At 39.7% G+C, this 265,070-nt stretch overlaps 2 protein-coding genes and 1 pseudogene across 3 annotated transcripts; all 3 read right to left on the bottom strand.

The window, feature by feature from the left end:
• Positions 1-51,573: 51,573 nt before the first annotated feature.
• Efhc2 (EF-hand domain containing 2) lies at positions 51,574-208,598 on the bottom strand. 2 transcript variants are annotated; one of them, XM_040733737.1, is made up of 15 exons: positions 208,456-208,598; positions 188,999-189,187; positions 153,157-153,307; positions 141,675-141,898; positions 138,081-138,332; positions 135,404-135,517; positions 134,551-134,689; positions 128,415-128,580; positions 121,258-121,400; positions 118,036-118,232; positions 114,125-114,255; positions 83,302-83,499; positions 81,845-81,937; positions 66,578-66,683; positions 51,574-51,886 (listed from the first exon to the last, which is right to left on the bottom strand). In XM_040733737.1, exons 1-15 carry the CDS (start codon positions 208,495-208,497, stop codon positions 51,779-51,781), a joined length of 2,253 nt encoding a protein of 750 aa, XP_040589671.1. In that variant the 5' UTR covers positions 208,498-208,598; the 3' UTR covers positions 51,574-51,778. The 2 variants fall into 2 exon arrangements, with proteins under 2 accessions (XP_040589671.1, XP_021088901.1); XM_021233242.1 differs by lacking the exon at positions 208,456-208,598 and adding an exon at positions 190,669-190,777.
• LOC101823622 lies at positions 179,503-180,219 on the bottom strand (annotated as a pseudogene).
• A 30,691-nt stretch (positions 208,599-239,289) lies between the features above and the next one.
• On the bottom strand, positions 239,290-241,167 carry LOC101824813 (pre-mRNA-processing factor 40 homolog A-like). The gene is given in 3 exon segments (XM_040733663.1): positions 239,290-239,376; positions 240,306-241,006; positions 241,009-241,167. Coding segments are annotated over 3 exon segments (933 nt in total). The 5' UTR covers positions 241,154-241,167.
• Positions 241,168-265,070: the final 23,903 nt, after the last annotated feature.

The following is a 265,070-nucleotide window of genomic DNA, read 5'->3' as shown; positions in this document are numbered from 1 at the left end:
TCTTGGCAGCCATGTGACTCAGACACCATCTTTACTAAGGTAAAGAAAGGGCATGCCCGCCTGTCGATGGTGGCACACGCCTTTAATCCCAGCACTCGGGAGGCAGAGGCAGGTGGATCTCTGTGAGTTCGAGGCCGGGCTGGACCGATAGCCTCCGAAACAATACAGAGAAACCCTGTCTCGTAAAAACCAAAAAAAAAAAAAAGGGCATGCCATGTGACTTCATCACATGATATAAGTTAACTTAGGCAGTACCCACTGAGCCCTCTGCTTATTATTGTATCTCCCTTTTACTAGAGTAAGGAGGCAACACCAGGCTTCCAAGATGGTTTGCTTTGAAATTGAGTCACATAAAAAACTGGCATTTTGTATAAGTACATTATAAAAGGATCAGTAAAAGGAGGTCTCCAGTCTCTCTGTGAACTCTACTTGTGGTTTAAGTTTCTTTTGATGCTAAAGGATGCATAAGAATTTTTTTTAAGTTCAGACTTAACATGGAAAATTATAAAATCCTAATCTTATGTTAGAGTTATCAATTTGTTATAAGCTGTTAAAGATAATTAAGATACACAAATTATTTGTCAGTCTTGCTCAGTACAAATGTAATTCATTTACAGGGCCAAGCTTGGTGGGAGAGACTAGATTTTATATCCCATCACACTGTATTCTGTATATGTTGTCACTATTAAGCCTAAAGCAAGAAAAACAAAACAAATGTGTTTGTTTAATGTAAAATTATATTGAAAATCATATATATATTGTTTATAAAGCACTGAATTCATGAATAAAATGTGTTAAATTTCAGTACACTTGATTTACAGGAAAGTCTAAACTCAAGGAGCACCATCCCACCAGAGGATGCATTGTAAGTAAGACCTGCCAGAAGTCTGCTACTTTTGCCTCTGGTTGCATAGGTCTGACTAGCTCTGTCCATGTAGGCCAAACCAGAAAAAAAGCACTCCTCTTTATCCTAAAAGTAACAGGGAATAGCTTCTCTTACCCAGTGAAGGGTCTGAGGGTCTACACCACATCCTAAATGTCTCAAATAACAGAGATGCAGATAGCAGAGGTCTCAATGAATCCCGAATGTCTGCTGAACTGACATAAGAGGATGTTTTAAACAGGGGAACTTTGTACTGAAACCTACCACCCAACTGGTATGGGACCCACATGTTGTTTCAATTGGCCATGCCCTTTACCCTGGCATTTTATTCTTTCTCTTAGTAAAAGCTAATTACAGGGTGTATACTCTAACTACCCATGTTCCCTCATTACAGGAGGATGCCAGATGGATACTCTGTCATCAAAATCACAGCTATGGAAAGTTATCCAGAATATACAAGAGCTATCACAGACACCTAGTGTTGTATCTGCAGAGTCAACAAATGGTTCTATTTAGTGATATCCAAAGCCTTTAGGTTCTTTAGGAGAAGATGACTTAAATGAAGGAGGTTCTCTCCAACCTGGACTCACCTGTGGTGCTTTGGGAATATAATCTAGTCTCTACCCAGATAGCAAGCTCCAAGGCCAAAGTCTGCACTCTCAACTTGAAGTCTACAAGGAGTATAAGGATTTGACAGTTGTGCTTGTGGATGTTTCCTAAGTAATTACAAAAGCTGATTTAATTTGGTTATCTTGCTTTACAAATTATGCCTCTAAATAACCTACTTATTTTTAAATAGAATGATGTTAAGACATATGCTTACTGCTGCCAGATTGTGGTGACCTAGAGATTTGTCCATCAGCCGAAGGAATGAAGTTGACTTTAAACTTCTTTGTCAAGTCAGTCCATGTTACATTATTTGTTACAGATTTAACATGACTGGCTGCTTTCATCTTCCATCCGTGGGTTAAGTGCATGGAATAAAACCCTTTAGAGTATTGTCTTAAAGAATCTGTTAATAGGGTTAATATTAGAAAACTGTGTAAAATGAATCATTTACTCTAGACAAGCACTTTGCTGTCTCTGAGGCTATAATTTTTTAATTGGAAAGTATTTATTTTGAGGGGCAACAACTTAGAATTAAATTGTCTCTTTACACAGACTGACAATATAAAATATATGTACTATATAATCTTGGAATGTAGGTATAACAATTTGATGTGTATAGTCATGTTTTCAAATATAACACATGGATATTTAAGGTAATATGACCAATTTTTTAAATTAAACCTTATCAAACGTCTTCTAATAAAAATTGTGTTACTTAAAATACTCTGGTTTGTCTCATTAAATAGTAGATGGTATTGTTAGTATTTGAATCAAATATACAAAGTTCATCATATGTGGAAGCAAGGCATACTGCTTAGACACTTTCTGTTCAGATTCATTCCTTGGATGCTGACTTTACCTGACTTATTTTTCAAAACTTTCTTGAGTCTGAAGAAAAGAAACAGCTAATTACAGTCAACTTATCCTTCTACAGATCTCTGGTACATGGTCCAGCCATTAGTACAACTGTATTTAACTCATGCTAATCTTGATGTGAGAGTTTTTCTCATGTAATGTTTCCCACAAAGCTGTACAGTTACTACCTCCTCAGTTATGTTCTGGATCTTTGTCAACTGTCGAGTTCTATCATGGCCCCTTGGATGGACCCTCTTCTGAGGCACTCCAACTACTGCTCCCCTCATTGCCCTTCTGTCAGCCTTGAAGCAGTTACCAAGAGATCAATGCCCATAAACTCCTAAAAGCAGTTTGGGTGACCCTAAAAGAGGACAAAATGGGCCATGGACCATCCAACGCATCCCTCTTTTTACCACTCTGAACGTGGGAACTCAGAACTGAAACAGCTTCACTGGAGCCTTCTTTGTATCAATTATCCTCTCTGTCTCAGCAGCTTTTAAACACCTTAAAGGAATCTCAGATTGGCTTAACATCCTTCAGGACCAGCTTGACTTCTTGAATATGTCAGTACTCTACAATTAAAAAGGATTATATCTGACCACTGCTAAGGATGGATTTGAGCACAAACAATGCTGTTTCTATGCCAAAAAATTCTAACTGGTTTGACATGATGCCTAGAAATGGGGGCCAGAGAAAAATTTAACTACAAGCCTCATCCTACATATGGTCTTTCTGGTCCCTCACACATTTGCTCTTCCCCTGGATAACTCTTTCCTCCTTATTATCCTCACACTTATGTTTTACCTCATCTTTTAAATATTTTACTTATGGACCTATACCAAAACAGAATGTCTGACACAAGCTCTTCCAATAGTTCTCACCTTACAACAGATCCAGTTGTTCCTGAAGCGTCTGCAAAAGACCTTATAGCTGCTGTGGGAAAACTCTAACTAAAAGTGATCTTCATCCCTTTCACTCTGGAGCAGATAAAATTCTTTACATTAGTCCTTTATTTTATCCTGCACCCTTCTTTTGATTTTCATCTGCTACTTCTGCTGTCTCATTCTGGTGCAATGGTCCTGGCAATGGGACCAGTCACTGTTGCCCTGGCTGACTCTATGTCAACCATGTCTCTTGGCAGCCCACACTGTCTCTCTTGCCTCTGCTCCTCCCCTCCCCCAGCCTTCACAGAAAAATCTCTCAGCTGTACTCTATAATCAAGTAATCTTCCTACAGTCCTCTAATAATTATTTTCCAAGTTTCTTCAGGAATATAAAAGGACAATCAAGTTAAGACTCTCCCTCTGCTACATGACAGGAGGACCCCCTCTTTGATGGGTCCAAACTATCTCCCCTAATAAAGACCCTACTCATCAGATGGCAGCTATAGCACCATGCCCTGCATTTTATAACCTCTCAGAGTTAGCAATGATAGTTTCCTGCTGAAAGACTATAATTCCCAGCTTCCTTTGCAGGCTACAGAAGTAACTTACACACATATAAAGAGCTGCATCTCATCTTTCCTGTCAGCCTTGTGGTCATCCACACATATGGATGACAATATGTTCCCTCCCTGTGAATAAACATGGTCCTGCCTAAGGTCAGACCAAGCCTCTCTTTCTACCTTCTGTCTCACTGCAGCTACATTTAAATAACATATGGTGCCCAAAACCCAGAATGGAAAATCTGAGTCTATTCGTATGACATTTGAACTTTGAAGCTCCAGATCTGTGCACTGAATAAACCTTTTTATAAGTGGTCTTACAGGTGTTTAATAATAGTCACAAAAACTGGCTAATGAAGATGGTTTTGGTTGAGTTAATAAATCACCACATCCTTTCTACCTCTACTTACCTTGGTTCTCCTTTGAAATAAGGAAACAGAGGACTGGGTAGGTAAGTGTTTTAGAGTTTCTGTTGCTATGATAAAAGCCATAACCAAAAGAAATTTTGAAAGGAAAGTAGTTATGTCATCTTACACAGCCAGGCAACAACCCATCAGTGAAGGCAAGAACCTGGAGGCAGAACCTGGAGCAGAAGCTGTGGACATATGTTGCTTACTGGGTGTTCTTCATGCCTTGGTCAGTGTCCTCCCTTATATACCCCAAGACCATCTGCCCATGGATTATTCCACTCACAACTGGCTCAGTGTTCCCACATCAATCACTAATCAAGAAAATGCCCCCACAGAAATTTCTGCAGGCCAATCTGAAATATGCATTTCCTCAGTTGAAGTCCCCTCCTCCCAAAGGACCCTGGTTTATGTCAAGTTGACAACAAACAAAACTAACAAGCACAGTGGTATCATAGGTCCATTTCAACTCAAGAACTCCCTCACTCAACACATATTTATCAAGGTCTCCTCTGTGTATGGAACAGAAAAAAATGCTGGAGATACAGAAGAAAATGATGACATTCAGTAGTTATTGTTCTAAGGGCAGGCTACGATTCCATTAAATTCTATTTTTTTCAAGTAATACAAGGAAATAACCTATCAGTCAAGGTTGTTTCCTGTTTCAAGTAGTCTTCCTATCATAGGTGGCTTTGTGAGTAGTCAAATGCAAAAGGAGAATTTAGCAGCCTTCAAGATGGCTCAGCTGCTAAAGGCGCCTTCTGTCAAGCTTGATGACCTGAATTCACTCTCCAGAACACACATGGAGAGAACCGACTTCTGCAAGCTGTCCTCCAACCTACACACACACACACACACACACACACACACACACACACTTTTAAAAAAATTAGACAGGAACAGGCTGGTTTTTTTTACTTCTTTATCTCACTTGGCGATAACTATACTCCATATTACGTTGTCCCACAACACACCATGTCTGTTTCTTCAGGCCATAGATAAGTAACTCGCCAGCTTCCTTATGTCCCAATCACATTTTCTGACACATAGTAGTAATGATTTTTAAAAAATTCTTCAGGGATAAATTGGACATTTTTAGAGGAAAACTAATTTATAGTAAATCAATTTTATGCTTTGTTTCTGCTCTACATCAGCCTCACCTCTGGACAGAACCAAGCTTGGGCCTACTGGGCTATTACCATGATTTATCGTGAGCTGATTCTCTAGCCCATGGTTCCCTTACTGAAATAGAGTGAAAACAATCAAACCTTCCATTCAGTGACTGCTACCTCATGCTGGTACATTGGCACCCCAGATGATTGCTTTGTGCAATGTGATGCCCACAGCTACCTAGATGTCTCAATCCCACTCTCCAAGAGGACTTCCATTTCTAATCATTTATTGCTTCTCCTCAGCTCTGCCATGTGGGGCAGGCAATGGTGGTGTCTGGGAGTACAGGGTTGCTAGAATAAATCAGAATCCCTGGTGCCTGGTGCACACTCATCCTTCTCAGATAATTTATTGCAGTTTAATTTTTAGTGTTAACATAAAGAGAGGCTACATTTATGTTTCCTGGTTGAAGAAAGACAAGATTGGACATTTACGTCTCTTGAAAAAAGCCCTAAGGAAACTGAAGTCCACATTGGCCGTGAAAAAAGAGGTAATGGAAGTGGGGAGAGGGCTATGAAGTGAACAGCTCACCCAGATATGAGTTGCCTAGAGATTGCATTAATGTCTGTAGGAAAAAGCATTCATCTATGTCCTCAGACATACTCATCTTGATTTGTGAATTCACATCATTGTCAGTGTCTTAAGTCCTGGACTTGTATTTCCATTTCAAAGTGCCTATACAATTTTACTCAGAAATCTACAGGGCGTAAGGCTTGTCTTTTCTTTTTATAGCTCCCTCCAGTGAGTTACTAATCTCCTTCCAGTCTGTCTCCGGGACTTTTGTGCCACCCCCCTCAACATGGTGACAAAACCTTTCTGATACACCGTTTCATTCAATAACTATTTTCCTAACACTCTCTATGTTTAACTTCGTTGCACTGAAAGCTATGAGGAACCTGACCCTTTCTCAGTTTCTGAGAAACCAGCCTGTAGATATGTTAACTTTTCTCTTCATTAGTACATAATCTCAACAGTGAACTTATGCTTTGTATGAAGGAGGAGTCAATTATTTATGTGAAGTATTCATGAAAATCAGGGTCAGGGGAAAGGCTCAGCTGGTAGTGGTGCTTGCCAACAAGCCTTCAGAACTGAGTTCAAGCCCTAGGACCTCCATGGTGAAAGGAATCTTCTCCTGACTTCTACACATAACGCTAGCTGCCATGGTACAAGATTGTGCATGCACACACACACACAAAATAAGTAAATGCATGAATGAATAAATGTAAATTCAAAACATGAATCACAGCCCTTTAACACCTTTGTCCTGTTAGCCATTATTTGTCACTATGATCAAAACACCAGATAGAAATAACTGACAGGCAAAAAGGGTCATTTGGACTCAAGAGTTTCAGAAGATACCACTCATGACAACAGAGGACACATGGCAACAGGAGCGGCTCCATCTGTAGCAGTGATAGCAGGCAGTGGCAACTTGTTCACATCATGGCAACAGGAAGCAGAATATGTAATTTGGGACTGGAAGCAGGGCTAGAATATAACTCTCAAGGTCTGACCCCAGTGACCTCCGTCTACTACATAGTGCCCACATGCCAAAGGCTCTACAACTCACAAAACAGCACTATTTGTTGGGGACCAAGCATCCAAATAAATGGGCCTGAGGGGGCAAGCATTTCACATTTAAACCAGAACAGTATCTATGCCAAACTTCTTTGGGCTGGAACATTGTGGCAAATACAATTATTGAGTATCCTGATTGCCGTTTCTACAAACTTGGGCAAGCTATAAGGGACAAGCCAATAAGCAGTGTTCTCTGCCTCAGTTCCTGCCTCTGGCTTCCTGCCTTGAGTTCTTGCCCCATCTTCCCTTCATGATGGAGTGTGACCTGAGAGCTATAAGATGAAATAAACCCTTTCCTTGCCAAGTTGCTTTCGGTTGTGGTGTTTTTTCACAGCAACAGAAACCCAAGCCACAGTGGAAAGAAAAAATAATGTGGCTGGTTTGTTAGGAATTAATATGCCTCTTTGGGGACAAGTTTTATGGCAAGTTTTGTCTTTTGTAGGAATAGTTGGAAGTGTGTACACTGTAGCCTTTCATTTTCTCAGGTGCTGGGATTTCCCATGAGAAAGTCTTCATCCACCATTAGTCTCATCCCTGATGGCCTATATTAATTTATAACTGAAGGGAATTGCAAAAATGCACCATGTTCCACAGAATCAAGGCAAGCTGGAGAAACCCTTTTAAAGTCCTAATAAATTAAGCTGTAAAGAATACCAGTATTTATCTTCCATCAATTTTATAGTTATTGCTGCTATTTTTCTTATGCTGAGTTAATTAAGATACATCTTTAGGGAATTAAAGTCTGTTGGCAAAGAGCAGAATGTTTTTAAGTGGCTTTGCTTGATTTCTGTGAATCGAGTAGGTGCTGTACATTAACCAGATGGTAAAAAGAAGCAAAAAAATTCTAGCTTGGGAGTTTCATTGGGGTTTCACCACACACCAGTGACTTGGGTGCTACCTTCTCTCTCTGAGCTGCAGATCTGGGGAAAGAAGTCACAAGAGCCAATATCTGTTTTGTTTTGTTTGCACCACCCTCAGGCTGATAACTAAACCATCAAGCAAGCCATGCAATCATTAAAACCCATGTCAGCTCTTAACAGCTGAACTGGTAGGCTGCTCAGAAACCACATTAATCATGCTGCAGCTGGTTGTTATGGCAACCAGATACATCGCTACTGAAGCCAAGGACTCAGTGGGGAGAAATGGATGTGTCCAGGGGCCCCTCTGCTGTGGGAGCTTTGAAGATATTGGATTTGCCCTGTGGATTTGTTCTCTCCAGCCCAGTGCTGACATTGGCCCCATTAGTCTTTCTTTCTGACATGAGATTTGTGTGCTTATACATTTTATGACAGTTTAGTATTTAATCTACAAAGAAACCCTGGTTAACTTGAAAAGTCCCTTGGTGTAGCCAACCATAGCCTATTCTTCAAAGTACACTAATGATTTCTTTGTTTACGAAAATTTTCCGTGTGCCTAGTTAATGCTTGTGCACGTACATCTTTATTTTCATATTAATTTTGTATGACATAGCTCAAGCAATCCTTCGATTCAGTTGGGTAAGAAGGGCACACAGTGCCTTTTCAAGGCTTTGTGGTCATAACACAATTGTCCTCTTTAGTTCCTCTTGAAAAGACTTACTTTGTTTTTCCTGGTCAAAGATAAATAATACAGCAATCACTCCAGCCAGGCTCTCCTTCCACAGACCACGTTACACCAGGCAGAACAGTGACTGCCACCACTCACAGGGATTCACCAGACAGTGGATCCATCTTTGCCAGTCTCAAATAGTTCCTCTCTGCTCTGGTGCCCTGTGATTGGTCATGGTTTTATGCAGTCCCTGGCTCAGGGAAAGTCTTTCCCTCTGCTGCCAGGTTTCCGTCAGACTTCTTACAGCCTCATCCTGGTTTCAACTCTGGCTCAGAAATCAACTCACAAAACTACCTTTGCAACTTCTCCTTTTGGCCTAGACAGTGTGGTCCAGTTTTCTGCACAAGCCTCAAAGACCTTCTTGTTCCTGGAATTCATTGCCAACCACATCTCTCTCACCCACCCCAGCCCTGGGGACTATTGGGAGACTTCAATTTCCCACAGATCCACAGGCAGGCTCTTAGAGTCTAGATGTTAATGGAAGAGAATGTGAAGAATAATTATGAGATCCAAAAAAATTATGACAGAAACTAGACCCTGGACAAGCTGTGCTTGGACACAAAAAAGAAAAGCTTCTCAACAACAACAAAAAAAGCATAATGTGGATTAAGTCTCAAATTAACATAATGCAATTTGAGATTTTAGGAGACTTCAACATCATTCTATATCTTCCCAAAATCTACCCCTCCCTGTCCATATACACATGGTTCCTTTTCTCAGGAAATAATTTCTGTTAAAGATCTTTTATTGCCTACTTTACAGATATTTCATTGCGAAGTTTATAATACCTTTTGGGCTTCATGTACGTGAGCCATGGGATCTTGCTTTCTGAAGAGAGACTATCTGCTGTTTATTCAAAAGGAGACATTAGAATTCACCAAATTGGAACATTTCTCCAATTTCCCCAGGGACTCTGTCCCTGGAACTGAAAAGGAGCCAATGTTCTCAATGTCATGTGGTCAGTGCTTGAAGCTCATATGAACAATTACCTTCTCCTCACTTCACTGTTCCTCCACTGTGGCTATTCCATTACAGCTCTTGCTTGCTTGATGGTGGCACAGGACACATTAGGGCCACAGTACTTATTAAGCACAATGCATGCTAAGCATGGTCCAAAAGAAAAAGAAATGGGAGACAGTAATTCAATGAAATTTCTCAAGCTCTTACCATCTTTCACTAGGGCTCTTCCTATAGCCTGGTAAATTATCTCCAGGCAGTTAGTTCCCTCTACTTTGGGGGCATTAGGTTTTCAGGTCTCACTCCCAAATTGTCCCATTTAGTAAGCCTGGAGGAAAAGTCAAAATTTTGTATTTTTTGAGGTCTCCAAAGTCAGGTATGGTGGCTCAGGACATGGTGATGCAACTACTCTGTAATATAATCCCAGCTACTATGTAGGTTGAAACAAGAGGATCAGAAATTCAATGAAAGCCTTATCTCAAAAACAAAAATTTCCAGGTTATTCTCATGTTCATGGTACCACTTTGAGAACCATTGCTCTAATCCATTCTTCCCTGTTTTCCCAAATGGTACACAGAAGTCTAATCAAAGTATTACTTCTACTGCAGAATGACTAAACCCAGTCACCATGGAATAAATCTCAACATGGCATCAGCAGCCCCTGTAATGTGGTTCCATCTGATGTGAGCAGCTACAACTTCATATATCCCATACTCTAACTCTTAAGACCTGGACCTCTCAGAAACAAAAGCTGGGACAAGTATATGAACGGTATGCCAGGAGGCAGCAGATTAGAACGTACTGGGTAAGATGGGGAAGGAGAGAAACTAGTTCATGGTGAGTCAGTAGGCAGATTACTACTGTGGCAACTGGAGCACATTCCTAGTGAATGGAGCACACATCAAAAGTTGCCCTTCTTGCTGGAATGAGGACTATGGGGATCTCCTAACCAATGTCTGCTAGTCACTGGCTGAGAACTACTCCATTTGTTAACTCAACATCACTTCCACTGTGGGCTATGCGTAAGTGTACCTCACTCTAGTGGCCAGGAGAAGTTCCAGGCATTATAAATAAGAAGTTATCAGGTCTAGGTATGTAGGGATGGTGAGAGCTGATGATTCTTTGATGAAGTACCAATAACTTCTGCTCCACCAGCCTTACTTTTCCACATCACATTCAGCTCTTCCTCATAGCTGCTCTTTCGAACAGGCATGCTCTAAGCTATCTATCTGCCCCTATTCTGCCTCTGGAAGGTAGCTTTGGATTCATTTGAGCCAACTCTTTGGGATTTAGAGGAGTATCATCCTGGGTAGGCATATGAAATGAAGTAATTTGTGGTATAGGTAGTGAGTAGAAAAAGAGATTCCCCACGATGGGCCTTAGAGGAGGATGGTGCTATAGCATGCATTCTGGTCTTGGGTACAGACAGAGCAGCTAGGATCTCCAAGTAGTCTTTGGACATCATCAACTGGGGATAAAATGTTATTTCCTCTGCCTTGTGACCTAATCAGTGGCCACCACGTAGCCTGCAAGTGGTTTTGAAAAGTAATAGATTATAGGAGAGAGCAGTGAAATGAGAGCAACCCATTGCGCAAATGAGAACAGTAGGCTGAGCTGACATCTAAATATCATTAAGTGATAAAAAATAAGTCCCTCTAAACAAAATATCTGACATTCTAGAACTCTGAATCCACATCTGTTACGCTAATTTCAAATGTCAATTTGAAAATCTGTTTTGGAATTTCATAAATGAAATCTATATTTATATCATTTGCACCCCTTCTCTCTCCACCCTCCTACACATGCTGTGTTTCCTAACCCACTAAAGTCATGACTTCCTTAACCTACTGGATGCAGCCACTGTAACAGGACCCCAGGGAGGTGCTATGACTTCTAAATGCTGATAGAATTCTTCTGCCTCAGAAGCAGATAGCATAAAGCACCTGAACCAGCGAATTATAGGGAAGCTTACAATTTTGCTACTGGGTCTCTAGGAGTACAGAATCATCGTTTGTCCAAACTGACTTAAAGCAGCAAATGTGTATGACATTAGTTGTGTGGGTAGACAAGAAACACAAAAATAGGAAAGCCAAAAATTTCTGTATAATGTTATATGGTAAGCTAGCATTCCCTATATCAAAAAATAAATCGTCTTTTCTTAAAAACATAAGACATTTTTCCTCGGGAATTTCTGAGCAAAACTGTTTTAGGTTCATAAAATGTAGTTTGTTCGTATCCTTTTTCTTAAAATTGCTTTATCCTTTTTAATCATGGTTGAAGTGATATAAGCATAAACTTTGTAAGGCATAAGAAAATATAATTTACATGACATGATTTGGGAAAAGAAAATTAAAATATATTAAACAAGGCTCAACCACATTATTTAAAAAGAAGAAAGTCAGAGACGCTAATTGCCCATGATGGCTATTTATACAATGTACCACTAAAGTGAAGGGATGGTGACTGCTCATGAAATAGGACATTTAAATTTGATCCAGAAGGCAACAGCAGAGTCAGTAAGGACACATAATCTGGGAGGTGACATATGTCCACCATCTTACTGTTGGTTCCTAAACATCCAGAACTCAACTGGATAAAGACTTCTGCTATATAGCCTTTTCTCCACATCAATTAGAACATATTTGTTTTGGGTAAGGTTTGTTTTTGCTTATTTATTTTGGAATGTATGTCATGGATGGGGGCGTGCACATGTGTCTTGCTGGAGATTGAACCTAGGACTTCACACATGCTATGTTGCTCTGTGTTTTAATCAAGTTTGTTTTAAGATGACAAATGAGCATGGATGGAATTAAAAACCTTTTGCCCAACAAAACAAACAATAGAATAAATAGGCAGCTTATAGAATGGGAGAGAAATTCTTTCCAGCTATGCATCTCACAGAATATTAATTTCTAGAATATACTAAGAACTCAAAAATTAAATACCCAAAAGAAAATGAACAATTCAATCAATAAATGGGCTAATGAAATGAACATAATGTTCTCAAACATTTAAGTACAAATAGCCAATAAACCTGAAAAACTGTTCAACTCCTTAGCCATCATGGAAACATAAATTAAAACTACACTTTTATTGCATATGGAGTAATCCTAGACGTCCATCAACAGATAAGTAGATTTTTAAAAAATGAAGTATATATTCACAATGAAATTTTATTTCATTCATAAAGAACAAAATTGTGTGGTTTGCTAGAAAATGGATACAACTGAAACCATAATGTTAAGCATAATGAAACTGGAAAACATAATGTTAAGCATAATGAACCAGGTTCCTTAAAACAAATATCACATGTTTTCTCGCTTTTGTGGATTCTATCATTGTATACAAATATGTAAAAACATATATGTGCACACAGTGGGAGCAAAAGGGAGACTAGGTAAGGAAGGAGACAAGTGGAGACCATCTGAAGATGAAAAGAGGTTGAAGGATGAAAAGAAGGGTATGAGAATATTTCAAAACGTGCCATACTTGAAAGAAATTCTTTTTGAAACCCAAAACTATGTACAATTAATATACTCCAATAAAATTTTTGCTGTGTAATTAGCTGCCAGCCATAGCCCAGTACATCTCCATGTTGGAGTCAAGTACTAGCGGCATGAAGACAATTTCCCAAGTTAATTTGGGGATCACATAAGAAGTTGTGATGGGACAACAGGCTGTTGACAAATCATTTTGTTCATGGTTTTTGTTTTTCTGCCAGCTTAGTGGTTGCACAAGAATCTACTGATATTTAATTGTTGTCTGCCACTCCACGGCTCCTCACTCAATGCCCCACTAGGCTCTCAGGCCTCAGCCTGGTGGGGCTTCCACCAGGTTTAAATTAAGTCTCTGTCATTCTATTAATCAATATGATGCATATTTATCAATATGAGTCAAAGGCTGTGGTGAAAACCTGATATCTCAGAGAGGCTGAGTAGCAACTAGCTGCCCTCAGTTTTTGGTCAGAAAACGGCAAGAGACGCATCTCTTCCCTCATCCCATAACCAAGAGAGCTCAGACTCCAGTCCTCACCCTATCCATTCTGTGAATCTTCTCTATCCAAATTGTTGTCATTTCCATAGTCATTTCCAATCAGCTTGCCACTGACTCTGCCCCCCCTGATTTAAGGTATAACTTTATTATTACGCAGTCTCAGGAGTGTCAGAGTGTAATCAAATATCCCACAACATATGGTATTTAATAATTAAGGGACTGCTATTAGAGAAAAGGCAAATATCTGTGCCCACATTCTTCCAAATATATTGAGTTGCTTGGGTTTCTTAGAAAAGAAAAAATAAGTCTAAGGAAGTACCATTAAATGAGAATTTTTTTGACATAGTGGAATGCAAATTTCACTATCCATCTCTCAAATCAACCCTTTACATGATGTACTTGGAATGACACTGATATTTCCCTAAGACTTTAGATACCACTCTTTTTACTCACTGCAAGGGAACATGAACTGTCACCAAAGTAAAAAAGGGGGCCAGCACAACCTACGCAAGAAACACTATGCATCAATAAAATAGAATGTTCACCTGAAGTTTCCCAAAACAATCCTGAGCCCGCTCTCAAGTGACCTTTACATAAATAACACCACCCCTTCACTCACACAGAACTACGGAGCACCAGGCAGCATACCAAGGGGCTTCTTAACAACTTGCAAGATAGCTATTATCACTCCCTGTTTCTTCAAGAGACCCATCAAAAAGAAAATTAAGTTAAAAAGTGAAAACAAATTGGCTTCAAGACTCACATGATTCCCTGAAAAATAAATACTTCTTCACATGGGATTCTCAAACCAGCAGTATTAGCATAACCTGGAAACTTTCTAGAAATGCATTCTTGAGCCTCATTTCCAACTAACCATATTAAAAGTTCAGAATAGCTCCATTAGAATAGTAATAAGCTCTCTTGGTAATTCCAAATCTTCTTAAACTTCAAGGCCTCCTGTCTCTTAGCACATTACAACACATGCCCACAACCATACCCAGGGGTGAGTTGGCTTTTAATTTTCCAAGTCCAGAGACAGGTGTATGCCTGTGAAACCACTGTTTCCAGATGAGCTTTCCTCTCTGAGCAACCATAGCTATCATCCACAAAATGTTTTTACTGTTCATCACTTACATCTAATGACAACTCTTCCAGCTGAAGCCTGAAACTCTTAGACATTAGCAGTGACCTAATTTTTCACCTTTGTCTCCCATTCAATAGTGCCTGGTAAAAGTGGTTCCCAGAAAGCAACAACCCCCATAAATAGTAGTTTCCACGGTGAATGATTATATATGAAGTTCCAACCGTTACTTTTTATACCACAGGAACATTGAGATCATCTTCATTTGTAGAGCACCCATTATATGACTGAAATCTTGACAAATGAGAATGTGTCCTCCTCAAGGGAAATGTTTCTGAAAGTTTGATGTGCACACAATTCATCTGAAGATCTTGTTAAATGCCAATCTCATTTAGGTCTGGGGTGGAGCTCTAAACAAGCTCTTAGCAGATGTGAATGCTACTAGTCTAGTTATTATTCTTTAAGTGGTATGGTTAAGGATACCAAGATGTCAAATGATCTGAAAACTAGGACACTAGAAGAACACCCAATGTGACTGTTTTCAGATACTTGAAGGCAAGGAATCCACTCACATTGAGCTATTTAGACAGCAATGTGGGAGACTTAGTACTTTGACAAGACTTACTAGTGAAGAACTTCCAAATAATCCAAATCACCCCTGCAGCAAATGGGTAACTTTAAAATGCCTGTGCACTGGCTCCTGCTCCCAGTCCTGAAAGTCTTTCTGTAGATGAGGATGTGGTAGGGAAAGGTACCTTGGGAGGGAATCCTGAATGGAACTGTTGTATAAGATGGTTTTGGGGAGCAAAGCAACATAAAGATTAAGAATAATGTTGAGGGTGTAGCTCAGTGGTACAGTATATGCTTAGCATGCGTGAGGCCCTGTGCTCCCTCTTTAGCACCTTAAACATGGAAAAGGTAACTTTGCATTCAAATGGCAATGTATATCAGCGTACATTCTATACTTTTATAGTTCCTGCCTCTGTATATTATTGTGAGTATGATACTCCACCTCATATGAAAAGATGTTTATTTTTTAAGTCTTAGATGTGACTCATAAATTTAATTAGAAAATTCTAGTGATTGCTTTCTCTTACTCAAAAATTGTGACTTTCTTTTTTCAACTTTTGGACTTTGTTCATACATTTTTTTATAAATCTAAGGCTATAAATTTGCTCAAAATAAATGTATTATATACAAATAAATTTGTATGGAATTTTGTTTTGTTTTTGAGACACAGTCTCAATATGTAGCCCAAGCTGGACTAGGGTTCCTGATTTTGTTCTAGCCTCTGCTTCCTAAGTACCTAGTATTATAGTCATATATCACTATGTAAGGCTATTTTTAAACTTTATTGAGGTAAAATCAATATATACCAAATTCTATTAATGCACATTCTGTCAGTAAAGATAATTTTGCATTATTTGGAAATTCATGTAAATGGAATCATAAAAACGATATACATTTATTTCTGCATTTTGTTTTTCACTCAGCATGTTTATTTTGAGATTCACCAGGGCTAATAGGTCAATAGCACTTTGTTTGTAGATGAACTACAACTTTTTAGTTACTTATACTAATAGATGGAAAATTGGGATGCTTCTGAATTTTAGCGATTATAAATAAAGCTGCTTTTATATTAGTATGCAAACATATGAGTGAAAATATGCCTTTTTATTTCTTTTTTCTTTTTTATGTTTTTATTTAAGTTAGAAACATGCATGCTTTAAATGTCAATCCCAGCCGCCCCTCCCTTGTCCCTCCACCAGCCCCACCCCCTCGCCCCCAGCCTAATCCCCACATCATTCCCCAGGGAGGGTGAGGCCCTCCTTGGGGGGATCTCCAGAGTCTGTCATTTCATCCAGGGCAGGATCTAGGTCCTTCCCCATGTGTCCAGGCTGAGAGAACATCCCTCCATGGCATCCTTGCCAAAACTGAATGAGATGGAACTCTAGGCATTCTATTCAGTATTTATAGGTGTTCTACTTTTTAATTTCCCCAAAACTACTCATGTTCAACATCTTTTCCTGCCATCTGTATACTATGCAGTACAAGGGTGAACATAAGTGATGGGTACATCCCATTCCTTTCATGATCTTACAAGGAAAATAGCCTTTCACTCTTGTGAGGTTAGCTGTACTGTTTTTAACTGTTTTCCTTTTCTAGAAATGCTATTTTATCCTAAGGAAAAAGTTCCCTTCCACTCCTACTCTGCTGACACTTTTAAAAATCCAGAAATTTGAATTTTAGACAAATTATTTTAACAAATACACTACAATTATCATACAGCTATCTTTTTTTAATCTACTAGTAGCCAGGACTGATTTTTTGAATACCAATGCTAAATTTGCACACCTGAGGTAATTTTATTTGGTTGGTCATGATACAGCATTTTTAATGATAGTGATTTTTTTCTAAAATTTTGTAAGGCAAATTTTCACCTGTGCTCATGAGGGTTTTTATTTTGTGGTTTATTTTCCTCTAGTTATTTCCCCACCATTTTGTATCAGTTATTCTCAAATCACAGAGTAAATTAGGAAGCACATTTTCTTTTTCTGGCAGAGTTTCTATAGGACCACTGCGAATGAAAAAAAAATGGAAAGGACACAACTGCTCCTGGGAACCATGGAGGAAAAAGTTTTTTGTAGATATGTGGGAGAGTATAGTGAGAGGCAGAGACATCTAGGTGAGTAGAGTAGATGTGACCAGACTGAGCTGGGCCAGGACGGGAAGAGGGGGAACCAGGTACAGCAGCCAGGAGGCGCAAAAAAGGAGGGGTAACCAAAATGGCTGGACTATGTAGGGAAGGACAGCTGGAGGAAGGGCAGCCCAGCTCCTGGGCTGGAGAACTTTAGAGTATGGGGTGGGGTATGCCAGTTAGGAGGCCCTGTGACAGGTAAAGACTGAGGAATACAGGGAGAACCTGTGTCTGCTTTGATACTTTAAATAGGCACCTCAACCATTTGTCCAGGGTTTGAGACCTGTTATTTTGTTACATGCTTAGTATAGTTCCCTAGGGAAACTTTATTTTCCTTTTGCTTGAAAGGCTAACCTAGAACCAGCTAGTCAATTTCTACAAAAATGTAGTCACATTGTGACTAAGATTATACAACCGCTCAGAGAGAATTGCTGGTGAAGAACACCTTTATTTGTTTCTCTATTAAAGTCTTTATCTTGCCTTCTTTTAAGATATTTTAACTATATGTATTTATCATGAGTGTATGTGTGTGTTTGGGTGCATGTGGACATGCGTGAGCATGTTTGTGTCATTGTATGCATGAAGAATTAAGAAGATAACTTGTGGAAATCAGTTCTCTGCTTCCACCACTTGGGTCCTAGGAGTTCAACTTGGGATCCTGGGTTGATTGTTAAGCATCTTTACCTCCTTGTCATCTTTCTGGCCCTTGAAATCATTCACTTCCATATAATAGTAGATTGACATCCCATTATAAGAACTATTACAAAGAGGAACAGTGGATGGGGGGGTACATAGTAAAGGAGAGGGAGGTGAGGCTCTGGTCAGGATCTATTGTAGGAAAGAAGAAAAAAGAAATCTTATGTATCCTTTATTCAATCCTCCCAATGGAAACATCTTGAAAAAATGCAGTACTCTATCACAACTAGAATATTTACAGGGAAGACACCAGACATTTTCATCAGCACAAATACTGCTCCTGATATTTTTGTAGCCAAACCTACTTGCCTTCCTCTCATTCTCCACACTGCCTTTGTAACCTCTGACAACCACTGATCTGTTGATTTCTATTACTGTAACATTTCAAGAATGTTATGTTAGTGGAATGATGCAGTAGGTAACCTTATGGGGTTGTTTTTCTCCACAGCTTAATTTTCTGCAGCTCATTCAATTTGTCAGACTATATAAGCAAGTCACTTCCTTATATTGATGAATAACATTAGGTGCCAGAGCTTGATGATTAACCCACTTCAGGACAACAGGGTGGTTTGAGCTATTCTAAACGAAGCAGCTAGAAGTATTTTTGTATGGCTTTCATGTCCTGGAAGGAAATGGCAGTGAAACTATCTCTCAGCTCTTCTCTGTAGGGCCCATTTATCTTTCTGAAACATTGCTTCTCAGTAAATAGCATCCCCTCCTCTCTTTTAATAAACGCTGTTTACCTAGTCATGCTCTGTTCCTCCCTATCCTTTATAAAGGTGGGATATCATTCCAAATGCTAATTGCCTCATTCAGTTTTATCTTCTTGTGAACTCTTGTATATGCACATAATTAGATCTATTGTTTTCTCCTGTTAACCTGTCCCTTTTGGTTTTATTTTCAGGGCCCCAATAACGAAGAATAAATGGATAGAAGAAAACATTTTGATTTTTCCTCTCCAACAACAACTAATAATATAAAGGAGATAAAATGGAATTGACCAATCCTGCAAAATGAGGAACAAAAATTTGAGTAAATAAGAAGTAAATCATATTGTGGTAAGTTTTCAATTAACCATATTAATAATTGCACTAAACAAGAATGGTATAAATATAACAATTGAAAAACAGCAATCAAGGGTCTGGAGAGATGGTTCAGTGGTTAAGAACACAGACTAATCTCCCATAGGACTCAGGTTCAATTCCCAACACCAACATGGCAGCTCACAAACATCCAAAACTCCACTTCCAGGAAATCCAATTCCTTTTTCTGGCCCATGTAGGCACTAGGCATGCATGTGGTATACATGTGCATGTGCAGATGAAACAACCATATGCATAAAATAGTAATTACATTTTAAATAATAAAAATATTTTAAAGGCTGCAATAGTATCCCTCCATAGGGAAAGGGCTCCCCAAGTCCATTTGTAACCTAGGAATAAACCCTGGCTCCACTGGTACCCACATTCAGTGGGTTTGGTTCGATCCAATACTGGTTTCCCTCACTAGGGTCTGTGTGCTCTCATTAGATCAGGTCAGCTGTTTCTGTGGGTATCTCCAGTTCTGTCTTGGTTCATTTGGTCATCTCTACTCCCTCTCCACAACTGAATTCCAGGAGTATGTCTCAGTGCTCAGCTGTGGGTGCCTGTTTCTGCTTCGATCAGCTACTGGGTCAAGGTTCTAGGAATGGTAACCAAGGTAGTCATCAGTTTCATTATAGGAGGATATTAAAGACAGCCTCTCCACCACTGCCTAGACTCTTAGTTTGGGTCTTCCCTGTGGATCCCTTATCATTTCCTCTGTGCCAGACCTCAGATATGGAAAGGAGGGTCTGGGCACTCCCCCACATGATATGAAGGACTTTGATGACACCCCCCCCGTGGAGGGTCTCACTGTTTCTGGGGAGTGAGTGGTGGTAGGGTTGAGTGGTTGGAGGTAAGCATGAGAGGATGGGAAGGCAAGGGAAGGGGGGCAGATATGTAAATAAAAGTGTTTCTAAAAATAAAAAAAGATAAATAAAAATATTTTAAAGGCAGCAATCATCAAATGGATTAAAAAACAAGACAAAGCTGTATGTGGCCTATGAGTAAAGTAGTTCAAATATGCAACACTCTTTCTCAGTCCATCATCAGAGAAGCTGCCCCCCCACAATAAATGGGAATAAATACAGAGATCTGTGGTGATAAATCATTTATGACTTGCATAGCATCAAGCTATACAGATAAGGTAGTGGTGATACTCACCTTTAATTCCAGGACTCAGGATTAAGAGGGAGATGGGCCTCTGTTAGTTCAAGTCCACCATGGCCTCCACAAGAGTGAAGAGTAATAGAGCACCTGGGATCACAGTCTTTAATCCCATCATTAGGGAGTTACATAAGATAGGAGCAAGGTCTCAGAGCTGGCATTTGTTCTCAGCCACATTGAGGATTGGAAGGCATTCAGTCTCAGGATTCTCCAGCCACATTGAGGAGAGCATAGCAGTCTGGGATTGCAGTCTGAGGTTTGGTGGAGCCAGGATCTCCTTTCAGTCTGAGGCAGAGTAAGAGCTAGTGGCCAGCTGCTTTTCTAAACTTCAGCTTGAAGCTTAAACCCTAATATCAGTCTCTGGGTCTTTTATTTATCGTGCTACAGAGACCCACAGCTGAACAATGTGCAGAGAGTGAGAGACCTTGGAACACTCAGTCCTAAATGGGGTGCCCCATCAATTCCTCCCCTCCTGGATCAGAGATCTCTGCTGAATAGAAAGCAGCTAATAAGAGCCAAAGGGGATGGGAGACACCAAAGAAACAAGGCCTTGTAAACAGAGCAGTAACAATGTGCATGTGAATTCAGAGAACGTTGCAGCATGCATTGGCCTGCATAGGTCTGAGCCAGATGGGATCCTTGAGCTGAGAAGGGAAGTGGATGCAAGCCCCAAATCCTAACCCAGAAGATACCTCCAACTGGCAACTCCTGGACAGGCCCTACGCCCAGCAGCAGAGTCAACACAAAATGAACTCAATGGTATTTTTGTAGGTTCTTCATCTCATCATGCTTTGTCAGTAGTTAAGAAAAATTAAACCTTCCTCGTCTGTCTTAGTTAGGGTTTGTATTCTTGTGAAGAGCCACCATGACCAAGACAACTCTTATAAAGGAAAACATTTAGTTGAGGGGGCTGGCTTACACTTTCAGAGGTTTCATCCATTATCATGATGGAGGGAAACAGGGCAGCATGCATGCAGATATGGTGCTAGAGAGGCAGCTGAGAGCTCTACATCTTTATCCACAGGCAACAGAAACTGAACTCTGTTCCGCCCTGGGCACAACTTGAGCAAATGAGACCTCTAAGCCTGCTCCCACAGTGACACACTTCCTCCAACAAGGCCACACCTATTCTAACAAGGCCACACCTCCTAATGGCTCTTTTTATTTGCTTGGCTGTTTATTTATCCTATTCTGGTTTTTATTTTATCTAATTTTATTATTATTATTAGATGTCTTTTGTATCCTAATCAGAGAGAGAAAAAAGTGTGGATTTGGATGGGTGAGGAATTGGGGAGGATCTGGGAGGAGTTGGGGATGGGAACCATAATCAGAATATATTGTATGAAAAAAATCTATTTTTTCTCAATATATGTTTTTATTTAAATTATAAACATGAATATTTCACATGTCAGTCCCAGCTCCCTCTCTCACCCCTTCTCCCTTGTCCCTCCACCAGCCCCCCAGCTCCACACCCAATCCCCACATCATTTCCCAGGTAGGGTGAGGCCCTCCTTGGGGGGATCTCTAAAGTCATTTCATCCAGGGCAGGACCTAGGCCCTTCCCCATGTGTCCAGGCTGAGAAAGTATCCCTAAATTTGGAATGGGCTCCCAAAGCTCATTCATACACCATGGTAATCACTGATCTACTACCCAAGGCCCCAGTGATTTCTGTGGCCTCCTCACTGAGACTATATTCATGGAGTCTGGATCAGTTCCCTGTTGTCCTCTCAGGCATCAGTCTGGGATTCAAGAGCTCCCCCTTATTTGGTCAGCTGTCTTTGTGGATTTCACTATCATGGTCTTGAGGGGTCGAAAAAAATCTATTTTTAACAAGAAAAACGTAGATTTGAAAACAAATGGGGAATGAGAAGGACAGAGCTAGTGTGGGAGTGAGGGTGGGAGAGTCCTGAAAGAGCTGGCTGAAAGGGGGTCGGTTCAGGCTCAGTTAGAAACCTGGATCAAGAGAAACTCCCAGGAATCGACAAGGAGGACCTCAGCTAAGACTCCTAGCAGTAGTGTATGAGTAGCCTGAACTGGCCACCTCCTGTGACAAGGCAAGACTTACCGTGGAAGGATTTGGACACTAACCTGGCCACATAAGCTTTGACCTACAGTCTGTCATGCCTATGGGATGTGTTGGGATAAGGGTGAGGAAGAGATTATGGGAATGGCCAAGGACTGGTCTAACCTGAGACCTATACCATGAGAGTGAGCATTGCCAGGACCCAGAGGCTGGATATCCCAGAGACCTAGGATAGAACCAAACATGACTAGAGATAAATGTCAATGTAATGATGCTGTACTCACAGATTGGTGCCTAACCCAACAGTCATCAGAGATGCTTCATCTAGTAACTAATGGAAACAAATTCAGAGACCCACAGCTAAACATCAGGCCAAAGTCAAGGAATCCTGCTGAAAAGAGGGAGGAATGATTGTAGGAGCCAGAGAAATCAAGGACATCATAAGAAAACCCCCAGAATCAACTAACCTGGAACCAAAGTGGCTCACAGAGACTGAACCAACAATGAGAGAGCCTGCATGGGACTAACCTTGGCCCTCTGCACATATGTTACAGTTGTGTAGCTTGGTCTTCTTGTAGGATTCCTAACAGTGGAAGCAAAGGTTGCTTATGACTCTTTTCCTGGCTTTTGTGAACTTATTCCCCATACTGAGTAGTCTTGCCCAACCTTAACACATGGGGATGTGCATAGTATTACTAAAACTTGATATGCTGTGTTTTGTCAATGTCCATGGAAGGCCTGCCATTTTCTGAATAGATGGACCAGAAGTAGATAGAGGTGGGGAGGCAGGGGGAGGTGTTGGGGAGGGACTGGTAGGAGAAGAGGGAGGGGAAATTGCAGTTGGTACCTAAAATAAAGAAATTTGAAATAAGAGGCAAAACCAGCAGAGACAGCTGTTCTGAACAGGGGAGAGCTCTTGGACCCCAGACTGACAGTTGGGAGGCCAGCATGGGACTGATCCAGACCCCCCGATTGTGAGTATCATTGAGGAGGCCTGGGCAACCTATGGGGCCCTGAGCAGTAGATCAGCGTTTATTCCTGGAATACAAACAGACATCATGTGTCCATAACACAAAGAGGGATGTTCTCTCAGCCTGGACTCTTAGGGGAGTGCCTGGACCCTACCCTGAGTAAAATGACAGACTCTAGATATCCCCTATGTGGAAGGAATTGACAATAGGGTGGGAGGATGGGGAGGTGGGGGTGCAGGAGGAGGGGAGGGAGAGGGAACTGGGACTGACATGTAAAACAAGCTATTTAAAATTAAAATAATAAGAAAAAATACAAAAAAGAATTAAGTCTAATAAGAAAAATACATGAGCCAAAAACCGAGAACTGTAATTATAGTCAGAAATGTCAGTTCCCCTTAATAATTATTCTAATGAAAGGACAGAAAAATAAATAAGGCCACAAAGTATCTGAACATGTTGGCCCAATTAACATTTCCAAAATGTGCCATGAAAGCAGTTTAGAACCTTAATCTTGTCAAGTGCTCACGGTACCTTTACCAAGACAGGCTATATTCTGGGTCATAAAATCCATAGTCTGAATGGATAATTTAAGATATAGAAGAAATTAAATTAGAAATCATCAGACAGATCTTTGCAAAGGTCCAAATATTTCCAACTAAATAAAATACTTATAAGTAACTATGGATCAAAGGAGAAATTGAAGGACAATTTAGTAAAGCAGTTAGTAAATGGATGAAAATGAAAAACACAGTCTAAGGAAAGTTTGGGTTGCCATCAAAGCAGGATTTAGGAGGGTATTCTAGAACTAAAAGATGACATGGGAGAAAAACAAAAGGCTTCAAGTTAAATATTTCTTTTTCTGTTCTTAAGAAACTAGAACTGGAGAAACAAATTGAACCCAAGGTAGTAAAAGGAAGAAAATAATAATGACCATAACAGAAATCAAATAAATAGAAACTTGAAAACTAAGCCAGGTGTGGTGGCTCACATCTGCAGTCCCCATGCCCTGGAGACAGAGACATGAGGATCACTGCAGTGTCTACATCAGCCTTGGCTAAGAGTGAAACATTGTTCATGTGCCTCTCCCAAAAGGAAAAAATGAGAGGAAAGTAAAAGAATCAGGGAATAGGACAAGGGGAAGAAAGACAATAGAGAAATTTTATGTATAAAACTGCTTTTGTTATGATCAATGAAACTGATAACTCCTTCCAGTTCAATCAAAAGAAAATGAATAGAGGTAATATTGCTAAAGAGTCTTAAGCTATCAAATTTAAGAATTTCTTATTTAGAGATAATTGCAAATTTACAACCAACATAGAATAGAAATTGCATTTAGGATTTAACCTATGAATCTCACTGCATAAGAACTATATAAACCCAAAAGCCTTTATACCCACTAAATTGAGTTTTAAAATCTTTAAAATTATGCTACAAAGGAAACTCAAGGTCCAGATGGTCACTGGTTAATTTTATCAATGATGAGGAAGTAATAACACAAAGTATATATTAACTCATATCATACAATTAAAATGAAAGAATATCGTACAGCATATTATAAAAGGCTAATATTATCACAAAAAATCATTAAAAGCAAACTATAGACCAAGATGCTCATCAACAAAGGAGAAACTAAATTTTTAACAAATTGAATCCAATAATATATAAGAAGGAGAACACATCATAGGATCTAGGTCAGTAATGCAAGTTTTTTTAACATTTAAAAATTGAGGTCATTTAAAATTGGATATGCTTGAATGGACATTCTTCCTAACCCCTGCCTTTTGAAATAGGTTTCAGATACCCCAAGCTGGCCTCAAACTTGGTACACAGCCAAGAATGAAACTAAACTCCCTCTGGTCCTTCTGCCTCTATCTCCCAAGTGATGGTATTATAAATATGTTCCCATCATGCCCAGTCACATATCTCCATAGAAAACAAACAAATGTCCAATTTGATACAAAGCATTTGGGACTGTATGCTAGTACTCTCCTGATTCATGTCTAAAATCCATAAACGACTGAGTACATACCATGTTTCTCTTTTTGTGACTGGGTTACCTCACTCAGGATGGTTTCTTCTAGTGCCATCCATTTACCTGCAAATTTCAAGATTCCATTGTTTTTTTCTGCTGAACAGTACCCCATTGTGTAAATGCACCACATTTTCTCTATTCACTCTTCAGTTGAGGGGCATCTAGGTTGCTTCTAGGTTCTGGCTATTATAAATAATGCTGCTGTGAACATAGTAAAACAGACATCCTTGTTGTGTAAATGTGCATCTTTTGGGTATATGCCTAAGAGTGGAATTGCTGTCTTGTGGTAGACTGATTCCCATTTTCCTGAGGAATGCCCATAATGATTTCCAAAGAGGCTATACAAGTTGACACTTCCACCAGCAGTCAAGGAGTGTTCCCCTTTCTCCACATCCTCTACAACATAAACTGTCATTGGAGTTTTTGATTTTAGCCATTCTGACAGGAGTAAGATGGTATCTCAGAGTTGTTTTGATTTGCATTTCTCGGATGGCTAGGCATGTTGAGCACTTTCTCAAGTGTCTCTCAGCCATTTTAGACTCCTCTACTGAGAATTCTCTATTTAGTTCTGTACCCCACTTTTTGATTGAATCCTTTGGTGTTTTGGAGACTTGCTTCTTGAGTTCTTTGTAAATTTTGGAGATCAGCCTTCTTTCAGATATGGGATTAGTGAATACCTTTTCCCAATCGGTGGGTTGCCTTTTTGTCTTGTTGACTGTATCCTTTGCCTTACAGAAGCTTCGCAGTTTCAGGAGGTCCCACGTAGTAATTGTTGTCCTCAGTGTCTATGCTACTGGAGTTATGATCAGGAAGCAGTCTCCTGTACCAATTCATTCAAGGGTACTTCCCACTTTCTCTTCTAAAAGGTTCAGTGTGGATAGATTTATGTTGAGGTCTTTGATAATTTGGATTCAAGTTTTGTGCGTGGCTATAGACATGGATCTATCTTCAGTCTTCTACATGTCAGCCTCCAATTATGCCAGCACCATTTGTTGAACATGCTTTCTTTTTCCATTGTATAATTTTAGCTTCTTTGTCAATGATCAGATGTTCATATGTGTATGAGTTAATATCAGGGTGTTCAATTTGATTCCATTGGTCTGTCTATTTTTGTGTCAATACCAAGCTGTTTTCAGGACTATAGCTCTGTAATAGAGCTTGAAGTTACGCGATTCCTCTAAAATCAGGAACAAGACAAGGCTGTCTACTCTCTCCATACCTCTTCAGTATTGTACTTGAAGTTCTAGCTAGAGCAATACAACAACAAAAGGAGATCAAGGGGACACAAATTGGAAAGGAAGAAGCCAAACTTTCACTATTTGCAGATGAGATGATAGTTTACATAAGGGACCAAAAAACTCTACCAGAGAACTCCTGCAGCTGATAAATACCTTCAGCAAAGTGGCAGGATACCAGATCAACTCAAGAAAATCATTAGCCTTTCTATATACAGACGATAAAAGGGCTGAGAAGGAAATCAGAGAAACATTGCCCTTTACAATAACCACAAACAACATAAAATACCTTGGAGTAACCCTAACCAAACAAGTGAAAGACCTGTATCACAAGAACTTTGAGTCTTTAAAGAAAGAAATTAAAGAAGACACCAGAAAATGGAAAGATCTCCCATGCTCTTGGATAGGTAGGATCAACATAGTAAAAATGGCAATCTTACCAAAAACAGTATACAGATTTAACACAATCCCCATTAAAATCCCAGCACAATTTTCACAGATCTTGAAAGAACAATTCTCAACTTTATATGGAAAAACAAAAGACCCAGGATAGCCAAAACAACCCTGTTCAACAAGGCAACATCCGGAGGCATCACCATCCCTGATTTTTCAATTCTTAACATCTATGGCACAAATATGGGAACATCCACATTTGTAAAGGAAACACTGACTAAAGCTTAAACAACACATGGACCCTTCCACATGATAGTGGGGGACTTCAATACCCCACTCTCACCAATGGATAGATCATCCAGACAAAAATGAAACATACTGGAGCTAACAGATGTTATGAATCAAATTGATCTAACAGATAACCATGAAAAATTTCACCCAAACACAAAAGAATACACTTTCTTCTCAGCATCTCACAGAACATTCTTCAAAATTGGGTACATACTCCATCACAAAGCAAGTCCCAACAGATACAAGAAAACTGAAATAACCCCCTGCATCCTATCTGGCTACCATGGATTAAAGCTGGATTTCAACAACAGAAGGCCTCCAACCTCATGGAAACTGAACAACTCTCTACTGAGTGACTACTGTGACTACTGTGTAAAGGAAGAAATAAAGAAGGAAAATTAAGGACTTCCTAGAATTCAATGGAAATGAATACACAACATACCCAAACATGATGAAAGCAGTGCTAAGGGGAAAGTTCACAGAACTAAGTGCCTGCATAAAGAAATTAAAGATATTTCACACTATCAAATTAACAGCATACCTGAAGTCTCCAGACCAAATAAAGTAAACACACCCAAGAGGACTAGATGGCAGGAAATAATTAAACTGAAGGCTGAAGACAATAAATTAGAAAGGAAGAGAACAATACAAAGAATCAAAGAAACAAAGAATTGATTCTTTGAACAAAAACAAGCTAGACAAACACTTATCTAAACTAAAAGACACAGAAAGTATAACCAAATTAATAAAATAAACAAAAGTGGGGACATGACAGCACACTGAGGAAATCCAAAGAATCATTACATCATACTTCAAAAAACTGTACTCCACAAAATTAGAAAATTTAAAAGAAATGGACAATTTTCTGGATAGATACTACTTACCAAAATTAAATCAATATCAGATAAACAATTTATAACCCCCAATGAAATAGAAGCAGTCATTAAAAGTCTTCCAAGCAAAACAAAAAGCACAAGGTCACACAGCTTTAGTGCAGAATTCTTCCAGACTTTCAAAGAAGTGCTAATACCAATACTCTTCATATTATCCCACAAAGTAGAAACAAATTCGTTTTATGAGGCTACAGTTACCCAGTTACCAAAACCACACAAAGATTCACCAAAGAAAGAGAATTACGGACCAATCTCCTCATGCACATTGATGCAAAAATATTCAATAAAATACTCATAAAATGAATCCAAGAACACATTAAAATATCATTCACTGTGATCAAGTAGGCTTCATTCCAGATGTGCATGTATGGTTCAATATATGAAAATCTGTCAGTGTAATCTACCATATAAACAAACTGAAAGAAGAAAGTTACATGATCATCTCATTAGATGCTGAAAAAGCCTTCAACAAAATTCAATACTCCTTCATGATAAAGATCTTGGAGAGATCACTGATGCAAGGGACACACATAAACATAATAGACGCAGGTTACAGCAAGCCTATAGCCAACATCAAATTAAATGGAGAGAATCTCAAAGTAATTCCACTAAAATCAGGAACAAGACAAACCTCTCCTTTCTCTATGTATCTATTCAATATAGTACTTTAAGTTCTAGATAGAGCAATAAGACAACAAGAGGAGACCAAGGGGATACAAATTGGAAAGGAAGAAATCAAAGGATTGCTCATTGCAGATGATATGGTAGTATACACAAGTGACCCCCCCCAAATTCTGCCAGAGTACTTCTACAGCTGTTAAACACATTCAGTGGAGTAGCTGGATACAACACTACCTCAAAATAATCAGTAGCCCTCCTATATAGAAATGACAAACTGGCTGAGAAAGAAACCAGAGAAGCAACACCTTTCATAATAATCACAAATAATATAAAATATCTTGAGATAATTCTAGCCAAGCTAGTGAAAGACCTGTATGATAAGAACTTTAAGTCTCCAAAGAAAGAAATGGAAAAAGCTATCAGAAGATGTAAAGATCTCTCATGCTCATGGATTGGTAGTATTAACATAGTAAAAATGGCAATCTTTCTAAAAGCAATCTACAGGTTCAATGCAATCCCCATCAGAATTCCAACAATGTTCTTTACAGACCTTGAAAGAACAATACTCAACTGCATAAAGAAAAAGAAAGAACCCAGAATAGCTAAAACAATCCTGTACAATAAAAGAACTTCAGGAGGTATCACCATCCCTGATTTCAAGCTCTACTATAGAGCCATAGTAATAAAAAACCATGTGGTATTGGCAAAAAGCAACTGACTGATCAATGGAATTGAATGCAGCAACTGATGGAAGCCCATACAGAGTAAATTATAAGGTGGAGCTGGGGGAGTCCTGCAGAAAAAAGTGGGGAAGAACTGTGGGAGCCAGAGGGCCCAAGACACCATAAGAAAACAGCCCACAGAAACACCTCACTGGGGTCGACAGAGACAGAACCTACATTCAGAGAGCCTGTACGGGACTGGCCTAGACCCTCTGCACATGTATTATGCTTGTGTAGCTTGGTGTTCTTGTGGGACTCCTAACAGTGGGAGTGGGAGTGTCTCTGACTCTTTTGCCTGCTTTTGGGACCCTTTTCCTCCTACTGGATTGCCTTGTCCAGCCTTAATATGGGGGATGTGGCTAGTTTTATTATAACTTGACATACCATATCTAGTTGATATACCTGGGAGGCCTATCCTTTTCTGAAGAGAAGGGAGGAGGAGTGGAATGGGGGAGAGGGGATGTGGAGAGAGTTGTGTTGGGAAGAGAGGAGGGAGAGTAAACTGCACCTGGCATGTAATATATGAGTAAAAAATAAAAGTACCCCCCAAACTAAATGCTTTTATATCATGAAAAGATGTGCCAACATCATTAATCATTAGGAAACTACAAATCAAAGCCCAAATGAGATTCAATCCACACCCACCAACATTCTTATACTAAAATCTTGTCCAGAAGGTGGAGACATTGGAACCATCATAAACTGCTAGTGAGAAAATGCTTCAACCACTGTGAAAATGTTTTAGCACTTCCTCAAAAAGTTAAATGTAGAATAACTATTTGTTCTGATAAATTCACTACTAGGGTATATACTCAAAATACAGTAAACTAATACAGAAGCAAATACATAAAATTGTTAATGGTATCATTTTTCACAATAAGCAACTTGTATTTATCAGGCTGCTCTAGACTCTAGAAGTTATAGAATGAATCTCTCATATTTTATACATTATTTTATATTTTTATCATATTTTACTTTAAAATTCACATTTTACAAATTTATGTTTTATAACAAACTTATATTTATTGTTATTCATACATATTAATATTAAATTTAATAATATAGTAATAAATATGATTGTTTGTACAATATATATTATATACAGGGATTGGCTTTATTAGAATGATTCACAGGCTGTAGCCCAGCTATTCCAACAATTGCTGACTGTGAATGAAAAGCCCAGGAATTCAGTAGTTGCTCAGTCCACAAGGCTAGATGTCTCATCTCCTCTGCAGTTTAGGCTGGTATCCTAAAGAAGTAGGCTCTAATGTCAGTGAAGGAATGGATATGACAACAAGGCGAGAGCAAGCAGGTAGAGAGCAAAAGCTTCCTTCTTTTAAGTTCTTATATACACTTCCAACAGAAGGCATGACCCATACTAGATCTAGGTTAAAGATCTGGATTCAAGGTCCATCTTCCCACTCCAAGATCTGGATTAAAGGCATGTCTTCCCACCTCAAAGATTCAGATTAGAAGTGGATCTTCCCACTTCAAATTAAGCAGAAATCCCTCACAGGTGTGGCCTCCATTTGAGGATTTTAGTTAATTCTAGATGTAATCAAGTTGACAACAAAAAATAGCTACCACAAATGTACCCCTTTTCAATTTGACACACAATCATATTTCCTTATGTTTTAATTAATTTCCAAATGAAAACAATGACCAGGTAATAATTATGCCTAACATGATACAACCACAAATGCATTATTAATTTAGAATAGGTGGCATTGCCCTTTGGGGAACATCTTTTTAGTATCTCAAACTTAAATATGATAACCATTGATATTGTTTTAATTGATGTTATGACATGATAAAGAAATTGAAAGAAAACACAAATGTCTGTACAAATGCATTGTTATCAAAATACAATAGAAACCCTCATGTCAGATATAATCCTCATTTCTGTAACTGGTCACATGGCCTTAGCTGGTATTTATAACTGCTTCCTCTACTACCCATCCTATATTTCCTCCACCCTCAGTAAGAACCTCAGCAGGTCTTGGCTCTTTTCCTGGAGGAGTGACCCACACCTTCATTCCTGATGGGTCAGTGTCCTTTGTCATCCTGTCTGGATTAGACTGTTGTAGTTTCCCATGGACTTTAATCACAGAATATGGTAGCACCAAGAGATGCCCTAAAGGATCTCCTGCACTTCAGACATACTCTTTCTTACCTCCACTGTGGAGAAGCAATCCCATTTCCCCATGGTAATCTGGATCAATCATCCTAAAGATTTAAGGGCATTAGAAACCCAAAGAGACCAGGAGGGAAGCTGGCTTCTAGTTCAATGGAATGTGGCTCCTGGAAGGAGTGTTCCCCACTTCTGGAATCAAAACTTCTAGACAATCAGAACTTAAGGTCACAGGAAATTCAGGTCATCAGAACTTAATCTCTGTGTCTCTGTGTCTCTGTGTCTCTGTCTCTATCTCTCTCTGTCTCTGTCTCTCTCCCTCTCCCTCCCTCTCTCTCCTTCCCTCTCCCTCTCTCCCTCCCTCGTTCTCCTCTCTTTCCCTCTCCCTCCCTTTCTCTCTCTCCATCCCTTTCTCTCCCTCCCTCCCTCCCTCCCTTTCTCTCCCTCCCTCCCTTTCTCTCCCTCCCTCCCTCCCTCCTTCCCTCCCTCCCTCCCTCCCTCCCTCTCTCTCTCTCTCTCTCTCTCTCTCTCTCTCTCTCTCTCTCTCTCTCTCTCTCTCTCTCTCTCTCTCTCTCTCCCTCCCCCTCTATCTCTCCCAAAGATCCTCATGACCATACCTACAAGGTATTTAAACTGCCCCCTAAAGACCAGTCATGAGGTACTTTTGGTCTCTTCTTGTATCTTCTCCGAGGGCCGAAAAATAATCCGGGAGGTTTTACCAAATAAACATGATCTTCTATCTTAATTCAGCTTGATTTAGATTATTGTGAATATCGGGGTATGGAAACCTTTCATCTGGTGTTTTGGCCAGGGAGGGGTTGACATCCTGCCCTCCTCCACCCCTGGCGTCATTGTGGGAAAACTACACCTACCCTGTGCTCTCCACCAGACTAGATTGGTTTTTGAACAAGTATGTTCCCCGTTCCAAGTCACCGCCTTTAGGGGTCCAGTATCCCTCCCGATTTGGGGGGTATCCTGCCAAAGATATGGCCGTGCCAGACCCTGATCAGTTACTGGAGCAAAGACAACCTTTGTTCTCTGGGACCCCTTCTTCAGAAGACTGCTGCTCAAGGGCATCTGCTCAAGGGCACACCCCACACCCCAACTTGTTTCTTGACCCAAAGCCTATCGAAGTCGACACATTGCTTTAGACTTCGGGTTCCAGCACAGACTTGTTACATAGGCAGTTGTGGGTCTAGGCTAGATTCCCAAACTCCCTTAAGCTACCTTTTACAAAACCCATTCATTCACATTGCGGCTATATGATATCATATGTCCCGAACACCTGATTTCCCTGTACTCTAAGGCCTGGCCACAATACACTATTGATAATAATCAGTCAAGATGGCCACTGGAGTGAATTTTGAATTTACCATCCTCCATGATCTTGAAAATTTTTGCCAGCATGGGGACAAGTGGTCAGAACCGCCCTATGCTCATGGTGTTTGGGTACTGTGCTCCAATCCTTCTTTCTCTAGCCAGTGTCCCACAACCCCAGTCTTGTAGGCTAGGTTCACAGCACCTCCAGATTCCTGCCTATCTGGGAACTGGGTCTCCGAACTTCGGCCCTGATCATGCTGCCACAGACAATGCCCCTCCCCCATCCTCTATCCAGGCTATTTCCCCCTTCCAACAAAGTCAAAGGCCAACCTCCCCCACCTTAGCCACCTTCCTCTTCTCCCCTTCCTACTACTGGACCTCCCTATCTACTTCAGTGCCACAATCTACACCCTGGTCCCCTTCTACACACTGGCCTAACCCTCAGAAATCCTCTCCAGTCTCTTCTCATACACGGTTGTAACAGAACCCTGCCCTCCTCTACCTTCTCCAATTGGTGTCTGGAACTGATGGAATCGTTTGAGTTCATGCCCCCTTCTCCCTTCAGGACCTATAACAGATAGAGAAGTGGTTACGTTCATTCTCTACTAATCTTTCTATTTATATCAAGAAGTTTTGTTATCTTTCCCAAGCCAATGATCTGGCCTGCCATGACCTCTGTGTCATCTAGGCCACCACTCTCACTCCTGAGGAGTGAGGTCAAGTTCAGGCATCAACAAGACAGTATATAGACCAATATGATCTCTGTGGGTGGGTGACATGATGATGCCAGCTCCAGAGTCCTACTTGGATTATCAGCCAGGTCAAAATGAGTGGAGACCTCATAGTCTGTTGCCTCCTTCAGGGTATGGAAATGGTCTCGGACAAAGTTGATAATTTTTGAGAGGCTCTGAGAGATTATGCAGCGAGCTAATGAAAATCTGCCCATTTTGGTAAATCGATTACAAGAAACCATGGTTCAATATGCTGCTTTGAGTCAGCCTCCCCAGCAGGAGTCATAGTCCTGGCCACCCATTTCTTTTCTCAGTTGGTGCCAGCTATTAGAAAGAAATTCAAAAGGGCTGAGGAGGGTCCCCAAACCTCAATACAGGAATTGGTGAAGATGGCCTTTAAGGTTATTAATGCCTGAGAGGAGGCAACAGAGTCTTCCTGACAGACTCAGCTACAACAGAAGGCCCTCACATTGGCAGCTTCCCTGAGGTCACTGGTACCCCACAACAGGAACAAAGGAAGTTCATCCCATTGGAGCCCAGCCCAAGTCAGCCTGCTACAAATGCAGTCAGGAAGGCTACTATTCACGGTACTTCCCTGACTCTGGGCCTCCAACAAGGCCTTGCCCCATCTGCTGACAGCCTGAGCACTGGAAATTGGAATGAATTGGAATGCCCCCATGGAGGATCATTGTCTATGTCACACCATCATGGTCCAACCTCACCAACACCAGCATCTGAGACCCTTCCAGCCTTTGAACTCCTAAGCCCATTGGAAGACTGATGTGGCCTAGACTTGGTGACTCCATCCTCTCCAAGCCAAGGGTAAAACTCCAGGTAGCTGGTAAATACATTCATTGCCTTTCTTTTGGACACAGGAGCTACCTACTGTGTTTTAACCTCTCACACAGGTCCCACAGGTCCCTTGCCAATCTCTGTTGTGGGGTGGATGGGACAACCTCCTTCCCACTGAAGACCTTGTCACTTCCCTGCATCCTTGCAGGGCGATTCTTCTTACACTCTTCTCTAGTCATACCTGTCTGCCCTTTACTTGGTTGTCGTCATATTCTCAGCCGATTTGTGGCCACACTTACCTTGACCTCCATATTCTCTCCTGACACCTACCTTCTTCTCCTCTTAATAGCTTCACAGGTTCCTACCGCAGACTGTCCTGTCCCTACCCTCCCTTATGCAGTGGATCCTCAAGTATGGAATATCTCCACCCCATGGTTGCTACTCACCACCAGCCAGTCCTAGTTTGCCTTAAGGACCCCTTCCAGACTCCAGTTTCCTATTTCTGAAACCCATTGTCAAGGCCTCAAGCCCATAATCACCTGCCTTTTTTCTCAAGGACTTTGAATTCCTATTGATTCACCCTGCAAACATTTCTATCCTTCCTGTGTATATGCCCTCTGGTGCTTACTGTTTAGTTCAAGACCTCTGCCTCATAAACAAGGCAGTTATTCCAATTAATCCAGTGGTTAATAAGCCCTAATAATTAATGCTCTGTCTAAAATTCCTCCTGCAACCCAGCCACTTCCTTGTCCTGAACCTGAATGACGCCCTTTTCACTCTCTCTTTACACCCTGACTCTTTGCCTTTACCTGGAAGGACCCTGACACCTGGCCCCCAGACAGCTTACATAGACTGTTCTCCCTCTGGGTTTCTGGGACAACCCTCATTTCTGTGGACAAGCCTTGGCATGGGGTCTTTCCACCTTTGACCCAAGTCCTATCACACTCCCCCAATACATATATGACACCTTCTCTGTAGCCCCTCCCTACCTCTGTCTCAACAGGCTACCACTCTGTTCCTAAACTACCTTGGCTCCTGGGATACTATGTTTCCCATCTAAGGCTCAGCTATCCTCCCCCACTGTGCTTTATTTGAGATTTCAACTCAGCCCGGGATCTGTGACCCTCACCTCTGACAGAGTCCAAGTCCTGTGGGATTTGAAACCTTCAACCACAGGGGACCAGAATCTCACATTTTGGGGCCTAATGGGATTCTTCCATCACTGGATCCATAATTTTGCCATTATGGCCAAGCCCCTGTTCCAAGCAACCAGAGAGAACACTCTGGGGCCCGCAACCACCAGGCCACCACCTGCCACCACTTTGATTTACTCTAGGATGCCCGTCATTGTCAATCACCACCTCCTGGTCTAAACTCCTCCACTGGCTGAGGTCCCTTCGCCATTCACATGCTGACAACTATCTTCCTGCCCCCACACCAACAGATTCATACTAGCAGCTAAACTAGGTAGTATAAGAGTCATCCAGTTGGTACTGGTTTTAAAGGCATGGAGGGTTCATGGAGAGTAGCTGGGGCTTGAAACTGTGTGAGGCCAGGAGAGGCCATTGGTGAAGGTACAGCTAGAGTAGCGTTGAAGCCCCAGGATAGAAAGGATTGTGAAGAAATGTTCAGGCTTTGCACCATGAAGAGAGCCCAAGAGAGACTATTGATGAAAGTTAAGCCCAGTTGCAGCAGAAGACCCCAGCATTTTGAAGATGCCAGTACCATGGGATGACCACCAAGAGCAGCAGCAGCAGTGGGGTAGAACCAGTCTGAACCTAGAGGGCAAGCTGTATGTGCTGCAGAAGGCAGAGCTGGAGAAGTGAACCAAGCCCTTCGAAAGAGCCCAGAAGATCATGACTGAAACCCAGATAAGTGAAAACTGAGTTATTTATGCTTTTGAAGTTTGATTTTACTTTGATTACATTGTGACTGTGCCCTGGTTCTTCTCTCTTGAAGTAAGAAAGTATTTATGTGCCAGGTATAAATACTGATCTACTACTCAAAGCCCCCTAGGTTGCCTAGGCCTCCTCATTGGCACCCACTTTGGGGGAGCAGGGGAAGAGGGGAGGGAGAGGGGGCTGGGATTGACATGTGAAGTAAGCTTGTTTCTAATTTAAACTATATATATATGTATATATATATATATGTCAGAAAGTATTTTTTATAGGAGCCCATAATTGAGAGACTTCAAAGTGATAAAGAGGTATTTATTTATTTATTTATTTTTATTTATATTTTATGTGCATTGGTATTTTACTGACATGTATGTGTGTGTGAAGATGTCAGATTCCCCTGGAACTGGAGTTACACACAGTTGTGAGCTGCCATGTGACTACTGGGAACTGAAGCCAGGTCCTCTGGAAGAGCAGCCAGTGCTCTTAACTGCTGAGCCTTCTCTCTATCTCTCCAACTGATAAAGAGATTTCTTTTTGAGTTTGGATTTTAAAAGGAAGTTTGAATACATGTAAAAAGACTTTGAACTTTTAAGTTCTTGAATTTTTAAAGACTGGGATGCTTAAATTTGGAATATTTAGTATTGTGATGCTTCTGTTAATGTGGGATATTAGGGATGAATAAGAAAAGAAATATTGTGGCGTAATAATGATGTTTGTGTGTCAAGTTGTCAAGGGTTCAGTTGCGCTGGCTAATTTTATGTCAAGTTGACACAAACTAGAGTCACTGAAGAGGAGGGAGCCTTAATTGAGAAAATGCCTCTATAACTTGGGGTATAGAGAAGCCTGTATATAGCATATATTCTTAATCAGTGATTAATGTCAGAGGGCCGAGTCCATTGTGGGTGGGGCTATGCCTCTGCTGGTTCTGGGTTCTACAAGAAAACGGGTTTAGTAAGCCAGTAAGCAGCACACCTCCATAGCCTCTGCATCTGCTCCTGTCTCCAAGTTCCTGTCCTGCTTCAGTTCCTGACCCGGCTTCCTTTAGTGATGGACTAAGTTGTGGAAATATAAACCAAATAAACCCTTTTATCTTGAGCTTTCTTTGGTCATGGGCTTTCATAACAGCGGTAGTAAACCTAACACACAACCCAAATGTCCATCAATGGATGAATAAGGGAAATAGTATACAGTCATGAAGTGAAATAAAACTATCACAAAATAGGAATAAAGTGTCAATATATGCTATAACATGGGTACCATCAAAAACATTGTATGAGGGTATAGGTCAGTGATAGAGGTCTTTATTTCTGTCTCTATCACTATTTAAAACAACAACAACAAAACCAAGTCATGATAACTGAAAGAAGCCAGAATGGAAAGTCCTATTATGATCCTATTTATACTAACTATGTAAAATAAATTAGTAGAGGCAAAAATCAGATTGATGATAGGCAGAGGCTAGATGAAGAGGATATCATTTTGCTTAATGGGTATGAGATTTATACTTTATTTTTTGTTTGTTTGAGACAGGGTCTCATTATGTAGCCCTCAGTATCCTGGACCTCAATATATACACCAGCCTCAAACTCACATATCTGCCTACAACCGTCTCCCAAATTCTGGGATTAAAGGATTGAGCTACAATGACTAGAAGGGTTTCTGTTTTGAGGTAATAAAAATTTTTTTGTAACTAGAGGCAGTGGATTTTACAATTTAAACTGGCTATTTTTACATGATGTGAATCTCGTCTTAATAATATACTCTTAAAATCATTGTCATTTATTATGCTATTTCAATAAAAAATACAATACAATAACAACAAATTTAGCAAAAGCTTGTATCCCATATATGCAATACCTACATACTGAAGTCTATACTACACTACCAAAATAAGAAGACTTAGGTAATGAGATGCTGTACTGTACTCACAGGTCAGAATACTTAGAGTATTGAAGATATTGATTCTTCAAGTTGACCTATTGATTCACTACAATCCTAAAGTAAATCCTACCAAGATTTTTAAATTGACAAATTGATATCAATGTTCATATGGAAACACAAATGGCCTACAAGAGTCAAAACTATTCTTCAAGAATAAAGTTTCAAAGAAGAACAAAGTTTCACCACTAGACAGGACCACCTGACAGAAACTTAACAAAGAAACAAAAGAATAAGCAGCAGTTATGACCCAATTGGGTTTAACAGACATCTATAGAAAATTCTATTCAAACACAAAAGATATACCTTCTTCTCAGCGCCACATGGAACCTTCTCTAAAATTGGCAACATACTCGGCAACATAGCAAACCTCAACAGACACAAAAAAATTGGAATAACCCCCTGTATCTTATTGGACCACCATGCTTTAAAGTTAGAATAGAACAACACCACAAATTGCAGAACTCCTACAACACACAATTGTATCACTCCTGGGTCAAGGAAGAAATAAAGAAAGAAATTAAAGACTTTCTAGAATTCAATGAAAATTAAGACATAACATACCCAAGCTTATGGGAAACTTTGAAACTAGTATTAAGAGGAAAGTTCATAGCACTAAGTGCCCACATGAAGAAACTGGAGAATAGTCACACTAGAGAATTAACAGCACAACTGAAAGCTCTAGAAAAAAAGAAGCAAACTCTCCCCAGAGGAATAGATGCCAGGAAATAATCTAACTGAGGCCTAAAATCAATAAAGTAGAAACAAAGAAAACAATACAAAGAATCAATGTAACAAGGAGTTGGTTCTTCAAGAAAATCAACAAGATAGACAAACCTTTATCCAAACTAACCAAAAGTCAGAGAAAGAATATGCAAATTAACAAAATCAGAAATGTAAAGGGGGACATAAAAACAGACACTGCAGAAATCCAGAGAATCTTCAGGCTATACTTTGAAAACCTGTACTCCACAAAATTCAAAAGTGTAAAGGAAGTGGACAGTTTTCTGGGTAAATAGTACTTATCAAAATTAAATCAAGAACAGATAAGAGATTTAAATAGACCTATATGCCCTAATGATATAGAAGCAGTCAGCAAAAGTCTCCCAACCAAAGAAAACCCAGGACCAAATGGTTTTAGTGCAGAATTCTACCAGAAATTCAAAGAAGGGCTAATACCAATACTCCTCAAATTGTTTCATATAATAGAAGCAGGAGGTTCATTGCCAAACTCTTTTTATAAGGCTACAATTACCTTGGTTCCCAAGTCACATAAAGACACAACTAAGAAAGAGAACTGCAGACCAATAGCCCTCATGAACATTGATGCAAAAATACTCAATAAAATACTGGCAAATCGAATCCAAGAACACATCAGAAAACTCATCCACCATGATCAAGTAGGCTTTATCCCAGGGATGCAGGGATGATTCAATATATGAAAATCTATCAATGTAGTCCACCATATCAACAAACTACAAAAGAAAAACCACATGATCATCTCACTAAATGCTGAAAAACCCATTGACAATATCCAAAACCCCTTCATGATAAAGGTCTTGGAGAGATCAGGGATAACAGGAACATACCTAAACATAATAAAAGCAATATACAGTAAAGCAATAGCCAACATCAAACTAAATGGAGAGAAACTCAAGTCAATTCCTCATAAATCAGGAACAAGACAAGGCTGTCCACTCTCTCCATGCCTCTTCAACATTGTACTTGAAGTTCTAGCTAAAGTAATAAGACAACAAAAGGAGATCAACGGTGTACAAATTTGAAAGGAAGACGTCAAATTTCACTATTTGCAGATGATGTGATAGTTTACATAAGTGAACCAAAAAATTCTATCAGGGTACTCCTACAGCTGATATTCACCTTCTTCAAAGTGGCAGGATACAAGATTAACTCTAAAAAGTCTGTAGCCCTACTATATACAGATGGTAAAAGGGCTGAGAAAGAAATCAGAGAAACATTGCCCTTTACAATAGCCACAAACAACATAAAATACCTTGGGGTAATGCTAAATAAACAAGTGAAAGACCTGTATCGCAAGAGCTTTGAGTCTTTAAAGAAAGAAATTAAAGAAGACACCAGAAAATGGAAAGATCTCCCATGCTCTTAGATAGGAAGGATCAACATAGTAAAGTTGGCAATCCTGTCAAAAGCAACCTGCAGATTTAATGCAATCCCCATAAAAATACTGGTACAATTCTTCAAAGACCTTGAAAGAATAATACTCAACTTTATATGGAAATACAAAAGATCCAGGATAGTCAAAATAACCCTGTACAATAAAGAAACGTCCGGAGGCATCATGGTTCCTGACTTCAAGCTATATTATAGAGCTATAGCCCTGAAAACAGCTTGGTATTGGTACAAAAAAAATAGACAGGTAGACCAATTGAATCGAAATGAACACCCTGATGTTAGCCCACACACCTACGAGACTGCAGATAGATCCGTATCTATTGCCATGCGCATAACTTAAGTCCAAATGGATCAAAGTCCTCAACATAAATCTAGCCACACTGAACCTCTTAGAAGAGAAAGTGGGAAGTACCCTTGAACTAATTGATACAGGAGACTGCTTCCTGAATATAACACCAGTAGCACAGACATTGAGATAAACGATAAACAATTAATAAATGGGACCTCCTGGACCTGAGAAGCTTCTGTAAGGTAAAAGACACTGTCAACAAGACAAAAAGATGGTCCACATAATGGGAAAAGATAGTCACCAACCCCACATCTGACAGAGGGCTGACTTCCAAAATATACAAAGAACTCAAGAAGCTAGTCTCCAAAACACCAAATAATTCAATTAAAAAGTGAGCTACAGAACTAAATAGAGAATTCTCAATAGAGGAGTCTAAAATGGCTCAAAGACACTTGAGAAAGTGCTCAACATGCCTAGCCATCCAGGAAATGCAAACCAAAACAACTCTGAGATGCCATCTTATTCTTGTCAGAATAGCTAGAATCCAAAACACCAATGACAGTTTATGCTGGAGAGGATGTGGAGAAAGGGCAACAGTACTCCACTGCTGGTGGGAGTGCCAACTCATACAGCCACTTTGGAAATCAGTATGGTGATTCCTCGGGAAAATGGGACACAGTCTACCTCAAGATCCAGCAATTTCACTTAGGCATATATCCAAATATGCACATTCATACAACAAGGACATCTGTTCAACTATGTTCATGACAGCATTATTTGTAATATGCAGGACCTGGAAGCAACCTAGATGCCCCTCAACTGAAGAGTGGATAGAGAAAATGTGGTACATTTACACAATGGAGTACTACTCAGCAGAAAAAACAATGGAATTTTGAAATTTGCAGGCAAATGGATGACACTAGGAGAAACCATCCTGAGTGAGGTAACCCAGTCACAAAAAGACAAACACAGTATGTACTCACTCATATATGAATTTTAGACATAGAGCAAAGGATTACCAGCCTACAATCCACACTGCCAGAAAAGCTAAGATACAAGGAAGACCCTTACAGAGACATACATGGTCCCCTAGAGAAGGGGAAAGGGACAAGATCTTCTGAGCAAACTGGGAGCATGGGGGGAGGGGAGTGAAACTTAGGAGAAAGAGAAGGGGAGAGGAGGACATGAGGGAGAAGGAAGATTGAGTGGGGGGAAGAATAGAGGAGAGCAAAAAATACCATAATAGAGGGAGCCATTATAGGTTTAAAGAGAAATCTGGCACTATGGAAATGCCCAGAGATCTACAAAGATGTCCCCAACTATCAATCTAAGCAATATTGGAGAGGGTACCTTAAACACCCTTCCCCGATAATGAGATTGATGACTACCTTATATATCATCCTAGAGCCTTTCCAGTAGCTGATGGAAGCAGAAGTAGTAGTAGGTGTGGCCTTGTTGGAGGAAGTGTGTTACTGGGATGGGCTTTAAGGTTTTAAAAGCCCATCATGCCTAGTTCTCTCTCTCTTTCTCTCTCTTTCTCTCTCTGTCTGTCTGTCTGTCTCTCTCTCTGTGTCTGTCTCTCTCTCTGTGTGTCTGTCTGTCTGTATGTCTCTCTCACTGTCTCTCTCTCTCTGTGTCTGTCTCTCTCTGTGTGTCTGTCTGTCTGGCTCTCTCTCTGTGTCTCTCTCTGTTTCTGTCTCTCTCTCTGTGTCTGTCTCTCTCTGTGTCTGTCTGTCTGTCTCTCTCTCTCTCTCTGTGTCTGTCTCTCTCTCTGTGTCTGTCTGTCTCTCTCTGTGTCTGTCTCTCTCTGTGTGTCTGTCTGTCTCTCTGTCTCTGTCTCTCTGTCTCTGTCTCTCTCTCTGTGTCTGTCTCTCTGTGTGTCTGTATGTCTGTCTCTCTCTCTCCGTGTCTGTCTGTCTGTCTCTCTCTCTGTCTCTCTCTCTCTCTCTGTGTCTGTCTCTCTCTGTGTATCTGTCTGTCTGTCTCTCTCTCTGTGTCTGTCTCTCTCTCTGTGTCTGTCTCTCTCTGTGTGTCTGTCTCTCTCTCTCTGTCTGTCTCTCTGTCTGTCTCTGTCTCTCTCTCTGTCTGTCTCTCTCTGTCTCTGTCTCTCTCTGTATCTCTGTCTCTCTGTCTCTCTGTCTCTCTGTCTCTCTTTCTCTCTCTTTCTCTCTCTGTCTCTCTCTCTCCCCCCCGTGGATTAGTATGTAGAAGTCTCAGCTACTTCTCCGGAACCATGTCTGCCTGCCACAATGCTCCCTTCTACGACAACAATGAATTGTATCTCTGAAAGTGTACATGAGGCCCCAATTAAATGCTTTGTTTTATAAGAGTTGCCTTGGTCATGGTGTCTCTTCATAGTCATAGAACAGTAAGTAAATCTGGTTTACTAACAGGAGCATAAATGACTCAAAGCCAGCTGTATCACCAAAGCCCACACCAGCATGAGTGACATCTTAACCTGAAGCACACTGTACATTCTGCAAGGATGGAGAGTGCCCTTTCCAGGTAGCTCAGATGTTTGGACCCACTTCAAGGCTACCTGACTTGTCTTAAAGTAACTCTCAGCAGTCTTTGCTGTTTGTGTAATCTTAGGGGGGGAGGAAGGCTAAAGAATTTGGTCATTTCAGGGACTTTCTGGAGCTATTTTGAGTTTATTTCCTATCTCCATGGAGCTTCCTGGCAACATGGAGTGTTCACCTCACCTCTCCTTAGAACGCCCTGTTGTTTTACTTTCTTGTAAAGACTCTGTTGTAAAGCATCCTGTCGTTTTACTTTTTTATATCTTAAATTTTCCTTAAATTTCTTGTTGGAGAAAATTGCTACACAACATATGGGGGCTCAGGGTGCATGCTGCTCTTCCAGAGGTCCTGAATTCCCAGCACCTATGTCAGGCAGCATCAAACTGCATATAACTCTAGATCCAGGGTATCTGATCCCCTGCTATAGTCTCTCTGGTACCCGTACTCATGTGCACATACACACAATTAAGAAATTAAATCTCTAAAAATAAAAAGTAAAGTTGAAGTCATTCCTTGGTTATAAAAATCGAATTATACATTAAAATGCAAGCTATAAGATGTTTAGGAGAAAGCTTTGATGACACCAGCTTAGGCAAAGGTTTATTAACGAAAACAGCGGTCCATAGAATGACATACTGAAACAACAGACCCCATTAGAACATGAGCCTTTTCCTTCTGTGAGACTGGAGAGATGGCTCAGAAGTTAAGAATACTTCTGCTCATGCAAAAGGGCACAGATACAATTTTAAGCACTCACACGGTGGCTCACAACCATTTGTAATTCTAGTTGCAGGGGATCTAACATCCTGTTCTGAACTCTGCTGGCACCAGGCACACATATGTAAGCAAAGCACAAAACACATAAAAAGTCTTAATTTTTAAAATACCTTTTGCCTTCTTGTTATGAGAATAAAAGACAACTATACTATAGGGGAAATATTTGGAAACATTCCATCAAAAAGGACTCAATCTAGAACAACAAAGAACTCAAAAACTCAATTATAGAAAAATAAATAACCACAATGAGGTACTGTTGAACTTACCACAGCAGCTAAGGATCCACATCAAGTATTGGTGAAAATGAAAACAGGAGAGAGAAATTGGTCAGATAGAGCAGGGACCCAAAGCAGCAATTCTGAGAATGGCCTTGTTGGAGGCTAGAAGTGCCAAGACATATCTTTCCCTTTTCATCTCCAGAAGATGCGGAAAGTCTGGAAATGTGGCAAATCCTAAAGGCTGCATTGTGACTACCTGACTGAAACTGAGAGAAGGGACCTGAACACAGCGTGATTGGACCAGCTGGACCAACCTGCTTATTGTCCTCCACACACCTCACCCTAGTCCTTTACACAGCCCAGACTAGCAGCTCAATGGTACCCTCTTTCTTGGGACCCCTTGTGCCATATAGCAGAACTATTGTCTCTTTCTCCTCCCTTCCCATCCTTTTCTCCTCTCCTCTTTCTTCTCTCCTCCCCCTCCTCTTCCCTTCCCTCCCCTCTCCTTTCCTCACTTGTCCTCTCCTCTCTCTTCTCTCTCTTCTTCCTTCTTTTCCTCCCTACCCCACTAAGATCATATCTATGAATCTTTAATAGACTTCTCTCTAAAACTAACCCTCTGTGGTAAGTAAATTTCATTCTTTCAATTTGCAAAACAAGAAAGACAAAGGGGAGCTTTGGTAAGAGTGGAATTTCTGTGACACTAGTCTCCTGAAAAAGGCTCTATCATTCTCAAAGATGGCCCAATATTCTTGTATCAAAAATGTAGAGCAAGTGGAACTTTATATGACACTTCAAGTATACAAATATGTGCAATTCATTATATTTCACTGAGGCTGATTTTAAAAATACAGTTTGGTACTGTTGTTTTCTAGCAACACGCTCTGTGATGATGTTAGTTCATAATTGTTACCCACAGTCTTGTGAACAAAAGTTCCTGGAAGGCCAGGGATGTGGTAGAAACGCCTTGAATGGCAGCACTTGGGAGGCAGAGGCAGACTGGAACACAGGGAACATAGCAGTGGTCTCACTCCTATAGAAAACTGACTTTTGCTAGCTCGGCAGTCATCAACTGTGTAAGTTCCAGACCAGCCAGGCCTGTATAGTGAGACCTTATCTTTGAAAACTGTTTGTTCCCAACCCCCCCATTATATCTCCTTCCCATCTTCATATCTCCTTTTAATAATTATTTATTTTGACTCACTAAGTCAAATTTATGTTGCTCATATGCATATTGACATGGGGTCATTTATTGGAACATGGGGGACATACCAGTGGCCTCACTTCCAAAGAAAAACGATTTTTCCTCCCCCAGTAGTCATTAACTGCCAATACTTCCTTGGGTAGGGATAAGGACTTGGTAGCTTCAATGTTCAAATTTTAACTCTCTTGATCATGTGTAGGTCTATGTAGGTAGCTGCAGTCTGTATGTTCGACAGTCATGTGTATTCCAGAGGACAGATTTCATAGCACTCCTTCCCACCCTCTGGTCCTTGCATTCATTCTGTTCCTCACCTATGTTTCCTGAGCCTTGAGCAAGTGTTGAAATAGATGTGCCATCTATGGCTGAGCCCTCACAATCACTTATTCTCAGCATTTCAGGTAGTGATGTATCTCTGGATAACTAAAGCCCATTGCAGTAAGAAGCTTCTCTGACAATGGCTGGGGGCATCACAAATCTACAGGCATAAACCAATATTTAGAAGGCAATTTGTCAACATGACCATTTAGAAAAGCAACATCAAAAGTTTCTTCCAAAAGTTCTTTGATTTCTCTGGTCCTGGGTTTTGATCATGTTTACAGTGCCAGGCACGAAATTCCTCCTGAGACACAGGCCTTAAATCCAATAAAGAAAGCAGCTGGTTACCCCATATACAGTCTTGTACCAGGGGAACATCTTGTCTAATAGGCCAGTATTGCACTTAGGGTCCATTCCTGGATAAGACCATTGATGTCATTCTCCCTAGCAACCTGCATTGCACCTTCCAGCATATCAAGCCACCCAGTCATGAGAGTTCTCTGGTCAATTCAAGATTTACTATTTTATGTTTTACAACCAAAATGTGTGGTGTCTTCAGCAGTAGGCTCTTAACCATGTAATTATGGTGGGTAACCAAGGGCAATGGCAAACACCTGTATTGTTTTGGGAGCCTCTGTGGCCTGTCTAACCAATACGTGGTAGAAAGGTAACCATGCCTAGTACTGAGATTTTTATTTAATAACCCCTTTAAGATGAGAACTGTGTTTCTTATATCAACTCTCTGATGGCTCAAATAATAGTATGGGCATCCCTAGTCCATACTATTCTGTAAAAAAAAAATCAGACCTTTTTACCAGGTTGCCTAATCAAAACTGTCATTTTTCCTGTTCCCTAAGTTACCCAGACTTAATATCCTTAAAACAGAATCTCTGTTTTTGTTATATTGGCTTTTCAAGTAAGAATTTTATTTCATATCCCAGGCTGGCCTTTGGACTCACTAGTGTGGAAATTATTGTGCATGTTAGCACATCTGTCTCAAAAAATTCCTTATTTCTTTATAAATTACTTTGTGTGTATGTGTCTTCATGCATTGGCATATGTAGAAGTCAGAGGACAAGTCTCAAGAGCTGCTTCTCTCCTTCCACCATGTAGGCTCCAGGGATCAAACTTGGAGCACGGGGGCTTAGTGGCAAGTGCCTTTATGCACTGAACCATCTTGCAAGCCCCAGGCAAAATTCTTCATTTCTTTCAAACTGATTTTTCTCTGATGTATCCCACTTCACTGAACTTCAACTACCATCTACCCCACTGTCAAAACATCTCAATCATAATTGTGATTTCACTTCTCTCATTTCCAACATCCCAAATGTTGGAATGATTTTCTCCAGGTCTCAATGATCAAGGCTCCAACAATAGTCAGCTAATCAAGGCTTGTCACCTCCAAAACTCAACCCTCCAAATTCACACACACACAAAATAGCTACCAGTTTTCAAATCCAGGCGTGATCTTTTCAGGCTGGAGATTCAAATCCTCCAGTAACATTTCATCCCTCAGGATGAAGGGATGAAGGCCGAATTCTTTAAGGTAACACACACATGGTGGTCTCCATTCTCCTCCAGACTCCCTTCCTGCAGTTGTTTCTTGCTGCCCCTCTCCTTCCCCTGCAGGGTCTGGCCATAGTTAAAATTGGCGATATTTTTAGCCCCTGTTCCCTAGTCCATGGGTGACCTCACAGTAATAATGAAGAGCCAGAGTGGTAAGGGAGAAAAAGAAAAAGCAAGCAAAAGTAACTTCTATCAAGTCCCCATGGCAGGCTGATGTTCTTGTATAGGCAATGTAGGAAAAGGGAAACACAAAGATGACTTTGGTGGACTGGTTGGAAAAGAGAATGCATTTTTTGTGTGTTTTCACCAAGCTATGGGCTCCTCTGGATTTTTATATTATAGTGGGGTCAAAACAACAATTTCCTCCATTGTCAGCTTTACACAGATGCAAAGCCGGTGCTCAGGAAGCTGGGAGATTGATGAATAGTTGGTTTGATGTATTTGATCCATTCAGCACTTTGAGTTAAATGTGAATATTCTGTTCAAAATAGACAATAGGGAGGGGCGGTCCCCCTTTCCCCCACTAACTTGCATAACATCAGGCCTCACTGCTTTAACTAATGAGTGTTTAGAAGTCAAAGCTCCTACTGATTCCAGGGAGCCATTAATTCTCTGCTTGCAGAGCCACTGTGGAGTTTTTCATAAGCCACATTTCTTAGCCATTATCAGTTATTCCTGAGCAGCAGAGCTGACCCCTGGGTTCCTGTGTATGTCACACACCAGTCATACAATAGGTTCTAAAGTTCCCTTGGAAGGAATTGTACTGAGGACCAGGAAAAAGATGCAAAAAAGGTGCCCATGCTGGCTACTCTGTGACAAAGATGTCTCATCCCAAAACTGTTACTTTGGGGAAACTTAATTGACAGGGGTAAGAATATATGTTTAAACCAACATATAATCTGGTAGAAGGCAGGCAGAGGCAAGCTGCAAGATTCTCTTAAGCTAATCACACAGTCAGTGCTACCCTTTGTAATAATGATGTTTGCTCCATTATTGCTCCAGGTTGATTATTTGCTCAATAGCCTCATTGATCTTGTCTCAGTGGGCTTTCCAGTTTTTACACATTACATTCTCTTAGGAATTGAAAAGCACTCTGTCTCTGAAGATGCTCAGTCAACTTGAAAAGACTCGTTTTTGAAAAGGTCTTAAGCTACGTTCAGCTTAAAGCAACTCAGTCTTTTGGCCAAGAAAACACGAGGGCTGAGATGGATGTATCACTGGGATCTGCAGGTTTTACCATTACTTGGAAGCTGTTCATCTGAAAGGCCATTCACAGAACAATGTTGAAGCATATTCAAAACTCAGGGATCTATACTAATAACTAAAGAGAATACACATACCATTAAGACCATGGCATTTTATTATTGGATGGACTCAACATTATTCAATATCATAAATATTTTGTGGGGAAACCTGACAAGTTCATTAAGACTCCAGGCACTGAACTCATAACTAGAAAATTTATAATGCATGGAAAAAGGGCACGATGAAGAAAGGAAGCAGCTGAAAAGGCTAGAAAAGCAGCTCTCATTCAAATTGAGATAAATTCAAATTGGAAAGGCAAGATTTTTCTTTTTCTTTTTTTGTATTTTGTTTGTTTTGTTTTTCAAAAACCTGAGGTCTCATTTTACTTATCAATCATTCCCTGCTATTTAAATATTCTAAACTTGTGATTGAGGCATCCAGAAAGCCTAGAAGCTCTACAACCCCAAGGAAACAAATTCAGCAGCATTGTATAAAAATATCAACAACGTTATATATGACATTAACTGAATAAAAGGCAATATATAGGAAAAAACAGTTTCAAATAGTATATGTTCAAAAGTTACAGTGTTCTTTGCTCCTTCTCTATTGTCTAAAATCTTAACCATTTTAGTAATTGCTAAGCCAACCAGTAGAGATGGTTATGTAATAGGTTAGAAAAAAATGAAAAGGCCAATTAATACTGCAAATTAGTCATCTTTTGACAATAACCACACTTCACACAGTGACTCAGCAAGACATTACTGTGAATTTCAACAGCTTTTGATGATTTGTACAAAGAGACATGACTTGATTTGGGCTTCCAAATAACTTTATCAATCATTCCCAAGACTCCCAAGAATACTAATAAACAATTAGTTCATAGGACAAAAGTTTGCTTCTATTAACCTTCAGCTCACCCTGACATTCACAAGTTTTCCATGACAGGGAAGAAAACGTTGGGAGTTAAAAGTAGGTCTATGCAAAGGTTGAGAAACTTTAAAATTATTACCTTGGAACAATGGCATTAGCTAGAGTTTTTCTTTTCCAGAAGGAAAGAAGAGAGGTAGAAATCCTGGTCCTCCTCTCCATCTGCCCTAAAGATTTGAATCAGAGTTTATTTGTGTTGAAATTGGTTATCTGCTGCTTGAAACCTAAGCAGACTACATCAGCATTTTGGGACCACCTGGGACCACGGGGAGCTGGGAAAGTTCCAACTCGAGTGTAAGTCTATTCATTGATATTTACATAATGAGAATAAATGTTTTTCCTAAGATAGCATTTCCCTTTAGTGTCTTCAGACCACCAGCAAGAGAAGGAGGCACAGAAATTCTATTACATTAATAGTCTTTGTTTTTATAGCTTTGGCATTTATTAACTAGTGGGAGCTGTTTATTGGGCCATAAACTTTACTAATGGGGATATTATCTCTAAATTATAAATCTCCTTCAGTATATGGCTTAGTTATAAAACGAATAATTATTTAAAGTGTCTATATGGCTGCAATGTATCATGTTTATCGGCATGATTCCTATAATGGCCATGTTAATGCTAATTGTGAGCTTGAACCAGGAACCACCAGGGCAGGACACACAGATCCATGAAACAGAATGAATAGTTGTCACCCCATGAACTCAGGAACACTATCATTGGTTTGCTTCCTTTTCTTCCTGCATCTGAAGTGAATTACATTACAAGCCTCTCCAAGGGCTAAATCATCTATCCAGTTAAAATAGAGGGAAAGACAATTGAGTGAAGGGCTGAATAATAGGTGACAGATGTGTCAGCTTGAGCACTTCTAGGCAAGTGTCATACCTTCTAAAAGCTTGCTCTCTGGGAAGTAGAAAAATCTTACAATGACAAAATAGCTTGGCATTGTTGGTTGTCTTTTTTAAAAACTGGGATAAAAATCAAGTCATAAAAATTAGAGTTTTATGGGCCCACTGTTCTGGTATCTAACTAGCGAATACTAGTTTAATGAAAAGCTCTATGAGGTCAATTCTAATGGTGCACATGAAACTGTCCTAGGCTTTATGAAGAGAAGTAGTTTACTGATTAGTTTTGATTAGAAGAAAATGAAAGTGCCATTGCTGTCAAGTAGAAGCTAACCCATTTGGGGACAAGGGGATGCTGCAAATGTAGAATAAAGGAATAAGGAGCTAGAAGGGCACCCTGAAATGTACTTGGCTCCTTTTCTCCCCAGGATGACCCACAACAAGCACAGTCCCTTTTTGACAGACTCCCACTGACTCTGAGACAGATTTATGATATCTAGCACCCAGCACTTGGGTCTGGCATGGCCTAGAGAAGACTTCTGGCCACTGAAGCTCCATGGTGATAGGTTGTAATCAGACAAACACTGATAAGAGTTCTGCTGTGCGAGGGGAAAAAAATCAAATGAGGGAAATACAGGAGAGATCCATTGTAATTTTAAACTACTTAAACCCTTGGGCTAGAAGTCGAGGGGCTGGCAGTATGTATGCAAAACAAACCAAAACCAACCCTTGAAACCTTCCACAATCACATCCCTAAATATTTTAGGCACATTAAGGTATAATACATTTTTGGTCATGCTCTAATTATATACACATGTATATACTCCTAAGCTAAGAAACTGATTTTAGATATAAAAAGGCACTAAAATATAAACAAAACACATTTTAATTTCTCTCTCCCTCCCCTCCTCTCTCTCATGTGAGTATGTGTGTGTATGTCTGTATGTCTCCCCCACCCCCACGCTCCGTGTGTGTGTGTGTGTGTGTGTGTGTGTGTTGACAGAGAGGTTTTTTTCCATAACTTCAATAACTTCAGAAAATAAACACACTCACTCTAGAGAGGTTTAAGAATTCCTTCTGATGAGGTGTGTTGCTACAAAAGTTCATGATGTAAGTAATAAACATGTGTCAAAAGGATTTCAAAAATGCTTAACAGAATCACAGCTTACTGCTCTGATATAATTTGATTTTATATTGTCATGCATAGATGTCAAAAGTCATTTTCTTTTGCATTGCAATGAATCAAATTATATTAGATGGAAATTATTGTAAGATTCTTTGGTATTCATAAATAATACATACAATTAAAATGGTGAACATTGTTTTAAATGGTATTTTTAATGGTGCTGGTACATCAGCAATATAATAGGCTGCTCTGAAGAGCTACAGTGACAAAAGGAGATTAAATGTGGTTTATGGATTTCCATTTAATTAAACCCTGTTTCTTTTTTGTTTTTAATAAAATTATATCTATTAAAATAAACATGGCAAAATGAGAGCAGAACAAGGAGTTGATCAAAGTTTTCATGAGTAGTTCTCCTCTATGCCATACACATCCTTCAAAAAGTCTAAGTATCTAATGTATTTCACAGGGATAGGCGATGGCATTCCCACCCAAACGTCTTCACATGTCTGGAAAGAAAACAAAGATGGACACAATTAGAGCCACATTTCAAAGTTCAGTTTTGAAACTGCAGTGCTACATTGCTTTGCTTTCTTTGGCTTTTTAATCTTTCAGTAAGCTTTTGGTGACATGGTTTAGGGCCTGGAGAGATGGATGATGCAGTTGACAAGAGCACTTACTGCTGTTGCAGAGAACCCATGTTTGGTTCCTAGCTCACATACACGGTAGCTCACAGCTGCCCAGGGAACCCAACACTGTCTGACCTTCATGGGCCACTGCATATATATGGTGCACTTACTTACCCTAAAATACACGCACACACGCACACACACACGCGCGCACACACACACACACACACACACTTCATTGAAAATAAAGGAGTGGAGATATCATAACAACTTTGAGGAAGAGCAAATTTTTATTTTTGTTTATTTCCTATATTAAAATTATATGCTCCTAATCTTTACCATGTAAGTACAGCCCCTTCCATGGAGAAAGAAGAGGAAGAAAAGATGGATGAATGAAGGAAGAAGGGCAAGGTAAGAAAGAGGAAGGAGAAAAGAAAGAGGGAATAGGAAAAGAAGTATTTTCCTGTCCCTCTGAGAGGAACATGACCACATGAATGATTTGGCTTATGCATGGAAAGCAGATGTACTAGTTCTAGAATGACGAAAATGGAGAAGACCAAGCCCAATTTACAGCCATGAACCAGGCATAACTGGTTGACCTACAGACCCACTGACAAGAAAATTCAACTCGTCTTGTAAAATTCTGGGAGCTAGACAACACTAATGCAGTGGCAGGTCCCTCATGCAGTATTGAGAACCCAAGCTTTAATACATAAGATTGTATTTCTACCAGCTGCTTGGTTATTGTTTCTTAAATAAACCATTAAGTTTAGTAGGTTGCTCATGGCATGCTTAGGCACAAGCCATTTTATATGCAGTCAGGTGCTACCAAATAATGTTTTATGTAAATAATGTACTGCATGAATCACAGTGGTCCCATAAAATTATGATGGTAGCAAGAATTGGTGCTACATACATCTAACCTCAGTACTTGGAAGGCTTAAGCAGGTAGATTGTGAGTTTGAGGTCAGCTAGTACTACAGAGTGAGTTTCAGGCTATCCTGAGCTATCTATCGTAAAGTATAAATAACAATACAAATATACAAAAAAATCCTTCTAAAACCCACACCCTCCTCAAAAAACTCCAAGAAAACAAAACAAAACAAAACAACAAACTCTGGAGGATCACAATGGAGCTGATAAATTCTTACTGCACAAGACATGGAGCTTATAAATTCTTACTGCGCAAGACATAATTCACATGTACATAGTAAGCAAATCAACCCCTCTGCCAGTCAGCTAAAAGTACAACACAATTATAATTCACTTTTAAAACATTTGTTGAATTTATTTGTGAGAATATATGTGTATACACATGCACACACACACACACACACACCTATGACATGGAATGCTTGTGGAGGTCAGAGGACGACTTGAGAAAATCATAGGGGTTCCAAAGATTGAACTCAGGTTGTCAGGCCAGCAGCAGCCCTATAATCTTGTGTTTATATGTCTTAATTGCATAAGTTTCCCTTATGTTTTATCTTGAGTTTTTTTTATTCATTGTGTCCTTAGAACAACATGCTATCCCATATGTATTCAAATATAAATGCATCATGTAGTCTAGTGTGCTATATTGTAACATCTCAGTTCGTATAAAGGCTACTCTAGGTATTTACAACAGTGCAATAACTAATGACACACCTCTGAGAACATCACTCATTCTTAAGTGATACTGAGTTTGTTTGTGTGTATACACATACATATATACACAAACTTTTTGCATAAGCTATAGTGGTCAATTAATGTTAGTTCCAGCCAGGAAGAAAGTCCACAACTGGCCCTACTGTCAAGGATGTTTTATATACAATGCTCTATTTCCTCATTTTAATTTTTCCTTTTTCAATTCTGGGTTTCACCTTTGAGCCTTGAGCATGCTAGACATGCACTAACTTATACCCATAGCTACTGGAAAGGTTCTAATCTTCCATTAGCATTCCATTAGTATCTGAGTCACAAAGTGTCATAGAAACATGGGATATGGCTAGATGGTTTTATGTGATGGTATTCTGGAGGTACACTAACCCAGTGCAGCTACAGGGGAGGATCATGGCAGCAATGTAGCAGAGGGGTAAAGCACCAAAAGGTATTCTTTCCACAGCCAAAAGTATAAGTGAAGGCCCAGAGACCTCAAAACCTCTTTGCACAAATGGGTGAGTAGTCTAGTCTAGTTTGGTCCGGGGCACATAGTGTAAGGTGGCAACAGGTGGCTGGAAAGAGAAGCTGGGGTCAAATTTTAAGCCTTCTGCGGTAGTTCACACATGAGGTTATAGTGAGAGGAAGCTGCTGGTCAATCATGGCCAGAATGACCTCACTAATGTGATTGGAAATTGATTAGATAACTTGCTTGATGTTGGGAAAATGAAGCCACTAAACATGCAAATAAGTTCTGTGGGAACTACACTAACCATGGCGAGCAATGACAGTGTCAGAAGCAGGAGGGCTGAAGCTGGGCTGCAAATCAGGAGAATCTCAGACAGATTCTAAACAACACACATAAATGTGCAAAACTTGAAACTTGAAATGGTGGGAAAAGGAAGTGGGCAATGTTAGGGTTGAACTATATGCCCTGAGAAAGCTATGCTGACATCTTAACCCTCCACACCTCAAAAGGTAACTACAGATGTAAATAGATAAGCCGAAGACGAGGAAGTCATATTGATAGAAGGTGAGCCCCAAATATGACTGGTGTCCTTATATAAGGCTGGTCATAGGAAAACCGACCTGCTAGAGAAGTTGGCACGTTATGACAAAGGCAAAGGATGATGTTACATAATTGTAAACCAAGAAACACCAAAAATGGATGGCAAACTGCCAGGAGTGAGTAGGACCTGTGGCAGGAGTCTGGAAGGCTTCTTTCTGGCACATTGGTTTTATACTATTAGCCTCCATAACCCGGGGCATGCTTACTATAGGAGCACTCATGAAACAGGTCAGTGTTAATGATCCTTCCTCATCTAAAAAAATATTCATTTTTATATTATATGCATTGGTCTGTTACCTGCATGTGTGTCTGTGCGAGGGTGTTGGATTCCCTGGAACTGGAGTTACAGACAGTTGTGAAGTGCCATGTGGGTACTGGAAATTGAACCCAGGTTCTCTGGAAGAGTAGTCAGTGCTCTTAACCTCTGAGCCATTTCTCCAGCCCTCTCCCTCATATTTATTAGGCATAAAATTGGCTGTTGTTTATGTTATTTTGGCATGGAATTATGCTATAAATGCTACCAATAAAAGAAAAATGATAAGAATTTATCCTGGAATAATAACTAAAAATTTAGATATGAGAATCAAATTTATTAGGAACAGGCTGTCAGGCAAAATGAAACAAGTAAATAGCCAAATTTCAAATTAAGGGTAATTTGAGGCAAAAAAAAAAAGATAACAGCAGCCCATTCCTTGAAAAAAAGATAACAGCAGTCCGGTTTTTAAAATCTTGACCACTTTGAACCCTAAGACTCCTGCAGTGCTTTTTGGACGTTTTCAGCATGCTGTGCTCTTTGTTTCCATTCAACACAATTTCCCACCATCATGTCTTTTTCTCCTTTGTTACCAATCCCTAGGTTGCTAGTTGGAGCAACTTCTGTTAAATGCCACAGAGACACATGCAGTGCCCAATGGAGTAGATAGGATTCATTCACTGCCACACACCAATTTTAGGGAGATTTTCTCAGGTATTTTCTGAAAATGGATGAAGGAAACAAATTTGAGATGGGAAGAGGGTTGGACGCAGGGAAGTTTTCAAACACCCAGGCAATGGGACTGGGGATGTCAATGCAGCAAGACAGGTATCTCCTTTATAATCTTGACTACACTCGGGTACATGGCTGCTCCTTTTCTTACTTTTTTTAGAAAAGGTATGTGAGTATTTAAGAAATCCCCACACTAGCACTGTTGTTCTTTCTAATAAATTTGCAGGCATTCCAAACATTATAGAAGTTATATGAGAATCTGAGTATTGAGTTAAAATTGACTGTTTAGTCCTCCTAAATTAGTCAATACAAACTACAGATCACATAGTGTTCACAGAACTAAGTTTTTATGTTGTCTATTTCTTACAGAGGATGGAAGCCTGGCCTTGCTCATGTTAGGCAAGTGCTCTACTGTGGAGACACATGATCAGCCCATGCACGTGTACTGAACAGGGGAATACCTGTATGCAAATGATAATCCTACAACAAAAAGAGGACTCGTCCACAGACAATGATGCCTCCCATTCCAGATGAGGACTTGTCTGCTTGTGTCTCTGCAAGACAGGCTCCTGACAGTACATGTTTGGAATCTTAAGTATGTGTCACAGGTGCTGCCAGTGTCCCTTCCTAGCTTCTTACCCTTTCTAATCTGGCTCCCACCAGCCTGACTTCCAACTGCCAGCATCTCTATTCCTTTGACTCAAGCTTCTTGTTGGCCTCTGAGGTTTACTTTGGCTGCCACTGTGGCAAGCAGCAAGAGCCAGGGTATTATTTCCTTTCCTCTGTGTTCAAGAACAGTCCTCAAATAATGACTGTCTAAAGGAAACTGACAGAGTAATACCATAGCTTCCTTGAACTCTGGGCAGGTTAATTCCGAGGTATATGTTCCTGGTAGATCCCAGCTTTCCTCAGCAGCATTAAGCAATGCCCATCTCCCTATGTAACTGGTCAATAATACACTCTTTAGTAACTCCCTCTATTCCTTTGTCATTCTTTCTAATCCCTTCCTGGGTTTCATTTCCTCCCCTCAACTACTTAACAACCAAATCCTTGTCTCCACCTCTGCTTCTAAATGCAAAAAGCACTTTTACATTTATCAGAGTTAAGAACATATATATGACTTTCTCCAACATATCTTGGAACAGAGTAACTTCCAGGAAAATGGTAGATAAATCTAGTCCCCAAGGTGATTTACAGATAAAATAAGAGACAACGCTGAAATCCCACAGTAGAATTTAATGTAATCTGAAATATTCAATAGTATGTGCCACATAGCATTTTCTACTAGAAGGAAGAGCTATGAAACAGAGTGAAACTCAGTGACAGAAAAATCACAAATCTAAAATGCCTGGGAATCACTGTCTCTAAGAGAGCCCTATAACATATTCCAAGCTGGCTGTCACTAGAGCCACTTAGGATGTCAAAGAAGTTAACAGTAAAGTACTTATTTACCAATGTGAAAACTGTAGCTGCTGATCTCTCTCTGTCTCTCTCTCTCTCTCTGTCTCTCTCTCTGTCTCTGTCTGTCTGTCTCTCTCTCTCTCGGTCTGCCTGTCTCTCTCTCTCTGTCTCTCTCTCTCTCTGTATGTGTGTCTGTGTGTGTGTATCATATATCATAGCACCCTGAAATGAGAAGTAAAGATAGCAATAAACGAAAACCCATTAAACAGCAGCTGCCCAGTGGGAATAGCAAAGCTGTATGTGAGCTAATGGGCCCTGGATGTATTTGCTTTGACATTTTTAAAAGGAAATTTAATTGCATTATGTCTTCTTCTAGTTTAAAAATTTCTACTGTACTACTGGCCACCAGATGCAGGAGGGAAGCCAATTAAATTCCATGCTTCACTGCAATGGGGTTATTTTTATTCTTTCCAAATGCAAGGCTGATAGAGTCATGTTAGTGTTTTACCATATTGCTCCCTTGTAGTCTTTTAGAAAAAGATCCTTTTATTTTCCTTTTCAGGAAAGAGTATTTCTATGGGACATATCTGGAAATATGTACAAAATACAATACCATACATAGAATAGATTTCTTCCTTTCCTTTCTTCTTTCTTTTTTTATTCTTTTCTTTTGAATTTTCTGCCTTCTAATAAGTGCAACACAGCCTTAGAAATAATTACATTAGGTACAAAGCCATAAAAGCAATTAAATTTTAGCAAATAAAATGGAAGTTCATTTTGAAAAGAAGATTTCCTAAATATTTCCTTGAGGTAATCACAACCATCCTGACAAGAGAAAAAGTTCACATATGAAGTTATAGTCACTAATACTCCTACCCATTTGTGTTTCCTTAGAGCCAGTGTTTTACAACCGCTTCCCTTTAGCTGAGCTGTCATCTGTATCTGAGATGAACATGGGTGACTTCCAAGCAGACACTCTTTCTTTGAAAATGCATTACAGGCAAAATAAAGGTTTTTAAAGAGACAAGGGCTCCTTGTGAACTTTAGTTATGGGTTTGCATATAACTCAAATAGATGTCACTCAATGCTTTATATCATAACAGATCTCCCAAAATATCATTTCCCACTATTCCCACTAGGCTATTGTTTGGTGATAGACAATTAGGATGTGTTTACTAGTTATTTTTAATATAATGGGAGCAGATATTAACTCTATATTTCAACTGTTACATTTTGCAAGTATTAGAAATTACTTTGAAAAAGTTGTCATAAAAAGGGAGATTTTCCAGGCAGGGTGGTACACACCTTTAATCCCACCACTCAGGAAGCAGAAGATGGCTATGAGTTCTGAGGTCAGCCTAATCTGAATAGTGAAACCATGTTTAAAACAAAAACACAAAACAAACAAGCAGAAACAGTTGGCACTACCACCTAATGATATATTCCTTACTTTTAGGAATCTCTATGCCTTCCTTTTCTACAAAATGATAATGATACTTATCTGGTAAGATTAGGGTGACAAAATATTACAGAAGTTTCCAAAAGGAGATCCTTAACAAGTGTGGTATCCTACGACATATTCCAAGGTATACCCAAACTCTTACTTCCTAATTTCAAAACCATATATCATCCTGCCATGGAGGAAGACTTTGAGTCAACTGCTAATGTTTCCACAGCTACAATGCTCATAAAATGAACCCATGTCCAACTATTCTCAGAAATGTCAAAAGGTAAGACACCAATCACAAAATGCAGTGACAAAATTTATGTAAGAACTGAGTATTATTGTATAAAATGTGACTTATGAGATTAATCAGACTTGCTCTAAATTGTAAGACCTAGACTGCTAGTTTCTAACTAATATTTGATATCAAGCAAAATAGAATAGAAATTAGGATCTCTGAGATATAACAGTACTTTGGAAAATATTCTGAGGCCACAGCCAGTCACTGCTAACTGGCTAGGCAGAAGAATAATAAAGGGGCCCGTGGCTGTGAGCCACAGCCTACAGTCATGATGCTTGGCGATACTCAACTTGCACCTATCCAAGCAGGAACAACTTCTCACTATAGGACAGTAGGGCTAATCATAGTTATAAGATTTGTTTATCTGTTGCTGCACCCTACTTGTATTAACTGAAGCTACTTGACTATCATATGAACAGAGGGCAAATCTGACTTCGAAGGACTAGTCTTGGCATCTGATATGACTACAGAAACCATTAGTGTAGAATAAAGCTTTAGATCTGCATAAGAGGATTGCTCTCCTAATCAAAGATTTTTACTATGGTAACACGGGACTGGGTCATTCTCCATTTGCTCTGAAGGCCTTTCTTTAACCCCACTCTGCCCTGGAAGGCAGAGCCATGAACATCACATCACTGAGCTCCTATGTTCTTTGGCTTCAAGTTGGGGTCTGCCAATGAGAAGTGGTATCAGATGGTGGGTAAGTAAGATGAGAGAGATTAGAGTGTTGATTTCCTTCCCTTCTCCTTTCTCTTTGTGCTGGACTATGGTTTGGTGGTGCCTACACTGGGATAGTGCTTATACCTCTCAGCCTAAAGCTCCAGTTTTGGTTCTTGTATGCTTCTCTAGGCCCAGGCATGGTAAAATCTTTACTCTCTTGCTAGTGCCCAAGTGTTTCACTTGCCTGTTTGGGTCCCTTATCCCTATTTATACTTTTGTCAATAGTCCCTATGTTACAATATTCTCACAAAGCTGGCCAAAATGTATCCTTCTGGTTGCTGACCAATGTTAACTTCTAAATGTTTTGTTGCAATTTCTAGATGCTGCACCTGTCCAATCCTATACCTTGGGTACCAGATCATGCACTATTCAGGCTCTAGTTAGCTACAGTTACTAGTCCTGTGCTGTGCTTTCCCTTTGTCTGCTCTCTGCACTGAAGTTTCTCAGGCAAGAATAAAGAAGTGTCCCAAATTACTATCCAAATAGTCACTATGATTGATGGCTAGTATTAACTAGATGGAATGTAAAAAGTTGCCCAGGCAATGGTCCCTTGGGCATGCCTACAGTGGAAAATTTTGATTAAGTTAACTAAAGGGGGAAGACGCACCTACTCTAAGTGATGCCATCCCTCAGCTGGGATATTGGATCTGTATAAGTGGAGAGAAAAGGAGCGGGGCAGCAGTATTCCATCATCACTCTGAATAATGCACAATTGCACCATTCCTTGGTCAAAGAAGAAATAATAAAAGAAATTAAACACTTCCTAGAATTCAATGATAATGAGGACACAACATACCCAAACTTATGGGACACTTTGAAAGCAGTGCTACGAGGGAAGTTCATAGCACTAAGTGCCGGCATGAAGAAACTGGAGAATTGTTACACTATAGAATTAACAGCACAACTGAAAGCTCTAGAACACAAAGAAGCAACTTAAACCAGGAGGAGTAGACACCAGGAAATAATCAAATTGAGGGCTGAAATCAATAAAGCAGAAACTAGGAAAACAATTTAAAAAAATCAATGTAACGAAGAGTTGGTTCTTTGAATTTCTGGTAGAATTCTGCACTGAGGCCATCTGACCCTGGGCTTATTTTGGTTGGGAGACAAAACTTACCAAATGGCAGAGTGTGAACATGCAAATTAACAAAATCAGAAATGAAAAGGGGGACATAACAACTGACACAGAGGAAATCCAGAGAATCATCAGGTCATACTTTGAAAACCTGTACTCCACACAATTTGAAAATCTAAAGGAAATGGAAATTTTTCTGGATATATATCACTTGCCAAAATTAAATCAAGAACATACAAGCAATTTAAATAGACCTATAACTCCTAAGGATATAGAAGCAGTCATCAAAAGTCTCCCAACCAAAATAAGCCCAGGGTCAGATGGCCTCAGTGCAGAATTCTACCAGAAATTCAAAGAACAGCTTATACCAATTCTTCTCAAAGTATTCCACACAATAGAAACAGAAGGGTCTTTGCCAAACTCTTTCTACGAGGCTTCAATAACCTTGATACCCAAGCCACACAAAGACACAACTAAGAAAGAGAACTTCAGACCAATATCCCTCATGAACATTTTCACTATTTGCAGATTATATGATAGTTTACATAAGTGACCCAAAAAGTCTACCAGGGAACTCCTGCAGCTGATAAATACTTTCAGCAAAGTGGCAGGATACATGATCAACTCAAGAAAATCAGTAGCCCTACTATATACAGACGATAAAAGGGCTGAGAAAGAAATCAGAGAAACATTGCCCTTTACAATAGCCACAAACAACATAAAATAATTTGGGGTAATGAATGCTAACCGAACAAGTGAAAGACCTGTATAGCAAGAACTTCGAGTCTTTAAAGAAAGAATTTAAAGAAGACACCAGAAAATGGAAAGATCTCCCATGCTCTTGGATAGGTAGGATCAACATAGTAAAAATGGCAATCTTACCAAAAGCAATATACAGATTTAACTCAATCCCCATTAAAATCCCAGCAGAATTCTTCACAGATCTTGAAAGAACAATAATCAACTTTGTATGGAAAAACAGAAGACCCAGGATAGCCAAAACAACCTTATACAATAAAGCAACATCTGGAGGTATCACCATCCCTGACTGTAGTCCTGAAAACAGCTTGGTATTGGCGTAAAAATAGACAGGTAGATCAATGGAATCTAATTGAACACCCTGATATTAACCCATACATATATGAACATCTGATTTTTGACAAAGAAGCTAAAAATATACAATGGGAAAAAAAGCATCTTCAACAAATGGTGCTGGCATAACTGGATGCTGGCATGTAGAAGAATGCGGATAGATCCATGTCTATTGCCATGCACAAAACTTAAGTCCAAATGGATTCAAGACTTCAACACAAACCTAGCCACACTGAACCTGAAAGTGGGAGGCCCCTTAAACAAATTGGTACAGGAGACCGCTTCTTGAGCATAACACCAGTAGCACTTACACTAAGATCAACAATTAATAAATGGGACCTCCTGAAACTGAGAAGCTTCTGTAAGGCAAAGAGCACAGTCAGCAAGAGAAAAACGCAACCCACAGATTGGGAAAAGATATTTACTAATCCCACATCTGACAGCGGGCTGATCTCCAAAATTTACAAATAACTCAAGAAGCAAGCCTCCAAAACACCAAAGGATCCAATTAAAAAGTGGGGTACAGAACTAAATAGAGAATTATCAGTAGAGGAGTCTAAAATGGATGAGAGACACTTGAGAAAGTATTCAACATGCCTAGCCATCTGGGAAATGCAAATCAAAACAACTCTGAGATACCATCGTACTCCTGTCAGAATGGCTAATATCAAAAACTCCAACAACAGTTTATGCTGGAGGGGATGTGGAGAAAGGGGAACACTCCTACACTGCTGGTGGGAGTGCCTACTTGTACAGCCACTTTGGAAATCATTATGGGCATTCCTCGGGAAAATGGGAATCAGTCTACCACAAGACCCAGCAATTCCACTCTTAGGCATATACCCAAAAGATGCACATTCATACAAGGATGTCTGTTCCACTATGTCCATAGCAGCATTATTTGTAATATCCATAACCTGGAAGCAACCTAGATGCCCCTCAACTGAAGAGTGAATAGAGAAAATGTGATACATTTACACAATGGAGTACTATTCAGTGGAAAAAAACCAATGGAATCTTGAAATTTGCAGGCAAATGGATGGCACTAGAAGAAGCCATCCTGAGTGAGGTAACCCAGTCGCAAAAAGAGAAACATGGTATGTACTCACTCACTTATGGATTTTAGACATGAATTAGGAGAGTACCAGTATACAATTCCATTGCAAGAGAGCTAGGGAAAAAGAGCCTTCATCTAGCGACTGATGAAAGTAGAGGCAGTTACCCACAGACAAACACTGAACCAAACTCCTGGAATCCAGTGTCAGAAAGAGGGCAAAGGAGTTAAGACTGAGCTGGTGTAACCCACAGAAACAGTTGACCTGAACAAGAGGGAGCTCTTCGACCCCAGATTGCTGGCTGTCTGGAAAGCATGGGACTGACCCAGATACCCTGAATGTGAGTGTCAGTGAGGAAGCCTAGTAATCTATGGGGCCTTGGGTTGTATTTATCCCTGGTGCACAAATAGACTTTGAGTGCCCATGCCACAATATGGGAGGCTCTCTCAGCTGGGACTCTTGGGGGAAGGCCTAGGCCCTGCCCTAGATGAAATGACAGTCACTGGAAATCCACCATGGAGGGCCTCACCCTCCCTGGGGATTGGAGTGGAAATTGGGTGGGGAAATGGGGGACCTGGTGATGAGGGAGGGGGATGAGGGGAGGGAGAGGGAGCTGGGATTGACATGTGAAACAAGATCGTTTCTAACCTAAATATAAACTATAGTAATAATGAAAGAGTTACTTTATTTTTATGTGTATGGGTGGTTTGCCTATATGTATGCATGTATGTGCACCACATGTGGGACTAGTACCCAGAGAGGTCAGTAGAGGACTGGAGTTACAGATGGTGGTGCACCACCAGGTGGGTGCTGAGAACCAAACCTGGGTCCACTGCAAGAGCCACAAGTGCTCCTAACTGCTAAGCCATCTCTCCAGCTCCCCCCGAAAGTTTAAATCACCTGTAGTTGTCATATACATAATCAAATGTAAATGCTATGAAACACAGTTGCATTACGTTTAGAAAAACTGACAAGGGAAAATAATCTACAAATGTTCAGTGTAGACAATTTTTGATTATTTTTCCAGATGTGATTGGCTGCTGTTAGAGATACAGAATATGTAGGTATGGGGGACTGATGATATTTACAATGTTCTAGGATGGATTTAGGACCCCTGCCCCCATGAAAAAAAAACAGGAAATCTTCCAGTTTCCAGAGAGTGTTTATAGCAAAGGGCTAGTGCAAAGCGCAACCCTTTGGGTCTAAAGAAGCATGTGAGGGAAGTTACTGCAACCAAGAGTGGACAGTTATATTGATTGACCTCTGAGCAGGTGCTATGTATCTAGAGGATGTGATTGACATGGAAGGAGATGATTTCTCCCACCTCTCACCCTTCATTCCTTGCCAGTGCATCCCTCTGGCTATGCAGCTGAAGGTGCTTAAGGGCTAGGGGACCAAGAGATATAGCCTAGAAACTTCAGGCCCAGGGATGACCAAGTAGGCTCAGAAAAATGGAAGCTGTCTTAATGAGACAAATGCATATTAGCCAAAACAGAATAATAAAACGTTAGAGGAAAGGTACAATACTGATGACACGCATCATCATTCCAGGTTACCAGGGTAAATGACAGTACTGATGTCCTTTGACTTTGGTTAACTGATTACAGTATCCCCAACAATACTTATATTAAAAAGACACATTTTCTTTTTATGGGGTGGGGTCATGAGAAAAAGGCACTAGGAAACTAACTTAGGACCTTGTGATTTCTAAACATACAACGCTGCCGCTGAGCTATACCTTCAGACAATGTTTTTCCCATTTATTCTTTCAAGTAGAACAGATCTGAATTACAATTATGGCTCTACCATGCTTGCTGTTTCTGAACTTCCTCACCTCTGAAATAGGAATGAAAGTATCTACCTCCTCAAGTTTCTAGAAGGAATAGACAAGCTAAGAGCTTCTGAGATCTCAGACTAGTAGTTGGTATATAATAATTGGACAACAAGAGCTTCCTAGCAGACCTGCCTGACAATGAGACATCAAAGAACTTCACAGTTGGTTTGCTTGTCTCCAGCCCTAGCTCCTTAAAAAGGACACAACTGGTCTTGTCTTTGTTGTCCCTATCATTTGTCAATGGTACCTCTTAAAATAGCATTCTTGAGGACTTGAACTCAATCTCCAGCCCTGGGTTTGATCCCAGGTACTGCAAAAAGTAACAAATAATTTAAAGAAATGAGGTGGGCCAGTGTGTGTGGTGGTATATGACTGACTATAATCCCAGCACGTTGGAGGTGGAAGCAGGAAGATCAGGAGTTCACTGCCATTCTCAGCTAAATGGGTTTCATGACAGCCTGCTATTTTTTTGTTTTTAGTTTAATGCTTGCATTGGAAGTAGTAATCGCCATTAGTTGATTATTGTACACATATATCAAATTATCACTATCATATTGCATAAATGTATGCAATTAAATAATTTTTAAAACAAAAATAAAAATAGGTATTTATTAGTGGCCTCCAGTCCTTCCAGAGCAGTATTCAAATCTTAACCAACCTTTCAGGCATCACCAACCTCATCCTTCTCTATGCTTTCCCATAGACCTTCACACTAACCATGGCAGTTCCTCTGGTGCCAAGCTGCCCTATGTCCCAGAGCACTGTTAGTAATGTCTTTGCCATGGCACCACATCATGTTACTTTCCTACCTTAGTAACTCTCACTATTCATCTCTGAAATGTCAAATGAGACCTTCCCAAGACTACGTGCTAGTCCTCATCCTAATTTAGAAGTAGCTATTTTCATTTCACAGCATCCTATGCAGGTGGTATCAAGTCAAACCCCAAATCATGAGAGCTTTCCCATCAGGAATAGGATCCCTTCAAGGGGAGCATGCTGAGAACAGATCCTTAACCTTTATTATCTGAAGGTTATGTCTATGAGTGAATTAGGTTTGGAACTTAATTCACCTGATGTCATTCAGCTAAGTAAGTGGAGGAGCCACATTTCAAGCTTACCTCTGTTGACTGCAATGTCTAATACTGCCCCACAACCAACTGAAGTTCTAACGTTTTCTCTGATGCTCCAGAGAAGCTGTGTGCTTGAGACGCCTACTGCCAAAGGCACAAGGCAAGCTCAAGCCAGAATGAGCTGGTCAGCAGAAAAACAATAAATACTTCTTTTCTGGGATTATCAACCACATGACATTTGCTTCATCAAGGGACTTTCCCAGGAAAATTAATTTCTGGAGCATGTTAAAATACAAACTACCACCCACCCACCCACTCCTTAAAGACAACTGAGGAGATCTTAGAGAATGAAGATAATGCTGAGGTCCCCATCTGATCATATGAACTTTTTCCCCTAACCAACCATTTTTCTATTGAATTGTCCTTTTCAAATGGGCTCCACTGTAAAATGTGAATATCTATATACTATAGCTTCATACATGGTAACCTGCACACAAAGCCACAGATACACTGAGGGTTCCTGACATAGATAATATCTGAGATTTGCTGTTACAGATTATGATGATATTGCCAGAATCCCTTGATAAGGGTGTTGATATCTATTTATAACTGTGACCTATTATCCCATTTTCTATATAATTGCATATAGAAATTGTATATAGGCTAAAAAGTATTCAACTGCAAAAGGAAAGTTCTGTTCTTCTAGAGCAGTTGTTTGCTCAGCATGGAAAGTGAATTAGTCTTCAACAGAAATATCCAGAATATACCATTTCCAAAATCAATTTGATGTTGCTACATTCTATTGGAAAAATAAAGATGTAAGATGTCAAAAATATAAGGGAGGTGAGGCATCCATAGTTGATTTCTAAAATAAGCATAAAATTTACCTCTTTAAGGTATGGCGGGGATTGCAATTCAGGTGCTGGATTCATTCTCCAGTTCAGGAGAGAGAAAAATAACTTGTAATTTATTTGATGTTCTTCATCTTCAAACCTGAAAGCATATAATTTCATTCAATATTCAGAATTTAGAACCACAATTCCAGCTTATGTTTTACTTTAAACCTTATTATCACAAATGCTTCAGTGGCTACCTTATCATCAGTTCTTATTAGTCAATTATCTACTTCTGATCCTCTCAGAATAGACATTCTTTGAAAGCAGTAATCTCAACTATCTAGTTTTCCAGTGGTAATAGATGGTAGAAATTCAATAAATGTTTGTTGTAGTTATCAAACTAATTTTGGTAGCTAAGACCACTACTACGTTTTGTTTAGAGTATTCAAAGGTCTTTTCATTTCAGTGGTTGATACATGTCAATAAAATAAAGTGCTCTCTTAGTTAGTAATTACATACCATTTGAATAAATACTTCCTTTCTGGATTGATTTTGTCTACTAGTATATTTTTAAGAAAAGTAAGGGGCTGGAGAGATGGCTCAGCGCTTAAGAGCACTGGCTGCTCTTCCAGGGATCCTGTTCAATTCCCAGCAACCACATGGTGACTCACAACCATCTATAGTGGGATCTGACACCTTCTTCTGACAAAGTCAATAGAAAACTCATATATATACATACATATATATATAAATCTTTAAAGAAAAAAGAAAAGTAAAAGGCATTTTTGTCACTTATTTTATAGCCACTAAAGGAGGTTATTTAGATCCATATTAGAAGTGACAGAAATATGTTCTTGACATAGAGTGTAAAGAAGATTATAAAATAGTATGTACAGTTTTAAAGATTTTTATCTTGTTTTTTTATTATTTTTAATTATGTATATGTGTACCAGTCTGTGTATGGGTATGTGCATGTGAGTGCCGTGTCCATGAAGCCCAGAAGAGGGTGTCAGATTCCCTAGAACTGAAGTTACAGGTAGTTGTGACTTTTCTGACGTGGGTGCCAGGAGGCAAAATCAGTTGCAAGAATGCTACATACACATTTTTAATCACTTAGTCACCTCTCTAACCCCATATGTACAGTTCTGATTCTGCTTTAGATTAATATTTATATAAAACAAGAGAAAATGGCAATAACACACTTACATAATAAGAAAATCATCTCTAGAAAGTCAAATGATTTTTGGCCTTATTATGACTAATTTATATCATCTGAATTGATTTAAATTTATAATCTGAAAAGAAACCCAAACCAATTTTCACTTTGAACAAAGAATAACAAATGATGATTATCCTATATCACAAAAGTTAGGTCAAAACTAATAATACATCTTTTAATTTTTTAATTTATTTTTTACATTCCAATTCCAGTTCCCCCTCCTTCCTCTCCTCCTGCTCCCTCCATTCCCCCAACCACCCATCTGCTCCTCAGAGAGGGTAAGGCTTTCCCTAGGAAGTCTACTAAGTCTGTCCCATCATCTCATTGAGGCAGGACCAAAGCACCTCTCCACCCCCACACCCCTGTGTCTAGGCTGAGAAAGATATCTCTTCATATAGAATGGGCTCCACTAAGTCAGTCTGTGCATTAGTGTTAGATCTTGGACCCACTGTCAGTGGTCTCATATATTGTCCCAGTCACACCATTGTTACCTATGTTAAGGGAGTCTGGCTGGGTCTTATGAAGATTCCCCATTTGTCAGACCTGAGTCAGTGATCTCTCAGCTGATTCTGTGAGTTTCCCCATCATGGCTTTGACTCCTTTGTTCATATTATAGCTCATCCCTCACTTCGATTGTACTCCAGGAGCTTGGTCCATTGGTTAGTTGTGAATTTCTGCATCTGCTTTCATCTGTTTCTGGAAGAGGGTTCTAGCTTCTCTGGGGTTGTGAATTGTAGGCTGAGTATCATTTTCTTTATGTCTGGTATCCACTTACGAGTGAGTACATATTATATTTGTCTTTTGGGGTTTTGGTTACTTCACTCAGGATGTTTTTTTTCTGCTTCTGTCCATTTGCCTGCGAATTTTACTCAGTGGTAAGAAACAATGGCCACTCCATTGTGTAAATACACTATGTTTTCTTTATCCATTCTTCAGTTGAGGGGCATCTAGGTTGTTTCCAAGATCTGGTTATTATAAATAATGTTGATATGAACATAGTTGAGTAAATGTCCTTGTGGTACACCACAAGGAGTGACCACCTGAGCACTGGGCAAAACTAATGAATCTTAAATTATGAATATTGCTTTAAATTCATCCTCAACTTTACATAACAAAATTTTGATTACTAATATAGAATAATTTCAACACAATTGTTGTAATTATCCAAATAGTAACTAACTACTTCTTGATGTAATACTGTAAGCCATTTTTCCTGAATTTGACCACATCCTGACAAATTTTCAGTGAAATTATTTATTGATCTCCTTATACCATTGTTTAGGGAAATGACAAAAGCATCCAACAGATATCATTCCAAGTACCCTGCCACAGGATTCTACCTTAAAATAACATGTGCACAAATAGTCAAAACAGTTTTCTCTCCAAAGTGTTAAGGGAATAATAGCTAGTATTTACAAATTCATAAAAATTCACAGCACCAAAAATGTTACAAGATGAAGTAATGTAGATTTCATCCATCTAAACAGAGTGGGATAAACAGAGTTGTCAGAACACAGGAAATGGAATTCTGTAATTCCTTTGGGTACATTTTCTTTGGCCAAGAATTCTGGGATACAAGTCTAACATGGTGCCCCCTACCACTGTTTATCCTTTGAATTTTGGCTCACTCATCATTTCAACTCTTTTAAAGGACATCCTCTGTTTATGAGCATATTTATAGTGGAAATGTGGGACCATTATGTCTTTTATTTGTATATGTTTCTGGGGAACAACTAAAACTTAACCAAAGATGTTTGGTGAGAAACATTCCATTAGCAGAGAGTCTTAAAGAAAGCTTTTTTTAATATTCTGAGTAGGACCTGAGGTGAGAGAAGAAGACCAAACAAAACCTTTGACTTTCATTCTGAGGAAATTTAGGAGCTAGTGGACTAAATTCCACAGAAAAGCTACTTATAGATCCTGCAACATTCTGAATGATAAGGTACCTTTGCAAATTCATACACTGGAACTTAAGCACCAAGGTGACGATATTAAGAGGTGAGATGTATATAGATCATAGGGCAAAACTTTTCTGAAATCAGTCCACCAGAGCATGTCATGGTAGTATATCTCTGTCATTTCAGCACTCAAAAGGTAAATAACAGTATCAGAGGTGGGAGTTTGAGGACATCTAGAGCTACATAATAACACCTTGTCTCAAACTACCAGAAATGAATAAGACAATAGAATAGAAGGGAAGAGACCATGGAGAAATTCCTTGCTCCTTCCATGTGTGGGCACAGCATGAAGGAGCCATTCAAAAAGTGGGTGAGGGCTCACAACCATTCTGAATGTGTTGGCACTTCCTTTTTTTAATTTCTCACTTGACAGAATTATGAAAAGCAGTTTTAAATCTATGACATATTCTTGAAGAGGCCTAAAATGACTAAAAGAGTTCCTGCCATATATTTAAAGCTTATCCTAACAATTTGACTGATATGAGTGAGACACTGGGGGCACCACAGAAATGGCAGGAATAGTTAGTGATCTCTTTGAAGTAATCCAGATAGGCATGATAGGTGTTTGAACAAAGGTGGTAAGAGTGAGGAATTGTCAATTCTGAATGCACTTTGAATGTAGGCTTCTTGAAAGACCACACACACACACACACACACACACACACACACACACACACACACACACAATATTTGAGAGTATATGCACAAATACAAACATACACCACAATGGTGGTGAGAAGGTAGGTTTGAAGATGATTTGAAGGCCTCTGATTGGTCAATTGGTTAGACAGGGCTGCAGGAGGGAGGAAAGACCCAGAGTTTAGTTTTAGATATGCTACTTTTAGAGAAGATTAAAAAAACTTCTCTTATTTATGTGCATGTGTATATGTGTCTCCCTGTGCAAGAATGTAACACACATATGTGTGCCCAAGAAGGTACAAAAGAGGGCATCATATTCTCTGGAACTAGAGCTATAAGCAGTTGTGAGTACTCCAACATGAATACTGGTAAACAAACAAGGGTCCTCTGGAAGAGCAGCAAGTACTCCTAACAGCTGAGCCATGTATCCAACTAAATATACTATTTAGTGAGACATGAGAAACAGAAGCAATGAGTCTGAAGACCAAGGAGAAGGTCCCTCTGAAGAGTTAAGATATGGGAATCATTTGCTAGATAGATGATATTTTTAAAAGCACAAGACTGGGAAACTGGATGAAATCACCCATGAAATAATTGTTTCTACATGTTCTTACAGAAGAGAACATAATTGTCAGGAAATTCCCACAACATGAATTCTAGAGGGCACTTATTCAATCCTAGAGTTTAGAATCATAGTACTTCACTAATTTGGGAACAAGTCAATATCTTTACCAAATAGATCTAGGCTCACATCCAACTTCACTCCTCATATACACAATCTACTTTGAGCTATAACTACCTCAGCATATTACAAATCTACCTAACCTCTCCATCTCTTTCACTACTCTCTAATCTAAACTACTTTCACCACTCACTAGGATTACAGCAACAGTTTCCCATCTTGAGTTATTCCCCCCATATACTCTTATGTTGCTCTCTCCATCAGCAAAGTTACTCTAAAGTATAGAGGCATTCTGTTACGTCCTTGCTTGAAATTCTCCAGTGGCTGCCAATTGGATTCAGAATACAACCCTTAGCCAGGTGTACAAAAACCAGCTTAATTTGGTCCTTGCTGACATCTCTGATCACAAATGTCACCTGAAAACTTTCTCCCTGTGTGGTATTTCAGGTCTGCAGACCTTCTGTTTCCCTGATAATACCAAGATTGCTCCCAGAAATTCAAGACATGTGTACCTTCTGCTCCCTTTGCCTGTGTGAAATCAGTCCAATTAACAACTTCCTTAAGGTCTTCCTGAAGGAAGTTCAACTTAGCTGAAGCCCTTTGTCTAGATTTATATTTACCCTGGACTTGTATTGGCACTCATAAGATTTTCTAGAAGTTCCTATGGAAAGACCTATTAGATTTTGTTGTAACTAACTTTAGTATTTGCTCATATTCCCTAACTGCACTCTTCCTTTCCAGTCCATCTCATATGGAAGACTCAATACATCTAATCATTTACCTATTTAGACGGATATTTGTGAAGGGTATTTCTGAATCAAATGATAAGAAGGATCAAAATTTTAATAAATAAACATCTACACATCTCAGGTATGTATAAAAACTGTAAAGAAATGAAAAACGTCATCTTTCCCAACTCCCAGAGCTATGCTTAAAGAGACACAGTTAGGTAATGTAGTAAAATACTCCAAGGTTTCCTTTCTAGTTCTTTGTCAGAGGACCTTTGTGTATGTGGGAATACCCCGAAGGAGTTTAAGGGAGAAAGAACAAATAACCTTTCTATTTAAAGAGATAACACTGGCTGAAGCTACTTGGAAGACTGTTTTGGTCTTGGGCAGTAGTCAGTGAACAAGGATGGACCAACACCATTTTTTCTCCTTTTTATACCTTCGCCTTTTATCTATAAGGAAATAAAAATACAAAAGGAACAGTGAGAAATAAAATGACAAAATACAACAATGACAAAGACAGCTAGGGACGAGGGGAGAAAACAATAATTGAAAAGAGATTTCAAAATATGCTGTAAGATGAAAAGCACATCCTGGATTGCAGACTTGGCAAAGCAGAGGAATGGAAGCTGAACACTTTGTGACCACGGAGGGGAGCCCAGATATTCAGTGACCCACAGAAGTCCTAAGAGATTTAGGGAATAAATACTCTATGTATCAATCAAGCAGAAATAAAGTATGGTACTGAAACCAAGGATTAGTTGAAGGCAAAGTGGCTAGCCCTCTAAGTATCTCTATGCTCACTAGGGGGAAAGGTTTGGCTCCAGGTATGTTAAGGAAGCGAAGCAAGCGCCAGTTCTAGGGAGGTTGAGCATTATAGAGGCAGAGGACGTCACATCCTGAATTTAAGGATGATCATCTCCATTCCTACCCCCTTCCCCATTTCTAGAACATCAATGGCCATGTTCAAACTCTCCTCCCCTCTTCCAGTTCATCCCCACTCTTACTGCAGCAGAAAAAATAAAAGGTTGTTCTCTCAATGCTGGTTCAGAATGGTTCTGGAGAAATCCCCATATTCTAATTTCTAGGTATGCCCTAGTGAAGATGAAGTTACAAGAATTAATTTGTTCAGTGAAGCCCATTGTCAACAAGGCATTCCCTGACCCTACCAAACATCCAACATTAAGGACAGGAGTCAAAAGGGTGACAAGGGAAAAGAAAGGAATCAGAGACACAAAAACTGTTCAGGTTGCAGATAGCAAGGTATGAAATGAGCAAATGCATTACCTTCCTGAAAAGAAAACAGAAGACTATTATAAGAAAGGAATATGTGGACTAAAAATATGTTCTTGGAATTAAAAATATGATAGTAGTAAGAGAACCCCACAGAAAGGTTAGAATATAAAACGAAAGAAATCAACTAATAAAAAACATCCAAACTAATCTTAAAATTTTCAGGCAAATGGATGGCACTAGAAGAAACCATCCTGAGTGAGGTAACCCAGTCACAAAAAGACAAACATGGTATCTACTCACTCATATATGGATTTTAGATATGGATTAGGGAAGTGTCAGCCTACAATCCCAGTGCCAGTGAATCTGGGAAGCAGGAATGATACCCCAGAGAAGTGGAATGAGGCAAGATCTCCTGAGCAGATTGGGAATATCAGGGTAGGGGAGAGGGAACCAGGGAAAAGAGAGGGGGATAAGAGGAGAGGAGAAGAAGGCATGGGGGAGCAGGAAGGTTGAGTTGAGGTAAGAATAGAGGAGAGCAGGATGAGAGATACCATAATAGATGGAGTCATAGGATTGAGAGCTGACACTAGTGAGATCTCCAGAGATCTACAAGGATAACACCAACTGGCAAACTAAGCAATAGTGCAGAGACTACATTAACAGCCCCTCCCTGATGATAAGGTTGATGACTACCTTATGTACCATCCTAGAACCTTCATCCAGTGACTCATGGAAGCAGAGACAGATACCCACAGCTAAACACTGAACTGAAATCCTGGAACCCAGTGACAGAGATGGAGGAGTGATAAGCAAAGAGGTCAAGCCTGTGCTGGTAAAACCCACAAAGACAGCTTACCGGACAAGGGGGATCTCTTGAACCCCAGACTGATGGCTGAGAGGTCAACAGGGAACTGATCCAGACTCCATGAATGTAGAGTCAGTGAGGAGGCCTCAGAAATCTCTGGGGCCTTGGATAGTAGACCAGTGTTTACCATGGTGTATGAATGAACTTTGGGAGCCCATTCCAAATAGAGGGATGCTCTCTCAGCCTGGACACATGGGGAAGGGCCTAGGTCCTGCCCTGGATGAAATTACAGACTCTGGAGATTCCCCCTAGGAGGGCCTCACCCTCCCTGGGGAATGGTGTGGGGATTAGGTGGAGGGCTGGAGGGGGTTGGTAGAGGGACAAGGGAGGAGGGGTGGGAGAGGGAGCTGGGATTGACATGTGAAGCATTCATGTTTCTAATTTAAATAAAAGCATAAAAAACATCCAAACTAAAATGGAAAAACTGAAGAGACAAAATGTCCAAACGTGATAGACTTAAAATCTTCATAGCAGGAATGGAGGAAAGTAGTAGTAGAAAATTTATCAGCAACAAAAGGAAGTGTCTCAAAGCTATAAAATCCTAAAAGATAGTAAACATGCTAAACACACACATACTAAGCCCTACCACAAACTTCCACAATACCAGGGATAAAGAGAAGATCCTGAGAGCATACAGAAATAAAAATAGCAATGGAATCATGATTATGCTAACTTCTCAGTCATCATCATAATAGTAGATCAGTATATACTACTGACAAACTTGATAAAACATAGTGGTGTATTCATGCTGCTCTATTAATTGCAGAAGCAGTTAAAAGGGTTGAACATGGCTGCCAATACATCGAGAGAGTACTGTTGTTAAAAAGAAAAAAAAGCCCCATTAATGGTTGTGTTACTTTGATTGTGAACATATAACAATTTTATACAAATAAAATTTAAAGAGCATCAAGAGCAGATGAAGGTCCTCTAAAACATGTGTATCTCAGTAGTAAACTTAGGAGTGACAGTCTTAGAAAGAAAGGAACACTCCCAGTTGGGATCCTGTTCACTTGGAATTAGTCTCTTAGTGTTCTTCCCTACTCCTAACTTCTGAACATAGCTTCTTCCTTGGACCACTGATGTGGTGAGAGTTTTTTCATGCCATCATTTGTTAGGATATCATATACTTCCATTCAATATTTATCATAATTGTTATAGAAGAATGCAAGAGAAAAACAGAGATGAGGACCCTTTCATCATTAAAACCAGTTCAGAAATGGAGTGAGGCCAAGCAGATCAGTCAGAACCAAAAAGTTGCCCCTGAAAGTTATTGGTTCTGTACACTCATCATGGAGCATCTTTGCCTGATAACTAATGGAACCACTTGCCAAGACTCAGACATTCTTTCAAAGCATTCTGGAAAAGCCTCTGAACCTTATAGAAAATGGATCTCACTTTACAGTCACACTGGGCTTTCTGTGCAAACCATGGTCCAGATTTCTCCACCTGACTTTTCGACTTCACTTCTCATCAAAGGATATTGGGCTTTTGCTAAAACTCTGATCTACAGTCAAAGGATGGAGATTTGCCACTCAGGAAGACACTCATTCGAAAGGGCTTTGAAGCCAATTCCAAAGAAGAACTTTCTATGGCAACATTGTTGGAATCAGTGCACAGCTTTCCAGGGTGACTGCCCTAAAGGGCAAGGCTAATTCTGGCTTTTAAGTGTTTCGATGCTTGTTAAAAAGTCAGCCTTCTTACTTTCAAGTGCCAGCTCACAGTGCTAAAGTGTTTTTCTAAAGCCTCCATAAATTCTTCTTCGCCTTTGATGCTCCGGCAATCCACCATTTCCTTCCCTACACAAACTAAGAGACATGTTTGTGGAGGAAGGGGGAGGAAAAGCCATCTCTCTGGTTCCTCTCTAAATAATAATGACCCCCGAACATGCCTCTTGAGGCCTGTGAGGTGGGAGTTCTTCGAAGTGAGTCTAATGGGATATCTGACTGATGTTCACGCTCGCCTTCCCAAGAATGATGAATATCTGGAAAACTGCAGGAGCCAGCCACCCCCTAGCCCCAGGGAATAATGCTGGGCTCCTTTAGTTCCACCCTCCACAGAGGTGCTTGTGGAGGCTGTGTCCTGGAAGAGGAACCTGCCCCCTCCTCTGTTGCACTAGCTACCTCAATGCTTAGGAAATGGTCCAGACAGGAGGGAAAGGCAGCAGAGCCCCATTTTGACTCTTAGTTGCTCTTGGTCTGTGTTAGTTCCCATAGGATCCAGGAAATATACTCTGAAACACCTGCTGTGAAGGGAGCAGTAGGAGAAACAAAGAGAAAACAAGTGCTCCTCTCTGAGACCCTCACAGGTACAGCAAACACTGCAAAACAGGCACAAGACTCAACGCTTGCCTTTCAACCTCACTGCCAGGTACTGCTGGGTAAAACTACATGAGACTAAGCCCTGCCGCTAAGAGGGGGCAGGGCTGGGCAAAGCATATAATGAGATGATTTTAAAGCCCTGTTAACTTTTTCCATTTTAACTGATCTTTCTGGATGAGGCACCAGCTCTCTTGGGAGGCTAGTTCTAAGGCATTCCATGGAACCCAAAGCTAGTCATAAAAGACTAGCTTGAGGCAGAGCTACTGGGAGAAGACTACAGTATTTGAATTCCCCATCTAGTTTCGGAAGGTCAGAACTAGAGAAAGCCACCTTTTTACTCTCTAGTTCTACAAGGAACGCAAGATGGAATGACCTCAGATTTCTTCCTATCTTTTGAGGTTTCAGAAGCAAACTATGTTGCTCAGAAGGACATTCACATCTAAACACAGATTCCCAGGGGTTGAAAAGCAAAGACCATGTAGCTAGCCAGGGAGCAGCTGAGTTAGATTTTAGAGTCAGGTATGGCGGATTCCAGACACACAGAATGAAGCAGCATAGAACAAAGTCTCCAAGGCTTCAACGAAGAGGGGTCAGAGTCCTAGCTCTAGGAGCTTAGATGGAAGCAAAGGTTTAGGCTGTCATACTGAGCTGCAACTTTGTTTGAAATTCTCCTTGGCATTGAGCACCCTCTTTCAGTGACTCTCCTCATACCTGAAAGCTTGCTCTTATAAAACAATGAATAATGCCCATCATCAATTAAAACATACCTTTTAACAGGCGCCTCAAAGTATTCTCAGTTCTTAACACTACGTGAATACAAAGTGTCACTACTGTTGTTAATGGGTACTAGCCACGACTACACACAGCTGAAATACTCTGTACATTAGTGACATGAACTTGGACAGTGACTAAGATGAGTTCATACCAGCTCTTACAACACAAACTGCTGGGACCTGAAGCAACTGCCTATGAGAAGACTATGAAGTCCACATTGCAGCCTTGGTTGTACTAATAAGTAAAAGACCTAGCTGAGTTCTAAGGACAAAGGGAATAAAACAGGAGAGAAATCTTACCACCAAACACATGGGTAGGAAAAATGCCTGGATAGTTGTCACTAGGTAGAAAGAAGAACTGTATCCTGTAGCCATAGTGCTTTTCAGTGTGTGTTCTGAATTCACACAGCTCATCAGCTAGCCAGCCTCATCATAAGGCAGGTAACTCTCCCCCCGCCACCCTGGGCACAGTGTGCATCGAACGAAAACAACAAGCTCCATTCCTTCCTCCCATGGGAGACTGCAGACGTCAAAGTGGACTCTGGTTTAGCATGCCATGAGGAGGGCTATGCAGACAGAGACTCTTGTCAAGGCTCTGTAAAGCCTTGTGTAGTCTGTGGGGAACAATAAGAATGCAGATCTAAATGTAAGCTACAGGCTGATGGGCCCATTAGGAATTAGGGCAGTCTTTGAAAGGAATCTGCGGAGATGACGCAAAACACCAAGCATGTGACCCAAATCATGGCAGGGCACATTGGATGGAGAGGGGAATGGGAATGAGCCATTTTCTAATCTGATTAGTCTGAAGTTTCCCCTGAGTATGGAGAAGGGTCACTGCACAATTACAGGCAAAGTAAGACTGAGCATGGGCTGCTCGGCAGCGGAGAGGCACGACCCCCTCAAAGCTAAGCCAGGCTTGGAGGCGGTTATACAGAGATTGAGACAGATTCCAAAACAAGTTGCAGAATAGTCTTTTTTAATTTAATGTCAAATCATAAAGGCAAAGACAAAATAGTCTGCTGAGAGAATGGGAGGATGATGGGTTGGTGGCCTTAGCATTGGGTAAGAACTAGGATTCCTCCAAGGCCAGGCTCCCACATCACTGAATTTTCCAGCAGAGCTCATCCTCAAGCCCATCAAGAGATAATCTAATAAAGATCTGCAGCTTCCTGACTAGAAGACAGCGTAATGTATGAAAGGCATCCAGATCCAACAGTCACAAAACAGGACTCCCTCCATAAAAGACATGGGGTCCTTGCAGTTGGATTTTGAGGTTCAGCATATGAACTGTGACCTCTGGTTCAGCTTTGTCCCTAGTTCCTAGCCAAGAAATAGCACCCAGGGCTTTGCCATGTACTTTGCCTATGCTTTTCAGCGGCCCCTCAGAACTCAGGGGACCTAAACACTGGGAAGTAAATTGGTTACCCACTTTTAGAGGAAAGGGATTTCAGGTTCATACAGGTCAACTCTATAAGATTGCACAGCTTTAAGAATGTAAGGGATGAATGACAGACTATGGACACCCCCATGGAGGGCCTCACCCTCCCTGGGGGAATGAGGGGATAACGGGGGGGGATGGTGGGAGGGCACGGGAGGAGGGGAGGGAAAGGGAGAGGGACCTCGTACTGACTTGTGAAGCAACCTTGTTTCTTATCTAAATTTAAAATGGAAAATAAAAAAATATTAATAAAAAAAAAAAAAAAAAAAAAAGAATGAGGCTGGATTGTAGGAGGAAGTCTGATGCCGCCATTAAACATGTGACTTACTAAGTCTATGCCGCCATTAAACATGTGACTTACTAGAGGCGCATACAGATGAGGTAATAAAAGGGCGGTTTACCACACCGCTAACCACACCCACTTTAGGCAGGACTAAAGACGTATACGGCTGGACGTAAAGACGTATACATACGTAGGCGGAACTACGTCACTAGCCAAGCCCACTTTTGGGCATGGCTAGGGGCGTTACGGGGGAAGGCATAAAAGACAGCGCACAGGAAGTCTCGCTCTCTTTTCCTGGAGTTCGGCTTCCGGTCCAGTCGCTAGCTGAGATCTGCTGGGCTTCTCGGGGTTTGGTATCTTGTGAGTAATTTTCTACATTAAATACTTAGCTTCACTTTCAAAAAAAAAAAAAAAAAAAAAAAAAAAAAAAGAATGTAAGGGATGATGTGGGGTGCCAAATTCGCAAGGCTGGGCAGTTTGTTGCTTTTTCACAGGTAGCAAATCAGTTACATCAGGGGTAGAGTCAGTATGTAGGGTCAAGTCACAACTCTATTACAATGTAAGGAACAAAAGGAAAAATGCAGAATTTTAAGAATCCTTAGGAGAAAATCACTGCAATCATCAGCTAAGTAAGGACAAGAGAGCTTGACACATGTGCTGCTGCTTAAAGGGAGTCTTGAGGGGCAACTTTCAGAGAGTGAAGAACATTGGAAGCTATTTCCTACTGAAAAAATAGCCAGAGAAAACCAGAAATGTTGGAAGGCAGGGGGTGTATGTGCAAAATGTAAGATGGCCCATTTCTCTGGATTATGGGGAAGCAAGTGGAGGCCTATGACTATAGAGAATCTGGACCCTAGGTTTACTTCTTTATTTCATCTATTTTACATCGGGATGAACAACTTCCTCTCCACAGTGATACTAGCAAATAAAAGCAAACAGACCTAAACAAGCACGCAATCAAAAAAGAAAAGAAAAAAGAAATGGAGATGGTTCTCTAGAGAACTCCTCTAGGTTAGTTCACGGAACACTTACATCTGTCTGGACAGGCTTCCTCTAGGTTCCTCTCTCAACACCTTAGATTCTAGATCCCCAGCATGGGAAATACTTTTATCTTTCCTTTCAAACTTTGTCTTAAATGGAACCTCTCCAGTACAGCCCCATTTGAGAACACCACTCCAACTGAAGGTTCTGAGTCAAGGACAGAAGAATTGATCTTCCTGGACACAACGAAGAAGCAGCACGGGTTTGTAAAAAGGGTGCCACAGGTCATTTTTGCTCTTAGATGGTACTTAACTGCCACATGCAAAGACAGATCTGAAACTCCAGAGATCAGTAGACGTCAATATGGAAACTGCATGGGTCAGAAAGAAATGTGGGTCAGTACAAGAGTGGTCATAGTGACAATGGAGGAGAGTTGTGCAGGACCAGACAGTAGAAGGACAAAGAATTGTCAAGGCATCTTAATATGCTGGTTATTTGTAGATAATAATTCATAACTTTTAGAAACAAGGGGTGAAAACTGGAAGGTTCAACGGTTAGGTTATGGAAATTCTTCTAGAATATTGTGACCTGGAGCAAAATACCATCTCTCTCTAAACCTCAACATCTCATGTACAAATAGGAGAGGTAATAGTTTTGTCCACTCAAAGTTGTTCTCAAAAAATACATGAAATAGTGCATTTAAGGCAATTATCATACCTGGCACAAATAAAATATATCAGAATTATCATGATATATAAGTCAGAGGGCAAGGGGCACTTGGACTAATGGCATAGGAAGCATAAATGACCAAAATATCGGTGACAGTATGGATGGTGTCTTTCACGGCATCATCATCTCTGTTTTATGTCTGGTTCTAGAGGAGGAGACAAGTGCTCATAACCTTAGGTCTTCTTACTGCATGTCTTTAATCACTAGGCACTACTGCTTTGAAAAGCCTCACCTACTAGATTTTACAGCAGTATCATAACCAATAAAGTTGTACATTTAATTTTTCCTCAGCAACCCATGTGCATGTACACATAAATGTCCAAAAGATAAAATAATAATACCTAACAGGTATTATCAGAATTGAAAAGATTAATTAAAAGAATGAAAATCATGACTAAGTTTTCCTTTCATAATACTTACAAGGAAATGGGTTATCAATGATATGATCAAGACAGTCAATGGTAAATCAAAGATAATTAAAGATAGTCCCCCAAACAGATCTAGAAAAGAAAATCCAGAGAAAACAAATATGCATCCACGGCCTCAGTGACAGTTACTGAGGCACACAGCCCTTCTTTGTTCAAAGCAAAGCTCTTGCCATCCATTAGAGGTGCTTTCTAGGAGCCATCGTCACCCTCTGGAGGTGTGCCCATCACTGGTGACAGACATGGACAAAAGATGGATTCTAAAGAAAGATTATACTTCAAGAACAGATTAACCAAGCCACAAGTGTACATTTGTTAAAGGAGCTGCTTGATAAACAGAGAGCTGGGACTGTTCAGCACAGGAAGGAGCTGGAAGGGCTTTCTGGGCGTATGAGCTGACATGAGGTCTGGAAGGGTTAATGGAGACTTGTTTTGGTATGTCATGTACACTTTTGATTATAGTGATCAGAACCATGAGTAAGTGACCCCACACAAAGCATGCAGAAGAACAACAGAGCTTGCCCTCTGACTCTCATTTCTCCCGCTGTTGAGTTCCTATGCTTTAAATGTGCTTGTCTGTCATCTGATCTTCAGCCACCTGAATCATCTCTGTCAGAAATGTATCAATATATTTTACTTGTTTCACATGTTCAACTATGTACTTCTCAGCACGAAGGACTCATATGTAAAAAATATTTAGGCTGTGTGGTGGTGGCACTTACATTTAATCCCAGTACTCAGGAGGCAGAGACATGTGGATCTCTGTGAGTTCAAGGCCAGCCTGATCTACAGAGCTACTTCTAGGACAGGCTCCAAAGCTTCAGAGAAACCCTGTCTCGAAAAACAAACAAATAAACACATTGGGTAGAGAAATGAACTCAGTAAGGATTTTGCAAGGGCAATAATTTTGCTTGGTATAATATATGTGAAATAATTTTTCAAAAATTATTCATTATAGCATGCTTTAAATAAACAATCATAAAGCTTGTCCCCCAAATAAAAACAGGAAGATCAGTTTCCCTCCAAGGGTGACCTCTCACTTACCTGGACAGTAAGTTATCTAGAAGGTCTTCACTCAAAGGTAACCTGGAGGACTTGCACATCCTTTTGATGTCTTTGGTGGGTAACACACCTTTTCTGCATTCAAAGAAAATAAATGGGAGTTTACATGTTATATGTCCTGTTAACAACAGCTGCATGCTATAGAAAAGAAAATATAAATGAGATATATCCTAAAATGCAAGTATGAAAACTGGTACTGGAACTGAAAGTAAGGAAAAACAGTCCTCATATTGCATTTCACAAAGATTTTCCAGTTCAGGAGTAACCAGACTGTCCTGAGGAAAGCCTTTCAAGATTCAGGTTCCAATTCTTGGTTGGTGATAGTACAGCATATTAAAGCTGTAACCATGAGTGTTGCTCTAAGTAATTGATGTGCATTCTTGACCACTAGTCAAAAATGGTTTTGATATTTGAAAACAACTCCTAATTTGACAGGCATTTAGAGCCTCCAACACAAGTATAATATGACTTGGGGGTATTTTTATGGACTTTTCCTTGGACACAAACCCAACTGGGGCCTTCACTTTGATTTTCTCAGAATCAACTCATGTTCTCCACAGGGGGTCCAAAGGTCACTTTATACAGAAAAAGAATTCTTCTGTGTCCTCAGTCAGCTAATGGACATTCATGAACACACAAAAGTAGAACCCAAAGGGAAAAAGTGGGGTCTTCCTTTGCATTAAAGATGTTGAGATCTACAATCAAAATACATTGGGATAATTGTATCAAACTGTGTATAGAAAATGATCTGGAGCTAGAGAGATGGTTCAGTGGTTAAAAGTGCTTGCTGCTCTTCCAGAAGTTCCCAATACCCATACCAGTGACCTCCAGCTCCAGCTCCAGCTTACCCAGCGCCCTCTTCTGACCTCTTCAGGCACTGCAGTGATATGCATATGCACACAGAGAAACAACATACATACACATATAAATAAAATAAAACCTCTTTTAAAAGGAAAAGGCTTTTTAAAATGACCTAATGGAACTGAACACACATGAGCTTTACATTAGAAATAGATCATACAGGACTTCATTATTTTTAAGAAGAAATAGCCCCCCACTAAAAATCTGCAGAAAGTTTATTTCCAAGGTATTTGCTCTGTGTATTATAAAAGCCACAGTTTATAAATCTTAGTACCAAAATATTATGAAGATGACACCTCATTATCAAACCCTGTTATGTCTTCATTTACTCTATCTTAGTCAAAAGCACCTAGAAACAAATGAAAATTCAAGAGGACAGCCTATTCTTTTTAAGACAGAGGATTTCCTCTATCTCTCCCCTATCTCCTATGATTTAAGGTAATTTTGCTAAAAAATTTCAGTATAATGAGGCATGTCAACTTTCTTTTTGTCCATTTGCATAAGATATATAAATTCCTTTACTACTCAAGTTCACATAAACATAAATGATTTATTAAAATTAATAAAACAAAGCTTACTTTTCTCTGTCTTCATACACACAATTATAAATGAACATGTCAAAATTCTCAAACATATTTTTCTTGAACTTTTCATGGGCCCTTGAAAATAAGCAAGTTATTTCTGGATCCGTGTTTTCAGGCACGCGATAGTAACGTGCAATGGTTATGAGCTCCTGGTCTATGAGTTGCCCCATAGTTATACTCATCAGGATTTCTCTGCAAAATAAAGTGAAAACAACACTCACAAAATGCCATACAAGAATATTGTCTCTCTCTATTAAGAAAGTTCAAATTCTATTTTATAAAACTGTTACTGTGTCTCAGGGGACAATGATTATTGTTAGTTGTTTTGTAATTTTTCCTTCCTTTTCCAGCACTAAGGATTGAATTCAGGCCTCTCACATGGGAAACAAACCCTTTACCATTGAGCTACAATGCTAGACCTCTTGTTACAGTTATCACTATTTTTAATTTACCTAGGGTAGCCTTGAATTCACTCTGTAGCCCAGGGAGGCCTTGAACTTGAGATTATACTGCCTCAGATCACAACTACTGGGATTATAGACCTGTGCTACATGGCCCAGGAATTGTTTGCTTTAACTTAATTCATATACTTAATTTAGCATCAAGAAGACAGAAATTCTAGGATTGAAATAATAAGCATAGTAATTTATGAATAAAATAATATTTTATTGACTTTGAGAATAATTTGCAATGAGGAAGTTAGTTATTAAGTCCTTGGAAGGTTAAAACACCTGTCACTAAGTACATGACTTGGTTTAATGTTTGTTTATCTTCCTTAAAAGAAATTGTAACTGACTTAGGTTTTTGTTTTCCCAGGGCATGGGATTTGTAAGTCAATAAACTAGAAGGATGTTTTGTAGACAGGAAAAGCAGTTGTTCACATTTCTATGCCAAAAGTAAAAACTGATACACCCTGGCAATGAGAAAAACTTAGAAGAGGCATGTAAGAGTCTAGCTGTCTGTGTGTTTAGAAGACAAAGGGCATTGAGATTGTTTGGCAGTACTAAAAATCCAAACAACAACATATTAATGATGAGGATACAAAGTCTAACACAGTGTCTGTACTGTTTTCAATATATCATCTGTATGCAAGCTATAAAGTATACAGCCTACATTAGGAAGAACTGCATCAAAATCATTAAAATAAAAAATGTCACAGTGGTTACATGATTAAACTTCACAAGAAAATTGACTTACTGGAAATAATTTAGTTCTCAAGAGTCCCAAATAAACAAAGGAAAATGAGATTTTACTTGTTCTTCTATTATAGTTGGATCTTTCAGATTAGTAGCCTTTGGTTCTTTTGGTTAGTTCTGATCATCATCACCATCATTTAGGCATCTCAGAAAGCTATGTATGGTAGTGCACTTGGAAGGCTTGGGAGGCTGAGGCAGGAGAATTGCTAGGAGTTTAGGTCAACCTGGGCTACATAGAGAGACCCTATATCAAACACTCTCTCTCTCTCTCTCTCTCTCTCTCTCTCTCTCTCTCTCTCTCTCACACACACACACACACACACACACACACACACACACACACACACGGGAGAGGGCTAGGGGAATATGAATGAGAATATATGAATGAATGCCAGTTTATCCTAATCAGGAATTTCCTATTCTGTAATCCATGATATGTCCGTATCCAAAGGAGCTTCATTTTATATACAGTTCAGGCCTTTGAGCTTTCCTGCTTTGCTTTTGTATTTTTAATGAAGGCCAAATTGAACAAAAAAGAATCTCTCAGTGTCATTAATTCAGGCCAATAAATATAGGCAAGGGATATACTTTGTGGGAAACCCTATGAAAGACACACTGGCATCTGAATTTCTCAGATATACTATAGTTGGGATATCTGAGCATGAGATGAGCTCTCAAGGCCACAAGCTAGGAGGACCAAATGAGTGAAGTAATAGCAGTAACAACTTGGACTGTTTGCTGAAGACTAGCTATATGTTACAGACACTTTTGGCATGAATTATGTCACATGGCCTAACAGGTTGGTACTCATTTTACCAATTAGAATATAGAGGCATCAAAATGTTAAACAATCTGCTCAATTTTCCAAAAAACTCAATGTGAACCTAAGCATCTGGCCTCAAAGCACATGCTTCTGTGTATTACTCTATCCACTCTTCATCTAGGACAGAAGACAGGATGGATGGAAGAGAAGCTTAGAAAAAAACTTCCTTGAAGAACATGAGATGTGAATTGAACTTTATGGGTCTGTACAATCAGGGATCGAAGCTAGTTCCTTACACGTGCTAGGCAAGAACTGCATCAATGATTCCCAGCCTTGAGCTCAGTGTGTATGGACATCTTTTCTCTTTGCAGTCCATGCTATGGTTTGCAAATTCATGTGTTGAAAACTTAAATCTCTAAACTTAAGCTACTAGTATTTGGAGGGGGAATTAGGGTTAGATAAGCTCATGAAGATGGGCTACCAAGAAGGCATTAGTAGCTTCTTAAAAGGAGGAACAGAGCCCTGAGCAAGTATGGTTGCTCTGCCATATTGTGATGCCACCTGTCTCATTCTGATACAATGAAAGATGGTCCTTATCACATAGAGCATCACATTCTTAGACTTCCCAGAAGTCTGAGCCAAACATGTTTCTTTGTAAACTACTAAGTCTTGGGTAGTTTCTTATAGAAACAGAAAAATGGACTAAGATATTTTATTAACCTCTGTTTTGAAAACTGCAATTAGTCAACACAATTTTAGAAACTCTGTGTCACTAAGTATCCGTGACAGAGGACTAACTGAACATAGGAAAGAGTTTGTGAGGAGAGAACCAGATAATTTATTGCAGTAGTGATTGAATAATGACCACACATAAAATGAAATACCTAATAATTACTAGCAACAATACTAGTACTGGTTCTCTGATGAGCATAAAATGATTCCAATAAAACTTAGCATATAGATTAATATATAATATAGGGAAAAATAGCAATCATGGGACACATACATGCCAAGGGCATTATCTCTGGTTTATTCCTCTTTATAAAATATATTTTTAATTTTTCTGGGTTTCTGCAGTAAGAAAATGTCCCTTTCACTACCTGAAAAATTCAAAGTATTTGAAAGTAGAACACAGCATTAAGAGGAATAAGTGGCATAGTCCCAAACAGGCAGAAAAGGAGAGAGAAAGGGAAGGAGGGAGGAAGGGAGGGAGGGAGGGAGGGATGGAGGAAAACATGCACAGCAGTACCTAGAAACTTTCCATACACCTTTAACTAAACTTATTATAGCACCTCCAGATCATAAAAGTTTATTTTCCTTTTCATTGCATAAACTGAAACTATCTTGGCTTCACTACAACTCAAATTTATATCTGTTGGGTTCCCTCTATGCTTGTTTTAAATAGCACAGTATCCCACAGCATTCCATAGCTTTATGTGAAGGCTTCACAATCAAGCCACCCCACAAAAAAAAAAAAAAAAAACAGAAGCCCTCCTGTAGTACTGCTTGTGGCTGCTGTAGAATGAGAGGTGGGTCTTCCCCTTAGGACCGACCCCAAAAGCCCATGCCCCGCCACTCAGACATCCAAATGGTGCCTTTTACTATTTTGCCCTGTATTTCTCATGTTCTTTAAGATCAGAATCATGTTGCCAAACTTCACAAGAGAAATTAAGAAGCCTTTGCAAAAGTAGTACATTCTAGTTGTTTTTGTGTGGTACAGTGTAAACAGCATGAAATTTACCATTCCTGCCATTTAGGAGGTGATAATGCCATACAACTGATGCTTTTATCTAGTTCCCAAACATTAGATCCCCCCCAAAAGAACACCGTGTACTTTAAATAACTATTCTCTTTTCCCTCACCCCACCAGCCTTGTCTCCTCCATGGCAGCCCCCAGTCTGCTTTCAAACTTTTTCAGATTTGCCAATTTCATATTTGGATATTTCATATGAAAGTGGTCTTTTATTATTGGGTTATCTTGTGTGACACGATGTTCATCCACATGGTAACATGTTTAAGTACTTGACACCTTTTCATGGTGGAAAAATATCTCATTGTGTGACTGTACTGTATTTTTCTTATCTGTGTAGTCATGGATATCTAGATTGCTGACACCCTTTGCTATTGTAAATAGTACTACAATTAATATTTGCATATAAGCTTTTGTTTAAATACCTGCTATGTTATGTCTTACTTTCTTTGAGACAGAGGTTTGCTATATAACCCAGGTTAGCCTTGAGTCTACTTTGTAGTCTGGGTAGTCTCTAACTCATGCTAATCTTACTAGCTCAGCCTCCCAAATACTGGAATTACAGATATATGCCATCATGCCTATCTGGGCACCTGTTTCAGCTTGGAGAGGATACATGTACTCAGGAATGCAATATCTAGGCTGCATAGTTGTCAGTGTTTAACCCATTAAAGAACTGCCAATCTTTTTTCTTCACGCTCCACTTTGGTTTTGAAAAAACAAAGAAACAAATGTCTAGTTTCCACCAATGACAGGCAGCTTTCACCTAAAATTCCAGAGAACCTAAAATGAAACCTGATACCGACCATTCACCTCATTACGTTCTGTCCAGTCACCGAGGAAAAATGAAAATATACTTTAAAAACTCCCAACTGGGCAGCTCAGCAGTTAACACCATGCACTGCTCATGCAGAGGAAGCAAATGAAGTTCCTAGCACCCATAAACGGCATGTAAGTCCAACACCAGGTGGTCTGAAGCCCTCTTCTGGCCTGCATGGATACTGCACTCAAGCACACAAACCCACATAAAACCACACATAATTACAAAAATTAAAATCTTAAAAACTTCACCTACTAACTATATTCCTTTTTATCTCACCGATTAACATTAACTATTTTAAATATCCCAATGTCAAGTTATCTTTGTCTTTACTAACACTGTATTATATTCCTAGCACTAACATGTTTTATAGTTTAATATTGTGTTAATAATAGTATGATTTAGTTAATAACAGGAAGAATACTGAAGGCTGGTGGTGTCAGCACATGCCTTTAATCCCAGCACTTGTCGGGCAGATTTCTGTGAGTTTGAAGCCAGCCTGGTCTACAAAGAGAGTTCTCAGACAGCCACAAGAACTGTTACATACAGAAATTCTGTCTCAAGAAGCAGAAAGAGGGGGGGAGGGTGGGAGGGAGGGAACCGACATGATTCTTGTTTTGTAACTAACATCATAAGACTGAAGATAAGGAATGGCACACTGTTCTGTGGTAGTGCTGGAACCCTGAAGCCTGAAAGTGAAGCAGCTCGACAAGCTGTCAGTTCATTAGAGTCATCTAGTCAAGTAATAGGGAATCAAAGATTCATTTTAAAGCTTTGGGTCTCGGGACATTTTCTTACACATCAAATCATTAAAGTCTAAGCAATGCCTTTTGAATAAACTTTTAAAATATGAGTTTCAGCATAAACAAGGCCTCAAGGGCCTAAGCCTTAAGCTCTAAGGCTTACAAAACAAAACAAAACAAAAATAAAAAAATAAAAACACCTGGTTGAGCCTAAATTAAATGAAGCAGCAGTTTTGATGGCTGTTAGCACTCTTTCTCATTTCTTTCCATTTGCTATTCATCAAACAAAATGTGTTTTGCTTCCTCTAATCAGAAGTCACGCATGGCTGCTCATACCCTGCACTCTCTCAGGCTTTCTCTCATACTGGAGGGCCAAAGAAATCTCCATTTTATTGTCACTTACATCCCTGCATGGAATACTGTTGCACTGAGACACTGAAAGACAGTGGAGGGTGACAGAGGTAGTTGGTAGAAGGGGAAAGAGGTGGAAACATACATGAAAATGGGGCTTGTACAAATACATGATCAGAGATTCTGCTGTAGTTCAAAGACACTTACGAAGCTCTTTAACCTCATCAGAGAGCTAGGTCATTACATATGGCCACCTGGCTAGGCAGTAGCATCTTCACAGAATACATTTATGAATATATGCTACAAGTGGTTTCCTCAAGAGCGAGGCAACATGGTGGCCTTGCCACCGAGGCCAAAGAACTCCAGAGGAGAGTGGAAGGGAAGATGGTCACTAAGGACTGTAAGAAAATTGCCTTGGCCTGCCAAGGCCAGAACCTGTTTTGAAATGGGTATGGTGTAGTTTAGTTGGGAGGCGGGGGAAGCACAAACTGTAAAATTACTCAGACCTGCAATAAAATTTCAGTCCCAATAATTCACTAGAATATGATAAATCAATTCTCACCTCTGAACCTCAGTTTCTCTCAGGGAAACTGGGCAAGAGCACTTGTGTCAGAGAAGTTTTACTGCAGGATCCTTCCAAGATATTAGTATGACCATGCCTCTATCCTATTAAACCTTCCTAGCGCTTATCATCTCTCTCAAAGTAAGAAGCGGGAAGCTTCATAATAGCCTCAGGGGCCAAGGCGATCTGGTCCTTCCACAATGCTGCCTCTTAGAACTCATTCCCTGTGACTCAAATTCTTTCCCTTGGACCCGCTTTCCTGTGCCTCTTTCTTTGCCTCAAGGAAGCCAGGCATGGGCCTCTGCAGTTGCCATTTCTTCTAGTCATGATGCTCTTCTCCCAGAAACTTCCAACAGCTTCAACCTTGGGCATCTTCTCATCTGATCTCATGTCAACTTCTCACTAAGGCCTTCCCTGATGAACTCTGTTAAAACTTTGAATCCTCATTCCTGTTGTCTTCTGCTGGGGCCATCCATTACATCTTAGCCTATGCATTATTTTCTTAGTGACTTTGCATACCATCTAGAATGTATGGAATATAAGGGCCAGTGGCTACTTCAGTGTACTAAATCTACCATAATTTACATAGTCCCAGGTAAGTTCTAAGCCCTGAATAATAAATTGTTTGCTAAAGACAAGAAAACCTAGGATTAAATTAGCAAGCTATGAAAAGCAGTTACTATAGTGACTTGAACTCCAAATGAGAGACATTTTTAGTATTCAAAGCTTATAATGGAGATTGTTCCAACCTGTATTAAATGAGACAGGTGACTCCTCGCAAGTAAATTTGTCTTAGAGTACAGGGAACTATTTTTAATGACTCAAATCTCAGAAATTGGCTGCATAATGGCTAGGGAAAATGGTCTGCTTGTTTTAAATAGACATATTCAGAGAATAAGTATAAAGGGAGAACTAACAAGCTCCAGGTGGGCATTCTTTTATCTACTGGCTAGATCTCAAAACAGAACCAATAAGGAATTTTCAGAAATCAAATTAGATGCCCTCTTTCATTCCTTGTTGCACATAAAGACAGGCTGTCTTCATTCTGGTCAGCTGTAATTGGCAGTGGCACCCAACATCTTAGCTGTAAATTCTTCCAATTTATGTCAAGATCTTAACAGCAATAAGCACACTGAACCTTGAAATACATCCTTTTGAAACTAAAGAATCTTATGACAGTATAATTACTGCCAAATACATCTGCTTTGTAAATCTAGTTTTTGGATATATTTTCTAAAAGAGAAGTGCATCTGTATTGAAAAACATTGACCCTGATTTCTTATTCCAAATAACTGTAAGCAGCTTCTTATTTTCTCTTCATTACCATTCTCATCTTATTTCACATCAAATGCTATGGCTTTTCCTGTTTTGACATGCAGTGGAATCTACATGGTAATTTTAATTTATTTAGTTTGAAATTTACTATGTCATGGTGCACTCAACTCAAGAGCTGTTTGGGTGTAGCCAAACAAAAAGATATTTTCATGCAGTTAAGAGCAATTGCTGTACATTATTAGCAGTCTATTCTTCACAGAGGCATAATTTTAGACAGCTTTTAAAACAGGCAGGTATAATTCCACATTTGGGACAATGCACTTAAATGAACTGATGTGACAGTGATTTTTGTTGTTACTGTTTCTTCAATTGTGTGAACATTTCTGTTTTAGAAAGGCAAATGGAAATCAGTAGGGGGGCAATTAACTTGAAATGTGGGTAGAAAGGGATAAATAGGCATTTCACTTTGTAGCAAAGGTCTTCATTTCTGCTACCTCACTTTGCAGTGAGACTATGCTGTTGCTCAGTGACCATTCATCTCTAGGTAAACCCCACTTACTTGGCTTTATTTAGGGAAGGAAGAGTCTCATTGTGTAGCCCAGGCTGGTCCCCACTTCCCAGTGTTCCTGTTTCCACCTCCCAAAGTGCTGAGGTCCACCTTGACTGCTTGTGACTGGTTCTCACTTTATTGCTAGCTCTTTTAAAGGCCTTTAAAATAATCAGCATGAGTTATGTGGAAGGTTGACTCCACATAAATACCGTAGTACTGACCGATCACACATAGGCTTAATACAACATGTGTTCTATGTACTTATAAGCAACTCAGCAATTCAACCCACTCCTATCAAACAACTATGACTACTATAGTCAGAGTCTTCATTCTAAAGACTTTATCCAGTATAAAATGATATGTTTGCAATCATAAAGAATTAGGATAATATATAGAAACAAGATTTTTAAAAAGAAATCAGGGGCCGAGGTTATACTCAGTGGGGGAGCAATGTTTACTCTACCTGATGTACTCACTGAGGGAAGAAGAGGTGGAGAAAGGGATGGGGAAGAGCAAAGGAGGGAAGGACATACACACTCCTCCTCCCATTTAAATACATCCAAATAAACATGCTACACTGCTTTGCTATAAAGGGTTTTGCTTATTATTCTCTAAATAGATGTGAATATATTTTATAATCTGCTTTTGTCCTTACAACTATAACATTTCAATGTAATTAGTCTTCCCAAATCAAAATGTTATACTACAGTTCATTACTTTCTATTTCACGGCGTTATTTCAAATTTTATATAAATAATGTCATAGGGAATATTTGCCTATGTAAATATTTGTCTATATTTACAAGTGTTACTTTTAGATCATGTTTTAGAAATATAATTCATAAGCCGGGCAGTGGTGGCACACGCCTTTAATCCCAGCACCTGGGAGGCAGAGGCAGGTGGATCTCTGTGAGTTTGAAATCAACCTGGTCTACATAGCTAGTTCCAGGACAGGCTCCAAATCCACAGAGAAACCCTGTCTTGAAAAACCAAAAAAAGAAGAAAGAAATACAATTCATGTAGCAAAAGAAAGGAACATTTTTAAAGTATTTTCATATATGGTACTAAGTTATATCTATCCTATTATCAATGCATGAGCTCATAGAAATTGATATTATCCATTTTATAATAGTTTTTATTGTTTGAAATTGTAATATAATTGTATCATCCCCCCTTTCCCTTTCCTCTCTCCAACCTTTCCCATGCAATCTCCTCACTCTCAAATTCTTGGTCTCTTTTTCTTTTGTTGTTGTTACATACGGGCTAAGTAGTAGAGCAAATGAAAGGTCCTAGGCTTCAATCATAGGTTTCCCCAAATCCCAATTCAACATACAAGATACTATCATTTTAATGATGAATTGATAAATAAGCTTAAATATCTCTTATCCTATTTTTTAGAAAAATTATAGTTACTTTGGTGTGTTCTGGATGCATGTATTCTTTATTGTGTATTCATTTCATTAACAAATATTAAATACAAAACTTCATGTAACTGATAGAGACAAGAATGGAGTAGACAACTCCTAGCTCTCACACCCTGCATCCTAGAGTTGGTCACAGCCCAGAAGCAAAGCCAAGTAAAAGAAATAAAAGCAAACTGGCTACAATAAAAGCATGACCAGAAGCTCAGAGAGGGCATCCAGTATCAGATCCGACACATGTATATGCACAGGGAAATTCAGAAAGATATCACAGCAAAGGTCCTAGGGGAACAGACATGGAGGGTAAATGGCTTTGGCTGCACATGGAAGTAGAAGAGGAGACAGGAATGATGCTTGGAGGAAAAGCACAAAGAACTATATTCTCCAAGACTGAAAGAGAGCAAGAAGATGGCTTTCTCAAGAGATTCACCAGCCCCGATTCATTTACTGCTCACAGCAATCCTCTCTGTAGACTTTGAATGACTCCATCCAATAGATGAGAAACTAAAGCCCCAAGAGCTTAAGGAAGTTGTTTGAGAACACACACATAGTAGTTGGTAGAGTCAAAATTTGAACCAAGATGGTCAGAGTTCTTCAGATGATGAAGCCACAGCGGAAACAAAGCAAGAGATGAATTTAAAGAAGTGACAAGTGAGTCCCAATCAGGAAAGACATGTGATTGGACATCTCAGTTTTCTTCTGCTGATGAAAAAACTACCTTTAAGAGTACTAAACAAGACAATAATGAGAACAGAGTTAGACATCAGACCACACATGCAAGAACTATAGGAAGAAAGGCACACCATGGAGCACTGCTTGGACAGAGAGAAGAAGGTGGGAGAGAAGGGTTGAGACACATCAACTAGACCTGCATGTGTTTGGCCTAGGAAAGTTAGGGGAAGTGGAAGAAAAAACACACATGGTAATTCCTAAAGAATTCCTGATACATGTTGAATATCAATAATTGGAAAATCTCAAACCCAAAGTACCCCAAAATCCAAATTTTCATTTATTTGTTTGCTTGTTTGTTTGTTTTTTTAAGACAGGATTTCCCTATGTAGCACTGGCTGTCCTGGAACTTTCTCTGTACACCAGGCCAGCCTCAAACTCACAAAGAACAGCCTGCCTCTGCTTCCTGAGTTCTGGGTTTAAAGGTAGGCACCACCAATGTCCAGCAAAATCCAAAATTTTAACATCATCCATTCAGTGCTCAAAAAGCTATGGATTTTGAAACATTTGGATTTGGGATTTGTGGACTAGAGATGGCCAAGCAGGAAACCCTGATATAAATAACTTCAAGATCTGAAATGCTTTCTGATTCTAAGTACTTTAGGGTCAATAGGAGCTCAAGGAATTAAACGAAGAGAGATGACGGTGGCTGACTGAAGACAGGTAGAATGTGTCATGATAGTCCCAGTGGAAATCAGGGAGTTGACATTTATGATTACAACTTCTAAGATTTTTTTCTCCCTGTCACCATGTGTTGTTTTAGATTTTTATGAGTTGGCTGTTATCTCCATGTACTGCTCGTCTTTTGCGAAAGACTATAGTACTTAGTGGTTTGCTCATAAAATCTGTAGCTCTATTTGAATTTGACTATGTATTAACTTTAAATATCCTTAAAATACCACAAATTATTATTTACCTACTCATCAAAGATAAAGACAAAATAATTTTACACCCAGATAGCATGGGAGAAATTCAGCATCTCCCTATCTTTGTAATTTTTATTTGTGGCATAAACCACATAATCTACCTTTAACTGAAATATTTTAGCTCTCCACTTCCATGTATAAATATACATGTGTCTATGAGACCTATTTGAATGGTCAGTGTTGCTCCATTTAAGAGGTCCTCTCTTCTTGAGCTCTTTTCATATTTTCTATTAATGTATTAAAGTAATTTGTTACTTTGAACAATTGTCTAAGAAGTTGTTTTCAGTTTTATAGAAGTTTTGAAAGTGTTTCTTATGACCCATGTGTGAAGAAGCAACTTGTCCCCACTCTGCTTACCTCAGAGCACTGAAGATTTGATCTAGCACATCCTCGTATTACCTGCAGCCACAGCCTTCAGGTATCTAGGTCAATGGTTCTGCTGCTAGGTGCTGCTTTTACGCCTATCTTGCTTTAACGTTTGTAAGAATCTTTTCTATGTCCTTTTAAGGCCCTAACAAGGCTTAGTGATCTCTTCTCTTATATTTTGCTTGGATGGTGAGTTCTCCTTAGTTCTAGATACAATTATCACCACTACCACTTTTCAGTCTAGAAAAGGAATTCAGTTTAGAAAAGGTATGGCTCTATGGCACAGCATATTCTTAGCATATACCAAGTACTAAATTCTATCCCCAACACTCCCCTCCATAAAAAGGAAGGAGTAAAAACAAAGGTGGATGAAGGATGATTTTCCATTACTCCGTTTCCATTGGTTGCCTCTGTCTTTACCTCTATCTCTGCTTTCTTCATTGTTTCCATAGATGCAGGGTATGATTCTGAAGCTAACTCCCTGATTTACTATCGCATTTCTTCTATTGTCCAGTTTCCCATTAGCACCTCCTGTTTAGCTTTTAATTTAAGTATATGTACTTTGTAGGCTTTATATATGTCTTTTCCTTATTTTAGTCTGTTTGCTTCTCAAAATGGCTAGATCTTGCTGAGACTGTAATATATTTTATTATGAATACAAACATACACCAAATTTTCATTCAACAAGTCACTTTAGAGTCTGCATGAGAATATAATTTTCATATTTTGTTGTATGTACAACTTTACTAATAATTCTATAGAATAGTCTCGGTACTCGTGGTTCACAAAATCCCATAGGCTCTATCATAGGTAGTGTGTGTGTGTGTGTGTGTGTGTGTGTGTGTGTGTGTGTATGTGTATGTGTGTATGAGAATACACAGTTGGAGTAATTAAGGAAAGGAAGCATTCAGTCAATCCTGGCCTAAATAAATGTGCCAAGTTAGTGAGAAATTACATGTATTTCTGGAAATGAGGGAGAGAGGGACATACACTTTTAACTTGAAGACTATGAAGCCACATTTGGGCTGGAAGTTCAGAAAGGCAAGAAATAGGGTGAGTAGCAGCATAAATATGAAGAGCCTTGCCCAAATACCTTAACTACATTGGAGTCCTCAGAACTCTTAGCAGTTACACTATGTTAGAATCATGTAGCAGACTCCGGATTATCCTCATCAGATGACTAGTGATCAAAGCAACTAGGTCTCCTATACCAACATATAAATCCAAAAAGTACTAGGAACGAAAATAATCTCTATCATAGGCTAGAGAGGTGGCACACTAGTAAAGCATGCTTGCTGCTCTTGCAGAGGATCTGAGTTCAGATCCCAGCACCTACATTAGACAGCTCACAAATGCCTGTAACTCCAGATCCAAGGGATCTGATCCCCTCTTCTGGGCCTTGTGGACACCAGAACACATGTACACACACATATACAAAGGCACACATGCACACTTACATTTTTAAAAATTCCTTTCAAATTTTTATCTAAGTATCAGTAGAAACATTTCTTAAAATTTTCATCAGAGCCAGTTTTAGGGTTTGAGTCTTCTATGAAGACTCTAAGCTTCAGAGAAGATAGCACTAGGCTTCAGAATCAGTTATTTAAATCAGAAGTCACAGACAAAATGGAGACCAACCACCTACATTTTCCTGGAACTTATTTAAACTTTGCAACATTGTAAGAAATATAAGGAGTTGGCAGTAGGGTGGGGGGATGGGGGGATGGGGGGTGCGGGAGGAGGGGAGGGGAGGGAGAGGGAACTGGGATTGACATGTAAAAGAAGCTATTTAAAATTAAAATAAAAAAATTTCAAAAAAGAAAAAGAAATATAGCTAGCTGCCAGGTGGTGGCGGTGCACGCCTTTAATCCCAGCACTGGGGAAACAGAGGCAGGTGGATCTCTGTGAGGTCAAGGCCAGCCTAGTGTACAGATCAAGTTCCAGGACAGTCAGGGCTGTTACACAGAGAAGCCCTGTCTTGATTCCCCCACCCAAAATAACTTTTAGTCCTAATACCTAATAAGAACTTGTTCCTGAAGGGGGAGCTCATGGGCCCCAGACTGATAGCTGGAAAGCCAGCATAGGACTGTTCCAGATCCGCTGATCGTGGGTGTCAGTTAGGAGGCCTTGGAAATCTATGGGGCCTCTGGTAGTGGATCAGTACTTATCCCTAGTATGTGAATGGACTTTGGGAGCCCATTCCCTATGGAGGGATACTCTTTCAGGCTAGACACACAGGGGAAGGTCAAGACCCTACTCCAAATGATATGACTTGGACTTTGAAGATCCCCCATGGAAGGCTTCATCCTCTCTGGAGAGCAGAAAGGGGATAGGATCAGTAAGGGGCAAGGGAGGAGGGGAGGGAGAGGGAACTGGGATTGACATGTAAAACAAGTTTGTTTCTAATTTAAATGAAAGAAAGGAAAAAAAGAACTTGTTCCTGGCTTGTTTTCAATACACTGTACTTAAAGAGTATGTAACAAACCCTAGCATGTAACCACAAAAGGTGTCAGTCCTAAATACATCAGTTTTTAAAAGTAACAAGATATTTATATTGCAATAGCATCCTCTCTAAAGCATACATGGCTCTATACCAAACATAAAACAAATGCTTATCTATTGGGTATTTTATGACTTTACTTATAAAAAGAAATAAAGGAAGGGCTGTTGAGATGGCTCAGTGAGTAAAAAAACACTAACTCCCACAGTAGGAGAGAACCAACTCCTGAACTCCACATTCATGCCATGGCACATTTACACACACTTGTACACATGCACACATACAATAATAAACTGTTTTTTAGACAGGGTTTCACTACATATCCCTGCTTAACTTGTCTCTACTCCCTGAGTACTGGGATTAAAGGCTTGTATCACTGTGCCCAGCCACAATGATAATTTTTTATTAAAAAGAAATATAAAAGCATGGGTGAGTTAAAATACATCAAAATGGGGAATCTGGCCACAGTGACAATATTTTTTGTTAAAAAGTAAAGAAAAGTAAGCATGAGTGAATTAAAATAAAACAAAATGGGAAATCTGGTTGTCAGTCATAGCCTTAACTTCTTTCCCACTTCAGGGCCTTATTCCCAGGAGTAAGCAGCTTTGGCAAGTACTACCCCTATAGTTCTTCTCAGGCCACAGAATTTTCAGTCAGTTTCCAATTTGCATAAAGTTTATTTGTTGCAACAGTGACTGGCTATAACCATAGCTATGTGATCACAAATCTACTGCAGAGGCAAAATGAACCCACAGAGCAGCAGCAGAAGTATGTGCCTGGTAGAATGTATATGTGTATGGGTGGTGGTGATGAACCTTGTCTATAGTCAGTTCCAATTTTCCGTGACATATTTCATCATTCCACTCAATACTGCACTCTCCTTGTATCTGCACCCTTGCCTAGGTGTGCTGTCCCAACCTCTAAAGCGGCCCAATTTTGTTCCCTTACCTTGACAATGCAATTGGTCATGGGGCACATTTTGGTCAGTAGATGAATGTAGAACTCAAAGTAAACCTGAGTCTCTAAGAAGGAATCCATGTTTCTTATTCTCTGATGACATTTTTGGCATCATGACAAGAATCCATGTCCATTAACCTGCTGCTCCTCAGAGGAGAATGGCAATAAAGGGATTCAGCAGGACATGTCTACAGCCATCTTGAGCATAACTACCATGACTGCCTCTGAGCAACCCTAGTCTGTTTTCTCCACATAGTTTCCCAGAACACTATAAATAGACACAATCATTAGAGTGGTATGAGGAGCTTTATGACCCAGACAGCAGCACCACAAATATGCCTGACATCCATGACATGAGCTTGAGATAAACCAGGTGCATTCTGGTTTGCATGAATTTGCCTTTGTCCCGGCCATTATATAAGCCCCCCCCCATAACTCATAATGCAGGGCTCTACCTGTCATGCTGCTGCCCAAAACATCTTCCTGTACACAAGTCCTCCAATAAATTGCACTTGCCAATCCTGGATTTGTCTTTCCTGTTCTTCAGCCTCACAGAGTCCTGCAGTTGGTTCTCATACATTGAGATCATATGGAACAAAGTGATGTTAACTGGGCCTAGCTCAAACCACCTGATACTCAGCCAACCCACAGACCTGTGAGCTAAGAGAATATATATCTGACACAACCCTGATGTTTTGAGACTATTTGTTACACACTGGAATTGTGGCTATGAATGACGAATCTCCTACGTCTCATGCTTAGCATTCTTCACCCAAACGAAGCTGGATCTCAGGAAGTTGGGAAGCTAAGGTTATAATGCATGGTGCTGCTGGCAGAACTACTCTGACTGAACAGCATTCTAGGGAGAAACCATTGTTTTCTTCAAAGCAGTAAGATGAGAAATAGCTAATTGAAGCTCATTTTAAGGTATCTAGCAGCCAAGCTACTAAAATGGCCACTCACTTACCACCTACCTTTCTGTGAGTGCTCCGAGGAGAATGTGGTGCTTGGATTCTGCATTAGGATTCTTTTTCCTCAATCACTGATTTATTGTTGCTTTAGAAACTTCAGACATCTTGTAAGTACTCTAAATCTCCTGTTTTATATTACTTCCTAAAAAGCTCAGAACCTAACCTATGCCCCACTGGTAGTTAACAGAAGCGATTTTAGAGTCAAGATACACTCTGTGCATCAACCAGTTTCTGGATCTATTATTGTTTCCTAGGTTCAATTTTTTTCCTTCAAAAGTGTATAAAAATCTTTCTATTTTATTTCATCTCATTTTATGTATATGAATGTTTTACCTACATGTTTGTAGGTATACCATTTGTGTGCCTTGTACCTGTGGAGGACAGAAGAGAGTGTCAGATCCCCTGGAATTGGAGTTATAGTCTGCTATTAAGCTGTCATGTGGGTACTGGGAACTGAATCTGAGCCTTCTGCAAGAGCATGAAGCGTTCTTAATCCCAAAGTCATCACCCCATGCCTTTTTTATTTTTATTACTGGTTTATCTGTTTATGATATAAAATTGCCTACATATTTGTAACACACTTTAAATTAATTTTTAAAATGAAGCAAAATAAGAGCTAGAGAAATGGCTCTGTGGCTAAAAGCACTTGCTTCTGTTGTAGAGGACTCCAGTTTAGTTTCTAGCACTCATATGGTGGCTCACAACCATTCATAACTCTAGTTCCAAGGGATCTGACGCCGTCTTCTGGCCTCCATGGGTACCAGGCATGCACATGGTACACATATACATACATGCAGGTAAATACCTATCTATGTACCTAAAATAAAAATATTTCAAAAACAAGGCAAACCAAAAATAAATCTAAAAATAAATACAATAACAATAAAAAGTGGAAGGAGCATATGCTCAGGCAGCTTTACAAATCTTAGTCCCATTCTAAACAACAGCTTTCTAGAAAAGATAAAATCAAGCAAACTGATAACAGGAAAAGCAAAGGTCTCATGCTTTCTACATCTAGATTGCGATTTCCATGTGACCAGTGGAAAGGTGATGTGAATGAAACTAATGCCATTTATTGGCCTGGTGCTTAGCATACATTAATTCATGCAATGTGTCCAGTAACCTATCATTTCAAAGATGAAGAATCTAAAGCTCTATAAATAAGAACCTTAGCTAGCACGATCAAATGCTAGCATATGATGGAACTGCTGGACTCCACAGTATAAATTATAGGATTATAAATGAATGTGATCCTGTGTAGTATCCTTACCCCTGTTTTCTTCTCAGTTTTCTTACCTTCAAAATAGGTTATAATCATACCAATTTTGTTGCAGTGTTATGTGGAATAAATATACACAAAAATGGGTAAGCATTTTCTATAGTGTTTGTGTGTTAGCTATTTTTATAAGTGTTAATTAGCTACTATTAGTAGTAAGAGATAGAATGAGTTGGCCTTCAAAAAGGCCAAAATAAGGTTAGGCATAGTGGTATACACATGTAATTACAGAATTTAGAAGGCTGAGACAGGAAGATAGTAAGCTCTTGGCCAGCTTCAGCTACATAGTGAAACCTTATCTCAAAAAGAAAAGAACCATTATAAATTGGGATATACTCTATTAATATGAGTATAACAAGGGCTAAGGAGATGGCTCATTGGCTAAGGATAGTTAATATGCAAGTATGTAGGATTGAGCTCAAATCCTTAGTACCATGTAAAAAAGCCAGTCATGGCTAAAACATACTTGTAAACCCAGCCCTGGGGTGTTAAAGACATACAGATCCCAATACCTTACAGGCCAGTCAGCCTAGCCAAAATAATGAGTTTCTGGTTCAGTAAGAGGCTCTGTCTTAAGACAGAGTGAGATAGTGGAAGACACACTCCCATGGACACACATAGATATGTACTCCAAGGAGAAAACTCCAGATTTGAAGCATGAAACAAGCAGTCTAAGGCCACATATGAGGCTGAAACCTCTCAAAGACAGCACACTTAACTCCAAAACTCTCTTGTTCACCATGCAGTCTGTTATGCGTATCTCATAAACAGCCATGGTTCAGCACAACACTGTGAGGCATACCTTCACACCCAGTACTTCTGACTGCAAAATTTCCTTGCCTATAACACAGCCAGGCAGATCCTGCCCTAAGGTGGCCCTTTTACCCTAAATAGACTCTTATTTTATACCCTCAATTTTACATCATAATACTCTGTCTGAGGAACTACAAATTAGCATTCACTTGCTGTTTCAATTTTTTAAAACATAAGTTGGACTCTAATTAAAGAGGGAAGCATGGGTGGCACTAACTGGGCCATTTGCTAGTAACTATGTGACCACATAGCTGCCTTGCTCTTAAATCACAGAAACTGCATTTAGAAAACAGACCATTAGCACATTGTAATTCTGGATAAAACAGCAGTTGCACGGTTAATGATTTACCCATTCCCACAAGAACATACATAATCATGGAAAAAGGAAATAAAATAAACATAATATAAATATATGTGTCCATGTACAACCCAGCAAAAGAGCTGGTCCTTTTTCCACTCTTTAGAAACCTAAGGAAAATACTATCTGTTTTGGCACAACATTGTATGGTTTATTTATTCTAAAATGCCAAGGATTTTTTCAACCATCCCATGAAACTCAACTTGATAAGAATGGACAGTCTTTCTAAAAAGAAAGAAAAATGTCTGAGAGTGATTATGATTTTTAAATGGAGGTGCTCATTTTAATCAGGCCTATATAATTACTACCAAATCCACTTCAGCGTCCATGTTAACAATAATATGCTACTCCCTAAGAATAATGTGTCTAGTCAGTATTTTTCCACATGTGATTTTAGAGAGTATTAGAGATTGTGTGTGGTAAAAACTATAGAGTAGGCAGCAGTTCAAACCCCTAGTTGAGCTTGAAAGAAAACAGAAATCACCCTAAGTATTAAGGCAAAAGAGAATGTGACAGCCAGAGAGACAGATGTGTGCTTTACCAGGTAGCAGGTAGGGCCAGATGTAAAACCAAATGCCCTGAATATCAAGTGTGTGTTTCAATGGTCACTCAACTATGTGGGACAAGGCCTGTGGGCATGGAGAAGACCAATTTGTAACTCCAACTTATGGAATGTGTGCAGAGAGCTTGGACTGCATAGGCCCACAACTGAAGTCAAAGAAGGCCTAGAAGGATTAGTAAACTCTACCCACTGGCCTAGAAAGCTAACAGTGAAATATTCTTGGCTAAGTCTGTCCATATAAAATACATACATACACACACATATGAGTATGTATGATTCTTATATAATATATACATTTACATGTACAGAAATATGTAATCTATTAGAAATAGATGTCTTGAGGTATCTATCAGTCACAAAGAGAATGAGTTAAAAAATCGTCATTTTACAATGGAGAAATCTGCAGGCACTACTTTAATCAAGTGATCAAATTCAACATCACCAGCAGTTGACACCAGGAATCCTTGACATACCGAAAATAAGAATACTTCATTTCTGTGGTATAATCTCAGTCCAACCATGAGAAAACACCACTCTACCTAAAGTGGAGGACATTAGTGTAGCAGTCTCTTCCAAATTTAAAACCTTCCATCTTAGAGGGAAACTCATTAAGACACAGGCTATTCACAAGGAGGTAAACAGCAGGAGGTCCCAAGGAGGTGAAACATCCCACCCTGTAGGTAAGCGCCTTAAACTCAGAAAGCAAACACCAAAATGGCTTCAGAAAGTACCTGACACTGACTAGAGTCCCTCTTCAAGTTTGTATAAGCAGTAAGGACTGCTGAAAGACATTTAGTAACCCGAGCTTCTGGGAAGAAGCAGTGAACAGGTGAATTGCCTGGAAGAGGCTCAAACTAAATTGAACTACCTGTAAGTTTTATAATGTACACCAAGTTTCCAACTTTCATGGACTGTCACCATGCTGGGGTGGGCTTTAGTGACACAGCTGTCTGTGAGTCATTCCCACTCCTATAAGTAAGTCCTCACCCTAAGTTCTGTTAGTAACCCAATAAAGCTTCGACCTCAGTGGTATAACTGCACTTTGGTCTGTCATTGGTTCCCTATCTGGGGTGAGGAGACAGTTGTTCACATCGCCCCAGAAATAGAGTCACACAACATAATGTCATAAGGAACAAGGAAAAGTTGCAGAGTTGTTACAGCCTGCAGGATACCAAAAGTAAACAATGACTAAATACAGTGTAGGAGCCTGGAAAGGATCTTGGAACAGGAAAAAAGGAAGAGGGGAAAGCAGTGATCTTCAAATGAGGCTTTTGGTTTATAGTACTATCCCAAAGTTAATTTTCCTGGGTTTTGATAATTATGCCATATAAGACGTTAATATTAGGGGAAGTTGGGGAAGGGTATATGGAAGTTCTCTACAGTATTTTGAAAACATTCCTGTAAATCTACAATTAGATCAAAATATAAAGCTTTTAAAAACTACTCTTGCAGTGCCAACCCAAGCAACAAAGAACACCACAGTGTAAGAAGAAAGTGGTTTCAGATGAGCTCATAAAACATAAAAGGAAATCAACCCTCATGAGTAAGAATCAGCAGATGGATTGGAAGAATTAGTACCCCCCAAATGGGGGCCAAAAGCGGAAAGTCTAGCATGGGACCCCTAACAAACAGTATGCTTTTGAGCTTATCCAAAATGTAAGACACAGAGAAACCATAAGAAAAGCATGAGGCGGTAGAGAGACGGCTCAGGACTTGAGGGCACATGCTGCTTTTTCAGGGGATCCTGCTTTGGCTCCCAGAACTCAGTTCCAGGGGATCTGATGTAGTTTGCTGGCTTTCTTGAGCACTGCATCCATGAGGTGCACAAACATACACGCAGACAAAACAATCCACATGTAAAACCTCAAAAAACCAAAAGCATGAAGTGTCATGCAAAAGAACAGAAACATACATACATAGACTGATAATGATAACAAATAGACAACAGACAGATGAGTGAATGAATGATATATAAGGACCTAGAAAGTGCAGTCATGGAAATGGTAAAAGATTGCAGGACAATACCAAGAGTGCATCACAGAAGGAAAAACTGCATGAATAAATGCATGATCAGAGAGAAATTAAGGCAATGACAAAAGAGTGACAGCTTGAGAAGCAAAATAGAAAATAAGAGAAGCTATTTGAATAGATATATGACATGGATTAAAATTATTCTCAAACCCAAGAATTAAACATAGCTTCAAGTCAGGCAATGGGGGCATGTACTTTTATCACCAGCACTCTAGAAACAAGGGCAGGTAGATCTCTGTGAGTTCAAGGCTGGCCTGATCTGCATAATGAGTTCTAGGACAGACAGGGCTAATTGTAAGACTGTGTCTCAAAATATAAAAATAAATGTAAGTATTTATATAGGTCCAATATGTATTCTAATTAAACTACAGAAAGCTAAAGACAGATAAAGGCAACCAAAGAAGGAAAATGAACTGACAAATATCTACCTTTTACAAACTGCTCTAAGAAATCAAGAGTAGATGTTCTGAAGCTGACTTTACCAAGCTATTATACAGCACTGTCACTTGAAGTAGAAAAAAAAACTGTATAAGAAAATAAAGATACAAGCCTCTCCTTTTTGTTTCTTTGTTAAGTTTCTGCCTGGAGGTCCTATCTAGTGGTGAAAGGGGAGTGTTGAAGTCTCCTACTAGAAGTGTGTGAGATTTTATGTGTGATTTGAGCTTTAGTAATGCTTCTTTCACGAATGTGGGTGCCTTTGTATTTGGGGCATAGATGTTCAAAATTGAGACTTCATCTTGATGGACTTTTCCTTTGATGAATATTAAATGTGTGTCAAAACAGAATTCCCAAGCAGCACTGAAACAAGGTGTTTTCTAGAGTTTGTCTAGTCTAGTTCATTCCCTAGTGTTAACATACACTTGTGTTGCCTGTTTAGCTCATATTGGGTTGGATTTTCAAACTTGTACTGTATGTGGCAATGGGTAAGATGTTGTCTCTGTAATTTTCTTTTGTTCAGCTGTATTAAAAAGTATAACTGAGCGAGTACCAGGTGAGGCTCCAAAGCTGCCTCAAAAAAACAAAACAAAAAAAGGATGTTGATTCCTGATGAGATAAAGGGGGAAGAGGGAATCATAGGTTAGAAGACAGATCAGGCACCAGAGTGACCTCGAGTGATCTAAAGGGATAACACCAATTGGCAAGCTAAGCAATAGTGGAGAGACCACCTCGAATGCCCATTCCTGATAATGAACTTGATGTCTATAACCATCCGGGAGCCTCCATCCAGTGACTGATGGAAGCAGAGGCAAACACACAATTAAGCACTGAACTGAACCCAAGGAACCCAGTGACAGAGAGAGGAGTGATGAGCAAATTGGCAAAGAATGGGCTGGCAAAACCAGCAGAGACAGCTGATCTGAACAGGGGAGAGCTCTTGGACCCCAGACTGATAGTTGGGAGGCCAGCATGGGACTGATCTGGACCCCCCCAAATGTGAGTGTCAGCGAGAAGGCCTGGGCAACCTATGGAGCCCTGAGCTGTGGATCAGTGTCTATCCCTGGAATACAAACAGTCATCGTGTGCCCATAGCACAAAGAGAGATGCTCTCTCAGCCTGGACTCTTAGGGGAATGCCTGGACCCTACCCAGAGTGAAATGACAGACTCTAGATATCCCCTATGTGGAAGGAAGTGGGGATAGGGTGGGAGGCTGGGGGGGAAGGGGAGTGCGGGAGGAGGGGAGGGAGAGGGAACTGGGATTGACATGTAGAACAAGCTATTTAAAATTAAGATAAAAAATGATAAAAGAAAAACAAAAACAAAAAAGTATAATATAGTTATATAATTCATACTGTGACATGACTTAAATGAAGTTAATTAATCATTCACTACTTCACAGTTACCTGTGCACATACATGCATGTGTGTGTGTGTGTGTGTGTGTGTGTGTGTGTGTGTGTGTGTGTGTATGTGATGAGAACATTTAAAATCTCAGCAGTTTTTAAAGGGGTCAAGACCATGATGGTGAAACCCACAAAGACAGACCGGATAAGGGGGGGAGCTCTTGAATCCCAGACTGATGGATGAGAGGCCAACAGGGGACTGATGCAGACTCCATGAATGTAGTCTCAGTGAGGAGGCCACAGAAATCACTGGGGCCTTGGGTAGTAGATCAGTGTTGACCATGGTTTATGAATGAGCTTTGGGAGCCCATTCCAAATAGAGGGATGCTCTCTCAGCCTGGACACATGGGGAAGGGCCTAGGTCCTGTCCAGGATGAAATGACAGACTTTAGAGATTCCCCCCAAGGAGGGCCTCACTCTCCCTGGGGAATGATGCGGAGATTGGGTTGGGGGCTGGGGGCTGGTGGAGGGACAAGGGAGGAGGGGTGGGAGAGGGAGCTGGGACTGACATGTGAAACATTCACGTTTCTAATTTAAATAAAAACATTACAAAAATAATAAAATCTCAGCAGTTTTTAAAGAGAACAGATTATGAATCACCATGCTATACAATGGATCTCCAGAATTACTCATTCAACTAAAACTTTGAACAAAGTGTAGCCTTTTAATTAACCTTTCTGCATTTAGGGGGAATTCCCACAATATATTCCCAGCAATGGGCAACACGCAAGTCAGAGCTCAGTTTTCCAGCCTTCTGAGCAATTAGAGATATGCAGGTGACCCACATTCTACCAACCAAGACTCTTAAAAGTATTTGCTGCAGAGTAACATGAGAGGCCAGCTCAGTGAAAGCCACACTTGATGTTAGACGGGGCTGATTCTTGGAACTGGCGAAGAACTGAAGGTAGTGTGGCACAATCTACTTCTTGGCAGGAACTCGAAGTGTGGCAATGACTTGTGGGTGGTGTCAGTAGTAACAGAGGTCATTTTCCCATCAGACAAGTTCTAAAGCTTAGTACTGGGCACTGTTCCTAAAATTTAGCGCCAAGCTTGTTTCTCCAGCCTTTCTGAAGATATTATGAACCACCCAGGATCTTTTTTTAATAAAATCTCTTTCTGTTTAACTGGCCAGAGAGGAGTTTGTTTCATAAAAATAAACCCTCCCCAATACAAACAATACTATCAGGCAATGACAGAATTAAATCAAAGATCTTCAACTTTTCATTTCCCAGGCCAGCATTCTTTCTACCCTGTTACACTTACATTTAATACTTTCAGGAAGGTTTGAATGCTATTTTCAAAAATGCATGGGAGGTCCTCATCTTAAAGATATGCTATAAATTAAGGACAAACTACCTAATTCAAAACAGCTAGTGTTTACATGCACAGAGTAGTGGCTTCCTTAAAAGATATCAATTCACAATAAAAAATCAAGAGCAAGTAGCTGGTCATAGTGGCACATGTCCGTTATCTTGGCCCTTGGGGGCAGAGCAGGGCAGAAAGATCATGAAGCCAAGGCTTACCCTGAGTTCCACAGAAAGACCATATCTCAAAGGGGAAAAGAGTGATGCTCAAGGGATAAGAGTGCTTTCTATGCATGCATAAGGACCTGAGTTCAAATTCCCAGTGCCTATCAAAAATGCCAGATGTAGCTGCTCCCATGCCCATAACTCCAGTTCTGTGGAAGGTAGAGACCAGAGGATTTTGCAACTTGCTGTCTTCCAGCCTAGCTCCAGGTTCAGTAAAAGAATCTCCCCCCAAAAAACAAATTTTAAATAAATAAATACATAAATAAATAAGGAGGGGAGGTGTTAGAGGAGGCCATCCAATGTTGTCTTCTGGTTTTTGCACACAAAAGGGCATGCACACATGCACATGTGCTCAAGTACCACACACACCATTTAAACACAACACACACACATCCCAAAGCAACAAAACAAACCAAAACTAATGTAATCAAATTAGTCCAAATAAAAATAGAGCAAAAGCAAATAAAGGGAGAGATAACTGTCTTAGAAAATCAGGATGAAGTCATTGCCAGTCTCAAAGCACTGCATTTACAATCCATTTCCTTGAAGTGAAAGACATTACAAGAGGAGACTATAATAATGAACTAGGCCCTCTGAATGTGGGTGACAGTTAGGTGGCTTGGGTAGTTTGTGGGGTCACTAGCAGAGAAACCAGTATTTATCCCTAGTGTATGAACTGGCTTTTTGGAGCCCATTCCTTATGGGCTCAGTCTAGATACAAGGGGGCGGGTCTTGGTCCTGCCTCAAGTGACAGACTTTGATGATCCCCCATGGGAGATCTCACCCTCTCTGAGGAGTGGATGGGAGATGGGGTGGAGAGAAGGTGGGGAGGGAATGGGAAAACAGGAGGGAGAGGGAACTGGGATTTGTATGTAAAATAAGTTTGTTTTAAAAAGAAAAAGGAGAAATAATGTTCCCATCTTACATTCACAAATGATGTTGTTCATTGTTTTCTACCTTCATGGACTCACGATTTTCTAAAATTTCCATTTCAACCTCATTTAAGAATGTTTTGAATGAGGCCATCATGAATAAAAGGACAGTTTACTGAAATACCAAAAACATTATACAGTTTATGGATTACTGCCACTATCAGAACAACAGGTTGCAATTATGAGAATGAAGGTTTTCACTGTGTTGAATACCCATCATGCAATAGTTGGTGTTCTACAATAAGGACTTTACAAGCAGCAACAAATCTATCACTAATCACAAGTGGGTACTGATATACCTATTTTAGAGATGAAAAAATATTCAGTAATGTACTCAAGGCCACCAGACTTGTAAATTAAAGAGCTTAGATTTGGATCTGGGTCTGCCAACTCCAAAATCAGCGGTCTCATCTATTTATAGCACACTACCTCCTGCAGGATAAATTATAGTTTTATAAGTGAGAACATTTACTCAAGGCTCTAAATCTCAGAAGAATTTTATTATACAGTGTTCCACAAAAGAACTATTGGCCTTTCAATCAACAGCAGGAATCTAAGGGAGGGAGAGCAGTGGAATAATTTACTGTATTTTTTTGAGGCCTCATATGCCAGTTTCTAAAGGGATCTGGAAAGACACGGGAGGAACTGGCATAGACCCTGCACTTTGAGAGCTTTCATGTAAGTAGTAAGAAAACAGTAGCATGCACACTATCAGAAATCTATACAGCTACAAAGGATCAGGTGTCATGTCATCTCCAATGGCTAGCACAAGACTCAGAGAAGTGACCAGGACAGATGAGCTGTACCTTCCCTGGTTCAAAGCTCTTACATGTGCTGCCATCTGTGCTTGGGAGTATTAAGGCCACTCTGAAAGGGTTCACCCTGCTTGCGTTCTTAAGTACATGAAATCCTATGCCTGCTAAGCCTAGATCTGGCTCTACTTCCTGCTGGTATTTGTGCCCCCTCTAAGAATAGCTCTCTGTACTCTCTCTGGCTACAATCAGTAGCTCTTACAAGTGATTCTCTCAGAGAAAAAGGATCACAGAGAAATAGGTCAAGTGTAGAGGCAAAATTGATGATTTCCATAGGAAAAAAGAGAAATTTCTACCACTTTAAGGAGAGAGAGTGAGAGAGAGAGAGAGAGAGAGAGAGAGAACACCATGAGTCACACATATACTGCACATACATACATGCAGGCAAAATACCTGTACATGTAAAATAAACTAAATTCAAAAGAAAAATATTTAAAAGAGAATTATTACCTATGACTTCTTGACCTGTACCCACATGCCATCACATACATACTGAGACAAATTTTCAAGGAGGCCTCAAACTGAGTCTACAATCAACCATGGTGCAGGGTATACTTTATTAGCTCCTTAACCCAAGGTGTTCTTGGGAAGAAGAAAAGAAACTTAGACAACATAACAGGTATGGGCTCTAAGGTCCCAAGTACATAGCAGGTAGGCATATATGCCAGAGTACTGGGGGCACATATGTGAAGCCTAGAAGTCTCTACTCTGTTCTACCATTTCCATGCATGAGCCAGATAAGAGAACATTTGACAAATTCATTATAAACCTACAATGTAAGAGTTTCAGAATGTCAAAGCACAGAAAGAGCCTTAGAGACTAAAGTATGGATATAAGCAGAGGTATAAGGAGGTTGCTTCTCTGGTGAGGGCTAGGACTAGCTTTCCCTGTCTTCAAAAAGCTGGAGACAGATGGCCCTTCCATGATGTCACTTATTTATCTGTCTTCAGCAAGCTTTAGGCTTAACCTTGATAGAGAAATGGAATCACTCATTAAAGTATTCAGCAAACATTTGTGGAGGGAGGAAAGTCAATAAGGAACAACAGGGACCTACCTCCCAGTATAAAGTAAATTGAAAACATTTCAGCACACCTATTAGCCCACAGTAAGTACTCAGTAAGTAGTGGCTTCTAGAGAAGTTTATGCTAACAAGTTGGAAATAAAGTGGTAAGCAAGGAACAGTCTGTAACCAAACTCATATGACACAATGAGTGGCTAGGATTTGTCCCAGACACAATAGGGAGTTCAGCAGGCTTTAAAGGGAGGAACAATCTCATTAGATTTTAAGAGAATCACTCAGGAAAACTTCACAGGATGAAACTTTTAAATGGAAGATCACTCCTCATTAGTATAGTGGTGAAAAAAAATGGAAGATCACGTTCTCAGTTCTCCAAACTTCAGGATGATGGAGGAAAGCTTAACAGCAATGGTGGGATTTCAGATAGATAGTAGGGCACCTTTCTAGAGGTGAGAAATGCAATCTCAAAGATAGGTGGGAAACACATGGATTAGATGGAGAAATTACACAAGAAGGCAGGTAGGTCCCTCCCTAGTCCTAAAACACATAAGTCCTCAGGTGCAATTTAACTGGAGAAAAATAATGAGGTCAAGGTGTTTTAGTGACGTAGTGGTTAGGAATGCTTACTGCTGTTATAGAAGACCTGGGTTCAGTTCCCAGTAACCACAAGCCAGCTTACAACTACCTGTAGGTACAGTTCTATGGGAAGCCCTCTTCTGGCTTCCACAAGCTCCTACATTCACATGGTACATATAAACTCATACAAACATGTGCGCGCGTGCGTGCACACACACACACACACACACACACACACACACACACACACAGAGTGATATTTAAGAAAGGTATCTGCAGCTGTCTAAGGGGCATCCAATAGGGAGAGGGTCCAAAGATACTATTTCCAGGTCTCTATACTTCAAGAGAACAATAAGTTTGAGGAATTAATATAGAGATGTGAGCTGAAACGTCTATATGTCAGAACCTAAAAGGCAGCCACTTACCATTTATGAACTCATTATTATCTGCTCAACAAATGACATGGCTAAAATAGAAGGCAAGAAAGCAAATGTCCTATTCTCCATGAGGTTAACTAAAAGAGAGAGGATCCTGAATACATACAAATACATACACACATAAAAAAAACTAGCTAGTAAAAGCATGAAGCAAAACAATAAATTAAGATGTGATATGAAAATGACTGGCTATGGAGTTTCTTTGTTATTGCCCAGGCCAAGATGTGGGAAGCAAAAGAATAGACTGATAAAGACGTACAGAGACCAAGTACTGATAGCCAATTACTGTAACCCAAGGAATGATGGAGACTTCCCAGCTCATGAACTCAGTGTCTAGTATAAAGATACAACATGTACCAGAACATCTTGACTCCCAGTCTATACTTAATTTGGAAACTGTCATTGGTTAGATGCAATTTTTTTCCATGTTGGAAGTTTGGTCCTTTTCCAAGTGCAGTGATGTGAGAGGTAATAAGAATCTTTAAGAGATGAGGCCTAATAGGAGGTGGTTAGGTCATTGATGATACTGTCTGAGGAAGAGATGAATATGGTTTTCACAGATTTCTCATGAGCTCTTTTAAGGGGGTTGTTTCTTACAAAGAAGACCAGCTTCTCTATTGTCTTACATGCATCCCTACCACAATGCCCTCCGACACATCAAAGAGTAAAGCTGATACTGAGGCTGTGACCTTGAACCTCAAAAATGGGGAGCTAAATTTCTTTTCTTCATATATTACTCAGCATCAGGTATGACGCTGTAGCGATGGAAAAGTGACAAATATAAGGATCATGCAGCAGCCTCCAAACTAGAGCATGCAGAAATAATCCTAGTGGCTCATTTGATTCAGTGACTATGTCCACATTCAGCTTAGAACTAGAAGCCCAGAGATACTGCAGTGTACAAGATCTTCAAGGTTTTCAAGGTTCTTACACTTAGAAAGTTTACATTTTCTATTAGAGGAAAAAAACACCCAAGTACACACACATCATCACTCCTCCAAGTAAACAAGTCTCTAAGTAAAACAATTACAAACTGTGTTAATATGCTGCGAAGAAATATAAACAAAGGTCTAAGAATAACAGGGAGTATTTACTTAGGGTTGTCAGACAGAAACAAATACTCCGGTAATAAAATGTCCTAGAATTTTCCCTGGAAGGGATAGTGGTAAGGGCCTTCCAGGCAGAGAGAACTGTGTGTATAGGCTTGGAAGCATGGAAGAGCTTGATGTGTTTGTAAAACTGAAAGGTATGTAGTGGGGCCAAAAGACAGGGCTAGAGAGAAAGAAGTGATGGAGTGGAAATAGAAACACTCCCATCACTCAAGGCCCTGTTGGCTACAATCAAGGCAAGCCACTGGTGAAGATTTTCCAGTCCAGTGGTACCTGAGGCTGGGTTTCATGATATGGAATTTCTGGGACACAGAGGTTGGTTTCATGTTTGTTTGTTTGTTTGTTTTCTGTAAGCCCACACACAGTGCCTGGTGGTCATCTTCTAGTCATACAGTGTGATGTGTCTTTATTACATCTACAATTAAGGTGAGGCCTCCATTTGCAGACCAATTTTTCTTCCTTGGATATCATCCCTGGTCAAAGTGCTTCCCAAAAGGCCCTGTAAAATTGCTATCATATTTCCAATAGTCTTTGTGAGAGTGCTGGGATGACCAATGCTTTTGCAAAAGGACACAAAATAATAAAACAAAACCACTCCCTCACTTATGATGGAAATTTCTTGGTTCCTCCCCCAGTAGTTCCTGTTAGTTCATGGTCTGAGTAATTATCTTTGCTGTTTACCCTGTCTCCACTTCTATTCCAGAACATCACAAACATATGTACATGATGATGCATAATAACAAAGAACTGTAAATTCTTACTGGTCCCAGAAATTTGGCAATTCTAAACAATAAAAGTACATCTTCCGTCAGCTCCTCTCAAAAAGAACACTTTGAAGACACAAAAGAGCTTCACTGTAACAAAATGATCTCCTGGAAAACATGAGGCCTCATTATGGGCTCCAGGCTACCAGCTAGGGATGCCAACAGGCAACTGTAAATACAAATTTGGAAAGTCACCATTGCCACTTTACTCGAGCTCCCATCTTCATTTCCCAACCTACACCTCAACTGCATCAAGCCCAATATACTATATAGCTTTTAGCCACTATTCTTTTCAGAAGCCAGAATTCTCAGGCTAAAGAGAAAGTTCCCTTTGTCCTTCATCCCCCTAAATACTACGCTCACTGCATTTTTAAGCAAAAGGGTCTCTCAATTGTACTAGACCTTGAACTCGAATTTCCCTGTTTCTGTTCTTTAGGAATTTGCCTAGGTCAACTGCTGAGAAGTCCCAGAATTTAGCTTTACCTTTGAGAAAAATATTGCTCATGATTTCATATGATGCTTCTCACTATTTATATAACATAATGGGAAAACTGAGAATTGAGACAAAGTCTTTGATTCCTTTCTTTTGCCTTTCAGAGTGCAGATGCACACGAACATACAGACACACTGAAGTATACATATGACCTTTTCTCTGATTATCAGAAATTGGCTTTTGTCTCCATTCTTACCTCTAAACATCGTATTACATAAAATTTATTAGAACATCATAGCCAAACCTTGAATACAAAGTAGAACAAAGGCAAAGAAATGCCAATTCCTAATAATATTCATGTAACCAACTGATTGAGAAGTACTAGGAATGAGATGGTTTTTTCTATTCTTTGGGAAAACAGATTAATGCCAGAAGAATATGGCTTACCTGAATGTATTATAAGGTACCACCTTTGTGTGATTAGGGTCAGCAGCTGAAAATACCTGGGTGATCTCTCTTAATTTAGATTTTTCTTGTTGCAGCTTTTGTACGGCAAGTTCCAAGTTGCTATATGGAAACTTGAAGGAGTAAAAACAAGACATATGCATGAGACTTCAGGAGGACATCATCATCATCATCACCATCATCGTCATTCTTATTATCAGTTCTTTGAGAATTTCATAGACTGTGGTTTAATCACATTCACCTCTTCCCCAATTCTTCTTAAGTTCTCCTGTCTTCCCTACTTACCCAACTGTGTTCTTTTTCTTTTTGTTAACCCATTAAGACCAACTGGTGAGTCGGATGTGTGGCTTTACACTGGAGTGTGGTTGACTTACCTAGAGACTACGCTCTTAAAGAAAACTGGTTCTCCTTCTCTTAGCAGCTAACAATTATCAATAGCTCCAGGGCTAGTGCTGGGATTTCATGCCCAACTCTACCTTCCGTGCTGGAATTTGGTCTGCCTTGGGCTTGCACAGGCCTGTGCATGCTATCTGTGCAGCTGCTCTGTTGTGCCTGGACGACACTAGTTCTCAGTCATCCACTGCCTCCAACTGGCTCATACAATCTTTCTGCCTCCCTCTCCCACAATGATCCCTGAACTTTGAGAAAGGAATGTGGTATGTATGTTCCATTTAGGGCTGAGAATTCTGCAATTTCTTATTCCTTGTACTTAGGAGGGTAATGGGGACCAACAAGTCTACATGGTGAACCCAAAGTAAGCTATACATGACTTTACCTAGAAACAAATCTGCAGAAGAAATGACTAGCTTTGTTATCTTTTGAATGAAAGGTTTAGAACAAAGACGGACATCAATATAGGTCCTAGATCTCAAACAAATGAACTTAAGGGATAGAAGATAGAAAAGCTTACCAAACAATATTAGCCTTACAACTCTTACACAGAGCCCTGATAGTTTAGCAGATCCTGATGGAGAGAATAAAGATTTAGAGTTGGCTAAATGTACTTTCTCTAGATCATTAGGATGGACCCCCTTGGAATTGCTGCCCACCAGGCAAAGCACTGATCATAGCAAAGCTGGGTGTCAAAATTCTACAAAAGCACTGTAATCCACATACATTTGTTATCTGGGCAGCCCACTGTTTCTGTCTCCTACTTTGTGATTAGATTTCTTTTAACTTAGAAAGAATACTTCTTATTTAATACAGTAAAGTATAAGGTTGTAAATAATTACATCCAAGAGATCAAAAGTGAGAAGATGAAATTTTAGAATAAAAACACTGATGCTATTTTAGTATAAAGCTACCTCTATTCTACCATCAAATGATCCAGGTGGTTTGGCACCTACTGAGCCCCTTTCCTTTTTTGCATTTCCTTTCATGTATTTCCATGATAGATAACATCTATTAGCTCCTTTGAAAAGACTGCTGAGATTGGTAATAAGAAGTGTATTAATCCTTATCACCTTACAATGTCCTTGTTTTTTAACTAATGCAGTTTTCACTTGAGATACTGATACCAGGTGTCTTATCCTGCTTTCCATACTAAAAGAAGAAAAGCCCTTTATACCTTAAAACTATATACTATGTTTTGACTGGATGTGTTACTGAATGGAATATAACTCGTCTAACATGTTCAAGGTCCTGGGTTTAATTCCTATCACTACAAACAAAACAAAGCAAAAGACACACGCATTGTTTAATATATACAGATAATCCTCAATTTACAGCAATTTGTGTGTTAATGAATTTGCTGTAAGTTGAAAATGTACCAGTTGCACCTAATTTACAGAACATCTCAAGCTTAGCAATAGAGCACGCTAGAGCACTTCTCTTCATGATCACAGTGCTGATTGAGGTCTGCAGTTCACTGCTGATGTCCAATGTCACATAAGGAGATTGGACTATACAGTACTTACTAACCGGGGGTGGAAGGGGATCAAAGCTCAGAATTTTAAAGTTTCTACTAGAAAGGATATCGCTTTAGCATGACAGTGAAGCCAAAAATCTTATGGCAAGCAATTCTAAGTTAAAAACTGTATGTTTTACATTAAAGGAGAGGTTCTGTTCAGAACCATAACCTTGGCTTAGAACAGTTACAATGACTAAGCTTGCCATGGGTCCTACAGGGCTAAGTCCCTCACACAAATTATCACATTTAACCTCTGCAGCAACTTTATCAAACCAGCACTATTGTTACGCTTATTTCAAAGAAAAGGAGACTGAAGCTCAGAGATCATACATAACAAAAGCCTGTCACATATTAGTGTGGAGCCCAGTTTGCAAACCAGGCCTGGTGGTCTCTGGAAACCTAACTGCTTAATCACCATGCTTCTCACCTTAGTTTAGAGTTGCCATATAGTATAGTTTTGTAGATTTGGTGGTGTAGTGATGATGGAAGCTTCTACACTCAAACGAGATACCCAGAGGAGCACTGTGAACCACTCGCCTTGAACTGTCACTGCTGCATGGCTGAACTCTGCATGGCTGAACTTCTCTGATAAGCAGGCTGCTCTGGGGTCCGCATCTGCCTCACTAAGACTTTTCCAAACTGAACTAACTATGTTTTTGTTTAAGATTTATTTATTATGCATCCAGTGTTCTGCCTTCATGTATGCCTGCATGCCAGAAGAAGGCCTCAGATCTCATTACAGATGGTTATGGGCCACCTTGTGGTTGCTGGGAATTGAACTCTGGAAGAAAAGTCAACGCTCTTAACCTCTAAGCCATTTCTCCAGCCCAATACTAACTAGTTAAATTTCTTCCTCCCCAATCCTCCTTCCTTGCCTTCTCATTTCCCATGTATGAGACCTGGTGTGCATAGCACTCTAAAGGTACCAAGCATCCCGTGTTTGATCCTTCTCCTTTCATCCTACAGAGGTCTTTCTTCTAATATACCCATCATGGGTCTAACTCTGTCTTGAGACATAGCAACTCAACCTTAAGCATTTTCTTTATAAAGGACATTAAGTATGAACCATGTGAGTATAAATAGTGCATATTTATTTAATTAACTTTAAAATAGAAATTTCCAGACAGATTTCTTTTTCAAAATTATAAGCAATGAATTCCAAGTACAAATAGTTTATATGCTAAACAAGTAAGTCCACAATTAAGATCTGAGATTTTAACCATGGTACTTTTACTGAACAATATTTTCAGCATAGCATTTTTAGTAACAGCAACCATTTGTCATTGCAGCATTTTCAATTAAAGAAAGAAACAGAGGCTGGGTGTGGTGGTACATACCAGTAATCTCAACACTCAGGGAAGAGAAAAGCATGAGGACAGTGAGTTCAAAGCCAGCCTAAGCTATCTGGCTACCCATGTCCCCAAAACGTAAAATTAATTCAAGAAATAAAGCACAACAAGGAGACACTTCTCTGGGTTCACTGCAGCAAATTTCTCCTTCTAGTCTAATTTCAGCCTCAGGTGTCACTGATGAAGGGACCAGCAACCTCAGCAACTACTCAGTTCCCTTGGGGTTCTTGTCTGTTCCAATCATAGTCTCCTTTGCTGCCCTATGCCAATTAATTGGATGGCACAGTGTGTACCGTCAGATTTTCTTCCTTTCCTATAGTTATTTCACTGTCTTCTAAAAACATTGTGGGTGTCAGCAAAAAAAAAAAGGAAACTTGATTCAGCCCTGGCCTTGCCTCCCTCTGGTGTCTGGAATCTGTGATGCTGGGTAGTGTTGTGCTAAGCGTGTAAATAGAGGAGACAGGGGCCAGGCCTCTGTGATGGGACCTGTGGCCAAGTCACACAGATCCATTTTTCATGCAAACATGTGTGAATGTGCAATGTAAACCAATGGCAAGATGCAGAAGAAAATGCCCTAAAGGAAGGAAAACACACACTGCAGAATGTGGAGAGCCTTCTATACATAGTACATTCACCTTGTCTGGGTTATCCTCCATGTACTTTAAGGTGTACTCATCAGCATTAAGCAGAAGAAACAGGTAGCCATTCACATTCACTGTGGCTCCAACATAGAGTTCCTCAGCCTTGATGTATTCTGAAAATTCACTTTTAAAGACTTCTTGTCCAGGCTTTTTCACACGACTTCTTTTCAAGAACATCCCACCAGCATTCCCTAAAGAAACATGAAAAAAAACGTCCATGAGTTGCTTTGTTCTTACAAGAACCACAATTTGCCTCTAGTTATTTTCTCTTCCAACACAGACTGCACAAATTATCTGTAAAGCCATGTTGCACATTGTGGTAGGGAAGAATAGGGCAGTGGGCACAGAAACAGAATTTTTTCTCAGGTAAACTCTTAAACACCATTGGAGAGAATGTGAATTAGTGCAATGACTGCAGAAATCATAATACAAGAAATTAAAAATAGAACTTGCACATCAACCAGTTGTATAAGAAGCCTGAGTATAGATCTTCAAGGCTCAAAGGAAGATTACTACAAAGATAGCTATTCACTCATGTATGTCACAGTGGCCAAGTAATGGAATCAGCCACAGGAAGTCATCAATGGATGAATGGGTGAATAAAATGCATCTCATATACACACTGGAGTTTTATTTAACCATAAGGAATGAAATTGTGTCATTTGCAGGAACTAGACTTCCTGCAAATTGTGTAGCCAAATAAATCACACTCAAAGTTAAACCTAGGAGGAAAGGATATTAAACTAAAGAGAGGAGTTATAAGAGAAAATGGATATTATCAAAATATATTACATGCATGTATGAAAAAGAACCCATTACTTGGTAGGCTTTTAAGTCACAAGGACTTCCTGGGTTAAAGAAAAAAGTAATATGGTATCCCAAATTTTTCCTTTCTATCTTTCTCCCTAATTCAAGAATACATTTAGCAAGGATGATCTGTATATGCCCTACAGCAAACTGTAACTGTGGGATACCAGCAAGTTCCTTTTCTCTAAGGGATGAAGGAAACACATGCTTTACTTTATTTCCACAGATCTGCCTCATACTTAAACTGGCATTTAGAATAAGAGCAAAATACATGACTTCTAAGACAAGGTCTGAATATTTAAGTGTTAGAAAGTAAGTATGCGGTCCCCTGGAGTTTCCCCCTCACACTGCAGCAAAACATCTTTGCTTCTTTTAGTGATGCTTTCATATTGCTTACTTTCCAGAATTCTCCCCGTTTTGTCTGTTCTCTTCTGGATATAACTACCTGATGCTTGTTTATTTTCTTTTTTTGACTTCTTGGGAAACAGAAAGCGGATTTGAACAGGACACTCCAGCATCTTCTGATATGGAAATGAAATCTACAGACTTACGACTATAACGTAGAGTAGATGAGACCAGACAGGAGAAGTAGGCAAAGGACACAGGCTTTGGAGCCAAATTGAGCCGCATTCCATACTGACTTTGCCAGTTGCCTATTGCACACCCTTGAAGTCTTCTTTAAGCTCTCCAAACTTCTAGAGGTGGTACTGGTAAAATTAGAATTTTAGGATGTGTATGTGGGGGAAGCCGTGAAAATTTACTCTCATGTCACCTCCTTCTATGGAGAATATTACCATAGGAAAGCCCTAGCTGCTACAGGCTGCTGCTAACAAATGAAAGTTCAAGGTGGGAACACTGAGACTGGTCCATTTCTGCATAGACAATTGGCAGCTTTGGATGTGTATGTCTGTCAGAAATTCCTTAAAAGTCCGCTAAGGTCTAAGACCTACCACTTTCTCCCTTTCCTCCGTCCTTCATAGGAGTGAGAAACTACTATAGCCAATGTGGCGTTAGTCATGTATAATTCTAACATTCTGGAAGCTGAAGCAGGAAATAATGAGTTTTAGTCCCTGCCCGAGCTGTAGAGTGAGGCTATGGAGAAAGGGAAAAAGGGAGAAGAGACTGAGGGAGCAGTAGGGGTGGGAGGAAGTAGGAGAGAGAGAATTCACTGAGGAAGTAGGAGAGAGAGAGAATTCACTGAGGAAGTAGGAGAGAGAATTCACTGAGGAAATAGGAGAGAGAGAATTCGCTGAGTCCGACGCTTCTCTGGGCTTCCTCTGGCTCCTTCCATGCTTTTGCTGTTGTTTTGTTTGCTTATTTTTGTTGTTGTCATTTAAACAAATGTCTTCCACACTAACCCTGTTTCTGAATTCGCATCTTTTTAGAGGACCTAACCTGTCATGAAACTGAAGGATGATAGTCAGTCCTCAGTGATTTGTAAGCCTTCTATTCTACAAATGCTGCAAATTTCTAAGTGTACAGAATTGATATTTGTGATCATTCGGAGCACAGCATATGCTCATCCTTATTTAGTATCATATTTTAAGATTTTTCTATTATTCAAATCACACTGGGGCCTGACTTAGTTGTACAAATTATTCATTATTCATCAGCATGCTAAGTGGCTGAAGAAGCTCAGGTATATGACCTGACTGTTACATTTTCAGACTTTTGCATGGCACTTTTAAAAACTTGTTGGTTTCTTGACACTGGTCTTGATCATGATATTCACAACATGTAAATTGACAAGTAGTACAAACCAAAGTTTTTGCTCATTTTCTTCCAAAGAGCCAGTGGAGCTTGTTATTCTTCTCGAACATGTCTTCAACACAGATAAAAGCTATAAACATGTTGAAACAAAAAACAGAGCCCGGCATTTCCAAATTTGTAAGTCAATGGTTGTCCTCGGCAATAGGCATGAGATCAACACACTGGAGAACATTCCACAGGCCTGGAGGCAGGACTTTGGCAATAGCCAGAACAAACAGAAGTACCACAGAAAGATGGATTCTGAAGATTAAATTTGTATATCTTGTATCCTTTTCTCAATCAGGCAAAGATTTTGTAAGGGGGACAAAAGAACACTCTCTTGGTTCTCCAGCTGTGAGTGTGACTCACAGTAGTGGTAGTCAAACCATGACTTTGAAGCCCCGAGTTTCCTTCCATAGGAGTGCCTCAGAAAAAAGACGCAATAGTGGCAAAGGGGATTTCCCTGCGGAAATGACCACAGTTGTTCATTTTATATATTTGGGTTCATGGTTAAGGCATTGTTACAACAAGAAATTTATTGGTTAGAAAATTATCAACTTAGATCTTCTAGGCTACAAAATCAGATTATACTCCCTAATTTCAAAAGGAAAAGACAGCTAAGTTTTTGGAGGAAAATGCTGAGCAAGATAACCTTCTTACCTGAATTCCTCTCTATAGGTTCAAACACTGAAAGTGTGTCATCACTGAGATAAAATGCAATAACGAACATCCTGTCCACATCAGCACATTTGTCTGTGATTAGTTTTCCAAAATACCGGAGTATGTTACTTATGTTTCCATAGCTGAATAAAAGAGACATGAGAGTTAGAGCATTATACGAGTGATCCTCTACACATCACATATATTGCAAAAGGTGTAGCAAGGCTTTAATATAGAAGTTTATGCTTTTCTAAACAGACAAAACATCTTACTACTAAGGTTCTAAATCTAAACACTGAAGGATTTTTCTCAGTAGATTAAAACTTTGCTGTTATTTATTTGTCTGGGAAATATAGTGAAAATCAGGCCTGGAGATACACGCATGAGATCACACAGCACTAGGAGGGAGGGCAGTTCTTTGGAACACACTTGGCCAAGGAGAGACCGTATCTTTTTTTTTTTTTTTGGTTTTTCGAGACAGGGTTTCTCTGTATTGTTTTGGAGCCTGTCCTGGAACTAGCTTTGTGGACCAGGCTGGCCTCGAACTCACAGAGATCCGCCTGCCTCTGCCTCCCAAGTGCTGGGATTAAAGGCGTGCGCCACCAACACCCGGCTGAGAGACCGTATCTTAAAAACAAGCTAGGTGGCTCCTGGAAAGTACCAAGGTTGATCTCTGGCCTCCATGTGTGAGTATACAGACATAAATCCTCTCAAACATGAACACAACCAAAAATTCATAAACACCTGCTCAAAGCAGACAATTAATCAGCTCTTCTCTGATCATGAAGCTGGTCAACAATCACAGTAGTTATGCGAGGTAGAGGCATAAACACTTAGCACAATGGCCCGAGCCAACACAGACATACTCTACTGGACTCCTGTCTCAAGTCCAGGACTTTTCTGCCTTGGAGCTCACATATGCCCCTCTCTATAACTCCATCTCTCTAGGATCATTCTCAACTCCTTTCAAGGAAAACATTAACTTTTTCCCTTTGTAAACATCATGATCATTTCTCCATTTTAATATACTTATTATTTGTATTGTATGTAGCCATTATATGTCTGTTTTCATGGGAAAATGTTGTCTTATTAACCATTATCTGCTATAACACTTTTTACATTATAATGTTATTACACTAAATGTTTGCAGAAAGCTACTCATAAAAATGAGGTGATACACTTAGAAGTATATGAATGAAGAGGTGGCTAAATATGGAATCAAATCAAATTTAAATCTTTGTCTCAGGTAAGCAATGGTAGCACATACCTGTAGGCCCAGCACTGGGAAGGCTGGTTTCATGAGTGTGAAAGCAGACTGAGCTATACAGTGAGACCCTATCTCAAAAATAAAAGAAATAGTTCCCAAAGCTGCTTGCATGAACAGTGAACTAAATAACTTATGGTCTCTCAGTAAAAGCACAGCTGCAGTTAATAGCCAGTGAAAGCCAGCCCTCCAACAAATGGTAAGCCCTTGGGAAGGTCTCTGATAATCAAAACCATTACCCTTGCAAGTGTCTGCTAAAATCAACCATGCCTGTCTTCATTTCCCTATCTCTTGCAGATTCTCCCATCCTGAAATCCATTTTTTGTGTTCACAATGACACAAACTACAACAAAGCATTTCTAATTTTAAGAGGCATAAAGTGCTCTTCTCCACCCCATTCTTGAATTATATTGGAAGGTGGGCTGGGAAAGCATAGTGGCAGAATTGCCAGCTTGAAGCCTCATGTGAGACAGAGCACATCAGTTTGTAAAGCTCATTCCAGGATAACCTGGGCAAAACCACCAGTGGGATCATAATTTGGATTTTCCTAAATGTCTAGTTCCAAGGCTTCAGATGGCTCTTATAGACTATTTGGATCAACTATCAATGACCTTTTCTGGGACCTAACTGAACTCACAGGTAAGAAATATTCAACAGTCCCTTCTTTAAAAAGACACATAATGTCATAGATGTCTAAAACATCAACATAATATCATAGATGTCTCAAACATCTAAATCCAAATGAATATTATTTTAAATATAACTTATTAGAACTTAAGTTTATAAGTGCATATATTTACTGGGAATACTTAAGCATGCCATTCATCTCCACCCTTAATTCTAGTATTCTGGATATCTCATCAATTGGTAATATAAACCTACTCAGTAAAGTTGAGCCAGTCATGGAGTTTGCTGTACATAAAAGTCACCCATAAAACTTGTTACATATGCAGAATCCATAATCTCACCACCAGAGATATGGGCGCACGAGTGAGCTCACATTTGCAGAAAACTGCATTATTAATATGCTATCAGGAGAGGTTGACAAGATGGTCCTCAGAGCAAATTGTAAATAATTTCTAAGTATGTTCAAATATTTCCTTCATATAAGCCAATTATCAAATGCCTGAACACTTCTGACACAGTCTCCACCCTCCAAGATGATCAACTACTCATATCTCTTGCATTAACTATGATGTCATATTTAGCAATTTAGCACTATACAATCTTGTATTCTCAACTGGTTGCCTTTATTTCCATTGTCCCAAAACAAATTGTAAATTCCTAGATCTAGGATGCATGTCTTAATATTTTTGACATACAGCCCAATGTTACCTATCTTCACTGCATTGAATTCTCCCTACTGTCCTTTCCTGCTGTCTTCCCCATGCTGGAGGTGGCACCTAAGGCCTGAAGTATGCCAGTAAGTCATATCTCATGCCCCTCCTCATTTCATTTAAATCCTTCTATTGGTAAAGGGCTGTGTTACCTAAATTGCTCTTACAAAACTTAACAATCATCTACACAATGACAATCCTTAGTCCTCTTTTGGTATCTAATTTTGCTAATCAGCAGCTTCTTTCTGACGCTCTTGATGCACTTGGCTTAAAGCATTATGCATTTTCTTAGCTTAATATCATTCCTATCTCCTTGTTTGCCACATGTCATCCCCCTGTAGTGATCCCTTCTCTTTTCTCCAAACTCTTAATTTGGGATGTCCCAAGACTTATTCATGTACTTCTTGACATCTGTTCATCATTGGTAATCTAACCGTCTTAAAGCTTTAGTACAATTTGGCATCATGAAGTGAAATGCTAACTACATGCTGATGACTTCCAAAGTTACATCTCCGGCTTAGACCTGTCTCCTGAATATACTCAAATACATGCCATACCCATCTTCATTTGATATCTGCTTGCCATCTCAACTTGTTCGCAAACTGAACTTGTGTTCTTGCCCCCAGACCCATTCTACCTATGGCACGATTCCAATTACTCGGGTCTAAACCTTGAAGACATCAGTAGCTCGTGACTTCTTTCACACCTCATAGCTAATCCACCAGGAAATCCCATTAGTTCTACATTCAAAATCCTTCCAGAATCTGCCATTTCTTTTCATCCCTTCAACAGTACTCATCCAGATGTGGTTAACTTTTCTCTTGGACTATTGAATCAATCTCATAGGTTGTCATAAATCTATCATCATTGTATAGTCCATTCTTAATGCTGCACAAACAGAGTCTTCCAATAGGCCAACCCAATCAAGTCAGTTCTCTGGTCAAATCTCCCAATGCTTCTTCCTTATCTTTCTAAATATCAAGAGTCCTTATGACTGCATGCAAAATCTTATGTGACCCCACATTTTACTTCTTTTACCTCATGTTTGTGATGTACATTCTGCCCTTTCCTTATCTTCTCTATCCACGCTGGTCTCCTGGAGAGTTTCTACACACTCCATGCATATACATCATTCAGAGTGTTTACACTGACTTTTCCTTATGCTTGGACTATGTTGCTTTTTTCTCTCAAAACGATCTATCAGAGCACCACTGAAAACTAGATCCTTTGCATGGAAGACAAATGTTTTCTTTTTTAATGTAGTACTAAATACATTCTCTATACTAACTGATGTACTTGAGTGCCGTTGCTTTCTTGCATAGCTCCCTCAACTAGAATGAATTCTGATGAGGGAAGGTGGGTTTGTATGGCTGCTTTGCTCACTGATCTACCACAAACACCTAAGTAAATGCTTGTCATACGGCAGGTTCTTGAGACATATTTATTGACCCCCCATCCCACCCCAAGCTCACCTATAACTAAGAACAGTCAAAAGATCAACGAACAAACAAGGATAAAAGCTCTAAGGTGGTGGTTCTTAACCTTCCTAATACTATGATCCTTCAAAACAGTTCCTCATGTGTGGTAGCCCCCAACCATAAAATTATTTTCATTGTTACTTCATAACTGTAATTTTGCTACTGTTATGAATAGTAATACAAATATTTGTGTTTTCTGATGGTCTTAGATAACCCCTGTGAAAGGGTCCTTCAGTCCCAAAGAGGGTGACCCAGAAGTTGAAAACCACTGCTCTAGAGATACATAGTCGTCATACTGCAAAGCACGTGAAGATCATCTTTTGCTTTTTAGGTAATGGAAGAAAAATTAAGGGGGTTGGTGGAAACAAAAGATGGGCAATATATGAAACAAGTGAAAGGTTAATTAATATTGAAGGCCATCACATTTTGAAATCTATATGGACAGGATAGCAGAAGTATGAGATGGTAACTTTCCTGTTAAGAGACCATCTGTTCCTTTTACTTTGATCCATCATTAAAAACTGAATTAATGGGACTGCAGAGATGGCTAAGCAATTAAGAGCACTTGTTGCTTTTGAAGAGGACCCAGGTTCAGTTCCCAGCATCTACACAGCAGCTCACAACCACCCATAACTTCAGTTCCAGAAGATCTGATAGTTCCCTCTTACTTCCAAAAGTACCAAGCATGAATGTGGTGAACATACATGCATGCAGACAAAACACTTACACAATATCTATTTTTTTAAAGAACAGGATTAGCAAACTTTTTTCTATCACTGTACTTAGTTATCTGCACCTTCTCTTACTGGATGAAACATTTGCCAGCATTTTTCTAACTGTCAGGTAAACAATAGAACCAGTCTCTTCAAGGAACTCTTAGTCTGGGGAAACCCAGAAATCACAAATGTGAGTAATCCACAAATCATGGGATAAGTACAGGGGAGGGGAACTCTAGTAGTGAAAATTTCCTGGATTCATTTCCTAGTTCAACTAAAAATTAGCTGTGAGTTTGAAAAAGTTGCAGAGCTTCTTAGAGTCTTGTTTTCCTCATTTCAAAAATAGGTGTGAGAACTGAGTCTGTTTGCTTCTAAGGCTGCTATAAGGGTTAAATGAAATCAGATTTTGTAAAGGAGTTAAGGCAAAGAAAACTACAACTTCTTGTTATCACTAGTACTATTATTGTTAGAAGTATGATCAGCAGAGTACTGTGAATACAAGAACAAAGTAAATCAGTCCTGTGCAGCCAGTTTGTGCCAGTTACCATGGAAACAAGGTCATTGTGTAGGAGGAGCTTGAAGGAAGTATATTCCTGACACAAAACAAGGAGTGGACAAAAGAAATGAAATTAGAGACATTTGTACCTATATCCTCACCCTCCAGCCCACAAGAGTATGAGTCACATGTACAATCCTATCTGTAGTTAGAGTCCTGAGGGCAATATTACATGGTAGACAGAGAAACTAAGTCAACTATCCACAAAGAACTATTTTCCCTGGGTTTAGAAGCAACAACCTGGATAATATTTCATACTATTTAGTTATAAGAAAACTTCCCTGTTCTTTTACAATAGGAACATTCTTCTTGCCTATATCCTCCAGGTGGCTGCCTTAGAATAGTAGTTCCTGAAAAAGAGGCCATCAAAGTCTACCCATAATAGCATTACCAATAAGAGAAAGTGGACATGCTGATGTCCCTCTTATGTATAAAAATCAGTTTATTGTCAAACGCTGATACCCCAGGGTCCCCCATGGTGCCTGTGAAAAGAGATTGCTGGGTCCCACCCCAACATTTCTTTCTCATCACATCCACAAGTAAGCACAGAATTAAAGTTCTACCAAGTATGGGAAGGACACATTGGGAAGGAAGCAGAGAATTTCAAGTTGAAATGAAACTCTATAGTTCCTAAAAATAAACACCGATTTCTTGAAAGACAGATGACATCATGTCACAGCACAGGCATACCTTCCCACATTCCATACAATTCACAGGCAGAGAGCTGAACCATTTTTATAGATAGAATGTTTTGTTCTCTTTCCTCCAAAATTTTGACAACAGCAGGACCTCATTCAATTTGACCAAATTCAGGGTGCTTTTTCTTCTTTAAGTCTTAACACATATTCTCTTTATCATTTTCTCCAAGCGTCTCCCAACCCATTATCTCCCACATACAGAGTCACAATTTGTAGTTTTAATCTATTCAAGTATCTGCAACATTTCCCCATAATTTTTTACCTGACTTTTTCCTCCAAGGCCTGCTCATCCTGAAGAACCAAAATGTAGCCATAACCAGTGCTCACATTCTACATGAACAATTCAGGAGCAGACCGAGTTTCCTGTATATTAGGGATACTTTGGAAAAAATCTATCTTCTGAAATTCTATTCAGCAATATAAGCAGTCTATGCCTACTGAACTCAAACCAAACCTCTCAAGTCAAAGCAACACGAATTTTCTAAAATTACATGTTGAAAATACTAACAAGCCACAGATATCTATATAAAAGGGGATAGCAAACCATATTCTGTGAAACAGATCCAGTTGGCTACCTGTGTTTGTATGCCGTTGAGCTAAATATGGTTTGTACACTTTTACATGGTTGAAAAGAATAATATCAGACTAAAATATTGTGATATGTAAAAGTTTTATAAAATTTAAATGTCAATGTCCATAAAATGTTTTATAGCAACACAGTTACACATGTGTTTACATTCTGTCCATGTAGTTTTCACACTATAATGGCGTATCTGAGTGTCTGTGATGGAGGCCGTATGGCCCACAAACCCAAAGCCATGTCCTCTCTGACCCTTGAATTCTGCTGACTCCTCCTCTGCATTATTTCTTCAAGAGAGAGAAAGACATCAGGCTGGGGGTGACAGGACTTTAGAGTTCTCCAAATAACACATAATATTAAGAACTCAAGGAAGAGGCTTTCAATACCTATGCATTCATCAACCCCATTGGAAAGTTACAATAACATCTCCCTAGGCTCAAAATCAAATAAGCAGTGTGACAGAGTTTTGCCACAAATTCCAAACATCTTTGGGAAAGATAGGACTACAATCGAGGGCCCCTCAGGCACCTGTCTAGTTCCATGAATTTTTTGAAGTTCCTCCGATGAGGTGTGGGCTTGAGGCCCACGCAGGAGCGGAAAGAATCCTCTTCAGACCCAAAGCCAGTGTAAGGTGGGTATTTCCTTTCTATTTTTGGAAGAGGAGGAGGCTTGCATGGAATGGCGGTAAAATTATCTATAACAAAACACAGGCAAACAAAACATCAATATTTTTTTGCCCTGATTATGGCTGTTTTGAAAGGTCTGTTATTATTTCAAGATGAACATGGAGATTTTGTGGACTATTTTAAACTCTTTCAAACAAAACATGGTAAAATCCTATGAGAGTAGGTTTCAATCGTGTTTATAAAAACCACAGAGCTCACTTAATAGTCATTGGTTCAAAAGAAAAAAAAGCAGAAATCTTTGTCAAATAACCTCACATCCCCATTTCTGAATATTATTTTGCTCTTCCCTTGATTTTTCCAATGATATGAAAATTCAAAGTTGAAACTTTATGCCATCAATTTTATATTTTAACCTGATATTTGACCCTCTCTTACCTTCAGTCAACACTCACTAATAAAAATTATTTTCCAAACAGAACTGACTCCTGACTGCTTCCCTTTTAAGTTTGCCCACTGGCTAACTCCTCTCCCTTGGATCCACTTTTAAACCCTCTTCCTTCCCTCCAATTCAACTCTAAGACACTGTACTTCACTGTCTATTAAATAACAAACAGAAAAATAAAATCCCCTTCCTGTCATCAGCCACTGTTCCAGGTCACTTGTGTTATTGCTCAAGATAAGACTACAGCTATAGTTGTGATGAAAACAAAACTCCAAATAGTTAAGGATACCCAATTGTGTACACTCTCAAAGGGAGTGTGACATGGTCAATACTGTTGATGTTATTTTTTACTTATCATGTGTAACAAATGAGAGATTGGAGCAAGTTTACAGTATCTCTAGAAGCTCTTAGGTAATCACTTATAGCACTGTGTCATCTCTAAGAAGTAAGTGTACTTTATAGAACTAATAACATACTGACCCAATCTATCTAAGTCACCATGTTTGACCCACTACAAATGACAAAGGAGATCCTAGAATATTTCCCCAAAGTAAAATATTGCTTTCTTTGTCTTTCTTTCTTCCCCAAGCTTGATAGGTGTTTCAGTTGTAAACAAAAAAGAGTTCTACAAATATAAATATTTCCTTTTCCAAGGTCAAACTTCTAATAGAAGAAAGAATACAAATTCTGCGACATACCACCATTATAAAAAAAACACACCAATTTGTCATCTAAAGCAGTCCAATTCTAAAAATGTAAGTGAATTTTTTAATTGATCAAAAGGCTAAGGGTGTGAAGTCATTTCTAATTCTGATTTGAAAACATTTTTCAGCTTTCAACTGTTCTTAGATTTCCTAGCTGCCTCTGTGTGAAATTTCCTTAGGCACAATCCCCAGAAGAGTACTGTTCCATCTTAATAGAAACTGCTCACAGCAGACATGTTGACAAAGGAATTGCCATCAAATATTTCTCACAGGCTCAGGGAAAAGAGACAACCAGTGTGTCCTTCTAGAGTGTCATGAACTTTTCCTAATGTTCTTTTTGTGATTAAACAGACATCTTGATAATAAGAGGAAAGCACAAATGTTCAAAATTGAGGTGCAGTAGACTCTATCATTGCTCACCATAACATCAAAGACACCACTGTTTGCTACCTTTGTTCCAGAGCAAGAATCATAGAAATGGCAGGAAAGCTTTATGTAATTGGAAAATTGGCTCCTGAACTGTTTCTTCCAACAGGGGGTATATACAAACAACTCTACCTACTAGTCAGAATGCACTGATCAAAAAATTATAGTACACAAATCTGAGTACACTAATACAAACTTTAGATTCTTTGTCACAAAGTCATTAAGAATATAGTTTATAGCCTTCATTACAAGTCTTAAAATATGGTGTTGTTTTCTCAACTACCTAATTTTTGCAACAGATTTAAGTAACAAAGGAACTAATTTAGAGCTTTCCTCTGCACCCACAGTGCCATCTAGTGCATAAAAAATGAGAACTGTTCCACTTCACCCTTGACTTTTATAGCATCATATAGATCCTTTTTGGAAACTCTGGATCAAGAGTCAACTTCAAATCACATCTCCCTGGTAGCTCACATGGGTTCACAAAGCCACAGAATCATACATGAGAGAGAAGTTGGTTGTCATTGGGGTTTCATCACCCCAACTACCCTGCCTATTTCAGGTATTCAAAAATGTAAGGGCACACACTTTTGTACAAAGCATCTTCCCAAATATATTCTATAACTGATATTTGGGTAGACACTGAAACACTTATGTCTTCCTCTTCCAATTACATTGATTCCTCTAATTCCAAGTGACTTGTACATATGAATTGAATGGCTATCCATGACTGACTATATTCAAACAAACTTCAAAAAGATTGTGTGTAGAAATGAAGTCTAATGGTTCTACTTGTCATCTCAGGTAGCATCTGTGGAGAAAGACACCAAATACCTCAGAGTTCATCTCATATGATCTAATAACCCACAGACAGATCCAGACTGTAGGAAATCTAAAACTTAAATAATTTTGAAAAAATCATCAAGCCAAAGAATGCCAGATTTCTAAGACAAAACTAGATCAGGGCTTTGGATTACGGCCCCTATAAAGGAAGAACCTTGAAAACTAAGCAATCTTCCTTGGCTACAAAGGAAATCCATCTCTGCTTATAGTCAATACCTAGGCTAAACAATTAGTGAATTATACAGTCAGAACTCAACGTTCTATTCTTCAACCATCCTTACTAACTCTACAGGGGGTGTGAAAGAAGTAAAACTGAGAAGTCCATCAAGGCCACAATAAACCAGTTCTGTCTCTGCTGCTATACTTATCCTCTGCCATGTTCTCCTTCTTCTAGTCCTGAGAGTTCAGAGATGGCCAGAAAATAAAAGGTGCTTGAAAATGGTCTTCAGCCTTAATCTTAATATAAGTACTCAAAACCATTGAGAGTGAATGATTATGTTACTGCTTTGGTTTTGCCAATCACCAAAATCCATGATTAGAAAATATTCCTATAAGCTGAGCTTAATGGTGTATGCTTGTAAATACCAGTATTAGGAGGCTGCATCAGGAGGATCGCCATAAATTTATGGCCATCTTCTGTTACATAGTGGTACCAAGTCAGTATTTACATAGAGTGCCAAGTCAGCCAGGACTACAAAGCAAGACAGTGTTAGAGGAAAGGGGACAGAAGAGACAGAGATTGAAGGGAAGGGAGAAGAGAGAGTAAAAAGTAGAGAAAATCTTATTAATAAATAACCTAAGGTATAAATTCCTAGGTAAGAACAGTTCAAATTCAAATCTTTGTCTTTTTAGTGCCAAGAGAGACAAACTAGAACTCTTGGAACCTTTTAAAATTTTCATCTATAGGAAAGACCAACAGACTCTACCTGCCAATCTGTTTTTGTCCACATCAACAATGAGGAAGTGAACTACTGCATCTTGGCAGGCAAACAAGCAGAAGCAAGATGGCCACACTGGTTGATACAGGAGATGCAATGGACAAGACTGAGCAAGACGTCTATGGAGTGATCATCTCTTTAGAATCCTAAAATGAATGAAATAATCTCATCTTTCTATGGGACTGCTTCTCTCACAGAGCCTCAAGTATCTTTCAGAAATTCTATCAATCCCTGTACTTCTCTACAAATAGGAAAGATTTCCATGCATCTTCCTTGGATTGTGGCCAACTCCTTTTCTTTGTCATTTTTTTCTCCCCTAAAATAAGTCAGAAGGTTACTACATAAGACAAGGATCTAAAGCACTAAGGCTCTGGGGGTTGGGGAGATGGCTCAGTTGGCAAAGCTGCAACACAAGCATGAATATCTTAGTTCTATAACTAGCATCTAAAACAAAACAGGCAGGCATGACAGCATGTGCCTATAATACTAACAATGGGGAGATGGGGTTTACTGGCTATCCAGTCTAGCAGAACTGATGAACTCCAGGTTCAGTGAGAGTCTATGTCTCCAAATTAAGGTAGAGAGCCATTGAGGAAGATACTCAACACTTATCTCTTACCACTACACACACACACACACACACACACACACACACACACACACACACCAGAGAGAGAGACAGAGAGAGAACAAGAGACAGACAGACACACAAAACCTCTTCCAGGACTACAGTTACTGGTGGCACTTTGTTCTGGTTCAGGCATTAGCAACAGCGAAATATATAAAATTCCATCTTATCAACTTTTAAGACTACATGAATTATGAACAAAATTATCACTGTTACCATCACATTAATACTGTTCATTAAAATTGCTTGTTAATGTTTATGTCAACTGTTACAGTACATGGAAAGGTTTTTCATCCTTATAAATATTTTTACCAACATGTCCCAGTCACTAATAAAAAATAAAGATCACTTCTTTAATTTTTAAATGCTGGAAATAACTACATTTTTAAACGCCAGAAATAACTACATTTAAGTAACATGAAGTGTATTGCTTTAACTTCACAAAAATCAGAAAAGGCAAATGTAAAAATTATTAGAGAATGTGAATTGTTTTTCCAAATTCCACCACAGATTGTCAGGACCTGCCAACCTATTTGAATATGCCAGAAAAGGGGAGTGAGGATCGAGAAAGAAACAATACAAAAGACATAAGATAAGAGTTTGGAGGGCTCTCAATGAATATTGCAGCAGCCTCATGTTTATTACTCACAGCAAATATACCCCAAGCAAAGGGGTAGAGCAAAAGACTTCCTTACCATGATACAAGGAACAAACAAACGTAATTAACTCCTTAATTCTCAAAACATGTAATAACCATGCCCTAAGTCAAACATCCTGTTATTTGGTCTTGAAGAGTAAAACATCAAATAGCCACGCCTTTGCCCAAACATCCTGTTATTTAGCATTGAGGAGCAAGAATAGGTTTGAATTCTCTGACCTTCAGTCAAGATGGAATGGGAGTCAATACTGTAGGCTCCAACAATGGATATAGTCTACAGTCATTTGTAACATTAAGTGTGGTATTAAAACTCAAAAAACGCTTTGTAATAATATTTGTTAAACAGGGTATTCTCACATGTTATGAGAAGTATTAAAAGATCAGTGTGTAAAAAAGGTTAGTGTGACTATGAAATGTATCCTAATTTTGTTATTTGCATAATTTTCTGCTCAAAATATGCTGTTGTATTAACTTTAATGGTACAAAGTACAGTTTTTACAGAATATAACATAATACAGTCTAGAGGAAACAAAAGATATGACTAAAAGAAATTAAACACTAAGACAGATTTAACTGGAATGGACTACAGGACATTTGAAGCTAATATATTTACCCAGAACAGCTAGGTTTGGGGCATACCAGAGAAATCACATTACCTCATAAAATTCCCTGTAGAAGCGGCTAAAGATATGAATGAGTGACCAAGTCCCTTTACTACAGCATTCATTTTTTTTCTATAATGTAAATATTGTATTCCCAAAATCAAGCTGAAAAATATAAAATCATTTTGTTTGAGAAATCATATGCTATTTTGGAATTGTTAAGGTAATCTGTAGATGTACTGGTTTTCAGTGACACAGCCATCACCAAATTTTTAATCTTCATTGAAGGTGTACTGATTCTAAACAGATATTTATATTCACTAAGGGAAAATTTGTTTCCCCGATGATTTTAGTACCACTAAAAGCTTCCTGGATGAGTGTCTCTAGCCCTCGAAATAAATATGTTCAAATGTATCCTCTAAAGAGAACCAATTTTAGAAATTAAAGTGAAAGATCAGCCACCAAGTTGACTCTTATCAGACCCAGACATGTTCATGAATCTAGCATGCAGATGTGGTCAGACAAATTCCCTTAATGAACCTGAAAGGGAAACCGGAAGTCCTTTTCATTCTTATCCCTTTGTATGCTTTATGCATCTTCCCTCAGAATATAGATTCCCAGGAGATCCATAATACTACACAGTGCAAACACCACACAAGGTTATTAGTCCTTGGACAACTTAGCTTAAGGGGCCTCATTTTCTTTACCTTTAACATGGAGACAAAGCAAATCTTAAGTAGGGCATAAAGCAGCCAAAGTGTTAAAAATGTTTTCTAGTCGGCGTGAGTATCACTTACCTATTCCGTACTTTGTCTTATAATAGGACTTGGTAAATTCATCACAGTCACAGAGGAGGACTTTTCTTCCCCACACATTGATGGTGGCACCTATAGTCAGGTCCCGGTCTGTATAAAACTCTTGCTCTACTTTTCCTAGCTGATAAAACAGAGGAAGATAGCATTGGCCCTATGTATCTGCCCAAGAACTATATGCCTTTTCCCAAGAAAAGAACTTTAAAAAATACCTTAATTATATTACTTACAACTAAATTTTAAAATCAAATCAACTCTAAGAATTAATTTTTTATCTCTTTTGGGTATATGTGTATGATATGTGCTATATATGTATGCGTGTGTTCATGTGTATGATTCATGCTGTATACAGACATACACATGTCACAGATGGTGTATGGAAGTCAGAGGAAACCTTGGGCGCTGATGCTCACCTTCCATCTCCTTTGAGACAGCATCTTTTTGTTGTCAGGAACTGTGTTTGCCAGACCAGCTAGCCTTTGATTGGCTGAGGATTCCCCAGCTTCCTATCACTCCAAAGAGCACTGGGATTACGTATGAACATCACCTGCCTGAATTTACATATGTTCCAGGGCTTGTTATTCTTAGGTCTTTATATTTTCATAGCAAGCAGTTTCCCCACTCAGCCATTTTCTCAGCATATCTAAGCATTATTTTAACACTCTAGTGCTTGCACAAACAACACAATGCATTATTTCTACATGTATTTAAATATGCTTATTATTGAAAAAATGTATTTCATTCACTAGCTCACAAGGCAAGAATATACAGTTCACCCCAACATCCAGGTTTCTCAGAAGTCACATAGGAATCAATAATAAAACTCTAGTATCCTCACCTGGTATTTATCCAAGAGGTAGCCATCTGCTCGCCATTCTGACAAGCCTCCATACACATTGAGGACTGCTCGGTCTGTTATTTGCCCTGGTTGAAAGATTCCAGGTGGACCATACTGTAAGATAAAAGCCAAACATGGCACATGTCTCCAGACACAGATGTGGCGCAATGCCAGAATCCATGCCAGAAATTGACATTGCTTCCTCTATTCTAACATCTAAAAGAAACACCACCATCTATCCACCTCTTGTTCGCCTGGCACATGTCCTCCACAGCCCTGAGGAACATACATTTCTTTTCTCAAACAGTTCCATACTATATATAGGTTTTCATCTTTTTCATTCTTTTGTTTTTGCTTTTGAGACAAGGTCTCACATAGAAGAGGATGACTTCAAACTCGTAGTTTAGGATGACCTTAAACTCCTGATCTTCCTCCTCTACCTCCCACCTGCTAGGATTATAGGCATATGTCAGCCAGCCTTCCATCCCACAAGTAGCCATCTGGTTATTTCCCCCATTGAACTACCAGATGGAGAACCATTTAATCCATTGTCTGGTTCTCTTTCCAGACTTCACCAAAACATACACCATGGGCTCGGGCCACTTTGTATATTTCTCTAATTGTTGTATAGGCAGTCATCCTTTTTTTTTTTTGGCTTTTCGAGACAGGGTTTCTCTGTGTTGTTTTGGAGGCTGTCCTGGAACTCGCTCTGTAGACCAGGCTGGCCTCGAACTCACAGAGATCCCCCTGCCTCTGCCTCCCCAGTGCTGGGATTAAAGGCGTGTGACACCAACGCCCAGCTAACAGTCATCCTTTTTATTCCCTAAGTGCAAAGATCTCCATGGAAGGATGATTGGCTCCTTGCCACCATTCTTTATTCTGTCTAGCAAGCTGTCCAGCCCTGAGCTCGGGAAATGGGGTACAGATGGCAGTCTGGATTGTTCTCAGAACTTCAGCTTCTTAACTCTCTTACCTCAACACATTGCATGCTCCTCGCTTTGAGTGTCCAGGGTATACCTATCCCTTCCAGGTCTCACACCAGTGAGAATCTATATTCCACCAAGTAGGACATAAGCCATTTCTTTTTCATTATAGCCCAAGAGGTGGCTCACAGAATTCGTTAAATATTTGTTGAATAAGTAAATAAGATGAATCTACTGATGGTAAGACATACTGCAAATGTCAGGTGCTTCATTAGTTCATATTTAACCTATTTTTTAAAGACAGTCTAAAAACAGATTTTCCTGGCTCCTCCTGGAGGCCTGCTGTGCATATTCTAGAGCTCCCTGGGGGACAAATTTTACCTTCCCTGAGCCTCCAAGCAACACAGCAGGACTTCTGGCAGTAGACACAGAGAATCTGGGAGAGCCTCCTATGAGAATTGAATGGCCAGCGGTTGTTTGCATAAGAAATGAGCCATCCTAGTAACCTTTTCAGAAACAGTAAGAATGAAGTTTAAATAGTTTATCCAAATTAGATATAAAATGTGACAAAGACCTGTGAAAAATAACTTTGTTTCTCTGTGACCTGATAGGTCTTAATAAACGAATTCTCAGATAGTGGCTCTTAATGTATCATCTCATTTAAGTATTCTAGTTATGGAAGCTCTGCTTACTGCATTTTAAAGATGTGGAAATATGTGTTCAAAGAGGGTAACTGGCTTGCCCATGCTCACATGGCTATTAAAGGACAAGTCTACAATTCTAGTCCAAGTATGTCTTTGTGTCATTCCTGCTGTGCCAGTTCCATTCCCACTCAAGTGTTTGTAGAAACATGCCTGACAAATCTTTGTCATAGTAAAGAAACTGCTAATGTCATTACTGCAGTGGTTACTGGCTAGTTGGTGACTAGTCACCATACTTCGAATTGTGATTCATTCCTTTGCATTTGTGTGTGTTTGTGTACACATGTGTATGTGCACATGTGTGTATTCACACCTCAATAAATACCACAATACCATGGGGTCTCCTTTGTAGGATGTACAAGTCAAATGACAGAGTCCCAGTCAAAGCCAGTCAATTAACTTCAAGAGAGTCCCATATTTCATAATACTGATTGTTGTGAATTCAACAAAAAATAGTTTATTTCCCTTCATCTATTCCTTTCCTTGTCATAAGTGTGCTGGCTAGTTTTTTTTGTACCCTAGTGGAGTTATTTTTGTTTGTTTGTTTTTGTCAACTTAGCACAAGCTAGGAGCATCTGAGAAGAGGAAATCTCAATTGAGAAAATGCCTCCATCAAATGGGCCTGTGGACATGCCTGTGGGGCATTTTCTTGATTGCTGATTGATGTGGGAGGGCCCAGCCCACTGTGGGCAGTGCCACCAGTGGGAAAGTGAGTCAGGGTGACATAAGAAAGTAAGCTGAGCAAGTCAGGAAGAGCAAACGAGTAAACAGCACTCCTGCATGATTTCTGCATCAGCCCCTGCCTCCAGGTATCTGCCCCTTCATGAATTCCTGCCCTGAATTCTCTCAGTGATGGACTGTGATGTGGAACTGTAAGCTGGAAAAAAAACCTTCCCCTACAAGTTTCTTTTGGTCATGGTGTTTTAGCATAGCAGCAAAAACCCTAACTTAGCCAAGTAGCATACAGTAACTGTCATCACAGAGTCACCACACAACATTCCAAAAATGACTTAAGTTTCTTGGCCCACAAACATACTGACTCAAATTGCTTACCTTGGGCACCTTACTCCTCCGAAGGAACGATGACATAGCATCCCGGCCTGAATTAAGGGGCAGAAATTCTCTGATTTCAATAGAACCATCAGACAGGAAGTAATGCAGAACAAATTCTCTACGGTCTCCAAACAGTGAGGATGAGTCATCCCACAGACAGAAGAAACGCAAAACCTTTCCATCATACTGGAGGTACCGTTTCATGGTGTCAAAGTACTGATAGGGACGGAAGGGATCCACAAACTCTAATGTCTGCAAATGGAGAAAGTTTCGGAAATGTTGTAGTCATTTCTGGTAGGCAATAAATCAATTAATAAAAAGATTTTTTTTCTGTAGACTGTTGTGTCATACTTTTTAAAAGATTTCAACTAAATATTATAACATACAGATATATGGATTCAGGCATAAATATATATAGCTTCATAGTCAGTTTTAAACTTAAGAATATAGGAAAACATTAGCCGGGCGTTGGTGGCGCACGCCTTTAATCCCAGCACTCGGGAGGCAGAGGCAGGCGGATCTCTGTGACTTCGAAGCCAGCCTGGGCTACAGAGCGAGTGCAGTGCCAGGATAGGCTCCAAAGCTACACAGAGAAACCCTGTCTCGAAAAACGCACATTTTTATATGCAGACATTAGAAAGCTTTTTCGGATTTTGTTAAACATTTTTTAACATACTAAAGGATATTTCTGGAATAAATTTGAAGTTGGCTTTTCTCAAAGCCTTAGAACTTTATTAGGTATAGACAAACCCAATCTATGGTGACAGAAACCAGAATAGTAATTGTTTCAGTATAGGGGCTACAACAAGAAAGGGTGACATCAGGGAATTTGACCAGAAAGGGGAACAAAGGAATATTTGGAGGTTATGGGAAATAGTCTGTATCTTTTCTTTTTGGCAATGCTGATGATTGAAACCAGAGTCTCACACATGCTGGAGAAATGTTCTACTAGTGAGCTGTATTCCCCAACCCCAAATATTTTACATTGTAAATTTTTCGTATTGGTTACTTTGTCATACATATTTTACAAATCACTGGCTTGCAATGATTTGGATTTGAGATCTGTATGCCCAATCTCAAACTAATAATGTTTTAATTTTTAAAATGGGCCTTTTCACCAGAAATCCCCCCGTGTGTGTGTGTGTGTGTGTGTGTGTGTGTGTGTGTCTCACTTGTTTATATTTTTGCAAAGCTAAGAGGAAGAAATATATTTATGGTTGAATTTTGCTCAAAAAACTTCATATATCCAAAAAATGGAAGACCAGTAGAAATAGAAGCAGAGCAAATGGAGAACTTCCATGAATCCATACAGAAAGCCTCTTTGACTGGACTCTGCTATAGAAACAGTGAATTCCGTGGCTTTCTTGGTGCATCTTTCCTTCAATTTGCAAACTCTTAGCCCTGTCTTAGAGGACAGCTACCTCCATTCTATGTGGTATATGCACATGATGTTGTTATGAAAGGAAAGATTCACTGGGGAAATATTATATATAACATTTGAATTGAATTATGCAATTGTTCTATAATTTCCTGAAATATTGTGTCTACCTAGAACAGTCTAGGTACATGCTTATCTCAAGAGGAAAGCACAGCAGCTTTACAGAGGCTCCTCAAGCTTTATCCTTAATATTTAAGTGAAATTATGGGACCTCTGTTTTCATTAATTCAAATGCTTTTAATGTATAAGACTGCTAAGAAATGCATTAGTGGTCATATACCATTAACCTCCTGTTCAGTTTAAGCAAAGTAGTTTAACTTTACACATCAAGTTAGCAAACACTTAAGAACTAAATTGTAAAATTCTATGTAAAAGCCTCTTAACTTTCCTAGATTCCTATATTTACTGGTGAGTCTTCTTTGCCCTAATGGAATGCTAAAATGGTTCTCATAGTCTGGAAGGCAATTATTTAAAACATTTGCTTGTCCTTGTTTTATTTCCAATTCCTGGCACAAACTTTTTCTTCTTTAGAAATCTACAAAATCTGACAGTATTCTATGAAATCCATACAATATACCATCATTCACAATCACTATCATATAATAATAACTGTTAGTGAATGCATATAGCCATATGCAAGGAGCAGTAACTCTATGAATCTTTTTCCTTCAGAGTCTCTCTGGAACTTTAAAGGACTTTGTATTTATCAACCAGGATATATAAAGACATAAAAATGGGTCCAAATCTAAAAATCTCCTTCTACAGTGGTACAAAGTCATTTTACCTTAGATATTCCTGGATTAATAATACATATACTTCACAGGAAGCTTGTATGCCTACAGCATCAAAGAATAATTCTGCTGAGGCTAAGAAGCAGGTACAGGGGTATGGATCCTACACATAGTTTTTAATGTGAGATAAAAACAGAATCAGAGGAGAATTTCATTTATGATTTTGTTATTCTGAAAGGAAATTAATTCTAAGTTTTGAAAACAATAAAAATCAGAGGAAACTAATTAATGGAGGCAGCAATGAGAACATTATCCTTGAGTGGAGAGAAGAACTGATTAGAAAAAAGCATGAGGGGGTTTTCTGAAAGGAGAGGGTAAGGAACTGCTCAACATCTTAGTTTGGATAGAAGTTAAAACTCATTCCAAAATATATTTAATGCCTGTATATTTGGTCATGTATAGTCATATGTCAGCAACAATAAAGAAAATAGTGAGGAGTGGTAGTATACATCTGTAATCCCAGCATTTAAGAATCAGGAGTACAGTGAGTTCAAGGCTACCCTGAGTTACACAGTGAATTCAATACTAGTCTGTACTATCATAGTGACACCCTGTCTCAGGAATCTGTAAATGAATAAATACAAAACAATAAAAAGGGAAACAAATGACAATAATGAAAATCAAGGTAAGAATTCAGAGATTTCCATTCTAGTATGAACAAGGAGCCTAGTTAGGTATGTGACCTAGTCAATGATACTTCTTTTTTGTATTCAGAGCCTTTGGGGTATGTAGAACCTTCTGGGAAATAGATAACTAGGGTCAAGGGATCAGTTTTAAAAAATGCAGAATAGTAACACTGACTCTTTGCTCCTTACAATGGGATCAGATTTTAAATGCAATCATGTTTCATAACTGGGAGAAATTAAAATCATGTCTATTCCACTCTTTGAGAATATTTCAGCATCCAATCTCGCAGAGTTCCAAGAAGGAAGAAAATGTTCAAGGTTTGGTTTATTTGATCAGTAGCACAGAAGAAAGATTTTTCCCAGTCAGAGATAGGCAACTAAAACCAGAAAACACAAATAGAAGAAAAAAAAATGGGTTCAACTCAGATACCACTGGTGACTACAAAACTAATTATGGGCTCTGGGACATTATCTCACCTAAGCAGCTAACTAAATACTCCTGTAGCAAGAAAGGAGCCTCCCCCAAAAGAACTGGGGGTGAGAGTGAAGGGAGGCAGCAAGGAGAGGGGTGAGGGGTCATTTCTGTTCTGCAGCCACCATTCTGTTTTCCTTTCTATCCAAAGAACAAGACAGTTCTCTTAACTATAGTTTCCAAAGCTATTTTGTATCTACAACAAGAGTGCCAGCACCCTTCACTGATTCTCTGAAGAGAAGAAGTCACAGATGTATCGCATCTCACCTCTCTTCGCATCTTCATGTAGGGGTCTACTGGACGTGGTATTGGAGGATTCAGTTTGATTCCTATTTTCTTCAGAAAGTTTTTTGTGAATTTATCACAATCATAAATCTTGAATGTGCGCCCATAGAAGACAATATCTACGTTGATATTGAAGTGATACACATTATAAAACTGATCATCATCAGGAGGTGGGAGAGGAATCCGATGACGCCTGATAGAAGTGCCTGGGGAATAAATTTTAAAAATACAATTTTTTAACCATGTGGCTAGCATGAAGTTCCAGCTTATCTCCGCAACAACCTTTCCATGATTCCCTACAGCAGGATAGTGGGCAAAGAACACTATAGGTGTGTGTGTGTGTGTGTGTGTGTGTGTGTGTGTGTGTGTGTCTGTGTCTGTGTGTATGTGTATGTGTATGAGGCAGCATTATAATTTAAAGTCAAGTAAAAGGGGACCAAGATTTCTTAGATCCGGAGTTCCCCAACCAGCCTGATAATGACATCTGAGTTTCCTACATGCTGTTGGGGGAGTAATTCTATAAAGCATAAATAGTAGAGGACAGAAATGGATATAAAAGAGGGGCAGAGTTAGCACAGTGAGCAAAAAGACCACTCTGTCATGGCTTGCTTTCAGTTACTATATAAAACTCAAGGAATTCAACTAAACAAGGCATTAAGGCCCAAAAGTAAAGTGCCATAAAAAGGCATATGTTTGGCTCAAAAAGCTAATAAATAAGTGAATAAACTAACAAGCTTTAGTTTATATGTTCCAACACTGTGATATACAGCTTCAATAAGCATGATTGACTGTATGCTGCTTGGAAACGTCATAAGAATACCTTTTCATCTAGAAACTTATTCTTCCTTCCTCTATTACCTCTACCTATCTCCACCCAACTACCTCCATCAAATGTGGATTGCTAATGACTTCACTGTTTCAGCCAGTACTCTGGGTCATGGGTTCTTGATTTCATCATATCTTCCACAAACAACCCTAGTTTGCTTATTGTCTTCCTGGTAGAAACAAAGGGATAGTTCATTGTGCAACGGAACAGCAGCAAACAGGATCATCCGTTTTGAGCCAGTTCCCTAAGTCCCAGTTCCCAAGTGCCCTAGGGGGGATAGAACGAGGATGAGATAACACCTGCAAACACAAGTGGCACAAGAGAGGAACCCTGACTTTAGGAAACCTAAACCTTCGTGAGCAGTTCAGTCTTACTACACTGAACAATAACTGTGTCTGCCCTGTGTGCCGCAGGGAGACACTGCCTCTATCTTTCAAGGCTAGAAGCCAAGCTGCACTAGAAAGAAAGGCCATCTTTGTGTTTCCAAAGCTGTCTATTTATATAAACAGCCTTAAGAGCAAGATCTGTGCAAGGAGCAGTCTATCAAGATCCACAGAATAGGAAGCTCCTCTCACAGTTGTCTCTCAACATGTGTAACTGACTTAGGCCTGAGAATCTACCCACAGAGCAAAGGAAGAAAGAAGCAGAGCTCACCTGCTAACAGCACACAACTTTTGTGGACTCAGTATGGAAGTATTTTAGTATAAAGACGTCATCTTCTTTGTATTGTATATAGTACTGAGAATACTGCTTTTCTCAAAGTCTAGAGATACTTAAAACTTCGTCATTATTATTCATTAAAGAAGTTAACAAAGAATCTTTATGTGCCAGGAACTGTGTTGGGCACTGTTCCATTACTCCACTTATCTTTTCAGTTTGTCAAGGAGAAATTAAGTAAAATAATTTTCATCTTTTCTTCATAGCAATTTTAATTACTTGGTACATTAAATTAAAATAATAAAACTGTAAAATTAGAACTGGCATAGACTATTTTTAAATGTACTACATAAAAGATGATATAATTTTACTGCAAGGAATTATTCTTCAATTAGCCTTTAATTCATGCCATTGAAAACAATATGCAAATTATTTAATCATTCAAGATTAGACATTTAGAACAAAATACATACTTGAAATCTATAAAAGGATGGGCATTTCAGATATTTCCAGGAACTATTATATTTCTCTTTAAAATCCTTGCATTGTGGCAGGTTACTAAATACTCAGCAATCTGGAGCTTCTTCAAAACTTTCATCTATGGAACTAGGGAAACGGCTCAGTGGATAAAGCACTCACTCCATAAGTGCAAGGAACAGAGGCTGGATCTCAGAACCCACATAAATGGCCAGCAGGAGTGGCAGCTGCCTGTAATCCCAGTACTCAAGATGGGATAAGCAGGACAAGCTGGCTAGATTAGACCAAATATGTGAGCTGTGGGTTCAGTGAGAGAACCTGCCTCAGTCAACAGAGAGATTGGGAAAGGCGCCTGACATTGACTTCACCACATGCACGCATGCTCGCCCTATACACAAGTGCAACACGTGCAACTATATTGTCATGATTTCAATAATAAATGTCCCTCACAGTCTTCGGCATTTGAATACTTTGTCCCCCAATTGATGGTACTATTTTCTAGGTTTAAGAAGTGTGGCCTTGTTGGAAGAAGTATGTTACTGGAGGCAGGCTTTGAGTTACTTCAGCTTTGTGCTTTGCTGTTCAAGATGTGAACCCTCAGCTTCCTTTCTCCTACCTTGTCTTCAGTCCACCATCATGAACTCTAAGTCTTCCAAACTATACGTTCAACTAGACCTTTCTTCTGTAGCTGCCTTGTTTTTATTTCAGCAATAAAAAGTAAGTAATTCATATATACTTACAGTTTGTACTTCATTATAAGAATTCAAATAAGCCATGTTTGTCATTTAGTAAGACTCTAAATAGGAATATTATCACTTTCAAGGTATGAAGAAGTAGACTAAAGTGCATCTAAATAATAGTAACCACAATCACCATCATAGCCATAGAATTGACTTTCACTGATAGTTTCTCATCTAATCCTCCATAATACCTGGGACAGACAGTACATGAGGCATCAACGTTCACTTCATAGAAGAGAAACTAAAGCTAAAAATGCTTAAGTGTCTAGCCCAGTGTTTTACCTTAACAAATGAGAGAAAAGCATTTTCAACTTTAGATTTCGGACTAACAAAACATCATTACTTTCCAGTTTTCACGGAGTTATATCTCATTGTGCATCATCCAGAAAGCTCTTGGGAGAAAGAAAAAAGGAAGACCCACAGGCAAAATTGAATCAAAATGCGCGTTCAGGCCTGACTTCCACTTGCCCTCTTTGGGATCTCCTGGCCTGGGGACTGCAGACAGGTCAACTTTCCCCCAGTGGTCCAGTGGTCCAAGCAATTCAGACTCTGCTGACATCCCTGTGCTAGCCCCGCCTCCACCCGCCAGGAGAGGAAATGTCTCAGACATGCCTGCACCCATCGTGAGACCCATCAGAGTATTGGACCTGCTTGCAACTACCAGAAGAGAACCTTGGACCCGTACCCACTAGGAGAGGAAGAGACCCTACATGCACCCACTAGAAGAAGGGCTAGGACGACGACAATATAAGAATGCATTCAACAACAGAAAAACCAATACGATACCACCAGACTCTAGGGACTCCACACCAGCAAGACCTGAACATCCCAACACAGATGAAGCAGAAGAGAATGGGCTTAAAAACAACTTCATGAAGATGATAGAGACCCTAAAAGAGGGAATGAGAAAATCCTTTAAAGAAATAGAAGAAAAAAACAAATAAAAATTCAAGAAATGGAGGGAAAAGACAAGCCAAAAATTGGAAGAAACAATTCAAACAGTGCAAGGTTTGAAAGCTAAAATAGAGACAATTAAAAAAAATAGTCTGAGGGAATGCTGGAATTAAAAACGCTGGGTAAATGATCAGGAACTACAGATGCAAGCATAACCAACAGAATACAAGAGATGGAAGAGAGAATCTCAGGTGTTACAGATACACTAAGAGAAATAGATTCATCAACCAAGGAAAATCTTAAGTCCAACAAATCCCTCACACAAAATATCCAGGAAATATGGGACACCGTGAATTGAAATGGGCTAGAGAGATGCTAGTCACAAGGAAATGAAGAGAAATAGAGCTGCTCTTTCAAAACAGCCTGTCCCCTTCCAAGGACTAATTTCCAAAACCAATCACATGCATACTGCAACAATTCGTTCCTCCCAGCATTTCCACCCCTCCAGAGCCTGCATCTCAGACCTCACCACTTCCTTGTCTCAGCTCCCATTAGATGCTTTGAAAAATACCAGGAAAATAGTAACAGAAAACAGTCTTGATGATCTATGGACTAGAAGCAGAAAGCAGGTCTATTAACAAACCAGAAAAATTTACTAACACAAAATCTAATTGCACAATACTACATGAAATCAGAAACCCAAGGAGGACCATTTGAAATGTGTGGCTGCACATGGGAGCTCTTAGTCATATATTCCTGTGATGTCTCAACTGTGTCCTCTAGGGATTATGACAACTATTTATTGGGGTTTGAATGCTTATAGTTTTCCATGATAAATGGCAAGAACTCTACCAATAGGACCTTGTTCTAGAAAACCAAAGAAATGGGCAGGATGTTATGTCTTTAGCATACACTGAAGAGCAGTTGAAGTCATCAAGATAAAAATAAGCTAATAAACATACACAAGTCCCCATTAACCATTTTATCAGTGCAAAAATACAGCCTGGTAATTCTGTAACATCCTCTTGCATTGCTACTTTTGTGCCTAGTTTTCATTACCCATTCTATGATCTATTCCCAGATACCTCCCAACTTCTTGTCCCAGTACTTTCCCACATATTTCATGTTATCCCTCTAGACTGTGCTTTCTTTCTCTTTCACCTTTAACTGGGGACATTTTGAGGTACCACCCAGATTCTATGTTCCTAAGCAGCTCCTGGCTTTCCCACTTCTGATTCCTGAAGCATCTGGTACCACTTATGATACCTGCTTGTGCAAAAAGTATTCTATACCACCTCCCATTCTTCCTTCCTTCATGTTTCATTGCTTCTACAATATTTATTGAATAGTTACTATGTAATAAACACGTCTTTATTCACTTCTGCTCTTAAATTCTTTTTTAATTTTTTTACTCATATTTATGTGCTATGCATGCAGAAACGTCTGTGCACACATGTCAGTGTATGTGTGTGCATGTGGGGGGGGCTTAGGTCAACATCGGATATCTTTGTCTATTGCTTTCTACATTTTAAAAAAAGAACATGTCTCTTGCTGAACCTAGAACTCAATGAATTGATAAGAATAGCTGGCCAGCAAGATCCAGTGATCTTTTTGTTTCTGCCTTTCCAGTGCTAGGATTACAGATGTGCACAGCTGTGCCTGGCTTCTTACATGGATGGATGATGGGGAACCCTTACTCGGGTCTTTGTGCTTGTGTAGCAAGCACTCTACTGACTGTGTCATCTCCTTAGCCCCTTTCGCTTTTTAAATTCCATGTTGCTCTGTTCATTTATAATTCCTGGCCCCAATGCTTACCCTCCTAGGAAATCAGATTTAGCAAAATAAAATACAGAATGCCCAATTACATAGGAAATGCTACCCAGTTGAGGAATCAAAAGAAGCTATTAATATAGATCATTGTTCTTAACAAAGGCTGTTTTAACAACCATGTAAAAGCCAGTTCTCAACTGCAGGACTGTAGTATCAAAATTATCAGTCCCTGAGACTGACTGGTCCAGAATATGCCAGAAACCATGCCATATTTCTAATCCTTATCTTTTTCTTGAACACAGATTAGTTTGGACATGATGGTACTGGACTGACAATTATTCTGTTGGACAATTAGGGTTAAGATTCTGAGTTTACCTGGCATTCCTAGCCTGATGTAAAATTGTTTTAAGTACATCCCAGCACAAAGGCAACAAATTCTATAAATATAACATATATAACCCCAAAAAGAGAGCTATGTCTTGACAAGAAATTCTAGAAAGTCTTAAACTGTGACTTATTTAACTCATAATACACACAAATTTCTTTGCAAACAATAACTATTGTATTACATTATTCTGAATAGAAGCTGCAGGTAAACTGAATACATATGTTTGAACCATCCTAATGGATGCCTCTTTTTTGTTTCTAGTTTATACCAACCTCTCTTCACTCTATAAAAGAAAAAAACATAGTAGAGACAAATAAAATGGTATGTATTGGGGAATTATAATTGATCCAGCTGCACTGGTAAGATCCAAATTGAATAGTGCATCTGGCCTCTGAGTAAATTGGAAAAATAGTAAAACCTTGTAGAGCAAACAGGAACACAATCAGTGCATAACACCTGACCTTGACCCCAAGCCTCTTCTTCTCCAAGACCTGCAGATGCATAAGAGGCAGGAGCAGGCTATTCAAGACACAAAGACTACCTGCTCTAAGCCATTAGCTCATCAAGTACACGTTCTTTTCCGAGATTACTTAGGAAAGCCCAAAGAAGGCATTTAAATGAGTTTTCAAATTATTCCCTGCCGAAGCAGACCTTCCTTAATGACAATCATATTAAATATTTCAAGAGAAATGGGTCTTTCTGTAAACAGAACCTGATGGTAGAATGGTTGTTTGTGCTTGCTTTCAACAGGATTTGTTACAGCCCACCAGGTTTCTCCACTCTGTTGACAAATTTAATGTCATTACACAGTGTGATTACTGTGTATGCTGTCCACAACCTCTGAGCTACATCTTTACAAACAAAATGTCCTAACCACAATAAACCAATCAGAAATACTGAAATTTTCAGAAACATTTGCTCAGGGTTCTTTTCCCCAAGTCTTTATGAGTAACATTCCTTCTTCCCCAAATAAAAATAATTTTCAAGTGACTCATCATGACTCAGCATGAGAATCTGCTTTCTAAGCTTTGAAATCAATAAATTAAGAAAAATGTGCTTTTCTAAAATCCTTGTAGAGGTTGCATTTGACAGTTCTTAGACAGTTTCATAAAATAAACATACTAGACAAGGGCCACTAAACTTCAAGAATATAAGTTTTCATCTAAGAGCAGAATGGAGAGATGGCTCAGTAACTAAAAGGCTTGTCATGCAGGCTTGAGGATCCAAGTTCCAATTCTTAGCAACCACATGCAAAACAAAACAAAAGAAAACTGTGCATTGTAGCACATGTCTAGATCCCAGAGCTATAGAGGTGATGACAGAAAGATCCCTGGGGCTTGCTGACCAGCTAGCCTAGATGAATCAGTGAGCTCCAGGTTCAATTAGAGACCCTGTACCAAAACGTAAAGTGGCCAGGCATGGTATCTTACATCTTTAATCCCAAGACTCAGGAGACAGAAGCAAGGGGATCTCCGTGAGTTCAAGACCACCCTGGTCTACATACCAACTTCCAGACCAAACCCACAGATACATAGACCCTATTTCAAAAAAAGATAATAAAAATGAGGAAAGCATTCAAATAAGAACCTGGAGTTGATCTGTGGCTTCCCTCCAGAAACAAATATGTCTGCACATATGCACAAGTGATAATGAAATGAAACAATGCAAGCAAATAATGCAAGGTTGGAGTATATTGTGACCTCTAGTTCCCCATTTGTGCAAGCTGGGTGTCACAGTAGAAAAGGTAATCCAAAAGTAAACAAAGCTTGGTTAGAAATCACCAGAGCAAAATATGTAAGGAGAAGCCTAAAAGAAATACTAGTTTAGGAGCCAGAGACATCTCATGCTATTGCAAGAGGACACAAATTCACTTCCCAGCTCCCACATGGCAGCTCACAACTGTCTATAATTCCAATTCTAGGGGATCTAATGCCTTCTTTGGGCTACACAGGCTCCAGACATACATGTAGCACACAGATACACATTCAGGCAAACACTAATATAAATAAAAATAAGTCTTTAGAATGCATTTTTGCTAAAGCAACATTGTCCACATACCTAATCAAATATTACTAAAGTAACACATGGTCACAAAAAGTTATAATTTTCTCTTTATGGTCAGTATTCTAAACATTTTTAATATATATTTGCTGATTGTTTTGTTGCTATTGTTAGTCATTCTTTCCTTCCTTTCTTCCTTCCTTCCTCCCTTCCTTCCTTTGAGGCAAGGTCTCTCTACAGAGTCTTGGTTGTCCTGAAGCTAACTGCATAGAACAGGATAGCCTTGAACTCACAGAGATCCTCCTGCCTCTGTCTTCTGAGTACTAGTGTGAAAGGTGTGCACCACTACACCTAGCCTTGCTGATTTTTAAAAATTTCTTTACATTTGAAAAAAATTATCCCCAAGAGTCTAAAACAGTTTGTCCCTTCACAAATAAAATGTCCCATTTTTGCCCTTGAAGCCTGTGACATTTATTAAATCTTTCTTTATTTCTTGTTTTTTTTCCAAGAGAGTGTTTCTCTGTGTGACAGTTCTGGCTGTCCTGGAACTCACAGAGATCCGCTTGCCTCTGCCTCCTAAGTGCTGGGATTAAAGGCATGCACCACCACTCTCTGAGCTTTTTTCTTTTTAATGTAGCTTCATATTTCTTAAAAGGTTTACTGCACAAGCATTGCTACTGGCCAGAGAATAGAAAGTATAGGAACTAAGATGCAGAGTAATGGGGATGCTCACCTCCTGGTTCTAATCTGGGTACCTGTTTCCCAATGAATGTTTCTAGTCTTGGTTTTATTTTTCCCTCCAAGGTTCTTACTACCTGGTGACTATCATCATATGGATGTCTCAACATTCCTTTGAAGGTGTAATGACCTCCAGTGCACCAGAGCAACAAACTTCATCTTGGTCGAGCCTCCATTCTTGGACTTTACAAAGACAGGTATTCAACAAATACTGCTTGACAGTGCTGAAAGGCTCTAAATTCATCATTCCATAAAGCAGACAAAATAAAGTTCCACTATCAGGGGGGAAATCCTAAAAATATCATCCCTTGACTTTTTTTCAGAAGCCCCAGCACACACTCCAATTTCCTCTTTAAATTCATCATGATAAATCACTATGGAGGCATGAGGCCTAAATAAGTAGTTAGTAATCAAAAATCATATTCAACAAAAGAAATCATAAGACATAACAACAATAAAGTAGTAAGTAGGAAATGTATGTGTTAAATACAGAAAGGAAATATGTAAAGACTAAATGAACTTTCTGTAAATATTAAATAAATATGACACACCTGGGCTCTAAATATTCATGTAAACTAAATATACAAATCACTAAATATTCATGAGTACTCAATATTCATGAGACCTTAATTTGACCACTCATTCATTAGTGACATCCATTTTGACCCCAAGAGCCCTCTGCCCAAGAAACACAAACAAAAAGCTATTACTATTCAGTAGGACTACTGGTAAGCCCCAGCTTCGGCCAAACATACTCATCCCCATATTGACCCAAGCAAGTGTAAAACTCTGGCCCAAAGCTCCTCCTGTCTGTAAGTTTCCTTGTTTAGCCCTCAATATTGGTATCTAAACCACACTACTTGCTAGTAAGGCTTATAAAGTAGGAGTGTTGAGATACTATTTACCCCAAGACTCAAGTAGAGTATAGTTTTCTTCAATTTATACTTGGTGTAAATTGTCTTTCCCCAATACTCACCGCATTTTCTCCAATGTCTGTCTGTTTGGTTAATTGGTTTGATTTTGCAGTGTGGGAGATGGAACCCAGGGCCTTACATGTTCTGGGCAAGGGCTTTATAACTAAGCTACATTCCCAGCCCTCACTACACATTTTGAATTATTTTGATGTATTGCATGGTTTATTCATTTCAATTTGGCCCATGAGCCTTCTCTTTGTTGGTCTATGGGAGAGTCTGTCTACAAACTACTTGGAGGCCAGCACAACTTCAAGATATTATCTTTGTTGGTCTATGGGAGAGTCTGTCTACAAACTACTTGGAGGCCAGCACAACTTCAAGATACTATCTAAGATGCCACATAAAGAACAGACAATGAGATGGAGACTGTAGACAGGAAGTCAATGGTACGTCACTGTCCCATTCCTATTATCAAACAATGAGAGCAGCATAAGCTTAAATAGCAGTAAAGAGCGAAGATGTGCACAGGTGTTATGCTGAGAATCAACAACAGGAGAGTAGGTTAAGTACGAGGAAATGGGGAAAGAAAAATGATAGAGATTGTAGTCAGAAAGGGAAATTTCAAAGTCTGAAATAGCGCAGGTGGCAATACTCCAAAAGACAACACACACACACACACACACACACACACACACACACACACACACACACAATACCACAGTCAAAAGTCATGGCTCCTGGGAGATTAAGAGACCCTAGAAAGCCATTTACACAAACACCAAACATACTCAACCCCCCTTCTATATTCCTACTGTGCTGTTAGTGAAAAAGCAACATCTAAGCAATGCATTCACTTAGATATCAAAGACATTTATCAAGGACACTTGAGTCTTCCTATTACAAACATCCTTTTATACTGCTCTATCTTACACATGAAAAACTGTCAGTCATATCCCCATCATGATTTCTATCCCTTGACAGCATCCAGAATTCAGTCTCACCCCCAGAGGAAGAACCACAGCACAAAAAAAAAGTCACCTCCTTTGATCTCTAATATCAGCTTCTCTATGGCCACAAGGCTAACTCTCATCTACAACAGAAGTGGGACACAGATAAAGATACAGGCATGCATAGAGTGAAGGAACAGGGCTCTGTTGAGACAGTATGGTGGCTAGTCCTGTCCATTTGATTGGCCGTGGAAACACCAGGAAATTAGAAAAACAGAAAAACATATGCTTACAACTGTGAGGGCATTTCCAAAATGATTACATTAGGACAGTACTGACCTTATAAATAGGATAACTGAGACTATAGCAAAGGAAGTAATCCAGTAATAGATTCAAAACTTGAGTAGATCAGTTTGGAGGATGTAGAACTGTAGCAAGTAGAATCTAACTGAAGGAAGTAGGTCATTGGCATATCATTGGCAGTTTTATCTTGTCCCAGCCTCTGCTGCTTTTCTACTCTGCTTGCTGATCATCGCAATGTCAGCTGCTGCACTATGCTCCCTGCCCTCTGACCCACAATCCTGAGCTAAAACAATGACCAAAACAGATTGAGTTGTTCCTATCAGAAATTGATCACAGCAATGCTAAAACTAACTACCACAGTTAAATAAATATCAGGGTCATTACGATTACCACAAACAGTGTTAGTTAGCAGTAGATAAGGAGAGATAGGATGACACAAGTGGCAGACAGCAAATTCAAGCAAGAAGAAACAATAACACCGTGCAATTTTCAGGGAAGAAACGCTTTCTTTTCTCCCCAGAGAGAAGAAGCAATAGCATCCTGGATGGTGTAGTGATGTAGTGATATCAAAGAAACCAAAGGTTTGAAGACATATTAGCAGAGGAGAAAACAGCCCATGTTGACTTATTAGTAAGAGAAACATAAGTCACTATTACAAATTGCAGGCTAACATCATGTTCATATTCACTGCTATGCATAACTGAGATGCCCAAGTATTATCTTAGGGCCTTTCAAAAAGCTACAGACAAACTATATATAAAGGCAGGAGTTAGAAACAAAAGAACCATAATGCTGTTTTATATAGATACCTTGAGGTATTCCACTATTTATCACTTCTGGTTCATTCACTTGAATGGTGTCATCTTCAAGGTAGAAATAGATTTTGTAGTATCTTATTCTATAGTTTTCTTGCCTTTTATCAGGCACTTCATCTTCCAAATAGGCATCAAAAGATAATACCTGTTGGAATCATAATTAGAAACTGTGAAAAAATCAGCAAACTTAAATTCAATGAATCTATGCCCTGTATAATCTTTGTTAAGGAAAAAAGTTGTTTTTGCCAAGACATGCTATACATCAGCTAAGAGAACAGATATACAATCTAGGTAATATAATCGCATGTAAATATAAGTTGACTTTCACCACCCTCTCTCTGATTACAACAAAGAAACTATTAACTATTAAAGTAATAATTAGAATAAGTAGAATAATTCAGCTCTACAATAAGTAAACTTTTGCTTATCTTTGGAATCTCAAAATAGGATTCAAAATGTATGTCAGAGGTATGAAATACTGTTTTTTCATGATGAACAAAATGTGTTTCTTTTTCCCATTAAAAGCTACCTTGGTTCTGGGATAAAAATATCCTCTTAGTCTTATGTGATTGCTTGCCTTCACATAGCTCAAAAGAGCAGACCTGAAGCCTTCTAAAAGTACGGATACTCTACCTACTATTTCTCCAGGAAGCTAAATAATGTAGCTCTGACATGGCAATGCAAATGGAAAATGAAGTGCATTCTAAGGTGGTTAGGGTAAGAACTAAAGACAGTAAAAAAAAAATGAAAGAAAATGAGGACATGACAGCTTCAAGGTATGGCTGAGAAGAAGGTTTTTATTGTACATGTGATGGAGAATACAGCCAGAGGCATCTGGAAGTGTTCAGAACAGGGAAAGTAGTAGACTAGACATGGCCAGTAGACTGAACCAGGCCATGAGAGGAGAAAGATGGGGGAGAGAGAGCAAGAGGAGAGAGGGCCAACGGAAACAAGAGAACAAAGAGATCTGTAATGACAGAGATATATAAGGAATCAGAAGCTAGGGAAAGGGAAGCAAACCTCAGGGCCTGAAGAGGTAAGAGTGGGGAGGAGTGAAATGTACTGAGAGGAGCTAGGATTCTGTAACAGGTTGTGCAATAATGAGAAAGTCTGCAGTCAGCACACACTTTGTATGCAATTAGGCACTGAGCTCTTTGGGACCTGATAAAAATATTCTAGAAAAATTCCTTACCTACTTTGGAAAATCATTTCCCAACAAGAAAAAATAAATCCCTTTTCCCCACATATTGAATACATGCTTCTTCTGGAAAACCCACTTTAATAGGTATTCTTTTGTGCCACGTGGCATGGATTGCATGAGTCTTTAACCTTTTACATCACCATCAACAGGATGACTACCTGCCCATATAGAAGGACACAGTACTTGAGGACAATTGATGGAACAATATTTCTATGATTTCAAGCTCAACATGGGCCAGACTCATTGAAAGCTCCAATATTCCCTTTGTCTCCCGAATTAAATGGTTTTTGCTGTTTGCGCGTTATATGGGCAAATCCGTGTGCAACTGCACATGACTGCATATTCTCGAGGACAGAGAATGACATCAGGTATCCTGCTTTATTATTCTCAGTCATATTTACTTGACACGGTGTCTGTCACTGAACATGGAGCTAAGCTGGCAGCCAACAAGCCTCAGTAATTCTCCTGTCTCCACCCCCACAAAGCACTGAGGGAATAGGCGCATGTGTGGCCACACTCAGCTTTTGATGTGGATGCAGGAGATTCAAAAGCTGAGTGTGGCCACATTTGTGTCCGTAAGCCCAGTGCTACTTTTGAAGTATGTGCTGCTGATACAAATGATCTAATTACTCCTGGAATGATTTAACATTCTGTTTTCTTTCAGTATTATAGTAAGAGTATGAATATATATATACATATATATGTATATATGCATGTACTTACTTTATTAGTATGTACCTGAGGACATGGATGTACACCACTTGCATGCATGAGCCCACCAAGGCCAGAAAAGGGCATTGGATCCCCTAGAACTGGAGTTACAGGTAGTTGTGAAACACCATGTCTACTGGGAACTAAACCAAGATCTTGAAGAACAGTAAGTGCTTTTAACCACCTGAGCCATCTCTCCAGCCTATGAGTGTACATTTTAATGAGGATAACTAAATATTCCTAATGGGCATGTACATTTTAATAACCACAGCATCATATCATATGCACAATTAATATTTTCATTTTCAATTATAAAAACCTGGCTTTAGTGGTGAAGTGTTGTACGGGAATGAGGTGAGTGAACAGACACCGAAAAGATCAAAAGTGATCTCAAAGCCAATGAGGTTCAGCAGGTAAAGGCACCTGCACACAAGCCTGATGATCTGAGTTCAACTCCTAGAACCCATGATAAAAAGAAAACAACCCAGATGCTGTGGCTCAGGTTTGGAATTTAGTGCCCATGGCCAAATAGGAAGCAGAGACAGTAGTGACAGAAACAAGAGTCAAGCAGAGAACACACTCCCAAAAGTTGTCCTCTTTTCTCTAAATATGTGAGGTGGCACATGTGTACCCATACGCACACTCCATCCACATTAAAGCAGTGTGTATAAAAATAAGTGGCTTCAAAGACAAATGAACTCCCTCTACCAGAGAATCCAGAAGAAGGAATTTCGGGCTTACGGACATGAAGGAATCTGTTAGAAATGAAAAATTATAGAAACATAACTATGAATCTATTCTAGTAACGAATGCCTTTATTCCTGGCACTTGAGAGGCTAAGGCGAAAGGACTGCCACCAGTTCATAGCAATAGTGAGTTCCATGCCAACCTAAGCTACAAAGTGAGTGTCTGTCTCAGAAAAAAAAAAGCAGTGGAGACGATGATACGAAGTTTTATCATAATTTGAAAGTTAAAGAGAGACTCTATTAAACCCAGGAAATATAATTGCTTGAAATTTTCTTTTTAGTGTGTGTATGTGTGTGTGTGTGTGTGTGAGTGTGTGTGTGTGTGTGAGTGAGTGTGTGTGTGTGTGTGTGTGTGTGTATGCACATACCATGGAGTCAAATTACAACTTGCAAAAACCAGTTCTCTTCTTACACCATGTGGGTCCCAGGGATCAAACTCAGGTCTGTTGGCTTGACAGCAAACAGATCTGCCCACTGAGTAATGTTGCCATTCTTCCCTTTAAAAATTATAATCTTCTTGAAAACAGAATGTGAAATGTCATTTGTCAGATTTATGATCTTCAGTTCACCACATGCCTCCAAAGGTCCTACAGCATTTGCTATATGCCTTATCACTGTGACATTTGGAGAATTTTGGTCATAAAGATTACAGAATATGAAATCAGCTCTAAAAGACAGGTATATGAGGAAAAATGTTTTGGAAGGGGAAAAGTTAATGCTTGTATTTCTAGATTCAGGCCTATGTTATAATTAAAGTCAAGAAATATTCAAAGCAGTCAAAAGTACATTTTGATGGATAACTTGTTATAACTTAACACACAGTACAACTTTAGCTTTGAATTGAAAAAGTTAAACTTATTTTCATGCCAAATGAGTTATTTGCTTTTGATGGCATAGTCCAAGTTGGATTTTAACATTCATTTTGATTCCTGTTTTACACTTAGTGTTATCAAAGAAAAGATTATTGTCTAGTTTAGCACTAAACACAAAATATTATTACATGAAGGAGTCTGTCCATCATCCATAAAGAATATATAAGGCTAAAGCAAAAGTCTAATCTCTCAGAACAAATCATATATTTTTTAAAGATGAGGAGGTAGTAGATGTGACCAGTGCATAAATCATAGGATCTATTATTCAGGGATCAAACTTCTAAATGTAAGACAGTTATAGTGTCTGCCACCTGTGTTTGCAGTACTGAAGAGGAGAGGACCTGGGGTGCAGGAAAATTGGCAATCTGGACAACACACTGAGACCCTGTCTCAAAGAAAAAAAATGTGTCAAAATCTTACATATCAATTTCTAGAGGAGCTGTTAGGAAAGATGAAATACCAATAATGTCCAATAAGGCTTTACATTTAAAAAAAAAAGGAGCGATCAGTGTCATGGGTCAGTTGAATTTTAAAGTGTTTAGGAAGCTGGGCATGTTGGTATACACTTGCAGACCCAGGCACTCAAGAGCTTGAAGCAGGAATATCCCTTAAGCACAGAAATTCCAAGCCAACATAGACAACATGGTAAGAACCTGTCTCCAAAGAAAGAGTGGGGGATAAAGTAAGGAGGATGAGACAGGACAGAGAAAAGTAAGACAGGTGTAGCAGTTTTAAAGAAAATGGCCCCCAAAGCAAGTGGCACTATTAGGAGGAGGTATGACTTTGTTGAAGTAGGTGTGACCTTTTTTCTGGAAGTGGGTTACTCTTGGGGCAGACTTTGAGGTGTTCTTTTCTCAAGCTTTGTTCAGTGTGACACTCAGTTGACTTCCTACCGCCTGTGGATCAGAGATGCATATTTCTTACTTCTTACTCCAGCACCACATCTGCCTGTACACTACCATATTGCACCACGATGATAATGAAATGAATCTCTGAAACTGTAAGTGAGCCTTCACAATTAAATATTTTCTTTATAAGAACTGTCACGGTCATGGTGTGTCTTCACAGCAATAGAAACCCTAACTAAGTCAAAGAGGTACTGAGGATGTAACATAACTGAACATACACAAAGGCCTGGGTTGGATCCTAGCACCACAAAAAAATATATTTATTAATTAAAATATTTAGGCTCTGTTTTATATAAAAAAGGCGCTGAGCTAAAGAACGTATGAAGTAATAGTGTATCATAAAGAAAATAAGTAGACTACAAAAAAATACCACAGATAGATGAAATTGAAAAATAAAGTCACAACAAATCAATCCAAAAATTTCTTAAACAAGTAAAATAGTTAAGAGTTCAGAAAAGCTTATCAAGAGAGAATATAAATAAATCAGAAATGAGACACATCACAAGACCTAAAATTTGTAAAATAAATAATCTTAGACAGAAAAATAAAGTTTAAATTTGGTTTAAATTAAAACTAACTTCTGTAATTATGAGTTACCAAAAACAACTAATACGCTAATACAGCTCAGATGTGAAAAACACCTAAGAATCCCCCAAAAATGTTACAACCAAGAGAATTTACTAATGAATTCTTTGAAACTTGTGAAAGAAAAGAACTACATAATGTAATTCCCTCAGGATACCAGAAAGATGCACAGTTTATAAAGTGAATTCCAATGTCTGATAAACACTCCATTAAAAAATAAACTACAAAGCAATAGTTCTTGAGCTGGTTGCACAATAGAACTACTTGAGAACCTTTTATACTCCTGATGCTTGGGTCATATCACACACCTAACACCTCTGAACCCCTGCATCTACATACCCACTCCCACTACCCACTTAACAAAAAAAATGGTCTCAGAAATAATAGAATTTTAAGACTCCCCGGATGATTGCCAAGTGCAAGCCACCAACATGAAATACTGCTACAGGGAAATTTCAGTACTTATGGTTTACAGAAGAACCTAACTGAAATGCAAGCAATTTGTAGCACTCCATTAACAGTTATGAGCCATCTATATAAAATGCAGCATTTTCCTCACAAACATAAAAATGGTTTCAAATTAGGAAACATGTGCCAATATGTAACAATCTCATGACCATTTCCCACCACATATTGCTTAAAATGCCAGGGTAATTCTTTAACAAGATTATGAAGCATCTGCTTTAAAACAACCTCAACAGCCAAGTTTATATTTAATTAAGCTATTTACCACCATCAAGAACAGAACAATACATCCAAAATCTTCATTACTTAATATTTCTTTAGACATTCTGGACAACGTTGCAATAAAAATATTCTGAATAAATAAAACATATCACTATGGACAGAGAAGCAAAAGCTAAATATGTAAAAAAATTAAAATTTCACTATAACCAAAACCAAATTAAAAATAATCTAGTTAGAAAATGCACACAGGAGAAAGTATGCTCAAAATAGAATAAAAAAAAAGTATACACAGTACTAGCAAGATGACTCATCAAACAGAGACTTATTACCAAACCTCATGGCCTAAATTTAATTCCTGGAACCCATATGATAGAAAGACAATACCCATTTCTGCAAATTGTCCTCTGATATCCATATGAGTACAGTGGCACATGAGCACATGCACACCTGCTTGTATGCACAACTGCACATACATTAATAAATTAATAAATATAATAAAATTTTTAAATTATATAACCAAATCAGTTTTAATTAAAACTTGGATCCATACAAAACTCGAAACATTTGCTAGAAGACAGAGAAGGACTTGACTACAAATGAATTATGGATACACAGATGAAAATATTTCAATTGGATATTTCATTGGTATAATGAATTAAATCATAACAATTCTAAGTAAACATGATAAAATAATCTAGGTGACCTATTAATGATAATAGTAAAAATTAAAGAGTAAAAGACACCTAGCTCATCCAGATTTTATAATGCCTCGATTATTAAAAACAGTACAAAACCAAACTGATGCGACACATACTAGCTGGTGGGAAAGAATAGATTCTATTGTATATAGAAATTTAATACATAATAAAAGAATCAGAAATCAACAAAATTACTAATTTAAGAAAGCTGGTTGGATATCCCCACCTAAATAAATTATAAGCCCCAAATACATACCAGATGAAGTATCAGCTTTATCCTAACAAATCAACCTCATTCAGGAACCCACAGACATAAAAATAGGGAGGTGGGGTGAAAGCACATGGAATTAAGGGCAGATGGGTTGGGAAGCCATCACAGGAAAGGAAGACAGGATACCATAAGGAATTCTAAGATGTAAGAAAAAAAGAAAAGAAAAATATGAAAAGAAACAAAACGGGTTTATTTTATATTTTTTTACATTTTTTAAAAGGGCTGTACAAAAGAAATTAGAAAAACAATGTGAGAGGGACAACAAATAAAATGTTCACTTTAAGAAATCTTCAGATAAACTGGGGAGATGTGGCTGATGCCTTTAATCCCAGCACTCAGGAGGTAGAGGCAGGCAAATCTCTGTGAGTTTGAGGCCAGCCTGGTCTACAGAGCATGTTCCAGGACAGCCAGGGCTATTACACAGAGAAACCCTGTCTTGAAAAACAAAAAATGCAAAAGAAAAATTATCATATAAGTCCAATTAAAATTGCAGTGAGGGCTCAGATTTGTTCCTGTGTGCTTCTCCCATTAAAGGGGCCATTAATCATGGAGAGTCTGAAGTTATCTTTAAACAGATTGTTGTTCTGTTCCCAGCTAGCCATGAACTCCTGGGTGCCTGGTACTACAATGCTACATAAGCACCACCAAGCCCCACTTCATAAGCAATTTTCAATTACTGCAGTTGTTCTAAGACAGTGTGGAGCAATTTGAAAAATCCTATACTACTTCTGGGCCCATAATCCAAAGGAAAGAAAACTAGATAAACTTAAATGCAAACCTTTAATCCCAGCACTCATGAGGCAGAGGCAGGTGGATCTCTCTGAGTTTGAGGCCAGCCTGGTCTACAAAGTGAGTTCCAGGACAGTCAGGGCTGTTAAACAGAGAAACCCTGTCTCAAAAAAACAAACAAACAAACAAAAACAAAGAAAAACTTAAATGATGCAAAGATGTTCTTATTGCATCTGAAGAATTCAGAAAGGGAGAGTTTGTAAATTAACTTTTGATATGTAGTTCCTGGAATATTAGTCAAATATTACTCACTAGTATGGTTTGGGAACTACTCCATGGTGATTAGAAAACTACTTCAGACATGCAGAAATGTTAATGTTAAAAATTATTAAAAATAGTTGCAAAAAAAAAAGCCGGGTGTTGGTGGTGCACGCCTTTAATCCCAGCACTCAGGAGGCAGAGGCAGGCCGATCTCTGTGAGTTCGAGGCCGGGCTGGACCGATAGCTTCAAAAACAATACAGAGAAACCCTGTCTCGTAAAAACCAAAAATATAAAATAAAATAAAAATAAGAATAGTTACATGTCATAATTGTTTTAAGAAGTATGTAGTTTTAAATTATGCTTTTTAAAACTACAATTATTAAAATCCTACATATGTTATTTGAGAAGAGGGGGACTAAATACTTGATGTCTTAGTAGCTTTCCATTAACAAATCAACCTCTTTCATTTTTCTCCCATAAAAATGGGGTGAGTATGGCTATGCGTGGTATAGGGAAAGACACTGATACTGCCGGAGGCCATAATGGGACAGGAAGACAGAACACCACAGGGCATTCCAGGATTTCATAAAAGAAAAAAGTATACAGGGAGGAAGGTAGAGTGAGTGTGGAGGGCGGTGTTAGAGAAGGAGACAAAGGTCGTGGGGGAAAGGAGGTACAAAGGTCTGAGAAGAAGAAAGGCGATAGTACATAGTTTCCAACTATGCATTAAAAGCCACAACTGTACTATTCATAACAGGGACAGAGTAACTAGCTACAAGGAGGGAGAGAACATAGTGGAGACTGGTAAGGCAATTGACACAAGTACATACAAAATGGTGGCTGCAGCTTACCATCGGAGGTCCAGCTAGGACTGTATATCCAGCCACAAAAAAAAAAGTTAATGGAAGTAATAGAAATGTGGAGAATGGGTGGTGCTGAGGAGGATGCTCTGGGCTTCTTGGCTTCTGGGCTTCTGTCTATCCACTGTGAATAAGAGGAACGCTGGAGGCTAGACTATTGCTGGTCCAGCCCTTAGGGGGACCGCCTCCTTAGTCAGGAGGAGGGGCCTGAACCCCACGCCGGAAGTACTTCAACAAACAGGAAACAGGGTCTGAAAAGCGAAACCACTGGTCATTCTGGGAAGTCCGCCGTGGTGTTCAGTCGCTCTGTCGCACCTCTCGAGAGTCCTGGTCGCTAAGTTTTCCAAAGCACTTTGAAAGTGAGGTAGAAGGGCTTTGGAAATTCGTGAACAAAGTTGAAATATGAAGAAAGGTTCCTGAGGCATCACAAGTACCGCTGGAGCGCGCTGAGGTAAGAACCCCTCCCGTAGCGAACTCGGTTGCCCCAGGGACTTTGTGAAGTGATTTAGTGAAGGCTAGAGGTCCTACTGGGCCCAAGGGCTAAAAAGCCCAGAAGGAAGACTTTGTGAATTTTATTGTGAAACTTTTCCAGTAGCTCATCTGACAGCACATTTTCTCCCCTTAACTCCAGGTAGTAGAGCTGCCTCCGTAACTGCCCACCGCCATCCAGTTTCTTAAAGATGGCTTCTCTAGAGGATGCCCACAGTTCTAACAAACATGGCTCCCAGAACTCTGAATTTACAGCGGAAGCTGAAGGTCGAACTAAGACAGAAGAACCAAAAAAGTCCCACAAAAAGAGGGGCAGATTTCAAGAACAAGGTTCTTCTATGATTTACCAGAAAGCTATCCAGAGCATCCTGGGAAAATCAACACAAAAAGAACGAAGGGGTGCTCCAAAAGGAAAAGGGATGGCTCCAAGGGCAAAAGGGCTGGCTAGTGCCCCAAAGGGAAAGGGAGAGGCTGGTGCACAAAAAGGAGAGGCTGGTGGCCAGAAAGGAAAGGGGGAGGCTGGTTCCCCAAGAGGAAAGGGGAATAGTGATACCCCAAAAGGAAAGGAGGAGGCTGTTACCCAGGAAGAAAAAAGGGATGCTGATTCACTGAAAGGAAAGGGGGAGCCCGGTGCCCCCAAAGGAAAGGGGGAGCCCGGTACCCCCAAAGGAAAGGAGGAGGCTAGTGCCCCAAAAGGAAAGGGGGAGCCCGGTGCCCCCAAAGGAAAGGGGGAGCCCGGTACCCCCAAAGGAAAGGAGGAGGCTAGTGCCCCAAAAGGAAAGGGGGAGCCCGGTACCCCCAAAGGAAAGGAGGAGGCTAGTGCCCCAAAAGGAAAGGAGGAGGCTAGTGCCCCAAAAGGAAAGGGGGAGACCGGTGCCCCCAAAGGAAAGCGGGAGACCTGTGCCCCCAAAGGAAAGGGGGAGACCGGTGCCCCCAAAGGAAAGGAGGAGGCTGGTGTCCCAAAAGGAAAGGAGGAGCCCGGTACCCCCAAAGGAAAGGGGGAGCATGGTGCCCCGAAAGGAAAGGGGGAGCCCGGTACCCCAAAAGGAAAGGGGGAGGCTGGTGCCCCAAAAAGAAAGGGGGGGTCGGGTGCCCCCAAAGGAAAGGGGGGTTCCAGTGCCCCACAAGGAAAGGGGGAGCCCGATGCCCCCAAGGGAAAGGGAGAGCCCAGTGCCCCCCAAGGAAAGAGAGAGACTGGTGTCCCCAAAGGAAAGGGGGAGGCTGGTGCCCCAAAAGGAAAGGAGGAGGCTGCTGTGCTGAATGAACAGGGGGAGGTTGGTGCTCTGAAAAGAAAGGAGGAGGCTGGTGCCCTAAAAGGAAAGGGGGAGCCTGGTACCCCCAAAGGAAAGGGGGAGACTGGCGCCCCAAAAGGAAAGGGGGGGACTGGCGCCCCACAAGGAAAGGGGGAGACTGGCGCCCCAAAAGGAAAGGAGGAGGCTGGTGCGCCGAAAGAACAGGGGGAGGCTAGTGCCCAGAAACGAAAGGAGGAGTCTGGTGCCCTAAAAGGAAAGGGGGAGCCCGGTGCTGCAAAAGGAAAGGGGGAAACTAGTGCCCCAAAAGGAAAGGGGGAGCCCGATGCCCCAAAAGGAAAGGGGGAAACTAGTGCCCCAAAAGGAAAGGGCAATCCTGGTGGTAGTGCAGGAGCCCCTCCTAAGCCTGGGTTGGAGCTTCCTAAGACTGGAGCTGAGCATTTTAAAGCTGGAGCAATGCCTGGAGTAGAGCACCCCAAGGCTGGAGGAGCTCATCAGAAGGCTGGAGTGGAGTTTCAGCCTGAAGCCTCTCCAAGGGTGGTAGCACAGCCTTCAAAGCCTGAAAGGGAGCCTCTAAAACCTGGAAAGGGAAGGGAGACACTGGAGCCTCCAAAACATGGGGTGGAGCCTCCACAGCCCAGAGCAGAGCCTCAAACGTCTGGAATGGAGCCTCCACAGCTTGGACGGCAGCCTCCACAGCCCGGAGAAGAGACTCCAAAGGCCGGAATGGAGCCTCCAAAGCTTGGTTGGCAGACTCCAAAGACCAGAGCAGAGCCTCCAAAACTTTTATGGCAGCCTCCAAAGCCCGAAATGGAGCCTCCAAAGCTTGGATGGCAGCCTCCGAAGCTTGGATGGCAGCTTCCAAAACCCGGAGCAGAACCTCAAACGTCCGGAATGGAACATCCGCGGCTTGAATGGGAGCCTCCAAATCCCGGAGCAGATCCTCAAAAGTTCGGAATGGAGCCGCCAAAGCTTGGATGGCAGCCTCCAAAGCCCGGAGCAGAGCCTCAAAAGTTCGGAATGGAGCCTCCAAAGCTTGTATGGCAACCTCCAAATCCCAAAGCAGAGCCTCAAAAGTCCAGAATGGAGCCTCCACAGCTTGGGTGGCAGCCTCCAATGCCTGGAGCAGAGCCTCAAAAGTTCGGAATGGAGCCTCCAAAGCTTGTATGGCAACCTCCAAATCCCAAAGCAGAGCCTCAAAAGTACAGAATGGAGCCTCCACAGCTTGGGTGGCAGCCTCCAATGCCTGGAGCATTTCTCCAGAAGCCTGGAGCAGGGCCTACCAATCTCCAAGGGGAGCCCCCTACGGCCCAAGAGGAGTGTTCTGGGGCCAGAATGGAACATCCTAAAACAGGCAGAAGACTATCCAGAAATCTTCCTTTTGCATCTCAGCCTCCGAAGATAGGCAACTTTGGAGAGAGGAAGTGGCTTCTAAATCGTGATAAGACGCCTAGCGAGGAGTTCTTTGGTGACAAAAATGCAATTCGTTATGAAAAAAGCCTTCTGTTCCCTGAATATCAGAGTGAGGATGACTCGTATTCATTATTCTTAAAGCCTCAAGGAAAGGGGGTGATTGAGGCCTCTAAGTCTTCAGGAAGTGGCAGGTCTAATGTTAAGACCTCAACAGGCAGATTCAGTCAGGATGAGCCATTCTCACAGAGCCTCCCAGGTATTTCACAGCCACTATCCTACAAGAATAAGGATGAACTCCTACAGCCTAAGTCATACTATAGCCCTTGGAATGACTATACCAGCTGTTGGGCCAACAGTACCAAGATTTCTCAGGATCTTAGCACCAGCAGCACCACATCTGCATCCACAGATGAGATAGTCATAAAGGACATCCCAGTTGGTTATTCTTACTACACAATGACCTCTGAAGAGATGATCAGTCGTATGCAGGGAATAGATGATGAGGAATACTGGAATTCCCGCATTGCTTTATCCTCCAGAGGTGTACAGGCACAGGCAAAGAACACATATCAAGAGGATGAGCTGCCATATATCCATAGAGAATGTACATCTGATTTCCTACCAAGGAGCCACTTGCATCCAAGCCAAATGCAAGGATTCATCGATACTCATTGTCACTTGGACATGCTGTTTTCTAAGTTGTCCTTCCAAGGAAGCTTTGCTGAGTTCAGGAAAATTTACGGCTACACTTTTTCTAAGGAATTTCATGGCTGCATCTCTGATTTCTGTGATCCTCGTACCCTAAGAGATGGCCTGTGGAAAGAGCTATTAAGTGAAGATCTGGTTTGGGGGGCCTTTGGATGTCACCCACATTTTGCACGTTATTATAATGAGTATCAAGAAAGAAACATCTTGTATGCCTTACGCCACCCTAAGGCTGTGGCCTTTGGAGAAATGGGCTTGGATTACTCCTACAAGTGTACCACACCTATCCAAGAGCAGGTTAAGGTATTTGAGCGACAGTTACGGTTAGCTGTATCTCTGAAGAAGCCCTTGGTGATTCACTGCCGAGATGCTGATGAAGATCTAATGGACATCATGAAAAGATGTGTGCCCTATGACTACAAGATCCACAGGCATTGCTTTACTGGCAGTTACCCGCTCATTGAGCCCCTGCTACATCACTTTCCCAACATGTCTGTAGGCTTCACAGCAGTTCTTACCTACACTTCTGCTTGGCAGGCACGGGATGCTCTAAAGAAGATTCCTCTGGAGAGAATTCTCGTTGAAACTGATGCTCCTTACTTTCTACCTCGTTGTGTTCCCAAAAGCCTTTGCCAGTATGCCCACCCAGGTATGGGTCTGTTTACTGTGCAAGAAATTGCCAGAATCAAAAATGAGTCACTGTCTCATGTCTTAGCCACTTTGCGGGAGAATACCTGTCACCTCTATGGTATTTAAAGCAGAAAGGACACAGTCAAGAGTCTAGAAGAAATAGTGACAGGAGACCAACAGACTGACAAAACAAAAGGACTTTGAACTCTACCCTTTATCTCAAGAATGTATTCAAAGTTTATAAAAGCAGAGAAAATCCAGAAAAGATGTGTTCCTCAAAATCTCTTAAGACATCTACTTCTGACTGGGATGGTGGACTATAGTAGGAGGGGAGCATAGACTCTGGACATGCTACAAGTGCTAAGAACTAAATAGGGTTGAGTGTGAGCCACTGAGAGTCTTGAATGTGAACTTAGCATGTAATTGTGAAGCTCTTCAGACACCAGTGCACCACCATAGCATAGCAACTGTTCGTTCAAATTGTAGATTTTTGCAGAAGATTCCACCATCAACAAGCTAGAAATGGAAGAACTTCAGCTGCTCTCTTACTAAAGGCAGTATTCCCAGACACTGAAAATTAATTCCGATTTCAAAACTATTTGTGTTAATGAAGCTTAATATGGTGAAGCAAAGTACACACTCAAATCCGGGAACACCATTATTGGATGAGAAATGGAAGATCTCTTTTACCCTGTAAAACTGCATTCAGAAAAGTCAGCTGGCTCACCTCTGTCAAGCTTTGAGCTCAAAAGTCACTTTCCAATCTAGAGGTACAAACGATCCTTTTGTTTACTTGAATCATAGCACTTATATAGCCTGTTTATATTGTATTTGTATTTATCATTTATATTCTACTATATTGTAAGTTTTTAAGCTTTTCAGTCTTGTTATATATACTTAATCCTCAATTTTAGAGTAATGTTTAGGGAGTAAGCAAAGATGCCTTGATATATGAGCCAATAACTACATTAGCATTTTGGAAAGTTAATTACAGTATATGGGATGGAAGGTAATACTAGGAAAATAATAGGGAATAAACCATTATGCCCCTCTCTGAATTAAAGGCTAAGGCAAAAATTAAAGGCATTATATACTCTACTCTTAGGTGCCAAATACAAAGGATGGCAAGCCTTAAAAAGAAAATTGGCATACCATACTTTGTGTAAATAACAGAATGTATCATAATTTCCCCTTCATTTGAGAATCCAGTCTTTCGACGACAAAGTTTCAAGTGTAAATAAGTTATATTTTATTAGAACCTAAGAAGTTACTAGAATGTGAACAGCTTGGTTTTATTATAGTTTTCAAGACGCAAACTTGAAAAACTGTTTGAACTGTGTGTCTTTTCTCCCCCATTTAATGTATGAGCTAGATTTTGCTTAAAGTATTCTTCAACCTACTGGGGACTGAGCTTCTTTTAGAAGACTGAACAAAACAGATTTTTATGTAAGCACACACATTTTAGGAACACACTAAGTTTTATAAAGCCCTGTGTAGTTTTTTTCATGTTTTAGATTTTAAGGTTTCATGTGTCCTTTGATACGATGGCATGCACCATAAATATCCAAGAGGAGACAGTTATTCATTTCTTAGAAATTAGTAAGATGTGCAACTCAGCCACTAATTCTCCAGAAATACTGGTTTGGGAAATGCTACTTTAGGCATACTCTGTGGATAGGTAGGCCTTAAAGACATTTTGCAAAACCATATACTTAGTGTATTTCAGTATCCTCTTACCTTTTATTGTTACCTAAGCTTCAGGAAAGAGGAAAATTAATAGTGACACTGTCTAGTGAGCATGTCAAAGATGAGTGTGAATGAAAAAAATGTATTTTGAGCTGAGGGTGTGGCTCAGTAGTAGAAAGCACATGCCCACCACTGAAAGGCTCTGGGTTCTGTCACCAGCACCTTGTACAAGGCAAATGTATGCCAGCTGCCTCTGTAAGAATGCATTCAGCCAGATGAACAGGGTCTACAGATAAGGAAAGTATTTTTCCTTTCCAAAAGAATGCTGTTTTACAGGAAAATTGTTTTTCTAACTTGTTTTATTCTCTGCATTTTTATGGTGAATGGCTGTAGCATATTTTGCACATTTTTAGCATGATGGAGACACCACAGTATAATTTTTCCCAAGAGTAGGGAGTGAGCAGACCTGTCTGAATGACCTAAATCAAAACTGGCAATCTTCATTTACAGAGTCCATGAATAGGGGTCAAAGAATCCTTAGAAAATATACTCTGTAAATGTGTAAGGTTTGAGGCACTTGTCAATATTTTTGTTGTTTTCTGTGTTTTTATTTCCTTTGATAGAGGGTCTCACTATGGAGTCTTAGTTGGTTTAGAACTCGAGAGATCCACCTGCCTCTTGCTTCTTCAAGAGCTAAGACATTAAAGGTGAGCACTGCCGTGCCCAGCCCTTTTTTTATGTGAAGGTACTTGCATGTGGGAGCAGGTGCCTGCAGAGACCAGGAGAGGGTGTCAGATCTTCTGGAGCTGGAGTTACAAGCAGCTATGAGCCAGCAAATGTGGGTGCTGGAAATTGAGCTCTGTCCTCTTCAAGATGAGTATATGCTCTTAACTGCTGAACCATCTCTCTGGCTCCCTGTAAATAGTTTTCTACTTAACCAACAGGTATTCTTTAAGCTTAAAAGAATCATTATTTACACTTTATTCTTTTGTATGGCACTTAGTGTGTCCATGGTCCTGTTTTAGGGGTATCAGACCCATCAGGGCCACCAGTGTATACACATTTAATTTGCTGTTAGTGATTCCTAGGGCATTAGTTAAGTTAGCCCAGAATCACAGGGCTCCCTCAAGCCTATTAATAGGGCCCCTGAACCTTGGTATTCCTTTTAGGGCATGCCAATATTTTGTCTTACTTAATTTTTTAAAAGGCACTCTGGAACAGTGTATGTTTAGCATGCAGAAGACCAATGGTTTAATCAGCAGCACTTAAAACATAAAGCAAAAAATTAAAGTCAGCTGTGTTTGTAATTAAAACTCAAAGGGAGAAAATAGGCCACTTTGTCTTAAGAGGCAAAAGGATTTTGTTCTTGTGGTAATTATTCATCTCTAACTTTGAGATTCACACCTGCTTACTGTTAAATTTTCAGGATTCCCAATTGAAAAAAACAAGAGGGAGAAACATTAAATGATAAGGGTCTAATTCTAGCACTTAGAAACAGTTTAGTTTTGGAGTGACTTTATTTTCCAGGTCTCTAGTATTCCCATAGTTATTGGCCAATTCAATAATTAACACAAACTGTACATCTTACTTGCCCTGAATTTGTGATTTAAATCCATTGTTTTCTGTATTTTTGTTTTCCTTGGCAAACAAGTGCAAACTGTATTGTGTTTGTTTTAAACAATCAATTATTGGGTTGCTTGTGCCTATTCCATTTTTTTCTGTTTTCTGGCTTCTACAATTGGGCTTTTAAACTTACTTTTTTTTATTTCCACTCAGATCTTTTATTGTGCCTCCTCTGATGTCTTTAGCTAAATGGTTCATTAATTCTTGCCTGGAATTATAACTCTGTTGCATTTGTATGTTTTATTTTCTGAAAGTCCCTTCTGTAATGACACATAAAGCGTTCCAAACAATATGACATAGAGGAATGGGTAAATACCCAGCATCTGTTACCTAAAAACCCACTATTGATTGTCTTTTATGTAAGTGTTCTCATATGGCTATATTAACTTGCACATTTTTAAGTAACTTATGCTTACATGCAACAAAAATGTTTTCAGTAACCAACAGGGGATTTTAATATTCTGGTATATTTTTTATTTAAGGTCCTTCCCCACCCCACCCCCTTTTTTACTTGAAACAAGGTTTGCTATATAGCCCAAACTGGCCTTGAACTCTAGATATTGTCACAGCTTTCCAAGAGTATGCTATATGCATGTTCCTCCACACTGGGCTTAAGGTCTTTTGTTTTTTGTTTTTTTTTAACTACCAAGTGTGTATATTTTTAAAACAGAGTTAAAGGAAAAACATTTAGAGTTCATAAAAGGTGATAGAAAAAGATGATACAAAGACAAGATTAATTTTGCCCCCTCCTGGTTGGACAAATTTTAACTATTACTGTAACTTTTAAAAAACAAGTTCAAACATTCCAAAAATTAGTAACTGCTGAAAATGAAGAAAACCAGCATGCTATTTTATGTTCCTGCCTTGCATATGGAGTCCATTTAATTGTTATCTTTCTGTTTTTCAATAAATACTCAAAATGTTTAAGTATGTTTTTAATTTTATTTCTGCTTCATAATTACCTATTATATGTTTCCCTGTTGTTGAACTATGGTTTAATTTATTTAATTTCTTTCATTTTTTGAGACAGATTTTTCTCTGTGTAGTCCTGGCTATCCTGGAACTTGTTTTATAGACCAGGCTGGCCTCGAACTCAGAGATTTGCCTGCTTCTGTCTCCCAAGTGCTGGGATTAAAGGTGTGCACCACAATGCCCAGCATGATTTATTTAATTTCTTAATTGGATGAAGTATGCCTCCAAGTGTATGGTGAGTGATTACAGAATATCTGGGTCACAAACACGTTCCCCTTAAAAGTTGCACATATTAATCTGTAGCAGTTCTCAACCTGTGGGCTGTAATCCCTTGGGGTGTCACATGTCAGATAGCCTGAATATCAGATATTTGTTTACATTACATTCATAACAGTAGAAAAATGACAGTTCTGAAGTAGCAACAACAATTTTATGGTTGGGGGTCACCACAGCATGAGGAACTATATTAAAGGGTTACAGCATTAGGAAGCTTGAGAAACACTGTTTTAGGGTATAAAATACCTTCTCTAGCAATGTTTTTCATCACCTCTTTGCATTGCTGTATAAAAACTGTCAGGATGTATATCCTTTATAGGTTTTTTTTTTTCTCCGTCAGAAACTTGGTACAAAGTGAATACTCACTTTGCAGGTCTAGGTATTTCTGTGGTTCAAAAGACTGGACTTTTATTGTTTTCTTATGGCCTGCTTAATCAGATCCATTTTGAGTCCTCGTCTGTCTGTACTGTCATCTTGTCACTTGGACCTGACTTTTAAAAGATTTTATCATTTTTCTTCCTAATAGTTTATTTCCCCCAATTTTTTCTTCACATGATGGAATCTGTAGTTTGCTTATATTTTTGTCATTCTGCATCAACCTACAGTTCTTACCCAGCAATATTTCCAATTGTTCTTTCTGTTGTTTTCTCTTCCAGATCTCCACTGCACAGCTTACTTTGTATCATTTCCGTTTGTTCAACAGAAAACACAACATACATGGTGACCAAAAAGAGTCATTTCCTAGAGAAATCATACTATTTGTAAGAGGCAGGGTCTCAGCCGGACGGTGGTGGCGTGCGCCTTTAATCCCAGCACTCAGGAGGCAGAGACAGGCGGATCTCTGTGAGTATGAGGCCAGGCTGGACCAACAGCCTCCAAAACAATACAGAGAAACCCTGTCTTGTAAAAACCAAAAAAAAAAAAAAGGCAGGGTCTCATTATGTAGTCCTGACTGGCCTCAACTTAGAATCCACCTACCCCTGCCCCCCACCAAGTGATGGGATTAAAGGTACACACCTGGCCGTCTTATACTTTAATTACATGTGTATGTAGGGTATGGGTATATAAACATGAGTGCAAGTACCCTAGAAATCCAGAAGAAAGTGTCAGATCCCCTGGAGCTGGAGTACTGGAGTATAGGCAGTTGTGAGCTGCTTTGACATGGGTCCTAGGTACTGAATGTGGGTCCTTTCCATAAGCTGTATGTGCTCTTAACTGCTGAGCCATCTCTCCAGCCCTCAAAACATATTTCTGAAATAAAGAGATTCCTTCTTTTGCCTTTTGAACATTGTTCTCCATTTATGTTTTAATATCTTTTCAGAAGCCTCATATTGGGTTTCTTTGTTCATTCTTGAATAGTCTACCAGGTTTAATTGTCCCCCAAATAGTGTAATTTTTCCCATCCATCTCCATGTTACTAAATCCCTCCTCTTGGAGTACAACTAGTACACAAATTAAGATGTAACATGGTAAAAAGAATTGGGGAGGGAGCCGTGAATTGTCCTGAGGAAGAAAAAATTCCTTTTAATTTTTTCATATTAACATTGCATAGATTGACCTGACCTCTATTCCAGGAAGAGAGTAGCCAGTCCTTTGTGTCACTGCATTGTATCACAGAAAGGCCCCCAACTGCAGGCTCTGCTTCGATCTCAGCACAAGCGTTCTGCACGTCTGGTGGTTCTCTCAGGCTATCCACATTTGCAAACATAAACCAGGTGCAAAGCCCTGTGCACATTATTCTGACCTCCAGTTCAGTTCTTTTTAGACAGGAGGAGAAGCTATATGCTAGTTTGGGTCTATTCTGTGAATGCAACCCCATCTACACTCAGTTATCAAGTGCAAGTTCTTCACTTTGTCTCAGGAAGATGAACTCCTACACCTGCTCACTCACCCTAGCTCCAGCCCCCAATGCTAAAGTTGTTCCTTCGTTTTCAACTTTGCAGCAGTTGAGATTGTGAAGATTGTGAAGCAAGAGTACATATTAATACCAATGCTCAAGTCACAGTTTCTAAATTCTAATTCTCTTCCTCCCCATTTTTGATAAATTTGTGTTTCTATGGATACTATTTAAATATGCACATCTTAAGGAAACTCAGCTTATACAAACCCTGAATCTCACTTAGATTGTCGAACTAAGAGATGATCAATAAGTTAAATAAACCAACAACCAGAAGGATGTTATAGGAAAATGATTTCCATATGGTTTCTTTACATTATAAAAACGTTATAAATCTATAATTCACCTGCCAATTGTCATGACTAAATCTATGATTTAAGAAGAAAGTACCTGCACAGAAATCATAAGCATTCATGAACTTATTTTTATCTTGCTCCAAGATGGGATTTTACAATGCATAAAAGGAGAAAGGGAAATAGCTCAAATGTTGGAATATTCTTGTGTCTCAATCATCAATTAGCTATATAACTGGTAAAAACCACTTAAACTTTTTGTTCACCTTTCAGCAACATTTAGAAAATCAGTACTAGCTAAGCACAGGATATTGCAGCACTGTTTGAAGGATTAAGAAAAGTATGTAAATATAATGTAGATATGGAAAGAATATGAAATTTATAAAAATACTAAATATTGAATAATATATAAGTCAGTGTAGGATGCAAAGCTAGTGGCTTGAAATATAGTCAAAGCCATATAAAAATGGTCTTCATACCCTGATGAACTCTATGGAATGAAGCAATTAAAAAACACTTGCTATTAGTAAGAGAAAAGGTGCAGGGAACTTTCAGAGGAAGACAAGAGAGGACACAGGTGAAATGGTGGCTAACAAGGGTAATAGTTTATCTGTTTGAACATAAGCCTTATTACCTGCTTAAACGTAACGTTAGCACTCTGATATAAGTCAAGCCATTGTGGTTTAGCCTTATGGTGGTATTATAGTGCCTCAGTAAAATGGCCTGACAACTGCAGTGTCTTATCTTTAATTAGGCTGCTGAAAAACAAAATCTAAAAGGGGATCCAATTGCTCTTCTACATCCACATTCCCTCAAGAGGCCTTTTCCTCTCTTTTAAAAATATTTATCTTTATGTTTTGCCTAATGTATGTATGTGCACTATGTGGGTGTCTGGTGCCCACAGAAGTCAGAAGGAGGCTGTTTGTCCCCTGGGCATAGAGTTCAAAGCAGTTGTGAGCTGCTTGATGTGGTTGTCAGGAACTGAGTCCTGGTCTTCTGCAGGAACAGCAAGTGTTCTTAACTACTACTATCAGGCCATCTCTCCAGCCCCTTACTCTGTCTTATTGATTCTGACAAGTCTCATCACATCTTTCTTTTACCTGCCATTGCTAAAATTCCAACTGAAAACCTCAGGAGGGCATAGAGAAGGGACAAAGTGAAATAAGCAAAGGCAAATTTTTTTTAACACGAGTCTTTTTTTTTTAAGACTTATTTATGTATGACATATACAGTGTTCTGCCTACAAGCCAGAAGAGGGCACCAGATTGAATTGTAGATGGTTGTGAGCCACCATGTGGTTGCTGGGAATTGCACTCAGGACCCCTGGAAGAGCAGTCAGTGCTCTTAACCTCTGAGCCATCTCTCCAGCCCGCAAAGGCAAATTTTTGCTTCACAGGTGAAAGATAGGAAAAAGAAAGCTGGGTCCACACAGTAACATCCCTATTGCATGTCAGGGAGAAGCAAAACTCTAATAAAGACCAATTAGACTAGAGTGGAGTGTACAGTTTTTACTTATTTTTGAAACATAAATGCCGAAGTAACTGCTCTGAAAAGGCAGGTGGAAGAAAATCACTAAGCAGAAGCAAAGGGAGACAGAATAAATCCCTGTGGTGCTATATTGTTTATGATCCAATAAAGCCACTGAAGATCAGAATATAAAGCCATCCACATTAGTCAGCCATAGATGCTGGACAGGGGTGGCATACACCTTTAATCCCAGGCTCAGAAGGCAGAGGCAGATGGATCACTGTGAGTTCAAGGCTACCCAGGGCTTCATGAGAGTGAATCAGTCTAAAAGAGAAACAGAGCTCATGCCTTTAGCCCAGCACTAGAGAGGTATATAAGATAGGAGCAGAGATTCCGTATTCTGCCAATTAGTCTCCAGTCAAATTGAGGTTAGGATCGCCCCAGCCTTGGTAGAGGTAAGAGCTCTCTAGTGGCTTGGCTGCTTTGCTTTTCTGATCTTCAGCTTGAACCCCAATTATCTGCCTTTGGGTTTTATTATTCATGCTACAAATCCCCTTGGAAAATATGTCATGGCAAGAGCAGAAAGGAGAAACCATGATATGCAAAAGAAACAGCATTCCAATTAAACATAAAACATCTACATTAATTTGCCTTAACCTAGACAAATGACCATGCTATGAAATCTGTACAAGTTCTGCACACTCAGAATGTTAGCATATTTGTCAGTCTATTACTGGTTATTCTTACTTCAGAATAATGGAAACAGGTAGGTAGGTATTGCTATACCTCCTAAAAGACTATTTGCTAAAATAAAATGAGATGTCATAAACACTCCTGTTTAAATACTAGAAAACCTTTAAAACTATCTGTAGTATCCCACGTCAAAACAGCATATAGAGGGAAAATTGGGAAGGGCAACACATGGATAGCTTAATAGCTTTTTGGTAGAACACAATGAAATCATTAGCAAAATTTGCAGACTTGTTCTGCAATTTGCTATAATTGATTTTTAAAAAAACATAAGAAATCCTGCAACACTAATGATAGCCTGGGTTAGTCCCATCTTATTGTTTACTCTCTCTAGGAGCACTGCCCTCCTGACCCTGTAAGGAAACAAAAAAAAAGCCTGAGTCAAACAATGGGAATTAATTCTGCATGACTACCACCATGGGCTGGATGCCCGATATGCATTATCCATTTGATATCCAGGGAAACTCTAAGGTACGGTCTGTCATTTCCAATGAACAGATGAACAATACAACAGAGGTTTTAAAATGGCTAAGATAAAGCAGGTAATAAATAGTAAATTTAGGTTCTAAACCTCAGTCTGGCTGACTGAGAGTCAAGAACGGTCAAATTTCAAAGGACCTCCTTCCCAAACCATTGGATGTGGAGTTCATTTTTGATAATTCTCCAGGGCAGGAGACATGCGCATGCAAGTTCCAAACCTGGGGGTAAAGGGGAAGGATATAACTCTGATAATAATATTGATGGTAATGGTGGAGATGTTCTCCAAAAAAAATCAGTCAGCCATTCCAAAGCTCCAAACAGGAAAACAAAGTAGGAAAAGGGAAGAAAGCTAAACAGGGCATTTATAGTTAGGAGATGAAAATGGATAGAAATAAACATTAATAGAATGAATGTAAGGAGACATAAATAAGCCCAATAAATGAGAATAGAAAAATGGCCATGAACAAAGAAATTAAAACAACAACAACAAAAAACACACAGGGACAAAAACAAGGAGATGGAACCACACTGGAGGCAATAAGATAAACAATAAACATTTCTGGATACCTTTGAGTAATGTTGCAGTCATCCCCTTGCCTTCTATTTTCCCATTTCAGATGTTTTAGGATGAACACTATTACTCCTTCATTTCTTTATACCTCTGATAAAAAGTTTACCAAAATGTTATGTGGCCTTTATCCACACTCAAAGGAAACCAGAAAAGGGCCCATGAAGGAGGGGAAAGGCTGTGTTTAAGGCAAGGTGTGTGGAAGGTAATAAATATGATGTGCAAGTGGAGGGGGACAGTAGGGTAAGAGAATATGCAACAGAAACGAAAACCAATTGCACGACAGGAGGGGATGGATAGCAACCAAAATTAAAAGCACACCACAATACAATAAAAAAAAACCTTTCTGTGGAAGAAGGCAAGGAGAGAACATGATATGTGTCCCTAGAGAATACTCTATCAAAAGACCTATTGTCACACAAAATAGCACAATGAATATACTAGTCAAAACAGGTACTTTTCATTTTAATTTAAAAAATGTTTTCATACAACATATTGTGATCATGTTTCTCCTTCCCTTTAATCTTCTCAGATCCTCCCACTCAACAAAAATAAGACAATGCCAAAACAAGTTAAATAGAAGAAAATAAACTAAATTGAAAGATATGGACAGTTTTGACACCTTCAAATGTTTCCAAAAAACCTCTGAAGGAGATAAGAGCAATGTATTTTGGGGAAAACATAATTACATGTTTAAAATGAGGTTATCCATTCAGAAGACTAAAAACCACTGTACAAACACCAAGAAATCTTTCATGGTAGACTGTCATGTGAATTTGATGTATTTGCCTTCTATACATATCACCAAAGTTATAGCTCACATCATATAAGTCAGACTCCAGAATGGACACAACTATACGATTCCATTTATGTGAAGTGCAAGAACACAAAAAAAACTAAGCAATGGTGAAGGAACTCAGAAAAATGGGAGGAGGGAATAGAGATATGGCTCAGCAGTTAAGAGCACCACTTGTGCAAGATGTTGGATCATAGCACCAACATTAGATGGCTCACAACAACTTGCAACTCCAACTCCAAGCGATCTAAAGTCCTCTTCTGGCCGCCAAAGGTACCTGCTTTCATGTGTACATACCCACACAGACATACATAATTAAAAATAATAAAAATAAACCTCTGAGCCTAAAGAAATAGCTCAGTAGTTAAGAGTACTGGCTGCTGTTCCAGAGGACCCAAGTTCAATTCCCAGCACCCACCTGTAACTCCACTTTCATTGGATTTGACACCTTCTCGTCTCAGTCAGTGCCAGGCATGTAAGTGGTACAAAGACACGTGTATAAGCAGAACATCCATACACACAAAAAACAAAACCTGGGACTAAAGCGATGACTAGGCAGAGGAGCTGTGTTTGATTCCCAGAACCCAATGGTAGCTCACAACAATTGGTAACTCCAGTTATCTTCTGACATTTGTAGATACCAGGTATGCACATGCTGTGTATACGTGCATGCAGAGAAACACATACACATAAAATAAATCTTAAAAGAGAAAACTGAAAGTTGGAAAGTAAATGAATAAATCTAAGATGGGAGGAGGACTAAATGAAGGGAACACAATGAACTATCTAAGGGAACTGGGGTGTTTTGAGCTCTTGTTATGGTTAATAAAATGTCACTGTTGGGGAAAAGTGAAGAAAGGGCACATAAGAACTTACTGTGAGTCAAAAATCATTCCAAAAGTATTTACAAAAAACAACAATGTGGTTAGAATTCATAGGTAGTATTTTACTATTTCCCACTATCAATATTCAAATATAAAATCAAAAGTAGTCAGTAATTTTTAAATGTTTCAGATAATCCTGCATCTGCTTTTAATTCAGAAGTGGAAAATATATAAGCAGCCATGGTTTTTATACATTACAAACACAGAGAAAAATATTAATCATCCTAAAGTTTAAGTTAACAAATGACAAGGTTTTATGTTCAAAAATAAAAAAGTTCATGCACACAGTGGATGATCATTCGAGAAGCAACAGGGTGGGGGGTTAGGGGGTGATCTATCAGCCAGGGAGACAAGTCTCAGGAGACTCCAAGCCTGCCTTCACTTTGACCTGGAGGCTTCTAACCTCCAGGATTGCGGAGAAAATACATTTAGGTTTTTGTTGTTGTTGTTGTTTTCCTGGTTGTTTTTGCCACTCACTCTCCTCCAGTTGAGGAAAACGCACCATTCAGATGTTTTTCCAATTTTATTATTTTAAACTTTAAAATGACAACCACAGCAACTTTTTCCAGGCAATTATAACACTTATTTAAAAGGGGGAAAGAGGCACAAGTTTCCTGTTTTATTAAAATAAGGGAAAGACAACTGTACAGGTTTTTTTCTCCCAGCTCCCGAAGTGAGACTAAGTACTAGTCTTAGATATTGGATATGTACATATACACACATGCACACAATTCTGACTCTCTAAAGCTACCTAGCAAATTCAAATCAACTGTATTCTCTTACAGGCAACTCCCTGCCCCTCCCTCTCCTGGGCTACTTAGAAAACATTCAAACAGTAGAAGCAGTTGGAGTTTTACATGACAGCTGGTAGAACCAAAGCCACACCACATCTTATACAGGAAGGAAAAAGAAAAGAGCAAAGTCCTCCTAGGACACAACTCATCAATCGTGTGGAAAAAAACAGTGTCCACAGGCACACTGAGGCACTTGGCTGACTCCCCCACCTTCCCATTTAACAAGAGACTGCTGAAAAGACCCCCTCCCTCCTCAATGGCTAGATCCTGATTGTGAGGAACAATGGTTTCTCTAACCAGCTGTCACCTGGATCCATTTTCCCTTGTAGACAATGGGGAGGCACTAGGGCATATGTGAAAAGAAAACCCAGGTCCCCAATGGCACACCACTGCTCAGGGCAGCCCACGGATATTTTCCCCTCCCTGGCCAGCTAGGTGGGGGGGGGTCACCCTCTGCTTTGCACCAAAGGTTTTGAAGCTCTCACAAGGGATGGATGAGCAGCTTAAAGCCTTAAAAAGACAAACTTCAGTTCCTAGGTCCCCTCATCTAGCCAGAACTTTACCAGTCCCATTTGCCTTCACAGTAAACAAATCTCCCAACGAAACACCCACCCCAACCCTAACCCCATAAGGTTAAATATCAAATCAAGAAAAAAAGTACATCTTCATCATTACAGAGATGAGGTCTGTGGCTGTCCTTGCACAATGGGCTAAGGAAAGGGGAATCGTTCCACAGTGTCTGTCTGAAGAATCCAAAGTGTCCTTTTTGTAAAGTCAGAATAGAATGGGCAGAAGGGATCAAGAGAGAAATGTAAATTTATTTACAGAGGACAGGAGGGAGGGAGGAGTGTCACAAGCAAAGCCGTCGTTGTCACTTCTTCTTGCTGGCCCTCTTGGCACTGGACTAGGCTTTGGGCTTCACAGGTTTGGCCTTCTTGGGTTTGGTTGTCTAGACTGACTTGGCTTTGACAGTCTTGGGCTTTTTGGCTTTCTTGGGCGTGGCAGCCGGCTTCTTGGCCTTCTTGGCGGGGGAGGGGGCGGGGGGCGGCTTTGGGTTTCTTGCTCAGGGCTTTGGCGGCAGCCTTCTTGGGCTTGGCTGCCTTCTTTGGAGCAGCCACTTTCTTGACTTTTTGGCCTTCTTGAAAGCCACCGACCTCTTGGGCTCATCACCCTTGGCCAGCCTGAAAGAGCCCGAGGCACACCCCCTTTAGTTTGCTTGAGAACCCCGGTGGTCACCAGGTGCTTGATGGACAACTTGATCTGGGAGTCGGCGTTCTCACCCACTTTGTAGTGGCTCTTGATATACTTTTGGATGGACTGGCGCGAGGAGCCGGTGCAGTTCTTCACTGCCTGGAGGGCAGCCACGATCATATCTGAATACTTGGGATGGTTCGTGGATTTCTTGGAGGCCTTGGCCTGTTTGGACTTTGCCGCAGGTGTGGACATGGAGTTCTCAGTCATGGTGAGCACCCTGCTTCTGCTGTTGAAAGAGCCTTCGGAAGGGCCAGCCCTCACCGGAGGCTGGGCACAACCAGAGCCTGCTCTTCCACTCGATTAGCAGGCCAGATGCAGGCAACGCATGGCTCCTGTCCTCCTTGGCTCTTTGGCTGCTCGGCGGCATGGCCCAGCCCCCACTGATCTGTGGCTCCACTGCCTCCGCCTCCTCGGCCTCCCTTTGCCTAGCTCTGCGTCTTGAAAATACATTTTGTTTATAAGTCACCTAGTACATGGTATTTTCTTGTGGGATAATAATACAAACCAATATATTAAACTGCAATTTAAATACCATAAAATGTGCCCGTTACAATTACACAGGTAAGTGGCATTTTATAAATGTATAGTCCTGTATAATGATTAGCACAACATTTCTACCACCCTCGAAATGTTCCCTCTGCATGCCGCAAGCAAGGGCTGATTTGATTTTTCTTATATATGTTTTAGTATTCTTCAGGAGTTTATATACCTGAATAATTTTGTATATCCAATATGAGTGAATAGATGGTTGGGTTATTGCCCGATTGTTGTTATTGTGAATAAGGTAGCTATAAAAATTCATAAGTGAAGGCTACCGAAATAACTCGGTCTTTGAAGTAATTGCTGTGCAAGCATAAGGAACTGAGTTCAATCTCAAGCACCCACATAAAAAGTCAGGCATGTAAAGCACATGTCATTCCAAAGTTGGGCAAGTGAAGCCAGGAAAATCCCTTGGGCTCACAAACCAGCCAGTCTAGATGAAGAGGTGAGCTCCAGGTTCCAGTGAGAGACCCTATCTCAAAAAAAACGTGGATGACTCCTGAGGAATGATGCCAGAAAGCTCAACATGCACATGCACACATGTACACATTCACTTGCACAAACATGTACTCCCACATACATATGCATGCACATATACAACATTTTTTAAAATTCACATGCAGAAAGTATAAATGGGTGCTGGAGAAATGGCTCTGCAGTTAATAGTTCTTGCAAAGGATCTGGGTTTAATTTTCAGCACCAACATGAGGGCTTGCAAACATTTGTAATAAATTCCAGAGGCTCTGACTCCCTCTTCTGGCCTCTGAAGGTGCCAGGAATATACATTATACACATACATATAGGCAGGCAAACACTCACATACATAAATCTTAAAAAATAAAATGCGTGTGCATGTTTTTGTATATGTGTTTCAGTTTTATTTAGGTATGTAAGAGTGAAATAATTGGATCTTATGGTAAGTATATGCCTATTTAAGGAGCTACCAAACTGTCTTTTAAAATGGTGGTACCCTACCAGGAATGTATTGTAATTATTGTTAAATTACAGCCATTCTGATAGGGAGAGGCTAATAGCTACTAAAGTTTCAGCTTAAGAGATTTAAAAGAACCTTGGGCTAATGAGAATAAGTCATGGCCTATTGCTTAAAAATAAAAACAAATAAACAAAAACTGGGACTGGATAGATGGCTCAGTGATTAAGGGCTTGCTTTGTACTAGTCTTCCAGAAGACCTGAGTTTGTTTTGCAGAGCATCTACTTCAGGCTATAAGCCACCTTTACTACAGCACCAGGGAGCTCTGACACCTTCTTCTGGCCCCTTTATGGGGAGCTGAAGTCACATGCAGCATCCCCACAAACAATGGAAATAAAAATTATGTTTTAAAAAAGCATAGACCTATGGTGACAGTCTTGAAATTTTGTCAAGGATTTAAATTCGAGGTTACAAAAAACCAAACTTTTTTTAGTAAAATACTATGAGCCTCATTATTTCAATTCCAAAAACATTTATTCCAGGTTTCAGGATATTTTTTAATTAAATGCCTTCTGAATTTCAAAAGGAGATTAAAGAAACCCACATTGTATAATGCAATTGGAAATTGTCATTTTAACAAATTTAAAGACTGTAATTGTATGCTTTGCTCATAATGATAAATGTAGAATACATAGCTGAGAATTTGGGGGCATGACATGTTTGATTTCAGACAAGCCTTTTGATTTCTTCTCTAAAGCTAAACAGCTAAAGAGTTATATAATTGGGAGTAAAACATGGGTATTAGATGGCAATGTACTGCAATTACACTGTTATAATTATACATGTTGGTCTCTTATAAAATGTTTCGGGCAGGAATTGGATAATTTAAAAATTACATAAACCTAATGAAAAGTATCCATTTGCAATCTGAGGTACAGCTTAAAGGTATAGTATCTGACAATTTTCAAAGTGCAACTGTCTTTTAATTTGATAACATGGTTATACTTTATTATGTACCTATCTAATTGACGTTAGGCAAGATTTCTACATTCTATCTTTATGTACTCCTTTTTGTTAATCATGTGAAATTTTAATGGAGTTAATGAGTCCTAAATGCCCCTGCAGAAAAATTTGAAATTTTCACTGGTACTGGACCAAAAAGGAAGTCAGCCCCTGAGGCCTACCCACCTAATACTGTCAGCTGATCTGGTGTTCCCCTGGGGAACAAGAATAATTTCAATTGACAGCACCAGATAAGGCCACTCTATGACTATGATGGCTACAGAAAACAACAAGACAAATTCCTCTAATCATGTGTGAACACAGACAGAAAATGAATGATATCCCAGACCAAAATAAGTCAAACTCCCCCCTTTGCTAGTTCATCGGGTGACAGCTGCTTTTCTCCCATATACAGCAATAGCCTCCCTCTAGTCTTCTCTCTCTGTCAAAGAGATGTGGTAAGATGCCCAATCAGAAAAGCACACTTCTTCCTGATAATATCTAATCCAGAAGAAATCTCTTACATAAGCCCTCCCACAACATCCCCAACACAAGCTCCAATCTTATCCTGTGTCTTTTCTGACACCTGCTAAGGAAGCAACACATAAGAAAACAACTTGCTCATTTTTTAGGTCAAGGGGCTCAGTGAAAAAAATGATTGTCATACTTGAGGACATGAGTTCTATCTCCAGCATTAAAAGCCAGGCGAGTTAGTACGCACTGGAGACAGGTAGGAAGCACTGAGGATTGAAGGCCAGCCAGTCAAACCTACTTGGTGAACTCCAGATCCCAGTGAGAGACTGTTTCAAAAAACAACGTGGATGGCTCTTGAGGAACCATACCGAAGGTTGACCCCTCACCTTCACACACATGTGTACTCATGTGCGCGCGGGCGCGCACACACACACACACACACACACATACACACACACACACACCTGTACATGTACATGTACCTGCACACAAAGAAAATCAAGGTGATCCAAGAGACTGAATTATTTTTATATTGTGCAAAGTCGAATGATTCCTAAAACACTATATAATTAGTTCACTATAGACTCAAGGTCAATTAATGTGAAGTTATTAAAATTCCAATTCAGTGGCCAGTAGTTTTAATTATAATTATGTTTTAATAAATGGAAAATATTACTTTTAAATGCATGTATACCCCTCTAAGATCAACCTTTATCCTGGCACTTTCTATAATAGAATCATTTATGAAATAGCAAACAAATTATGCTAACTAGATGCCTTTGAAAAATGAAAAAAATGAGAGCATAATTGTAGAGTCTATGTAAATGGTGCTTAACATCCAGATAAAAGTCATAAAAATATTTAGTCATCTACACACTTCTAAATATTTTGACTTTTTAGAAAAGTAACTAACCATAAGATTAATATAATAGTAGCCAATCATCACATATCACAAACTGCTAAATACCAAATCTCAGACTGATGTAATTAAAACCCTAGGCCCAGTTCTAGGATGAACAAGTGTCCTAGGTGGCCAGAGGCAAAAAGCTCTTAGAGATCATCTGGTCAAGCCCCAAATTACATGAAGTCAAGGCAACTGATGCTCAGAGAGGTAAAGTGGCTAAGATACAGCCACACAGATAGTTAAGGATCGGCAACACTAGAACTAGCACCTCCAACACGCAATCTCAGATCCTAGCTTCTACTGCACTTCTTGTGAATGTATTATTCCTTATTTGCACATTGACTACAATTATCTGTTTCCTCTTAGTGAAGGTACTGTGGCCATAGCTGGGAACCATTAAGAGTGCATGATGCATTTTGTGGTTTGGACAACATTTCTCTGTTTGTTTCTGTTTCTAGTACTGGGGATTGAACCTAGGCTAGGGTCTCACTCATGCTAGAAAAGTATTCTACTACTGAGCTATAGCCCTAGCCTTGGTTTTTGTTTCTTTGTTTTTGTTTTCTGTTTTCTCTTTTTTTTTCATTTTGAGACAGGGTCTCAGGAAGTTGCCCAAGGTAGCCTTGAACTCACTCAATTTCCCTAAGGCCTTCCTGCCTTAGCCACCTGAGTGGCTGGGATTGCATGTCCAAGCCACCAAGCATAGCTGTGTTCATGTTGTGTTCCAACATGACTCTGGAATGATCTTTTAGCTTTGCCTATGATAGCCTTCTTTTCCTTTGCTGAGGTCAAGACATCAACAGCCTTTTCAGAGGTTGGAAATAGCAAGCAAAGTTGTTTTAGTCGCTTGCATCAATCACCACCGTGCTAAGAATTTCAAGCAAGCAAGACTTTCTCAACAGGAGCATGACTGGCGTTTTAGATGGAGTGATTCTATGCAGTACAGGGTTGCCCGCTTCACATGGCAAAGATATGCAATGTTCCTTTGACACCCAGCTAATCACTGGTAGCAGACCTCCCAGTAAATACTAGTCCGTGACCGAGGCAGTTGAAAACATTAAAATTACTGTCCAAAAATCCTGGTGAACAAAATAAGGAAACACTAAAGATGGGGGGAAGTATCAATACTGCCAAGCCTTTCACCCCAGGCTTAGTGTGGATGGCACGGCACAGTTACTCATCCTATCATTTTTTAAAGTTACTTTGTAAATCATGACATTTTGTACTAACTTTTAAAACCATTATAACAAATATTATCAAGCATGATTGCTAAATTTGAGGCTTCCCTTAAATGGAGACCCTAAGACAAGTACCTCTCTCACCTTGCCCTAGTCCAACCTTACTCCTCAAGCTTTGTGGAAAACTGGAATAACTCTACCACATTTCCATATGCCTGTATAAGTTGACAGCTTCTGAGACAGAAGCTGATTTTTCTCAAATAAGAAGTCTACAGACAGACAGTCTGGGCCTGAATTGGTATCTCTATGATGCCAAAAGGGATGCTGGGCCCATTTATCTCTACTGGATTCAGAATATGGCTACCAGAACTGAAGAGTTATGTACTAATTACAGACAAGAAAATAAAGGGTGAAGAGCTGGAAAATCACACCAGCTGAGCCCGACTCCTTTCATTAGAAAAACAACTGTCCCAGGAGCCCACCCGATAAAGCTTCACGCATATTATTAGCAGGAAGCATAATGTATACCATTAACTGGAAGTGAGTCGCATAGCCAACGCTAGCTACAAGAAACCTGAGAGGTGAAGAGTTTTAAATAGGCACGCTTTCAGTCTGAATAAAACTGATATAGTACACCTGTAAAAAAGTTAAGTGCAAATGAACGAAGGCTGACTGACAAGATGTGCTCACTGCAGAGAGCATGCAGGATAACACATACTGGCTCTTTTGGGTGACTGCAAATATAACTTTCTCTACTAGTCAGGTGATGGTTATCTAACCAGAGTATTTGAATGGTCACTTTTAGAAACACAGATATAAACTGTAAAATTCTCCTAGGCTGGGGCTGTCAAAAGTGGAGCCTGAAACAGGGTAGGCATACATGATTTTTCTTGAGAGAAACTTGTAAGGAAAGGCTAGAAGCAGCAAAGGAAAGGGAAATAAAGCAAGCAAGCATGCATTCACAGATCAGGCTAAACCCTGGCCAGATGGACAAGGGAGCCTGCATCCCTGCACAGAGTTGCCTCACCTTGAGGGCAGGAAGCAGAGCTCCTTGGCTTTGGTTAATCTTGTCAGCTCCTAGAGAAGGGCCCCATCCTTTCATGTCGGGGTGCTTCAACTTCCATCAGTCAGGGACAAACCTCCAGAGAGGATTGATTACAAGTGTGAGCTGCCTAGGAGAGCAGTCACCGCAGCTAGGAAATGGGAACATACCCCTAATGTGGAACTGGGTGCGCTTAATAACATTTACTACGATACTCATTTGAATACGATCTCCAAAGAATTGCCTTCATTTTTATTTTGTATTACTTGAGAGTATACTTTACATACGTCCTTGGGATTAGCAGTACTGGAAAAGCTGGCAATAAGTTGCAAGTGCCTCATTTGAAGAAAACAAATGATTAACAGGTGTTGACTTGTTTTGCAGCCCCACTAATGGAGGAAGCACTTTATGATTTGCTCTGAGTATTAACTGGAATCTGCTGTGTCGCTCACAATCTTGTCAGGGCACATTAATATCTCATAGTCTTAGGGTTTCATTTAAAGCTCAATGAATATTTAATTGATGTTGACCAACAAAATAAGCAAAGGAATTATGTTGCATTTAGTCAGATCTGAAATGAGCAAGCTCTTCATTTTCTCAAGCAGACTGAGGCTAATATAATTCACCTTCATGAAATATGCTACATAATTTTATAAGTACTTGCAGGGTTGCAAAATCTTCTTGAAAGGCAAATATTAAATAGTGAGGAGAAAACTATGAAATAAAATTAATTTTCAAAGTTAAATGCAAGAGAATGGTATAGGCTATATTACTTTTTTCCATAGTGAATTAAAAATATCAACAACCTCTTTTTGATTTAAGAAGTAAAAATAGAATCTTTTCTTTGGCCCTTGCAAATTAAATATTCTATAAGGTACAGAATCACAGGAATCCATGCATAATTGCTTCAAGTCAGTCAGCCCAGAAATTGTTTGAGTTCTAAGTCCAACACAGAACCACACATGGAAAAATAATTTTTTAAAGTAATATTGACCCATGTTGAAAATGGAGCAGCTTTCCCAGAGAAGAAGCCTCCTTGAGCTGTGTTAGATCTCTTAAGTGTTAGAACTAGGATTTAACCAATGTACCATATCACAGATGACTTGGGGATGTGTCACTTCTACCATATTTCAGGATATTGTCAACCCACCCATGCAAAAAACGTACTAAAAAATAATCACTTGCTAAATTGAGCTTATTTTGATTTGAATTCTTTTCTTTTTAATTTACAAGGCCTATAATAACATAACAGGTTCTTCTTAGAGAACAAAGCATGAAGTTGTAATTCAGGAGTGATGTAAATATGGCACATCCATATGCTGCCCTACAGAAAAGAATTGCTCGCCTTGAGATTCTTTCCTTTGATCTTTGTCTCTGCTGTAGACACTAAAAGGTTGGGGGTGTGGTCAGTGGCAGAGTGCTTACCTAACAACTTTGAGAGCCTAGGATCAATCCCCAGTATTAGAGTGAGAGAGAGAAAAATAGAAGACATAGAACTGCACCCCGTTTCCAAATACTGGGTGTATCTCTGTGTATATTCTTTGTAAATATATACCTTAAAATTCATAAGTCAGATGCATATGTAATATCATCACTCAGAATACAGAGGCAGGAAGATTAGGAGTACAAAGCCAGCCTTGGCCATATAAATGTGTTCGAGGCCATCTAAAACTACATGAGACCCCCATCTCAAAGAAAATTTCAGACTCTTGCCTAATAACTGCACCTCTTCCGTTTGTATCAACAATTCTTATCATCCCACACTACAGTACTTAGGGATAGATAACCATAACCAGTGTGCAGCAAAAGAAAGAAAGTCTTTTTTTTTTCAATTTTTATTTAATGCCACATTTAGAACATACAAAAGTAGTTAATGGCAATTCATGCGGCAAAAGTGACACAGCAACCTGACTCTTACTATCTATAGAAAGACAGAGAAGAGGTAAGCATTGGTAAGTATTAGTTGGGAAAGATAAACATTTGATACCTTGCAACAAAAACACCCTGTCTGAAACAACAGAACAACAATAATTTTTCTTTGTTTAGGATAGGTGTCTGTGTGTGTGTGTGTGTGTGTGTGTGTGTGTGTGTGTGTGTGTGTGTGTGTGTAAGGCTAGGCAGGAAGTAGCCTTGATTAAAGGATACAAAATTGAAGATGAATGGAAAAGAGTAAGTCCCAAAGATGTATCACATGGTCCATGGAGAATAGATTTTAAGCACTTAGTTGGGCATGGTGGCTCACACCTCTGATCCAGCACATTGGAGGTAAAGGCAGGCCAACCTGGCCTACATGGTGTTCAAGGCCAACCTAGTCTACATAGTTAGTTCTAGGCCAGTCAGGACTACATAGTAATACTATCTTTAGAACCAAAACAAACAAACAAACAAAAAACAAAAACAACTCACTCCAGGAAATCATGAAGTAATACACATGTTAATTTGCTTGACTTAGCCATTTGAAATGTGCACATATTTCAAAAACACATGGTTTACACCCTGAAAACATAATCATTCCTTTGTATCTGCAGAGAATTTGTTCCAGGGGTTCGAAAGGATGTTGGAGTCCATTAACATAATGTAATATTGGCATAAAACCTCCACATAGTCTCTAGTATTCGAACTTATCTCTGGATGACATGTGATATATAGTACAATGTAATGCTATGTAAATAGTTGCCACAAGAGACTGGATAGAGGATAACATGCAACAAAAAGTCTATACATATTCAGCACAGATGTACCCCACACCAAATATTTTGATTGCTGGTTGAATCCATGTCTATGGGTCCTGATGGCACAGAGGGCCAACTGCACACATTTCTATTTGTCAATTTACAAGAAAATAAATTGGGAGAAATACTATGCACAAAGGAAGTATGTGTAAAAGCCAAAAGTAAAAACAACCTTAATATCTATATACATATATATGTGTGTTTATATATGTTAAAATGCTTATTCTCTCACAGCTACATGTAAAACTTGAATGTCTCTTCAGTGTCATGTGACTTACCTGTTTATCAAAAGCTACCCAGGATGGTACATCGGCTCCATCTCCTTTTGGAAATACAGTGTTTTTGGGCTTTATCTTTTGCCCAGGTAGCAGATCTCCACCTATTCCAGGCTTCTCCTCACTCACCAGCATCATGACATTGTTACAAAAGCCCCAGTGTTGGGATTTATGGAACTTCTCCTTTCCCATCTGTGAGTACAAAAGACAATAATTTTAAAAAGTGGCCAGTTGTTTCTGATTTTTCTTACAGTAAAGGCTTTTCCAACAAATACATTTCCCCTCCTTAGTTTTCCCATCACAAAATGCACATGATGTGTTAAGTGCTGTGAGCAATCTCTATCCATAAAGTTGTGTCACATTTTAAATTCGGTTTATTTTAACTAATTTAAGACTTTGAAAAGCAATAAGAATAAAGCTAATAATCCATGTTATTTACAATATTTCAAAATAAAGATTAATGCAAGTGAACATTTAGCACACTGGTTTGCTAGTTAGCCTATTTCCTTACTTGTAAAGAATGCAAAGCAGGAAAAAAAAAGTATTGACTTCAGAGAAGAAAGCCACTGCTTTTCACAGAAGCCTAAGCATTACAGTCACCAAAACAGAAAACAAAATCCTGTCCTCATCAACATTAGCATAATGGAAAATAAATTCTTCACAATTCTCCTAATTGTGAGACCTTGCCTCCCACCGTTTTTTGATGATGTAAACAAAGAGAAGCCACAAGTAAAGCCAGGTGTTGAGAAGGATGAAGGCCAGATTCAATCCACAAGTGTTGCTGCTGACAAAGGCAAGGACAACCAATGAAAACACAGAGGTAGTATCTCCTAGCAAGGTGAAAATTATGTGTATCCCATGTCCTGATGAAGCCTCTCCTGAGAGTTTCTTGCCTATAAGCACCAGGGGCTGGATAGAAGATGCCCTTCAATGTTATAAAAATGATAAAAGGCAATTGTCTCAGTGCCTGCCAATTGTAAAAAGATACCTCAACTGTGTTTGCTTTATATTTAAAAGTCTACAATAACACGTGTATTGATATAGTCAAGTGTTAAAATGGCTGGCACGCGCATATAAGAGCATGCTGACTCCCGAGTAGCTGCATCTCCAAAAAGTCCCACCCTGATATGAGTGATGCCTCATGGAAGCTGCATCACTGGAGTGGAGTCCTTCCCACAGTCAACCTTAATTTCCTGAACACCCAATACTCTAGTATTTCCCAAGACCACATGCAAGTGAGGCAGGATTATATGCATCCATAGAAAGCAAGGAGGCTGGAGTGGTTGGAATCTCAGGTGCAGGTACACATTTATGGAAGCGTGTTGTCCAGACCAACCTGAAATTCCTGGATTCAAGACATCCTCTTGCCTCAGTTGTTCAGGGAGCAAGGATAGAGGTGTGTTCCACCATACAGATTACATGACAATTTTTTTATCCTGGTGCTATGGTTTATCTACTTAATACATTATTGCTACAGATCTAGGAAGTCCAAAAACTTTGAGTGATACATTAAATGGCTGCCCAAACTAAAATTTGATCTGGGTAAACCAATCAGGGAGGAGCCATTAAAGATTTCCCAAAGGTTTCCGGCTGTCCTAGTTTTCTTCCTTTTCCTATAATAAAATACTCTGGCTAAATGCAACCAAGAGGAGGAAAGGGTTTATTTGACTTACATTTCTAGGTTGCAGCCCACATGAGGAAAGTTAGGACAGGAACTCAAGCAGGAACGTGAAGGAATAAGCCATAAACATGGCTTGCTGACTTGCTCAGTCCTTGACTCATGTTTAGCTAGCTTTCCAATTAAAGCCCAGGTGCTGCCCACAGTAGGCTGGGCTCTCCCATATCAATTAAGGCGATCAAGATAATCCCTCACAGATGTGCCAATTTGCCAAGCTAATCTACAAAGTCCCTCAATTGTAACTTCTTTTGCAGTGATTCTAATCTGTGTCAAGTTGACAGTCAAAGCTAAGACAGAGGGGAAGATGATGTAACACATCTGAAGACAGATTGGTAGGATGGACTCAAAAGCAGATGATCATCTGACGATGGCAGATTTGTAAAAGATGAAGCTATCATGTTGGTTATATGAAGCTCTTGAGGCAGATTAAATCCTAGCATGTCTGCCTGAACTAAAATGTCTTCCTCACAAGCTGGGGTGTCTCAGTCTCGGTAGCAGCATGTCTGCCTTGTGCATAAGGCTGGGGGTTCTATTCCCCAAACTACAAAAAACTTTAAAAAATATAGTGGTACTTAGATTTCCCAGGGTTAACTAATAGTCACCTAACTGAATTTAAGGTTCACTCAACAGAACTTCATACCTGAGACTACAGACCTACAAGAGAACCTGCTATTGCCACCTCACTAAACCAGTATAATTTCTAACTATTCTAAATACTTATTCTTATATTCATATCCCTCATCAATGAAACTTCTTTGTGCAGCAGACAGGGATTACAGAAAACCACAACTGGTCAAAATGCACAGATCGACTGATCATTTACACTTAAGGCTCAGGCAACATCAAGGAAGAATGGGCAGAAGGATTAAGAGCAAGAGAACCAGGACATCTGCTTCAAGATAGAATCTTCTTTATAAACAAAAAAGACATGAAGTGGGGGAGGGAGGGAGGGAGGGAAGGAGGGAGGGAGGGAGGTGAATCTCAGAGGAGTTGGTAGAGGAGTTAGTGGTTAATGTAATCAAGATATTTTGTATGAAATCCTCAAAGAATAACAATATATTATTAAAGTTGTTTTAAAATTTAAAAATCCCTGCACTTCAGAAAATTGGGACTAGCTCTACCACAAGACCCAGTTATACAACTCTTGGGCATATACATAAAGGATTCTCAATTATACCACAAGGACACTTGCTCAACTATGTTCACAGCAGCTTTATGTGTAATAGCCAGAATCTGGAAACAACCTAGATGCCTCTCATCTAAAGAATGGATAGTGAAAATGTGGTACATTTGCACAGCTATTAAAAACAATGACATCAGGAAATCTGAAGGCAAATGAATGGAACTATCCTGAAATTATCCTGAGTGAGGTAACCCAGGCACAGAAAGAGAGACATGCTATGTACTCACTTTCAGGTGGCTATTAGCTGTAAAAAAGGATAACCATGCTGTAATGCACAGACCCAGAGAGACTAGGTAACAAGAAGGGCTCAAGGGGGAATGCATGGATCTCCCTGGGAAGGTGAAATAGAAGCAATCTCCTGGGTATGAGTGGGTGAGTGGGAATAGGAACATGAGGGATCTGGTTGGGGGTGGATGAAGAAAGAGAATAAAGAAAGAGATGACTGGAAAGGGGGGTGGCATTTCGGAGTCGAGTAGAAACCTGGTGCAAGGAAAACTCTCAGGAATCTACACGGATGACCCCAGGTAAGACGCCTAGCAATAGTAGATAAATAGCCTGAACTGGCCATCTCCTTGACTAGGACACCAGGCCAACCACATAATCTTCGACATACAATCTGTCCTGCCCATGGGATGTGCTGGGGTTAAGGATGACACAGATTGTGGGAGTGGCTAACAAATGACTAGTTCAGCCTCAGACCCACACCACAAAATTGAACCCACCCAGGCCTGACACTGCCTGAAGTGTCAGGTCGCAGAGGCTGGATGGCCCAGAGACCCAGGATAGAACCAAACATGATTGGCAAAAAATTCTATGTAATGATACATAATATTCTGCTATACTCATAGATTGGCTTAATATTCTGCTATACTCATTGATTGGCTCCCAGCCCAACTGTCATCAGAGAGGCTTCATCCATCAACTGATGGAAGCAGATGCAGAGACCCACAACTAAACACTAGGTGGAGCTCCTGGAATCCTACAGAAGAAGGGGAGGATGGATTGTAGAAACACCAGGGAGTGTCAAAGACACCACAATAAACCCCACCGAAACAACTAATCTGTGCTCACAGGAGCTCACACAGTCTGAAATGACAACCAGGGAGCCTGCATAGGCCCTCTACATAAGTGACAGCTGTGTAGCTTGGTCTACTTGTGAGACTCCTAACAGTGGGAGCAGAGGCTATCTCTGACTCTTTAGCTGGCTTCTGGGAATCTAGTCTTCACACTGGGTTGGCTGCCTTGCCCAACTTGAACACAAGGGGAAGTGCTTAGTCTTTCTTCGATTTATGCCATGTTTTGTTGATATTCATGGTAGGCCTGCCGTTTTCTGAACAGAAACAGGGAGGAGCAGATGCGGGGGCGTGAAGAGGGAGGTGGCAGGGAGGAAATGGGAGGAGAGGAGGGAGAGCAAATAATAAATAAACTTAATTTTTAAAAGGCACCATTAAAAAATCCCTGCACACAAACATTGAGGTCCTATTTCCAAGTATGGTGACAGCGATTTCCATTCTATCTTCTCCTTTTCTGTAAAGGAAAAGTCTCACTTTGACAGCACAACACTGACTTCATTGTGGGCTTCTGAAATACTTCACAACTACAACAACAAAAGCAGGCCCTAGACTCAGCATCAAAATCTTCTTTTCTTACTATGATCTTCCCCTTTCATCAAGTGGATCTGAAAGATTCAGCTTTATTGGGACTCAAATGGCAGAGTTGTTAAGTATATACTGGATATGTTGGACTGCATATAGCTTTATTTTCAATCCTGAAGGTGAACTGCATAATGCCAAAGTTTGGCAATCCCTCACTCCCTGGGACAAATGCTACAGAAATAGGTCAGTTAAAGAAGCTAAGAGAAAATGGGCATGGTATGACACACCCGAAATGCCAGCATTTGGGAGGCTAGCGTTTGACACCATCCTGAGCTACATGGCAAATTCCAGATCAACCTGGGTCACAGAGGGAGACCCTGTTATAATAAAGAAAAAACCCAAAGGATAAAAAGGGGTTTGAACCCTTAGAAGCTGTGTTATGCCATGTACGTGTCAGCATAACTAAGGTTCTGGGAAAGATGGGAATGAGGATGCTGAGAAGACAATGTCCAGAAGATGGATTAAGTGGTGAAAATCCACACAGCTGAGGAAGCAAGAGTGGTTACAGATAATTAGCAGTTTCCACACTCAGGCCCTAACTGCCCCTCCTCAAATTATGGGTTCCTTTGTGTCTCTGGTGCAGGGCTAACAGCTTTAACCTCTCCCTCCTGTGAATTCCTATGTGCATAGCATCCCTGAGGCCCATAAACATACCCGAGTGTTAGACATCACAGACAGGCAAAACCTCCTCTGACCAAGAATCTTCCTTCTGTCACAATTCTTCACACCCTCCCACCTTCCACCTTCAAGTATCCCAAATAGCAATCTGCCCTCACCAACAGTGCTTTCTCCCACCATTCCCTCCTGTACTCAAGATTTCCATGCTCTTTATCTCCCTGTTTGGCCTTACCTTGCCAGACACCACACAAATCTAGCTTTATACAAGCCTAGGGAGCCCAAACTGAACATACAAGGTGAAAATCATAACTAGGGGCTGGTGGTATGGCTTAGAGGGTAAAGGTGCTTGCCACCAAGCCTGAAGACTTGAGTTCAATCCCTGGGACTTGCATGGTTAAAGTAGAGAACTGACTACTGCAAGTTGTTCTGACTTCCAGACATGTGCCATGGCATTCATATGCCCCCTGTAAGTAAGTAAATAAACAAACAAATAAATAATAAAGTTGTGAGCTCCACTAAATGAGCTTCAGAAGTTATGAGCCAAAATAAACATGCCTACCCTCTTATTAGGTATAGCCACAGCCATACAAAAGTACTACACTGCATTATTATGACAGTACAGGCGAGCGGTGATGGTGGCCCAATGTTGATGCCTGAAATTAGAGAGCATGAAAATGTAGAACATAAAAGGTTTGTGGATAGATTAAATATGGGGTATAGAAAAATGGGACACATGGCTAATAACTTCAGATAGAGCTTCACATACTGGGATATGAAACAGAGCTCAAATGTCACACATGAATCCAGAATTCTATTTTCTTTGTTCTTGTTAAGTTTGAGACAAACATGTAAACATGTTGATTAATAGATGATGGTATGTATGACTCTGAAGTCTAGAGAAGAGTTTAAAGCTAGATATAGAAATATGACAATGACAGCTGGTGACTAGTGTTTAAAGCAATATAATACTGAATTGAGTGATCATGCAATAACGAAATTTAAGACAGAACTTTGAAGTTTAAAATATCCCCATGTTACAATTCAGGAAGATGCTATAGAATTAGCAAAGAAGACAGAAAAGGACTATCTGGCAAAACAGGAAGAAACCTGGAGGTTTCAGTACCATGGAAACTGTAAATAAGGCACTTGAAGGAGGACATGATTAATTGGGTTAAATGCCAATGATAAACCAAGTAAAGATGAGCCTTGAGACTTCATCCTGAATTTGTCAACAAAGAGACAGCCATAACCCTGATCAGACTGCTTTTGGCCGAGTCCTTCATCTACGTTTCCAGTTCATTTTATAAGACAGGAACTCTCACTAAACCTAGAGCTCACCAACTAGCTAGACAGGCTTGGTCAGAAAATCAGATACCTTCCTTTCTCTACATCCTCAGCACTGGGATTACAGACATGCAGGCTTCTGGGGATTTGAACTCATATCCTCGTGTTGCTATGGCAAGCACTTTACCAACTAAGCCATCTCCTCAGCACCGGTTCTCATAGTCTTTGGTGCCTTGTTGAAGAAAAGGAGCAACTCCTTTGTTAACAGCACTGGAGTCCAACTGTCATTTTTGCTTTTGACAACTGCTTCTGACATTTTGACAAAATGACTCATATGATCTTGAAAGGAGGAGATGGGTCAAGTAACAGAATCTAGAGTTTATTCCTTAAAAGTTTGGCAGGTATGAGAAGACAGTTCTCTAGAATCCCTTCTACAGCATCCAGTTATATAAAGGTGGGGAGAGAAAATACTTAGTATTTCTGGGGCTGGATTTAGCACAGGGATGTAGCTCTTGCCTAACAATCACTAGGCCCTGTTGGAATCCCCAGGCTGCAAAATAACTACACTTTGTAATAAATATGGATGACAGTTTTCTAGAACCTGTGCGTTTGTGTGTACAAAAGCACAGTTAGGAGACATGCCACCATTCATGCCATAGCCAGCACACATGTCTGACAACAACCTTTGGGAACAGGTTCTCTCTACTATGTGTGTCATAGGGAATCAAACAGCAGCTTACCCACTAAGCCATCTTGCTCCAACAACATCTTTGTAAAACTACGCATTGTTTGAAGATAGGATCTCCCTATCTTTCTAGACTGGCCTAGAATTCAGGATCTGTCTGGCCCCATAAATACTGGGATTATAGGCTTGAGACACTACATGACAGCATCTAATTAATTTCTGATGTAGAATTATCTAAAAACTATTAGGCTTAATTATACCTGCCTGATCATATTCTGGACCGGTTTGCTTGTGTTCCAAGATTTTCCCCTGCCTTATATCATATTTATTTTAGAAATTCATTTTCTTTTTCCCTCATACTTTTAAGAAGTCATTCCACAAATATTTTGAATCACCCAGAGAAAATAACAACAAACTTGTCTTGGGTAGAGTAGAATGTTAGTGCTCAGGACCATAAGAGTGGGGAAGCTATAGTTACTTATTAATAAACCCATATCACTGGAGAAGTAAGCCCAAACATGAAAATAAAAAGCATGTCAAAAAATCCTCCAATATTCATAAGCCAATTTTCCTCTCTTTGTAAACCTAACAGAAAAATGCATATGCGATCCTTAGCTGTCAACTCAATATAGCAATAAAACTGTTTTATATAGTTAATAATGCATTTCAATCAGGAAAGTAAAAACCAAAATTTAAGTCAAGATCCAGAGAGACATATGACATCTTCCTCCATGTACTTATTTTTTCTCTAAATAATTCAACTCAATAAAGAGAATAATTCCAAAGCTTTCTCCTAAAGTCGGTTAAAATCAAAGGTTCAATGTAGTTGATTAGTGCCTCCACCTCTAAATTCCTTTTCCGTGACAATCTCCATTTAAAAACTCCTCCCAAATGGGCACAACGAACTTGTTTACTTAGCATTGCTCTGAGAAGTTTGAGATTCTAAAATGGGTTTTTGCTGCCTTGACCCAAGGACCTCATGCATGCTAGGCAAGCGCTCCATCCCTGAGCTGTGTGCCCAGCCATCATTTTAACACAGTAAGATTATTATGTGATCTGAATGATGATTTCCTTTACATTTTGGACAAAATAAGAAAGACAGAAAAAATCTTAACAAAGATAAATTTGGAGTATTCCCTGACCATGACATTAAACTTTGCTAAGTAGTAATGGCAATAAAAATAGTACTGCAATGAAAGATGAAAGGACACAGGCCAACAGAACAGAAAGAAGTGCCCAGAAGACCTACACACCAATGCTCAAATGAATTTTTACAAAGATGCAAAAGCAATTTAGGCCTTTTTACCAATGGTTCTGGGCAATTGAGCATCCATTGGCCAAAAATAATTAACCAGGACCTAAACCTTATACAAAAATTAACTAATTTATGTATAATTTAATGAATCATAAACATTAATTAAAAATGTAAAACTATTAGAAAAAGGAGAGATTTTTAGGGTGTAGGACTGAGCAGAGTGTACTTAGTATAGGCAGGCCAGTGAGCTGGGTCAAGTGCTTGCTACCAAGCGTGATGAACTGAATTCAATCTCCAGTATCCACATGGTAAAAGGAGAGAAATTATTTGATTCCCATAAGTTGTCTTTTGACCTCCATGCATGCTCACACTCATATATGCATATGTGCATGCACACACACACGATAAATAAATAAATAAAAATGTTCAAAGTCTTTAAAAGCACAGTCCATAAAAAGAAAAAGTAATGAGTTTGGCCTCATTAAACTGAGAAATTTGGGAGCTGGGGGTGCAGTTCATTAATAAAACACTTGCCTAACACGCATAAGGTCCTGAATTCCATCCAAAGTACAACAAAATTAATTAATTAAAGGTAGAATTTGGAACTTCTGCCCTTCAAAACACAGTGTTAACTGGGTTTGAAAAGACAAGCTGTAGACTGAGAAAAGATATGCACAAACTACATCTCACCCAAAGAATTAGTATCTAAAGTATATAAAGAATTCTCAAAACTCAACAGTCAAAAAATATCCACCTAGAAATGAACAAAACATAAGATGATATTTTACAAAGGTAGAGCTACAAATGGCCAAGAAGTACGTGCAAACGCGTTCAACTCATTAACCACCAGAACAATGCCAATTAAACCCAGGCTGAGATGTCACCCCATGTGTCCTAGTTTGCTTTCTGTTGCTGTGATAAACATTCTGACCAAAGTAACTTGGGTGAGAAAGGACTTATTTGGCTTACATGTCCCAATCATAGTCCATCACAAAGGGGAGACAGTAGGAGCTCATGGCAGGAACCTGGAGGCAGGAACTAAAGTGGAGGGCATAGAGGAAGGCTGCTTACCGACTTGCTCCCCATGGCTTGCTCAGCTTCTTGTATTTTTGTTTTTTGTTTGTTTTTCAATACAACCCAGGGATGACACTCCTCACAGTGGGCTGGGCCTTCCCCACATCAATCATTAATCAAAAAAAATCCCACAAACTTGCCTACATGCCCATCTGCTGGCCATATGTCTCAATTTTAGTTACCTCTTCTTAGATGGCACAGGATAGTGTCAAGTTGACAAAAAACAAAAACAAAAGAAATTATATCATCAGTAATAATATGCCTATAGAACAGCTAAAGTAAATGGCAACACTAATTGTTAATCTGGTTATGGGGGAAACAGATCACATACACATTTCCATTGGACATGTAACATAGTATCTGATCTCAAAAATGGTTTGACAGTATTGTTATAAAGTGAATAATTATTATATGGCCCAACAATTGTATATTTGGTTAGTTAGCCCAGAGAAATGAACTTAACATTCACAGGCGCCAGTGAGATGGTTCAGTGGGTAAAAACATTTGCCACCAAGCCTGAGAACCTGACTTGGATTCCCAGGACTCACATGGTGAAAGGAGAGAATCAACTCCTTAAAGTTGTCCTCTAACAACATGTGTGCTGTGGCATGAGTGTACGCACACACTCATACATACACAAGAAATACATATTTTTATTTGTGCAAATTTTTTGCCTGCATGTATGTCTGTGTGAGGTTGTCAGATCTTGGAGTTAGACAGTTGTGAGCTGCCATGTGGATGCTGGGAATTAAACCTGGGTTCTCTGGGAAAACAGACAGTGCTCTTAACTGCTGAGCCATCTCTCCAGTCCCCACAATAAATATTTTTAAAAACATGTTTACACAAACCTCTGTACAAAAATATTCATAGAAGCTTTATTCCTAATATCTAAAAGCTAAAACTACTCCATGTACCCTTCAACAGGAAAGTGATAAAAGAAATTACGATGCATATACAGAATACTACTCAATAAGAGTCAACTTGGATAAACCTCCAAACTTAAAAAAAAAAAACTAGAGTGAGATCAGCAGATGGTATCAATGTTGGCTTGCCGGCTGGGATATAATATCATCATTTTGCAGGATGTTATCATTGGAGGAAACCAGGCAAAGGGCACTTACAACCTCTATGTTTTATTTCTTATATGGCTCTACCTAGAAACCTACAATTATTTCAGGAAAAATTTCATCACATACAAAGAAGATGCGGGACTGTTGGCATGACTCAGAGGTTAAGAGCACCTGCTGCTCTTGCAAAGGGCCCAGGTACAGTTCTAGGCATCCCTTCCTTTGAGACACCAGTCATAGCATTAGAAAGGCAGCAACGAATCTGGCTTTCAACTTGTCAAGTCAGCCACTTTGTGATATTAGAGTTGCCAGGTCAAAATTGAACATGCTGGAACCAAAGTAAGGAGGGAATGAAAATGCTTACCTCTCACTTGGCCCTGCTTTTGGCAGTCTTCCCATCCTTTTTTTGATAGATTCTTTTATAACTTATTTATTCTTTTAAATTTTTATTCAAACCACAGTTCTCCTTCCCACTCCTCCTGCCAACCCCCCCACCCTGCCCATTCCCAGTCCACTTATCCTCACGAATATGGGCTCTCATGAGGAGTCAACAAAGTCTGACTCAATAGGGTGAGACAGGGCCAAGCCCCTCTCCCATGCATTAAGGCTGAGGATGGCATCCCACCATAGGGAATGGGCTCCAACAAGCTAGCTCATGTGCCATGTTCGTATCTTGGTCCTATTCCCAGGAACCCCACTGATATTCCAAGCTTCACAACTGTCTCCCACATATGGAGGGCCTCCTCATTTGGTCCCCTGGAGTGTCTACTGTTGTCAGTCTAGAGTTCATGAGTTTCCAAGACCTTGGTTTAGCCTTCTCTGTAGGGCTGGAGAGATGGTCAGCCATTAAAGGCTAGGCTCACAACCAAAAATAGAATAGTCTTCCCATCCTTAAGACCCTGTATCTGGCCTTTCTGCAGCTGTAGTGCACACCCAGGAGAGGGAAAGGGAAATGTTTTGAATTTGTGCTAGGGAAACTCCGGAATTCCACCATGGGAAAACTTCTCCCCAGGACTCCCCACTGAGTATACATAAAAGGTATGTGCTGCTCCTAGAAAATATGAAACAAGACACCAAGAAGAAGGAAATAAATGTCCCTCACCATCCCACAAACACTATACTTTGAGTCACAACTTGCATAGTAACATCCTGATGCTTTCCTGGCCTCTTGGTCTAAGCCAGGCTTCCCAAGAGCCATTGTCCTGGTTGGTTTTTTGGCCACTTAAGCTAGAGTCAACTGAAAATGAGGAGCATCAGTAGGTCATTTTGTTGATTAATGGTTGATGGGGCAGGGCCCAGCACTTGGTGGTGCCACCCCTGGGGCAGGTGGTCCTGTATGATATAAGAAAGCAGGTTGAGCAAGCCATGGGGTTAGGTTCCTGTCCTGACCTCCCTTCTGAAGAACTGTAAGCTGCAAGGTAATATAAACCTTTTCCTCTCCAAGTTGCTTATTGTCATGTTGTTTACAAAAGCAGAAGAGCAACTAAGGCAGCCATATAGCCTATTTAAGCAACACAGGCATATGACTTTTCTCTTCCCTCTCTATTCACTGCTGCCCAAATAAGCATTATTTTATTCCCTATCACCAGTGGATGACAACAGTGAGATGCTCACTCCTGACATGATCTTTTCAAGCTCTGTTTGTCCCTGTCTAGTTTTTAACCACAGTCACTGAAGGCAGAGAGGGATAATGGACAATTGGCTATTCAGAACCTGCCCTGTATAAGGAAAGCACTGAGAGGTAATCCAAAGAGTGGTTGATCACAGTTGCTGCATCAGCTGACAACTTACCACATCATCACAGGTGAACAACCCCAATTTAAACACAGAGTCCTAGGCCAGAAGCCCAAATCCAACGGTGCCATCACATCAGCTCCAAATTCTTGCTCCCAAGGAGCAAACAAAAGTAATGATGAGAATGCCAGAAAGGATTGAAATCAAAATAGCTATTTGGGAGAATGTTCTAGTTTCCTTTTTGTTGCTGTCATAAAACAACCTGGAGGGTGGGGAAGTCACTTAGGGGAGGAAAGAAGTTTATTGGTTTATAATTGTACATTACAGCCCATCACTGCACAAAAGTCACAGAGGTAAAAATTGGAGACAGCTGACCACATCAAATCTATGGCCAAGAGCACAGAAATAAATGTACCTATGCCAATGTACCCTAGATGGCAGGGCTATGAAGTACAAAATGCAATGTGATCGGTTACATGTTTGATATGTAAATAAAAATGTAGGAAAAGGGACTCTCGTTTCTGGAGTTCAAATTAACATTTGGGAATATCAACAGGATATTATGTAATTTTCAAAGTATGAGGAGATGCTTCAAGAGGTGGCCAAGACCTGGCGTGGTAGCACTCATTCCAGTGCTGGGTAGGCTGAGACAGGAGGATCAGCAGTTCAATGTCAGTTTGGGCTAAATAGTAAGTACAAGGTAAACCTGGGACACATAGAGAGCCTGTCTCAAAACAAACAAACAAAAATAACAAGAAAAAGAAAGGCGAATTAGACCAAAATGATAAAATGAAAGTAGCTACTGGGAGCAAAGTGACATAATTCTTTAAATCAGAACCATCCTGTAAAGGGCCAGGGAGAAAGCTCAATGGGTAAAGTGCTTCTTGTAAAATCGTAAGGACCTGAGTTCAAATCCAAGGCACCCATGTACAAAGCTGGGTTCTGCAGTGTGTGCCTGTAATCCTACTTGCTAGGAAGGCAGAGACAAGAAGATCCCTCAGCCTTGCTAGCTAGCCACTCTAGCCCAAGCAGTGAACTCCTGGTTCGATGAGTAAACCTACCTAAAAACAATGAGAAGGAGAAGTTTTGAGGAAAATACCCAATGTTGGCCTTTGGCCTTCATGCACCATGTGCATGCACACTCAAAGACAAACACAACACACAAACATATACACATATACACTCACAAAATAAATAACTTAAAAATTAAAAAACACATCCTGTACCATGGCATCATAGACTCCTGCCGTTTCATCTTCCCAGCAATGTCCTGCCACCAACTCCATCTAATGACTATTTATAATCATGCTTATCAGCTTTCTGTTACAACATCAAGTATTGAGATAATCAACTTGTAAGAACAAAAAGCTTACATTCTTAGATGTTGCTGTCTATGGGTGCCCGTGATGATGCCAAAAAACATGACAGGGGCATGTGAAGAAAATTGTTCATCTTGTGGCAGCCAGGAAGCAAGGAGATGAGGAAAAAGAGGCAGGGGTTCAATATCCCCAAGGGGCATATACCCCCAGTGACCTAACTTTTGTCCACTAGGCCTCATCCCTTTAAGATACCACCACCTCTGTGTAGCACCATGGACTGGGTACCAAACCTTTTTTTTTTAAACACATGTGCCTTTGGAGGACATTTATCCAAACCATTGTAGTAGCTTTATTTTATATTATAAACTATCATCAAATTAACCCACTCAAAATGAGCAATTCAATGTGCTTTGCTAAAATGAGAGTTGTGCATCACCATGAGAATCTAATTTTAGGATACTTTCCATCATCCTCAAAGGAAATCTCAATAACAGCCAGTCCTCATTAGCCTTCTTACCCCACATGGCCTTAGGTAAACACTCATCTACTTGTTCCTCCTACACATCAGCCCACCCACATTTTACGCAAACAGGATCATATAATACAGCATCTTTTGTATATTGTTCTCTAATGGTTCAGCTATGCTGTAACATATATGAGTACTTCCTTTCTTTTAATGACTAGCACCAGGCATGATAGTACATGCCTGTAATCCTAACAAAAGGATTGCAAATTTGGGGTCAGCCTGGCTTACAAACTGAGAGTGAGGGTACCTGAGCTACACTGAGACCCTGTCTCTAAAATCCAAGTTTTAAAAAAAAGTAAAATTATTTGATTTTGTGTAGAAACCACATTTTCATTTTCTAACAACCATTGTCAACCAATCAGTTGACAGCCATTTAGGTTATTTCTATTTTTAGCCATTACAAAAGATGCTGAACCGGAGAAATTGCTTATGTGAGCTTCGTTTAGCATATACAAAGACTGAAGGCCAATCTGAAGCACCAAAATAATCATAATCATAATCATAAACTTTATAAAAGGATGAACAAATCTTTCATAAACTCTTTATGTGTATGTTCTTCCTTGGGTAGATACTGTGTCATGCGGTGAATTTATGTCCTTGCCAACATTTATTATTTGTTACAGCCACTCCATTGTCTGAAATGGTATCTTATTGTGGTTTTATTAATTTGCATGCCTCTACTAAGTAAAGCTATTGAGCATCTTTTCACATACATATTTGCTATTTCTATATTCTCATTAGAGAAATGTTATTCTAACAATTTCCCTATTTTAATTGGATTATTGTCTCAGTTGAGGATTCTTTATATATATTCTCATTCTAAGTCACTTAGTAGATATGTGACTTGAGAATATTTTCCCCATACTATGTGATAGCCTCATTTTCAGTTTTCTGATAGCCTCTTTTGAAGCAAAACTTTGCTGATGTATTATAGAATTATTTGTATTAGCAAAAGGCTGAAAATACTAAATTGATGGAGTGAATAAACTATTATCAAGTGCATACAATGCTGTAGCTCTATAGCTGTGAAAAGCAATGAGGGCTACATATCCTATTAAGTCATATCCTTTTTACTACTTTTAAAAAATTTCACATGCATTGGTATCCGTGTGAGCGTGTCGCATCCTCTGGAACTGGAGTTACAGACAGTTGTGAGCTGCCCTGTGGGTGCTGGGAATTGAACCTGGGTCCTCTGGAAAAGCAGTAACCACTCTTAACCACTCTTAACCACTAAACCATCTCTCCAGCCCCTTAAGTGGCTTTCAAGACATGCCATTAAAATGAAATAAAGATTTCAGGGAATAAGCGGAGGTTATTCTCTATCTAATAAAGAGAAAGAAGTAAATACTTTTAAGAAATTATTGTTTTAAAAACAGACTGGAGGGAAGATAAAGTCAAAAAAGAGAGAGAGGAAAAAAAGAAAAGAAGAGGTGAGGAAAGAGAGAGAAGTCATTTTTTTAAGTTTTTATATAGAGACAGGAAGCAAAGCTGTGAGGTCATGAGCCCTGTCTGATTATGTAAATTTGACTTTAAAAACAGGCAATGTTTTTATAATATAATGAGACAACAAAATAAGAATCCGAAGCACAATGAAAATAATGAAGCTAACTGGGCATGGACATGGTGACAAAACTCTACTCATAGTAATTATTTAAGTGAAATTGAAATCTAGTAATTTAGAGGATTTGTTTATTAGGGGCAATTAACTAGGCTCAAGCCATAACATTGCCAAATTCTACATGCCCCAAGTATGTAGCATTACTACATATTTACTCACCTTCGCTCAATCACTATAAATTATTCACCTAGTAATTTGAGAATACATTCCTAGAGAAGGATATCCTTAAAACAGAGAAAGCTACAAAGAACTCTTTGAAAACCTAATAATGTCATCGTTATTCATGTCAGCAATTCTAAGGATATATACTTATGGCAAGACTAGCAAGTAACTAATTGTTGACAATGTAAGTAAACTATGAATATAAAATCAAAGAAGTTAAAGTAAAACCCTAAGACCCTAAATTTGCACTGAAAATACCAGTTTGGTGCTGGGCGGTGGTGGCACATGCCTTTAATTTCAGCACTTGGGAGGCAGAGGCACGTGGATCTCTGTGAGTTGGAGAACAGCCTGGTCTACAAAGCTAGTTCCAGGACAGGTAGGGCTGTTAGAGAAAGCCTGTCTTGGAAAAACAAACAAAAATTACCAGTTTGAATGCATCTTGTATTTTTGTTTTTAAAAGATATGCATATTTCCTAACCTTGTGTTAAGAGCAATAAAATTTAAGCTACTGATTGGGAGAAAATATTAAGCCTACATAGCAATATAGGATATTTATTTAACAACAACAACAACAATATCTCAAAGGTAAAGTAAGAATCAGATTAAAACAAGTAAAAGACTAATGGACATCTTCCAAAGGAGATTGCAAATGGTTAAAAGTATATCAACATCTCAAACATTAGGGAAATTAGAATTAAAATGATATACTACATGTCTATTAAAATGGCTAAAATCCAAAACATTGACAACGTCAAATGCTCTGAATAACTTCAATTCTTATTCATTACTGCAGCCAATGAAAAATGGAAAATGGGCCACCAAACACAGGCCTCTCAATGTGCTAGGGAAATGGAGGTGGGAGAATCAGTAGTTCAATGTGCCACCACTCATAAGAAATGACCATTTTGCTGCATTTTTTTGAGACAGGTTCTCTCTGTAGCCCTGGCTGTTCTCAAAATCACTAGGTAGACCAGGCTGGCCTGGAACTCATTATGTAGACCAGGCTGGCCTCAAACTCACAGAGATCTGCCTGTCTCTGCCTCTGGGTGCAGGGATTAAAGGCATGTAAAAATGAATGTTCAGCTTCTCTAGGGAGTCAGGGAAGTCCAGATTAAAACAACAAAATGTCTATATGGTGAGATCTTATTCAGCCTAGACACAAGGGTGTGGGCGTGGAGAGGTGCCTTGGTCCTGCCTCAACTAGATGATAGGACAGACTTAGTAGACTTCCTATGGGAGGAGGCCTTACGCCCTCCATGGAGCAGATGGGAGGAGGGGGGAGTGGAGGGAGTGGGAGGAAAGGAGGGAGGGGAAACAGGGATTGAAATGTAAAAAGTAAATTAATAAAAAAAGAGAGATAAAAACAACAAAAGTGGGGTGGAGTAGACTGGAGAGGGATGGCTCAGTAGTTAAGAGTGCTTGCTGCTCTTCCAGAAGACCCAAGTTTGGTTCCCAGAAGACCCAAGTTTGATTCCCAGAAGCCACAACTCACAATTCCCCTTTAACCCCTGCTCAAGGGTATCTGATGTCCTCTTCTGCCTTCTACAGACACAGGAACACACATGATAAACAAACATGTGAATATATAAATAAAATTTTTAAATATATCTTTAATACTGTAAAGAATTGCAGAACACCCAGTGACCAAAATATGTAAAATTTAAAAAACTAAGCAATACAAACATTTAAAAGTAAAAATGAATAAATAAACATGTAGGTGGAAATGAAAGTTATCATTTTGCATAGTCCACTAAAGTTCAATATCAGTGCCATAAAATCCAGCAATCATACTGAAAGAATGAACAAGAGAATCATAGCAGGAGTATTGGTAAAAAGCCCCAAAGAAGCTATCTATCAAGAGTACAATGTACAGAGGAATCTACATACATGACATATTCATACAATGTAATATTATCCACATGGACAAATATCACAAACATAATGCTGAACTAAAAAAGTCACAAAGCAAGAAGTACAGGACATTTCCACACATAAAAAGTTTAAAAGCAAGCCAAAAGTCAAAAATAAATCTTATTTTATCATCTTTTTATAGTGACAAAAGTCAAAATAGTGGTTACATTTGGAGAAAGGTGAAAGGGTTAAAGGGAAAAAATGGCCATAGAGTTCCACATAAAACACCAGATGCTCAGTTAAATTTGAATCCAAAACAAGTAATACTTTAGTATAAATAGGTCCCAGGCAATATTCAGAACATCTATTTTTACCTGCTAAAAATGGCAACCGTAGTCAAGGGGAATGCTTTTAGAGTAGTGGTAATATTCCATTTCTTGATGTTCATTTCATGGTCATCCATTGTGCATTTTCCTGCACATGTGTTATTCTTCCCAATAAAAAAGTTTTTAAAAAAGCAAAGTACACTCAGTACTATGCTGCTGATTTTAAAATATCTCATCCAAACACTTTTTCCCTTCCCACCCTTAATCACTGCATGTGAGAGCTGAGATCCTTCTGCAGGCAGTGGGCATCAGTAATCAGAAGCATAGCAGAGCCAAAAGCTGTAGGCTCTGCTTACATTTTTTATTAAAATTACTTTTGCACAGCATGCTTCTTTATTTCTGGAATCTTTTTTCATGCCCTCCTTCTTGGAGCCTTTCTTCTTTGGCTGACTTAATCTTACCAAAGAGCAATGCCATGCTTCAGAGGCCAGCCCCTAGCTTACATCAGCCAAGAAATGAAATTCACAAAGCAGTATTTGAAGTTGAACTGAATAACTGACGTGCGGGGTTAAAAAAATCAATCTCAGATGGAAAATCTACAAATAATACTGGTACTCTAGGGCCAGCACCTCAGATACAGACACTGCTCCGAAGCTGTAGTCAATTCAATGCGCTGAATGCTTTGTAAACTTAGATCAGAGGTTTACAAACACCTTGAGTTGCTCCATGTGAATTCCTTCCCACCAGTTTTTATTATCTTCTAAAGACAAAGACAAACCCAAGTAAAGGGCAGTAACTCCAAGAGAACAAAAGCCTGTCTTGTTTTCCTCCTGTCAGCTACATTGCTACTTATTGCTGAGTTCTTTGGAGTTCTAGGGGGTTGTGATGTTTTGGGAGGATGGTGTGTGTGTATTCTTTTATCTTCTACTCCAGATTTAGGTGCCTGTCTTCATAGTGTGACACTAAACTTCATAAGCAGATTGAAGGCTTCCCTATCTGCCATGTCTACTGCTGGGTTTCTATTTAATAATAAAGTTTATGGCTTTTCATCCAACTGCCTGAAGGAAAACTAGCACCACCATGAAGACCAGCTCTGGGCCTCAATTTCCTCAACTGTGAATGGAAACTAAAATCGTGTCTAATTCAAACAGCTGTTGGGAATACCCGAGGTGATTAAAGCACAGCACTGGGCACACATCACTGTCACCAGCTACTTTGGACGGTCCTGCTACCTGTCCTTAGATGTCATCTAAGAAAAACATTGAGAAAGGGGGGAGGAGCACGAAGTTTGGTTTGAGGTGTACTCGGCACACAAGGGTAAATGGAAGGAACTAGCTCTCCGATAGGGTCTAGGGAGAGGAACACTCCTGGATCCTGTCTGAACCCCAGGATCTGGCCAGGACCTCGGGCGTCCTGCCTACTCACATTGCGGTTAAAGCTGTTGCCAGGCAGAAGCGGCAGAGTCATGCCTGTCAGCGTCCGATGAGGATCGAGGATCCCACCAAAGAGAGATGGACAGGCAGTGGCCTCAACGGCCGCTTGTTTGACTCCTGCGTTACCTGGCGACCGGAGGTAGCGTCACGGAGGGAGGCGGGGCTAGGATAGGTGGGGCTTGGGGCGGGGCTTTGGACGGAGCCAAGTCCTGGGAGGGGGGTGGGGCAAAGAAGAGTCAGGGGCGGGGCCGAGCCCTCAGAGCCCCTCCTGTTTCCCCATCTCCCTGCCCAGCCCACCGGCACAAGCAGCCTGATCACTGGCCGCCCACACATTGAGCTGCTGGGTTTCCGCCCACGTGGCTTTTGCGCTCATGTCGTCCCGTGACCTTCAGCTCACAAATTCTTGCCACAGCATTGTTTGCCATTTTGTTTTTAAATTTAGTTAAAATGCCCAGAAATGTACAGAAATATGACAGATGCCTTTGAGCTCACAGAGCTGTGTTGCATTTGTAGCAACCTTTATTTTGTAATTAAAACTTTCGAGATAAATCTAAAATCATTCACAACCTACAGGGAAACCCATTCCAACGGTAACCATGGCCTTCAATCCTTCTTCTCAATCCGTTCATATACTAAGCATGGAAAAAATAAGGTCCAATCACCAGTGGCCAGGAACAGGGTCAGTTGGCATAAAATGAGACTAACCCGGCATGATGCCTCACACCAATAATCCTAGCACTCAGGAGACAAAGATGAAAGACATGATTATCTGAGTTCTAAGCCAACCTGGGCAACACTGTGAGATTATGTCCAAAAATCAAAAGCAAATAAAAAAATCAAGACTGTTCCACCATGCTCCCAGACACCCTAGAAGGAAAATCTACAGTTAATTGCCCACAGCTCTGCTATATTTATTGCTTCCTCTGCTACTTCTGTTGAGACCCCTACCCCCAATTATGGCTTTCCTTATTCCCTTCCTTGGACATGATGGTGGCAACACTCATGCTTACAGAGCCTTCATTTGTGAAATTCAAATTACTGTCTTCTGGAAGATGCCTTGCTTTCCTCTTCTGGGCATCCAACTCCATAGCTAGGTCTAGAGCCCTTGTCAATGGGCTTCTTCTCATCTGTTTCCTCTGCTGCTTTGCCTCTCCCCTCCTCTGCCCCAGCTCCAAGAAACTTCTAGCTGGAAATCACACCATCTTCTAGAAACATGCCTTTCTTCCTATGCTTTGTTGAGGTAAGACCTTCTTGTCTTCTGGGACTTGGTTAGTGTGTGAGAGAGACATGGGTTTTGCCATTGCTGGGGAATCAATGCTCCCTCGGCTCCCTCCCCACATCTCCCCATCTGCATTAAGCATAATACATGCTAATTGCTGCCTTCCTCCTGCATTGTAATCATGTGCTTACTAGAATTTTCTTTAAATGCCTGAAAATTCTTCAAAGACAGAGATTGCTCTTCAGCACTCTCCATCTTTATTTTCTGCATTTACATTTGGCTTGCCTCCCACTCGTGCTATTTGCCATGGGCCCAACCCCCCGCTGCCTTCTCTTTTCACCAATGGGTTTTATTTTGGGATCTTTACATGTTGACACATTGATACATCTAATGTGCATTCTGTGATTAGAACACAAATCAGTTACCCATCTGCTGTCATCTACTGATGGCAGTTATTGTTTTCAATGTTTTACTAATTACTAACAATAAAGCAGCAAGTGACCTAAACCTCTTTTTTGTTTTGTTTGGGGGTGTTCTCTTTTGAGATAATCTGTACAGGGCTCAAACTGGCAGATGGAGTACTCCTGACCCTGCCTCCCGAGTGTTGGGATTATAGGTGTATGCCACTAAGCTCAGCTTTTTCTAAGTCCTTGTAAAAACATTTCTTTTTCGTCATTTTGTAAAGTGAACTAATTTCAAAGTACTGGAAAAGCTGCAACAATAGGGGCTCTGCCTGGTGGCACAGGTCTGTGATGCCAGCTACTTGGGAGGATGAAGCAAGAGGATCACAAGTTCAGGTGAGTTCAAGGCCAGCCTAGGCTACTTATAGAGACCTTATCTCAAAAGTAATAATGTAAGAAAAAAAACACAAGCAAATAAACAAAAACCAGGCTCGGGATGTAATTCAGTGTACAGTGCTTGCCTAGAAAGCACAGGACCTCCCATTAGAAAATAGGACAACAAACTCCCATTTACACTTCATCCAAATCAACTGTTTTGTCTCTTACTACATGGGTTTTACCATTCTCTCTATATCGGGACTTTCCTATTGTGAACCTGCAGACATAACATGTCTTTGTGCCTGAATACTTCAGTATTACCTCCTAAGAACAAGGATAGTCTCTCACTTAACTGAAGTATCACAGTCAAAAATCAGAAAATTAGTATGCACACCATTATTGTATGTAAAATTTAATTCTTGTCAACTTTCCCAGTAATGTCTGTTTGTCCAGAACCTCATCCAGCATTGTGTGTGGCTCTTAGTTTTCATGGCTCGTTACTCTCCTTTAATCTGGAATAGCTCTTCCTGATAATATCAGGGGGAACATGTCCTCACATTTATGATAGATAGCTAATGTTTCCTTTGGGTTATGGCTTGGGACAGAAATGCCACAAAGAGAAGACTATGTTCTCTTAGTTCAGCAAAAAGATGCAGTGTACCAACTTTTTGTCAATAGACAGGAAAATAGATACAGATGTGCACAGAAAGAAATATGTCACAATTCAGGAGTCTCCGCTGATAATTCCGCTTTCAATTAGCACAGTAGAATTCCTGCTCTTGATTCCCCTTTTGCATGTGTATATGTGTGTGGTGTAGGTATACATGTTTACCGATGTGTGTGGGTGCATGTGCACATGTATGTAGAGGTAAGAGGTTGATGTCTGGCTTCTTCCTGGACCATTCTCCACTTTATGGTCTGAGTCAAAGTCTCTCACTACAATAAGAACTCACTGCTGGGGCTAGTCTAGCTAGCCAGTGCCCAAGGGATCTCATCTCTACTTCCTGAGGGTTATTGTTGAGGAATAATCATTTTTTACACTGTGAAGATGTGACACACTGATTGGTTTAATAACAAGTTGAATGGCCAATAGCTAGACAGGATTTCCAGGCACAGGAGCACGCTAAGAATGAGAAGAGGGGAGTTGCCAGGAGACAGAGAGGTACCAGGACAGGGAGGACAAAGTCAAGATAACTGAGCCACATAAAAGAATATAGATTAAAAGATATGGGTTAATTGAAGTTATAAGAACTAGTTATAAACAAGCCTAAGCTAAGATGGAGATTTCATAATTAATAATAAGTCTCTGTGTTATTATTGGAGAGCTGAAGGTTCAATGAAAAAGTCTGATTACAGGTTTTGATTGCAGGTTTCACAGGTTCTATCCAGGTTTTTTTTGTGTGGATATTGGGATTCAAACTCTAGTCCTTAACCTGTAGTAAGGACTTTACTGAGCCATGTCTCTAGTCCTGGTGTTCATTCTCCTTTCTGCATCTCAGACCTTAGAAACCTGATTCGAAGGAGCACCAAAACATTTACTTATTTGCCCAATATAAGACCACAAAAGCAGTTTTAGGCCATCCAATTGGGGGATGGGTATCTTTGTGACAAAATAACTGCTTCGTGTACAAGGGACCCTGAGTTTCTTCCCAGACCCATGGGAGTAAAAAGCACCTAAATGCAGGAAAATCAAACCTACCATGGGCTCCACTAATTGTTCACAGTACTTTCCTTTAGACTTAGTGCTTATGTTGAAAATACCAAGCTCAAAACTTTCTTGGGTTTGTTTCCCCTCTCTGTGATTGCAGTACTTACACTATTCATTTGTAGGTCAGTTTAGTTCATCCATCTACTGATAGTCCATATAATTTATTCTTTGTTTGACTATATAGAGTTGGCATCTGTCCTATTTTGATCTGGTTAGTTTGGCAAATGATTTATTTTTCTTACTTTCATCAATTTGACCCACTTTCTGTTTGAATCTTTATTGCTTTCCTGCACCCACATTTACTATTTTCTTCCTCATGGTTTCTTTGAACACGTTTGTTCTGCTGACTTTCAAGTTTAACACAATTCATTCATTTTATTTATATTTATTGGTATAAGTGTTAAAACTACAGATTTATTGTGATCTCTAAATGTATCCAATACTCTCTAATATTCATATTTTTATCACCTTTTTGCTTTTTGTTTTGTTTTTAACCCAAGTGTTGTTTGATAGATTTTCAATTTCTAGTTGGAAGGAATGTATGAGTTTATATTAGATTTAGCTTGATGGCACTGTGCTAAGAAAGGGGTTTGAAATCTTTCAAACGATACAGACTTACTGATGTTTTCTTTGTGATCTAATGTTTGTGCAGTTGAGAAGAAAGGTCTCTAATGGGTTCTAAAGTTCAATGTGTCTAGTTATCAAGTTACTCACTATTTCTATATCGTTACTGTGTCTGACACTTGATCTGCTTTGTGCTGAAAGACTTCCACTAGCCTGTGTTTCCATCTGTATCTCCTTGGAACTGTAGTTATTGCTTTTAAAACACGGTTCAGAAGAGGGATACGCATCACTGGTACAGTTCTTACTTAGAATGTATGAGGCCCCAAGTTCCACACCCGGCAAAATAAGTCAATGATGGTTATTCATCGGTATAGAGTTTTATAGCTATTACATTTACATTGTAAAATGGTTTTCAAGGCTCAGCAGTTAAGAACACATCCTGCTCTAGCAGAGAACTCGAGTTTAGTTCCCTGCACCTGTGGCCAGTGCCAGTGACTAACAACTACTTGTAACTCCAGCTCCATGGGAATTATTTACTCTTTTAAGAGCCAAGGTATATGATTATTCCCCACTTTTCTCTAACAAGGGATGGAACCCAAGACCTTGAACATGCTGGGCAAACATACCACTGTGATGAAACTTCAGTCCTTAAAATGCCTTTTAAAGTGACTACATGTGACACATAGAAAAAATGTATATCAATATGCATAGTAGTATTTATAAAAGGTTTTCATTGCTTTTGGATATATATGTTCTTTTAAAAAATTAAGATAATGATATAATACTGGTACAATAGTATGACTTTATAAATCTAGTTACCTCATTGTGCTTCTGGTTGGATTTGAGGCCAGCTGCATGGAGAAGGGGACAACTTCATGTCTGACACTATAATCCTGGTCAAAATCCCATGACTTGGAAGGTGATAGGGACTAACGTAAACTCAGCAGGTTTTTTTTTTTTTTGCTCAGTGGTTGTCTTACTTTCTACTGCAGTGACAGAATACAATGACCAACGCAGTTTATAGAAGAGTTTATTAAGCCGGGCGTTGGTAGCGCACACCTTTAATCCCAGCACTCGAGAGGCAGAGGCAGGAGGATCTCTGTGAGTTCGAGGCCAACCTGGTCTACAGAGTGAGTCCAGGACAACCTCCAAAGCAATGCAGAGAAACCCTGTCTTGAAAAACAAAAAAGAGTATGTTGGTTTATTGGGGGCTTGCTTATAATTTCAAGGGTTAAACTCTATGACCATCATGACAGGGGACATGGGAGCAGGGAGTCAGATAGGTGCTGGAGCAGTAGCTGAAAATGTACATCCTGATCCACAAGTAGGAGGCAGAACAAGCTAACTGGGAAAGGCATTGGCTTTTTAAACTTCAAAGCCCACCCCCAATGACAAACCCCCTCCAACAATGCTACATCTACTAAACTTTCCCAGACAGTTCTACCAAGCATTCAAATGTGTAAATCTATGGGGTGGCCATTCTCATTCAAGCCACCACAATGGCCATGTTGCTAATTGTCTTCTAAATATTTATGTTTTTACCATAGGTCAGAAAGGCTTCTTTTGCAGTGGGTAGCAGTTAATGCAGAGAGGTATAATTAGTTAAAACGCTGAGGATAAGAGACTCTAAGTGGGTCATCTATATCAACTTCTCCATCCACAAGGCACAGGGAACACTATGGAAGAGGAGGTGGAAAGAATGTAAATGCCTGGGGATGGAGAGGAGCGCTACAAAACGCTGTCTTCTGGACATGGTATAGCTATCACATTCATGAACTCAGCAGCAGTGGTTACCTACACCAGACCTACATAAGTTCAAAACAGCTATGCTTCATAGATAACAGAGGGGCTGTCCAGACCCCACTCCTTGCTGATGAGCTATTTGCCATTGATAGAGATTGGAGTCCTTTTTATTCCTTTCAAATACATGCCTCAAATGACATTTGACTTCCCACTATACTCCAACTGCTAACGGCAATTATTGTCTTCCAAAAGCACCAAACTTGGTACAAGGAATAAGGATTTTAAACATATGAGCCTTTTTGAGAATATCCTAAAGTCAAACTATAGTATGATCTCATACATACTTTTGTTAGTGAGGCTTATTTTCTTACATTGGTCAACATAGTTCTCTCTAAAGAGAAAGTATTAGAATGTTTCCTTTAAAATAGTACCAAAACATCTATGGGTGGTCAAAATTCTATAAAGTAGCACAATATTTTCATAGACAATTCCATTTCTAGTTATCTATTGTGATGGTTAATTTTTTGTCATTTTGAAACAGCTAGGGTCAGCAGGGAAGAGGGAATCTCAACTGAGAAAATACCTCTATCACAGTGGCCTGTAGCAAGCCTGTAGAACACTGTCTTGATTAATGATTGATGTAGGGGTGGCACAGCCCATGATGGGTAGTGCTAACCCTGGGCAGGTGGCTCCAGGCTGTATAAGAAAGTAAGATGAATAAGTCATGGAGAGGAGTCCTGTAACCAGCATCCTTCCATGGTCTCTATTTTAGTTCCTACCTCTGTGTTCCTGCCTTAAGTTTTTACCCTGACTTCCCTTCCTGATGGACTATGAATGGTACATATAAGACAAATAAATCCATTCTTCCCCAGGTTGTTTTTGGTCCGTGTTTTATCATAGCAATTGAAAGCAAACTAAAACATCCATGATACCTAATACAAGATAAAGGCTATATAAATAACTGTTATATCCTTCTAATGTTCATTGATACTGTGGTATAACTGTGGCTAACAAAAATTGTTTCACACAGCTGCCAAAGCATTCTGAATGTTCACAACATAGAGAAATGCTAAATATCTTAGGTGGTTGATATGTCAATTACCTGATATGATTATTATACATTGGATATGTATATTGAAATACCATGTGATATGTCCTAAACACATCCAATTATTATCTTCTAGTTAAAATTTCATTTAAAACAATCATACTGAAGCGTTTAGATAATAACAGCAAGGAATAGAGTCTATGCTTAATGTAGATGACAAATTTTTAAAATCTTTTTGCTTGAATGTTGGTTACAGAAAGCAGATTGTTGGTCACTTGATCAACAGTTCTAATTAATCTTCTTTGTTCATGGACCACCACTTTTCTTTCTCATGCTGGTTGACTTTCCTCCATGGTGGATTATTTTCTCATATGTCTGTTAATGTTTATGGTGATCTCACTAATGGCAATTCAACAAAGCTGTGACTAAGCCCTACTTATATGGAATGTTTTCTCTACTATGTTGTAGTTCACGTAAATTGCCCACTGTTTTGTAACAAAGTCCACACACACAACCCTATTTCTTCTATCTTGAGGAAAAAAACAATTCTAATGTAGGAGATGGTCATAAGGTAGTAGAGATTGCCTAAAAATCTAGGCTCTAAGACTGACACACATAATCGCCTATTATCCTGCGTGTTCATACCTGCCATCTCTTTAGGGCCTATTGTTGTATCCATCTTTGTGGATATCCCCTATATACTGTCTGCTCTCTCATATGCACAAAAATTTATTGATCCAATGGCTATATTTAAATCAACATTTATTGAACAGCTATTCTACTGTATCAGGACCTTTCCCAAACACTGTAATAAATAAGTGACTAGGATTCTTATTTAGCCTTATCCCAGTTCAGGGAAAATTGGCAGGAAAGCACTCCATTAGGTAGAGTGACACTTCTAGATACCTCATAACCAAAACTCTCAGGCATTTTTAGTTTAGAGATTGTAGCTTCTTGTATTCTTTTCATTCCAGAGCATATACCTTCCTTTTCTGTCTCCCTGATGCATCCAACCCTAAGAATCTTCTAAAATGGAATATAATTAATCCTAGAAAAGAAAATTAAAGTAAACTAGTTTGGAGAATTTTGTAAGACACCTCCCCCTTGAAAGAACTGAAGACATCTTGGGGCATGCCAAGACCAGTGCTAGGCAACACTGTTATTGATGTTCAAAGAGTGTGCTACACACCCACATAGGGAAAAAAAGCGCAGGGAAGGCCAACAGCTCTAACACTGCTGAGCAAGCTTCAACTGGCCTAGAAGCAAAGAAAAATTTGCCCAGATGGAGAACTTCTTTTGAGGAATGAGGTCATTCTACAAGCTGGGTCCCTTCTACAAGATGCAGCAGGAGGGAGTACCTTTGATGTATTTTCTATGAAAACTTCCTTTTCTCCTCTAGGGCAAACTTGCCTGTCAGTTCCTCTGTATCTAAATTGTTCTTGTCAGTACTCTGTTTTGCTCTCCTCAGCTCCTAAAAACCAACCACTCTTCCTTATCATTGTGTGCTTGAAACGGTTAAATCCGCATTTCAATTTCTCACCCTGAATATCTAAAGTATTAATACCACTTCTTCACAAAAACGGAAAAAAATATTGGGGCACTTAGTAATTCATTCTGTTAGGCCAATGCTTCCTTGGCACCCAAACCAGACAAAGATCTCACCAGAAAAAGAAAGTGCTGTATCTCTTACCAATAAAGACTCAGAAAGAAATGAGAGGCTGGAGTGCATTTCAGTGGTAGAGCACATGCCTGGCCTGTTCCAGATTACACTCTCAGCCACAATGAAAAAGAAACAGAAAGCCTCAATAAAATACTAGCAAAGCAAATCCAGCAACATAGAAAACGGATTATAGAGCAAAAGACAAGTGGGATTTGTTCCAAGATTTCAAAATTGGCTTAGCCTCTTAAAAGAAAATGATGTAATGCACCACATTAACTGAACATGGGGGCTGCAAACTATTGGCAGCTGTCAAATGTTTCGGATCATGCAGTGACAGAAAATTAACTCAAAATCAAATGGATCATGAATCCAAGGTGTTTCTGGCAGAGTCTTTGTCAATTACATCATGACTTCTCTGTTGCCTTAATTCGGAACATACAGCACTGTGGGCACCATCACACCACACAACGCTAATTAGCACTGAACTCAGATATGAGATTACTCTATGTCATGAGTTGTTTTTTAAGGTGTTCTGCTCTTTTAAAATGTGTTTTTCATATTCATGCCCCCAAAAGGAAGTTGCAGATAGTGTAAATTGAAACAAACTTTACCCACAGAAAATGTTTCTTTCCTATTTGTCTGATTTCTATTATATGCCACATTTTAAGGCTAGGGATGTAGTTCAATAGTAGTGTAACTAGCATGTGTAGAACACTGAGTTTGATCTCTAGCATCACAAAAAATCATGTTTAAGTGGACAAAAATAAGCTATTGGGCAATTCTAATTATTGATATTGAACATTTAACTGAGATTTGTTAACACATGTGTTCTCAATGTGGATTAATACAATATTCCTGTGTTTGGTTAATTTTCAATTACAGAAAAGTGGTTTACCATTTTGTTTATTTTTATATTTGTATGTTGCTATGTACACATGTGTACATGTTTGTGTATATGCATGTGTATATGTACAGGTGTGTGTGTGTGTGTGTGTGTAATGAAGGTCAAAGGTTAACATCAGATTTCCTCTATTGCTCTCCATCTTTGGTTTTTAGATAGAGGACTTCAGTAAACCTGGAGTTCACTGAGTTGGTAAGACGAGCTGGCCAGAAAGGGGCAGGAATCCCTCTGTCTCCACCTTGACAGGCATGCACTGGTCTCTGCTCAACTTTCTTTGTGGGTGCTGAAGATCCAATGCAGGTCTTTGTGCTTGTCCCATAAGCCCTTCTGAGGAATCTCTCCAGCTGCTGCCATTTAAAAAAAGTATTTATTGTTAATTGTATACATGTATATAATGTATTTTTAACATATTCACTCTGGCTATCCTCCACTATATCCCTCCAATTGGAACTTTTCTTCCCAATAAGTCCTCCTCTTACTTTCATGTCTTTTAAAATGACTCACTGAGCTTAATAATTAAGATTATTTGCGTGAGCCTGAGGGTGGGAATTACTAACTGAAGGATAGACAACTTCTTACACCACTGAAGAAAATGACTCCTCATGCCCAGCAACCATTACTCACCAATAGCTATTCATGAAGGGGAGTGGCCTCATGAGCTCCTTCCCCATTCATGATGGAAAGCTTATGGGCCAAGTCTTGCACAGGTCTTTTGCAAGAAGCCACAGCTGCTATACACTCATAGGTGCAACAGCCTTGTCATATACAAGACAGTTTTACAGCACTCCTCCCAAGCCTCTGGCTGTTACATTCTTTCGGTTCTCTCTTTAAAGATGTTTCCTGAGATTTGGAGTGGGTGATATAGATATCCTGTTTAGGATCGAGCACTCAATGTTTTTTGTTCTTACAGAAACATAATGGTTCATAGAAAACAAAGACACTTTCTTACTGTCATTCCTAATCATACAAATGTCACATTGGTAGATTGTATTGGGTTAAAAGCTGATTATTAAAAGTGCTAAATGAGTTTCTGATTTGAGTCTCGTTAAAAAGAAAAAAAACTAAATTAATATTGACTTAAGATTAGGACAGATTTCTCAACTGTTTATGAATTGGCCCTAAACAAACTTCTGCTATTCTCTACTAGCTTTTTCTGCAAAGCAGCATTCTTAGCACTAATGATTATAAAATCAAATTATCAATCAACTCTGAAAAATGTTAAAGATGTTGTGTCCTGTAGTATCAAATACTCAGCCAAGAATTAATTCTATATATAAAAATGGTTACATCGATCTCATTAGCATGCAAAGTTGATTTAATTTTAATGAGGGGGAAAGTTATATCTAAACCAAAGAAAAATTTTAAATATCCTTATGATTTGTGATAAACAAATGTTTGGTTTGTATAACTATTTTACATACCAATAAAAATAGGGACACACAAAAATGTCTTAATCAAACAGGACTCACAAATGGAAAAAACTTCAAAGAACCCTGGGATAAGTAACCCAAAGAACCCTACCAGGGAACCCCTACAGCTGATAAAAAATCAGTAGCCCTCTTATATACAGATGATAAAAGGACTGTGAAAGAAATCAGAGAAACATGACTTTTCAATTTCCACAAGCAACATAAAATACCTTGGGGTAAATCTGACCACACAAGTAAAAGACCTGTACCAGAGAACTCTGGAAATTAAAGAAGATACCAGAAAATAGAAAGATCTCCAATGCTCTTGGATAGAGAGGATCAATATAGTAAAAATGGCAATCGTGCCAAAAGCAATCTAGAGATTCAATGAAATCCCCATCAAAATCCCAGAACAATTCTTCACAAAACTTGAAAGAACAATTCTCAACATTATATGGAAAAACAAAACACCCAGGATAGCAAAAATAACCCTTTTCAACAAAGCAATGTCCAGAGGCATTGCCATCCCTGACTTCAAGCTCTATTATAGAACTATAGTCCTGAAAACAGCTTTGTATTGGCACAAAAATAGACAGATAGACCAATGGAATATAAATGAAAACCATGATATTAACCCACACACCTACAAACACCTGATTTTTTTAACTTTAGGAATGTAATTTAATGAATTTTTTAAAAGGCAGAGGGAATGGGAGAGAATGGCAAGGCCTGCCAGAGCCATGCTCACCACACTCAAGCTGGACAAAGCCCTTCAATTGTGGAGGATGAACATTACATTTGGTTTGCCAGTATTTTTATATATATTTTATTTTTATTTTTAAATTTAATTTAAATTAGAAACAAGGTTGCTTCACATGTCAATTTCAGGTCCCTCTCCCTTTCCCTCCCCTCCTCCCGCGCCTGCCCACCAACCCTGCCAATATCCCCTCATTTCCCCAGGGAGGGTGAGGCCCTCCATGGGGATGTCCATAGTCTGTCATTTCATCCAGGGCAGGGCCTAGACTGCATCCCTAGTGAATGATTGTTTTGATGCAAACACCTGATTTTTGACAAAGTTAAAATTATACAATGAAAAAAGAAAGCATCTTCAACAAATGGTGCTGTCATAACTGGATGCTGGCATGTAGAAGACTACAGATAGATCCATATCTATCACCATGCACAAAACTTGAGTCCAAATGTATCAAAGACCTCAACATAAATCCAGCCACACTGAACCTCTTAGAAGAGAAGGTAGGTGGTACCCTTGAACGAATTGGTTCAGGAGACCGCTTCCTGAACATAACACCAGTAGCACAGACAGTGAGATCAACAATTAATAAATGGGACCTCCTGAAACTGAGAAGCTTCTGTAAGGCAAAGGACACAGTCAGCAAGACAAAAATGCAGCCCACAGAATGGGAAAAAATATTAACTAACCCCACATTTGACAGAGGGCTGAGCTCCAAAATTTACAAAGAACTCAAGAAGTAAGTCTCCAAAACACCAAAGGATTCAATTAAAAAGTGGGCTACAGAACTAAATAGAGAATTCTTAATAGAGGAGTCTAAAATGGCTGAGAGACACTTAAGAAAGTGCTCAACATCCTTAGCCATTAGGGAAATGCAAATCATAACAACTCTGAGATACCAACTTACTCATGTCAGAATGGCTAAAACCAAAAACACCAATGACAGTTTATGCTGGAGAGGATGTGAGGAAAGGGGAACACTCCTCCACTTCTGGTGGGAGTGCAAACTCATTCATCCACTTTGGAAATCAGTATGGAGATTCCTCAGGAAAATGGGAATCAGTCTTCCACAAGACCCAGCAATTCCACTCTTAGGCATATACCCAAAAGATGTGCATTCATACAGCAAGGACATCTGTTCTACTATGTTCATAACAGCATTATTTGTAATAGCCAGAACCTGGAAGCAACCTAGATGCCCCTCAACTGAAGAGTGAATAGAGGTAATATGGTACATTTACACAATTGAGTACTATTCAGTGGAAAAAAAAAACAATGGAATCTTGAAGTTTGCATGCAAATAGATGTAATTAGAAGAAACCATCCTGAGTGAAGTAACCCAGTCACAATAAGACAAAAATGGTGTGTACTCACTCATATATGAATTTTAGACATAGAGCAAAGGAGTACCATCCTTCAATCCACACAGCCAGAGAAGCTAGGAAACAAGGAGGACCCTAAGAGAGGCAGACATACGTGGTCCCCTGGAGAAGGGGAAAGGGGCAAGATCTTCTGAGCTAATTGGGAGCATGGGGGGAGGGGAGAGGGAGTTAGAAGAAAGAGAAGGGCAGAAGAAGAGGGGAGAGGAGGACAGGAGAGAGCAGGAAGATCGAGTCAGGGAAAGAACAGAGAGCAAGAAAAGAGATACCATAATAAAGGGAGCCATTAAAGGTTTGAAGAGAAATCTGGCACTAAGGAAATGTCCAGAAATCTACAAGGTTGACCCCAATAAGCAATAGTCGAGAGGCTACCTTAAACGCCCTTCTCCTATAATGAGATTGATGACTACCTTATATGCCATCCTAGAGCCTTCATCCAATGGAAGCAGAAGCAGACACCCACAGCTAAACACTGAGCTGAACTCTGGAATCTAGTTGCAGAGAGGGAGGAGTGATGAGCAAAGTGGTCAAGACCAGGCTGGAGAAACCCACAGAAACAGCTGACCTGAACAAGGGGTTCCTCATGGACCCCAGACTGATAGCTGGGAAACCAGCATAGGACTATTCCAGACCTTGAACAAGGATGTCAGTTTGGAGGTCTGATTAATCTGTGGGGCCTCTAGCAGTGGATCAGTATTTATCCCTAGTACACAGATCGACTTTGGGAGTTCACTACACACAGAGGGATACTCTCAGCCCCCACACATGGGGGGTTCTAGGCTCTGCTCTAAATCATATGGCAGTCTTTGAAGATCTCCCATCTAAGGCCTCACCCTCTCTGGGGAGCAGAAAAGGAATAGAATAGGGGATTGGCGGGGGGGGGGTAGGGTAGAAGGGGAGGAAAGGGGAACTGGGAGTGACGTGTAAAAGAAGCTTGTTTCAAAAAGAAAAAATAGATTAAAAACATAAAGGCCAGGCGTTGGTGGGGCACGCCTTTAATCCCAGCACTCAGGGGGCAGAGATAAGTGGATCTCTGTGAGTTCGAGGCCATCCTGGTCTACAAAGCAAGATCCAGGACAGCCTCCAAAGCAATACAGAGGAACCCTGTCTCTAAAAGCCAAAAAAACAAAAACAAAAAACAAAAAACCATTAATAATCCAATTTATTGTGGCATTAGTGAAAAAAATCATTTGTTTTTGCTTTTGTAGCACTAAGGATTGGACTCATAACCTCATTCATGCTAAACAAGCAATCTCCCACTGAGCTACACCCCACAACAATTGGCTAATTAAGAAAATTGTTAGTGGGGCAATTGGATGGCTCAACCTACAATGGTCCAAACTGCCCAGCTTGATCACCTAAGTTCAGTCTCCTGGATCCACAAAAGGAGAGAACTCACTCCTTCAGGTTGTCCTCTGACTTCCACCTGTGAACTGCACACACACACACACACACACACACACAAGTACGCATGCACCCACGCAGGCACCCACACACCTGTGCGTGCAAATAAATAAATGAATAGATGTAAAAAATAATTTAAATGATACAAAGAATTGGAACAGACATTTTTCTTAAGAAAATAAACAAATGACCAATAACGACATAGGAAGCCTCACTACTATTAGTAATTAGAGAAATGAGAATCAAAACTACAGTATCACTTTAGATCCATGTAGATAGTTATAAAATGAAAAAAGGAAATTACAATGTTGATGAGGACACAGAGAAATTGGAGGTCACATGCATCACTGGTAGAAGTAAAAAGAATCATTTGGTTGTCCACTTAAAATTAAACACAAATTTAATGTATACACAAAAGCTAAAAACACATGGCTGCACAAAAGAATTATAGAGGAATGTTTTCAGCAGAATTTTTACTAACAGCTACAAAGTAGAAATAATGGAAATGTCTACCATTGACGAATGAGTAAACAGACTGTGGGGTATGTGCTCAGCAGGATGTTGTGCTGCTGGAGAGTGAAATGAATGGACTGCCACATACTGCAATGTACATGAATCTTGGAAACATTATGCCAAGTGAAAACAACCAGACACAAATGGCCAAATATTAGATAAAATATCTAGAATAGGCAAGTCCCACAGAAAACAAAAGATTAATGATGAACACTGGGGTTTGGGGAAAATAAGAAGTAGCCTGTGCCACTTTACTAAAGCAGCAGACTCCATAACAATATTCTAAAAATTTGTCCTTATACCCACAGATAAGTGTAGTTGTCACCCCTCATGAAGGAAACATCTCTTTGCGACAGATGGAGACCACTACAGATAGGAGAAAGTCCACCAGGCAGGCTTTAACCCTACACAAAGAACTACCGACAACTAAGGAATACTGATAACAGGGGAAATAGTCTTCCCCAGGGAAAACACACCAATTGGTTATCCAATATCAAAAATTCAGCTCTGAAAACATACATATAAGTAACACTACATGGTCTATGCTGTGTGTGCATCAGCAAAGAAAAAGAGGTCATAAATTTGAGGGGGAGTAAGGTGGATCCATGAAAGGATTTTGAGGGAAGAAAGAGAAGGGGAAAATGATACAATTATAATCTCAAAAAAGAAAATATATATTCAGAAATGATAGGGTGGCTCAGCGGGTACACGGCCTTGCTGCAAGTCTGAAGGCCCGAGTTTGACGACAGAAGGAGACAATCAAGTCCAATATGCTGTACACAATAAATAAATAAATGTAATTTGAAGTAGGAGTCTTTTTTGAAAAGTGGCTGCTAAAACATTTCTTTTAGATTTGATATAAATAATTCTTGACTAGATGGTGATCAAAGTATAATTTTATAACTTTTAAATAGCCACTGAATTGCGTTTTCATGGCATAAATACTTTTATTTCTTTCATTGAAGATAGACTTTTTTTCTCAAATGATATGCCCTGGTAATAGTTCCACTCCCTCTCCAACTCCCAGCTCCCCTCACACCTCCACTCCCGTATGGATCCACTCCCTTTCTGTCTTATTAAAAAACACTCAGGCTTCTAAGGGATGATAATAAAATATAAGATAAAACAAAAGGTAACACATCAGAATGACACAAAACCAACAGAAGGAGCCCACGCAAAAGCACAAGAATCAGAGCTCCACTTGATTACACACCCAGGAATCCCAGTAAAACACCCTGAAAAGGAAGCTATAATATATATGTAGAGGACCTGGTGCAGACGCATGCAGGCTCTGTATATGCTGCTTCAGTTTCTGTGGGTTTATATGAGGATTGATTGTGTTCATTTAGAGGGCCTATCCTGGTGTCCTCCATTCCCTCTGGATCTAACACTCTTTCTTCCTTCTCTTCTATGAGGTTCTCTGAGCCTCAAGAGGAGGCATCCCATTTGGGGCTGAGAGTTCCAAGGTCTTGCACTCTCTGTATAATGTCTGGTTGTGGGTCTCCGTATTTGTTGTCATCTGCTGCAGGAGATGATGGCTGAACAGGTCCCTGATCATATCTTTGTTTCTGGGTCTAGGTTACCTTACCCAGGATGATTTTTTCTAGTTCCCTCCATTTACCTGCAAATTTCATTTTTTAACAACTGAGTAACACCCCATAATGTAAATTTACTTCATTTTCTTTATCCATTATGCTGTCGAAGGACTTCTAGTTGTTTCCAGCTTCTGGTTACTATGCATAGAGAAGCAATGAACATGATTATGGTAGGATGAGACATCCTTTGAGTATAAGCCCAAGATGGTATAGCTGGGTCTTGAGGTATATCTATTCTCATCTTCCCGAGGAACCACCACACTGGTTTCCATAGGGAATGTAAAAGTTTCCACTCCTGCCAGCAATGTACGAGCATTCACCTTACTCACATTCTTTCCTGCATGAGCAGCCTCTTGTGTTATTGATATTAGCTGTTCTATAAGTATAAGATGAGAAAGTAATTTTGATTTACATTCCCCTAAGGGTAAGGATGTTGGAGATTTCTGTAAGTGTTTCTCAGGCATCTTAATTTACTCTTTTGAGAATTCCCTGTCAATACCTGTATCTCATCTTTCAATTGAATTGATTTCTTGATATCTAGTTTCTTGAGTTCTTTATAGATTTTGAATATTAGTCCTCTATTGAATGTGGAATTGGTAAAAAAAATATTTTCCCATTCTGTAGACTCCCACTTTGTCAAAATGATGGTGTCCTTTGCCTTGCAGAAGCTTCTCAGCTTCATGAGGTCCCATTTGTTAATTGTTGATCTTAGTGCCTGAGCTAACAGCGTTCAGCAGTTCTCTTCATGTTCCCATGAGTTCCAGGCTATTCCCCACTTTCTCTTCTACCAGGTTCAGTGTGTCTGGTTTTATGTTGAGGTCTTTGATCCACCTGGACCTGTGTTTTGTGCAGGATGATAGATACAGATCTATTTGCATTCTTCTACATGCAGCCATCCAGCTTGACCAGCACTATTTTATGAAGATGCCTTCATGTTTTTCAGCGTGTATTTCTGGCATCTTTATCAAAAATCAGGTGTCCACAGGTAGATGGATTTATGTTTGAGGCTTCAATTTGATTCCAATGATCAACATGTCTGTTTTGTGTAAATGCATGCACTTTCTAATTCTATAACTTTGTAGTACAGCTTGAAATCAGGGATGGTGATACCTCCTGCTGTTCTATTATTGTTCAGAACTGTTTTGGGATTTTTGTGTTTCCTTGTGAAGCTGGAAATTGTCCTTTCAAGGTCTGTGAAGAATTGTGTTGGAATTTTGATGGGGATTGCATTGGATCTATAGATTACTTTTGGTAGAATGGCCATTTTCACTATGCTATGACTACTGATCCACACCCATGGAAGATATTTACATCTTCTGAAATCTTTTTCCATTTCTTTCTTCAGTGACTTGAATTTTTTATTTTAATTTTAAATAGCTTGTTTTACATGTCAATCCCAGTTCCCTCTCCCTCCCCTCCTCCTGCATCCCCCCATGATCCCACCCTATTGCCAATTCCTTCTGCATAGGGGATATCTAGAGTCTATCATTTCACTCAGGGTAGGGTCCAGGCACTTCCCTAAGAGTCCAGGCAAAGAGAGCAACCCTCTTTGTGTTATGGACTGTTAGTATTCGAGGGATAAACACTGATCCACTGCTGAGGACCCCATAGGTACCCAGGCCTCCACATTGACTCTCACATTCAGGGGGTCTGGATCGGTCCCATGCTGGCCTCCCAGCTATCGGTCTGGGGTTCAAGAGCTCTCCCCTGTTCAGATCAGCTGTCTCTGCTGGTTTTGCCAGCCCATTCTTTGCCAGTTTGCTCATCGCTCCTCTCTCTCTGTCACTGGGTTCCTTGGGTTCTGTTCAGTATTTAACTGTGGGTGTTTGCCTCTGCTTCCATCAGTCACTGGATGAAGGCTCCAGGATGGTTATAGACATCAAGTTCACTATCAGGAATGGTCATTCTAGGTGGTCTCTACACTATTGCTTAGCTTGCCAGTTGGTGTCATCCGTTTAGATCACTAGAGGTCACAATGGTGCCTGATCTGTCTTCTAACCTATGATTCTGATTTTTATCATACAAGTCTTTGGCTTGGATTCTGCTTGCAAGTTGTCTTTGTTTGTTTTGCCTTTTGAGTATTTTTGCATCTATGTTCATCAGGGAATTTGGTCTGCAGCTCTCTTTCTTTGTTGAGTCTTTATGTGGTTTGGGAATCAGAGTAATTGTGGCTTCATAAAATGAACTGGACAATGTTCTGTTTCTTTTTTCTAGAATAATTTGAGGGATATTGGCAATAACGCTTCTTTGAAAAACTGATAGAATTTGGCACTAAAACCTTTTGGCCCTGGGATAGTTTTCTGGGAGACTTAATGACTGCTTCTTTTTCACTTGGGGTTATAGGTCTATTTACATTGCTTATCTGATCTTGATTTAACTCTGGTAAGTGATACCACTTGAGAAAATTATCTATTTTAGAGTTTCCAATTTGGAGGTGTACAGGTTTTTAAAGTATATCCTTACTATTGTCTCGATTTCCTTGGTGTCTATAGTTATGTCCCCCAATTCTTTCTGATTTTACCTTGGATGGCCTCTCTCTCTCTCTCTCTCTCTCTCTCTCTCTCTCTCTCTCTCTCTCTCTCTCTCTCTCTCTCTCTGTGTGTGTGTGTGTGTGTGTGTGTGTGTGTGTCTTCTCTCTCGCTCTCTTTCTCCCCTCTGTCTGCTTTTTAGTTAATTTGAATAGGATTTGTCAATCTTATTGATTTTCTCTAAGAACCATCTGTTTCATTGATTCTTTGTATCATTATTTTTTGTTCCTGTTTTATTGATTTCAGCCCTGAATTTGAGTATTTCTTGCATTTTGTTCCTTTTGGGTGTGATTTATTTTATTCTAGATCTTTTAGGTGTGCAGTTTATTTGCTAGTTTGAGATCTCTTTAATTTTTTTCATGTAGGCACTTGATGCTATGTATTTACCTCTTGGAGCAGTCTTTATTGTGTTTACATTTGGGTATATTATGTATTTATTTTGATTCAGTTCTAGGAAGTTTTTAATTTCTTTCCTGATTTCTTTTGTGAAACAGTTTTCATTCTGTAGAGAATTGTTCAGTTTCCATTAGATTGTAGGCTCTCTGTTGTTTCTGTTGTTATTGTTAATAGCCAGCTTTAATCTGTGGTGGTCAAATAGGATGCAGGGAGTTATTTTGATTTTCATGTCTCTATTGAGGCTTGCTTTGTGTCTGAATATGTGGTCAATTTTGGAGAAAGTTCCATGAGGTGCTGAGAAGAAGATATATCCTTTTGTGTTTTGGGTGAAATGTCTGTAAATATCTGTTAGGTCCACTTGGTTTATAACTTCAGTTAGTCCAGCATTTCTATATTTAGGGTTTTTTTTCCTATGGATGGCCTAACTGTTCATGAAAGTAGGGTATTGTATTCTCCTACTGTCAGTGTGTGAGGGGCAATATGTGATTTAAACTGTAGTAGTGTTTCTTTTTTTTCCTTTTCAAAATTTAAATTAGAAACAATTTTGCTTCACATGACAATCGCATCTCCCTCTCTGTCCCTTCCTCTCCTACCTCCCCCCACAAGGCCCTGCAGTCCCCCACCCAATCCCCACTCAGATCCCCAGGGTGGGTGAGTCCCTTCATGGAGGATCTCTAGAGTCTGTCATTTCATCCAGGGCAGAGCCTAGGTCCTCCCCCAAGAGTCCAGGCTGAGAGAGCATCCATCGTTGTGGGATGAACAGCCAAAGTTCATTTGTATGCCAGGGCTAAATACTACCCAAGGCCCCATAGATTACCTAGGCCTCCTCACTGACACCCACATTTAGGGGGTCTGGATCAGTCTCATGCTATCCTTCCAGCCATCAGTCTGGGATCCAAGAGCTCCTCCTTGTTCAGGTCAGCTGTTTCTGTGGGTTAAACCAGTCTAGTCTTAATTCCTTTGCTCATCAGTCCTCCCTTTCTGTCACTGGATTCCAGGAGTTCAGTTCAGTTCCATTAGTCCCTGGGGGAAGTTTCTGTTTTCCAGACTCTCTGGCAGTGGGATTGTATACTAGCACTCCCCTGCTTCATGTCTAAAATCCATATATGAGTGAGTATGTACCATGTTTCTCTTTTTGTAACTGGGTTACCTCACTCAGGATGGTTTCTTCTAATGCCATCCATGTGCCTGCAAATTTCAAGTTTCCATTTTTTCACTGAGTAATACTCCATTGTGTAAATGTACCACATTTTCTCTATCCACTCTTCAGTTGAGGGGCATCTAGGTTGCTTCCAGGGTCTGGCTATTACAAATAATGCTGTTATGAACATAGTAGAACAGATGTCCTTGTTGTATGAATGCACATCTTTTGGGTATATGCCTAAGAGTGGAATTGCTGGGTCTTGTGGAAGACTGATTCCCATTTTCCTGAGGAATCTCCATACTGATTTCCAAAGTGGATGAATGAGTTTGCACTCCCACCAGAAGTGGAGGAGTGTTCCCCTTTCCTCACATCCTCTCCAGCATAAACTGTCATTGGTGTTTTTGGTTTTAGCCATTCTGACATGAGTAAGTTGGTATCTCAGAGTTATTATGATTTGCATTTCCCTAATGGCTAAGGATGTTGAGCACTTTCTTAAGTGTCTCTCAGCCATTTTAGACTCCTCTATTAAGAATTCTCTATTTAGTTCTGTAGCCCAGTTTTTTAATTGAATCCTTTGGTGTTTTGGAGACTTGCTTCCATTAATCCAGCCCTACAGAAAGTTCTGGAAGGAAAACACCAACCCAAGGAAGCTAACTACAACCAGAAAAACATAAGCAATAGCACTTTACCAACAGCAAAAAGAAAAAATGGGTGAAAACCCACACACAATTCCACCACCAACAACAACTCCAAAACAAACAAAAATAAGCAATCGATGACCATTAATATCCCCATAAAAAGATACAGGCTAACAGAATAGATTCAAAGACAGAATCCATCCTTCTACTGCACACAAGAAACACACCTCAACTTCAAAGACAGACATTACCTCAGAGTTAAGGATTGGGAAAAGATTTTCCAATCAAATGAACCCAAGAAACATTCATGTTCGTAAAAGAAACATTACTAAAACTCAAATCACATATAAAGCCCCACACACTTATAGTGAGATACTTCCACACCCCACTCTTACCACTAGACAGGACTACCAGACAGAAACTTAACAAAGAAACAAAGGAATTAATAGAAGTTATGACCCAATTGGGATTAGCAGACATCTATAGAACATTCCATCCAAATAAAAAATCAAGAACATACAAGCAATTTAAATAGACCTATAACGCCTAAGGATATAGAAGCAGTCATCAAAAGTTTCCCAACCAAAAAAAAAAAATTTCAGGACCAGATGGCCTCAGTGCAGAATTCTAGCAGAAATTCAAAGAACAGCTTATACCAATTCTCCTCAAAGTTTTCCTCGCAATAGAATCAGAAGGGTATTTGCCAAACTCTCTTTACAAGGCTTCAATAACCTTGATACCCAAGCCACACAAAGGCAAAACAAAGAAAGAAAACTTCAGACCAATATCCCTCATGAATATTGATGCAAAGATACTCAATAAAATACTGGCTGGATTAATGGATATGTATTGTTTAAATCTGGTTTTATCATGGAATATCTTGTTTTCTATCATGATTGAAAGCTTTGCTGGGTATAGCAGTCTGGGCTGACTTCCATGGTCTCATAGTGTTGGTAGAATATCTATCCAGGACCTTCTTGCTTTCAGAGTTTCCATAGAGAAGTCAGGTGTAATTCTGATAGGTCTGCCTTTTTATGTTACTTGGCCTTTTTCCTTAGCTGCTCTTAACATTCTTTCTTTATTCTGTATATTTGGGGTCTTGATTATTATGTGGCGAGGGGACTTTTTTGTGGTCCACTCTATTTGGTGTTCTGTAAGCTTCTTGTACCTTCATTGGCATGTCTTTCTTTAGGTTGGGAAAGTTTTATTGTATGATTTTGTTGAATATGTTTTCTGCCCCTTTGAGGTGGTTTTCTTCTTCTTCTATACCTATTATTTTTAGGTTTGGTCTTTTCACGGAGTCCCATATTTTCTGAATATTTTGTGTTAAGGATTTGTTGGACTTAAGATTTGCTTTGGTCGATGAATCTATTTCCCCTAGTGTATCTTCAACACCTGAGATTCTGTCTTCCACCTCTTGTATTCTGTTGGTTATGCTTGCATCTGTAGTACCTGACTTCCCAGTTTTTCTGTTTCCAGCATTCCTTCAGACGGTGTTTTTTATTGTCTCTATTTCAGCTTTCAACCCTTGCACTATTTGAATTGTTTCTTGCAATTTTTGCTTTGTCTTTTCCTCCCGTTCTTGCATTTGTTGGATTTTTTTGGTTTGTTTTGTCTTCCATTTCTTGCATTTTGGGTTGTTTTTCTTCCATTTCTTTAAGGGATTTTCTCATATCTTCTTTGAGGGCCTCTATCATTTTCATGAAGTTTTTTTAGGTCATTCTCTTCTGCTCCATCTGCATTGGGGTGTTCCGGTCTTGCTGGTGTAGTCTCTAGACTCTGCCGGTGTCATATTGGTTTTTTTGTTGATCGGTGTGTTTTATATTGTCTCCTTCCCATCATTTCTTCCAGTGGGTACAGAAGGAGTCTCTTCCTCTCCTGGTGGGTATGTGACCACGGTTCCTTTCTGGTGGGTGTGAGCAGGTTCAATACTCTGGTAACTTTCCTCTTGTGTGGATAGAGGTGGTTCTAGTTCCAGGGCCTTGGCAATCTTTGTGTAGGCTGGACCCTGTCAGGATGGGATCGACAGTGTGCAGTCCCCAGGTCTCCAGTGGTTCTGCTCAGGAGAAGGAGACTTGGAAGCTGGCAGTCTATGGGAGGGAGGGCTGACTCCTACCAAGATGGGAGCTCCAGTGTTGCCTTGGCTAGTTGTTCTCAGATCACCAGAAGGCAGGCTGTAAACAGGCCCAGGCTTACCTATCCCCATGGGTGGAGAAAGGGACTATGGTGCTGGGAGTCTCTGTGCAGGATGAATCCCGTTGGGATGGGATCCACAGTGAGTAGTGTTTCTTTTACAAACTTGGGTGCCCTTGCACTTGGGGCATAGATGTTAAGAATTGCAATGTCCCCTTGGTGGATTTGTTCCTTTGATGAATATGTACTTTCCTTCCAAATCTCTTCTGATTAGTTTTGGATCTAAGTCTAATTTGTCATATATTCGTATGGCTATACCAGCTTGCCTCTAAGGTCAATTTTCTTGGAATACCTTGTTCCAACATTTTACCCTCAGGTAATGTCTATCCTGGATGCTGGGGTGTGTTGCCTGGATGCAGCAGAAGGACGGTTCCTGTTTTTTGTATTCATTTTATTAGTCTGTGTCTTTTTGTATGCATTGAGACTGTTAAATGTTGAAAGACAATAATGAGCAGTGCTTGTTGATTACTATTATTTTGGGGTTTTTTGGTGTGTGTGTGTGTGTATGTATGTATGTATGTGTGTTTCCCAACTTTTGATTTGCTGCTCTGGGATTATTTACTGCCTTTGTTTACTTGGGTGTGGTTAACCTCCTTGGGTAGTTTACCTTCTACCACCTTTTGTAGGGCTAGATTTGTAGATAGATTTTTACTTACATTTGGTTTTATCATGGAATGATTTTTTTTCTATCTACAGCACTGGTTCTCAACTGCCCTAATGCTGTGACCCTTTAATACAGTTCCTCGTGTTGTGGTGACCCCCAACACAAAATTATTTTTGGTGCTACTCTGTAACTCTAATTTTGCTACTGTTATGAATCGAAATGTCAATAGTAGATATTCAGGATATCTGATATACAACCCCTATGAAAGGGTTGTTTGACCTTCAAGAGGGTCATGAACCACAGATTGAGAATCACTGCTCTATTCTTATTATTCTTAGATTTTTGTCTTTTCATTGTAGTACAAATAATATAAACCCAAAGACTGATATTTGGATTCAAGCTAAAGATCAGAGAAGCAAAGCAGCCAAGCCACCGGAGAGCTCTTAACCTCTACCAAGGCTGGGGATACCCTGTCCTCAACATGGTTGGAAACTAATTGCCAAAGACTGAATGCCTAATGCTAGCTCTGAGACCCTACTCTTTTTTTTATGAAGCGGTTGGCCTGCAAAGCAGGAAATGTCAAGCTGCCCATCTGCATTGGTAGTCTTTCAGTCATTTTTCTGTGTCCTGCAGAAAGTCTCGTAGACTCTTCCATGAATCAGGAACCCTGAAAGACTGTTTGAGTTCAGCAGTCATTTTCCTATGGGTCCTACATATCCAGATTATACAGCAACAGTCAAACAGTCTAGGCTAGAGCAGTTTCTTGCCCAAATGGCTAATCTTGCCATGTTGAAAGCAAACACCATAACGAGTTTTTTCGATGCCCATCTTCCTCTCAGACGTAATTGGTGCTGCCAAGAGCAGACATTTCTCATTGTCAAGAAAAACCCTAAACCATTTTAAATGCCATTTTCTGAAGGTCTTTGAAAGGTTTGAAGACAATCTATCTCAAATATATTTCTGTATATCTAGAAAACCTAACTTACCTAACTATAAGTTCTGACTTTTATAAGTAACTATCTATAATCTGTATTTAATTATGCATTACGTTTTAAAAGATTAGTGTAAACACAATACTTAATCAAGAGGAGAAATATACATATCACAAAATTGACCTTGAATTTGTATTAATAAATGGAAAACCATACCAATACAAAGTACTCATTTCCATACCATAATCCCCTTTTTCCTTTAAAAAGAGATTGGTTATGATGATTAACCAATTATAAGCAACTCCATTCAAATGAAAACAAAGATTTATAAACAATATGGGGATTTGGACATCGCTCATTCCAAACTGCTTCGTGCTGGATGGGGGCGCTGTTCATACCATGGGGTTCATGACAAAACTCAGAAAGCTGTATAAGTCCTTATTTTCGTGGTCTGTAAAGCTGTATCATCTTAGCTGTTTTAGATGTTGTATCACTTGGGCCATTGCTTCTGGGGGTCTTGGTTCATCAAACCACAGAGGCCTGGAAGGAATCCTCAGCTTTTCATTTTCTGTAGAAACATAAACAAAAACTCTTTTCCAAAGTAACATATTCTTATACTTAAATTTTGAAGTCAAGGCATTTTCAAAAGATATAAGTTGAATTAATTCAGTAGCATTTATAATCAAGTATATTTTAGTAGTTGTTCCTTCCTTAGCAATCAAAAAACTGAAAAACACAATAGCATACAGTATCCAGACTCTCTGTGTATTTTCCATCTTTACGTGGCTTATTTATTTACTTATCTATTATTATTACTGTATTTCTTTTACTTTTATTTCTTTATTTCTTTATTTGTTTCTCTGAGACAGGGTTTCTCTGGAAATCCACTTGCCTCTACAGCAAATCCTACTGGCGTGCACCACCATAGCCAGCTTCTCCATTTATTTACCACTATGCCCTTTCTTTTTCTCTCTCAAGCCTACGTATATTTTTAAACACATTGTAAACCTTTAGAGGTTTTTCTTCATCCAAGTCTGACTTTACTGTAAATCTCTATGTTTTTCTGGCCACGTGTGTTAGTCTTATCTGTTAAAACCGCGGCCGTTTAAACTGCAGTTTTTCTGAGATGGCGGGTGTAAGCGTGACTCCAGCTCACTGTCTCAGTCTATGCTGAGATCCAGCAAAAGCTGTCGGCTTGGAGATGTGGTCACTGCCACTTCCAGCTGTACGTACACACCTTTCAATAGTTAGCACAGCCTCTTAAAAGAACCTTGTCGGGTTTTTTTGTTGTTGTTGTTGTTGGTTTTTTTTGTTTTGTTTTGTTTTTGCTTATACTGAGTCAGGAAGACTCCCTTAAGCGAGCTGCATGAGTCTCTGCTTGTCCCTAGCAAAACAGAGCTCACCTGAGAAAATGCTGGTACCAAAAACCCATGCTTTTCTCCATTCTTTTGTTTCTAAAACTCCTTTAAAGCTTTTGTCATTCTACGTGGAAATTCAATCCCGCTCCTGACAACCATTTGTAGAGAGAAGCCTTTTCCTTGCCACCGCTTGGTTTTACCCCACCAGTCCCCTGGGCTCTGCCACGTTGTAGTCCCCAAATAACACACAAGACGCTGTATTAATTATGAAGCTATTGGTCTTGCTTGTTTCTTACTGGCTAGCTCTGACTTAAGTATTTTTCCCATAATTGTTAATCTAGTATTTCTCTTACTGGAGAAGTTTCTGGGCTTCTTATCCCTATGGCAGTTACATCTTGACTTGAGAGACCCTACTCTTGTCTTATATACCTCTCTAGTACTGGGATTAAAGGCATGAACTCTGTTTCCCTTTTAACGTGATTCAATCTCATGTAGCTATGAGTGGCCTTGAACTCACAAAGATTCATCTGCACCTGTCTTCTGAGTCTTGGTATTAAAGTTGTGTTCCACCACTGACTGGCCTCTTTGGTTGTGGGTAGCTTTGCATTTTCATCTCCAGGCAAGTTTCATTAAATCATAAATAATATAACACCACATTTCATAGAATCCCACATTTTCGGGAGGTTTTGCAGCAGGAAAATATTTAGATATAACATTTTCTTTGACATTATCCACCTTCAATGCCTCAGATTCTCTCTTCCATCTCTTGTATTTTACTAGTGATCTTTCCTGTATGGTTCCTGCTCAGATTTCCCTCACTTTGGGTTTACTTTATTGATTCTATTTCAACTTCCTTCCATTGTTTGTGTTTTCATAGATTTTAAAGGGATTTATTCGTTTCTTTTTATGGACTTCTACAATATGCATAAAGATTATTTTAAGGTCTTTTTCCTGTGCTTCAGCTATGCTGTGATTCTCAGTGCCTGCTATAGTAGGGTTGCTGGGCTCAAGTGGAGATATATTGGCCTATCTGTTATTGGTTGTACTTTGTGCTGGCATGTAGACATCTGGGATTTCAAGGATTGTAACTCTAGGTCTTGTCTTTTTTGGTGGGTGTTTTGTTCCTTGGTTTCTGTTGCCCTCTCTGGTTCTTAGGAGAGTGGTGGTTCTGTGTTATCTGGCAGGAAATTCTTCTCGGGTCCTGAAAGGTGTGGCCACTGGGGATTCCAGGTAAAATGTGTTTCTGCGTATTGAGAGCTGACACTCAGGAATAAGGATGGACTAGGAGAGAGGTTTGAGGGGGTCCACAGGAAGGAGGAATGCAAGGTGTTCCACCAAGATCGCTTAGTCCCGTGTCCCAAGGGCCGGAGACTGTGGAGAGGCCACAGCAGAAGGTCATCTACAGAGTTGTACGATAGAACGGGTGACTGGAGTTGGAGTAATAGAGGTAACAGTGAAGAGCTTCAGTTAGTCTACCTGCTTCCCTGGCCTGGGTAGGTTGTAAGTTCCAAGGGAATGCCTGCTGGATTTGGGAGGTGAGATAAAGTCGAGTGAGACAAAGGACGTTTGGAGGGGAAGATCTGTCTGTTCCACTAGAGATGGGCATGGGGGAGAGGAGGAGGATGCAGAAGATGCAGCTGCAGAGCTGAGGGTGAGACTGGGGGACTGGCTTTGGGAGAGTGGAGTAAGAGGTGAAGAGCTGCACTGCAGTTAGCCTACCTGCTTCCCTGGCCTGAGTGGGCTGTGAGTTCTCAGGAAGCACCTGCTGGAGTTGGAAGCTGGGATAAAGCAAAGAGTAGGTGGTAGGGGATTGAGAAGGGAAGAGCTGTGTGCTCCACTGGAGATGGGCATGGGGGAGAAGATGCAACAGTGGTCTGTTGCAGAGCTGTAGATGAGACTGTGGAATTGGATTGGGAGGTGCTGAAGGAGACTTGAAAGATCCTCTTTCCTGGCCAGAGTGCCACTGAATTATTTACTTTAAAAGTTGAACCTCATTGTATGTGAACTATATCTCACCTAATACTAGTTGGCCTTGGTTTCTGTTGCTGTGATAAGCACTATGATCAAAAGCAACTTTGGGACAAAGAGTTTATTTTACGTTTTGCAGTCAGTCCATCATGAGGGGAATTCAGGGAAGGATCTTGAGGTAGGACCTAACGCAGAAGCTGTGTAGGAACACTGCTTACTCTCTTGCTCCCTGTGTATTTCTCATTCTACTTTTTTTGTATCACCCAGTCTCACCTGCCCAGAAATGACACCACCTGCAACGGCCTAGGCCCTTTTGTATCAAGAACCCATCTAAAAATAATGCTGCATGCTCTTGCCTACAGTCCAATCTGAAGGAGGCATTTCCTCAGTTGAGGTTCCCTCTTTTCAGATGACACTAGCTTGTGTCAAGTTGACAAAAATTTAAAAATCGCAAGCAAACACATTAGAAAACATTTTCAAGTAATTAAAATGAAACAAAATTAAGAATTCCTCTTTTTTTCAGGAATGGGCAAGGTGGAGTATACCTTTAATCCCAGAACTTGCAAGACAGAGGCAGGCAGATTACAGAGAGTTTGACATCATATTATGTATGTCATGAACTCCAGGGCAACCTGTGGTTGGATATTCACCACAGAAGTTTGCTCGGATATGGCTGTAAGCCAGCAGAAAAGTCTTTATTAACCAGCCAGCAACTGCACTGAATCTTTGGGATTCCAATGTAGCCCTGAGGCTTTCTCGGGATGAGTTTTTTAGAACAAAACCCATGTTCTGGACTGACATACTTTAGTTAACAAGAGTGGTTAGCCAGAATCATTAATACAGAAGCTAAAAAGCAAGGTTGGTAAATTTTGAAACTTTCACACAACTATATGGACTTTGACAGATTAGGTCTTTGTTTTCATTTTTGGCAGTTGGTACTGTCTATGCCCTGAGTTTTACAGGCTGAGTGGCACTTCTATAATGGAGTCAATTGTGCTAAGGTCTGGGGGCCCACTAAGAGGTTTAGAGCCCAGCTACATTCCTTTCTGATCTCAGTGAATGAGTCAAATCAAGGACTCATCCTGTTTTTAGTTTAAGGTATAGGGCCTTGTTGCTAATCCAATTAGAATGAAAATTAAAGGTCCAGTCAGTGCTGATAGCAGAGTATTTAGCCATTGAGGACCAAGAGAACAGAGACTGGTACCAATATTTTCCTAACCATGGCATGATTTTTTTTTAAATTTCTGATCAATAGAAACATGTTTCTCCCAAAGCCATATACAGTTTTCCTTTATCTCATGAAAAGACTAAACTGAGCCTTTCCAATTTTGTAAGACTATTTCTGCAAGGAAATCTAACTGTTGTTTTAATATAGGAATGGAAACTTTAAATAACTCCAGGTCCTGATCAACCTGTCTACTTAGTTTGGAAAGCATTAGAAGAGGCACATTTAGTCAAACTATCGGTACATGCCCACCAAGTAGTTTCTGGGGCTCAGTAATATTACTATTATGCAGATAAATTAACCCATAAGTCAGAATAGAATAACAGGCATCAGAATAAGGGGAAGTCACTAGGTTAAGTCCTCTAATATTAATTTGGGCTGCAACCAGTCATGGTGAATTTTGTCAGTCAATGGACTGACAGTCTGGTTAGTTCCTATCCTTTGTAGTACCTGGAGAGGGGAAGGGGTGGCAGGTGTCTAAACATAACCAGCAATCCTGACTGATTTCTGGCTGGGAATGTTTAACTCTATCCCCAGTGTCCCTTCTTGTGGCATAGAGTCTGATTCCCCTAGGTGTTTCCTGTTTCCCAAAAGCCAGAATATTTTTAAAGGAATTCTTTTAGGACATTTCAGCTTCATAAGCCCAGTTTTTGCCATAGAAACTCCCTTGATTCTGGCAACTAGGGGGTTCACCCATATATACTTCATATTCCTATCTCAAAAGATAAACCCCCATATCTTTTTCTTTCTCTAGTTCAACCAGACATTTAAAGGGGGCATCAGTGAGCAAAGGTCAAGATGAATATGGGTTGCTGTTCTGTAGTCACATCAGCTAAATAGGTTCCCTGTTATCTGTATGCCTTAGTTCCCAGGTCCAGGCCTGAGGGCCATGGGAGTTGAACCCTGTATTCATACCAAACACAAGTCTTAGTAGGAACTAGAGGAGCATGGAGTGTAAGGGTCCCAGATCCAATTAAAACTTAGTTTCAGTGGGTTTATAATCTTGAGGCTGTCCATTTGGCAACAGCATCTGTGACTTCTGTTTTCTTGAACTTAGTGTTGTGGATCCATGGTGTGATGTCAGCTACCTTCATCATAGTAGGAGACAATCACCTTGTAGGGTCCTTCACAAGTTAGTTCCAGTGCCACTGTGGCAACTTGCTTGACTCAGACATTATCACTGGACGTGAACAAAGAGAAACTGTTGGTGGACACATAGGTCAGCTGGATCTCCCAAATAGTCCAATGAATAGCCTATATAGAGAAATGGAGGGCCTGTAGTGACTTGAGAATGTGCCGTGCCTGCTGCGCAGCCTGTATCTGAGAATGTGGCGAGGGTGTCGGGATTGATGACACAGAGACCCAAAGGCTCCTCAAGAAAGCTCTCTTTTATTCCTATTCTGGCTGGTTATTATATACCCTGACACCAGAGGTGGAGATGGGTGGGTCTGAAGAGGTGGATAGTCTTTGGAAAAGGTCGAGGTCAGGGCAGTTCCCGTGGGCCAGCCCTTTTCAGGAACTTATTGCCCCGGGCATTGTATAGTTTTTAATAAACATGTTTTTAGTAAACATTGTCTTACAGCTGCCTACTCCCAGGCTGATGGGGAAGTGGGTCTCTGAACAAGGTCTGGTGTTCCCACAATTCCCCCTTTTTTATTTTCTAATGAGTCACTCCTGGCTTAGGTCAAGTAGGGTCACTCTCCCTTGCCCGTCTTCGGGGGACCTTGAACCCCTGTCTTAGGTGGGAGGGGTCTTCCCCACAGGTTGTCCGTCAACGGAAGAACCTCATCCTTAAATCATCTGTAACCAAACTTCATGGCTATCAGGATTGCCATGGGCTAAGCTAAGCAATACTTGGCTACAGATCTCTTGCCTCTGGAACAAGGCACGTTTGAGCTCGGCATAAAGCCAGAATGCCTACCGCCACTGCCATCATTTCCAGGACCTCCATTGGCATAGCGCCCCTCCATCACCATACCCATCACCAGATCTGGGCCATAACATTCTACCAGCCTTCCTCTGTTACAAGGGTAACCCGCATGTGATTTACATTTACAATTTGATGGTCAAAACAGTGATAAAGTTTACAGTCGTTCTAAGATCTGCTCAGGAAAGCATTTAGAAAGTGCACTTGCACAGATACATTGGGCACAATCATTGATGTTACACATGTAACATATTACTGTATTTTCATTATCTACAACAGTAGCAACAATGGAAGTAACTTCAGGCTCAGGAGCAACGGGAACACTTCCCACAGTATTAGTAGTGGAAGTATTGGCATTAGCAGCTGCTGCGGTAGCTGCAGCAGCTGCAACAACAGCAGCCGCTGCTTCTACCGCAGCCATGGTGCTCATAGTGGTAGGAATTTCTGTTGCAGGAACTGGGGCTGTTGATGCTGTAGTACATTCTTCTTTCTTGCTGCTTTCCTCAGCTTTGATCATAACATGCAGGTTTGATTTTGTAATAAGACCTCCAGCAACAATGGTATTCTGGTATCCTTCAAGATCCTCAAGTTCCTTGGGTTTGGCCCAGCGGGACTCTTTCGTTTGAGAATTATAGTAATAAGGCTTCCCAGAATCAGATTTGTACTCTTTCCATGGGCATTTAGACAAGAGTTGCTCAGCAGGGGTTTTAAGATCATCTGGTTTTTCCCAGGTAGACTGTTTTGTTTCAGTATTGTAATAGTAAGTCCTTCCATCAGGTGATTTATGTTCGGTCCACACTGATTTTGCACCAGATGCTGCACCTGCTGCTACATCCATACTATTTACTCCAGGCGGTAAGGCAGGTTGCATGGACGCCTGAGACATATGAAACATCATCATTCCTGACATTACTGAAGACATCATTCTAGGCATTTGTCCCATTGGAGGCCCCCCATAGGGGGCATCATCTGTGGCATCATTCCATGAGGTACAGGAGGCATGTTTGCTCTCTGACCCATTGGGTGCATTCCCATTGGTGCATAATGCATGCCAGGATGCCCCATCATGAGGCCTCCACGCTCGGCTTCAGTCCCCGGCCTCATTGTCGGGCTCAGACTCATTAGCAATCTTGACTATAGCTAAATTGGGACCTCTGAAAATTAAATTCAATGAAATTCTGGTGCCAAAGTTGTTAGGTATTTTAAGTAGCATACAATGGTGGACTAATCTCAAACAAGCGATTTGATTACTTAACATTTTCTCAAAGATAATGATCTTTTTCACAAAGTCATGTCTTATTTCACAACAGAAAATGACATGGCAGTGAGAAGTTCGGAACAAATTATCTCCCTTTTCTGAGTTTTTAAACAGTGGCCACTAGATTTAATTAAAACACTAGACAGGATGGAAAACTCATTTAAAGGGCAATGAAACAATTTATGCTCTATCTAAATCTCAACTTCAAAGAGACAATCTCAGCAAGTCCAAATTAAAATAACAAAGATAATACCTAAGATGATATCGAAGGCTAAGTGCTAAATTATACTTAAAAAACAAAAAACACCCTTAAAAAACCCTCCTGCACTGAAGGAAAATAGTGTAAGTTACATTACTAACCTTCAAAAGTTAGCATGTAAAGAGTATTCTATCTTTAAGCCGTTGCCTTTCTAAAACATTCCATAGGAAATTTATAGGTGAAAACACATTTAAGGACCTCAAATGCACTGATTTATGTTCATAAATATTAAAAAAGGAGAGTAATGTAGCTATCATGGGTAAAATGAAACAAAATTTCCTGTTTATTCTTTTTACCTAGGAAGAACTTTGAGGTCTATATGCACAATGAAGTATTCAATCTATGTCTTAAGCTTTAGTGATTAATTGAGAGGTTTTAGTATTAATGGAGGTGCATTTTTAGCTACTATTTGAGCAGCTTCAGTCCAGATGAGGAGCACTTTTACCCACCTGAAAAAGCTATCTATAAAAACTAGCAAGTACTTTTATCTTCCCCAGGAGGCAAGATCTTGATGAAGTAAGTTTTCCCAGAGTTCGACGACGACGTGTTGGTCTCTCCTTTGTTCCCCTTCCTTGGTCAGGACGCTCTGTTTTGGATTCATTTGAGCCCAAACCTGGCTTCTGACTGAGACATTCTGCACTAGTTCAATTCCCAGCAACCACATGGTGCCTCACAACCATCTATAATGAAATCTGGTGCCCTCTTCTGGTCCGCAGGCGCACATGCAGGTAGAACACTGTAGGCATAATAAATAAATAAAATCTTAAAAAAAAAATTATGTTTCCCTATGGTGTCCTCCAACATCCTGCGGGTTTGAACTGTCCATTTCTTCTTTACCATGGAGTCTTATATAGGGCTGAGGTAGGGGATGGGAATCTTAGGATAGAGTAAAGTGATGTGAGGAGTAAGGGCCAATAATATTCCACCAAGCAGGCAGGTAGCTAGGCAGGGGGCAACCTTACATCAGGTCTGGCTGAGTCACCCCCTCGTGGAGGTTACAGGTTAGAGACAGGTCGCCAAACTCTAGCCAGACTCAGGAAGTTACACTGGGCCTCACATCCGAGCCCTAAACTCAAGTCAGACTCAGGAGCTTACACTGGGCCTAACATCCAAGCCTTTCTTAGGCCCAACAGATTTCTTCTGAAAGGGTGAGACACCAAGATTTTGTCACATATCTGTAAGTCTGTGTCTCACCATCAGAGAAGTTAACAGTGGTTTTCAATTTATGCAAAAGTTCTAACCCTTTACATTTTTTAAACTTTTATGTATATATTTTTTTAATATCTGAGGCTGACTGGGTAATGAAGAAAATCTTTTTAGCAGCTGTCTTTAATCTTTCTAAAAAAAAGTATGTAGTGAAAATTGCTTAAGGTTTCCTTGATCAGTGTTGGACAAAAGGGAAAATATGCCCAGGATGCTTTGCCTGGCAGTAATCTCCTGGTTTTGTTGTGGTTGTTTTGTTTCGTTTGTTTGTTTAACTGTTTTTCAGTGACTGGTGGGTTTTAGAGATCACTGGTTGAAACAGAATCATAAATTATGAAAGAGAAGGGAGTGGAACTTTCTCTATTCCTTCAGTCTCAGCCCAGGGAAAATTTTCCTCTTTCCTGGGGATGCTTAGAGCAGGAACAGAACAGAAGTAATGTTCACCTGAGGGAACTGTTTCCTCTCCTTGGGTACTTAGAGGGGGGCCCCTGGATGAGCGATCCATCTCCTCCCCACCTGCACACAGGGACCACCCTAACCGTGAGCAGGAGTCAAGCAACAAAACACGCAAGTATTCCTGCTCCTGGAGTGGGACAGGTGAAGGGATTTGTTGTTGTTGTTTCTCTGGGTGACCTGACAGAGCCAAAAGGATTTGGGACCCTAACAGGAGAGGACACAGGTCTTTTTTAGTTTAAATTTAGATTAGAAACAAGGTTGCTTCACAAGTCAGTTCCAGGTCCCTCTCCCTTTCCCTCCCCTCCTCCCGTGCCCTTCCCCCAGCCCCCCAATATCCCCTCATTTCCCCAGGGAGGGTGAGGCCCTCCATGGGGGTGTCCATAGTCTGTCATTTCATCCAGGACAGGGCCTAGACCCTCCCCCAAGAGTTCAGGGTGAGAGTGCAGCTCACATTGTTGGATGGGAGTCCAAAGTCCATGTGTATACTCGGGATAAATACTGATCTACTGTGCAAGGCTCAATAGATTACCTAGGCCTCCTCACTGACGCCCACATTCAGGGGGTCTTGATCAGTCCCATGCTGGATTCCCAGGCATCAGTCTGGGATTCAAGAGTTAACCCTTGTCAGGTTAGCTGTCTCTGGGGGTTAAACCAGCCCAGTCTTAATCCCTTTGGTCATCAGTCCTCTCTCTCTGTTACTGGCTTTCTTGAGTTCAGCTCAGTACTTAACCGAGGGAGTCTGCCTCTTCTTCCATCAGCCACTGAATGAAGGTTCTGTTTCCCAGACTCTCTGGCCATGGGATTGTAGGCTGGCACTCCCCAGATCTATGTCTAAAATCCATATATGAGAGAGTACATGCCATGTTTCTCTTTTTGTGACTGCATTACCTCACTCTGGATGGTTTCTTCCAGGAAGACACAGGTCTTAAACTGAGTGGAAGGAGGGTTTCATGCCAGAGAAAATCCACTGGTCAATACAGGGTAATAAAACTGACAGAAACATATACAAAGACACACACACAGTAAAGACAACCAGGAGTGTTCATATGCCTGAACAGACAAAGGGATCCAGTGACATCGCACATGGTTCCTGAACCCTGGGTCAGCAGCAGAGTCTGGCCTCTCCTTTGTATCTAAACAGAAGGCTCTGTAACCAGACTCACCTCCGGAGGTGACAGACCAGGCAACTTTCTAATTTGTTCCCTCTTGGAGTGGAGGTGTCAGACTGAAGTGTTGGGCAGTAATTGGTTGAAGGGAGCCCTGGGCACCTGGAACATCTCAGGTTGTGCACCCGCTAGAAGTCCTCTGACTATCACACTCTTCCTCACTCCACTCCAAGGGACTCTGAGACCCTGGTGTCTGGTGTCTTAAGATCCGGTCTCTGGGATCTTGGCGGTATTGTTCTTTTGCTTCAGATATTAGCATAAAGCTGGAGGAGAATCCTGCATGCGGGGACCATGGTGGATTCTATGGCTGGCGAGGGTGACCGAGATGGGGAACAAACACACCAAGCAGACAGAGCTTGAGTGAGAAGTTTTATTAGAAAGGGGAGGGAAGGGGAAGGAAAGAGAAGAGAAGTAAAGAGACACAGACACAGAGGGAAGACAGAAGAGAAGAGGGAGACAGGAGCAGAAAAAGAGGAGAGCAGAGAGAGGAAAGAGAGTGGAAAGAGCAGAAAGAGAGAAGAGGCAGAAAGAGCAAGAGAGCTTAAGTGGGCAGGGGTCTGTCTCTTAAATGGGTCCTTTGTGTCGGGCAGTGGTGGCGCACACCTTTAATCCCAGAACTCGGGAGGCAGAGGCAGGCGGATCTCTGTGAGTTTGAGGCCAGCCTGGTCTACAGAGCGAGTTCCAGGACAGCCTCCAAAGCCACAGAGAAACCCTGTCTCTAAAAACAAAACAAAAATGGGTCCTTTGCACTGGTGTGCAGAGTAGTACTAATAGACTCCCAAGCAACATGGAGAAAGTCCATTCCACTGTCCTCTTGTCCACAGTCCGAAGAGTTCTTTGCAGCAGTTGAGGTGGAAGGCAGGATTGCTCAGTGGCTAGCATTGCCACTTTTGTGGGTGGAGTTTCTTCAGTGTCCACCAGTCTTCTTGGAGGAAATGGGGCCAGCTGTTGGCCTGTCTCTGTTATGGAAAGCTTTTTAATAAAATGTTTTAAATGCCATGTTCTCTAGATCTCTGAGCATTTGAGGGATGTCTGTCTGTTTAGTCTATTTCAGCAGACAAAATTACTTGCCTTAAGTAGATAGGTGGCTAGGCAAGGCTTTATCTCTGTAATTAATCTATATGGCTACAGATTAGTATGGCTACAATGACATTAGGGCAGGATCTGTCTGGAGAACTGGATTTAGACTGAGAGGCTGTGGAGGGATGTTTTACTTAGAGCCCTCCAGCCTGACTACAACTGGTTTTAACTGTGTAGGTTAGATTTATGCCTGTAAAGGACAAAGAAGTAGAGAAGAACCCCCTTTTGTAAGAGAAGCTTTACCTTTTTAAACAGCTTATAGGAAGGACTGGGTGGTATAAATATTTTGTTATGTTGAAATAGATCTTTATAACCTTAAATGTTTACCATCATTTAAAGATAAATAACAATTAAGAAATATTTGAGATAGCACAGTTGATTTTAAGCTGCATATAGAGTTAGGTTTCATTTACATGTATAAAGTTAGATTTAAATCACATGTACAGATACACACAGATATATCAAACAGGCCTGGGCAGAAGTAAGAAGAAAGGGAGAACCAGCGTGTAATCATTGATTTGCATGTTGTAGCAAACAGACAGGACATTTAAAGATACAGAGCAGACTTAAAACTGCCAGTGACAAGAAAGCGAATCCGCTGCAGATGGAACAGGCAAGGTTTTGTGTGAAATGTGTCCCCTACTGGGCCCTGGAAAGGCACACCATTCCACAAACAAGCCATGTACAACCGAGCCAATGAAAGAAGAAATTAGAGACAGAGAAATAAAAAGAAAAGGGTAAATGAATTATGTCTGTCAGCAGGGTCTGTCCACAGAAGCTGGCTAGACTATCCCTCTGCCTAGGCTGAGGGAAAGGAGTAACCCCATAGAATGGGTGGGCCTACAGCTGTTCAAGATGGCTGCTTCCATAAACACATTCCCATCTGACAGAAATTTAAAAACTCTCAGAGGGTCCTGAGCAGATGCTGCCTCAGGCCAGGCCACTGAGAAGAAACATGACAGAAGGGTAGAAGAGATAGGACAGACAGGAGGGTGAGAGACATTTTGAACAGGAGCACAAGAGGCCTATGAAATAGGACATTCCCAGGTAGAAGGAGGTTCCTGCCCTGAGACAGGCTTAGCCATGATGGGAAGCGGCAGGACGCTGCTGTGGCATGCAGGAGAGTTTTAGCATGCTGGGAAGAGGAGGGAATCAGACAAGTGAGAAAAAGCATAAGCCTCATTCCCAACTATGGATCATTGGTAGAATGTAGGGTACCAATAAGCAGGCACATGGTTTGATATAGGCAGCCCAGTTTCCATGACAGAGGTAGAGAATATCCAAAGCCTATAATCTCCAGCGTCCCAGAGGATCAGAAAGGCACTGACTGATTGTGTGGTCTGTTGATTATAAATCAGGGGCTAGGGCTCCTGGAGCCCAAGAGACAATGTCGTCACCCAGTACTGGGATTTTCGACTGGGCCAAAAAGGTGAGAGACCACAGTCTTGGAAGCATGGGCAGAGATAGAAAGGGAGGGTCGGGCTTACCAGACATGGCAGTGGTGGATGGAAGAATCCAGAGATCCTTAGTTGGAAAAGCACCAAGTTGAAGGTTACAGGGTCCCAGCATATCTCAGACTGTCATGGGCAGGAGCAAATGCTAGGAAAACCTGCCAAGTCACGTGCACCAAAATGTTCTTTTGCTTCAAATGCTAGGATAAAGCTGGAGGGGGTTTCTACTTGAGGGACCATGGCAGATTCCATGGCAGGTGAGGGTGACTGAGGCGGGGGGCAAACATGCCAGGCAGACAGAGCTTAGTGAGAAGTTTTATTAGAAAGGGGAGGGAGGGGGAAGGAAAGAGAAGAGAGGTAAAGAGACACAGAGACAGAGAGGACAGAAGAGAAGAGAGACAGGAGCAGAAAGAGAGCAAGAGACCATAAGTGGGTAGGGGTCCATCTTTTAAAGGGGTCCTTTGTACCTGCGTGTAAACTAGTACTCATGGAACCCTGGACTTACCAAAGAACTGCCTGAGTGCATTCTGCCAGGTGACAGGGGCAGGCCAGCATAATGCCTGAATCCTTACAGGTGGAGCCTCCAGAAATGTTAAGGGGTATTCACCAGAGGGGACTGCCCAGACATGGGTTTAAGCCAATAGAAAGTCTTTCCTAGCCAGCCAGTGACTACACCTGGATCTTCAGGATCCCAATGTAGACCTAAGCCTTTCTTAGGGTGAGATTTTTAAGCACAAAACCCATGTTCTGGGTTGGCATACTTCACTTAACACAAACAGTTAGCCAGAAGTAGAACTACGGAAGCTAAAAAGCAAGGTCAGCAAATTTTGAGACTTTCACAAGACTGTATGGACTTTGATGGATTAGGTCTTTGTTTTCATTTTGGCTGGTGGTGCTGTTTACATGCTGAGTTTTACAAGATGGATGACACTGCCTTCATGGAGTCAGTTGTGCTAAGGTCTGGGGCCCTGTTATAAATGAAAGTTACATCGTGAGACCCTGACTCAAAAATAAAATTCAGATCTTCAACTGGTGAGTCTCATTACAAGGGCTCAACAGCATACATGGATACTAACTTCTAGGACATAAAACAGTATAGATGATTAATAGTTTGATTATCACAAAACCTTTTATTGTGAGTATAACCCTAATTAGCAGACCCCAGAGGGTTAAGGAATATATAAAGCACGTGTGATATATTGGCCTTATTTGACTTTTTATTTGTTGTGAGACACACCCATCTTAAGATTGCCTCAGCCTCCCAAGTGCTGACATTATGGATATACACCCCAATTTCTGCCATGTTTGAATTCTTATTTAAATGAACTATAAAATAAAGATGAGAAATATGGGGCAATTTGAATACTAAAAGGACAGTATATTTAATTATTTTAGGTAATTTTTGTTAAAAACTTAAGTATGCCAATAATAATGTGGCCTTGTTCTTTATGTGTATGTGTGCATCTCTGTGGGTATGTGCATATAAGTGCAAGATCTGCAGAGGCCAGAAGAAGGCACTGGATCCTCTAGGGCTGGAGTTACAGATGGTTGTGAGCCACTCAACATGGATGCTGGTAACACGTATTGAGATCTTTTATAAGAGAAGTACAAACTCTTAACTCTTGTCCCATCTCTCCAGCCCATGATTAAGCTTCTGAAAAAGCACTTGTATTTTAGAAATAAAGAGTAAAATATTGCTGATGAAATGATACAAGGATTGAGATTTGCTTCAAAACTGATTCAGAAGTTCAGAAAGTGGAAACACTAAACACAACAAAATTGACCACTGTGTCTTTTGCAGACAAAACACTACAATGAAAATGCAACATATGGACAGAGAGAAATTATTTGCAAATCATATATCTTATAAGGGTTTAATATGGAGTATATAAGGAATTCATTTCAGCAGTAGGAAAACAGTCTAGGACTAAGGAGATGGCTCAGTGGTCAAGATCACTGGCCGATCTTCTAGAGAAAGGTTTGATTCCCAGTACCCACATGTCAGCTCACATCCATCTATAACTCCATTCCCAGTAAATATAATGCTTTCTTCTGGCCTCTGTGGGCACCATGCATGCACATGGTCCACAGACTTACATACAGGCAAAACACCCACATGCATAAAATAAATAATAAAAAAGAAATCAATCTAACTGAAATATTGGCAAAAGGTTTGAATAGATGTTTCTCAAAAGGAAGCATATACATTTCTAAGAAACATGTGAAAATATTCTCAGCCTTACTAATCGTCTCAATTAGGTAGCACTTGGTTCTGTCATAATGAGTATTAACAAGAACATAATTCAGAAAGTGATAACAAGTGTTACTGAGTATTGTGATATTTTGTTTATGTTCTGATGAATAAAGCTTGTGTGGAGATCAGAGGGTGGAGCTAGCCATTAGTTAACCATAAAAGTCTGGAGGTCTGTACAGAGAGGAGACAGCAAGTGACAACACAAGGCAGAGACAGCAAATGATAAGGCAGGTGTAGACAGGAGCTTGACCAGTTTAGTCTGAGATTTCATAGAGGCAAGAGCTCTAGGGGCTGGCTGCTCTGCTTCTCTGATCTTTCAGCTTTCACCCCCTGACATCTGACTCCAGGTTTCTATTTAATAAGATGAATTAGGAACGCACTTCATCTGGTGTCCAACTTTTGAGGCATGAATTTTGGGGCTTTGCAGTCACGGGCACAGACTGGAGCTGCATGAGGCTGGAGCTACTACCCTGCCAGCTGGGTTTACCTTTTTCCCCCAATCCCTCTGAGTGAGTCTGAGATCTTTTTGTTGTAGCCTCTCTGCAGCAAACTCCACAGGCACTTGGGCTCCGAAAGCTGCTGGAGTTAGCCCTTCACTCCCAGCCAGGTCTGCCACTAGGCAGCTCCCACCACATATGCTGTTTTCCATGATCCCCTGTGTGCATTTTTCACACAGCAGGCTCAATCCCCCAGTGGGTTGTGGGATTTCACTGGATCTACTCCTCAGGCTGCTGCCTTGAACCTGCTCGGGCTTCTACTGTTCTATGCAGCAACAGTTAGCTTCACACTTAACCATCATCTTCACCGTCATAGTCAGCAGATTTGGTGAAAGAATTGGGAATTCTTAAAAGGGGTAATTAGTTAAAAAGAGAGAGTTTTTCCCACATAAAAAATGGGAAACACTATTATGATGGAGGGAGTTAGGTCTCTATATGATTACACAATGGATGTTTTAAGAGGGAGAGGAGGACATGGTGGAGCACGAAGGTTGAATCAGGGTAAGAATAGAGCAGAGCAAGAATAGAGATACCATAATAGAGGGAGTCATTATATGTTTGAGGAGAGATCTGGCACTAGTGAGATTTCCAGAGATCTACAAGGATAACACCAACTGGAATACTAAGTAATAGTGGAGAGACTACATTAATAGCCCCTCCCTGATGATAAGGTTGATGACTACTTTATATGGCATCCTAGAACCTTCATCCAGTGGCTGATGGAAGCAGAGGCAGACACCCACAGCTAAACACTGAACTGAACTCCTGGAACCCAGTTGCAAAAAGGAGTGATGAGCAAAGAAATCAAGACCTTCCTGGTGAAACCCACAGAGGCAGCTGACCTAAACAAGGGGGAGCTCATAGACCCCAGACTGATGACTGAGAGGCCAGCATGGGACTGATCCAGACACCAAAACCTGGGTGTCAGAGAGGAGGCTTCGGCAAACTATGGGACCTCAGATAGTAGATCAGTATTTATCTCTGGCATTCAAATGGACTTTGGGAGCCCATTCTACATGGAGGGATGCTCTCTCAGCCTGGACACATGGGGGGAGGGCCTTGGCCCTGCCCAGGATGATATGGCAGACTTTGAAAATCCCCCATGGAAGGCCTTACCCTCCCTGGGGAGCAGAGGGGGGGATGGAGTAGGAGATTAGGGGGATTGGTGGGTAGGGGAGGAGGGGAGGGAGAGGGAGCTGGGAGTAACATGTGTAAAAAGTTAAATAAAAATTATTATAATAAAAAATAAAAATGGAACTATTATATGAAGGGGTAATTAACTTAACCGGGATTGACAGAATGCTATCATTTTGATAATTCTTATTTTGTCCCAAAAGTTGGTTGATATGAATGCCAAGATGTAATCCTTAGAAAAACTTATTAAGACAGATCATAAAGATATTCAGACCCAGACAGAGGAATTTAAAGGAGAGCCAATCTCAGCATTACATTATAAGGTTAGAGACGAGATTTTCAAACAACCAATCTTTTTTTGTTGTTTTGTTTTGTTTTGTTTTTTGAGACAGGGTTTCTCTGTATTGCCTTGGAGGCTGTACTGGAACTTGATCTGCAGACCAGGCTGGCCTCAAACTCACAGAGATCCACCTGCCTCTGCCTCTCGAGTGCTGGGATTAAAGGCAGAGCTACCAGTGCCACACCAAACAACCAAACTTAATTTATTCAGTTACCTTACAGGAACTGCCAAATGACAGGTATCTCCAAAGCTATGTAAGAGCTAAATGTACTCCCATGGAAATGTTAGATTTGAAGAGATTTAAGGAAGTGATAGTCTCATAGTATGCATTCACCTTTTGTGAGGCAAATGACTGAAGAGACTTGGTTACGCCAGTATTGGAGCCTTGTCCTCGATTACAGTGGAGGACCTGGTGGAATTATGAGGCTTGGACCATTGAACAACAAAGTAGGGCTAGAAGTATTGAAATCTCCCAAGATAAACTTCTTGGAGAAGATGATTATGTTGATGTACTAAGACAATCTCTATATGATGACCACACCTTGGCTGACATGCAGCAGCTTTGAATGCTAGGGACAGAATTGGAGGAGTAGGAAAGAGAACTGAGTCATTTACTAAAGTTATACAGGGCACCAAAGAAACCTTCACTGATTTTTATAAAGATTGACTTCAGCAGTAAATAGAATGATACAAAATTCAGAAACTAGACAAATAATTGAATATCTGGCTTTTGAAAATGCTAATTCACAATGCAAAAGAGTAATTAGACCTTTAAAGGCAAGATCAGCACCCATAGAGGAATGGATAAGAGATACAATCAGTATTGAATCTCATAACCATACTGATGCTTGAATAGAAGAGGTGATTTCCAGAGGCTTGAAGAAAAATCGAAATGACAGGTAATTTAATTGCAGTAAACAAGGTCACCTAAAAAGGGATTGTAGGCAGGGCATTCCTGAGACAATGATTTTTTTTTCTATGAATAATCGAAGAGAATGCTCCTCCCTTCTGGAGTATGCAGAAGTTATCTCAAAGGCTGACATTGGACCAATGAATGAGAGCAACAAGGGACAAACAAGTTGACCCTTTGCCATCAGGAAACACCCCAAGGGAGGTCCTTTCACAAGGCCCTGTATCAAATTTGGTTCAGTCATTCTCTGTCACCCTGGAGAAAACTCCTTCCCATAGCAATTAAAGAACTTAATGCCTATTGTATAAAAATCATACTGCTCTGGATGATAGAATAATTTTAGAAGATAAAACAAAAATTTTAGGAGAAACCATGAAGCATGTATTATAAACATTGGTTTGAACAAGAGAGACCTCTTAATTAAAAGAGATGATAATTCATCAAACAGTGTAATCATTCAATCTCAACTAACTTATAAAACTAAAAAATGCTTTTCATTTGATCAAATATAACTTGCCAAAAGGTTACCTTCACAAATTTAGGGTTGGGGTAGGGTTTTGTTTTTGTATTTTCATGAAAATTAAGGCATACAGCTAAGGAATTTGAAGACCATTGGACAAATGAGGCATCTGAAGAAAAAGGATGGATCATCCAGAGAAAAAATCCCAAGATATTGGCCTATTGGTTCATCACATCTCCAATAGGATAAAATTTTATGAATCTTCCTAAATGTTTGTTTCTGCTATTCTCTACAGACACATAATGCAAATGGTCTTTTTGCAGTCCCAGTCCAACTAAAAATTAAAGCTGGCTTTCCTTCTGTAAATCCAAGCAAGCTTGTTAGAAGAAAATCCAAAATCTCTGTCCCATGTCAGAAGAGCCACCTCTTTTGGAATAGAAGACAAGCCAAAATTGGGGACTATTCTGTTGCCACTAATCTCATAATCCTTTGGTTTTATTTAGACTCTTTAAAGCTTTTCTGAAGGTATAAATATTATCTCAAAATTTATAAGATTAATACATGCATTTAAAACTTTTGTCATGATGTAACATATAGTCATGTAGTGTACTAAGTGTAGAAAAGGGCTTCATCTAGCTTCCTGTACATGATTTAGGGTTTGAGTCTTTATCAGGCAACTCTTCAGAGATGTACAGAATATGGCATTTAAGATGTTTTAACAACATAGATATTTTTTATGACAATGAGGCATGTCTGCTCTTGGCAGCTCCATTGTACTTCAGAGAAGATGATGGGCATCAAAGAAATTTTACAGTTAGTTCACATTCCTTGTGGAAAAAGTTAGTCACTGGGTAAGAAAGTGCCCTTACCTCAACTGCTGACAGTATGCTGTCCAAATTGGACAAGCAGGGCATAAAAGAAAGTGACTGCCAAATTTTGTCAATACAGAGTAGGACCGCCCATCAGAATATCCTGCTTCACAGAAACGTCTATCAGATATCCTAGGCCTGTAGGCAGAAAATAGCTGCTCCAATGTTACAGGGGAACCTTGGGTGACTTTCCAGGCAGATAGATGTTTCATATCTCACATTTTTGGAAGCTGTTTGCTCCGTGCTTCCTGTTTATTCAGGTAATATTATTTCCTTCTTGGGTATCTGATGGAGTTGAAGACTAGATAGTTATAGTTTTCTTTGTTAAAAATTTTCATAGAAGAACCTCACAAAAAGAGGTGTAAATTGTATAAGGTTGAGAGGCATCAAATGATAGTTTGGTAATACAAATTACATTAGAAGGTGAATTAGGTACAATACTTTGAACTCACCAAGATAGGATAGATAATGGAGTATTTTCTCTGAATTTGTCAAATACTAATAAAATTATTGCCTGTATATATTTGTACTTTTTATAGTTATTGTACTTATTGTTTATAGTTTTTCTATGTTAGTCAGAACTTTTGCTTTTTATTTTAGGCAAAAGGGGGAAATGTGATATTCTTTTTGTGTGTGCTCTGACAAATAAAGCTTGTCTGGATATCAGAGGGTGGAGCTAGTCACCATAGTGGTCTGGAAGATGATACAGAGAGGAGACAGGAAGTGACAACACAGGGCAGACACAGGAAGTGAAAAGGCAGAGCATAGACAGGATCTCAGCCCCTTTGGTCTGAGATTTTCTAGAGATAATAACTATAATGACTGGATGGTCTGCTTCTGTGATCTTTTAGCTATCACCACCTAATACCTGACTCTGGGTTTTTATTTAATAAGACTAATTAGGACCACACTTCAATTGAGTATATTGAGTCAATTGTCTTAGGGTTTCTATTGTCGTAAAGAAACACCATGACCACAGCAACTCTTACAAAGGAAAACATTTAACTGAAGTTGTTACTTACAGTTCAGAAGCTCAGTCCATTATCATCATGGCCAGGAGCATGGCATCTTGCAGGCAGACATGATGCTGTCTACATCTTACAGGCAATAGGAAATAGACCTGGCAGTATCCTGACCACAGGAAACCTCAGAACCCACTCCCACAGTGATGCACTTCCTCCATCAAGGCTGTACCCACTCTAACAAAGCCATACTTACTAATAATGCCACTCCCTATGAGATTATGGGGGTCAATTACTTTCAAACTACCACAGTCAATATATCACATTTTAAAATGATCTCAGCAATCAATAGATATTTATCTTTATTCTGTATCTTGTCCATTGTAGATATTTTTTCAATGAACATACAAATGCAGTTGTCTTCAAAACACTGATTCCAGTTTTTTGTTGTTTATCAATAAATGCAGAAGTCATATTGTGGGGTCATGCTTTTCAGGGAAAGAAGGGTGGGAGAAGAAAGACATATACACATGACAGAATACTACTTAGTCTTTGAAAACAGTGAAATGCTGTCATTCACGACAACACGAATGAACCTAGAGAGTATTAAGCATAATAAAGCAGCACACAGCAACACATAACATATGTTCTCACTTACATGTGAAATCTAAAACTGCTGAATGCTTAGTAGCAGAGACCAGAATTGTGGTCCCCAGGGCTGAGAAGGGGAGAGAAAGAAATGTTGATGAACATATAAGATTACAATTAAAAGGAACAAGGTCAGGAGTTCTGTTGTACAATATGATGACTATAATTACTAACAATGTATTCTTGACAACTGGTGACAGAATAGATATTAAGTGTTCTCACCACAAGAAAGTAACGTGAGGTAATGAATATGTTTATTCCCTCCACCTAGCCATTCCACAGTGTATTTCAAAGCAACATGTGGTCTGCAATAAATATATACAACAATTGCTCGTCAAGTACAAAATAAACCTTGGGGCTGGGATGAAACTTAGTGGTAGAGCACTTCCTGTCATACATGAAGCTCTGGGTTTTATCACCAGCTTCATAAACATAAATGTCTTTTAATAGCTACAGCTCAGGGCTATAACACATGCCTAGCATCTGCCCAGCTTTGTCTTCAATCTGTAACACTCAACAAATAAAAGAATAGGTAAAAATATTTTAATAAAAATCTTACAAATATAAACAAGACCCTGATCATGAATCTATAATTGTTGAATACCCCCAATTGGTATCTGGGGCTTTATTTTTATCTATCTTTGAAAATCTTTGAAAGCTGTCATAATAAACCCCGAAAAAGCAAGCAGGCAGCTACTGCACATGTCTGTCTAATGAACTATCATCACCTAGAAGTCCACCCACAGAAATCTACCATTGTAGGATTTGCCTTTTGTTTTTGTTAGTGTTGACAACCAAACCCAGGACCACAAATAAATCAAAGAAGCATTGCACCTCTCAACAGCATCCCCAGTCTGGATTGTTTAATATTTTAAAACAATTTAGAAGTCGAGATTTGAATGCAAAATGATTGGCATTTGCTGATCCATTTTTAAAATCATAGAACACAAGGAATAATTCTATCTGAAGTTTGAATTTGGCATGCAGCTGCCACTTTACAGCATCCAATTTAGCATTAATGGATTCTAAGGACATTCATCGTAAATGTGATTTATCTTGAGCACGCAATAAATACCATGTATTTTACTTTCCAAATTACAGCCTGTTTCCAGAAAACACAAGGAATAATAACACAATCACTCATGTACTTGCTTTGTTAATATGTTTTCAGATTTGCTTCAAAAAGAACTAAAATGCTATGTATGTTATTAACACCCTCTTTGTATCTTCCTTTGGTCTCACTCCCTCTGCCTCTATAAACATTACTGTCCTGAAATTAGAACCTCTCTCGCCCAACTAAGAAGATCACTATAGTCTGTACGCATCTGAAAACCAATGTGTTATTTTCTTTTTCCTCGACCTTTGAGAAAAATGGCTTCGTTCAATCAGAGAAGAAAATCTATTGCATTTCTGTCTAGCAACGATACACTGCTAGAAAACTAATTGTTCAAAAAACCATTAAGAAGAACATCAAAAATAATTTATATCTTGGACAAAATCTAGCTAAAAGATGGCCTGGATATTTAGTAGGAAAATGGTAAACTTTATCACAAGGTATTAAGCAACACCTAAATAGTGGAAAATGCAAAAATCATTAAGATAGCAATTGTTGGTGTCATTCTGGTGACAATTTTAAAAGGGAATAAAGTGAAGAGGCAAAAAGCAAGTTGCAGAAGGCATATTTATATGAATTCCAGAGTCATGCAAAAGAAAAAATATATTGTTTAGGTATATAAATTACTAAGAAAAGCAAGACATGTCAACCAGAAACAAACTGTAAAGGACATAATTGGAAGGAAGGTAACAGAAGTAAAGGGGTAATAATAATGGCCTATGTTGTAAATAGGTTGCTGCAAATGTGAGTAGTCACTATTTACTGTTATGGATGTTCTTCTGCTTTTCAAGAGTGTGTCATATAGCCCAGGGTGGCCTTAAACTTGCTATCTAGCCAAGAACGACCTTGAACTTCTTGTTTTTTATGCGCATGAATGTTTTGTCTGCTTGTGTGTCTATGCACCATGTTATATAAAATATTACCCAGAATTATTATTGCTGCCATGATGTTAATAATGATTGTGAATGTTAAGTGGTAAACTTTAATAGTGGCTATGTTGTAATATTAAATAAAATGTGCGTAAATTTCCAGACACCCTCCCACCGCACTAGGGTGACAGAGAGGAGGCCTTGGCAATCTGTGGGACCTTGGAGAGTGGAGCAGTTCTGTGGGTCACTCTAGCACAATGATTGCACCCATGAGGGCAGTTGTGGAAGCCCTGATTACACCCATAAGTCAGAAACCAGCACAATCAGGGCCTACTACTAGCATTTGAAGTGGGAGGCAGTCTTGGGGACTGAACACTTAACTGTATGAACTGACAGAAATGACTAAATTAAAGCATGGCCAGAGAGTTTTTTGATACTTGACATACAAGACAATTTGCCAGACATGTTGGTTCACAAATCATTTGTGTTGATTGTTGAGTGACAGCATAGGAGAAACTGAGTTTAGTGTTTCCTTTTTTCTCTCCTAAGGATGCATTTGGACTGGAGACAGAGTATTTAGGAGTAAGTCACAAACAAAGGACTGTTAACCTAAAACTTAGTTCTCTCACAGGAGGCTATAAAAGATTCCAACTGGAGAATAACCCTGGAAAAGTAGCTCTATACTGCTGCTATTTCTTAGCAAAGTCAGATGACTTGATGAAATGCAGAATTTGGAGAAAGAAAGGCCTGTTTTCAAACACCAGTTGTGTTGCTTACTAGCAGAGTGAACGTTGGAAAACTTAGTGCTGTGTGCTCTAAGGTTCAAACATTTACTTACTTATTTTATGTGGGGACATGTGTAGATGCCAGAGGACACATTGTGGCATTTTGTTCTTTCCTTCTACCATGTGGTTCCTGGGGATTGAACTCAGGGCATGAGGTTTAACAGCAAGTACCTTTACTTGTAGAGCTATTTTGAAGTCCCAAGTTGTAGTGTTTTAATCGAAAAATTTGTCATGAAGACTACACTAAAATTAAATATAAATGACCTAGCACTACAGCAGACACATGATAGGCACTCAATAAATGCCGGTTTATTTTTAAATTTTATGAATATGTTAAAACTAAAGAGATGGAAAGCTGGAGAAATGGTTCAGTAGTTAAGGGCAATTGTTACACTTGCAGAGGACCCGTATTAGATGGCTCATAAGCACATGTAAATCCAGTGGATTCAATACTCTCTTCTGGCTCTGCAAGCACACACACTTACATGAATATAACCCTGGCACGTGCACGCGCGTGCACACACACCCCCCCCCACACACACACGCACACACTCACACAGCTGGATACATAGCCCAATGATATAGCATAGCATGGTGGAACCCTGAGATCAGTCCCTAGCAACATTTACCTCCCCTGCAGAAAGTATTTAAAGAATATGTATACAGAATATTAACATATGTAAGTTTTCCATTTCCTGTGCTATGCTAGCTCTGGCAAATCTCAAAGACAAAAACAAAACAGAAATAACATGGTTTAGGGTATATAATTACAACATGATTTCACCTCCTGGAAGCCTCCATCAGAGAAAATTGTAGGGAAGAAGTTGGCAAATTCACCTCTTCAGCGCCTCTCTGTTACAAAATTACCTTTCACTTTACTCATTTGATACATTCCTCTTTTAAGTAAAGATGTCTTTTCTTTTCTAGGTCAAAAAAAAGAGAGAGAGAACAGAAATAAGAAACCAAGCAACTCTGGTCAATATCAGAAATAAAGACTGCAAATGAATGTTAACAATATTGTTTAAGTAAATAAATGAAAATTTGAGGAAGATACAACATACCATTAAGGAAAATGGGGAGTGATTGATGAATGAATAACTGAATGGCTTCTATAAATAACAAATGAAAATTTAAGGAATCAGATACATTTAAAGAGAGACTTGGTGACTTGGAATACATGTCTTGGGGGAATTTCCCAGGATGCAGCAGAAAGAGACAAAGATGTGGAAATGCTAATAAAATATAAAGAGACACGATAAAAAAGCATGCTTGGTAATGTTCTAGAAATAGAATTAAAGAAAGCATTGACAAAGTAACCTTCTAAGTTGTTATAAATATGAATTTTCCAGGGTGACTGAAATAAAAGAATCCTTAGTCACAGAACAAACTACAGATCATCACCCAAAATTGAAAGCAAATATCAGCCACAGAGTTCATACTGAAAGATTAAGAATGTGAAGCAGCATGTCATCATCAACATTACAGAGAAATATAGTTACTGACAAATCAAAATAACAAATGAGGGAAACTGCAATCTTATCTCCTATATTGCTGATTGGAAAGCAAGATTGTATAGCTACTAGGAAAATCATCTGGAAGCTTCTTGTAAACCTAAAAAAATGTTATATTTTAGTGTGTGTGTGTGTGTGTGTGTGTGTGTGTGTGTGTGTGTGTGTACACATGTACATGCAGGTGCTTAAGATCCCCAGATGTGGAGTTACAGGTAACAGAGAACTGACCAACACTGGTGCTGGGAACCAAATTAGGGTATTCTGCAAGATCTGGAAGTTCTCTTAACTGATAAGCTATCTCCAGTTCACAAATATATACTTACCATATGCTCTAGATATTTCAATCCTGGGTATATACCCTTCAACAATGAAAATCACATGTATTCACAAACTGATTGCAAATGCAGTGTTCATTACCCATAACTGCATCAAATACCATACAAATGCTCTTCAATGCGTGAATGCATAAATAGGGTTACATTCATAAAATTGAACACTTCTCATCTATAAAAATGTGTTGCCAACATGTACTACCCTATGGATAAAAACCTCATATGCTTTTTGCTAAGTAAACCAAACCAAATTTAAGATTCCATATTGTATTTCACTTACATGGCCTCTGTGAAAGGAAAAGCCACAATAATGGAGAAAAGATCTAAGGATGTCAGAACATAGATGTGGCAGCCATGTGTGACTCAAAAGGGAAGCATGAGAAAGTGTGTGGGGCCTAGTAGAGTTCTGTATGCTATTATGGCAGAAGTGACACAAACTCACACGTAAATTCATAGACCTGACCCTGGCACTGTGGCTAATGCATGGGCTTGAGGGAGGAAGTCACTTGAGCTCAGGAATTCAAAGCCCATGTAGGCAACAGATGAGAATTTCTCTAAAAAAAACAAGCAAACTAATCATACATCAAAGAAAAGTCACATTACTGTATTATTTTCCTTATTGCAATGTGTAACTCAAATACCGTATGACCCAGTCATTTAAAGAATACAGTTTTGTCAGGTGTAGTGGTTCATGCCTATAATCTCAGCAATTGGGAGACTGAGGCAAGATGATTGTTCAACTTCAGGGCCAACCAAGATTCCATAGCAAGATCCTGCCTCAAAGAAAGAAAATATAAACGTAAAATAAAAATGTACAGTTGGACATGATGGCACATGCCTTTAATCCCAGCACTAGGGAGACAGAGGAAGGCAAATTTCTGTGTTTAAGGCCATCCAACCAGGAATATACAGTGCAACCTTGTTTCTAATAATAAATAAATAAATGAAATATGCAGTGGCTTTATTTTTCTCTTTTTAATTGACAAAATTGTATATGTTTATGTTATATGACATATTTTAGAGACTGTATACATTAAACTAAACTGAACAACATGTGGGTTACCTCACATATTTATTTGTGGTAATATCATTTAGAATCTACTCTCGCAATTTTGAAATATATAGCACATTATTATTAACTATGGTCGCTATAATGTATAAGAGATCTGCCGATATTCCTCCTTCCATCTAACTGAATTTTGGATACTTTGGCAATATGACATTTAAAAAGTAATTAAAAAATCCAAGATACCTACATAAAGCAGTAATGTTTCAAGAAATATAAAGGTAGTTCACAATCCACCATTAGAAAGCCACTAAGTTTGATGAAAGATATTACTTAGCACCTTCAAGAGCAAAAATTCTCTCACAATATTACTAAAGAATTTGCATATATGTTATACATACAAAAATATATTTTATTTAAATTAAATTTGTTTATTAAATTTAAAATATAATTAATCCTATTTTGTAAGCTAATAACTTTGAAAAGAAAAAGGAACAACAAGGCAATTCCTAGGTCCTACAAAACATAGAGGATGCTGTGAATTGGAGCTTTAAGCAGGCATTTAATAAAATGGGATGCTCTGCCCTGGCCTAATTATTTATCAAAATTTACTAACTAGATTACTACTGAGTTCTACATGCTTCAGGGTAAAATGGAGACCTCAAACTTATGGCACTCCTCCTGTCTCAGACTCCTGAATGCTAAGATTACAAGTATGTGTTACCTTTCAGAAATAAGAAATAAAAAGACAGAGAAACAATATTCAAGCTTCTCTCTCCACTGTTTGCAGGAGGCTGATTTTCAACCTGCCATTTTTAACTTCATACCTTATTAAGCTGTGTGGGTGTGTGTGTATGTGTGTGTGTGTGTGTGTGTGTGTGTGTGTACATGTTGACAGCAAGTATATAATCATTGAGAAGAAATCTTGCCAGTCCTCTCAGTCTTTTTCATGTCCTTCTCTCAAGGTACCTAATTCTAGTTATCAGTTCATAATTCTTCATGTGGCTCCTCTGTATAATTTTATCTGACCTCTGGAATTTAACTATAGGTGCTTTTTTGTCTAGTGCAAAACTTTCTCTCAGTTTTAAATTAGCAAGACTCAGGCATGCTGTCTCTAAGTACAGTACTGTTTTTGTTAGGTTTTCTACTGCTGTAAAGAGACACTATGACCATGTCAACTTTTATAAAGGAAAACATTTAGTTGATATGGCTCTCTTACAGTCTATTATCATCATGGTGCAACATGGAGGCATGCAGGCAGACATGGTGCTGGAGAAGTAGCTGAGAGTTCTACATCTTGCAGGCAACAGGAAGTGGTCTGAGACAATGGGCAGTATCTTGAGCATATATGAGACCTCAAATCCTGACTCCACAGTGACACACTTCCTCCAGTAAAACCACATGTACTACAATAAGTTCACATCTCCTAATAGTACTACTTACTCCCTTTGCGGGGCATTTTCTTTCAACCCACCACAAGTAACTTGGCATAGTAAATATTTTATGATAAAAATTGAAACAAATAGGCATGGCAAAAACAACCAACCAACCAGACACATGGGAGGTCAAGGCTGGAGGATTGGCATTAGCTGGAGGTCAGCCTGGGCTATATACTGAATTCCAGTCCAGCTTAAGCTATAGTCTGAGACTCTGTCTCAAAAAAAGAAAGAAAGGAAGGAAGGAAGGAAGGAAGGAAGGAAGGAAGGAAGGAAGGAAGGAAGGATGGATGGAAGGAAGGAAGGAAGGAAGAAAGAAAGAAAGAAAGAAAGAAAGAAAGAAAGAAAGAAAGAAAGAAAGAGAGAAAGAAAGAGAAAAGAAAAAAGAATTGAAGGCAAAGAATGTGACAAGCCAGTGTCCTGAAGCTCAATACATAGCCCAGGCCAACCTTGAACAGTCCACCTCTCTTAGCCTCCTGAGTGATGAAATTACAGGTGTGAGCCACCACAGCTGGCTGAAACATGAAATGTAATACTGTTGTAACTTGAGAAATAAAGCGTGGCAAATCTAAAGGAACCATTCATGAATGCCTTCCCCACAAGCAATATTACTGTGCATTCAAAAGTGATTCAAACTCCCAGGCAAATGATTTGTACTTGGCAGAGTAGTTAGCAACTTCAATTACTGAGTAACTTTAGGATTGGTAAGGGAGCTCCCAGGAGGACAGAAAAGTTTTCACTCAGAAACAAAATGTATTGAGTTAAGCAATAGGGAGTTCAAAAACAATTATTATTAAGAGTTGCACTGTTTCTTTAACTTTGAAAATTGGTTTTCATTACTTTCACTCTTGGTTCAATAAAAAAGGCTTTTAAATGAAATCTTTTTAGAATTTAATAAACTCCTTAAAAGTGATGCAAAAAAATTTTCGCAAATCCTGAAGTAAGCCTTCCTCCAGTTTTAGATGTGCCTGTCCAAAACTGTTGATTCCAGTCAATGGGATTGAACAGATGCACCTAATTGAAGTTGACAGAGTGGATACCTTACAAACTAGGCTGTGAGAGAGCTACTGCCCCTGTTTTGCAGGGACTTAAAAGTCTGGTAGAAACGCACTCATTCCTTTCTTAAACATTTTTCAAACATGATAACAATGTTACCCAGTACTATTCAATGTATGATAGTTGTGTAGACGTTGCACCAAGGATAAATAGAGTGCTATAAGGCCACTTGGGACTGGTAGAATCCTAGAGCTCAAATAAGCCTCTGTCATTATTTTTTTCTCACTCTGATCCTTCCAGAAGAAGGGTGTGGTTTCTCTCTCTCTTCACTTAGAACCATGTACGTATTACCCATGTTTCATCTCTATGGATATCTGGAAGGCAAGATCTGTTCTTTGTACAGACAACCTAGAGTAGTTTGTGATGTTAAATATTTGTTTTGTTTTGTAATGTAAAATGCCTTTCAATTTAAAAACTACCCAATTATATCTTATAATATCATAATTAATGAAAGGTCCTCCAAACAAATATTTACTACTTCCCCAAGATTGGAATCATTGACTGAGGTGAAATTTCGTGGTATTATGACTACCTGTAAGTCACTCAGTTCACTCCTGGTGGCACAGTTACCTATGTATGACTCAGCTGCCCTTTTGTAAGTAATAAAGTCATCGGTTCATCATTCTAGATTTGTATGGAAATCCTTTCTTTGGTCTACTGGTGCCCCCTCTGTCTGGAGTAAATAGATGCTTCTTTATGTACATAAGAAAATAATCACGTAACACCTGTGATTTATTTCGTGTTGTGGAAATGACAGAGTTCAGAACATGCTATTTAAAAATCAAGCATATGGATACAGTGAATATTTTAAGCCAAGGAACTTGAGGAACTGCAGGGCCAGGAAGGGTTTGTCGGGCTTCCCCTGCAGCAGATCATAAGATCCTTCCATGACAGGCGTCCCATCTATATTCATAAGACAGGAATACCCTCATCTTCCAAGGGAGAGGTACACCAAGAGGAGCCCAAATGAACTGCTGTTGCCAAGCATCCCACAGATAAAAACACCTAACTCATAATATTCTTTGGTTTTATCTTATTAGTCCATTATTGCACTGTTCATCAATCCTAGAATAAAACGACTCAGCTCTAACCATCTCTTGGGGTCTTCATTTCCAGAGGAAGGTTAACAGGTTATGTCAAACATACATTAAGCAACTCTAGTTACACACAAAAAGACAGGAAAATGGGAGGAATATCATGAGAAAGGAGGGATTTGGCAGGAGTGCAAGGGGAAGAAGAGAGGATAATGGAAGGTAAATATGGTATGAAGTCTTTTACATATATATGACACTGTGAAAGAATAAATTTAAAAACAAGAAATTATATGATTATTCCCCTGATAATCTGTTCTGTCAAGTCAATGTTCAGATGTAGACAAGGTCCTCTAAGAGTGGGAACTGGTAGAAAGTTAGCCCTAGTCCCAAGCCTCAAACAGAGAGAGAGAGAGAGAGAGAGAGAGAGAGAGAGAGAGAGAGAGAGAGAGAGAGAGAGCACTCATGCATGTGTGCATGTGCACCAAAAATGGCCTCATTACTGAAACAGCCTGAATGCTGGAGAGTTGCTGGTGCTTGTGTAGAATATTTCCTTTATGACTGGTGCATTCTGAACCTCTTACCCAGAAAAGTAATTAGATATGTTGCGCCCTAGTGTAGATGTTCTATTTCAAAATAATTTCCCAATCATTAGAATTGGCTCTAGCTTCTCTTAAAAATCAGTTTTCTATATGCAGGAACACAATGAAAAACTAAACATACCCCTAAGCAGGAGTTTTTCTTCATTCCAGGCATATTTTTTCTTTAAGGTCCACACCTTACCTGTTGTGTATGAAATAGTAACTCTATTTTTTAGTTCTAAATTTGCTTCCAGATCTAACACTACCTTCGTTTATTTACTGGGTGACTGATATGTCAATAGCACACAGCCCTATATAAAGCAAAGTCAAAGCTTCCAGTACAAAGAGGTTAA

Source organism: Mesocricetus auratus, unplaced genomic scaffold, assembly GCF_017639785.1.
Source record: "Mesocricetus auratus isolate SY011 unplaced genomic scaffold, BCM_Maur_2.0 Super-Scaffold_100033, whole genome shotgun sequence".
Lineage (NCBI taxonomy): Eukaryota > Metazoa > Chordata > Mammalia > Rodentia > Cricetidae > Mesocricetus > Mesocricetus auratus.
Note: the sequence above shows the minus strand (reverse complement) of the source record. Positions and strands in the feature narration are given on the sequence as shown.

What these genes read in the sequence shown, in the direction of transcription:
- Efhc2 (XM_040733737.1), bottom strand. Translation starts at nt 208,497, where the DNA reads ATGACTCTGCCGCTTCTGCCTGGCAACAGCTTTAACCGCAAT. An exon ending in ACATGAAGATGCGAAGAGAG is followed by an intron (nt 138,333 to 141,674) that starts GTGAGATGCGAT and finishes CTCCATTTGCAG; the next exon opens with ACATTAGAGTTTGTGGATCC. An exon ending in TGGAGGATAACCCAGACAAG is followed by an intron (nt 114,256 to 118,035) that starts GTGAATGTACTA and finishes TACTCCTTCAAG; the next exon opens with TTTCCATATAGCAACTTGGA.